At 47.4% G+C, this 237,588-nt stretch overlaps 1 protein-coding gene across 2 annotated transcripts; it reads right to left on the reverse strand.

Moving 5' to 3' along the window:
* Positions 1–2,723: 2,723 nt before the first annotated feature.
* Positions 2,724–189,098, reverse strand: UBA2 (ubiquitin like modifier activating enzyme 2). 2 transcript variants are annotated; one of them, XM_029608377.1, is made up of 17 exons: positions 188,795–189,098; positions 136,874–136,957; positions 135,558–135,628; positions 133,594–133,658; positions 105,053–105,153; positions 98,083–98,204; positions 92,358–92,425; positions 92,066–92,187; positions 88,773–88,872; positions 87,995–88,158; positions 53,747–53,840; positions 53,523–53,635; positions 53,227–53,382; positions 37,335–37,431; positions 36,804–36,909; positions 30,195–30,331; positions 2,724–3,777 (listed from the first exon to the last, which is right to left on the reverse strand). In XM_029608377.1, exons 1-17 carry the CDS (start codon positions 188,930–188,932, stop codon positions 3,599–3,601), a joined length of 1,917 nt encoding a protein of 638 aa, XP_029464237.1. In that variant the 5' UTR covers positions 188,933–189,098; the 3' UTR covers positions 2,724–3,598. The 2 variants fall into 2 exon arrangements, with proteins under 2 accessions (XP_029464237.1, XP_029464238.1); XM_029608378.1 differs by lacking the exons at positions 133,594–133,658; positions 188,795–189,098 and having other exon boundaries at positions 136,874–136,920.
* Between the last annotated feature and the right edge of the window lie 48,490 nt (positions 189,099–237,588).

Genomic DNA, 237,588 nt, shown 5'->3' on the forward strand with positions numbered 1-237,588 from the left:
AGTCAAAAGCCAGAAGCAGGGCCCGGCTGGGGGGGCTGTTTGTGGCTTTTGTTTCCGGGTCTGACGAGACTGTGCTTTGAGAAATGGTCTCGTAGAACAGGATCTGGCTGGTGGTGGGTAAGATTTCTTCGGTCTGAAGAATGACTTTTTATAGTTCTTCCGGAAAGGTTGTTTGGAAGGATAGTCCGAAGGTATCAGAGAGGGCTGTCTTAGAGTCTCATGATGATCCTTTAATTCAGCCACTGTCTTGTGAATCTGCTCGCCAAAGAGATTGTCCCCTACGCAGGGTAGGTTGGACAATCTGTCCTGGACTTCAGGGCGAAGGTCTGAAGACTTGAGCCAGGCCCATCGTCTTGCTGAAATAGCAGCTGCAGATACTCTGGTTGCAGTGTCAAAGATGTCATAACATGATCTGATCTCATGTTTGCCTGCCTCAAAACCTTTGTTAACTAGGGTTTGAAGTTGTTCTTGAAGTGACTGAGGCATGGATTCTGACAAGTCTTGTATCTGCTTAAAAATGACCCTATTATATTGGGCCATATAAAGCTGATAAGCGACAATTCGGGAGATCAGCATTGATCCTTGAAAGACTCAGCGACCAATGGCATCTAAAAATTTTTGTTCCTTGCCAGGGGGAAAGGAAGTGTGAGGTTTTGACCTTTTTGCTCTCTTTTGCGCAGATTGGTGATCCAATTGAGGCTTCTGAAAGCCTGGAGCTGACTGCACGAAATAGGTAGTTGTCAGCTTTTCTGTGGACTGGTGCAATGGAGCCAGGATGTTCCCAGTTCTTCTTGAGGAGGTCCAGAAGAACTTGGTGGATAGGGATGGAGGTTATTTCCTTGGGAGCATCCTGGAATTGTAGCAACTCCATCATCTGATGTCTTATTGTCCTGTTCAGTCTGTAATTGGAAGGGAACCAATTCAGACATTTCCTTCACAAAATTTATGAAAGAGAGGTCTTCTGGAGAACGCTTTCTACTCTCAGAGGGTGAAGGTGATGATGGCAAATCATCAGTGTTTGGTGAGGAGTCATCAGTCCAGGTAGCATAAGGAACAGTACCTGTCCCTCTAGGAACTAGAGGGGAACGGGTTGGCTGGATACCTAAAGGCCCCGGTCTAGGCTTCGAAGGCATTGAAGGAATAACTGGAGGCACCGATGAAGGCATCTAAGGCCCCGGCACGGGCATCGAGGGCACCGATGGGGACGGCCGTATCGGCCTCGATGGCTGAGGCAAAACTCCCGATGGAGGGATGCGGAACGGTGTTTCTCCTCCTGATGATAGAGTAAGCGGGGAGGGCCCCGGAGCCATCGGTGACCTGAGGTCTATCAGTGGGAAAGCGGCCATAAGCGCTAGCGTCATGGAGAGCAGCTGTGCCAATGCTACTGGAATTGGGTCAATGGTCGGTTCTGCAATCGGTACCGGAGGAACCTGAAGTTGTTGCATCGCCTTGTCGATGGCCTCCTGAACCATCCGGTCCAGTTCTTCTCGGAGACCTGGAGCAAGCAGCCTCGGCTCCGGAACAGAAGAAGGAGGCAGAGGCATAGCCAGAGGGACCACTGTTAAAGGTGGAGTCGCGGCTCCCGATGCCCTGTCGGGCGAGGGTTGCCTCGGTGACCTGGTCCAGAAAAGGTCGGTGCCTTTTCTGGACGGGGCTTTTTCAAAGGCGGCTTGGACAATGGCGAGGTCGATGATTTCGCTCCCTCGATGGTCCGAGTCTTACGGTGCCGATGGCGATGTTGCTCCCTACGATCCCCTCGGTCCTGAGGGGAGGGTGTCGAAGGCCGAGAAGTCGTTGATTCTGGACGGTCATCGGCCGGTGGTCGATGCTGGCGCGAAGTTGACGGTGCTGGTTCAGACGAAGTCGATGCAATGGACGGAGTCGGGGTTTGAGCACGGAAGAGAAGTTCCATCTTCTCCATTCTGGCCTTGCGACCTTTTGGTGTCATTAGAGCACATTTGGTGCAGGTCAAGACATCATGCTCTCGTCCAAGACACATTACACAGACTTTATGGGGGTCTGTAATGGACATGGTGCGAGTACAGTCCGGGCACAGACGAAACCCCTTCGCCATGGCCATAGAAAAAAATCGAGCCGCGATACGATCGACGGCCATTAGGCCGCGAGGGCCAAACGCGATGGTAATTGACGGAAAACGGGTAAAAACTTACCGGAGTACCGCGGTCTGAAAAAAGTTAAAGGAGGGACCCCAGTGGGGCAAATTAACTTTTAGCAATTCCGTGAGGAAAATTCCTGACAGGAATCTCTGCAGAGCTCCTTAACCGCGAGGCTACTGCTGCGCGGAAAAAAGAAGACTCTCCCACTCGATGTCTAGATAGGAGTAGACGTGAACACCTTGGGTCCTGAGGAAGGCTGCAACTACGACGAGGCTACTGGCTGCAGGGTTAGTGCCATGCTGGGCATGCCCAGTATGGGCCAGTCAAAATTCTGAAAACTTTGACAGAAGTTTTCCGTGATTGGGCTCCATCCTGTGATGTCACCCATATGTGAGGACTACCATCCTGCTTGTCCTGTGAGAATATTATAAATGGGAGGTTTCTTACTTTCTTGTAAATACAATTTTGACTACTTAACATGTTAAACACGTCCTTGGCTCAAGAACAGTAAAAAGTGGCATTATCGATCTTGGGTTTTAAGCTGTAATAACACTACTGTATCTCTCAGCAAACAGGAAACCAATAACTGGACTGTGCAGGAAAGAGTGGTATTTGAACCAAAATTTTATTTAAAAAAGTTCCCCTTCAACTCTAAACAGTTGAAGTTTATTTCCAAACTAGTAAATGGTCAAATTGCCCCGTCAAAAAATACTGAAACAAAAAAAGTACAATTTTAAACACTGTATTACAGTGCAATATCTATTAAGTCTACATAAATGTGGACTGTGCAAGCAGGGTATAACAAGGATTTCAGGTGTCATTTATTTGGTCCAGAGGTACAGTATCATATTTGGGTTGTACAAAACATCAAATATAAATAACCTGAAACTGTAACAATACACAAAACTTGCTTCTGACACCGACACAGCAAGCAGTACAAGCTGAAAAACTGAGAAATCTGCTATTGTTTTACAGTAATGTACACAGTGCCAGCGGATGTTCAAAGACAGATTGAGGGTGTGAAAAATGGTAGATCTAGGCTGAAAACATTTCTTCTCAAAAAGAAGAACCTAAAGCTTATAAACATGGACATATGATGACCCTATAGTACACCACAGCTTGTTCTGAATACTAAGCTTCAAAAGCTTTTTATAAAAATAAAAGATAACATGTGTTCTTGTATTTCATCTTTCTGTAAGTGAATACATGTGTTCAAGTATTCCACAATAACTTTTTTGTTTACTAGCTTTGTGTACAGTAGAATGTGGGAAAACTAAAGCCTACTGGAAAATGTATGTTGTACAAAAAGGTATGGATGAAAGTTCTATTAAAAAAAACAGCAAACAAACCCAAAACAGTGGTGTGGTTTTTCCTTTGGACAAGGGCCATAATAGTCTAGTTCTGGACATTTAACACACCCTTGACAACGTTCACATAGTGTAGCACAGAAAATGATTGTTCTGCAATCAGGTAGTTTTTGCTCAGTCCAGTGCTATAATGTCGTCATCCTGCTCGGTTCGCAATCTCTTCCGGCTCACGTGCTCTTCATCCTCTAGCTTTCGCTTCAGTTTTACGTTCTCTCTGTTGACATCCAAATTGCTAGTAGGAGAAGGACCTTCTTCATCGGAGTCCACTATTAATACATCATCCTGATCTTGAGCTATCAAGAAGAAAAAAAAAGGGATACACTGTCACATTGCCGTGCCCATGTCCATTATTTTGTAAGATACAATATACCTTTATCAGATTATCTGTAATGCTCAACAGGTTTCGATAAGTAAAATGTAATTTTAGCAGTATTTGCAAAAGTGCTTTTTCATAACCTATGATACTTTCAACAGCCACTTGACTACCTTCATTATGTTTCATGAATGAGGGAAGTTAATAAGACTGAGGTTGTATGTTCATGCATAGTCTGAAAACATTAAGAGTCTGAAAGTAAGAATAATTATACTCTGTTGAATCCATCTGCAATGTTTACTATTTAGTGGACTAGAACTTCCTTCTAGCTATATTCCAAAGAGGAGGCTTAGAGGAGGAACAATGGTAGAAAGAAAACAACATGAAAGAAAACGTAACATATAGGCAATAAGATATACAAAGAGTAGAAAGGGGGGATTATATAAACCAGATATGCTTCAGTCTCTCTAAACCCATTTCTTCCATAAAAGCACCTGTTCAACTTCCATTATGTTTACTACACTACAAAACCATAACACCTGACACTGTACACCAATACAATACTGCTCAGGTAATAAGGACAGAAAGACAATGGAATCCATGACTTTTCACTGCAAGTGAAAAAGATTTCCAAGACAGAGCACATCTATGGTAAATTAGTCTTACTTGCGAAAGCAGAGTTGCTTACCTGTAAAAGGTACTCTCCCAGGACAGCAGGATGTTAGTCCTCACATATGGGTGACATCAACAGATGGAGCCCTGTCACAGAATACTTTGGTCAAAGTTTCTAGAACTTTGAGTGGCACACTAAGCATGTCCAGCATGCCACTAACCCTGTGGCCACTAGGGGTCCCCCTTCAGTCTGGTTTGTAGCAAAAAAGGACAAGCAAAAAATAAAATAAGAAAACATTATCGAACCCGCGGGATGGCGGGTGGGTTTCGTGAGGACTAATATCCCGCTGTCCTGGGAAAACACCTGCTACAGATAAGCAACTCTGCTTTCTTCCAGGACGGTAATCCTCACATATGGGTGAATAGCAAGCTACATACAAGCTGAGTCATACGAATCAGGCCAACCAGTACACAACATGAGCAACAGGCAGAACAATTGGGGTGCTGTTGGCAAGGATGAGGCAGCCTGAAATTCACAGCGGGTTGAGGTAGGATGAGTTGGGTTTCTCCACTGGGAATAAATTCCTTAGGACAGACTGGCCAAAGACAGAGTCTCGCCGTCCAGCCTTGTCTAGACAATAGTGAGCTGCGAAGGTGTGGAGAGAGCACCATGTTGTAGCCCTGCAGATGTTGGCAATCGGTGCTGAATGGTTGTGTGCTACTGACATTGCCATTGCCCTGACTGAATGCGCTTTCACTCGTCCCTGAAGTGGAAGGCCTGCTTGTTGGTAGCAGAATTCAATACAATCTGCCAACCAGTTGGAGATAGTTTGCTTGCCCACTGCAACTCCAAGTTTGTTTTTATCAAAAGAAATAAAGAGTTGGGTGGACTTCCTGTGGGTAGTAGTGCGGTCTAAATAAAATGCTAGCGCGCGCTTACAGTCCAAGGTGTGTAGAGCTCGCTCACCTGGATGAGCGTGAGGCCTTGGAAAGAAAGTGGGCAAGACTATGGACTGATTTAAGTGAAAATCTGTTACCACCTTAGGAAGGAATTTAGGGTGAGTTCGGAGAACCACTCAGTCATGGAGGAACCTTGTGTAAGGTGAGTAGGTCACAAGGACCTGTAACTGACTTACCCTGTGAGCAGATGTGATTGCTAGTAGGAAAATTACTTTCCATGTAAGATATCAGAGTTTGCAGGACTGCAGTGGCTCAAACGGAGAACGCATGAGCCGTGCAAGTACCACGTTGAGGTCCCATGCCACAACCGGTGCTCGAGGAGGTGGCTTAAACTGTATTAAGCCTCTCATACATCTACTCACCAGGGGTTGAGCCGTTATGGCGCATCCCCTATGCCTTGATGGTAAGCAGAGATGGCATTGAGGTGTACGCGTATGGAGGAAGTCTGTAGTCCAGATTCTGAGATATGCCAGAGATAATCATAAGAACATAAGAAAGTGCCATGCTGGGTCAGACCAAGGGTCCATCAAGCCCAGCAGCCTGTTTCCAACAGAGGCCAAACCAGGCCTCAAGAACCTGGCAATTACCCAAACACCAAGAAGATCCCATGCTACTGATGCAATTAATAGCAGTGGCTATTCCCTAAGTAAACTTGATTAATAGCAGTTAATGGACTTCTCCTCCAAGAACTTATCCAAACCTTTTTTGAACCCAGCTACACTAATTGCACTAACCACATCCTCTGGTAACAAATTCCAGAGCTTAATTGTGCGCTGAGTGAAAAAGTATTTTCTCCAATTAGTCTTCCGATTAGTCTTAAATGTGCTACTTGCTAACTTCATGGAATGCTCCCTAGTCCTTCTATTATCCAAAAGTGTAAATAACCGATTCACATCTACTCGTTCAAGACCTCTCATGATCTTAAACACCTTGATCATATCCCCCCTCAGCCGTCTCTTCTCCAAGCTGAAAAGTCCTAACCTCTTTAGCCTTTCCTCATAGGGGAGCTGTTCCATCCCTTTTATCATTTTGGTTGCCCTTCTCTGTACCTTCTCCATTGCAACTATATCTTTTTTGAGATGCGGTTACCAGAATTCAAGGTGCTGTCTCACCATGGAGCGATTCAGAGGCATTATGACATTTTCCGTTTTATTCACCATTCCCCTTCTAATAATTCCCAACATTCTGTTTGCTTTTTTGAATGCCGCAGCACACTGAACAGACTATTTCAATGTGTTATCCACTATGACGCCTAGATCCCTTTCTTGGGTTGTAGCACCTAATATGGAACCTAACATTGTGTAACTATAGCATGGGTTATTTTTCCCTATATGCATCACCTTGCACTTATCCACGTTAAATTTCATCTGCCATTTGGATGCAAAATTTTCCAGTCTCACAAGGTCTTCCTGCAATTTATCACAATCTGCTTGATATTTAACTTCTCTGAATAATTTTGTATCATCTGTAAATTTGATTACCTCACTTGTCGTATTTCTTTCCAGATCATGTATAAATATATTGAAAAGTACGGGTCCCAATACAGATCCCTGAGGCAGAGCAGATAAGATCCCGTGCCCCCCCTGTTTGTTCAGGTACCACATTGCTACTTGATTGTCTGTTTGAATCAAGACTGCTTGAATCAAGACTTTTTTTTTTTGTTTGAATTTTTTTTTTGTTTTTGAAAAAAAAAATAAAAAAATTTTTTGTTTGAATTGTCTGTTTGAATCAAGAATGGTCCTCAACCATGAAGGTCGGTATAGAAAAGTGCTAAATAAATAAATAAGACTATCTTGTTGGATAGGCAGTCCCTGAATGTATAAATGGCATACCGCATCACCCGAAGTTCCAGGAAGTTGATCTGAGAAATTGCTTCAGTTTTTGTCCAAGTCCCTTGGGTTTGGAGGCTTTGACATGGGCTCCCCAACCTAGGTTGGAGGTGTCCGTGGTTAAGTTCACCTGAGTAGCTGGTTGCTGGAAGGATAGACCTGTTTTGTAAGTTGGCCTTGTGCATCCACCAAGGGACAAACGAAGCTGACTGGTTATGTGGACAAGGGACGTTAGCAGCTGAGTGGCTTGATGCCACTGAGACTTTAAAGTCCATTGCGTGAGTCTCATAGCTAAGCTTGCCATTGGGGTGACATGGACTGTTGATGCCATGTGGCCAAGCAACTTGAGAAGTTGGCAAGCCAAGGCTGTTTTTCAAGTGTGGATAGAGCTGGTGAGGATGGACAGCGTGGTTGCACTGTTGTCGGATAAGAACCCTTTGGCTACTGTGGTGTCTAGGTCTGTTCGTATAAAGGAGAGATGGTGAGATGGTGTCAAGTGGGATTTCGGGTAGTTGGATCAGAAATCCCAGTGAGTGCAGGAGCCGTTTAGTGAGATCAAGGAAGTCTAGGGCCCCTTGTCTGGACTGGCTTTTTATGAGCCAGTCATCCAGATATGGAAAGAAGTGTACGCCCTTGCGGCGTAAATGTGCAGCCACTACTGCCAGGCACTTCGTGAACACTTGGGGTGCAGAGGCAAGGCCGAATGGCAGTACTCTGTATTGCTAATGCCTGCGACCCACCACGAATCGCAGGTACTTGCAATGAGGAAGGAAGATTGCAATATGGGCATATGCGTCCTGAAGGTCCAAAGAGCAGAGCCAATCCCTTTGATGTAGTAGAGGTAGTATGGTGCCCAGGGACACCATCCTGAACCGTTCCTTGCAAAGAAACGTGTTTGAGGCACGGAGGTCCAGAATAAGCTGGAGGCCACCAGTCTTTTTTGGAATTAGGAAATACCTTGAGTAGAATCCTTTCCCCTGCTGGGACAAGGTAACCGGTTGTACGGCCCTGGCATACAGAAGGGTTAAGAGTTCTGACTCGAGAAGTGTTGTATGATTGACCCGGCTCCACTCTAGACTGCGTGGGGAGTCCGAGGGTATAGCTGAAAAATTTTGATGGAAGCCATGGGTTATGATGGACAATACCCACTGGTCCATGGTAATTGGGTGCCAATTGGTTGCAAAGTGGCAAAGGCGGCTTCCCACTGGGATCAAGGGGAGATGGCTGCTGCTCTCTGGCAAGGAGTCAAAATCCAGTCGCAGGACCAGCTTGTGGAGCTGGCTGCGCTCTAGGTGTCCTCGCTTGCCATGCACATCCTCTCTGAGGGGCTCGAACTGGTCGAGCATGGGACGCAGGAGGATAATACCTACGCGGTCTATAAAATTTGCTGGTGTCCCTGCGCAGAGTCCTGTGGGCTACAGAGGGTGCCTCTGAGGTGACAGTTGAATGTTGACGAAGGGTCTCATGACGGTCTTTTAATTGGGCCACTGTCTGTACAGGGGAGATCTGCGAGTTTGTCCTGCAACTCCGGGTGTAAGTCTGAGGCTTTGAGCCGGGCCCATCGCTTAGCACTAATGCCCGCTGCTGAAACTCTGGATGCAGTCTCAAAAGAGTCATAAGCAGCTCTGACCTCGTATTTACCTGCTTCTGCTTCCAATCCTTTTGGTAGGATGGAGGTCAAGGTCTCTTGCTATTGTTGTGGTAAGGTCTCTGCAAATTCCTGAACTTTTTTCCAGAGATTTCTTTTATATTGGGTCATGTATAACTGATATGCTGCTATTCGTGCTATCAACATGGACTCTTGAAAGACTTTACGTCCTAATGCATCTAATGCCTTCTGTTTCTTACCAGGAGGAGCAGAGGAGTGTGAACAGGATCTTTTAGCCTTCTTTTAGGCTGATTCCACCACTACAGAATGGTGGGGCAGCTGGCTCTTTTGAAAGCCTGGGGCTTGTTGAAGCAGGTACGTAGCATCTGTCTTTCTGTTGACTGGAGGTACAGTACCTGGATGGTCCCACAAGCGATGCAAGAGGTCAAGCAGTATTTCATGTACTGGTATCGCCAGTACCTGTTTTGGAGCATCTACAAATTGTAAGACCTCCAGCATCTAGTGGTGAGTGTCTTCCTCACAATGGAAATGGGATAGTTTCAGATATCTCCTTGACAAAGCTGGCAAAGGAGAGGTCTTCAGGAGGAGATCGATGGCTTTCTTCCAGGGGTGAAAGCTCTGAGAGCAATTCCTCGGATGAGGAATGGTCAGAGGATGTATCCTCCCATGGATCATAGGGAGTTTCTTCCTCACCTGCTGGTAATTGTGAGGAAAGAAGGATACTAGAGCCTAGAGGGCAAGAAGGCATGGATGGATATCGAGGTGGCATCGATGGATGTGGCACCGGTATCGAAGGAGTCTGTGCCGGCCTCAGGGGCACTGAAGTGGATGAGGTACGCTTAGGCATTGACAGCCCCGATGGCCCTGGAACGGGCTCCGGCATCTGTGGATCCCATGCTGGAAGTCCCTTCTTCTTCCGAGGAACCCGGTATGGGAATTGGGACCTGCAGAGGCCTTGATGGTCGACTCGGTGCCACTGTGTCCAATGGCACGGGTTGAGTTGGCAGGGCACCGATGAGGGTGTCCAGGTGCTCGAGGAGAGGTGCGAACATCGAGGGCACCGATTCTGGTATGGGGGCCGGTGCCAGTGACGACAAAGCTCTGAAAGGCATTGAGCACTTCTTGGACCAATTTGCCCAATTCCTCTCTGAAGGCTGGCATTGGTAGCACTGTGCCTGGAGTAGGAGGCAGGCTAGGCATTACTGAACACTCCACAGCGATCTGTGGAGGCTCAGTACCCGGCATCAATATCAGTGGGGAACACTGGGTCCTCACACATGGGTGACACCAGGGGTCCCCCTTCAGTCTCGTTTGTAGCAAAAAGTACGAGCGAAAAAATAAAATAAGAAAACATAAGCGAACCCAATTCCGCGAACCCAACCCGCGGGGTGGCGGGCGGGTTTCGTAAGGACTACATCCTGCTGTCCTGGGAGAACACCTGTTACAGGTAAGTAACTCTGCTTTCTCCCAGGACAAGCAGGATGGTAGTCCTCACATGTGGGTGAATAGCAAGCTACAGGCTGACTCATGAAAATCCACTCAACATGTGCAACAGGCACAACAACTGGGGTGCAGTTGGTAACTATGAGTCAGTCTGAAATACACAATGGGTCGTGGTAGTACGAGTTGGGTTTCCATATGGAAGAGATTGTGTTGTACAGACAGGCCAAAGGTAGTATGGTATCTTTTGGTCTCGTCTAGGTAATAGTGGGCTGCGAAGGAGTGAAGATAACTTCGTGTCACAGACTCACTGGTGCAGTTAGTCAGTATTTAACGACAGTGTGTTACTGATGTTGTTATGGTTCTGTGCATTGTCTGAAGCAAGCGAAGGAAGGAGTTTAGCCACCGTAATCCTAGGTTAGCTTTAAGAAAGAAACTAAGAGTCGGGTGGATTTCACGTGGACTGTAGAGCGTGCATAGAAAATGCAAGCTGTATTTTACAATTCAAGTGTGTAAGGGTCGATCACTCTAGCGAGTGTAAGTCCTTGAAAGTGGATAGCTGGATTCTGGTGGAAATCAGCTATCACCTGAAGAAGGAATGTAGGTGAGCGCACAGAACTATCAGGTTATGTGGATAAGCTTCTGATGAAGCAACTCACCCGGGATTGAACCTGTATGGATTATCCCGTCTCTGGTGTGAAGTACAATTAATGGTAGTGAAGTAACTTCAAACAGAGGAAGACTGGAAACTAGAGTTGAAAGATCAGTCACAGAGAGTGTACCGGTTGTCCTGTGGACAAGAAAGAGATAAACATCTTCCTTGCACAGACGTGGGAAAAAATCTCTCTACGTAGAGTGCTATATATATTTTTTTGGAAAAGACTCCTGTGAATCTACTAGGAATGGAAAAGACAGCTCCAGAATGCTGACGATAGATGTGGTACTTTCTGAAGAGGCCCACGAATATCATGGAGCCTTTTGTGTATCATAGGTCCATGAGAGTCTTGCTATGAGTGGTGTCTGAGGGTACATCTTTAGCAGACCTATGTTCCAAGGAAGAGTTAAGGTCTCCATGGATGGTGCTCTGCAGTCCCTGTGTTGAGAGCAGAATCATTCATTTTGCGGTTCAGAGGGGACACAAGAAGAGATGGCCGATCAATCTTATCGATAGATGCTTCTGCTCTCAACAAAGGGATACAAGACCATCCTAGGGCTGGAATTGTTCGTTGTGTCGGGTCACTAGTGGATTGAATGTGTGTGCCAGAAATTGGCATGCAGTAGGAAGGAGTGCCGTATGAAAAAAGGCTCACACCTTTACGGTTTCTTGGTAGAGGTGTTAAGAGCCTGAGTTGATGTGTGGCTAAGCGTTACAATGGAAACAGATGGACTACGGGGTGAAGTCCAACTGTTTAGGTAGGTACTTATGTAATGACCAGAGAATATACAGACTCATCTGAATCTCCAGCCTAAAAAGCAGTACCCATCTCATTGCCCCTAGAGGACTTCTGATACCCTATAATAGTAACGTGATCTTTTGTGATATGAAGATGTAGATGGGGCAAACAGGTGAAATTTTCCTTTTAAGAGAAATGTGAAATGGGTACTGCTCTCTAGAGAGGAATTAGAACGCTGTCGCCGAAGCAGCCTTAGGAGCTGGCGGCAACTTAGGTTGTCTTACTTGACGTGTTTGTCCTCTCCGTTGGGCCGGGCTGTTGTAGCATGGGACGCTGGAGGATAGTATCTTCGTGGCCTGTAATATTTTCTTCTGACGTCCCTACGTATCCCCCCAGGGGCTTCAGAGGCAGTTGATAACTGACGCAGGGTCTCATGGTAATCTTTTAGCTGAGTTACTGCATCCTGGATCTTGTCTCCAAACAGGTTATCACCTGTACAGGGCAGATCAGCAAGTCTATCCTGAACGTCTGGGCATAGGTCTGAAGCTTTTAGCCAGGCCCAACTCCTAGCACTAATGCCGGCTGCTGAGACTCTGGATGCAGTTTCAAATGAGTCGTAAGCAGCTCTAACCTCATGCTTACATGCTTCCATTGCCTTTTGAATAATGGAGGACAGGGATTCTTGTTGTTATTGTGGTAAGGAATCTGCAAATGTTTGAGCTTGTTTCCAGAGATTCCTATTGTACTGGGTCATGTATAGTTGATAGTCAGCTATCTGCCCTATCAACATGGACCCCTGAAAGACTTTGTGTCCTAGGGGGCATTCCATGAAGTTAGCAAGTAGCACATTTAAGACTAATCGGAGAAAATTCTTTTTCACTCAACGCACAATAAAGCTCTGGAATTTGTTGCCAGAGGATGTGGTTAGTGCAGTTAGTGTAGCTGGGTTAAAAAAAGGTTTGGATAAGTTCTTGGAGGAGAAGTCCATTAATGGCTATTAATCAATTTTACTTAGGGAATAGCCAGTGCTATTAATTGGATCAGTAGCATGGGATCTTCTTAGTGTTTGGGTAATTGCCAGGTTCTTGTGACCTGGTTTTGGCCTCTGTTGGAAACAGGATGCTGGGCTTGATGGACCCTTGGTCTGACCCAGCATGGCGATTTATTATGTTCTTATGTATCCAGTGCCTTCTGGTCCTTATTAGGAGCAGCAGAAGAATGTGGATGTGATCTTTTGGCTTTCTTCTGCGCTGACTCCACCACTACAGATTGGTGAGGGCCCTGACCTTTTTGGAAACCTGGGGCCTGCTGGACCAAGCAAGTAGCAGTCTTCTTATTGACTGAAGGTACTGTATCTGGGTGCTCCCTGAGGCGGTGCAGGAGGTCAAGAAGCACTTCGTGCACTGGTATCGCCATTACTTCTTTTGGAGGATCTACAAATTGTAGTACCTCCAACATCTGGTGGCAAGCGTCTACCTCCGTAGCCAAAGAAAATTGAATGGATTCAGACATCTCCCTGACAAAACTGGCAAAGGAGAGGTCTTCTGGAGGAGACTGTCGCCTTTCTTCCGGGGGTGAAGGCTCCGAGAGCACGTCCTCGGAAGTGTGTGAGGATTCATCGGTGGGATCATCTTCCCAGGGATCATAGGGACTTTCCCCTTGTTCTTGTGGATCTCCTGAGGGAGGAAGCACATCAAACTCGAAAGGGTGAGAAGGCCTTGATCGGTGATGGGATGGCTTCAATGGAGGTTGCGGTTGCATCGGTGGACCCAGAATCAGGAACGATGGTTTGGAAACAGACGAGGTACATTTAGGCATCGATATTCCCCGATGATCCAAGTAACAGCTCCGGCCTCGGTGGCTTCCATGGAGTGGTTTGTCCGGGTATCGTTTCATCATCTTCCGAGGAACCCGGTATGGGAATCGGGACCTGCGGAGGCATGGATGGATGAGTCGATGCCAACAGGCCCGATGGCATAGAAGGAGTCGACACGGTACTGATGAGCGCATCTAGGCGCTTGAAAAGTGGTGCAAACATCGAGTGCTCTGATAGCGGTGTCGGTATGGGGGCCGGCACCGATGGCGAATGGAAACCCTGGAGGGCTTTAAGCACTGCCTCCTGGACCATTACGTCCAATTCTCCCTTTGAGGCTGGCATTGAAAGCACTATGCCTGTGGTAGGAGGTAGGCTAGTCGTTACTGATGTTTCCACAGTGATCTGTGGAGATTCAGTACCCGGCACCGATATTGGTGGGGAATGCCTCGGTGACCTGGGTCCAGAGGAGAATAGGGGCTCCTCTCTCTGGGTCTTCTTTGCAGGTGGCTCGATAGCCATCGATGCCGGGCGTGGAATCGTACCGGTGCTTCCCCCGGTGCGCGGCTCAGTCCTTCCCCGCTGCCGAGGATGAAGAAGCTGATGCCTGCGAGGGGGTCGGTGACGGCTAGTCACCCGCTTCGATAAGGTGTTTGCTCGGCGTCTTCGATGTCGAAGGACCCTCTTTGGAATGTTGTGCCCGTGTTGGAGACTATGAAGCAGCACCTTTGGGACTAAAGAGCTGCTGCATTTTCTCCAAACGACCCCTTAGGGGTCATTTGTGCACATTTTGGGCACTGATGGACGTCGTGTGAGGATCCTAAACTCAACACATAAATGTCGTGCGGGTCCATTATGGACATTGTCCTTGGACACTCTGTGCATTTTCTAAAACCCGTCACCATGGAAAATGTTTGGCGCGTGCAGTCGATGACCGTCGGTAACCGAAAGATTGTCGCCAGGAATCGACTGCAGAACATGGGGAATACACTTAACTGGCGGAGGAAACGTATTCAACGGGGGACCCCGGTGAGGGTGATTTTAATGAAGATAATCTTCAAAAGTTCCATGAGGAAAAGTTGTGAGGTAAAATCTCATAGAGCTCCTAATCGCGAGGCAACTGCTACGCGGAAAAAAAAGAGACTGAAGGGGGATCCCTGGTGGCTGCAGGGTTGATGCCGTGACAGGGCTCCATCTGATGTCATCCACATGTGAGGACTACCATCCTGCTTGTCCTGGGAGAATGGGGGCTCCTCTTCACAGGTGGTTCGGTGGGAATCTATGCCGCTGTGGTATCGGTGCAGGTACCGGGTGGGGATGCACGTCTGTGCTGGTGACGACATTTCCCTTTGTGCTCGGTCTGGTTCTTCTCCGACACAGAGGACGATGATGCCGATAACTTTGAGGGTGTCTGTGACGGATGGTCACCTGCTCCGTGATGTTCCTGGCGAGGCATCTCAGAGGTCGATGGACCCTCTCTGGTCGGAGCCACTTGAGCTGGAGTCGATGGAGCACAGAGTTTCAATGCAAACGCTCCATCTTGTCCAGTCGCGCGCGCCGGCCTTTGGGGGTCATTTGTGCGCAACTGGGGCATCGACGGGCGTCCTGCGAGGGACCTAAGCACAAAACGCAATCATTATGCGGGTCCGTTATGACATAGTCCTCAGACATGCGAGGCATTTCCTAAACCCGGTTGCCATGCCGAAAAATGGCGGGCATGCGGTTGGTTACCGTTGGGCACCAAGGTGGTAAGCCACCGCGAACCGACCGTAAAGTACAGGAAAACATTTACCGAACGTCGGAGGGAATGGTGGACCCCGTTGAGGGATTTTTTAAGAAGTTAAACATCAAATATTTCCGTGAGGAAAGTTGTGAGAAATTTCTCACAGGGCTCCTAAACAGCGAGGCAACTGCTGCACGGAAAGAAAATACTAAAGGGGGACCCCTAGTGGCCACAGGGTTAGTAGCATGCTGGGTATGCTCGGTGTGCCAGTCAAAGTTCTAGAAACTTTGACAAAAGTACTCTGTGACAGGGTTCCATCTGATGATGTCACCCATATGTGAGGACTACCAACCTGCTTGTCTTGGGAGAATTTCCTTTCCTTGATTCCTGTCAGACCAGTCCATACAAATTGATTATTCTCCCTTACCTGCAGTTGGAGGCAGACAGCAACTGATTTGCTGCTGTCATCCTATATTGGGTCCTATGCTTACCTCAGCCTACCAGTATATTTCTGCAACAAGTTCATAACTTCCTCCCACATTCCCAACAATTAGGGGACGTCACATGAAGAGAACAACAATCCACCTATAATTTGGGAGACCAGCCAAGTCTGCCAGGACTTCTGAACTCTAAACTATATACACCAATACCTTCAGCAAGACTGAGGATTAGCCATGTCTGTATTCCTCACCCCATGGAGATACCAGGTAGGCTGGATTCCAGGCTGTAAAGTGGCTGCAGCTACTGATGCTTTGGCTAGCTGCTGTTCTCTCTCCTTTATTTTTATTTTTTTACTTTATTCTACAGTTGCACTTACAAGGCATCTAGTAGCGAGAGGAGGGAGAGAGAGAAAGAGAGAAAAAAAGAGAAGCACAAGAAGGAAGGGGAGAAATAATGGCAAATCAAACCCATAGTTCAGTAAATACTTACCTCTTACTTGGAAGTCCGCTGATGTGAGCCTACTCTACTGGGGAAAGACCAGACCCTGATCTATCGCCCCCAGAAGTCTTAGAATTTTCTTTCATCAGGCTGAAACATGACTCCAGAACATATGTTATTCTACTATATCATCTTCTAGAGGCAGAGAATATTGGCAGGTTGAGGTAAGCACAGGACCCTATATAGAGTGACATCAGTTGCTCTCTGCCTCCATCTGCTTTAGGAGAGTATAATCCATTTGTCAGTCCTTTCCCCTTTCTCCCCTCTTCATAGTATTTCCTCTCTCACACACCCAGTCTCTTACCTTTTTCTTCCATTTCCTCCCAAGATTTTTTCACTACCCCTCCCAGTGTCCCCCCTTCTCTCTTCTCCCCTCCTCCTAGGAGGACACCATTCGCTCTGCTTCCCACTCAGCAGCAGCTCCAATGACAGCTTTGGCCTTCCTTCCCAACGGCAACTCATATTCCCTCCAGCGCAGTTCCTGTGCTCATGTTTGCCTTACTCCTCCAGAACAACTCCAGTGTTGACTCCGGCTTTGTTGGGGATCTGGTCTCTCTTCTCCACTTGCAATTTCCTTCTTACTCCTGCAGTGTGGGCATGCAATCATGGCTGCTGCAGGCATTGTCATGCTGCTTCTGACTTTTTTTCTGCTGAAGGTATGGTTCAGGCCCAATTCTTGTGCATACCCCACTGTGTTTTCTATCAGGCCCATTCAATAAAGTCCGCGGGAGAGCCGGCGCTCTCCTGGGCACGTGTTTCTTTATTTAAATTCGGGCTTGCACTATTAAGGAGGTGGCGGCTGTCAGCGGGTCTTACCGGCATCTGTTGTCAAACCCGTTGAGAGCCACGGGTTCGGAAAATGGACACCGGCAAAGTTGAGCACCTGTTTTCCAACCAGCGGGCTGATTTTCTTTTTTTTTTTTAAATTTTTGGGCCTCCAACTTAATATCGCTATGATATTAAGTCGGAGGGTGTACAGAAAAGCAGTTTTTTCTGCTTTTCTGTACACTTGCCCAGTGCCATCTGAAATTAACTCCTGCCTTTGGCAGGCGTTTTCTGAGAGTAAATTTTGCGACTTGGCCGCACATTTTACTTTCTGTATTGTCGGTGACTAACTAATAGGCTCATCAAAATGCATTTGCATGTGATGAGCGCTATTAATGTCGGGGGGGGGGGGGGGTGGTTGCGCGTTTTTCACATAAGGGGTTAATTATAGCTCATCAAAAACGTGCAGCCAAACGGGCTAAACAGTGCGCTCGGCTGAGCGCACCGTTCTGTATCGGCCTGTATGGGGGTAGTACTAAAAAGCATCGCAGGCTTGCAGCTATGCTTTTGAAATCTCGAATAAAAATCAGTTTAAAATTGATTTTCACCTTCTCAAAAACCTGGAAATTTATCAGCGGAAAATAGATTTAAGCTGAAAACGAGGGATCCTACAAATGAGCTAGATGGAAGCAGAGTTTAAAATGAAAGAAAAAAACCTTGGATAGCTGCAAAGGAAAGCCCATGGCACTGTAGCCACAGCAGAGGCTGGTTCTAATTAAGCTGAAAAGCAAATGAGCAGGAAGAAACCCAAATAAGTTAAACAACCCCCCCCCCCCCCCAAAAAGCAAGTTTGCTTATCGTAAACGGTGTTTTCCGTAGATAGCAGATGAATTAACCATGCTGTCTGGGAACGTCCTCCATGCCATTAGGTGGCGGAGCTCTCTAAGATCACTCAAAGTCTTTAGGTGAGGTGCTCCCTCCTGCCTGTCCCTGTGCCTGCTTGAGGCTCCTCAGTCCGTGTCAAAGCAAGACGATATGCAATGCTGGAACTATCCGGGGAGGCGGGAGGGTCAGCATGGCTAATTCATCTGCTATCTACGGAAAACACAGTTTATGGTAAGCAAACTTGCTTTTTTCCATAGATAAGCAGCTGAATTAGCCATGCTGTCTGGGAGTCCCCAGCTGAAGTATTGAGCGTAACAGCCGTGTGATCATTTGTAGGTCAGTTATCGCTCAATACAAAATAAGATGTGGACAGTTCTGAAGTAACTGAACTAGTTAAGTGTTCTTTTGGAGAATTATCCGCCCCATTTTTGCACAATCACCAGACTGTTTGTCCAAGCAGTAATGGAATGCGAAGGTATGAAGTGAAGACCATGTGGCTGCTTTGCAGATATCTAAGAGAGACACATCATTGTAATGAGCAACGGAAGCAGCCATTGCACGAATTTGGTGTGCTTTGGGTATGGAAGATAAGGATTCCGAACGCTTTTGGTAGCAGAAACGTATACAGTTGGTAAGCCAGGATGATAATGTTCTTTTTGAAAATGGAAGACCTGGCGCATTTGGGTTAAATGAGAGGAAGAATTGCGAAGGTCTGGTAGTACAGTGAGTGTTTTTATAATATGCAAGAGCACGTTTACAGTCCAAGGAATGAAGACGCTGCTCGTTGTCATTTGCGTGCGGTTTAGGATGAAAAATTGGTAGGGTTATGGTTTAGTTTAAGTGAAAGGTGGAAACTACCTTAGGAAGAAAGTTAGGGTGTGTACGTAGTGTAACTTTGTCATGGTAGAATTCCAGGTAAGGTGAATAGTGAACCAGTGCATGAAGTTCGCTAATTCTTCATGTAGGGCGACCAAGAATAACACTTTCCAGGAAAGGTATCTAGGATGGCAAGTGTCAAAGGGTGGTAGCATAAGTTGTTCCAAAACTGGGTTAATATCCCATGGTATTGGTGGTTTCTTGATTGGAGGTCGTAGTTGCAGAACGTCCTTCATAAATCTGGAAACCAGAGCATGACATGCTATAGATTCTCCATTGAGAGGAGTGTGATACGCTGATATCGAGCTGAGATGAACACGTAAAGAAGTGGTGGCTAAACCTTGTGCATAAAGGAGGTAAGCCAGAAGCCTTTCAGGCGGACATGTGAGTGGGTCTATATCCATAGAAGAACATCAGGTTGCTAGTTGCTAGTTTAGTCGAGTTGATGGTTTCCTTGATGCCACCAAAATATCTTCCAGTTGTGGAGATATGTTTAGGTTTTGGAACGTGAGCCTTTCAATCTCCATGCAGTGAGATTCAAGGATGCATAAAGTGGATGGAGAAGTGAACCCTCTTGTTGGGTGAGAAGGGTGGGGTCGTTCCCCAGAGGAATTGGTTTGCAGATTGATAGTTGGAGTAGGTAAGCGTACCATGGTTGATGTGCCCATGCTGGCACGATAAGGATTAGGTTCGCTTTGTCTTCGATGGACCTCTGTATTGTGCGAGATATCAGGGGAATTGGAGGAAATGCGTAAAGTAGATCTTGAGACCAATCCAGTAGGAATGCGTCCTGTAGCAACCGGTGAGCACTGGGATAGACTGAGCGATAAAGGGGAACCTTTCTGTTGCGAACCTTTGCAAAAAGATCTATGTGAGAAAGGCCCCAAATTGAAAAAAATCTGGTTGGCCACGCGATGGTTTAGTTCCCATTCGTGTGGGTGAAAAATTCTGCTCAACTTGTCCGCTTTGGAATTGTTGATTCCTGGAAGGTATGTTGCTTGTAGGGAAATTCCTTTGCTGTGGGACCTGTCCAGAATTTCTACCGTTTCTTTGCAGAGGTTCCATGAACCGGACCCTCCTTGTTTGTTTATGTAAAACATTGCCACTTGGTTGTCGGTATGGATCACAATGACGTGTTGCTGTAGCTTGTGTCCGAAAGCTCGAAGAGCATATTTGATGGTTCGTAGTTCCAAGAGATTGATGTGATAAGTGCGTTCTTGGAACGAACACAACCCTTGAGTTTGCAGGTCGGCAAGATGGGCTCCCCATCCTGTGGGGGAGGCATCTGTGGTAAGAATCAATTAATGCCGAGGAGGCCTCAGTGGTGAGCCTTCCGTCAATGCTAGTGGGCACATCCACCATTGAAGGTCTGTTTTCATACTGTTCGTTAATCTTATTTGGGTGGACAAAGGACTTTGGAACTGAGACCATTGTTTTTTTAGTCCCTTTTGAAGGTGACAGATATGGAATCTCGTGTTTGGGACCACATATGTACATGCTGCCATATGACCCAGAACAGTCAAGATTTGGCGGGCTGAGGTAGTCACAAGATTTATTAGGCGTTGGGCTAGAGAAGTAAGAGCTATTGCTCGGGGTTGTGGCAAGAAAGTTTTGTCTTGAATGGTGTTTATGGATGCTCCAATGAAGTCCAAGGTCTGAGTAGGTTGAAGATGAGATTTTTCATTATTTATCAGGAAACCCAAACGGTCCAGGCAATTGATGGTTTGAATTAAATTGTCTTGGAGGAGACTGGGATTTGGGGCTACTAGTAGCCAATCATCCAGATAAGGGAATATTTGAATCCCCCGACAACAGAGGTGTACCACCACTACCGCTAGGCATTTCGTGAATACTCTGGGAGCAGATGAGAGACCGAAGGGAAGGACTTTGTATTGAAAATGTCTCTTTCCCATCTAAAAACAGAGGTAATTCCAAGATTTTGGGTGCATTGGAATGTGAGCATATGCATCTTTTAAATCTATGGAGCACATCCAATCCATGGGTTGCAGGAAGGGAAGAATTGATTTGAGAGAAGTCATTTTGAATTTCTCTTTTCAAATGTGTTTGTTGAGAAAGCGTAGGTCCAGAATTGGATGCAGACCTCCGGACTTCTTGGGAATGAGAAAGTATTGTGAATGAAATCCCATTAGATGTTGGGAGGGAGGTACTTCCTGTATACAGTGTTGTTGAAGTAAATGACTGACCTCTCGACGGAGAGTCTCCCAATAAATACTCTGAGGTCTGGTGGTAATCAAATGTGGAAGACGAAGAGGGGATGTGAAACGGAGTGAATATCCATCTCGTATTATATTCAGGACCCATGAATCTGTTGTGATGCTGCTCCATTGTGCAAAGAAGTGGGATAGTCGACCTCCTACTGTTTGGGTGGGCAGTGGTGGCGGAATCATTTCTAAAAACTCTATTGGTTTTTAGGGGGTTGAGTTTCTGTAGTCTGGCGTGGTTGACGAGGAGCGCGTGGGTGCTGGCAGGAAGTTGGTTGCTGGTAAGACTGTTGGCGGTTTGATTGATACTGTTGGGGCCTATAGGTAGTATAAGGCCGATATTGATGTCTTTGGTAAGATTTTTTGTATGAATCAAATAGGAAAATTGGTTCTTACCTGCTAATTTTCATTCCTGTAGTACCACGGATCAGTCCAGACAGTGGGTTGAGCCTCCTGTCCAGCAGATGGAGCCAGAGAAAAACTGAAAGGGCATACCATATAAGGACAGCACTCACCCTGCACCCCTCAGTATAAGCATTATCAAAGCACAAAAAACAAACGCAAATCAAACCAGAATAAGATCAAGCAAGTAACAAAACCAACAAAGCTAATATAATGAGAACATTGAACAGTGCAAGAAAAAATCAGCTCTTGTCTATGTGTTAGATACATCTGGTGCCAAATCATCATGTTACAAAGTTCTGCAAGGAAGAAGGCATTCCCCAGAGCTGAAAAGGAAAAAACTACAAGCGGACTGACATAAGAAATACGGGAGGGAGTCTGGACTATCCGTGGTACTACAGGAACGAAAACTAGCAGGTAAGAACCAATTTTCCTTTCCCTGTACATACCCAGATCAGTCCAGACAGTGGGATGTACCAAAGCTTCCCTAAGTAGGGTGGGACCAAGACAGTCCTGCTCGGAGCACGTGTCTGCCAAAAGAACCAAAAACTGGCGCCTGAACGTCAAGACAAGATGCCGAGCAAAAGTATGCATAGATTTCCAGGTAGCCACCCTAGCTAACAACCAAACGAGGGCTTTTTGCCAGTGGAGGGCCCCGAGTGGGATCCTCCTGCACCTCCAAGCTTGCTAAAAAAGACTTATTTAAAAGGAGCACAAATTCTGGTGGAAAAGGAGTATGCGCTCTGCTGGACCTCTGGGGGGGGGGGGGGGGGGGGGGGCGGGGGCGCGCCTCGGGGAGGGTCAGAATCAGCATCAGGAGATCCCATGGGGCTTAAGTCAGGCGGTAAACAACAAAAATCCTGCTCCCCTCCCCCTTGAGGATTCGAGTCTGCTGCGAGGTCCGGGCACAAAATGGCTGCCGCTCCCGCGGTATTTTGTGTGGAGGACGGCCCGGACGCACACTTGCTGACCTGACCTCGGGTCAACGACTTCAAAGGAGCCACGGAGGGTCCCTCCCCTCTGGGCAAGCAGAGCCCATTGCAGGAGAGCCGCGAGGCAGCCTCTCTGCAGGCAAGACAAAACGCTGACCTCGGCATCGGGAAGTCAGCTGTGTGTGAAACAGCTGAGCCTGATTGCTGCGAAACAGACTGAATGTCCTCGAGTCGCTGCTTTCCCTGCAGATGGCCCAGAGCCGTGAAGAACTGCCTTATTCCAACTTTTACACTGAAAATAAAATTTTCTGCTGTCTGTCTCCTTTTTTTTTTTGAGAAACAGCTAAACAGACTGAAGGGTTTGTGCCACAGCAGAGGAATTAAAACATCTCTGCAAAGGATCCGAGGAATAATCACATCTCAGGGTCACCAGTGTAAAAGAAGGGGAGTGACTGGACCACCAGTATCACCCCTAGACAGGGAATTAGGCTACCGGGGAAGAGACCTAGGCTGAATTACTCAAGGGGAAACCCGCCCCCCAGGTCTGGAGCCTGGAGATAGAACTGTCTCCAGAGAAAAGAAAATTCAGTGTTCCTGTATAGCAGTAAATGATGACATAGACTTAATTGGCATCTCAGAGACATGGTGGAAAGAGGATAACCAATGGGACAGTGCTATACCGGGGTACAAATTATATCGTAATGACAGAGAGGAGCAGTCGGGAGGAGGTGTGGCGCTTTATGTCCGGGATGGCATAGAGTCCAACAGGATAAACATCCTGCATGAGACTAAATACAAAATTGAATCTTTATGGGTAGAAATCCCTTGTGTGTCAGAGAAGGCTACAGTGATAGGGGTATACTACCGTCCACCTGGTCAAGATGGTGAGATGGACAGTGAAATGCTAAGAGAAATTAGGGAAGCTAACCAAATTGGTAGTGCAGTAATAATGGGAGACTTCAATTACCCCAATATAGACTGGGTAAATGTATCATTGGGTCACACTAGAGAGAGAACGTTCCTGGATGGAATAAATGATAGCTTTATGGAGCAATTGATTCAGGAACCGACGAGAGAGGGCGCAATTTTAGATCTAATTCTCAGTGGAGCACAGGACTTGGTGAGAGAGGTAACGGTGGTGGGGCCACTTGGCAATAGTGATCATAATATGATCAAATTTGATTTAATGACTGGAAAAGGAACAGTGTGCAAATCCAAGGCTCTCGTGCTAAACTTTCAAAAGGGAAACTTTGATAAAATGAGAAAAATTGTTAGAAAAAAAACTGAAAGGAGCAGCTACAAAAGTAAAAAATGTCCAAGAGGCGTGGTCATTGTTAAAAAATACCATTCTAGAAGCACAGTCCAGATGTATTCCACACATTAAGAAAGGTGGAAAGAAGGCAAAACGATTACCGGCATGGTTAAAAGGGGAGGTGAAAGAAGCTATTTTAGCCAAAAGATCTTCATTCAAAAATTGGAAGAAGGATCCAACAGAAGAAAATAGGATAAAGCATAAACATTGGCAAGTTTATGCTTTATCCTATTTTCATATTTTTATGCTTTATCATTTATGCTATTATCATATCATTTATGCTATTTTCATATCATTTATGCTATTTTCATATTTTTATGCTTTATTTTCATTTTTATGCTTTATCCTATTTTTACGTTCTCTCTATTTAATCCCCAGCTTCTTTTCTATGCTCCAAGTTGTATCACTCCCTTGTTTTATTGTAACTGCATACCTTAACCTTCTCTTGTTTAATGTTTTTATTATTATTATTACTACAACGATTACTATTATTATTAAGATAAATGTTTCTTACCTTTTAGTTACCTATCTACTTGTTAATTGTAAACCGACATGATGCGATATCTATTGCGAATGCCGGTATAGAAAAACTTAAAATAAATAAATAAAATAAATAAGTTAAATGTAAGACATTGATAAGACAGGCTAAGAGAGAATTTGAAAAGAAGTTGGCTGTAGAGGCAAAAACTCACAGTAAAAACTTTTTAAAATATATCCGAAGCAGAAAGCCTGTGAGGGAGTCAGTTGGACCGTTAGATGATCCAGGGGTTAAAGGGGCACTTAGAGAAGATAAGGCCATCACGGAAAGATTAAATGATTTCTTTGCTTCGGTGTTTACTGAAGAGGATGTTGGGGAGGTACCCGTAATGGAGAAGGTTTTCATGGGTAATGATTCAGATGGACTGAATCAAATCACGGTGAACCTAGAAGATGTGGTAGGCCTGATTGACAAACTGAAGAGTAGTAAATCACCTGGACCGGATGGTATACACCCCAGAGTTCTGAAGAAACTAAAAAATGAAATTTCAGACCTATTAGTAAAAATTTGTAACTTATCATTAAAATCATCCATTGTACCTGAAGACTGGAGGATAGCAAATGTAACCCCAATATTTAAAAAGGGCTCCAGGGGCGATCCGGGAAACTACAGACCGGTTAGCCTGACTTCAGTGCCAGGAAAAATAGTGGAAAGTGTTCTAAACATCAAAATCACAGAACATATAGAAAGACATGGTTTAATGGAACAAAGTCAGCATGGCTTTACCCAGGGCAAGTCTTGCCTCACAAATCTGCTTCACTTTTTTGAAGGAGTTAATAAACATGTGGATAAAGGTGAACCGGTAGATATAGTATACTTGGATTTTCAGAAGGCGTTTGACAAAGTTCCTCATGAGAGGCTTCTAGGAAAAGTAAAAGTCATGGGATAGGTGGCGATGTCCTTTCGTGGATTGCAAACTGGCTAAAAGACAGGAAACAGAGAGTAGGATTAAATGGGCAATTTTCTCAGTGGAAGGGAGTGGACAGTGGAGTGCCTCAGGGATCTGTATTGGGACCCTTACTGTTCAATATATTTATAAATGATCTGGAAAGAAATACGACGAGTGAGATAATCAAATTTGCAGATGACACAAAATTGTTCAGAGTAGTTAAATCACAAGCAGATTGTGATAAATTGCAGGAAGACCTTGTGAGACTGGAAAATTGGGCATCCAAATGGCAGATGAAATTTAATGTGGATAAGTGCAAGGTGATGCATATAGGGAAAAATAACCCATGCTATAATTACACAATGTTGGGTTCCATATTAGGTGCTACAACCCAAGAAAGAGATCTAGGTGTCATAGTGGATAACACATTGAAATCGTCGGTGCAGTGTGCTGCGGCAGTCAAAAAAACAGAATGTTGTGAATTATTAGAAAAGGAATGATGAATAAAACGGAAAATGTCATAATGCCTCTGTATCGCTCCATGGTGAGACTGCACCTTGAATACTGTGTACAATTCTGGTCGCCGCATCTCAAAAAAGATATAATTGCGATGGAGAAGGTACAGAGAAGGGCCACCAGAATGATAAGGGGAATGGAACAACTCCCCTATGAGGAAAGACTAAAGAGGTTAGGACTTTTCAGCTTGGAGAAGAGACGACTGAGGGGGGATATGATAGAGGTGTTTAAAATCATGAGAGGTCTAGAACGGGTAGATGTGAATCGGTTATTTACTCTTTCGGATAGTAGAAAGACTAGGGGGCACTCCATGAAGTTAGCATGGGGCACATTTAAAACTAATCGGAGAAAGTTCTTTTTTACTCAACGCACAATTAAACTCTGGAATTTGTTGCCAGAGAATGTGGTTCGTGCAGTTAGTATAGCTGTGTTTAAAAAAGGATTGGATAAGTTCTTGGAGGAGAAGTCCATTACCTGCTATTAAGTTCACTTAGAGAATAGCCACTGCCATTAGCAATGGTTACATGGAATAGACTTAGTTTTTGGGTACTTGCCAGGTTCTTATAGCCTGGATTGGCCACTGTTGGAAACAGGATGCTGGGCTTGATGGACCCTTGGTCTGACCCAGTATGGCATTTTCTTATGTTCTTACTTGCTTGACTCAGTGAAGAGAAAACAGAAGACTTCGCAAGAAGAAATAAAGAAATATCACTAAGAAGAGGGAACCACAGGTTCATCCGTCTGCATCTGTTGTAACCAGAGAAATACTGAGGGGTGCAGGGTGAGTGCTGTCCTTAAATGGTATGCCCTTTCAGTTTTTCTCTGACTCCATCTGCTGGACAGGAGGCTCAACCCACTGTCTGGACTGATCTGGGTACGAACAGGGAATGACATTTAGAAGACGATGTATCATGCTGAGTTAACGAAAGTACTGCCACTTTTTGCTCTTTTAATTTCGCCACAGTTTCTGTGAGTTTATCACCGAATAAGTTATCCGGGCAACAAGGAAGGTTGGTCAGCTTATCGTGAACATCTTCTCTTATGGCACTTGCACATAACCATGCCAGTCGCCTGGCTACTATGGCATTAGCTGTTTTTGCAGAGGTTTCAAACCCCTCATAAATGGAACGTACAAGATGCCTTAGCCCTTCTTCCATATCATGAAATTCAGATAGAGGTGTGTTATCTGCAGAACTTTGTTGCAGTAAAGATTTTAAGGCCTGAAGGCATTCAAAAAGATACTGAGCTACATAAAATTGGTGGTTCTGTGTCTTGGCATTAAGGATTCCTGATTGGAAAGCTTTCCATGCAAAGTCATCTAGATTTTTATTGTCTTTGCCAGGTGGATTATTTGAGTGTAATCATGACTTGCGTGCCTTTTGCATGGCTGATTCAACCACGACGGACGCGTGCGGTAACTGCACCTTGGTGTAAAATGGAGAATCTCACATTCTGTACTTCAAATCAGTCTTCCTTGAGGTTGAGCCATGGAATATGGAGAATCCCAAGTTTTTTCTAAAAGAGATTCCAGCACTGGATGAGAAGGAAGCGCTGTAGGTTCAGCCAGAGTATCAAGTATCTTTTTGTTTCTACTCCCAATCGTTGACCCACTTTCTCCAAAAATTGGGAGTACGTGAGATCCTCCGGTGGTGATATTAGTTCTGGAGGCAACTCCTGTGGGTTAGACGGGTAGCCTGTTGACGACCCTGGAGACAAAGATGGAGTAGAGAATCTATTGGCAGAGAGATGGTCTGCTAGGTTGTGTCTTTGGTGCTGGCTCCGGTGCAGGTGATGAAGGCATCTCCTGTGGTTGAATTTGTTGCAAGATAGTAGTAATCTGTGTCAGTGTATCAGTAGCTGAAACTGATGTGGATGGTCTGATATCGGGTCTTTGGCCCGATGGTAATGAGGCTGCCTTGAGGATGCCCTTATTCGACCCTTAAGGGAGTCCGACATCTTCCCGTGGATAGGGAAGGTTGGGATGTAATGGTCCCTGTAACAGGGATCGTCTACGGTGTTGAGATGATGTAGAAAGTCAGAAAAAATCTCAGATGAAGAGGCATTTGATAATCGTGGTGGAGATAAGGAATCCTCCGAGTCCACCCCCAAGAGTGGGGATGGACTCCTAAGGACTTTTATGACCCGTTGGATGTGTTTTGTACTGTTTTTAGGATTCAACGGTAACTCAAAAGGCTGCTGAGGTGTTGGTGCTCCGGGGAAGCTTCGACGTCATGAACTCTCGATGCATCCGACGCAGGCTGCATCGATGGTATTTTATTTCTCTTTTTCTGTTTGTGACCTGGAGGGTCTGCAGAGGTGGCCCTTCGATGGGCATGGGCCTTAGGGATCGACTTCGATCCCGGAGCTGACCTGGCTGAAGCGTCAGAGGGGGCATATGAGCTCACTGCCTCCTCTCTGAGCTGGGCAATCCGCGCTGCTCTCTGGCGCTGCGCCTTTGGGGACATCCGTCCACAATCTCTACAATTCGCCTGGTCGTGTTTTGGACCAAGGCAAATGTAGCAGAATTGATGTCTGTCGGTTACAGACATTATTTTGCCATATTCACAAAATTTAAAACCTGGAAGAGGCATGATGAATTAAATATCCTGTGCTGAAACTCTGAGAAGTTTCCTAAAGAAATAAAATGAAGTTTTTTCCTCACAAGAGTGTAGAGCTCCGTGTGCCGTCAGTCGCGCGGAAAAAAATGGACTGAGGAGCCTCGAGCAGGCACAGGGCAAGCAGGAGGGAGCACCTCACCTAAAGACTTTGGGTGATCTTAGAGAGCTCCGCCACCTAGTGACATGAAGGACGAACCCAGATAGCATGGCTAATTCAGATCTATGGAAAAACCCACAACCCCTCTTCCTATTATATTTTCTCCAGGGTACTGTAATAACATAGTTTGCATATTCTGAAGTTCTAAGATGTGCAAAGCCAGTTCATCAACTTCTGGGTCACAGGACACCATGGACTCTATGATGTGTTTTGTTTCATTCATGAATCAGGCAGCTGGACTGCAGAAATTACCACAGTCCCGTGTGCTGTGGCAAAAGTGGCTAACATTTGAGTCTCCCGCTAGGGCTCCTGGAGCTCAAGAGTAGAAGTGAATTGTTTGGACTTGGACAGGAAAGGGGGGGGCAGGAATGGTGCTACATGGTCAACCTTTGCTGTTGAAGAGGAGCAAGGAGGCATCAAGTTTCAAAGGTGAAACCTCTTCCAGCCCTCTGCCACCTGTATCACCAGAAGGGAGGACAAAACTGTACAAAGAAGAGTGCTGCTGTTTATTATGAAACCAAAATAGGAGCTCAGTTCTGCTGAATGTCACTACAAAATGAAGACAATCAAAGTAGCAACATACCCTAAGCTTGACACAAACGCCTGGGTTATTTGTTCACTTAAAATTCCTTAGAAGACGCAGAACACAGAGGAACTAGGAATAATGCTGCAGAGTAATGCATTTAGGATGCAAAAACCAAAGAGAAAATACAGTATTGGAGGTGAAATCCTTCGAAGTACAAGTGAAAAGCGGGATCCTGGGGTGTTTGTATCGGATGATCTTAAGATGGCCAATCAGGTGGATAAAGCAACAGTAAAAGCCAGAAAGATGTTTGATTGCACAGGAAGAGGAATGGTCAGCAGAACCCGGTAAGACCTGATTTGGAATACTGTGTACAATTCTGGAGACCGCACCTTCAAAAGGCTATAAATAGGATGGAGTTGGCCCAGAGGGTGGCTGGTAAAATGGTCAGTGGTCTTCATTCTAAAGCATATGGGGATAGACAAAGGTCTAAGCATGTACACCCTAAAGGAAAGGCGAGATAGGGGAGATATGATAGAGACACTCAAATATCTCAAAGGTTTCCATGCACAGGAGGTGAACCTCTTTCAATGGCAAGGAGGCTCTAACGAGGGGTCATGCAATGAGGTTGAAAGGGAGTAATCTTAGGAAATATTTCTTTACAGAGAGGGTAGTGGATTAAGGGAGGAGTAATAGCCTAGTGGTTAGAGCAATGGGCTATGAACCAGGAGACCAGGGTTCAAATCCTGCTGTCGCTCCTTGTGACCTTGGGCAAGTCACTTTACCCTCCATTGCCTCAGGTACAAAACTTAGATTGTAAGCCCTCTGGGGATAGGGAAATACCTACAGTACCTGAATGTAAACCGGTGTGATATCTCAATTGAGATTGAATGTCGGTATATAAAAATAATAAATAAATAAATAAATAATAAATAAATGTGTGGAACAGCCTCCCAGTGAAAGTGGAGGAGACAAAAGCAGTATCTGAATTAAAAAATGCATGGGATAAATACAGGGGATCTCTAAGGGAGTGATAGGAATTATAATGCTATATGAACTGGATGGATGGACCATATGGTATTTTTCTGCTGTCATGTTTCTATGTTTCTAAATTGGAACTCCCATATCTTTGTCAGTCTCTTGACTTGTAAAAACCACTCACATGACTGACATAACTGTCATGATTTTTTTCCATTCTCATATCTTCTCCACCCCCTCCTGGGTACCTGGTTTCTCTATCTTTGCAGACCCTTGGGGGGATTTCTAACTTGAATAAAGTTGCTTTCCATGCTATCCTCCACCCTACTCAGGAATCCTCATAATTAACATTTGATAAAAACTAGTGCTCAAAAACAACAAAAAAAATAGTTTTTTTTCAGAAGACAGCTGTAAGGCAAAATGAAAAGTTTTAAGTCAAAGCATCTTGATTTGCCAACGATTTACCTGTTGACGTCGATGGCTGTGCTCCATCATCGCTACCATTGGTGATGTTTTTAGCAGTTTGTTCCAATGGCTTTGGAGTTACTTTCTCAGGACCATCTCCAACAACTTCAAATTCTACATCTTTCTCTAGATCTTCACTATTAAAACAACCACACACATGTAAATATCTCTCTTCACAACAACATCAGCTTGCATACAGTGACACCACACTAAAATCAGTTCACAGATTCAGAAATATGGCAAGACAGGCACATATAATGGAGGGACCCTGGAATGATGTGTACAGAGAGGACAATTGATGCTGTAGGACTAGCCCCCATTGAATCAAGTGTTGCTGAGGCATTTGTTCTTGGAGACTCTTCCTCCAGACCATCATCAGCTGGGTGATCATCCAGAGGTGAGAGACGAGAGTGAGGGACACTACCAAAAATGCAATAAATTGTGACTATGCTAAATTACAGCACAGCAACCATTATTCAGCCTTATACGCTGGCAGATAAAAGGGCCAAACTTAGGGATAAGCATACAAACTGGTTACATGCCATGAACTATGTTCTCTCTCTCATATTTCCATTTTGCAAACTTTTAGTTGACATGCGTCCCCTTGAGAATGTGGATTCAGTGCAAATTGCTGTTGGCAGCTTCTCCCTTCTGGCCAAAAGCTTTTGTATGTGGAATTAACATTTGGGTTTCTTACAGCACAGTGTGGGTTGATTTTGAGACTGCACACCACGTTAAGGGGCCTGATGTACTAAGCATTTTCCCCATTGAGAAAGCATGGGGGAAAAAACCCTTTAGCACATCTGGCTCGAAGTATTCTTCCTGTGCTCTCTGTTCCTGTACCCTTCATAAAGATAAAAACTCAATGTTCACCAAGTAAGCTCCCACACTCTACAGAAACAAGTCCAATGTCTTCAGTCATTCTCCTTGTTGCTCATAGATTCTTTTTGTAAATTAGATCACCTGATGTGAAGTCCTACCACAATATCCAAGACTAAAGAATTTATAGTCCATCATGAAACAACCTGGCACTACATAACTTTGCCCCACTCGAGCTCAAAATCCCTCTCAAACTACACACCTCTACCAGGCCAGTGAGACAAGCCTACAAAAACAACCTTCAGATTCCACCGATAAGATCATCATTAAGTAAAAGAGCCTTCTCTACAGCTGGCCCCAAACTCTGGAACACTCTCCCGTCAGACCTCAGATTAGTGCAATGCCCCACTATATTTAAAAAAAGACTTAAGACTTGGTTATTCAATCAAGCGTTCTCATAAGCAACAGCCTGCCGAACTATTCATGCCAAGGACCCTTCCTTGGTAACCCCCCAGAGAACTATATAGATCATATCCAGAACTCTCAGACCTTCTTTGAATCCTTAACAGACTTAAATCCATTCCCAGATTGATACCTTGCTTCTTTGTTTTAGCCTACATTAGGCTCTGTAGCATTTACGTTATGTTATTACCCCATATATCTGTATCCAAGTTACTTTTACCTGTTCATTGTAAGACATTAACTTGTCATTGTTCTGTTCAGAATGTAAACCGAATTGATCAGTAGCTCTGTTATTGGAAAATCGGTATATAAAAGTGCAAAATAAATAAATATGTGCACCCAGTCTCAAATACCTCCTTGACATCCTGCCTGGCAAAAAGGAATTACAGATTTTCATCTGGAGTGAGTCAATAGCACTTGACATCATTGCATGCTAACCACCAGGAAAATAGTAGCCTAGGTGCTCTTCAAAATCTGTTAAACACTTATGCACCCACTCCTAAAGAGAACATTACCTCCAATACATACTTGCTCATAATTTATATTATTTATTTAATGAAAAGTACAAACTGCTTTCATTAACTACATCACTCAATTTAATTTAAGGGTATTCAGACAATTGCTTTTACAGTTTCTCAGCCACTAACAAGAAACCAAAATGAAATACTTTGCTACAACCTGGATGCTTTTTCAGGTTCTTTGCTATGAAGTTTCAGAATATCTTATTTGATTTATATTTTACTTTTTGGCACTTCAAAGCAGATTATATTCAGGTACAACAGATATTTAGCATTTGCTGTCTTATCCATGTGACCTGTTTTGCTCCACTTATTTGCTGCAATGTGACAACTGCAATTTTCTTTTCATATCACCCAAAGTTGTTAGAATTAAAAAATGCCCGCCATTTTCAAGTTGTGAGATGTGCATCCGATTTTATTCATCAAGAAGTCCCTGATGCAGGCAATCTTTTGTGCTGAAACGTTGCAATGTTGGACGTTTACAGAAGCCAGTGGGTGTTTGTTAGTTTGCAGAGTGTTTTGGATTTAACCGCTTTCATTAATTACATCACTGCCTGAATCTGCCTCTAACCTGCTGGGATTGTCTCCATCTGCCTCACTCCTAGCTCCAGTGCAGGAGTGTATTTCACAACAGCCTGGCGTTTGAACTCTGCTGCCTTTCCACAGGCAGCCCCCTCCCCCCCTGAAGCCACGTGGGCTTGTCCTGCCACACCTCCAATGTCATCGGAAGGCGTCGGCATAAGGGGCCAGCAGTGATGCCAGAGGCACTGCGTGCACTGAAGGAGCGCAACAAAGGGGCTCGCCCCTTTGTGCACCTTTGCCTATCGATGATCTTGCCCTCCTCCCAGTCTTTCCACTACAACCTTCCTTGGTTTTTACCCTTCCCTAATATTCCTCTATTCTGCCTGGCTCACTGTTACTGGCAATTCTTGATGTATCCTTCAATATGCAAATTCCAGTCATTACAGGAAATGGCCGTTATGGTCCACTGCCCCCTTGTACCTGTCCCCCCCCCCCCCCCATCCTCATACCCTTGTTTCCCCAACCTACCCTATATCTCTGTGACTAAAACCTCAGTTTCTTCTATTTAATGTTCAATTGATTAGGGGAAAAACGTCTATAATATATGACTTAATTTCTACTCATTCTCCTGACTTCATATTAGCAACAGAAACCTGGTTATATGAGCATGATACTGTCATATTAAATAAACTCCGTCCTAAAGGTTTACCTATTTCTCACAACCTCTCCAAACTAGAAGAGGTGGAGGTTTACTTGTAATTGTTAAATCTGCTTTGCTACCCAGCAAGAAAGAACTACCATCACATGATAACTTTGAACTTATGTTCTTAGCATTTGTTTTGTTTACTGTCCCCCCTAGTTCTATAAATCATGATTTATCCTCTTTCCTTGATATCCTAGTTACTTTACCTACTCAACACTCCAATACCATTATAGCTGGAGATTTCAATGTACACTTCATCAGTAAACCTGCTTCGCCTTCAGTTCAGCATATAAATGAAGCCCTACTAGGTTTAGGTGCAATGGATCCTACTCACAAACTTGGGAACACTCTAGATCAAATCTTTCTTATCCCTTCCTTTGTCATTCTATCAAGTTATATTGTGACAGTTCCCTGGTCCGATCACTTCATGATTAACAGTTCAGGACATATTAACTCTCACCTCCTTAGTAATATATGCAAGCCAAACCACAACAAAAAAACAGTACTAAAACGTAAAAAAACTAACCCAGACATTTTTGCCAACTTTTACCTCAGCTTTACTCAAATCCTATCACAGATATTGATATCGCAGTTCACCATTGAAACTCATCTATTGAAAACTGCTTAAACAAGCTATCCCTCTAAAAATACACCCTATAACTAACAGACCAAAAGCTGCTTGGTATAACAACTCATTGCATCAGGTGAAACGAAAATTGAGAAACTTGGAATGTCATTGGAGGAAAAATCCCATACCCGAACGTAAACAGTCCTACTATTCTTACCTGCGAAAATACAATAAAGAAATTGACCACGTCAAGAAGAACTTCTATCCCTTACAAATCCAAGCCTCGAATGGTAATCCTCACACCTTATTTAGCATAGTAAAATCAATTACTACCACACATCAAGATACATTTACTTACTCTTACTCAGATTTTTGTACTAATATCGCCCACCACTTTAAAGAAAAAATAGAGAAGATCTCATCTGAATGCACGACCCTGCCAATCCACCTTCCTAATCTTCCCCCTGCCGTCTGTTCTTTTTCTGAATTCTCATATCTTATCTAAATCCAAACTCTCAAATAGTCCATTTAATCCATGCCCAGGAAACATGCTAAAAGACAAAGGAACAAATTCCCCCCCTTCTATCAGATATAGTTAATTTATCACTTTCCTCAGGCACCTTCCCAGCCACTTTGAAACAAACCTCCATACTACCCATACCAAAAAAGAAAAATGTTGACCCATTGGACCATCATCAACTACCGCCTCACTACCATCACTAGCAAAAATAATTGAGTCTGTTGTATTGCATCAGCTGTCCGAGTACATTACCAATAATAACCTCCTACATCCACACCAGCATGGCTTTAGAAAGGGCCATATGACTGAATCTTTGTTCTTATCTGTTGACTCTGTCATTAGAGGTTTTGATTCCAACACTGACTATATAACAGTCTTCCTAGATATCTCCGCAGCGTTTGACACACTAAATCATGATATTCTATTCTCCAGCTTATAGCACATAGGTATCTCTGGTTGTGCCCTACAATGGTTCAAATCATTTCTTGCCAATCGCCCACAAAAAATCACTCAAAAAAAACTTAAATTCTGACTGGTATTTCTCACACACTGGTGTCCCTCAAGGATCTTCACTTTCTGCTATTCTCTTCAATGTTTATTTACTCCCCCTCTGCTACCTTCTGGCTAGCCAATTTATAATTTAAAATACACGCAGACGACATCCAGTTTACCATTCCCTAAACTTGATTCCTGGACAAAAACCTTACCACTGATACAACTATATTTAAAGACTATAAACACCTGGCTTTCACATAATCATTTAAAATTGAACATAGCAAAAACAGAACTCCTTTTTCTATCCACTATTCCTGATCCAACTCGCTGCCCACCAGCAAACTTTATCTTTGATTTACTATTTCAATTACAAACTGTGCTCGAAATCTAGGAGTACTACTAGACTCCAGATTATCTATGACTAATATTTCTGCGTTAGTTAAAAAATCTTATTTCAAATTACATTTACTCAAAAAACTAAAGCCACTTCTTTTTCCGTCCGATTTCCGCTCAGTTGTGCAAGCGCTTATCTTATCAGGTTTAGATTATTGCAATGCCCTATACTTAGAGGTCTTCCAGCATCTACTATTCATCCGCTTCAACTCATTCAAAACTCTGCCACTCGTTTAATTTCTAACACCCCACGCAGACAGCACATTACTCCTGTTCTACAATCCCTCATTGGCTTCCTCTACATTACTGTATTCATTACAAGGTGCTATCCATTATTCTTAACTTAATCTACAATCCTTCAACCATTTGGCTATGTCCCATTTTAAGATTGTACCGGCCATCCCATCAATTAAGATCCATGGATAAATGTATGTTAGAAGTCCCAACAATAAAAACGGCCAGACTGGACCTAACTTGCAGGTGTGCCTTTTCAATCGCTGGTCCAATATTATGGAACTCTCTCCCAGACATATTCGCCTTATCCCAAATTATAAAGATTTTAAAAAGGCCCTTAAGATGCATCACTGCTTTATGGCTTATGGCAAACCTGAAGGTTAATTACAACTCTTCCTTCCCTTAACTTTAACCTTTTATCTTTAATTTATTTCAACCTGGATCTGTTTTTGTCCATTTTATGCTGTTTAAAATTATTCTCTTAATTTTATGTATGTACTCTTTGTAAACCACTTAGATCCACTACAAATTGTATAGGCAGCATACAAGAATTTTTAAATAAACAGTTTAATGTTTTTCCAAATGAACTAGACGAATCCACATGCCATGCTTGCTTAATTTTGACATTGTGAAGATCATAAGTGCACTGTTGATGCTCTTCTAGTGATTATTATTGATGCAAGAAAATAAAATGTAGTCATTTGAAAATATACACATACCACCTCGGTTATTTTAGTGGAAGTGGTTGGGCTGGGAGATGATCATACCTCATGGCTAAGATGCCTGTTTATTGGCAAATAAGCAATTTTTTATATCAGCTCTCACGATATGCTTGGGTGATCATTTTGTATTTGCTGCTCCTCTTTGTCTAAATTATTCTATTTCTGGAATATTGCTTTAGCTTCTCTGGGCTTTAATACAATAAAAAAAATATACAATAAAATTGAGATTGCTTTTAAATACAAAACTTTGTCCTGATCTCTTACATTAACCATGTTTTACTGTAGCAGTCAAGTGACTACAAGACAATTATTTGCCTTATCTGTGTTTTTCCACTATATTGTAAACTCCATGGATTAGGAATTCTCTCTCACATGCATCTGTACAGTGCTTCGAATGCCTAATAGTGCTATTAAAATGTTAAGGCCCAGTGCCCAGCTGGCTGTTAACGTTACCAATAACTAACCACCTTCCAGGTATCCATTTCTGCAGCAATGACCTCAAAACATTCTACAGAAAAAAAAGTGGGAAGCACTTTCCCTGTTTAGTTACATTTTTGCATTTATCTAAAGGCATACGATCAGTATCCCAAATATTGCGCATCTGTGGAGGTTAAAATCCCACAAGTAAATGTGTAAACCCCTCCAATTCCTACCTATGGAGTATATTTATCAACAGTGTGTAATCCTGCAGGAAATCGTCAGCTTGAAGCCTGCTGCCATTTCGAATTCCAAAATCAGATATTTTCTTGTTGTTATTTGCTGGAAGAAAAATTTTTTTTTTTACAGGAAATATTAACACGGAAATTTAGAATTACTGATTTCATAAATGCATCCCGGAATTTTAATTGTGCAAACAAAAGGGCACAAGATAACTTTTGAGGCTGCAATACTACTGTTCACAAAAGTTTAGAATCTAAATTTGCGCAAAAAGGAGGTAAAGTTATTTGCTGAAGGTTGCAGTGGGACTGGATGACATTACAGCTCTGTCCCTTAACTGCTCCACTACACTACCAGTCCTCCTTACATAAACAGAATATCATTGTTATATATCATCACTTTTATATCACACGTGGCTGTTATCTAACAGTTTAGCTGACGGTCTGTCCATCAAGATGCTCATTCAATACGTACACCTTATTATTTTCTAGAACTGTATTAAAAAAAGAAATCTACTGAATACATACCTTCAGTTTCTCCTTCCTCTGAAGATATAAGTATAGTCCCTTTCCCATCTTCTATCTGGACATCAGGTGCTACCATGGCAAACTTTTCTTTTAAAATCTGTAAGGATGAAAAAGAAAGTGGACCATTAATGCAAAGTGCTAATTAATGAGCATTCCAACAGCATCTGCCGTTAAAGAAGATAATTTGTCTAACCACCTTATGCAGTCTCTGGAGCATCAACCCCTCCCCAGATGGATTGCCTGGGAAGAACAGGTGACCCTGGCTGACTCCAGGGCTGGAAGAGCACCTTATCCAAGGCATTTCCTCAACACCATTGGCTGAACATAGCAGTAATCACCTTCCCTCCTCCCAGGCCCAGCCAGCTGTCAGATGGCAGATCCAAACCCATCATCTCCACATTGCAGTGCAGAATGCTGCAGCCTGGGCCACGATGCTAAAGCCCAGATTAAAATTTAACTTGAACAGAAAGTAAGTCCAGACAAGTGGGTTTTGCATCCCTACCAGCAGATTGAGGCAGAGAACCAAACTTTGAGGCACTGCTACATAACAGAGTGCCACCTGCGGTCCCTCAGTATTGACCTGTACCCAAGCCAAAGATCAGAACTTAAAACCCTCTCCACGGCAAACAGGTAAAGAAGGGCTGGAGCTCCCTGCACTGGAGCCTCTGCCACCTCCAGAAACCCATGTGCAAACTGAAAAAATCTCTTTGGAATATATTACATCGACTATCAGAATGTGCAGTCTTTTGGCAGCGAGGGGGAGGGTCTCTGGACTGATCTGTGGTATTACAGGAACGAAAATTAGCAGGTAAGAACCAAATTTTCCTTTCCTGTTCATACCCAGATCAGTCAGACAAATGGGATGTACCCAAGCACCTCTAAACTGGGTGGAAACCCGAAAGACTCGCACGCAACACACTCACCAAAGGATGCATCCTCCTGCGCCTGCATGTCCAAACGGTAATGTCTGGTGAAAGTATTAAGCGAAGACCACAATGCCGCTCTACAAATCTCCTGGGGAGATAGCAACTGACACTCTGCCCAAGAGGTTGCCTGCGTTCTTGTAGAATGCGCTTTCAGCTCCACTGAAATCGAGACCCTTACAAATATAAGCAGAGCAAATGGACCACTTCAGCCAATGAGCAATTGTGGCCTTCGAGGCCTTATCACCTTTCTTCGCGCCACCAAACACCACAAGGTGGTGATCTGAGAGCCAAAACTAGTGACCTCCAGATACCGCAGCAGAATCCGTCGCACATCCAAGAGATGCAGCTTTCTCTCGAGAAAAGCCGGAAGATCCACTGCCTGATTGACATGAAGAGAGGACATCACCTTTGGCAAGAAAGAAGGGACCATCTACAATGTGACCCCCATGTGACAGAAAAGGATCCCTGCATGACCCTACAATTCTGAAATCCATCTGGCAGAACATATAGCCACCAGAAACATTGTCTTTAACGATAGGTCCTTCAATGTCGCCCTTCTGAAAGGCTCAAAGGGTGCACCACAGAGCACTCGCAGAACCAGATTGAGGCTCCAATCCGGACACAACTTCCAAATCAGAGGCTGCAAATGCTTTACCCCTTTCAGGAATCGAACCATATCAGGATGAAAGGCCAAACACCTTTCCTGCACCTTGCCTTTAAGGGAACCCAAAGTGGATACATGCATGGGGAGGGAATTATAGGCCAAACCCTTAGACAATCCCTCCTGCAAAAAGGCTAAAATTTGAGGAACAACAGATAGGAGAGCCAATTTCTGCTGTAGGCACCACGACCCAAAGACCTTCCATACTCTGCCATACGCCATAGAGGTAGAGGGTCTCAGAGCTGGAGGAGGGTAGAAATAACCTGTTCCAAATAATCCTTCAGATGCAACTGTCGCCTCTGAAAAGCCAAGCCATGAGAGAAAAGTGATCCTCCTGATCCGAAAATATGGGCCCCTGCCGCAGCAAGCAGGACAGATGGGCCAACCTGAGGGGTCCCTATACCGCGAGATACATGAGATCCATGAACCACTAGCGCCGCAGTCACTCTGGCACCACCAGAACCACAGAGCCCAGAGACAACTATAAGCTGCAGAACTCACCCAGAGCATCCAGCCCTACTGCGCCTACCTCTCTTCTGTGATTGAAAAACCTTGCCATCTTTGCATTGACCCATGTCGCCATAAGATCCAACTGGGGGACACCCCATCTGGCACAGATGCAATCCCAAGCTTCCAGGGACAACTCCCATTCCCCCAGATCCAACTGCTGCTTGCTAAGGAAATCTGCCTACATATTGTCCGCACCCGTGACATAAGATGCCGCTATTCCCTTGAGATGGAGCTCCGCCCAAACAAACTGCTGGGCTTCCAGAACCACCGCTTAACTCTTCATCCCTTCTTGCCTGTTGATGTATGCCACTGTCGTTGCATTATCTGGGAATACCCGAACCATCCTGCCTCTGATCTGGGGAAGGAAGGCCTCCAGTGCCCATCGAACCACCCTTGTTTCCAAGCGATTGATGGACCAGGCCCTCTCCTCCGCTGACCAAAGCCCTTGGGCAGATCACCCCAAGCACACCGCTCCCTAACCTTTTAGACTAGCGTCCGTGGTCACCACTACCCAGTCCGGGTCTCCAGATCCATTCCCTTTTCCAGGTTGTGATGTGACAGCCACGACAGACTGGATCTGGATTCTTGTAGAAGAGGCAAAGGCAGATGATACTCCTTCGACAACGGATTCCACCTGAACAAGAGCGTGTTCTGCAATGATCTCATGTGCACGAAGGCCCACGGAACCAAATCCAACATGAAAGCCATGGACCCCAGAACCTGTAAATAATCTCAGACCGTTGGCACGGAGAGCAGAAGCAGACATGTCACCTGCGCCTGTAACTTCGCCACCCTGTCAGAAGTCAAAAACATCCTGCCATTCTGGATAAGCGCCCCCAGATATTCCAAAGACTGGGAAGGCACCAGATGACTTTTCATCACATTTATCACCCAACCCAGTGACCGCAAAGTGCTTATGACTCGTTGGAGAGACCTCAAAACACTTGTCCTCTGTCTTTGCACGAATGAGCCAATTGTCCAGATACGGATGAACCAACACTTCTCTTCGAAGGGCTGTTGCCACTATCACCATCATCACCTTTGTGAAGGTTTGTAGCAGCATGGCCAGTCTGAAGGGAAGTGAGCGAAACTGGACGTAGTGCCCCAACACCATGAACCAAAGGAACTTCTGATGGTCCTGATGAATGGGAATATGGAGGTATGCCTCCGTTAAGTCCAACAAGGCCAAGAACTCTCCCCTCTGCGGACCACTGCAATCACCGTTCTTAATGTCTCCATTTGAAAACGCAGAACCCTCGGGGCCCTGTTCACCTTTTGCAAGTCAAGAATTGGCTGAAACGTTTCTTCCTTCTTTGGAACCACAAAATAAATGAAGTACCTTCCCCATCCCTGCTCCTCCCTCAGGACGGGAACTATCACATTTAAGCTTAGTAACCTCTGTAGAGTCCCCCACACCGCCTCTCGCTTGCTTCGAGAGATGACAAGGGACTCCAGAAAGGCTTCACTGACAGGGTGAGAAAATTCTAGCATGCAGCCTTCTCGCACCACCTCTAGAACCCAGTGGTCCGAGGTAATCTTGGCCCACTCCTTATAAAAGCTGGACAACCTGCCCCCCCCCCCCCCGCTTCTACAGAAGAATGGGCAATGATGGCTTCATTGCGATGACTTTCCACCACCGACCCCCTTGGCCGGCACCATCCCTGGAGGATCTGTGGGTGCCTCGAAAGGACTGCTGCCATCCCACCGACTGTTTTGCTCCCACACCAAAGTTGGGCTTGCCTGACTGGAACCTACATGATTACTGAAATCGGGTCTGAGGCAGAAACACTTTCTCACTGGTTTTCCTATCCTCGGCACCCTGTTCCCTATACAATTTGTAGTGAATCTAAGCGGTTTACAAAGAGTACATACATAAAATTAAGAGAATAATTTTAAACAGCATAAAATGGATAAAAACAGATCAGGGTTGAAATAAATTAAAGATAAAAGGTTAAAGCTGATCCAAATACTCCCCAAAAAGGAATGTCATCTTAAAGGGAAAATTACACAGCTGTGCCTTGGACTATGTCTGTCGACTAATTTCGCAACCACAAAAGTCTGCGAGCTGCTACTGTCGAGACCATGCTCCTGGCCAAAGTGTGCACTGTCATAAAGAGCATCTGTGACATAAGCCATTCCAACCTCCAAGCACACCGACAGCAGAGAACCAACATCTCCTGATGAGGCTTGCTCTTGTGCCTTCTGTACCCAGCACAAACAAGCCTTCTGCATCACGCTGCCACAAATTGTGGCTCGGAGACTCAAAGAGGAAACTTTGGACATTATTTATTTATTTATTTATTTATTTATAGATTTTTCTATACCGGGGTATGTAAATAACATCACCTCGGTTTACATTCAAACAGTAATTCAGCATTGCGCTTTACAATATAACAAGGAAACTAAACGAAAAACAATACAGTATATAACTTTATATTAATAGAATATCAGCAATATATGAGAGATTGTGGCAGTTAGGAAGAGTAGTTGAGGATTCAGATCATTGATAGTAGGCTTTTTTAAATAGCCAGGTTTTAAGGTTTTGTTTAAATTTTTTGTAACAGAGTTCCTGGCGTAATTCAGAGGGCATGGTGTTCCATATTGTTGATCCAGCAATGATGAAAGATCGATCTTTTGTGCTAGAGAGTTTAGTCAGATTGGGTGCTGGGATATTTAGTTTGGCTAAATTCTGGAATCTCGTTGGGCGGGAAGACGTTTTGAATTGTAGTTCATCTGTAAACCAGAGCATTTCTCTGTTTTGAATGGCTTTGTGTATCAGCGACATAGATTTATAAATTATCCTGTAAGCCACAGGTAGCCAGTGCAAAGACTGAAGAGCTGGAGTGATGTGATCATGGTGGCTTGTGTCGGTGATAATGCGGGCAGCTGCATTTTGCAGCATTTGCAAAGGTTGAATGGTGGCTTTGGGTAGACCCAGTAACAGAGCATTGCAGTAATCAATCTTTGATAAAATAGTTGCTTGTAAAACTGTGCGGAAATCATATTGGTATAATAGAGATTTAATCCGTTTAAGCGTAAATAGCTTAAAGAAACCATTTTTTACCGTATCCGCGATGAATTTTTTAAATGTGAGATTGCTGTCAATGATGATACCAAGGCTGCGTACTTGTTGTGAAATAGTGGAGTTGTTTTGAGCAATATCAGAGTTGATCAGAATTGTAGTTTTTGGAGGTGAAATTATGATAAGTTCAGTTTTATTGGTATTTATAGCCAATTGGTTGTCTGTGAGGATAGTTTTAATTTCTAATAAAGCTACCTTCCAGGTATTCAGTGCATTTGTGATTGTGCTGGTTATAGGTATGAGTATTTGAACATCATCTGCGTAGATGAAGTGTTGAAGACCCAATTTAGAGAGTAGCTGGCATAGCGGTGTAAGGTAAACATTGAACAATGTGGAGGAGAGAGAAGATCCTTGGGGGACTCCTTGAGAGAGGTTTCTTGGCTTGGATTCACTTCGTCCACATCTAACGCTATATGTTCTATTGCTCAGGAATGACTGAAACCATAGTAAAGCCGATCCCGAGATACCTATTTCAGAAAGACGGGTAATAAGAGTGTTGTGGTTTACCGTGTCGAAAGCCGCTGATATATCAAGAAGGGCGATGAGGTATGATTTGCCAGCATCTAAAGCTTTTAGTAGCACCTCAGAAAGAGATATCAAAAGTGTTTCCGTGCTGTGGTACTTTCTGAACCCATATTGAGATGGAAAGAGTATTTGATGATCATCTAAATAATCAGATAGTTATTTGTTGATGACTCTTTCCATAATCTTTGAGAGGAAGGGAAGGTTTGATACTGGACGAAAGTTTGCTGGATCAGATGAATCTAGGTTAGATTTTTTTTTATCATTGGAGTAATGATAGCATGTTTAAGTATAGAAGGAAATATGCCTGTGGTGATGGATTTGTTAAGAATCTTTGCAATAGGTTTTGCTATTGTAGAACGTATTGTGAGAAGAGTCTTAGTAGGTAATATGTCGGTGGGGTGGAAAGCTGGTTTCATTTTCTTTAGAATTGACTCAACTTCAATACCAGTAGTAATCTCAAGATTAGATAGCTTTGTTTCAAATTTATCTTGAGTGGCTGATGTAGCTTGGTTGGTGTGTAAAGGAGCAGGAAATGAATTAAATCGCGTTAAAATAGAATGTATTTTGTTATAAAAGAATGTAGCTAGTTCCTCACATTTTGAATCATCATTGTTGTTTAGATTGTTGTGAGTTGGAGCAGTAACAAGGCTTTTGACATATTGGAAAAGTGCTTGAGGGTTGAATTGATATTGATGAATTCTGGAAGCATACTACTTCAATTGCGTTCCTGAACATCCTTCAGGGCGGCAGCCCCCACCACTAGTTGTTGTCTTGGTCACTGCTGAAACAGCCGCATCCAACTTCGACATCTGCAGGAGCTCCAAGGTCTCCTCCATCAGGGGGTAAACCTTAGCTATGGCCCTGCCGACCTTTAGACCCACTTCCGGAAAGTCCCACTCCCGGTTCACCAACTGGTGAACCTTCTCAGGTAAGGGAAAAGCACCAGAGGAAAAGCACCAGAGGACCAGATTCACATCATTATCCGACTCCTCCTGAGTCACCTTAGCCCACAATTCCTGCAAACCTAAGGAATAAGGGGATGCAATTCGTCCTTCTTAAATAAGCGGACCACCCTAGGGTTGTCCCCTTCTGGCACAGAAAACTGGTCCGGTACTGGATCATTCTTATTCGCATCAGAGCTCTCATCCAGATTGGCCCCCTGCAAATCCAAAGGATCCTCCGGCATATCATCAGAAACCTCCCCATCCCTGGGATCAGTCTCTGAATCTACTCAACCCAAAACCAGGAGTCGCAGCAGATCCCCGCTCCCTCTGGAAGGAACCACCTTAGGACTCCTGGAAACACATCGGGGAGGTCTACCCTTCAGATGCTTGACTCCCATCCCCTTCCTTGCCAGGAAGGCCTTATGGAGGAGCAGAATGAACTCTGGCAAGAAATCTTCGGGATCCTCAGCCCCCTGTTCAAGAAGGCTGCCATCCGAATCCCTTCCCTCATCCTGACCCTCCTGCACCACAGACAACAGAGTGGGAGGGGAATCCATGGAGTGTCTGGGGGCTGTGGACCCCTGTCCACAATCCTCCATGGGCAGGGCTGTCCCCTGAGGGCCCCCAAAGGACAGTAGTTGTGGCCTCCGACAAATGGAGGGCCCTCTTCTCCAAGGCCCCCTTCCCAACCCATCGAGGTCCCTTCATCTCCTGCCGTGCAGCCAGAGCACAGGGATCTACTGCTGAGCTGTGCAGACCAGACCCCACAGGCCGCAACACGCGGCATTAGCACCTTAGACACTCAGTGCGCTTCAATGCAGGCCGCACACGCAGCTGAAAATGTGGTGCTGCACGCACACGGAATGTGCACAACAGGCCCAGCAGGCTGCACATGCGGCTGCAGCGCCGTGCGTCATTACAAAAAAAAAAATCAGCTTGGGCGGCTCATGGGAAAAAGCATGAAGGTCGCTGGCGCGGCGACAATGGAGCCCCGTGGCGGCTCAAACGGTGCACAAGGCAAATTTAAGCTGCACCTACGGCTCCCTACCAGCTCAGCCGTGATCTCCCTCAAATTTCCGGGGAGAAGGGACAAGGGAAAAACCCCTCAACCTTCCCCCTCCTGAATGCACCGACAGCTCCCACTGTCCCAGGTGCTCTCGCCACCTTAGACTGTTTTTTTTTTTTTTGCAGTGGCTGAAGGCTTTTTTTTTTCTGAACAGCTTAAAAGGCAAACAGGGTACTTCCCTGACAGGCCAGCCAAGACTCGGGAGGAGACATCAGAAGCCCTGAGGGAGCTAGTCCCCTGGCTATCAGGACCTCCGGCCAGGCGAGGATTAACACCAGCCAGGGGTTTCCAACCTCCAGGTTGCCCTGCTCCATCTGAGGGATGGTCCACAAAAAGCATAACACCTCAGGGAGCCTCTGAAAATTCTTCCAAAATTTCTCTCTCTCAAATCTATTTTAGTCTTTTATTTTTTTTTTATGACAGACTGCAGGTTTGCACCTCTACCATCTACTGGAGACAGAGAAATACTGAGGAACTGCAGTTGGCACTCTCGGTTATGTAGCAGTGCCTCAAAGTTTTGTTCTCTGCCTCCATCTGCTGGTTGGGATGCAAAACCCACTTGTCTGGACTAATCTGGGTATGAACAGGAAAATCAGGCTTAGAACCACTATAGAAAAAAAAAATTAATCTTATTCAGCCTCCCCCCCCTATTACTTCACATTATTTTCCCTCTCTCTGCCTTTGACTTTCTCCATTCCCCTTTTGTAAATTCTTACTCCCTTCAACCAGAGTTCAGGATTAGAACAGCAAGAGCTGCTCCAAATATCTTTCCGGTAGTGGTGCTGCAACAAAGCGATTTCCACTTCTGCACCCTGAATCTCTCATACATATTCATTTTATATATATACAAGCCGTTAAGCCCGTCACAACGGGCTACATTACATTTTTGTTTTCGGTCCATTTTCAAAAACAGCACCCTCCTACACTTTTTCTCCCTCATTCCCCCTTCCCCTCAGTCACTCACCCCCTTCCCACCCCTCAGTCTTACTCATTCTCTGTCTCCCACTGCCTCCTTCCCCTCACTCTCACCTCCCTCCCCTTCCCTCAGTCACTCCCACCTCTCTCCCCTTCCCTCAGTCATTCCCCACCCTGTCTCAATCCCATCCCCTCTCCCTCAGCCCTCCTCCACTCCCTTTTTCTCTGCTCCACAACTTCTTACCCTTCCACTTACTGACATCCCTGTCTCTCACCTCTCCCTCATTCTCCCTCTCTTCTCACTCTTCCCCACACCCTCCCTCCCCCTCAGTCCCTCCCTCCCACTCAGTCCCTCCCCCTCACTCAGTCCCTCCCTCCCCCTCACTCAGTCCCTCCCTCCATCTCTCTCTCTCCTCCCTCCCTACTGGCCGCCGCTGCTCCTCGTCGTCGTTCGCTGCCGTCGCTGCTGCCGCCGCCACCCGAAGCCGCCATCGCTGCCACCGCCCGACGCCGCCATCGCTGCCACCGCCACCGCCGCCCGACGCCGCCATGTTTTTTTTTTTTTTTTACGCTGGCTAAGACCGACGTCCTTGCCCGCACATGCGCAGTAGAGCTGTGCTCTACTGCGCATTTGCGGGCCGTCGGTCATGGCCCATTTATAAGGCAGATCTTGAGAATCAGATCAGTTTGGGGACTATGGGGACTTCAGAACCACTGCCTTACTTGACCTACAGGCTTTACCCTTTCTTCCCTCCTATCAAGGATCCTCTGCGCTTATACTATGCACTTTTGAATTCAGATATCCTGTTTGGCCCCTCTAACTCCATTGGTAGGCAATTCAATCCACTGCTTATTATATGGAAAAATAAAACACAAAACTATGTTACCAAGTCTACCTCCTCCAGTCTCGTATCAGAACCTGGTACATGGAGGGGAGACAAACAAGAAAGCAGCAGCTCGTTTTCTATATGACAGAGTGATCATTAAATTTAGACAGAAAAAATGTTGAAAAAGGTTTGAAAAAAGCATTGGAAGCTTCCTGTAATGTCTCTCACAAGGTGTGATCCATTACTAAAGATCAAATGTGTAGAAAGCAAATGTTGCTTACCTGATGTAACAGGTGTTCTCACAGGACAGCAGGATGTTAGTCCTCACAAATGGGTCTCCCTTCAGTCTGATTTTCAAAGCTACAGGCAGTGCCTAAAAAAGTAAAAACTAAAACGAACCCAACACTGCGGGGTGGCGGGCGGGTTTCGTGAGGACTAACATCCTGCTGTCCTGTGAGAACACCTGTTACATCAGGTAAGCAACATTTGCTTTCTCACAGGACAAGCAGGATGGTTGTCCTCACAAATGGGTGAGTACCGAGCTGAGGATGTCCTGGCTTGCACCAAATGCACCCAACGACGTGCAACAGGCACAACAACTGGGGTGAAATTTGGGAAAGGGCATCCGCACCCTACTGGGAAGGTGGAAGGGTGTTGGTACATCATGTTGGAAAAAGACAGATTGGCCGAAGATGGAGTCCTGTCTTCCAGCTTTGTCCAAACAATAGTGGGCTGCAAAGGTATGGAGAGAACTCCAGGTTGCAGCCCTGCAGATGTCAGGAAGCGGCACCGATCGAAGGTGTGCTACTGAAGTCGCCATGGCCCTCACAGAGTGTGCTTTTACACGGTCTTGAAAAGGAATGCCAGCTTGCTGATAGCAAAAAGAAATGCAGTCCGCCAACCAGGAGGAAAGAGCCTGCTTACCCACAGGTTGTCCTAACTTGTTAGGATGGAAAGAGACGAATAATTGAGTGCTCTTCCTGTGAGAAACTGTACGGTCTAGGTAAAAAGCTAGAGCCCGTTTACAGTCTAGGGTATGCAGGGTCTGCTCTCCAGAGTTGGAGTGGGGCCTGGGAAAAAAGATAGGTAGTACGATAGATTGATTGATATGAAACTCCGAAACTACCTTAGGTAAAAATTTAGGGTGAGTGCGGAGTACCGCCCGGTCCTGCAGGAGCTTAGTGTAAGGCGGATAGGTAACTAGGGCCTGTAATTCACTAATCCTGCGAGCTGAAGTAACAGCCAAAAGGAATAACACTTTCCAAGTGAGATATTTAAAGTCACAGGAGTGGAGAGGTTCGAAAGGAGGTTTCATTAGACGACCAAGAACCAGGTTAAGGTCCCAGGATGGGGCAGGAGGGCGTAAAGGTGGCTTCAAATGGAGCAAGCCTTTAAGAAAGCGTGTTACCAGGGGTTGTACTGAAATAGGATTACCCCCAATACCCTTATGGAAGGCGGCTACCGCACTGACATGCATTCTGATAGAAGAGGTTTTAAGACCGGATTCAGAGAGATGCCATAAATAGTCCAAGAATTTGGAGATTGGACAGGAAAGGGGATCAAGGGACTGAGAAGTGCACCATGATGTGTACCTTTTCCATTTGTATGAATAAGACTTTCTTGTGGAAGGCTTTCGTGAAGCTATCAGGACCCGAGAAACGGAATCTGAAAGGTTAAATGGTTGAAGGACTAACCTTTCAACATCCATGCCGTCAGGGACAAGGCTTGGAGGTTGGGATGGAGGAGGCATCCGTCGTTTTGAGTGAGCAGATGCGGGTCCCTTCCCAGAGGAATGTGCCTGTGGATGGAGAGATCCTGGAGTATTGGAAACCATACTTGGCGTGGCCAGTAAGGTGCTATCAGGATCATGGTTCCTCCGTCCTGGCGTAGCTTCACGAGAGTCTTTGACACAAGAGGAAGTGGAGGGAATGCATAGAGCAGACCGGTTTGTCCACTTGAGGGAGAATGCATCCCTCGGCCGAGAGTGCTGGCTCTGAATGAGAGAGCAGTAATCGTCCACTTTGTGGTTCTGAGGGGACGCAAAGAGGTCTATGTGGGGAAAACCCCACTTTCGAAACAGAGAGGTCGCTACGAGAGGGTGGAGTGACCACTCGTGTGGTTGGAAGACACGGCTCAGCTGGTCTGCCAATACATTGTCTACTCCCGGCAGGTAAGTGGCCCTGAGGTACATAGAGTGGGAGAGGGCTTCCGCCCAGATCTGCGCAGCTTCCTGACACAGAAGGAAGGAGCCTGTGCCTCCCTGCTTGTTTATGTACCACATGGCCACTTGGTTGTCCGTCTGGATTAAGATTATCTGATGAAATAGATGATCTTTGAAAGTTCGGAGCGCATAGCGGATTGCTCGAAGTTCCAGGAAATTGATCTGGTGTTCGGCTTCCTCTTTGGACCATAACCCTTGGGTTTGGAAGTCGTCCACATGGGCTCCCCAACCGATGTGAGAAGCGTCGGTGGTTAGGATTACTTGCGGATCCGGTGGAAGAAAAGGTAAGCCCTGAAGGAGGTTGACCTGAGTCGTCCACCAGGTTAAGGATAGGCGCAGCGCTTGTGTGACTGTGACTATGGAGGACAGAGGCTGAAAAGCTTGAATCCATTGGTGTCGTAGAGTCCATTGTGTTACTCTCATGGCTAGTCGGGTCATGGGAGTGACTTGAACCGAGGATGCCATGTGTCCTAGGAGAATGAGGAACTGGCGAGCCGTGGCAGTGTTCTGAGACTGGAGCTGGCGAGCCAGGGATATTAGGGTGTGGACCCTCTGAAGAGGAAGGTAAGCCTTTGCCTGTAAGGTGTCCAAGTCTGCCCCAATGAAGGATAAGGTTTGAGACGGGACTAAGCAAGATTTCTCGTAATTGACAAGAAACCCTAAGGAAAGGAGTGTTTGAATTGTCAATTTTAGGGAGGATTGAGCTATCTGTTGGGTGGAGGCCCTGATTAGCCAATCGTCCAGGTAGGGGTAGACGTGGACACCTTCCTTCCTTAGGAATGCTGCTACCACTACGAGACATTTGGTAAAGACTCGTGGGGCAGAAGCCAGACCGAAAGGTAGGACACGGTATTGATAATGGTCGTGGCCTACTAGAAACCGCAGATATTTGCGATGGGATTGTGTGATCGCAATGTGGGTATAAGCGTCCTTGAGGTCGAGATAGCACAGCCAATCCCCCTTTTGCAACAGAGGGAGCAAGGCGCCCAGGGTTACCATCTTGAACTTCTCTTTTTGCAGATACTTGTTGAGGGCCCGAAGGTCCAGAATTGGACGTAACCCCCCTGATTTCTTTGGTATTAGGAAGTATCTGGAATAGAATCCTTTCCCTTGTTGACAAGGAGGGACGGGTTCTATAGCATTTGACTGTAGAAGAAGGGATACTTCTTGATGTAATTGAGTCAAATGGCTGGTTAGACTCCATGCCTGAAGGGGCGGGGAGTCTGGCGGAAGTGTTATGAAGTTGAGGTGGTAACCCTGTGCGATAATTGCTAGCACCCACTGATCTGAGGTAATCTGTTTCCAACGGGGTAAGAAGTGGTACAGCCGACCTCCCACAGGGATGTGTGGAAGAGGGAGTTGGCATGTGCTCAATACAGGGAAGTCAAAGGCCCGCCGCAAGCCCAGGAGGTGGGGCTACAGTAGGCCTTTGCTTTCTCGGCTGACGAGGCTGAGGCCTGTTAGAGGACCGTGCAGGACGAGCCCTAGTTGACGGAGGGTAATAGCGGCGTGGTCGAAAGAACGACTTCTTAGAGTCCTTCTTTTGCGGTTGCTTGGAGGTCACCTCAGGTGGGACAGATGAGAGTTGTTTCAACGTCTCATGGTGGTCTTTTAACTCCGCCACAATCTGTTGAATTTGCTCTCCAAACAAATTGTCGCCTAAGCAGGGCAAATCAGCAAGACGATCTTGGACCTCTGGGCGAAGGTTGGATGACTTTAACCAAGCCCAACGTCTGGCTGAGATGGCTGTGGCTGAAACCTTCGTGGAAGCATCGAAAATGTCGTAGGCAGTCCTAATCTCGTGCTTCCCTGCCTCAAATCCCTTGTGAAGAAGGGCTTGAAGCTGCGGTTGGTATTGGTCCGGCAACGTGTCAGCATAGTCTTGCATCTGCTTAAGGATGGCTCTGTTGTATTGAGTCATGTAAAGTTGATATGAAGCTATGCGTGAAATCAACATAGCTCCATGATACACTTTCCGTCCCACACTATCCAGGAATTTGTTGTCCCTGGTAGGTGGGATAGAAGAGTGCGGCTTAAGACGCTTGGCCTTCTTCTGCGCGGACTCAACCACAACAGAGCGATGATCCAGTTGAGGTTTTTGGAAACCTGGTGCTGACTGGACAAGGTATGTGGAGTCAGCTTTCTTGTTAACTGGTGACACCGATGAAGGAGATTCCCAGTTTTTCTTGAGCAGATCCAAAAACACCTGGTGTATAGGGATGGAAGCGATGATTTTTGGAGCATCCAGAAATTGAAGTAGTTCCATCATCTGGTGTCTGTCATCAGCTTCAGATTGTAGTTGAAAAGGTACAACTTCTGACATCTCTTTCACAAAATTAATGAAAGACAGATCCTCAGGAGGAGATCTTTTTCTACTCTCTGTAGGAGATGGTGGCGAAGGCAAATCTGTGTCAGAAGAGGTATCATCATCATCACCCCAGGTATCGTAGGGATCATGTGGGGCTTGTAGTCCTGATGGACCTGGCTGAGGCTCTGAAGGCATCGATGGAAACCGAGGTGGAATCGGTGCGGTAGGTGGAACCAGAAATGGCATCGATGGCTTCGGTGCTGCCGATGGAATCGGTGCCTGGCGCGGAATCGATGGAGCCGAAGGATAAATCGGTGGAGATATACCAGAAGGTACCGATGGAACTACCCCGGAAGGGGGAATTCGAAACTGTGTTTCTCCTGCCGATGAGAAACCAGTCGGAGACGGTGGTGTTGTCGATGGCACTGGAATCACCGATGGAAGGGCCGTCATGAGTGCCTCCATGCGGCTCAGTAGCGGTGCTAGCGCTTATATCAACGGCTCGGTGGTCAGTTCTCTCCTCGGTGGCGAAGCCGGTGCCGGCGTCGGTGGCGGCACTGGAATCGGTGCCGGAGACGGTACCGATGGAGGTTGTAATTTCTTCATCGCTTTCTCGATGGCCTCCTGGACCAGCCGGTCCAGTTCTGCCCGGAGACCAGGGGTAACCATACCCGGCTCGACGGGAGAGGGAGGCTGAGGCAGGGCCGGAGGGACCACCGTAACCGGTGGGATCACGGCCCCCACACCCCGAGAGGGTGAGGGTTTCCTCGATGCCGGCGAACGAGACGTGGAGGGCGTCCGGTCTGTTCGCGGCTTCTTCGTCGGTGGCTCAGCTTGAGCAGAGGTCGATGGCTGTGGATCCTCGACAGGCCGAGACTTGTGCCGTCGATGGCGGTGCTTTTCCTTCCGATCCCCTCGCCCATCCGGGGAAGGGACGGGAGTCGACGGCCGAGAAGCGATCGATGGCGGACGGTCACCGGAGGGTTGACGATGATGGTACAACTTCGACGGTGCCGGTTCCGATGACGTCGATGCTATCGATGGCGTTGGGGTGGGTGCATGGAAGAGGAGCCCCATCTTCTCCATCCTGGCTTTGCGACCCTTGGGTGTCATTAAGGCACATTTGGTGCAAGTCAGGACATCATGCTCACTACCCAAACACATTACACAAACCCTGTGGGGGTCTGTGATGGACATAGTCCGGGTACAATCCGGACAACGACGGAACCCCGTTGCCATGGCTGGAAGCCAAAATTTAGGCTGGGGATCGGTAAGTGCCAACAGGCCTCGAGGGCCAAATTCGACGGCAGTCGATGGAAGAAGGCAAAAAACTTACCGGGTTCCGTAAGATGACTAAAAAATTTGTCGAAGGGAGACCCCTGAGGGGCAAATTTTCTTAGGAAATTAATTTCCAAATTCCTGTCAGGAACGTGGTTAGAGAGCTCCTTTCACCGCGTGGCAACTGCTGCGCGGAAAAAAGAAGACTGAAGGGAGACCCCTGCTGGCTGCAGGGTCAGTGCCTTGCTGGGCATGCCCAGTAGGGGCCAGTCAAAGTTCTATTAAACTTTGACAGAAGTTTTCCGTGGTGGGCTCCATCCTCGATGTCACCCATTTGTGAGGACAACCATCCTGCTTGTCCTGTGAGAAAACAAATAACTCTGGAATTTATCCTCTAATCTTATGAACAGAATATTCAAGAATAGATAACATGCCCACCAAATTATTTGGACTACTCTGTGAAAAGAAACAGTATATGAGACATTAAAGTTTTTTTTTTAATAAATCAATGTTCTGGGTGTTTAACAGAGTCGTCCAATTTAAAGATTAATCTCATATAACATATAACATGCAATAAACAGCAATACCAAAAGATAGGACATGCTGTTTTAAGATTCCTCAAAGCTCACCTTGTCCTGCAATGTCAGCACGGTTACCTTGTGGACATTCAGTTTCACCGTCACCTCTGGCTTACTTGCGCACACATAACAACTGGGATTCGGAGGATCCAGTGCACAAGGAACCAGCAGCTTCTTCTTTGGGTTTGGTTGTTTGTTTAGAAAAATCTTAAAAAAAAAAATAAAATTCAAAAGTTTAAAATGACAGAAATAAAAAATTTAAATGATCGTGCTCCTTATATATCACACCCTCTCCTACCCCTGCCCCCGCTGAAACACAAATTCCACAACCACCAAAAGGCACCTACCGTTCTACACTGCTCTATGTTTCCAGATAAAATCTTCAAACCTTCCAGTACTATCAGTCCAGCTATCACTGCATTTGTTGTAGCTATGGCAGGGATAATATTTCCTGCCATTGCTGAAAAACAAGCAAGAAGGAAAAGCTCCTCAATAAGCAAAAAGATATAAAAGAATGTAAGGTCAACATGCATTTATTTAGAAAAGTGTGAAAAATAAACATTATTCTTACACTTGATATCAAATCTGCTCTTCATGTTCATGCTGAATATATGCATCCTAAGGTTGGCAGCAGCAGTGACAAAGTCCATCGCTGGTGGGTCGTCCTGCCAACACAGTTTTAAAAGCCATTTAAAATTTACACATCTGTGCACCATTTCTGCAGCACTATGACAATCAATGGGGATAGCAGAGCTGCTTATCTGTAAGGTGTTCTCCGAGGACAGCAGGGTGTTAGTCCTCACACATGGGTATCATCATCAGATGGAGCCCAATACGGAAAAGGCGTATGTCAAAGTTTCCAGAACCTTGACTAGACACACTGAGCATGCCCAGCATGCCCTATACCATGCGTCCATGCGGGGTCCCTCTCCAGTTTTGTAATATAGAATTATGATAAAAATAAAAAATAGGAGAAACCCAACTCTACAAGGTGGTGGGCAGGTTTCATGAGGACTTACATCCTGCTGCCCTTGGAGAACACCTGTTACAGGCAAGCAACTCTGCTTCTCCTAGGACAAGCAGGATGGTAGTCCTCACATATGGGTGAATCCCTAGCTACAGCTGCTTCCAGACACAAAAAGGGGACCAACAGACACTTAACCAGGTGTCAACTGGCATAACACCACCGATGCTGTTGGTAACAGAAGGGTAGACGGCCTGAACCCAAACAATGGGACCTAGGTTGGGAGAGTTGGGTTCTACACCTCAAACAGGTTCCGGAGGACAGACTGGCCGAACCTACTGTCACGTCTGCCATCCCTATCTAGACAGTAATGGAATGTGAATGTGTGGAGAGAACTCCACGTCACAGTCTTGCAGATCTCCTCCATGGGAACTGCTTGCAAGTGGACATGACTCCCAGGATGCAGCCCCGCCTGGGCGTAACAGAAGGAGATGCAATCTGCTAGCCAATTGGATGATGTCTATTTGGCAATGCCCAACCTATTCTTATCAAAAAAAACCAAAAAGTTGGGTGGACTGTCTATGGGCTTCTATCCACTCCAGATAGAAGGCTAAGGCTCTCTTGCAATCCAAATTGTACGGTGCTCATTTGCCTTGGTGTGAATGGGGCCTGGGAAAGAAAATTGGCAGGACAATTGACTGGTTAAGATAGAACTCTGTCACAACATTAGGCAGGAACTTAGGGTGCATGCACAAGACCACCCTGTCATGATAAAAACTAGGTATAAGGTGGATAAGTCGCTAAGGTCCGGAGCTCGCAGACCCTGTGTGCTGAAGTGAATGCCTCCAAAAATATGACCTTCCAGGTCAGGTACTTCAGGTCACAGGTGCACAGCGGCTCAAAAGGAGCTTTTATCAGCTGTGCTAACATCATGTTGAGGTCCCAAGACACAGCTGGAGGCTTTAGGGGAGGCTTCAATTGAAGGCCCCGCATAAAACATGCAACTATAGTCTGTACAGAGATGTGTATACTATCTACACCATGGTGGTATATGCCAATCACACTCTGATGGAGTTGGTTTTTAAGCCAGCCTCCGACAGGTGTAGAAGAAATCAAGCAGTTTTTGTGTGGGGCAGGAGAATGGATCTAGGGCCTTATACTCACACCACTCGGAAACCCTCCTCCACTTCAGTCCATAGCACTTTCTAATGGTCCTCAGAAAAATTAAGCGGCTGCAGGATTAGCCTCTCAAAATCCCGGCTGAGAGCGACAGGGCCTGGAGGTTGGAATGCTGAAGCCTACCCTGATCTTGCGTGATGAGATCTGGGGAAGTCCCCAGACTGATCGGTTTCCGGATGGACAGCTCCCACAAAAGTGGAAACCAGAACGGTCTTGGCCAATGATGGGCTATGAGGATCATAGTCCCTCTGTCCTCGCAAAGCTTCAAGAGAGTCTTCACCATTAAGGGAATCGGAGTATATACATACAAAAGACCCTTGCCCCAATGATGGGCAAGGGCATCTGAGGCTGATTTGCCATCTGACCTGTGCAAGGAGCAGAACTAAAGCACCTTCCTGTTGCAGAGAAGCAAACAGATCTATGTCCGGGCTCCCCCAGAGGCGGAATATCCAATTTTCTACACCCAGGGACCACTCGTAAGGTTTGAAGGCTCGACTCAGCCTGTCCACTACCACGTTCTCTATCCCAGCCTGGTACATGGCCCTAAGCACCATCCTGTGGAACAGGGCCCACAACCAGATCTGGACCACTTCCTGACACAGGAGTTACGAACCCATGCTTCCCTGCTTGTTGACATACCACATGGATACTTGGTTGTCAGTCAGGATCAGGGTAACTTTGCTGGACAGCCAATCTCTGAAAGCCCATAGCACATACCTGATTGCTCTGAGCTCCAGGAAGTTGATTTGACAAGAACGTTCCTGAGTGGAGCACAGACCCTAGGTGCCAAGCCCATCCACGTGAGCTCCCCACCCCAGGGTAGATGCATCCATGGGAGCCTCTGAAATGAGATCCCCTGTTGCAGACTGGAAAGTACCTGCCACCAGGACGAGTCCCTGAGAGACAGGGTGACTTGGATGCTGTCCTGGAGGCTCTGAGTGGCTTGACACCACTGTAACCTCAGGGTCCACTGGGCTCTGCACATGTGTAAGCGTGCCAAGGGAGGGACATGGACTGTTGTGGCCATGTGGTCCAACGACCTCAATTTGTGCCAGGCCGACACCTGCTGGCTCTGCTGCAATGGTTGCCAAGGTGATAGCCCTCTGGCGAGGCAGAAAGACCTTGGCCTGAGCCGTGTCTAGCAGGGCTCCAATGAAGTCCAACTGAGATGGACTGAGATGCGACTTTGGGTAGTTGAGACTCCAACACCCAAATTGTCAAGCACATGGACCTGGTGATACCTGCCTGAGACGCGCTCTTGACCAGTTAATCATCCAGACACAGGAAAACATGCACTCCCAGACTGCGGAGGTGCGCTGGCACCAAGGTCAGGCATTTTGTGAAGATCCGTGGTGTGAACGTGCATCTGAATGGCAACACCTATACTGGAAGTGCTGTTTTCCCACCACAAGTCTGAGATACTTCCTGTGACCTGGGATGATCTCAATATGGGTACGTGTACTTTAGGACGAGGGAGCATAGCCGATCCCCTTTTTGCAAAAGGAAGATCAAGGTGCCCAGGGAGACAATCTTGAACTTTTCCACTTTTAGAAATTTGTTCAAGGCCCTCAAGTCTAGAATGGGACGGAGTCCTCCTATTCTCTTTGGAATCAGGAAGTACCTAGAGTAGAATCCTCACCCTCTTTTCCTTGGTGGTACAGGCTCGAACGCTCTGGCCGTTAAGAGGGAGGAGAGCTCCGTTAATAGTACCTCCTGATGCACTACCAGCCCCCAATACTGGCACAGAGGGCAATTTTGCGGGATACGCAATAGGTTCAATTGGTACCCCTGACGGACGATGGACAGAATCCACTGCTCTGAGGTTACACTAGACCACTGGTTCGCAAAGAACTGCAGCCTGCCTCTGAGTGGAGAGTCTTTCGCCCTGGGTACGGGTGACTGGCTTAAGCTCCCTGTGGCCCAGTCTAAATCCCGTCCCCGGGTTTGGCTGAGGAGCCAGCTGGGGCTTGGGAACTTTCTGCTACCTAGGATGGGTGCAGGAGTTCTGATAGTGTTCACGGGAGCAGGGAGGTGGAGGATAGCATTTCCTTTGGTGAATGAAAGACTTCCTTGCTCCGGCCTTGATGGCCTCCTGGAGGAGGAAGATGAGTCCTGAGTACTGACAGAGAACTATTTGAGAGTTTCATGGAAGTCCCGGAGTTGGGCCACAGTGCCCCTCACCCTATCTCCAAAGAGATAATCTTCAATACACGGCATGTCAGCACATCATTCCTGTACCACCGGTTGGAGATCAGAGGTCCGCAGCCATGCCATTCTGTGGGCTCTGATACCCGCTGCAGAGACTCTCAATGCCTTCTCGAAAACATTGTAGGTCCCGCACTCGACCTTATGCACCAGCGACATAAGAGTGTCTTACTGCTGTTCAGGCAACTGCTCAGCTACCTCCTGCACCTGCTTCCAGATGTCTCGAGAGTACTGGCTTATGTAGAGCTGGTAGGTAGCAATGCGGGCAATAAGATGGTGCCTTGGAACACCTTCCTCCCAAGAGTGTTCACTGCTCTGTGTTCCTTCCCTAACGGCACCAAGAAATGGGTCTGAGAGCACTTGGCCCTCTTGAGGATGGATTCAAACACCATCAACTGGTGAGGCAGCTGATGCTTATCTAATCCAGCGGCCTTGTGGACAAGCTAAACCCCATCTGCCTTCTTATTTACGGGAGGCACTGTGAGGTGGTGTTCCCAAATCCTCAGCAGCAACTCCTTAAGGATCTCGTGTACTGGGACCACCACACTCTCCTTAGGAGGCTCCATAAACTGAAGGATCTGAAGCATTTTGTGCCTGCTGGCATCTTTCTGTCAAAAGCTGGAATGGGATGGTCTTCGCCATCACCCTCACAAACCCTGCGAAGGTTAAGTCCTCAAGTGGAGACTTCCTTTGCTCATCTGGAGGAGAAGGCTCTGATGGGAGACCATCCGAATCCTTGGAAGAGGACTCCATTTGATCATCTCCCCAGGGGTCATAGGGACCCTCATCCTCACTGTATGCCACAGGGGATGGGGCCTTCGGTGCAGGCACCGATGGAACTGGACGGGGGACTACAGGCCTCAGCGCCTCTGCCGGGCTCGGCGGAGTTTCCTCCTCAGAGGAACCGGCAACAACCACCATATTGGTAGGGGGAGGCTTCTGTGCCATACTGGGCACCCATGCCACCCCAAGAACTGATACAAGATGGGACGGTAACACCGATGAGCACAAGAAAATTATTCCTTACCTGCTAATTTTCGTTCCTGTAGTACCATGGATCAGTCCAGACGGTGGGTTATGTCCCCCGTCCAGCAGATGGAGTCAGACCAGAGCTCGAAGGTGTCACCATATAGCCCAGTACACCCTCTGCTGGAGCTCAGTATCACGAATAGCAAAGCCCAAGAACGAGCAAAAACATTTTGGATCAAAAATCCTTAATATGAAGGAACAGAAAAACATATATAACTAGAACCAGCCAACGAGGCTACAAACAGCCAACTTGTGAGGAGCTGTGAACAACAATAAGTAAGCATTGCGGAAACAGAGAAAATACAGAAAGACAGGATGACAGCTACACGCAAGAACCCGAGCAGAAGCCAAAATCCCAGAGTGGTGGGCGTCTGGACTGATCCATGGTACTACAGGAACGAAAATTAGCAGGTAAGGAATAATTTTCTTTTCCCTGTACGTACCAGGATCAGTCCAGACGGTGGGATGTACCAAAGCTTCCCTAATTCGGGTGGGTTCCTGAGAGACCTGCTCGGAGTACCTGATCACCAAAGTGTCCCGAGGTGTCCGGTGCCAAGTGTAGCCGATAATGTCTGGAGAAGGTGTGCAACGACTTCCACGTTGCCGCACGACAAATTTCCTGCAAAGAGACGGAACGCGACTCCGCCCAGGATGCCGCCTGCGAGCGCGTAGAGGGTGCTGATAGACCCCGCGGCGGGCTCCGACCCGCTGCAATATAAGCAGCTGAAATGGCGTCTTTTATCCAGCGCGCAATGGTCGTCTTCGAGGCCAGTGATCCTTTCTTCGGACCAGACCAGAGCACAAACAAGTGATCGGAGACCCGGAAGTCATTCGTAACCTCCAGGTAATGGAGCAGGGAACGCTTGACGTCCAGAAGAAGGAGAGACCGCGATTCCTCTGGAGCAAACGCCGGGAGTTCCACCGTCTGATTCAAATGAAAGGACGACACCACCTTCGGTATGAAGGAAGGTACCGTGCGTAGGGAAACTCCCGAGTCCGAGAATCGAAGGTACGGTTCCCTGCAGGATAAAGCTTGCAGTTCCGAGATGCGGCGAGCGGAAGAGATGGCTACGAGAAAAACCGTCTTGAGAGTCAGGTCCTTAATGGTAGCCCCGCTAAGTGGTTCAAAAGGTGAGCCCGACAACATCCGTAGGACCAGGTTAAGGCTCCAGGAAGGAAAAGGGATCCTGACTGGTGGTCGTAGGTGTTTGACCCCCTTGAGAAAGCGTGCGATATCCGGCTGAAGGGGGAGAGCGCTGTCCTTCTGCACCAGGGCGTTCAGGGCTGCCACCTGGACCCGGAGAGAATTATAGGCGAGGCCCTTATCCAGGCCATCCTGTAGAAACTGGAGAATCATTGGAACCGTCGCCTCCGTGGGTCGAGTCCTTTGATTGGAACACCAAACTTCGAAGACCTTCCAGACTCGGACATAGGCAACTGAGGTGGAGGGCTTACGGGACCGCAGCATGGTTGAGATCACTGCCTCCGGGTAGCCCCTGCGACGGAGGCGGTGCCATTCAAAAGCCAGGCCGCAAGACAGAAGAGTTCTGCCTGCTCGAAAAATACCGGACCCTGGTGCAGCAGATGCGGGAGATGACCCAGCCGCAGTGGCCCGTCCACCGTCATCTGCAGAAGATCTGCGAACCATGGCCGAAGGGGCCACTCCGGGGCCACAAGAATCACGGGACCTCGATGGTGCTCTATTCTGCGAAGGACCTTTCCCACCAGGGGCCAAGGCGGAAAAACATAGAGCAGCTGATCTGACGGCCATGGCAGGACTAGGGCATCCACCCCCTCCGCGCCGCGTTCCCTCCTTCGACTGAAAAAGTGCGGCGCCTTGGCGTTGAGGAGGGTCGCCATCAGATCGAGGCACGGGGGCCCCCAACGGCGGACGAGAAGATGCATCGCCCCGTCGGAGAGCGCCCATTCCCCGGGATCCAGCTGTTGACGACTCAGGTAGTCTGCCTGAATGTTGTCCACCCCGGCGATGTGGGAGGCCGCGATTCAAATGAGATGACTTTCTGCCCACTCCATCAGGAGCGTTGACTCGAGGGAGACATGTTTGCTCCTTGTTCCCCCTTGTCGATTGATGTAGGCCACCGTGGTTGCGTTGTCGGAGAGAATCCTTACCTCTCTGTGCTGAACCAGGGGAAGAAAACGCTGAAGGGCTAGGTGCACAGCCCTTGTTTCTAGGCGATTGATCGGCCACTTCGCCTCCACTGGAGTCCATGTTCCCTGCGTGGCGCTTCGTTCGCAGACGGCACCCCATCCCACGAGACTGGCATTGGTGGTCGTCACCACCCAATTGGGCACCTCGAGCGAAACTCCGTGAGCCAGGTGCACCGGAACCAGCCACCAATCTAGACTTTCCCTGGCAGTCGGTGGGAGGGGAAAAATCACCTGATACTCCTGCGAGACTGGTTTCGAACGGGACAGAAGAGACGCCTGCAATGGTCGCAGGTGCGCAAACGCCCAGGGTACCATGTCGATGGTGGAGGCCATCACTCCCAGGAGCTGAAGATAATTCCAGGCGGTGGGCTCCGCCAGAGCCGCAAACCGAAGCACATGCTCCCTCAAGGATTGGGCCTTGTCTGGGCGTAAGAACACCATGCCCCGCTGTGTGTCGAAACTCGCTCCCAAGAAGTCCAAGTGTTGCGAAGGCACTAGGGAACTCTTGAGGAGGTTCACCACCCAGCCCAGGGATCGGAGAACTTGGACGACTCTGTCCACTGAATCCTGCCCGTGTGAGAAGGACTTCGCGCGAATCAGCCAGTCGTCCAGATAGGGATGTACTAGGACTCCTTCCTTGCGAAGGGCCGCTGCCACAACGACCATGATCTTGGTGAAGGTCCGAGGAGCGGTCGCCAAGCCAAAGGGTAAAGCCCTGAATTGAAAATGCTGGCTGAGGACCTTGAAACGGAGGTACCGCTGGTGAGCCGGAAGAATGGGGATGTGCAGGTACGCTTCCGTCAGGTCCAGGGAAGCAAGGAACTCCCCTTTGTGCACCGCGGCAATCACCGATCGAAGGGTTTCCATGCGGAAGCGACTGACCCTCAGGGACCGGTTTATCTCCTTCAAATCCAGGATAGGCCGGAAAGAACCGTCTTTCTTTGGTACGACAAAGTAAATGGAATAATGTCCCAAGCCCACCTCGCCGTAGGGGACGGGAACTATGGCCCCGATGTTCTGTAACCGGTGTCTAGCGTTTGTTGAACGGCCATCCTCTTGAGCTCAGAACCACAGGGGGAGAAGAGGAACCTGTCCCTCGGCGGGCGGACAAATTCCAAAGCGTAGCCGTCTCTTATGGTGTCCAGTACCCACTGATCTGTGGAGATATTTACCCACTCCTCGTGGAATTGCGTGAGTCGTCCCCCGATGCGGGGCGTGGAGGAGTGGGCTACTCTGGCATCATTGTGTGGATTTTGTGGGCGGATTTCCCTGCCCCGAACTGTCTTGCGTGGGCCTATGCCCACGAAAGGAACACGACCAGGGCTGGGCCCTGGACGGTGTTGGCCGAGAAGCAGGCTGTCGGAAAGACCTGTAACGCCGCTGCGCCCTGGCTCTGGTTCTGCCAGAGGGAAAAGATCTGAAGGAACGCTGCCTATCTTCCGGAAGCCGATGAACCGAATTTTCCGCCAGAGACTTGATGATCTGATCCAGGTCCTCCCCAAACAGGAACTTGCCTCGGAACGGGAGGGAGCCGAGGCTCAACTTGGAGGAAGCATCCGCCGCCCAGTTACGGAGCCACAGGAGCCGCCGAGCTGCAACCACCGAGACCATGGACCTCGCCATCACTCTAAAGAGGTCGTACAGAGCGTCCGCCCCGTACGCTATGGCCGACTCCAGGCGGTCCGCCTGGGCAGCCTCTTCGGGGGGCAGATCCTGAGACGTGAGGAGCTGTTGCACCCAGAGCAGACTGGCCCGCTGAGCCAGCGAGCTGCACATTACAGCACGCATCCCTAGAGCGGAGACTTCAAAGACACGCTTGAGGAAACCCTCCAGTTTGCGATCCTGTGTATCCCGCAAGGCCATGCTGCCCGTGACCGGGATGGTCGTCCTCTTAGTCACCGCTGAAACTGCTGAATCCACTTTGGGAACTCTGATGAGATCCAAAAAATCCTCCGGAAGCGGATACAGCTTCTCCATGGCCCGGGTGACCTTCAAGGACGCCTCGGGAGTGTCCCACTCCCTGGTAAGGAGCTGAAGGAAAGACTCATGTATGGGGAAAGCCTTCGCCCTAGGTCGGAGCGCTGCAAGAACAGGATCCCCTTTACGCGAGGACGTAGCGACGGCCGGCACCACGGGGGCCGGAGGGTCCGGCGGCGGATCAAGGTCCAGCTCCTGAATGATATGGTGAATGAGCTCATCTAGTTCTTCCCTCTGAAAAATTCGCAAGGCACGTGGATCGCCCCCCTCCGACTGACCGTCCACATGCGATTCCGGGAAGTCCGGGGGGGTCATCCCCTGACGACGAAGCCGCCCTCGTGGTGCGCCGGGGTGGCAAGGCCGGGGCCACCGAAGCAGACCCAGGGAGGTCCTGCAGAACAGGAGCAGAAATCCTAGGGATCTTGGGGGACGGGGGCTCCGAGAGAAACCCCCCCGTCCCTGAAGATATGCATTTATTTATTTATTTATTTATTTAGGGTTTTTATATACCGACTTTCTTGATATATATATATCAAATCAAGTCGGTTTCCAAATAACACAACTATCGCCGGGGGGGCGTTACATTAAACAATAAACATAATATTGAACAGAGTAACCTTAAACAATAAGTAAGGTCGTTACATTAAACCATAAACATAGTATTGAACAGAGAACGTGTAGGGTTACTTTGAACAATCAATAAGGTCCTGATGGTCCTGAGGGTATTAGGTTGGTGGTGGACTTTAAATTGCGCTATTTTGTTCTTTGACCTGTGTTGAAGTGTTCCTGTGATTCTGGAAAGGCTTGCCGGAAGAGCCATGTTTTAAGGTTTTTCTTGAAGGTTAGATGGCAAGTTTCGAGTCGAAGATCTGGCAGAAGTGAGTTCCAAAGGGTGGGCCCGGCTGTGGAGAGTGCTCGTTTAGCTAGCGAGGTTTTAATCGGGGGAGTGTTAGAGAACCTTTGTAGTTATATCTGATAGGTCTTTTTGATGTGTGAAGGCGGAGTTGCGAGGTAAGATTTAGGTGGGCGCTTCCCATAATATCCTTGTGGATCATTGATAGTGTCTTGAAGGTGATTCTAGCTTTTATGGGAAGCCAGTGGAGGTAGTGCAGAATTGGAGTGATGTGGTCACTTCTGTTGGAGTTGGTGAGTAGCCTCGCCGCGGCGTTTTGTACCATCTGTAAAGGTTTTATGGATGATAGCGGAAGACCTAACAGAAGGGAATTGCAGTAGTCTAACTTGGACAGTATTAAAGACTGGACTACTAAGCGGAAGTCATTGAAGTGAAGGAGTGGTTTAAGATTTTTTAATACTTGTAGTTTGAAGTAACATTCCTTAGTTGTGTTGTGGATGAAAGATTTAAGGTTGAATTGATTGTCGATGCGCACCCCTAAGTCTCTGACTGAAGGTGAGTGGTTGATAGGTGGATTTATGGATTGTGTTGAGTTTTGGACGTTGAAGAGTGTGTGGTTTTCATCGGGCGAGATGATGAGGATTTCTGTTTTATTAGTGTTGAGTATAAGGTTGAGGCTGGATAACAAGGATTTGATGGATAATAGGCAATTGTTCCAATGCGCCCAGATTTTTTGGAGTGATTCTGTGATGGGAAGAAGTATCTGAATGTCATCGGCGAAGATATAGTGTTTTAGCTTGAGGCTGGAGAGTAGGTGGCAGAGCGGAAGCAGGTAGATGTTAAAAAGGGTAGGAGAGAGTGAAGAACCTTGAGGTACTCCTCTGGTTGATTTGATAGGAGGTGATTCTACATTATTTATCTTGACTTTGTAGTATCTGTTTTCTAGGAATGATTGAAACCAACTGTGGGCTTCTCCTTGGATTCCTATGTCCGAAAGCCGCTCGAGGAGGATTTCATGATTTACGGTGTCAAATGCGGTGGATAAGTCAAGAAGAGCGAGGAGGTACGATTGTTTTTTTTCAAGGTTGAGGAGGATAGTGTCAGATAGTGAAGTTAATAGGGCTTCTGTGTTTTGTGATTTCCTGAATCCAAACTGTAAGGGGGAGAGGATGTTATTCTCCTCCAGGTAATCAGACAGTTGTTTGTTAACAAATCTCTCCATTACTCGTGAGATTAAAGGCAGGTTGGCTATCGGGCGGAAGTTAGCAGGGTCTGTTGTTGGCAAGTTAGGTTTTTTTAGTAATGGTTTAAGAATGGCTATTTTCAGTTGTTCTGGGACCTTTCCTTGGGTTAAAGAACAATTAATGATGTTTGCTAATGCTTTGGAGATGGTGTTGGGAGTCGATAGTAATAGATTGGAAGGAATGGTGTCCAGAGGGTGAGAAGATGGTTTAAGTTTATTGAGGATGATTTCAATTTCCAGGGATGATGGGGTCTCATTCGATGCATCATCTCACAATGCATCATTGATGCATTGTGCATCAATAAAATGATCTCACAATGCATCATTGATGCATTGTGCATCAATAAAATGAACTCTGGAGAGAAAAACGACGAACTGCTTGGAGCCCCAGAGGAGGGACCCTCCTGGGGGCCCCGATCGGGCAGAATCCCCTCCGGGGGCAAAATAGGCTGAGAAGTCTCTCGGGAGATCCCTTCTCCTGCTGAGGGCCTGAACACCTCAGGTTGCACTCCTAAAATGGCCGCCGTTCCCGCCACTGGCGGCGACGTGGCCGGCCCGCGCCGCCCTGGCTGAGGAGAGGGGAGGCTCGAAGACGCGTCTGCTGACTGCGAGGTGTCCTCCCCATCCGGGAGACACCATTCACACCCCCCCTCTCTTGAAAACTGCCTGAGGAGCGGAGGAGTGCCGCGGGGGGGGGGGCCCGGGACGGCCTGCACAACCCGCCGGAGATCCCGAGACGTCGGGGAGGGGTGGCCGTCTCCCACCGGAGCAAGCAGCGCGAGGGAGAGCTATTGGACCGCGGGGCCCTCAAAGCCGTGTGGAGAGACTGGCGCCACCGGCATCCACGGAGCACTCCGACGGCGCGTGAGAAAACCTGTGAGAGAAACAAATCTTACACTTACCCCCAAACCGAAGGAGAGAGGTACGGTAGAGAGAAAGAGGCAGTACAATAATAAACACGCCTCCTCAAAAAATTGAGCTTTTTTTTTTTTTTTAAGTTAACTTTAATGATCCAAAATGTTTAAAAGAAAGCTGACAGGAACAAGTAAAAAGGAAAAGGAGAAATGTTAAAAGCCTGTCACACTGGGGGAGCAACTGGGTCCCCCAACTCTCATCTGCTGGAGTCAGAAAGATACTGAGCTCCAGCAGAGGGTGTACTGGGCTATATGGTGACACCTTCGAGCTCTGGCATGACTCCATCTGCTGGACGGGGGACATAACCCACCGTCTGGACTGATCCTGGTACGTACAGGGAAACTGAGCTTATCCAGAAGCGGTACGAGGACAGGCGGCACCAGCTCTGGTGCTGTCTGTGCCATAGGACTAAAGCCCTGCAGCACCTGCTCCACTGCCAGCTGGACTCGACACTCCAACTCCTCCTTGAATGTTGCCGAAGCCAATGCCACCTGAGAGGAAAGAGGGGTGGCCAGATCTTCCTCAGACCTATGAGGGGGATCAGCGATTGGCACCAGGACCAGTGGAGACTGTTGAGGACCCTGGGAATTGATGAAGGATGGGCTGTTCTTGCTATGGGACCACTTTGGGGACATTATGGCATCCCTGTACCTGGCACCATGCATTGATGGGGCTTCCTCAGCCTGGAGATCGACAACAGTATGCCTCCGGCATTCCTTATCCACCGGTGACCTCAACAGAATCTCTGGTCCTGCTGATGTCGATGGCATGGTGTCCATCGGTGTGGCTCCAAGGTCCTTCAAGGCCGATGGCTTGGACTCCTTTATTTATTTATTTACTTCTGTTTACTATACCGATATTCAGGGCAAAAAGTCTTATCACACCGGTTTACATCAAACCAAACCTGGGAAAGTTACATATAACAAGGGATTAATCAAGATAAAATCAGGATAACCTAGTAAGGATAACTTAGAACATAACTCAGAACTTAGAGAGGGACAGGGCTGCCAGGGTAGAGGAGCTGGGAGAGGTGTGGGGGGGGGGGGGGGGGGGGGAGCGTAAAACAACTAAGTGACAAACAACTCCTTGACACGAAGCGCTGATCCATCTTGTCGCGTCGAAACAGACATCCCTTCGGTGTCATCTGGGCGCAGAAACAGCAACCCCAGACGTCATGCAATGCCCCCAAGCAGAGGATACAAACTTCAGTGATGGACATAGTCCTCTTGCACTGGGGCATCGGAGAAAACAGGATGTGGCCACGACAGGCCAAATAAAAAGGGGCTGAAAGATGAACGAAGGCAGCGGGTACCGAGGCACTACTACCACAGGGGAATCGACCGCGAAAGAAAACTTACCGAAACGCAGAAAACCCTGACTGGGTTTTCTGCGCCAAGAGGGACCCAGCAACGTAACGAAGAGGAAAAATCATGACAAACCATGAACAAAAAGTTTTCCACTAGGCAAAAGCCAAGATTTTAGAGCTCAAACCGTGAGACTCACAGCTCCGCGGAAAAAAAAAGACTGGAGAGGAACCCCATGTGGACGTGTGGTATAGGGCATGCTCAGTGTGCCTAGTCAAAGTTCTAGAAACTTTGACATAAGTTTTTTGTATCGGGCTCCATCCGATGTCACCCATGTATGAGGACTTCCATACTGCTTGTTCTCTGAGAATACGTGTTCTGCTCAGTAACTTTGACCGTGTTTTTCTGGTGGGCAAAAAATGATTCTGTTTGCTACATATTCATGGATTACCAATGATCAAGAAGAAACAAAGAGCTTATCTACACTGCTTAATCATAAAAAGGTGGCAAGAAGTCAAACAAACAAAAAAATAAATAAAAGTTTATTTGTTATGATGCATAAACCAATGCACGTAAGCACCACTGTCAGATGGGCTTCCTTTTACTGTCAGAAATATGATCACGTCGAAACTTCACTCGGGACCAACTTCATTAATTGGGGAAGATTGGGGAAGATAAGGGAGGATATTAAGAAGAGTTTCCCCTGACTTGAGGAACAAGACTGCCTGCTCTCACCTTTATTATTTACTCTGGAAAAAATGAAATCTCTGGCAATTTAGGAAAATAAAGATATAGAAGGAGCGATGTTTAGAAAACAGGTTGTTAAAATGGTACTATTTGCTGACATTCTAGTGACAATTATAAGTCCTCCTACATCCTTCCCCAGCCTTCTTAGAATGACTGGATCTCTATGGTAAAATGTCAGAATTAAAAATTATTCTAAATCAGAAACACTAATATTTAATTATCTGAACAGCAAGTGAGTTATGTTAAATTCAATGTTATGTTAAATTATGTTAAATTCAATGACGCATGCACGAAGGAGTGAGACTAAGGAGCTTGCCCCTTTGTGTGCGCCCAAAGTGAAGCCCGCTGATCCTTTTCTATCTTGCTACTCTCCTCTAATTACACAAGGAAATAAAAAAATAAATAATGGAGCAGAAACACCTCATCATAGGAAAAATAAGACAAGGGTTACATGGAAACCTCAAGAGAGCCACCAAAAACAAAACAGCAAACGACCAGTAATCTAATCCACCCGATGAGAAACAATAACTCCTCAGCAGCTCACTCCTACCTAATGCTCACACTGCTTCTGCTGAACGCACTATTTCTAAAAAAAATCCCTCATAAATGATTTACTTGAAGATATAAACCCCACCATTTTCTACATCGCCAAAACCTGGCTGAACAATAAAGACAATGTACTCAAATCAAATTGTACAGTCTAAATATGACGTCTTTCACTTCCCTCATCCGAAACATAAAGGTGGGGGATTACTAATTATTAGCAAAAAAAAAAAAAAAAAGAGCTCAAACTTATTCTATACAAAATAGAAATTAACCCTCCCTATGATGCGGCAATACTTAAATCTCCACAAATAAACAGTGGAATGGTCTATCCCCCCCGCCCCCGGAAAACTTCAAAAAGACTGCTCATCACTAAAGTGTTTCCTTCACCTGAATCCACCCTCATTGTAGGTGACTTTAATTTACATGTTGATAGAACAACCAAATCATCTGCCTGTGAAACCTTCTTAGAAACAATGGAAGCAATGGGAAGGTCACAATTCGTAACCAAACCCACACATAAAACAAGTCACATTTTAGATCTCATATTTGTCAATCGCATCAAATGCATGATAAAAACCTCTCACACTATATATACTGCCTTGGTCTGATCGCCAACTACTAAAAGCAGACATAACCTTCCTCAACCAAACTAAACAAAACACAAACAAAAACCAGATATTCACCTTCAGGAAAAAGAGAGCCAGATCTACTTGCAGAATCATTAAAAAATAAGCTTATTGATTTCAACAACGCCAACGCCTCTGCATCATTTGAAGCACGGGATATCATGGTTAAAGATATAGCTGATGATCTAAGCCCAATACAAACAAAAACAAACCAATTTGATCACTATACCAGTGATAAAACCTATTCTAAAAAATACTACTAGTAGGTTCTGACAGTTGGGAAAATTATAGACCAATATCCAACTGCCCTCTCTCTCAAAAATTCTTCAGAAAGCAGTACTATCACAACTAGAAGACTATCTAGATGACCAGCATATTCTACATACAAACTAATTCGGGCTCAGAAAAAAAAACAAACGCTCAACCAAGACTACTTGTATCCTTAATGGATCCCATATTACAGGGATTTAAGAAAGCAGAGTTGCTTACCTGTAACAGGTGTTCTCCCAGGACAGCAGGATGTTAGTCCTCACATATGGGTGACATCATCAGATGGAGCCCTGACACGGAATACTTTTGTCAAAGTTTCTAGAACTTTGACTGGCATACTGAGAATGCCCAGCATGCCACTAACCCTGTGGCCACCAGGGGTCCCCCTTCAGTCTCGTTTGTAGCAAAAGTACGAGCGAAAAATAAAAGAAAACGGTATCGAACCCAACTCCGCGGGGTGGCGGGCGGGTTTCGTGAAGAATAGCATCCTGCTGTCCTGGGACAACACCTGTTTACAGGTAAGCAACTCTGCTTTCTCCCAGGACAAGCAGGATGGTAGTCCTCACATATGGGTGAATAGCAAACTACAGTCTGACTCATAATGAAGCAGGCCAAGCAGCACACAACATGTGTAACAGACACAACAACTGGTGTGCTGCTGGCAACAATGAGGCAGTCTGAAATTCACAGCGGGTCGAGGTAGGACGAGTTGGGTTCCTACACTGGGAATAAGTTCCTTAGGACAGACTGGCCAAAGACAGAGTCTTGTCGTCCAGCCTTGTCCAGGCAGTAATGGGCTGCGAAGGTGTGGAGAACACTCCATATTGCAGCCTTGCAGATGTCGGTAATCTGACTGAATGGTAGTGCGCTACTGACGTTGCCATGGCCCTGACTGAGTGTGCCTTCACTTGTCCCTAGAGTGGAAGGCCTGCTTTGCTGGTAGCAGAATTCAATGCAGTCTGCTAACCAGTTGGAGAGGGTCTGCTTGCCCACCGCAACTTCAAGCTTGCTTTTGTCAAAAGAAAGAAAGAGTTGGGTGGACTTCCTATGGACTGCGGTGCGGTCTAAATAAAATGCAAGCACATGCTTACAGTCCAGGATGTGCAGAGCTCACGCACCTGGGTGAGTGTGAGGCCTTGGAAAGAAGGTGGGCAAGACGATGGACTGATTTAAGTGGAAATCAGTTACCACCTTAGGAAGGAATTTAGGGTGAGTGCGGAGAACCACCCTGTCATGTAGGAACCTTGTATAAGGTGAATAGGTCACAAGGACCAGTAACTCACTTACCCTGCGAGCAGATGTAATGGCTACTAGGAAAATAATTTTCCATATAAGGTATTTGAGGTCGCAGGAGTGCGGGGCTCAAAGGGAGGACACATGAGCCATGCAAGTACTACATTGAGGTCCCATGCCACGACTGGTGGTCGTAGAGGAGGCTTAAGATGTAGTAGACCTCTCATGAAGCGACTCACCAGGGGCTGAGCCGTTATCGGGGCATCCCCTACTCCTTGATGGTAAGCAGAGATGGCACTAAGGGGTACTTGGATAGATGACATCTGGAGACCAGATTCCGAGAGGTGCCAGAGATAATCTAAGAGTTTTGGTGTGAGGCAAGTGAAGGAATTTAATCCTGTGTGCACCACATGGTAAACCTCTTCCACTTAGAGCGGTAAGACTTCCGTGTGGAAGGCTTTCGTGAAGCTACGAGGACTTGAGAGACGCTACTATAAAGATCGAGGGGCTGTGGTATCAACCTTTCAACATCTAGGCCATCAGAGACAGAGTCTGGCAGTTCGGGTGGCGTAGTTTGCCGTGATTCTGTGTTATGAGGTTGGGCATTATGCCCAGGCGAATGGGCCACGCCAAGTATGGGAAACCAGACTTGGCCTGGCCAATATGGGGCTATGAGTATCATTGAGCCTCGGTCCTGTTGTAGCTTTACGAGAGTCTTGCTTATTAGCGGAATCGGAGGGTATGCATATAGCAGGCCCATGTTCCAGGGGCAAGCAAAGGCATCCATGGTTGGTGCTCTTCGGGCCCTGTGTAGGGAGCAGAAGCATTCCACTTTGCGGTTCTGTTTGGATGCAAAGAGGTTGATGGTCGGCTGACCCCACTGGTGGAAGATTCTGCTCACAACAGAGGGATCCAGAGACCACTAGTGTGGTTGGAAACATCAACTGAGGCGGTCCTCCAGGGCATTCTGTGCGCCTGCCAGCTAAGTGGCTCGCAGTAGAATTGAGTGCGATAGGGCCCAGGCCCAGATCTGCGCTGCCTCCTGGCAGAACAGATAAGAGTCCATGCCCCCCTGTTTGTTCAGGTACCACATTGCTACTTGGTTGTCTGTTTGAATCAAGACTACTTTGTTGGAGGGGCACTCCTTGAATGTATAAAGGGCATAGCGCATTGCTCGAAGCTCCAGAAAGTCGATCTGAAAGGTCTTTAAGATCACGAGAGGTCTTGAACGAGTAGATGTGACTCGGTTATTTACACTTTCGAATAATAGAAGGACTAGGGGGCATTCCATGAAGTTAGCAAGTAGCACATTTAAGACTAATCGGAGAAAATTCTTTTTCACTCAACGCACAATAAAGCTCTGGAATTTGTTGTCAGAGGATGTGGTTAGTGCAGTTAGTGTAGCTGGGTTCAAAAAAGGTTTGGATAAGTTCTTGGAGGAGAAGTCCATTAATGGCTATTAATCAATTTTACTTAGGGAATAGCCACTGCTATTAATTGCATCAGTAGCATGAATTCTACTTAGTGTTTGGGTAATTGCCAGGTTCTCGTGGCCTGGTTTTGGCCTCTGTTGGAAACAGGATGCTGGGCTTGATGGACCCTTGGGCTGACCCAGCATGGCAATTTCTTATGTTCTTATGTCACTTCGGTGTTTGTCCAAGTCCCTTGGGTCTGAAGACCTTTCAGATGAGCCTCCCAACCTAGGTTAGAGGTGTCCGTGGTTAAGATCACCTGAGGTGCCGGTTGCTGGAAGGGTAGACCTGTTTGTAAGTTAGCCTTTACCGTCCACCAAGTAAGGGACAAACGAAGCTGACTGGTTATGTAGACAAGGGATGTAAGCGGCTGAGTGGCTTGATGCAACAGACTTTAAAGTCCATTGTGTCAGTCTCATGGCTAAGCGTGCCATTGTGGTGACATGGACTGTTGATACTATGTGGCCAAGCAACTTGAGAAGTTGGCAAGCCGAGGCTGTTTTTCAAGTGCGGATAGAGCTGGCGAGGTTGGACAGCATGGTTGCGCAGTTGTTGGGTAAGAACCCTTTGGCCACTGTGGTGTCTAGGTTAGGTCCTATAAAGGAGAGATGGTGAGACTGTGTCAAGTGGGATTTCGGGTAGATCAGAAATCCCAGTGAGTGCAGGAGCCGTATAATGAGACCGAGGGAGTCGAGGGCTCCTTGTCAGGACTGGCTTTTTATGAGCCAGTTGTCCAGATATGGGAAGATGTGTACGCCCTTGCGGGGCAAATGTGCAGCCACTACTGCCAGGCAATTTGTGAACACTTGAGGCGCCGAGGCCAGGCCGAATGGCAGTACTCTGATTTGATAATGCCCTTGGCCTACCACGAATCGCAGGTACTTGCAATGAGGGAAGATTGCAATGTGGGCATATGCGTCTTGAAGGTCCAGAGAGCAGAGCCAATCCCCTTGTTATAGCAGAGGAAGCATGGTGCCCAGGGACACCATTCTGAACCGTTCCTTGTGAAGAAATGTGTTTAAGGCACAGAGATCCAGAATAGACCAGAGGCCGCCGGTCTTTTTTGGAATTAGGAAGTACCTGGAGTTCTCGAGTCAAGAGCTGTCGGCAAGAGCCGTAGAACAGGTTCTGTCGAAACAGCAGGGGGGAGGGTTCTACTCCAGGTACTTCCTAATTCCAAAAAAGACCGGCGGCCTCCGGTCTATTCTGGATCTCCATGCCTCTGTGTGATCGTCCCAGCTCCAGGGTGGAATGGGTGGGAAATCCGGGGGTATAACTGAAAAAGGAAAATTAGGTCTTACCTTTGCTAATTTTCGTTCCTGTAGTACCGAGGATCAGTCCAGACTGCTGGGTTATGTCCCCCGTCCAGCAGATGGAGTCAGAGAGAAAACTGAAAAGGCACCCTCTATATACTCTGGTGCGCCCCCTGCGATCCTTCATTATAATCAATAACAAAGCAGAATGAAACAAGAAACAATGGCTGAAAACTGGTGACTAGAACAAGATAAATATGAACATTTGGAAAACGAGGAAACCAGGCGTTAGGCCATGAAATACAAACAGGTAAAACGAGCACCATCTGAAACAGAAAAGCTGAAAAACAGAGCCGCCGCGGGACTCTTCACTGATATGGGCGGGCGTCTGGACTGATCCTCGGTACTACAGGAACGAAAATTAGCAAAGGTAAGACCTAATTTTCCTTTCCCTGTACGTACCAGGATCAGTCCAGACTGCTGGGAAGTACCCAAGCTGCCCTAAATGGGGTGGGACCCAGACAGTCCCGCGCGAAGCACACCGCTACCGAAAGAGTCCACCGGAGTGTGCACATCCAATCGGTAATGTCTAGCAAAAGTGTGCAAGGATTTCCAAGTAGCCGCCCGGCAAATCTCCTGAGGAGAGACAAAACCACTCTCCGCCCAAGACGACGCCTGAGATCGCAGAGAATGGGCTTTGAGACCAGCCGGAACGGTACGACCCTGACAAATGTAAGCAGAAGCAATGGTCTCCTTCAACCAGCGAGCTAACGTAGTCTTGGACGCTTTAGCTCCCTTTTTCGGACCGCTCCACAAGACAAAAAGATGGTCAGACAGTCGAAAAGGGTTGGTAATCTCCAAATACCTCAACAGCGTCCGTCGCACATCCAACTTCCTAAGTTCCGGTTATCGAGACGCATCCCTATCGTCCAGAACAAAAGCAGGGAGATCGATGTTTGATTGATGTGAAAAGCGGAAACTACCTTCGGCAAGAAGGAAGGAACAGTACGGAGCGAAATCCCCGAATCATGAATACGGAGAAAAGGCTCTCTGCAAGACAACGCCTGGAGCTCGGATATTCGCCTAGCCGAACAAATAGCGACGAGAAACACTGTTTTGAGAGTGAGATCCTTGAGGGTAGCCCTTCGTAAAGGCTCGAACGGAGAAGAACAAAGAGCACGGAGAACCAAGTTTAGGCTCCAAGAGGGACAGATAGCCCGTACCGGTGGGCGTAAGTGCTTAACCCCTCTTAAAAACCGCGCTACGTCAGGGTGCATAGCGATGGAAACCCCTTCAAGCTTACCGCGGTAACAGCCTAAAGCCGCCACCTGCACACGGAGGGAATTATAGGATAAACCCTTCTTTAGGCCCTCCTGCAAGAATGCCAGAATATGAGACACCGTAGCCTGTCGCGGTGGCACTTTCAAGTCCCTGCACCAAGTGTCGAATACTTTCCATACTCTGACATAGGCAACCGAAGTAGAAGGTTTACGCGCCTGCAGAAGAGTAGTAATGACCGAATCCGAATAACCCCGCTTTCTCAATTGACGCCTCTCAAAAGCCAAGCCGCTAGACAAAAGCGATCAGCCTGGTCGAAAAATACTGGACCCTGCCGTAACAGATGAGGCAGGTGACCGAGACGCAAGGGGCCGTCCACTGCTAGGTTGACCAGATCGGCGAACCATGGTCTCCTTGGCCACTCCGGAGCCACTAGAATAACTGGACCCGCGTGTGATTCGATGCGGCGCAAGATTTTTCCCACTAACGGCCACGGAGGGAACACGTAGAGGAGAACGCGAACGGGCCAGGGTAGAACCAGGGCATCTACACCTTCCGACCCGTATTCCCGTCTGCGACTGAAGAAGCGAGCCGCCTTGGCATTTGAGTGTGTCGCCATGAGATCCAGTCGGGGAGTTCCCCACCGTTGGATGATGAGTTTGAGTGCTTCGTGAGACAACTCCCACTCTCCCGGATCTAGCTGTTGCCGGCTGAGGAAGTCTGCTTGAATGTTGTCGACTCCGGCGATGTGTGACGCTGCAAGACGAGACAGATGTTTTTCCGCCCAAGCCATTAATCGACTGGCTTCGGACGCCACTAGCTGACTTCTTGTCCCGCCTTGCCGGTTTATGTATGCTACCGTGGTCGCATTGTCGGACAGGACCCTGACAGCTCGCTCCCGGATCAGAGGGAGAAAGTGTTGCAACGCCAGGCGGACCGCTCTGGTTTCCAAACGATTTATTGACCACTTGGCTTGCGAAGTCGTCCAACGCCCCTGAGTGGACTGAGATTGACAGACCGCTCCCCAACCGGTCAGACTGGCATCTGTCGTGACAATGATCCATTGAGGGGGCTCCAAATCGACCCCCTGGAGGAGATGGAGTGGATTCAACCACCATTGCAGGCTGGTCCGTGTCGGTTCGCAGAGTGGCAAAGGCATTTGAAATTCCTCCGATTTGGGGTCCCAACGGGATAGAAGCGCCCTCTGTAGAGGACGCATATGCGCAAAAGCCCAAGGAACCAAATCCAGAGTGGATGCCATATAGCCAAGAACTTGTAAATAATCCCACGCCACCGGCAGGGGGTGAAGCAATAAACGGCGAACATGAGTTTGCAAGCGCTCCATCCGTGCCTGAGGGAGGAAAACCTTGCCCAGACTGGTATTGAACAAGGCTCCCAGAAACTCCAATCGCTGGGTGGGTATCAGCCAACTCTTGGAGTGATTGACGACCCAACCCAGAGAGTGAAGCCGGAGAAGCACCTTCTGTACCGCTTCCTCGCAGAGAGGTAGGGACTTTGCTCGGATAAGCCAGTCGTCCAAATACGGATGTACGAGAACCCCTTCTCTCCGGAGACTTGCAGCGACCACTACCATGACCTTGGTGAAAACTCTCGGAGCTGTCGCAAGGCCGAACGGAAGAGCACAGAACTGGAAATGTGAGCCCATTATCATAAAGCGGAGGAACCTTTGATGGAACTCCTGGATTCCTATATGCAGGTAAGCCTCTGTGAGGTCCAAAGAAGCCAAATACTCGCCTTTGTGGACCGCTGCGATAACAGAGCGCAGAGTTTCCATCCGGAAGCGCGGTATGTGTAACGCTCTGTTGACCTGCTTCAGATCCAGAATGGGACGGGATGTGCCTTCCTTCTTTGGGACGATGAAGTAAATGGAATAGCGACCCGTTCTTTGTTCGGAAGGTGGAACCGGCACTATAGTTCCAAGGTCTTGTAACCGAGTTATCGTCTGCGCAATCGCCTGCTGTTTTGCTTGGGAACCGCTGGGAGAAATGAGGAACAGGTCGCGGAGGGGCCTTGCAAACTCCAATGCGTACCCGTAATGAATGATGTCGAGAACCCACTGATCGGTAGTAATTCTGGCCCATTCCTCTCGAAAGTTAAAAAGACGTCCTCCTACTTTCGGAACTGAGGGATGAGCCAGCGTCCCTTCATTGAGCTGTTTTGGCGGCGGCAAAGGAATGCGACGCTGTTGTACGCGCTGGCCGCCTGGCACGAAAGGAAGGAGTCCATGCTTGAGAACGCGTGGTAGGTTGTCTAGATGAGTAAGAGGAAGAGGAGGAGCCTCTACCGGAACGAAATCGACGCTGCCCGCGAAAACGACCGCGAAAATTGCCCGAAGACCGAAAAAACCGAGGTTTGTCCTCCGGTAACTTAAATACCTTGGTCTCCCCCAGAGAACGAATTAACTGCTCTAACTCGTCCCCAAATAAGAGTTTACCGCGAAAAGGAAAGGAACCCAGTTGTGCTTTGGAGGACGAGTCGGCAGCCCAGTGACGCAGCCAAAGTAGCCTTCTCGCCGATACTGCGGAAGACATGGAACGTGCCGAGGTGCGAAGCAGATCATAAAAAGCATCCGCAGCAAAAGCTACTGCGGATTCCATGCGGTTGGCCTGCTCCGCCTCCTGCGGCGGCAGATCTTGCGATGTTAACATCTGTTATACCCAGCGAAGGGTAGCGCGCTGCACCATGCAACTGCAAAGCGCTGCCCGTACTCCTAAGGCTGAAACCTCAAATATCCGCTTCAATAAGGTCTCCAACTTCCGATCCTGAAGATCCTTTAGGGCCGTACCTCCCGTCACTGGGATGGTAGTGTGTTTCGCCACGGCTGTGACAGCGGAATCTACTTTAGGCACCTTAAGCAACTCCAATGAATCCGCAGGTAGCGGGTAAAGTTTATCCATCGCTCGACTAACTCTAAGAGTGGCCTCTGGATTATCCCATTCCCGGTAGATAATCTGAGCAAGCTTATTATGAAAAGGAAAAGCATGCGATGGAGTGCGGAGTTCGGTCAATTCTAAGTCACCCGGTAGGTCATTTGACTCAATCTGGGGTACCGGAATTCTCAGTTCCTGTAGCACATGACTGATTAAAGGATCTAACTCCTCCTTGTGAAATAATCTGAGAATTTGAGGGTCGTCCCCTTCGACCGGATCCCCGCCCCCAATATCCATTCCTGAATCCGGGGTGGGAGTGTCCGGTAAGACCGGATCAATAGTAACATGCGCTGGAGGCTTAGGAGGAGGGGCTGGATTAGGAGGAAGGGCTGGATTAGGAGGAAGGGCTGGAATAGGGGTTCCCAAGCCCAAGCCAGTGGGAGCTGAAAGTTTTCCCCGTTTATCAGAAATAGGAGCAGCCTGTTCCCATTCAGCTTCTGCTTCCAAATAAGCTTTATGGAGCAAAAGCACAAACTGTGACGAAAAAGGGTGAGGCCTCTTCGAGGAACCTCCCCTGGCTCCTCTAGTCGGCTGAGGGCTAAGCTGCGGAGGAAATTGGGGTAGGAGGTCCTCTCCCTCCTCAGACGACACTGAATCGCGATCGATATCGCCCAAAATGGCCGCCGACTGCCCCAAAATGGCCGCTGCCTCCGAGGACGGAGGAGAGGAGAGTCGTGGTCTGCCCGAATTTAAACTTGGCTCCTGCCGCGGAGAAGGGGAGATACCGGTCGCGGCTGTCTTCCGCGAGGGTCCCTCCCCCCCGGGAAGGCACCGGGAACAGAGGCCCTCGCGGGAGAGCCGGCGACCCGGCTCTCCACACGCTGCACAAATGGTTCCTCGAGGCATGCTGAATCGCCGAGAAACGGCGCGAAAAGGGGCCTGGGTGACAAGCACCCCTTCCGGAAAGCACAGTGAGTAAGCAGGCGAAAAAGAAAAAATCACCTCGTTTTTTTTTTTTTTTTTTTTTTTTTTTTAAACAGTAGCGCTGCTACCAGCAGCCGAATAAAACTTGAAAACCCTTTTTTTTTTTTTTTTTTCACTTGGGAGCAGGCAGAGGGTGCACCACACCCATAAAATCTAATTCTCCGAGGAATTAATACTTCTCAGGAGTCGGAGAGGGAGAGTGACCGGCCCACCGATGAATACTCCCCTCCTCTCACTGGGCTGGGCAGACAGAAAAACTCCGGGAAAAGGCTCTAGGGTAGCACCCTGCCTTGCCTGCTATGGCTCCAGAATAGGCAAAATTAGTTCTTAAATTTACAATGAGCTAGTCACCAAATCTTTAAGCCATATAATTATAATCAAACCTGACAGGGAACTTCCCCAACTACAGGAGATCAGGACCGCAGGGGGCACACCAGAGTATATAGAGGGTGCCTTTTCAGTTTTCTCTCTGACTCCATCTGCTGGACGGGGGACATAACCCAGCAGTCTGGACTGATCTTGGTACGTACAGGGAAATTTAGATGGTAACTGTGGGTTATGATGGACAGTACCCACTGGTCCATGGTAATTGGGTGCCAATTGGTTGAAAAGTGGCAAAGGCAGCCTTCCACTGGTGAAATGGTTTGTGGGACCAAGGGGGAATGCTGCTGCTCTCTGGAAAGGAGTCAAAATCCAGACACAGGACCAGCTTGTGGAGCTGGCTGCGCTCTAGGTGTCCTCGCTTGGCGTGCATGTCCTCTCTGAGGGCCCCAAGCTGGTCTAGCAAGGGATGCGGGAGGATAATACCTGGGTGGTCGATAGAATTGTTTTCTGATGTCCCTTCATGTACCCCTGCAGGCTGCGGAGGGAACATCTGGGGAGACAATTGACAACTGACGCAGGGTCTCATGATGGTCTTTTAACTGGGTCACTGCATCCTGGACCTTGTCCCCGAACGGGTTATCTCCTGTACAGGGTAGATCTACAAGCTTCAGACTTACACACCTCCGGGTGTAAGTCTGAAGCCTTGAGCAAGGCCCAACGCCTAGCACTAATGCCCGCTGCCGAGACTCTGGATGCTGTTTTAAAATAGTAAGCAGCTCTGACCTCGTGCTTGCCTGCTTCCAATCCTTTTTGCAGGATAAAGGACAAGTTCTCTTGTTGTTGTTGTGGGAATGTCTCTGCAAATTCCTGGACTTGTTTCCAGAGATTTCTAGTATATTGAGTCATATATAGTTGATATGCTGCTATTCGTGCTATCAACATGGACCCTTGAAAGACCCTATGTCCCAATGCATCTAATGCCTTCTGTTCCTTACCAGGAGGAGCAGAGAAGTCTGGACGTGATCTTTTAGCTTTTTTCTGCTCTGATTCCACCACTACAGAATGGTGGGGCAGCTGACTTTTTTGAAATCCTGGGGCTTGTTGGACCAGGTACGTAGCATCTGTCTTTGTGTACCTGGTTGGTCCCAAAGGCGGTGCAAGAGGTCAAGAAGAACTTCGTGCACTGGTATTGCCATTATCTCCTTTGGAGCATCTACAAACTGTAAGACCTTCAACATCTTGTGGCGAGTGACTTCCTCCATAACCAGCGGAAATGGGATAGTGTCAGACAATTTCTTGACAAGGCTGGCAAAGGAACGTCGCCTTTCTTCCGGGAGTGAAAGCTCTGAGAGCAATTCCTAGGAAGCTTGTGAGGAATTATCTGAGGATGCATCCTCCCATGGATTATAGGAAGTTTCTCCTCCCGGTGGGCTTCCTGAGGGAGGAAGTATACCAAAGCCGAGAGGGCGGGAAGGCATTGATGGATGCAGCACCGGCATTGAAGGAATTGGTGCTGGCATCGAAGGCACTGAAGCAGATGAGGTGCGTTTGGGTACCGATAGCCCCGATGGCCCTGGCATGGGTTCTGGCACTGGTGGTTCCCATGGAGAGATCTGGCCAGGAATCGCCTCTTCCTCCTTCGAGGAACCCGGTATGGGAATCAGGACCTGTGGAGGCCTCGATGGACGACTCGGTGCCAGTGTGTCGGATGGCAGAGGATGAGTCGGGAACGCACTGATGAGCATATCCAGGCACTCAAGGAGCGGTGCGAACGGCGCCAGTTTCAGTGCCGGTATGGGGGCCAGCGCCGGTGGCGATTGGAAGACTCGTAGGGCATTTAGCACTGCCTCTTTGACCATGCGGTCCAATTCCTCCCAAAAAGCCGGCATGGATGGCACGGCACCTGGGGTAGGAGGCAGGCTAGGCATCACCGGAGCCTCCACGGAGGCCTGTGGAGGCTCGGTGCCCGGCACCGATATCGGTGGAGAACGCCTTGGGGTCCCAGGTCCAGAGGAGGATGGGGATCCTCTCCGCGGGCCCTCTTCGCAGGCGGCTGGGTGGAAGTCGATGCCGCTGCAGTCTCGGTGCCGGCACAGGACGGAGATGCATGTTGGTGCCGGTGATGATGTTTCCCTTGGTGCTTGGTCCGGTATAAAGTCAATTATCCTGGACTAAAACTTTAAAAAAAAGATTTGGTTTAAACACGATATATCATGGATGGGCAGAATGACGAGTCAAACTGTAACATTTAGCCAAGACTGTGTTATCTTAACATTTTTATTTCAATCTGAAGGGTAGCTATCCAAAATCTCCAAAGAGAGGCATTTTACATTTGGAATGTAGTGCAAAAAAGGTCGGTGTAGACCAAAAATGTAAAAAGGCCTGGAAACACCTGACCTGTATAAATATTATCAAGCATGCTAATTCAGGGCAGTTTATGACTGATACAAATTCTCTAGTCGGAAAATGTGTTTAAAGCAGAACAATTGTTTTTTTCCAGATAAGAACTTGGTATGTAGAGAAATAAAATATTATAAAAAGGGCTAAATTCTTTTGTGGATTTCAGATATGGGATTCCATACATTGTCACTACAGTAAATAAACCACTTTTTCCTCCAGGGGACATCCTTAATTTAAAAAAAGAAAAAAAAAAGAAAAGATAAAGAACTTAAAATTGAGGGCATTTTATAACCACTGTGTAAAACTGTGAAGAATTAATCAGAGAATATGGTAATGGGGGGGGGGGGGGGGGGGGGGGATAGAGTTGCTTACTTACAAATTACTCATTTGACTAGTAAAAGCTATAAGGACAAAACCAAAGAAAGCATAACGCAAAGAGAGATGTCTGGAAAGATTTTATTGAAGCAAAAAAGTCAAAAGATACTTGTAGTCCCCAGTATTGTCAACAAATAAGAGAGAGACTGCACTATATGCTTATCCAAGGTGCTCAAGGAACACATATGGGCTAGTGCTAAGAAACTGGCTCCAACTAGAACACATCCAAAAACTGGGTCCAATGTGTCTTGAAGGAATTGTGGGAAGAAAGGCAATTGCATTCATATATGGTGGGAATGTCTTGAAATATAAAACTTTCGGGAAATAATCCAAAACAACATGAAATAAAATGCTTGGGGACCTGTTGGTAGCATCAGAGCTCTCTCTCTCTCAGGAATAGCAGTTACACGAGTTTATAGATTAGGAAGTTGTTGAAATCTGTCTTACTCGCAAGTCAGATTGACAATTGCTGCCAATGGAAAAACCTGATGGTTGCCAAGTGTGGATTGTTTCTTGGGCTGTGGGACATAGCCTTGACAGAAAAGTTCACATGGAATAAAACCGGGACAAGACAGGTACTGGGATATACGGAAACCGTTTTTAGACTACACAGACTATCAGAGGAAAAGTTAGGAAGGCCAATTAATTTAATATCTTTTAAGAAATTAGAAGACGGATTACCTAAACATTGTTAAACAAGCAGCTGGGTTCTCAACTTTTCTGTGAACTGATTTTTGCCTCACTCAGACTATTCTAACACTTGGATGATGACTGCCTTGAACTTTTATTTCAAAATCACAAGAGAAAAATTCTTAAAATAAAATGTGATCTTTTTATGTGGAACATACAAGAAAATTATTACTTACCTGCTAATTTTCGTTCCTGTAGTACCATGGATCAGTCCAGACAGTGGGTTATGTCCCCAATCCAGCAGATGGAGTCAGCACAAGCTTTGAGGGGGCGTATCCATATATACTACTACCCCCTCTGCAGGAGTTCAGTATCGAGTATATCAAAGCCAGAGTAGAAACCCCCGAAGGATCAAGTTTGTGGAAACAGATAATGAAAACAATTGTAACCGCAACAAGTAACTGCAAACATCCTACCAACTTGTAGGGAGCTGTGAAAAACAGCGAAAAGAAACAACTGTGAAGACACAGAACACTGCGAGCAAGAAGTAGCGCAGAGCTGAGCAGGATCAAGAACCCAAACGCGGTGGGCGTCTGGACTGATCCATGGTACTACAGGAACGAAAATTAGCAGGTAAGTAATAATTTTCTTTTCCCTGTACGTACCTGGATCAGTCCAGACAGTGGGATGTACCCAAGCTTCCCTAAATTGGGTGGGGTCCTGCGAGGCCTGCTCGGAGAACCTGCTCGCCAAAGTGTCCAGAGACTGAAGAGGCGAGGTGCAGACGATAGTGCCTCGAGAACGTGTGTAACGATTTCCAGGTGGCTGCCCTACAAATTTCCTGCGAGGATACCGAGCGAACCTCCGCCCAGGAAGCCGCCTGAGAACGTGTAGAATGCGCTATGATTCCGGGTGGGGGAGTCCGACCCGACCCAATGTAGGAAGCAGCAATGCCGGCCTTCAGCCATCTGGCAATGGTAGTCTTCGAAGCCTGAGACCCCTTCTTAGGACCGGCCCAGAGTACGAAGAGAAGGTCAGAGGTCCGGAACTCATTTGTAGCCTCCAGATAGAGGCGCAGAGTGCGCTTGACATTCAAGAGACGGAGAGACTTCGGCTCTGAGGAAGAGAAGGACGGCAACTCCACCGTCTGGTTCACATGGAATGCAGAAACCACCTTCGGAAGGAAGGAGGGAACGGTGCGAAGCGAAACTCCAGAGTCGGAGAAACGGAGATAGGGCTCTCTACACGACAGAGCCTGCAGCTCCGAGATGCGTCGAGCGGAACAGATGGCCACAAGAAATACAGTCTTGAGAGTGAGATCCTTTATCGTTGTGCTGCGCAGCGGCTCGAACGGTGGTCCCGACAGGGAGCGAAGCACAGGTTAAGACTCCAGGAGGGACAAGGGTCCCGTAACGGAGGACGCATATGCTTGACACCCTTGAGAAAACGAGCAATGTCAGGATGCTGTAGAAGAGAGCCCCCATCGCTCAACAGCGAGCCAAGGGCGGCCACCTAAACCCGTAGTGAATTATAGGCGAGCCCTTTTTCCACTCCCGCCTGTAGAAACTGAAGGATCTGAGGTACAGAAGCCTTAGCGGGTCTCGTGGCCTGGCTGGTACACCACAGCTCGAACATAGGCTGCCGACGTTGATGTCTTTCGTGCCCGCAATAGCATGGATACTACCGCCTCCGGGTAGCCCCGACGCCGGAGGCGGCGCCTCACAAAAGCCAGGCCGCAAGACAGAAGAGTTCTGCCTGCTCGAAAAATACCAGGCCCTGATGTAGGAGCTGGGGGAGGTGCCCCAGCCTGATTGGCCCGATCACCAGCTGTAGCAGGTCCGCAAACCAGGGTCGCCTGGGCCATTCCGAGGCGATGAAAACCACGGTCCCCTGATGGCTTTCTATTCTGCGGAGCATCCTGCCCACCAGGGGCCATGGTGGAAAAGCGTAGAGCAGAAGATGTGGCGGCCACGGGAGGACCAGGGCATCCACTCCCTCCGCGCCGCGCTCTCTCCGGCGACTGAAGAAGCGTGGAGCCTTGGCGTTGAGAGCGGACGCCATCAGATCCAAGTGGGGGGCCCCCCACCGATGGACGAGAAGTTGCATCGCTTTGTCGGAGAGAGACCACTCTCCGGGGTCCAGCAGTTGATGACTGAGGAAGTCCGCCTGGACGTTGTCCACACCGGCGATGTGCGAGGCCGCTAGCCGGACGAGATGACGCTCCGCCCATTGCATCAGCAGCGCCGCCTCGAGCGCGACCTGCGGGCTGCGCGTGCCTCCTTGTCGGTTGATGTAGGCCACGGTGGTAGCGTTGTCCGATAGGATTCTGACTTCCCGGTTCCGAAGAAGCGGGAGGAAATGTCGCAGAGCTAGCCGGACTGCTCTGGTTTCCAGACGGTTGATTGACCACTTCGCCTCCACCGTGGACCACGTCCCCTGCGTGGTGCTTCGATCGCAGACTGCACCCCAGCCTGCTAGACTGGCATCGGTGGTCACCACCACCCAATTTGGCAGATCGAGGGACACGCCACGGGCCAGGTTCGGCGGATCCAACCACCAGCCCAGACTGTCCCTGGCATTCTGCGGGAGTGGGAGAATCATCTGGTAGTCCTGCGATACTGGTTTCCAACGGGAGAGGAGTGCCCACTGTAAGGTCCTGATGTGCGCGAAAGCCCAAGGTACAAGGTCGATGGTGGACCCCATCACTCCCAGGAGTTGCAGGTAGTCCCAGGAGGTGGGCTCTGGTAACGCAGAGAACCGTCGTGTGTGATCCCGCAAGGATTGAGCTTTGTCCTGGCGCAGAAAAACTTTGCCCAGTAGGGTTTCGAAGGTCGCCCCCAAAAAAACCCAAGCGTTGCGAGGGCATGAGGGAGCTCTTGGAGAAGTTCACTACCCATCCCAGGGAATGTAGAAACCGTACTACTCGAGTCACCGCTGAGCGTCCATGATCGAATGACTTCGCCCAGAGGAGCCAATCGTCCAGATAAGGATGAACCAGGATGCCCTCCTTCCGGAGAGCTGCCGCCACGACTACCATGATCTTGGTGAAGGTGCGCGGCGCCGTCGCCAATCCGAACGGGAGAGCCGTGAACTGAAAATGCTGGTCCAGAATTTTGAAACGAAGGAAACGGTGGTGGTCCGGGCGGATGGGAATGTGCAGGTAGGCCTCCGTTAAGTCCAGGGAGGAGAGGAACTCCCCCCGATGCACCGCCGCAATCACTGACCGGAGCGTTTCCATGCGGAACCGGACGACTCGAAGGGATTTGTTGACTTCCTTGAGGTCTAGGATAGGCCGGAAGGAACCGTCCTTCTTTGGTACGACGAAATAGATGGAATAGTGGCCCGAGCCCACCTCTCCGAAGGGCACGGGCGCAATAGCGCCTATCTCCCGGAGTCTGTCCAGAGTCAGCAGCACCGCTCCTCTCTTGAGGTCCGAGCCACAGGGGGAAAAGATGAACCTTCCCTGCGGGGGGCGGACAAATTCCAATGCGTAGCCGTGTTTTATGGTATCCAGGACCCACTGGTCCGAGGTGATCCGTGCCCACTCCGCGTAGAAATACGTTAGTCGGTCCCCAATCCTGGGGACAGGGGAGTGGGCGAGACTGGCATCATTGTGAAGACTTGGTATAGGGGTTCCCGGTTCCGGGAGTAGTGCGTGCGGGCCGACGCCCGCGAAAGGAGCGCGACCAGGGCTGAGACCTGGGGGCGGATGACCGGGAGCCCGCCTGTCTGTATCCCCTGTAGCGCCGTTGCGCTCTGGCTCTGGTCCGAGAAGAAGAAAATGCTCTGGATGGTCGAAACCTATCCTCCGGCAGCCGATGAACAGCGTTCTCCCCCAGGGACTTGATGATCTGGTCCAAATCCTCCCCGAAGAGGAACTTGCCCCTGAAGGGAAGAGAGCCCAGACTCGACTTAGAGGACGTATCAGCTGCCCAATTGCGTAGCCACAGTAGTCGTCGTGCTGCCACTACCGAAACCATGGATCTCGCGAGGACCCGAAAAAGGTCGTACGAGGCGTCCGCCCCATACGCCACTGCGGCTTCTAGCCGATCTGCCTGGGCAGCCTCATCGGACGGCAGGTTCTGAGACGTGAGGAGTGAGACCTCGAAAACCCGCTTAAGGAAAACTTCCAACTTACGATCCTGTGTGTCCCGCAACGCTGCACCTCCCGTCACTGGGATAGTCGTCCTCTTCGTGACCGCCGACACTGCGGAGTCCACCTTTGGGACCTTGATGAGGTCCAGAAATCTTCGGGGAGCGGGTACAGCTTTTCCATAGCCCGGCTGCTCTTCAGGGAGGCCTCCGGGGTGTCCCATTCCCTGGTGAGAAGTTGTAAAAACGAGTCATGAATGGGAAAAGCCCGAGCCCTCGGCCGGAGTGCCGCCAGGACAGGATCACCCTTCCTTGAAGAAGTGATGACAGCGGGAGCTACTGGGGCAGGCGGGTCTGGTGGCGGGTCCAAATCTAATTCTTGGATGATCTGCGGGATGAGGTCGTCCAGCTCTTCCCTCTGGAAGAGGCGTAGGGTACGCGGATCATCCCCCTCCTGCGTGCCGTCCCCTTGTCCCCCGTCCGGGAGGTCAAGTCCATGTCCCGCTGGGTCTGGCACCGCCCCCACTGCCGCGGGCGTGGATCGGACCCGGGTAGAAAGGCGGGAGGCCCCCACTCCCGGAGGGTCGGGGGGGGCCGGCGTCGAGGGCGACATCCGAGGGATCTTAGGAGGGGGGGTCCCACAGGTGCTTCCAGCCCCTGCAGATAAGCGGTATGCATGAGCAGGATAAACTCCGGAGAGAACCCCGGCCTGCTCGGGTGCGCTTCGGGGGCGGCGTGGTTCCTGCTCCCTGGCTCTGGGTGCTTGGTTCCTGCACCAAAATTGGGGGAACACCCCCGCTGGTAGAGTCCTCCAGGGATCCGTTCTCCCTCGTGGCCTCCAGGGATCCGTTCCCCCTCGTGGCCTGCGCCTCAGGGCGCTCAGAATGTAAAATGGCCGCCGTTCCCGCCAAAAATGGCGGAGTGGCCGGCCCGCGCCGCCCGGGCAAAAAAGAGAAATCAGTCAGGGACTGTGAGGTACCTTCCCCCCCCCGGGAAGGCATCGTGCACAGATGCCCTCCCGGGAAATCCGGGACCCCGGGTCTCCGCAGGCCGCACAGCGGGACGGCCGCGGCATCGGGATCGCTGTAGGAGAAAAGAAAAAGCCACGGGGGGGGCCACGCGCACAAAAGCGCCGCTGTGGGGGGGCCCGGTCGGCCCGCACTGCCCGCTGTCCGAAAATAGAGGAGGGTGCCGCGGGGGGGCCTTCCCGGCCACACGACCCGCCCCAGACATCTTTCCCTAAATGGCTCAGCAGCCCATGAGGAGCTGTAAAATGGCCGCGGATAAGGGAGTAAAGAGCGAAGAGGCCGGCTCCACCGGCTTTCACAGGCACCGGGGGCTGAGCTGTGAAGGAAAAAACTACAAAGGAAAAACAAACTTACCCCTGGCTGCAACGAGAAATAAACAGCAAGGCCGCAGAGAAGAGACAAGGAAGATAAGCCACTCCCCAGAAGTTGAAAGAACTCTGCCTTTTTTTTTTTTTTTTTTTTAACTTAATACAAACTTGATACAAACTTGATCCACAGAAAAAGACAACAACAAGCCACAATCAAGCAAGAAAGTGAAGAAAAAGGAAAAGGAGGGGAAGCCTGATTCCCCTACTCGCATCTGCTGGAGTCAGAAGATACTGAACTCCTGCAGAGGGGGTAGTAGTATATATGGATACGCCCCCTCAAAGCTTGTGCTGACTCCATCTGCTGGATTGGGGACATAACCCACTGTCTGGACTGATCCAGGTACGTACAGGGAAACAGAAATTTAAGTAAAACCATACTGCTTCCTTATACTTCTACCTGACAAAGTCATGCTGCTACCACCTACTGGTTTGGCATGAGTTCAACGTGCAAAAGTGACTCTTACCTTGTCCCATACAAGTTCCGCTCCATCCCCCTTTTCTGATATTTGAACTCTCAGTGTCTGGACACTCTTTGAAAAGAGATGTGCATAGCTCTTGACATCAAGAACCTTCTGGTCTTTCAAACCCGCTAGGGAGGGCTCATTCTGCTTTTCAGCTGAGCTATTTTCTGTATAAGGAAAACAAAATGTTCAGATTAAGATGGGGTTCAAATCATTTCCATCACCGTCTACAAACTATTACACATCTCCCCTCCCTAATTAAATCTGTTTATATTACAGTTAGAAAACAAACAAAAGCAAAGCACTGCATCAGGTTTTATATATAAATGTTGCATTTTAAACCATCGATCCTCTGGTGCCTGGACATGTTCTGATCATCAGTACAAAATGAATACTGAAGACAAGATTAAATGCAGCTTTAAAATTTTACAAATTATCTCACGCCAAAACAACAAAGAAAGTTACCTGGCATAACTACTGAGAATTTGTTCAATAGAAAGCATGAATTCAAGAAAAAAAACCTAGAAACTTTTACAACAGGAAATACAATACATTCACAGTTGTCCGATTATCGGTAAAATATTCCAAGTTAGAAATTCAAAACAAAAAGCTTCTTCATAAAAAAAAAACAAAAAACCACCCAAAAACTGCATGGCAAATCCAGTATGTTAAAAAAAAAAAAAACAAACAAAAAAACCCCAAAAACAGTGATAAAGACAGGAATCAAGACTTCCTTGCAAATCCAACATACGAGAGAAAAAGACAAAACAAATAAAGTTACCTTTGTTCTGCATTTCAGACCAGTCCAGTGGCACTGGAGGTTTCCTTTTTTTCCACAGCTTATCCATTGTTAAGAGGTACTGGATGTCATCTTTAAAAAGCTAGACACATCAAATATGAATTGTAAATGTGGTGTTTATGCTTATCATGGTCTAGACTGGATTCTCAGGAAGAGAGCTGTCACTCCCAGGCTCTCACCTTGCATGACACCCTATCTTCCTTCACCAGAAAGGTCTTCATTGCAAATCAGTGCAGTTATAAAGAGCATCAACAACTGTTTCTACAATTAAATACATACATCCTTTTTCTCCTCCCTGACAAATTATTTATAGGAAAATTGCTTCTTACCTCCTAATTTTCATTCCTATAGTACCATAGATCAGTCCAGACAAGTGGATTTTACATCCCTACCAGCAGATGGAAGCAGAGAACTAAAAACATTTCAGACACTGCCAGTTAACAGAGTGCCACCTGCAGTCCTTCCTCAGTGATGACCTGTTTCCAGCCAATATAGAGTCAACAATAATCTCAAACAACCACCTTCCCTCCTAGGGCAAACATATAGATAGGTTGGAGCCTGCTGAACTGGAGCCCTCACATCCAAGGCCATAGACAACTAACTTTGTATAGGTCCTAGAATCCAACTATAACAACTATAATTTCTGCTGAAAAAAATAACCACAATAATACAGTCTTTAGGAATCAAGGGGCTGGGATTCTGGATTGATCTGTGGTACTACAGGAACAAAAATTAGCAGGTAAGAACCAAGTTTCCTTTCTGGTTCGTATCCCAGATCAGTCCAGACAAGTGGGATATACCTAAGTTGCCCTATACTGGGTGGGACTTCATTCCTAGCTCCTTCAGGATGTGAGGAACAAACGGCTTCAACTCTTCTTTACAGAAAAGACGGACAACCCGCTAGTCATCCCCCTCCGCAGCAGGAATCTTCTCAGACTCTGACAAATCTCCCGATTTATCTCTGTTCTTCCCCGGCTCATGGTCAGTTGACTCATCCCTCTGGTTAGTAACAAGGTCCGGGTCTGCCAGATCCTCGTCTGGATCATTTGATTCCAAGACCCCATACGGGTGGACTGAGTCCCCATTGGCGGAGAAGGGTCCCCAAATGCCTGACTGGGGACCTTTTCGCTTTCTTAGGATTGAGGTGACCTTTATGGAGCAGAGGCCATTTATTCCCTTCACACTTTCTGGCTAAAAAGGCTTTGTGATTAAGTAAAACAAACTCCGTGGCGAATTCCTCTCATTCACTGTCCTGAACCTGAGGCAACTTCAGAACCTCCTCCCCCTAATCTTCAGTCCCAGCCTGCATCGCAGGAGACAGAGGGGGGAGGGGATTCCTGGGCCTCTCGAACAGGCCTCTGCTTCGTGCTCTGCACAGCCTTCCTAATCCTATCTGCAAAATCTCTTCCAGAGACCTCCCTTAGAGGGCCCTGGAATCGGGTAGAGTTCCTGTCCACAGGCTGCTCCACAGAGGGTCGTCCCCCCCTCTCGTGGCATAATCTATACAACACGCAGCCAAGTTAAGCTGCGAATGAGCGCTGCCACAGGCCCTGCAGATTTTTGCATGCTCTGTTGTTAGCGCCATTATGGAGGGGGGGGGAGGGGAACACATGGTGCGGTCTGTCTCCTGCCGTGGCAAACTGCAAAGCACAACAGGTCAAGTTCCCACCGGAAACCTCACCAATATGTAGCCCCGCGCAGCAAAGCTTCCTCCCCTGGCACAGCGGCCTGCTTCTCTACACCAGGCCGTGTCCCTGATCAAAAACACTTGCTTTTTTTTTTTTCCCTCTTAAAGCAGCAGACACAGTCCAACTAACATCCAAAGAAAATGAAATACTTCCCTGTTGGAGGATGTAGACTGGATCCTCAGGGAAGGAACCTTCAGAGAAAGGAGGGAACCAGGAACTCTGGCTTTCTGAACCCTGGATGATGCGGGTTAAAGCAGCAAAGGGATCACCAACCCCTCATCTGCCCAGCTCGACTTGAGGGATTGCCTATGAAGGAACCTAGCACCTCAGGGAGCTCTTCTATTCTTCACACCTACTCTAATCTCTCTCTTTTTCTTTTTTTATTAAACTAGACATGCAGATTTGCACCTCTACCATCTGCTGGAGACAGAGAAATACTGAAGGTCTGCAGAAGGCACTCTCGGTTAAGTAGCAGTGCCTGAAAGGTTTTTAGTTCTCTGCTGGTAGGGACGCAAAACCCACTATCTGGACTGATCTGGGATACGAACAGGAAACCTGACATCACCTGGATCCCACTTATGCTGGCAAGGGTGAGTTCACATTCAATATGAGTATAAGAATTAATGCTGCGCAAAGAAGTGAGACAGAGAACTTCTTACAGAAAAAACACAGCACCACATACAGCCTGAAACTGGATACAAAGGTTAATAATCACTGCAAACACTGGCTGGCTTGGTTTAGGCTAGTGGTATTCACTTCCAGTCTTCAAGGGCTGCAAAACGTTTGGGTTTTCAGGATACCCCAAAAGAATATGCATGAGATAGATTTGCATGTACACCACCTCAACTGTATGTAACTCTCATATGAATATTCGTTAGGGATATCCTGATGATCTGTTTGTGGCCCTCGAGGACTGGAAATGAATAACACTGGTTTAAGCTTTTAGAATGTCCATTTTGTTAAAGCATATTTCAGAAAGTTCTTGCAGCAAATTGATGGCATTCAATAGGGAACCTATTTCTTTAGATCTGTAAAGTCAGGATCATTAAGACCTATGTAAAATACAGAAAAGTATACGTGTGCACTTTTCTTTGCAAGCAAATACATGGTATCAGTATCAACAACTGAACTCCTTAATTTTTCTTTAAAACAATTTAATGTTGTTGCCTTCAGATGGCTGAAAGTTCAGCAGGAAACCAAAATATTAACACTGATTTTCAGTAACAGAAAGCACTTCAAATTTTCTTTGCACCTGTGAATTCTCATGGTGGGAATCAGATTTTACAATCTGGCGCCTTAAATCCACAAATCTTTTTGTGTATATGTTTGTTGTGCAGAAGTATATGAATGGGCTAAAATCAATTTAAGCAGTCTTCTATTAACTTAATGATCTAGGCACAAATTCATCTTTGCTACTTGAACATGGAGAAGCAAACTCAAAAGAGCTTCTTCATTATAACAATGACTGCCACCTGCCACTAATTTCTAGAAAACAAATTTTGTTTAAATGTAAACCAATGTGATATGTAAAATCGAACACCGGTATATAAACATAAATAAATAAATAAAACATCATGTATCACACACCTTATTGAAGAGTTTAACTGGATCGTATCCTGTTGATTTTGCCCATTCTTTTGTTGAAATTCGTTTAATGTCCCCATCTTCATTAGAAGCTCTTGCTCTGGCAGCAGCTTCTCCTGGTTCCCCTATGAGCGGAATAAAAATATGAATGTACGTTCCAGCTTTTTATAAACAATTTGCCCCAAGCAAAATTAGTAAAACTGTGATCCCACCATTCAAGCAGAGGATTTATCTTTGGGACGAGTCTGTGAAAACGAGCAAAGAAACAGGAGCTTTGTGATAATGTAACACTCACAGGCAGCTTCAGGATCAGCCGTGTCAGGAGAAACTTCTTGGTCAGCATCCTCCTCACCAAAAAACTGACTGCATGATGAAAGAAAACACATGCAGCATTAGGCAATTGTGTTTAAACCTGAAGCGCTTCCTGACCAAGTTAATAGTTAGGCTCAGTATCTGTCCGGAAGAACATCAACACAAATAGCAACATGCAATATGCACCAATCTGTAGCACAGTACAGGTGCCAGTTCTCTGGGTACTTGAGCATCCCCCAATATCGAGTAACTATCTCCACTATATGCAGGAAGGGGTAATTTGTGTTGAGTTTGGCACCCCCAATTATTTTGAAAAGTTGGCTCCGATAAAACATGGTATTTACCTGTTATGAAGTTGGCCTGAGTGGCAAAAATGGGATCTTTCTGCCTGTCGAGATTTATTATTGCTATTATAACTGAAAATATGATGTAATCAATTACAATTCAACAAACGAACATCATATATGGAAACTTGGTTTTTAAATAATGCGAATGGAAATCTCATAAAATATTTCCTTTGAAATCACTAGCTTATGAAAGCTTTAAACAGTCGGTAGTGTTTAGACTGTTATATTCAATTTTTTAATCATTGACTTCCATTCGCTTTTTGATTATATCGATTGTATGGGACACTTAACTTCAGCTTTTTTTTGCCTTCCTTTTTTCGAACTGGCTAAATATTGACTGGAGCCGCTGCTCTCCCCTGGAACTTTATCCAAGAGCCGCTGCTCTGACTTCGTTCAATTTGAAACAGGCTTAGTGTTGTAAGAGCCACTGCCACCGCTCTGCCCAACACGGCTCGTGTTTCGTTTTAATACTTCCTCAGGGGCCTGTGACAATAAGTCATGTATTTTGGTCCTTGCAACGTGGCGTGGTTCTGCAACGTGGCGTGGTTCTGTGTCCTCTTCATAGGTACAGCGTTACCTATGAAGAGGACACACAACCACGCCACGTTGCAAGGACCAAAATACATGACTTATTGTCACAGGCCCCTGAGGAAGTATTAAAACGAAACACGAGCCGTGTTGGGCAGAGCGGTGGCGGCGTCTCTTGGGCAGAGCGGTGGCTCTTACAACACTAAGCCTGTTTCAAACTGAACGAAGTCAGAGCAGTGGCTCTTGGATAAAGTTCCAGAGGAGAGCAGCGGCTCCAGTCAATATTTAGCCAGTTCGAAAAAAGGAAGGCAAAAAAAAAAGCTGAAGTTAAGTGTCCCATACAATCGATATAATCAAAAAGCGAATGGAAGTCAATGATTAAAAAATTGAATATAAAAGTCTAAACACTACCGACTGTTTAAAGCTTTCATAAGCTAGCGATTTCAAAGGAAATATTTTATGAGATTTCCATTCGCATTATTTAAAAATCAAGTTTCCATATATGATGTTAGTTTGTTGAATTGAGATTTATTATTGAGCACAGAGATCTTTTTGTTTGTCCAGTAAGGCCACCTTTCCTTTGCAATTCTTGAACTAACAGGCAGGTGGTAGCCTCAATCCTGTTGTCCTCTGCAGTTTCTGACAGCTGGGACTAAACAGGTTAACCTGCTATAATAAAAAACAAGACTTGGAATGTATACTCCCCCAGACTCCAAAAGGTGGTGTAATTTTGTAACATTGCTATTGGACAGAAAGCAATTGCCTTGGGCTATCAGTGGTTGTGCCTAGTGGGCACTAAGCCAGAATTCACTAGAAGTTCTCAGTCTTAGCTGGAAGTGCAGAAGAATCGCTAACTCCATTGTATAAGCAGTATACAAAACATTTTAAATAATAAGAATCAGATTTTTGCCAAGGCTTGTCCCAGCTCTATACATATTGTTAAGGACAACTTAACCTGAACCTCTTCAGGCATAGTAAAACTACAGTGATTTGACAAGAACGTTCCTGAGCAGACCATAGACCTTGGGTGGCGAGCCCATCTACATGAGCTCTGAACCCCAGGGTAGATGCATCTGTGGTTAGCACAATTTGAGTAGGGAGATTCCGAAAGGAAATCCCCCGTTCCAGATTGGAACACACCCACCACCAGGACAAGGAGTCCCTGAGAAACAGGGTGACTCGGATGCAATCGTGGAGGTTCTGCGTGGCTTGGTATGTGACTTCAGAGTCCACTTGGATCTGCACATGCGTAAGCGTGCCCAGGGAGTGACTTGGATAGTCGTGGCCATGTGGCCCAATAGCCTCAACCTGTGCCAGGCTGATACCTGCTGGCTTTGTTGAATTTCTGCCACAATCGCCCACCAAGACAACAGCCCTCTGGCGAGGCAGAAAGGCCTTGGCTTGAATTGTGTCTAGCATGGCTCCAATTAAGTCCAATTGAGGTGATGGACAGAGATGGGACTTTGGGTAATTGAGGATGAACAACAATGACTCCAGCACTCTAATGGTCAGACTCATGGACCTGGTGGCCCCTGCCTGAGACGTACTCTTCCCAGCCAATCATCCAGATACAGGAAGACATGCACTCCCAGTCTGCAGAGGTGCACCGCCACCATGGCTAGGCATTTAATGAAGACCCATGGGGCGGATGTGACCCCGAATAGCAAGATCAGGTACTGGAAGTGCTGTTTTCCCCACCACAAATTGGAGATACTTCCCGTGACCGGGGAAGATCTTGATATGGGTGTATGCATCCTTGGGTCAAGGGAGGTTAGCTAATTCCCTTTTTGCAAAAGGGGGATTAAGTGCCCAGGGAAACCATCTTGAACTTTTCTTTTTGTAGAAACTTGTTCAAGGCCTACTGGTCTAGGATGGGAATCAGGAAGTACCTGGAGTAGAATCCCCGCCCTGTTGGTACAGGCTCAACCGCTCTGGCCGTTAAGAGGGAGGAGAGCTCCATTAGTAGAACCTACTGATGTGCTACTGGCGTCCAATACGGGCATGGAGGGCAATTTGACAGGACACTTAACTGATTTAATTGGTACCGTTGACGGATGTTAGGGACAGAACCCACTGATCAGAGGTTACACTAGGCCACTGGTTTGTAAAGAATTGCGGCCTGCCCCAAACCGGAGGGTCCATCGTCCCGGATATAGGGGACTGGCCCATTCAAAACCCCATCTCCAGAGTTGACTGGGGCTTGGGAGCTCTCTGCTGCCTGGGACAGCCACAGGAGTTCTAATGGTGTTGACGATATCAAGGAGGCAGAGGATAGTACTCCTTTGGAGAAAGATAGACTTCCTCAGCCCTGAGCTTGATGGTCTCCTGGAGGAGGAGGAGGTCATATCCAGAGTACTAGTGGAAAGTTGGTTCAGTGTTTCATGATGGTCCTGGAGTTGGGTCACAGCATCCCTCACCCTATCCCCAGAAGAGATTCTTTCCAGTACACGACACGTCAGCAAGTTGTTCCTGTACCATTCTGTGGCTACCTATTCTCGCTGCAGAGACTCTCAACACTGTCCTGAAGACATCGTAGGTTGCACAAACCTCGTGTTTCCCACACTCCAGACCCTTGTGCATCAGCAACATGAAGGTGTCTTGCTGCTGTTGAGGCACCTGCTCAGCCACCTCCTGCACCTGCTTCCAGATGTCCCGCGAGTATTGGCTTATGTAGAGCTGGTAGGCAGCGATGCGGGCAATAAGCATGGTGCTTTGATCCACTTTCTTCCCAAGAGCATCCATTGCTCTGTGGTCCTTTCCCGGGGGTGCCAAGGAATGGGTCTGAGAGTGCTTGGCCCTCTCCTTAAGGGCAGATTCGAGCACCACAGACTGGTGAGGCAGCTGACACTTATTGAATCCGGCAGCCTTCTGGACAAGTTAAACCCTGTCAGTCTTCTTAACAACAGGAGGCACTTGAGGGGTGTTCCCAAATACTCAGCAGCAACCTCCTTAAATATTGCGTGCACTGGGACCACCACAATCTCCTTAGGAGGCTCCACAAACTGGAGGATCTCAAGCATTTTGACTGGACCTCTCCTTAGTCAAAAACTGGAATAGAAGGGCCTCCGCCATCACCCTCACAAAACATGCAAAGGTTAAATCCTCAAGCAGAGACTTCCTTCGCTCATCTGGAGAAGGGTCTGATGGGAGACCGTCCAAGTCTTCGGCGTAGGACTCCATTTGATCATCCCCCAGGAGTCTTAGGGACCCTCATCCTCACTGTATGTCACAGGGGATGGGGCCCTGAGTGCTTGGCCTACATCCACAAGGGCAGGTACTGATGGATCTGGACAGGGGAATACAGGTCTCGGCGTCTCCGCCGGCTTTGGTGGAGCTTCCACCTCTGAGGAACTGGCGATGACCATCATTATTGGTAGGGAGAGGCCTTGGTGCCCCCACTGGGCACCGGTGCCAGCTGGGTCATAATGCACCGATAAACGGTGCATTATGACCCAGTAGGAGGACAAGTGGCACCGTCATCTATGTCATAGGACTAAAGCCCTGCAGTGCCCGCTCCACCGTCAGCTGTATTTGATGCTCCAGCTCCTCGAACACTGCCGATGCCAGCACCAACTGGGAGGGAGGAGGGGTGGCCAGATCTTCCTAGGACCTGCGAGGGGGATCGACTACTGGCACTAATACTGGTGGAGACCACTGTGGACCCCGGGCATCGGAAGATGGGCGCTCCTCACCATGGGGTCCGTTTGGGCGCATCGCAGCAAAAACCGGTGCATCCCCGTGCCCAGTATGGTGAATTGATGGGGACTGGTGCCGATGCTTCTTAGGCTTCTCTCAATGCTCGGCCCCGGTCCTTTCCCTGTGCCAAGGCCAAGGACAACGAACCTGGTATCCTAGTATCGGAGATCAACAGCGGTCAGTCTCTAGCACCCCTATCCATCGGTGATCTCAATGGAACAGACGGTCCCGCCGATGTCAATGGTGTAGTGTCCTTCGGTGTGGCTCAGAGGTCCTTCGATGCAGATGGCTCAGACTTCTTTGACCGAAGAGCTGATCCACCTTGTTGAGTCAAAGCAGACGCCCCTTCGGGGGTCACTGGCGCACAGGCAGCAACAGTGGACATCATGCGATGGCCCCAGGCAGAGGATGCAGACATCATGAGTATCGGTGATCGATATGGTCCTTGGGCACGGGGGGCATTGACGGAAACCGGACGTGACCATGAGGGGGCGAAATCAAAGGGGAAGAAGACAGAATGATGGTGGTGGGCATCGATAGCTGGCAGGCACTGAGGCACTACTTCGGGGGGGGGGGGGGGGGAGAAGAGACTGCAAAAAGAAACTTACCTGAAACACCGAAAACCCTGACTGTGAACCCTATGGGGAGGCACAGAGAGGGACTTGGCAATAGAAAAAGTTCACAAACCCCCCCCCCCCAACATATTTTCCACAAGGCAAAAGCCAATTTTTCAGAGCTCAAACAAACCACGATGCTCACAACTCCATGGGAAAAAAAAAAAGAGACTGAAGAGGGACCTCGGGTGGACACGGGTATAGGGCATGCTCAGTGTGCCTAGTCAAAGTTTCTAGAAACTTTGACATAAGTTTTCCACATCGGGCTCCATCTCATGATGTCACCCATGTGTGAGGACTACCATCCTGTTTGTCCTCGGAGAAACAGAAGATACATGTTTGCTCATTAGACAAAAATATTCATTCTTAATGACCATGATAATAAACTACCACAAGATAGTTATTCATTTAATAAGAAGAGATAAATGTATTTACATTAGACAATAAGTTGTCACACTTTGGTGCTGTCACAACCCCAAGAAAAGACCCATAAAAGCTAAGTGCATGCATTTACTAATCTTACTTGAACAGATATTTCGCCCACACAATGCAGTGGATAGGTTCTGATGGAGTGTTGCGGATTGTACAGCCTGGGAACGTCTTCTGGGCCGGTTTGGGATGACACTCATAACATTCCGTTACTCCCTGTAGATTTGGGACATAAAAGAAATGTGTAGAATTCAAACTGCAATTGTTCCATCTCGGATTTTCAACCTAAATTATGGATTAAGTACATAAAGGAAAATTAGTTTCTTACCTGATAATTTTCGTTCCTGTAGTACCAAGGATCAGTCCAGGACACCTGGGTTGTGACTCCGCACCAGTAGATGGAGACAGACTAAAACTTGTGGGCGGAGCCATATATGCCCCTGTGCCAGTCACAGCCCCTCAGTCATACTTAATGTCAAAGTAGAAAATACCAAAAGGCAACCATAGCTAACCCTACAAACTTGTTATGCAAACGGCAAGAATTCCAACGCCCCCACAGGGACCAGACTCCCCAACCGGGAGAGCGAAGAAACAAGAGGTCAGCCTACGGAAAACAACGATGAGCGGACTCCCCGTTACTTTAGCGTAGCACTGCGGGCGGGATCCTGGACTGATCCTTGGTACTACAGGAACGAAAATTATCAGGTAAGAAACTAATTTTCCTTTCCCTGTACGTACCAGGATCAGTCCAGGACACCTGGGATGTACCAGAGCAAACTCACCGAGGGTGGGAAGCAGAGAGTCCCGCTCGGAGTACCCAATCCGCAAATCCCCCGGAATCGGTAGCTCGGCCATCCAACTGGTAAGGCCTGAGAAGGCATGCAACGACCGCCAGGCAGCCCGAGAAGGTATGCCACGACTTCTAGGGAGCCGCCCTGCCAATCCCTTCAGGCGACACCGGACAAGCTTCCGCCCAAGACTCAGCTTGAGATCGAGTGGAGTGAGACGCAGCTGGAGATCGAGTGGAGTGAGCCCGAAGACCTACGAGAAGTGGTTTTCCCCCGCACCAAGCACGCCGGACCAATGGCCTCCTTGAGCCAACGGGCGATCGTCGTGCAGGACACTGCGGCCCCGTTCTCGGGACCAGAGAACCAAACAAACAGATGATGTGTGACCGGAAACGGATTAGAGACCTCCAGAAAACGAAGGAGGGAACTCCGCACGGCAAGCTTCCGGAAACCCCTCGCCGTAGAAGCAGAGGACTCCCCGACCGCGAAAGCGGGCAGCTCTACCAACTGAATTACATGGAAAAAACGACACCACGTTCGGCCGAAAAGAAGAAACCGTCCGCAAGGAAAATTCCGGAATCGGAAATATGCAAAAAAAGGGAGCCCTACGGGACAAGGCCCGTAACTCCAAAAACCCGCCATGCCGAGGCAATCGCCACCAAGAACACCGTCCTGAACGCGAGATCTTTAGTCGCTGCGCGTTTCAAGGGCTCAAAACAGCGCCGCGCCTAAAGCGGAGAGCCCCAATTGAGGTTCCAAACCGGACAGGATAGACGCACTGGAGGACGAAGGTGCTTAGCTCCCCGAAGGAAACGGGATATATCCGGGTGAAGAGCCAGGGGTGATCCACGGACCGCACCTCACAAACAACCAAGCGCCACTACTTGGACCGCACCTCACAAACAACCAAGCGCCACTACTTGGAGCCATAGAACTGCACGCCAGACCCTTGGCCAGACCTGCCTGTAGGAACGCCAGAATGTCGAAGACGGAAGCCGCCGTGGGGAACACCCCACGCGGGACGCACCATTCCTCAAAAAACACCCAGACACGGACAGAAGCCAGGGACCGTCGACTGCCGCCTGGATCGTAGCAACGTGGTTACCACGGCATCTGAGTAACCTTTTCCCTGCAGCTGCCTCATTGCAAAAAACCATGCCGCGAGGCGGAAGTGAACCGCATCCGCCAAACAGACAGGGCCCTGATGGAGCAGACCCGCCCTTCCCTGGAGCCGACAGGGTATCATTACCGCGATCTGGACGAGGTCTGCGCACCATGGTCGATGCGGCCGGATCACGTTGGCCGGGTGCAACTCCATGCGCCGCAGAATCTCGCCGAACATCGGCCACGGGAAAAAGACGGACAGCAGAACAGCCGTCGGCCAGGGGAGTACCAACGCAGCGACGCCTTCTGCCTCCCGTTCTTAACGGCGACTGAAAACGCGGAGCCTTCGCGTTGTGCCCCGTGGACATCAGATCCATGTAAACACTTCGTCCGCCAGCTCCCACTCTCCGGGACCCAGGCGATGACTGCTGAGAAAAAAACCGCCTGAGCGGTGTCGACTCGTGCAAATCGAGAGGCTGTAACGTTGGAGAGAAGTAGCTCTGACCAGGTCAGCAAGCGCTGAGCCTCCTCCGCCACCTGTGGGCTCCTTGTCCCGCCCCGGCAGTTGATGTAGGCCACGGTGGTCACGTTGCCTGACAACACTCGGACCGCCTTACCCCGCACTAACGGTAGGAAGGCTTGCAGAGCCAGACGGACCGCTCCGGTCTCTAGTCTGTGAATAGACCACTGGGCTGGCGACCCCGAGTAGAGGCCTTGGACTGAGCTTCCTAGACAGACCGCTCCCCAACCGGAGAGACTGGCATCCGCGGTTACCACCGTCCAAGTTGGTCACCAGAAGAGACACATCCGAAGAACAGGCGACTGGAATCCGGCTACCAGCGCATGCTGGGGCTTGCGTGTCCTGCTAGTGGAAGCAGGAAGTGGAACTCCTCCGACACCGGCATCCAGCGGGATAGGAAGGACGACTGTACGGGTCGCAGATGCGCGAACTCCCGGGGAACCAGCGCTAGTGTTGAAGCCATAGAACCCAGGACCTTAAGGTAGTCGCAGACCCGCAGCCAGCGGAGAGACAATAAGCGCCTTAGTTGAGCTCGCCGTTAGCATCTCCGTTCGTGTGACAGGAACCGTGCCCTGCTTCGTGGCGAAAACGGCTCCCAGATATTCCAAGGTCAGCGTGGGTGTCCGATGACTCTTGTTGAAGGTGACCACCCCTCCTAGGGACTGCCAACAGTTGTAGGACCCTGGCCACAGTCAACCGACACTGATCCTCGGACGTCGCCCAAATCAACCAATCGTCCAGGTAAGGATGCCGCCCCCACGACCATCACCTTCGTGAATGTACGGGGCCCGTCGCAAGACCAACCGGGAGCGCACGAAACTGGGAATGCCGTCCTAGAACGCCGAACCTGAGGAAGCGCTGGAACGACGGCGGAATGCCTATGTGAAGATACTCATCCGAGACCTCTAGGGAGGCCAGAAAACCGCCGGGCCGGACCACGGCAATGACCGACCGAACCGCCTCCAGTGAGGAACGCGAAGGCATCGGTTTACCCCTTTGAGATCCAGAAGAGATCTGGACGTGCCGGCTGTCTTTGGGACGATGACGGAAACGGAGAAACGGTCCCCGCCGAGGTTGACCGGGACGGATGAGGTAGCCGCGTCTGTGCACATGGAGGACCCACTGGTCTGACGGTACGCCGGCCCATCTCTGAAAACTGACAGCAACCGCGCCCTGGCTGTGGGGACGGCGCGCTGGGGCTGCGGCGAGAGAGGGGCCGACCCCCTTTCATGGCGAAGCTTTGGTCCCGGCGATGCCGGGGCTCCCTCGCTTCCCCCGAAAAGACTGCTGCCGCAGGAGGAAGACCAATAAGACTGACCGGACGACCTATGAGGGCGCGACTTCCTGGAACAACAACAGCGGGACTTGGCCGAAAACGAAGACCGCGTCCTGGATCTGCCCTCGGGCAGCCTGAAAACCCTGTTGTCCCCCAGGGAAATCAGTCGTCCTCCAACAAGTGAGAGAGCGTACCCATAGTCTTCGCGACCTTCAGGCTCAAAGCCGGAGAATCCCACACTTGATAGAGCAGAGCTGTCACAGAGAGGCGAAGAGGAATGGAGCCCAGCCGAGAGCCCTCAGGCGGCGGGGCGATTCCCAACTCCTCCAGGCTGGCGGGAATCAGGGGCCAGCTCCTTCAATCTCGAGCCATCCCCTTCCGAAGCCTGTTACTGCCTCGCCGCCCCCTGCAGTGGCACGCCATGTCCCACAGCCCCCCTCGGAGGCGGGAAGGGCGCCCTGGAAATCTCCGGACCTGACGATTCAGACGTAGACCTCTCCCTCAGCCCCCCTCGGAGGAGGGGGGGGGGGGGGCCCCTTGGAAATGTCCGGATCCGAAGACTCAGAGGCAGGGTCCGTGCCCACTCTAGGCGGTACGGCCCGGAATGGACGTTTGGCTAGGAATCGCCCCACTGCGGTCCGCGGCCGAGGGCGTGTCTAGAGCAGCGGGATCGGCCTCGCAGGCCCCCCCGCCTAGCCATCCGGGCGCCTGTGGGCTGTGCGGGCCTTGCAGGCCCCATGCCTGGCCAAAAGAAAAACCCCGGGCACAGATCCTTCAGGTTTCGTCGTTTCTCCCCCAGCCGTCCCCCCACTGCCCCCGACGGCGAACCGACGGCGGAGCCGGACGTTGGGGGGGGGGAGAATGAGGAGAATCCCCGGAGCCTGCTGCGCTCGGTGTCGCGCTTGGCGCCGGCACCAAAATGGCCGACTTTCCCGCGAATGGCGCGCGAGCGGGCGGCGCAGAAATTATTTATTTATTTATTTTATTTTATTTTTTTTACTTTCTTGTCCCGCAGCAGACGGCAAACGGCTTGGGAAAGACCGCCGGACGGTCCCCTCACAACAGCGAGAGGCTGCCGCTGAACCAGCACCCCCCCCCGAAGCCAGGCCGCCGATCCCGTGCCCCCCCCCCCCGTGTCGCAGCCCGAGGACAGCTGAGGGTGAGGGAGGCGCGCGGCGCTGGAGCCGCAAGTCGATCAGGCCGACCTATGCGGCGGGAGAAGGGGGGGGGGGGGGGGGGGGGAGAGAGAGAAACAAAAACGCCGAATCAACCGCGCGAGAGGAAAAAGAAACCCCGGCGCTTGCGCCAAAACGAAAAACCGCTCCGGCTATCTTCCCCTTTTTTTTTTTTTTTTTTAAATTAAATTAAATTACCGGGAACTGTCCCTCGCAGCGGTCCAGCGTTTCGGCCGGGGTGAGTGAGCCGGGCTCGACCCCTAGCCCAGCCAGTGCTCCACCAGCGGGGATGGTCCCTACAGGACCTGAGAAGCCCCGGGGAGCCAACGACCCGACAGGACGAGCCACGAGACATGCCGACGCAACCGCGGGGAAACAGCGAGCAACGCGATTCACAAATAACGAACCGACCTCCCCCCTGCCAGCGGCGCCCCCCCCGGAGCGGCGACGCGAAGGAACGAAGAGCCGGAAAACAAGCAACAACTGATTTCCTTCATTTTTTTTTTTTTTTTTTTACAAAAAAACCCTGTCACTGACCACAGTCCTGGAGCCCTAATCCAGCAGGGGTGAGTGAACCGGGCTCCCCGGTGTCACCCCTGACGCTGCTACTGGTAAAGCCGGGTCCTCGACCCTAGCAGCGGCCTCAACCAGGGGGGGTAGTCCCCTCAGGACCTCACAACCCCCCTGGGAGGCAGGGCGGACGGGACGTCAGTGACAATTTAAAATGCAAAAAGTCAAAATTCAACAATTCCCAAATAAAAAACAACTATAGCCCAAACTGGCCTAAAACCAAGACAAAGAACCGACCCCGACGGAATACCAGAATCAGGTCAGGCAGGGCTGTGACTGGACCTGCACCATCTACTGGAGACAGAGTAAGACTGAGGGGGTGTGACTGGCACAGGGGCATATATGGCTCCGCCCACAAGTTTTAGTCTGTCTCCATCTACTGGTGCGGAGTCACAACCCAGGTGTCCTGGACTGATCCTGGTACGTACAGGGAACTATAATGTTTCCGACAGATCAGAAAATTCCATTCTTCTAGTTTGCTAGTTTAGCAAACCGACAGAAAATTTATCCATTAGTGTTACTAAATTTCTAAATTTCTAAGTTTCAAATGCTTATGGTATGGAAACGTACACACTTGCACACTACAGATATCAGAATCACACAGATACTCAAACATCTAATGTTACCTAGCAAAGGCTCTCTGGCAGTGGCATGTATTTATTTAAAAGAACATGTTACCTGCACACTTCACTGTTCGAGACAGGTTACAGCATACATTCATAATTCAACATCAGGACAGGTAGACAAAATAAAACCAGAAACATTACAAGCAAGCATCAACTAAAGTCACTCACTCTACTAAAAAGGATGTGTATTTGTTGTACATCGCCTAGTGGCCTTGGCTTTAGGCAATTAACAAATCCCAATAAAGATAAAGATGTGCCATTCTCATCAGAAGCTTAATAGAAACGCATGCTTGCTGACTTAATTCAAATACTTGCATAAAAAGAAAAGCTTTTAATTGCTTCCTAAAGGTCTGTGGGCATTCGATAGCCCTTAAGCTCTCTGGCAAAGAGTTCTACAACAGATAAGGCTCTGTCCCTAGTCTCTGCTAAGTGTGCTAATCATTTTAAGAGCACATCCAAACGCCGGTTGAGAGCGTAATACTCAAGAAGGATGACAGATTTTTTTTAAAACCATACTAAAACATAAAAGAACCTCATTAGAGATTTATGAATAACAATAGCAATTTTTAATGTCTCCACTGGGGGAGATGTGATCCTTGTATCTGGTGCCAATCAATACTGTGCCTCAACCCATATATAAACTAAACTATTCTGAATAACAAAACTTACTGCTAAATTCCCCCTACCAGAATCAAAGCCCTACTGGAAAGCCTAAAGTGTGGTAGCAGGCAGATCGAGATAAAAGTGAACTGCAGTAGTCAAGGCTTGCAATATTGTATGAAACACTTTGGGAAAAGGCAGATACACTACAGAAGAGACTCGCCCAGCCTAGGAGGAAGAGAGGACAACTGCTCATTGCAGGTGTGACCTCTGCTGGATCACAAAAACATTAAAAGGATGGAGTCCAAGGGGGCATATCTTTAGCAAGCAAGGGGTCCAAAAATGTCCAGAGGAGAGCAGAGACATACCAACTGTACTAAAAACAAACAGAAGATGCCACCCAACCTTTTTAATAACCGTTACTTGTCCAAGGTAGCCTGCAGTACCACTCTCTATAAGAGGGATATCGGCAGCTAGACACATCCGGTTTACGTGGTTACGAGCAACTACAAGAAAAAAAAAGTAATGAGAGAAAAGGTTAGAATGGGTATAGCAAAAAGTATTGAAAATATCAGACTTCCAGTAGAGTCTTTTCTCTACCAGTTTTGCTGTATCTATTTACTTATTGCTTTCTGTAGACCATCAATGGTGTGCTGCCTCCATCCCCTCCAAAAATATTGTCCTTATCTGTCTCATTGTATCCAAGATACACAATTTTGTAGACAAAATTGCTAATCCTTCACTAAATATTGCAATTAACATTTTGCATTCTAAAACATGCCCAAAATACATCAATTTTTCAAAGGAACAGATACTTAACCAAACTGGCTGGGTGTATCCCAAGGACTGGGATGAGACCCACTGTTCTACAGACACAGTTTTTAATTATGAAACACAAGTGCTACAAAATGCCATCTGCTAGCAATTTCACTGACTTTTAAACTCAACAACTTGCAGGTTGGTCCTGCTTCCATTTTCATCAAGTATAAAACTCTTCCATTCACAAAAGAGTCCCGGTCATGACAATTTTCTGCCTAAAGCTAACACATACAGATTTAAAATAGGGTTAGCAGTCTAGCCAACTGGTTAGAGCACTGTATTTGGAATCTGACAAATGGGCTCCTTCTTGCTGCATCACATGCAAGTTACTTATTCTCTCAAAACAAGACTGGAGGATCTTGTAGGCAGGCCTTGGACTTAAATGAATTATGGCATTTTGTATCAGGTCTACTACCAGTAGAATAGAAGAAATCACATCTACTAGTTATAAGACAAATCAGTTTAATATTAATTATACTCTAATTGATTTATAAGGTACTGCAATATTGTAAGAGCCTCTCTGTGTTCTATTATTAGGCCCTTATTTTCTATTCTTGTAGAGTTCTGAATTTACTGTTTTAATTTATATTCATTTTAGCTTTGTGCTTTATTTGATTTCATTTTATGTATATTATTTATATTTCATTTATCATCTTGTTATCCATCTTGGGCATTTCCTTTGGAAAAGCAGTTTAGATGTGCAATGAGAAATTACTACTTACCTGATAATTTCCTTTTCTTTAGGACAGTCTGATGAATCCAGAACTAGTGGATAATGCACCTCTTCCAGCAGATGGCGACGGAGCAAACTGACATCACCTCTGACATATACCTCTGCAGTGACATTAGCCTGCCAGTATTCTCTTCAAAAGTCAACTGTGGACAAATTAACAAAAAAAAACTTGATTAAAAGCAGATAACCATGTCAATAGTCAACAAGAAACACTGAGCTCGGGCAAAAACCATATTAACACCAGTCTAGGGACTGAACTAACACTTATCAGTAATCCCTGTAACACATAGTCACACAAAGGACCATAGTGCAAGCATTCGACAGCCAAGGGATGGAAGCTAGATTCATCTGATTGTCCTAAAGAAAAGGAAATTATCAGGTAAATAGTAATTTCTCATTTCTTAGCATCCAATCAGATGAATCCAGAACAAGTGGGTTGTACCCAAACTACTCCCGAATAGGGCGGGAGGCTGCCTGTGGTCCTGTCAAAACCACACGTGAAAAGGCTGTGTTCTCCCAGGCTTGCACATCCAGATGATAATACCTGGAAAAGGTGTGTAAGGAAAACCATATCACAGCTCGGCAAATTTCGATAAGAGACAGCAATCTAACTTCCGCCCATGACACTGCCTGAGCCCTAGTGAGATGAGCCCTAACCTGGCTAGGTAATGGCTTGCCAGCATCAACATATGCTGCCGTGACTACCTCCTTAATTCAGTGAGCTATTGTAGTCAGCAAGGCCAGCTCTCCTTGTTTAGTACCGCCATGAAAGACAAACAGGCGATCCATTTTCCATAAAGGCTCAGTAACTTCCAGATAACGGACGATATGTCTCTTGACCTTGAAGGGTCGCAACAGACTATACTCCTCTACATCTCTCTCCCTGTCCAGAGATGATAGGGATATGGACTAATTTAAGTGAAACTCAGTGACCACCTTCGGTAAAAAAGGAAGCAGCAGCATGCAGCTGTATTGCCCCTGGTCACCCGGAGGAATGGCTCCCGGCAAGACACAGCCTGCAGCTTGGAAACTCTCCACGCAGAACAAATTACCATTTTCAAGGTCTGTAACTGCAAGGACAAGTTATGCATTGGTCTAAACATAGGACCTGCTAAGAAATCTAAGTCTAAGTTAAGACTCCATAAGAGTACTGGAACTGCAAGGGAGGATGAAGATGTTTTAGGAAACTGGCCACATCAGGATGAGCCCACAAGGAACCACCATTTACCTGGCCCCTGAAACAGGCGAGAGCAGCTACTTGTATCTTTAAGGAATTAAGGGCCAAACCATCCTGCAAAAATTCCATAATGAGTGGGATCTTGGCCGAATGAGGAACAGTACCTCAATGCTCACACCAGACCTCAAATACTCGCCAAACCCACATACAGGCCAAGGAAAAGAACTTTGTAGCTCTAAGCGATATGTACCAGTACATGATTTCCGGTATATAAAAGCCTTTAAATAAATAAATAAATAAATAAATAAGCAAAGTGGAAATCACTGCCACAGAGTATCCATGTTTCAGCAAGTGAGCCCTCTCGAGGGCCATACCATAAGACAAAACAGAGTCGGATCTTCGTGACGAAGCGGATCCTGCCTTAACAGGTTCCTGTGTGCTGGAAGTCGAAGGAGTGAGTCCTCCCGGAGCCGCCGCAAATCTACATACCACGGCCTCCTGGGTCAATCTGGATCAACCAAGAGCACCATCCCTCTGTGGCACTCTATCCTTCAGATCAATCTGCCCAACATGGGCCACGGAGGAAAGGCATACAGCAACTTTGGATCTCTCCTGCGACTGAGGAATCGCGGAACTTTCATATTTCGAGAAGTCACCAGCAGGTCTACAAATGGGGTACCCCAGTGATCCAGAATCAGCTGAAAAGCCTCATCAGACAATACCCATTCATCTGGAGATGCATTTCTGCCCATTCCAAAAGCTAATCTATTTTTAGCAACACTTGCTGAATCTTGGTTCCTCCCTGTCAATTGATGTAAGCCACGGTCGTTGCATTGTCAGACATTATCCAGACCAACCAAGCCTGCAGCCTTCGCCAAACTGCAAACATGCCAATTGGACTGCCCAGGTTTCCAGCTGATTGATATTCCAGACAGATTTCTCTGCATTCCAGCTCCCTTGCACCGTCAGCTTCTGACAGTAAGCACCTGAACCAAGGAACATAAGAACATAAGAACATAAGAAAATGCCATACTGGGTCAGACCAAGGGTCCATCAAGCCCAGCATCCTGTTTCCAACAGTGGCCAATCCAGGCCATAAGAACCTGGCAAGTACCCAAAAACTAAGGAGGCTCGCATCTGTGGTCAGTACTATCCAGTCCGGTGGTGCTAGGAAGATGATCTGCCTGCAGCCACCACTGCAGTTGGGAGTAGACTTCCATCGGCAAAAGGAGCCGAATTGAATAGTCCTGAGTCTTCGGGTTTCACTGAGACAGTAGGGAGTGCTGAAGAGGATGAATTTGCGCCCTCGCTCATGGGACCACTTCCAGGGTCACGGCCATTAAGCCAAGTACCTGCAGCTAAGACCATACGGTCGGGCACAGAGTGTTCACAGCAGACATAGCTGTGTCAGCAACTTCTGAATTCGAACTTCTGGCAGGAAAACCGTGCCCCACATTGCGTCGAGCCAAACCCCAAGGTATTCCAACGACTGAGCAGGCTGAAGACTGTTCTTAAGAACATAAGAACATGCCATACTGGGTCAGACAAGGATCCATCAAGCCCAACATCCTGTTTCCAACAGTGGCCAATCCAGGCCATAAGAACCTGGCAAGTACCCAAAACTAAGTCTATTCCATGTTTCTGTTGCTAGTAATAGCAGTGGCTATTTTCTAAGTCAACTTAATTAATAACAGATAATGGACTTCTCCTCCAAGAACTTATCCAAACCTTTTTTAAATACAGCTATACTAACTGCACTAACCACATCCTCTGGCAACAAATTTGAGTTTAATTGTGCGTTGAATGAAAAAGAACTTTCTCCGATTAGTTTTAAATGTGCCACATGCTAACTTCATGGAGTGCCCCCTAGTCTATTATCTGAAAGAGTAAATAATCTATTCACATCTACCCATTCTAGACCTCTCATGATTTCAAACACCTCTATCATATCCCCCCTCTTCTCAAAGCTGAAAAGTCCTAACCTCTTTAGTCTTTCCTCATAGGGGAGCTGTTCCATTCCCCTTATCATTTTGGTCACCCTTCTCTGTATCTTCTCCATCGCAATTATATCTTTTTTGAGATGCGGCAACCAGAACTGTACACAGTATTCAAGGTGCGGTCTCACCATGGAGCGATACAGAGGCATTATAACATTTTCCGTTTTATTCACCATTCCCTTTCTAATAATTCCCAACATTCTGTTTGCTTTTTTGACTGCCGCAGCACACTGAACCGATGATTTCAATGTGTTATCCACTATGACGCCTAGATCTCTTTCTTGGGTGGTAGCACCTAATATGGAACCTAACATTTTGTAACTATAGCATGGGTTATTTTTCCCTATATGCATCATCTTGCACTTATCCACCCAGCCAAGCTCCTGCAACAGGGAGATTACTTTGCTAGTCACACTGCAGCACTCTTCCAATGAATTTGCTTGAATCAGCCAGTCGTCTAAATATTGGTGTACGAGGATCCCATCCTGTCAATTCTGCCACCACAACCATTACCTTAGCAAAGGTCCTGGGGCGACGGCCAGCCCAAATGGCAGGGCCTGAACTGATAATGGCATCCCTGAACTGTGAACTGCAGAAAAGGTTGACGCTCTAGTTGGATGGGAATATGAAGATACGCCTCAGACAGATCAAAGAGGTCAGAAATTCCCCCGACTGTATGGCCATTATTACTGAGTGCAATGTTTCCATCCAAAAATGCGTCACCTGCTGATGATGGTTGACACCTTTGAGACCAAACAAAGAGAAGCAGAAGACAGTCTCGTATTGAAGAATGCAACAAAAGTAGGATGAGACCAATCGTATGATATATGTCTTTATTTAGCACAATATTGAATAAAATACTCTTGCTCAACTCTGGCCGAGTTTCTCCTTAATAAGGACTGCATCAGGGGCTCTTAAAATCTCCTTCATATGTCTCAACCATGAATTACAGTGATCTTCGCTTACATTGTTAAGGTTGAGGATGCTGTGCTTTAGCTTATTTTGTCCTTTTCTCAGACACATAAAAATTGAGATACCTAACAAAGTGCTCCCTTTTTACTGACATACAGAGCGACGATGTTTCAGTTTCACAGAAAATATGTCTTTCAGTTCAACAAATTATTCCTTATGCTGTAACTTTATCCTAGAACAGGGATGGGCAATTCCAGTCCTCGAGGGCCGCAAACCGGTCGGGTTTTCAGGATATCCCTAATGAATATGCACGAGAGAGATTTGTATGCACTCTGCCTCAGTCATATGTAAATCTTTTTCATGCATATTCATTAGGGATATCCTGAAAACCCAACCGGTTTGCAGCCCTTGAGGACCGGAATTGCCCACCCCTGTCCTAGAATCACCTCCGGAGACCCCCTGATGCAGCCTCTTATTAAGGTGAAACTCGGCCAGAGTTGGGAAAGAGTATTTTATTCCATATTGTGCTAAATAAAGACATATTATACAATTGATCTCATCCTACTTTTTTGACACCTTTGATATCCAGGATGGGACAAAAGGAGTCTTCCTCCTTGGGCACAATGAAATAAATGGAATAACTGACGCGGATTTTCTTGAGATGGGGGTACTGGAACCACAGCCGTCAGACTGAGGAGCCTTGCCAATGTAGGTTATACTGCCTGCTTCTTCTATGGTGAGTGGCAGGGAGATACCATGAACACGTCCTGAGGAACACTGTGAAACTCCAGCGCATATCCTTCTCGTATCACCTCCAGGATCCATTGATCCGATGTGATCTTGACCCACCTCTGATAAGAGAGAGAGAGGCGTCTCAGTTTCCTGTTCCCAGGGGTGGGTCAGCAAACCTTCATTGTGAGGGTCAGGAGGTTCCACTACCCAAACCCACGCCCATTCTTGGCCGTCTGGTATGAGAGGACTGAGACCTACCAAAAGGTTTGAGTCCTCTGAAGGGTCGTTCCTCTATAGGGATGAAAACGCCTGAATCATCTAGTATGACCTCTCATGTTAAAAGAGCTGGCATCTGCTTCTTATCCTCTGGTAAACGAGGAACTGGAGGTTCGCCCCACTTACTGGCCAGTTTCTCTAACTTGCTCCCAATTAAGAGCAAACCTTTAAAGGACAATTTGGTGAGATTATCCTTGGAGGTCACATCAGCCAACCAATTTCTCAGCTGTAACTGACGCCTGGCCGCTACTATGGAAGCCACTCCTTTGGCTGAAGAGCGGACAAATCACAGCCCGCATCTGCCAAAAAAGCAGCAGTTGGCTCCATAACTGCCCTGGAGATCACTCAAGGAGATCTCCTGGGAGAGAAGCAAACAAGAACGAGCCACCAGGGAACAACAAAAAGCGATCAGCAAGGTCGCTGCCACTGCATCAAATGCTTGCTTACGGATAGTCTCAATCCTTCTATCATACGCACCCTTCAAGGCTGCTCCTCCTTCCACGGGAATAGTGGTCTGCCTGGAGACTGCACACACAAGCAGCTACCTTTGGAAAACGTAAAATTACTCTTGCCACTGGATCCAGAGGGTACAGGCCTTCCAAAACCTGAAATTACCCGAAATTAGCCTCTGGGGCACCCTACCCAAGATCAATTCTTGAATGACCTCCATCTCTTTGCCTCAGCCACGTCTGCCGCAGGAACTCCAAGCATTTTCAAGGTCTGGGAAATCAGAACTGGCAGTTCATCTCTTATGAAAGAACCATAGCATATTTCTATATGGTTCTAATCCTGGAGGAATTTCACCATCCTCAAAAGAGTCAGGATCGGCATCATCATCCATGCCATCCGGACCTCCATCGGGAAGTACCGCTGCCGCACTAGGAGTACACCAGCGCTCAACAGTAGGTCCGGCAAGGAGCCTATCTGCGAATCTTTCGTCTCCCTCCGACGCTTATTTTTTTTAATTTTTTTTGTTTAAACATTTACCTGAGCTCAACTTACCTGGCTGAGCACAGAGATGGTCTCTGGCTGCAGGGGGTGAGGGCAGATGCCGTCACCACTGCGCATAGCTTCCTGTACCCGCTGCTTTTCAGCCACTTAAGCAGCTAAGTCTACACCGGCTGAAAAATCAGCTACTGGACCAAGGCACTCATATGAGGGACTACAGAAATCACCTCAGGAATTTTCAACTGGGAGAGGGACCTTTTGGTATTACCACAGGAGAGCATGGCGAATGTAATATCTGTTATGATTTGTGGGTATGTGGATCCTTGGCCCGAGATGCGAGTTGTTGCCACCTGTGGGGAGGAGCCCCACAGGTCCACATCATCGGGAGGAGAGGTCATGCACAGCGGGGAGCTCTGGGCGAAGCTATGGAGAGATCCCGAGGAGCCAGGAGAATACACCAGTAGGGAGGCAGGCTGGAGACAATACCCAGGCAGAGACCCCGAAGGGAAGGCGCCAGACAGGCCGCAGAGCAGGAGGCGCGAGACTGGCCGTGCAGGAGGTACTCCGGAGAGGCAACCCCAATGGGCAGAGCTGCGCAGGGTAGAGGGTGTTGATGTAATGACGTAGGCCAACCCGCAGAGCAGGGAAGCCAGAGTCAGGTCTCCACTGATGTTGTATGCACAGCCCTGAGGAGCAGGAAGCTCTGACAGTTTCTGTGTAACACGGACGCACTGTCCCGAGGAGGGCTGGCAGTCTCAGTATAGCATGTAGCCGTGACCCCGAGGAGGAATTGACAGTCACAGTGTAGCACGAGAACACTGCCCCGAGGAATGGAGAAGTAATGACAGTCTTGTACAGCACGTAAGCACAACCCTGATGAGCGGGGAAGCCCTGAGGTAGAACTCCTGAGTTGAAGAGGTGTTCCAGGGGCAGCCCTGAGGAGCGGGGAACCTTGCAGGGTAGGATCCAGGAGGCGCAGGCCAGCCTGAGGAGCGGGGAAGGCCAGGAGAACAAGTCCCCGTAGAGTGCGCACACTGGCCCCCAAGGAGCGGGTACCAGACAGGGTCCATGTCCAAGGAGTCCGATAGCGTAGCCACAGGAACACAAAGGCAGGAGTTGTAGAAATGTATGGAACTTGTTGCCAAGTCGGCTAGCTGGGGGCAAAGGTGGAGCTTAAGTACCCAGATGCAATGACATCATCAATCAGAGATGCCCCCGAGGTTCCTGAAGAGGCTTCAAAGGAGGGCCCGGTGCCATGCGCGCCTGGGAAAGCCCAAAGTTGACGTAGGTGATGGCGGCGTCCAGGCCGCCATGAGAAGTCCCAGGGAAAGCGGTGGTGGAGACTGGTGCAGGAAGTAAGAAAACGTGGTCATAGCCATCTGTGACAAACGGGCATAACAATATCCTTAATTCTCCTTTTTCAAAATGAAGCAATCCCCAGAAGGGAGATGCAAGTCCATCACCTGCTGGAGACAGAGAATACTGTCAGGCTGTTGTCGCTGCAGGGATATATATACTGTCATCAGTTTGCTCATCTCCATCTGCTGGTAGAGGTGCATAACCCACTTGTTCTGGAGTCATCTGACTGGAAGCTAATAAAATAAAAATCTGTTATAAAAGTCAAGCAATCTAAAACTCTGCAACATCCTGCTACATGTGATTTATTTTTAAATGCTATTTTTTTAATGACTGTTTATTACATCAGAGGAGAACATTACAACAAGATGTACACATAGAACAGCATAGGTATAGAAATAACAAGATTGTATTAATAAATTGAATTCACTATCACCACCTATGTAGCTTTCAGACATTGTAAAACTAAAGTAATATGCACCTCTGTGACTTTATTTAAAAATCCCCCCCTCGCAATCATACATAACATCCACTGTACTACTGCTTATACGATCTCCAGCTGTACTACATTTAATCCAAAGTCAAACAAGTTGACTACTATTCATAGAGCCTGCTGCAGCATGACATTCTCCAGCAACAATATAATCCCAACCAATGTACTGGTATGTACTATAAAGCACCCTATTACCGACAAAACTTTTGTTAGACCCTCTAGTCTCGAGTGGACATTAATCAATCCGACTCGATTATGATAAGGGGTCTCATTACTTTAAATGAAAATCACATATATATTTTATATTTTGTTTTTGTTTTCAAATTTTCAAATCTTCCTTAAAAACAGTCTCGGCACCAACATTTATGGGACAAATCTCCCAGCCAGTAGAACAGATGGCTAATGTTTTGCAGTTAAGAATATTTATCAACGATGAACAGGTCCCGAGAGTCCCGACAAAAGTTTTGTCGGTAATAGGGTGCTTTATAGTACATACCAGTACATTGGTTGGGATTATATAGTTGTTTACAAAGTTGTGTACTGGAATACACGATTGGTGTAAGTGGGTGTCTGTGTGATTGATTCCCCAGCAACAGACATGAGATCATCAACACCTTTGAGACCATTTTAATTTGCAATACTCAAGAGTACATTGGGTTTCAATTGGCAAATTTGTAATACAAGGCTTCAGAAGGGAAATACATTTTTTTTTTTTTTTATCTTCAGTCCCTTTTGGCATACCAGTTTCTCTAGCTGAGAAATCAACACTAAACTTTGCCACAGATCTATAATGGGCCCTTTTCCTCTATGCATTTGAGTATACTTTTCCTAACTACCATTAAGGTCAAGTTAATTAGCACTTATTGTTCTAATATATATTATCTTCCATCATACTTAAACCCAACAATGCTCTAGCCATCACAAGGCACACTCACTTTAAAAATTCTCCATATTTCCCCAAAAACTTCCTGCCAAAAAACACTATCTTGCTACAACAGTAGAAATTATGAATAAACATATAACCTTTATCAGTCTTACATTTGGTAAAAATAATCCAATTCCATAAATCTTATTATATAAATCCTCCTTTGGTTCATATAAGCAGAGTGGAGGATCATTAATTTCATCTCTCCAATATGCATATCCACTGCAACTAGATGTGCCTATATATAACGGGAGGTAATATCCTCTACCATCATTTCAACTGGCAGTTAGCCACCTAGACCAGCAATTCTTAACCTTTCATGAATATTGGAGAAATTACTTACCTGATAAATTTGTTTTCCTTAGGGTAAACAGATGGACTCAGGACTCAGGTTATGCTCCCTTGCCAGCAGATGAAGACAGAGTTAGATTTCAAAGCTGACGTCACCCTACATATACCCCCCTGCAGTAACCTCAGCCCTCCAGTATTCTCTTCAAAAGCCACTGTGGACCTAATAGTGAAAAAGCTTGATTAAAAATATGATTAACAGATAAACGTAACTATACTCAACCAATCATAAATACTGAACCCCAGTAAGAATATAGGTGCCCTGATCTAGGGACTAGATGAATCTTACCGTAATCTCTTGGATTCGATATCCACTCTACGTGTGAATCCTTGCCACTGTTCTTGGGCAGCCGAGGGCGGGATGCTGAGTCCATCTGTCTGTACTAAGGAAAATGAAATTATCAGGTAAGTAATTTTTCAGTTTCCAAGCGTGTAGCCAGATGGACTCAGGACCAATGGGATGTACAAAATCTACGCCCAATCGGGGCGGGAGGCTGCCCGCAGCCCAGTTAACATCGCCCTTGAAAAGGCTGCGTCCTCGCGGGCCTGAATGCCCAGGCAATAGAACCTGGAGGTGTGTAAGAAGGACCATGTCGCTGCTCGGGAGGTATCGACGGGAGACAGCAATCTAACTTCTGCCCATTAGACTGCCTGAGCCCTAGTGGAATGAGCTTTAACCTGAGAAGGTAATGGCTTTCCTGCCTCCATATAGGCTCGCATGACCACCTCCATAATCCAGTGGGCTATGGTAGCCCATGAAGCTGGTTCGCCCTGCTTCCTTCCACTGTGAAGGACAAACAGGTGGTCCTGTCTTTCAGACCGGTTCTGAAACTTCCAGATACCGCACCAAAAGTCTACTGACATTCAAATGACGGAAGAGGTGGTATTCCTCCGTGTCCTTGTGCTTATCTAAGGATGGCAATGAAAAGGACTGATTCAAATGAACAGACTTCCTTGGGCAAGAAGGATGGAACAGCACGAAGCTGTAACATTCCTGGAGTCATCCGGTACGACAATGCCTGCAGTTCAGAGATGTAACGTGCCGAGCATATAGCCATCAGGAACACAGTTTTCAAGGTTATTAAGCGCAAGAAAAGACTGTGCAGCGGCCAAAAGGAGGGCCCTGCCAAAAATTCCAATATACTAGATTAAGATTCCACAAGGGAAGCAGCCACCGTAAGGGTGGTTGAAGGTGCTTTACTCCTTTCAGAAAATGGGCCACGTCCGAATGAGCCAACGGGGGGTACTGTTCACCTTGCCCCTGAAACAGGAGAGAGCCGCTTCCTGCACCTTCAAGGCGTTAAGGGCTAAACCTTTATTCAAGCCATCCTGCAAAAATTACAGAATGAAGTGGGATTTTGACTGCCCGAGGGGGGACACTGCGTTCCTCACACCAGGCCTCAAATACTCTCCAGACCTGCACATACTCTAGGGACATAGAGAACTTCCGAGCACGGAGTAAGGTGGCAATTACCGCCGCAGAATATCCTCAGTTCATCAGACAAGCCCTCTCAAGGAGTCAGATCCTCAGTTCATCAGACAAGCCCTCTCAAGGAGTCAGATCCTTGTGAAGGATCGGTCCCTGCTGTAGCAAGTCCCTGTGCGGTGGGAGGCACAGGGGGTCTCCACCAGGAATCTCTGCATGTCCGCATACCATGGACACCTGGGCCAATCTGGAGCTACTAGTAGGACTAATGCATTGTGGTGCTAGATTCTGCAAATGACCCTGCCCAGCACAGGCCATGGAGGGAAGGCATATAGCAACTCTTCTTCTGGCCAGGTCTGAACGAGAGCGTCGAGCCCCAGGGACCATGGATCTCTTCTGTGAGAAAAGAATCGGAGAACTTTGCTTTGTGAGATGTGGCCAGAAGGTCGATGGCTGGGAGGCCCCAGCGATTTATCAGCAGTCGAAAGGGTTTGGCAGACAACATCCACTCTCCTGGATACAGACTCTCCCTGCTTAGAAAGTCTGCACTGACGTTGTCTTTTCCTGTGATGTGGGAGGCAGAGATCTGTAGATGTATTTCCGCACATTCCATAAGGTGATCTATCTCCTGTGACACTTGCTGGCTCTTGGTTCCATCCTGGCGGTTGATGTAGACTGCCATCATTGCGTTGTCCAACATCTCGCTGACCGCTCGACCCTGGAGCCTGTGGCTGAACTGTAGACACGCCAATCTGACTGCAGGGCTTCCAGGCAGTTTATGTTCCAGAGTGCCTCTTCTTCAGTCCAACGTCCCTGGGCTGACAGTGAGCTCCCCAGCCCCAGACACTCATGTCTGTCATGAGGACCAGCCAGTTTAGTGAGGACAGGGGCACACCCCTGCTCAGATGAGCTTCCTGCAGCCACTGCAGCTGAGAGCATTTGCCCATTGGCAAGTGGAGGCGAATCGAATAGTCTTGACATTGCAGGTTCCCAAGTGACAGCAGTGACCATTGAAGTGGTCACATGTGTGCCCCTGCCCACGGCACCACTTCCAGGGTTGCCACCATTGAACAGAGAACATAAGAAATTGCCATGCTGGATCAGACCAAGGGTCCATCAAGCCCAGCATCCTGTTTCCAACAGTAGCCAAACCAGGCCACAAAAGAACCTGGCAATTACCCAAACACTAAGAAGATCCCATGCTACTGATGCAATTAATAGCAGTGGTGATTCCCTAAGTAAACTTGATTAATAGCAGTTAATGGACTTCTCCTCCAAGAACTTATCCAAACCTTTTTTGAACCCAGCTACACTAACTGCACTAACCACATCCTCTGGCAACAAATTCCAGAGATTAATTGTGCGTTGAGTGAAAAGGAATTCTCTCTGATTAGTCTTAAATGTGCTACTTGCTAACTTCATGGAATGCCCCCTAGTCCTTCTATTATTTGAAAATGTAAATAACCAATTCACATCTACTTGTTCAAGACCTCTCATGATCTTAAAGACCTCTATCATATCCCCCCTCAGCCCTCTCTTCTTCAAGCTGAACAGTCCTAACCTCTTCAGCCTTTCCTCATAGGGAAGCTGTTCCATCGCCTTTATCATTTTGGTTGCCTTCTTTGTACCTTCTCTATCGCAACTATATCTTTTTTGAGATGCGGCGACCAGAACTGTACACAGTATTCAAGGTGTGGTCTCACCATGGAGCGATACAGAGGCATTATGACATTTTCCATTTTATTAATCATTCCCTTCCTAATAATTCCTAACATTGTTTGCTTTTTTGACTGCTGCAGCACACTGAGCCGACGATTTTGAAGTATTATCCACTATGATGCCTAGATCTGTTTCCTGGGTGGTAGCTCCTAATATGGAACCTAACATCGTGTAACTACATCAAGGGTTATTTTCCCCTTGCACTTGTCCACATTAAATTTCATCTGCCATTTGGATGCCCAATCTTCCAGTCTTGCAAGGTCATCCTGTAATGTATCACAATCCGCTTGTGATTTAACTACTCTGAATAATTTTGTATGATCCGCAAATTTGATAACCTCACTCATCGTATATATATATTGAAAAGCACCAGTCCAAGTACAGATCCCTGAGGCACTCCACTGTTTACCCTTTTCCACTGAGAAAACTGACCATTTAATCCTACTCTCTGTTTCCTGTCTTTTAACCAGTTTGTAATCCACGAAAGGACATCGCCTCCTATCCCATGACTTTTTAGTTTTCTTAGAAGCCTCTCATGAAGGACTTTGTCAAACGCCTTCTGAAAATCCAAATACACTACATCTACTGGTTCACCTTTATCCACATGTTTATTAACCCCTTCAAAAAAATGAAGCAGATTTGTTAAGCAAGACTTCCCTTGGATAAATCTATGTTGGCTGTGTTCCATTAAACCATATTTTTCTATATACTCTACGATTTTGAATTTGAGAATAGTTTCCACTATTTTTCCTTATACTGAAGTCAGGCTCACTGGTCTATAGTTACCCGGATTGCCCCTGGAGCCCTTTTTAAATATTGGGGTTACATTGGCCATCCTCCAGTCTTCAGGTACAATGGATGATTTTATTGATAGGTTACAAATTTTAACTAATAGATCAGAAATTTCATTTTTGAGTTCCTTCGGTACCCTAGAACCCTAGTTCCACACCGTCGGGCGTATTGTGCTCATCAACTGACGCACTTGGGACATCAACTTTTTTATCCGCTGGTCAGAAGGAAGACCTTGCCCTGCTTGGACTCCCAGATATTCTAAGGACTGGGAAGGCTTGAGACTGCTCTAATCCAGGTTTACTATCCAATCGAGTTCCTGAAGCAAGGTGATCACCCTTTTTTTTTTTTTTTTAATTTTTTATTTCTCAAATTTTTTCACAATGAAAATACGGTAACATAATGGGACAACAAGGCTACACACCTTTCTTCATTTTGAAACATACAATATGCAACAAAGGAAATTATACCTTAATATAGGAAATTTGGGGGCAAGTAGAAACAAAAGGAGCAAATAGATTGCAATAAAAGAATACTAGGAAAATGATAGGAAGGTACCCCTTTTTTTTTTTTTGCCAATTACACTTCTGGAGTAATATTAGGATGTCCTACCAAGAAATCTCGCAGTTGTTTAGGGTCAAAGAAGATATAATTATTACTTTGGTACCGAACGCAGCCTTTACAGGGAAATTTTAATACAAAACGGGCCCCCATACTTGTGACCCTTTCTTTTAAGGCAAGGAATTCCTTCCTGCGTAGCTGTGTTGATCTAGTAAGATCATGGTACACCCAAATCTTTGCTCCATAAAATAGAGCTTGTCTGTTTCGCAAAAACAATTTCAAAACATGATTACGCTCAGATAGGAACGCAAAAGATATTAGCATTGATTTCCTTTCCTTTATTTCAGTTTCTATCGAGAGTTCCAATACTTGGGATATATCCAACGATGATAACTCTTCTCTCTCTGCCTGAGTTGTCACTCCTGGGAGATAGTAAGCTTTTGTACAAACTGGAAGAGCCGCCTCTGGAAGCTTTAGTATTTCTTTCAGATATGTTTTAAATAACTCAACAGGTGATATCACTCTGATCACTGGAAAGTTTAGTACACGCAAATTTAGTAATTTTGAGTTATTTTCAAGTTTCTCTATTTTCCTCTCCATAGCCATTTCAGATATTATAAAGTTTTTCTGCAAAGTTTCCATTTTTTGCAGGCGTTCCTCGTGGCTCTGCAGTTTCCCTTCAAAACTTTTAACAGTTTCTTTATTCTCTTTAATCTGATTTTTGAGTTCAAAATTCGACTGTGCAATAGACTTTAATGCAGAATCAATGGCTTTTAAGGCGTACCATACCTTTCCAAGGGTTACGTCCTCAGGCAGTCCCAGATTAACACTAACCTCTGTGGTTTCCTGTCGAGGTCCCTCCTGCACTCCAGAAGTTGCTGTTTGTTGTTTTCCTGGATTCCCCTCAGGGATAGTGTCTAATTCTCCAGTTATCACCTCAAGTGTACCGCCGGGTTCTATACCTCTCGGGGCAGTAGTATCCACATCTACACCCCGGGTAATCACCTGTGCTCCGCCCGAGGCCTCGGAGTAAACACCGCCTCGGGTCAGGTCCGGGAAGGAAAGAACACTCTGCGCAGGAGGTGTTGGCCGTAACGGCTCGCCAGGGCTCAGTGTAACATCCAGGGTCAGGGGGGAGTACGCATGCTCCTCCAGCGTTCCCCCAGCGACCGGCCCATGTGGCATCGTGGATACCCCCGTCAGGAAGCCCTCGATCCTCGGCTGAGAAGGACTTGGCGTCGGGGAACTAGTCTGTGCTCCCCGAACCTTTCCCTTTCTTTTGGTGTGAGGCATGTTCAATAGGTATTCTTACGAAGGAAAACGCCGTGGAGGAGCTCGCTTCCTGCACGTCCTATCTGGCGGCCATCTTGCCCTCCCGGTGATCACCCTTTTGATCACCCGGAGTCTCTCTTCCACAGATATGGCCCGGATCAACCAGTTGTCCAAGTACGGGTGCACCAGGATTCCCTCTTTTCTAAATGTTGCCGCTACGACCACCATAATCTTGGAAAATGTTCTGGGGGGTGGCTAGGCCAAAGGGCAGTGCCCGGAACTGATAATGGCGACCCAGTACCGCAAACCATAGGAAACTCTGTTCTTGGCGGATTGGAATATGTAAGTAGGCCTCAGAGAGCTCCCGGGAGGTTAAGAACTCTCCTGATTGTACAGCCCTTATCACGGAGCTTAATGTTTCCATGAGGAAATGATTCACTTGTAGATGCTGGTTGACAATCTTGAGGTCCAGAATGGGGCGAAAGGAACCTTTCTTCTTGGGTACAATGAAATAGATGGAATAACGCCCCGTATTTTCCTGGGGCGCAGGTACTGGGATTATAGTCCTGAACCTGAGGAACCTTAAAAGAGTATTCTCCACTATCTGCTTCTTGTGCTGGGAGTGACAAGGAGCCATGATGAATACGTCCCAAGGAATGCTGTGAAATTACAGCGCATATCCTTTTCATATGTCTTCCAGTACCCATTTGTCCAAAGTAATCTCGACCAACCACTAGAAGAAGAGGAACAGCTGACCTTTCATCTCCTCGTTCTAAGGGTGGGTCGGCAAAATTTCATTGGGGGGGGGGGGGGGGGGTCAGGATGAACCTGAGCTTGCCCCTATCTTGGGAGATCTCAGTCCTTTCGTAGTCAAAGAGCCAAGATCTCTGAAATGTCGAGTTTCTGTAGGGGCAAAAATGTTGGGAGCCCCTGGAGCAGCCCCCCATAGGCAAGAGGCGCTGTAACTGCTTCCTCTTATCTTCCAGTAGCCGGGACTGGAGACTTGTCCCATTTACTGGCCAGCTTTTCCAATTTGCTTCCGAGAAGGAGTGATCCCTTAAAGGGCATCTTTGTAAGATTGGCCTTGGAGGTTGCATCTGCTGACCAATTCTGCAGCCATAGCTGTCTTCTGGCCACCACCACTGAGGCCACTCCTCTGGCCAAAGTACAGACTAGATCCAAGCCCGCATCCGCTAAAAAGGCTGCGGTGGGTTCCATAACTGCTCTGGAATTCACCCTCGAGCCATCCAACTCCTGAGAGAGGAGTAGGCACGAACAAGCTACCAGGGTACAACAAGACGAAATCTGCAAGGTCATTGCTATTGCGAAGGCTTCTTTAAGGATGGACTCCATCCATCTATCGTGTGCATCCTTTAAAGCCGCACCCCCTTCCACTGGGATAGTTGTTCGCTTAGAGATGGCACAGACCAGCGCATCCACTTTAGGGAAACGCAAATGCTCTCTGCTGGATCCAGTGGGTATATAGCTTCTAACGCTCATCCCCCTTTAAAACTTGCTTCCAGGGCATCCCATTCCAGGTCAATCAATTCCTGGATGGCTTCCAGTTCTGGAAAGTAGCAAGAAGCTTTCCATAGGGAGTTCAAAATGGGATTCTTCTTTGGTTCTGTCCCAGGGACTCCCAGAGTCTTCAGGGTCTGGGAAATCAAGGCTGGCAATTTGTCTCTATGAAAAAACCATAATATGATTTGAAATGGTTCCAACCCAGGGGAAATTACCCCTTCTTCCAAGAGGTCTGGATCATCCTCTTCGTCTGAGCCATCTGGTTCCCTACCAGGGATGCCCTTGGTAAGGCGAAGTATACTTCGAGATCTGCCGATAGGACTGGGAGAGGAAGGGCTTACCGGCTGAGGTTCTGCCCAGACAGGGGCAAGCGAGGTAGTAAACTGCGCCTGTACAAAGGCTTGTAGACCCTGGAAAAATCCCACCCAACAGAAAGCAGCCGGGTCCATGCCTAGTCCAGGAGGTACTGGGGTAGGAGCCACTGAATTTCCCTCTTCCATGGATGACCCCAGTCAAGGGTGTACTGAGATCTGGGGTACTTCCAGTTAAGGCTGTGGCTAACCCATCCTCTGAATTGGAGGAGCCGAGCTTGGCAGTCCGGAGACGAAAACTTTCTTTGGGCTTCTCCACAGTGCTAACCTAAGTTGGAATCCAGGTCAGACTGTGAAGCCCTAATGTAGAAACATAGAAATGACGGCAGAAGACGACCAAACGGCCCATCCAGTCTGCCCAGCAAGCCACGCAGTTCATCCATTTATTTATTTATTTATTTCTCACCCTTTTTCTCCCTCCACCCTTTTTTTTTTCCCACCCTTTTTCTCCCTCCCACCCATCACTATTGGCTTCCAGCACCCTCCGGCCCCAACTCCCTTCCACCCCTCCACCATGCAGAGAGCTTCCAGCACCCTCCGGCCCCAACTCCCTTCCACCCATCCACCATGCAGAGAGCAGCGCTGTATCCGCATCCCAGTGAACATCCAGCTCAAACAGGGGTAGCAACCGCTGCAACAAGCAGCCCACACCCCTGCCCCATACTCCTACCCACCCCTGCTTTGTTTGTTTGTTTCTTGTTTTAGTTTTATTTGGAGATGGCAGCCCTCTGTGAAGGCGGAACACCAACCACTGGCCACTGGCATCCCGCTCCGTGAATGCCTCTGTGGCTACTGCCGCTCCGTGCAGTGTTTTGCTGCCTGAAGGTGGAACACCAATACTGGCCACTGGCATCCCGCTCCGTGAATGCCTCTGTGGCTACTGCCACTCCTTGCAGTGTTTTGCTGCCTCCTCTTTATTTACGTCCACTAGACTTGATGGATCCACAGTGTTTATCCCACGCCCCTTTGAAGTCCTTCACAGTTTTAGACTTCACCACTTCCTCTGGAAGGGCATTCCAGGCATCCACCACCCTTTCCGTGAAGAAATACTTCCTGACATTGGTTCTTAGTCTTCCTCCCCGGAGCTTCAGCTCGTGACCTTTGGTTCTGCTGATTTTTTTCCTACGGAAAAGGTTTGTCGTTGTCTTTGGATCATTAAAGTTTTTTAAGTATCTGAAAGTCTGAATCATATCACCCCTGCTCCTCCTTTCCTCCAGGGTGTACATATTCAGATTCTTCAATCTCTCCTCGTACGTCATCCGATGAAGGTCCTCCACCTTCCTGGTCGCCCTTCTCTGTACCGCTTCCATCTTGTCTTTGTCTCTTTGTAGATACGGTCTCCAGAACTGAACACAGTACTCCAGGTGAGGCCTCACCAAGGACCTGTACAAGGGAATAATCACTTCCCTTTTCTTACTCGATATTCCTCTCTCTATGCAGCCCAGCATTCTTCTGGCTTTTGCTATCGCCTTGTCGCACTGTTTCGCAGACTTCATATCATTAGACACTATCACCCCAAGGTCCCTCTCCTGCTCCGTGCACATCAGCCTTTCCCCCCCCCCCCCCCCATCGAATACAGTTTATTCAGATTTCCACTCCCCATATGCATGACTTTACATTTCTTGGCATTGAATCTCAGCTGCCATATCTTCGACCACTCTTACAGTTTCCTTAGATCCCGTCTCATTCTCTCCACTCCTTCTGGCGTGTCCACTCTGTTGCAGATCTTAGTGTCATCCGCAAAAAGACAAACCTTACCTTCTATCCCGTCCGCAATGTCGCTCACAAAGATATTGAACAGGACCGGTCCCAACACCGATCCTTGCGGTACACCACTTAAAACTGCTCTCTCTTCAGAGAAGGTTCCATTTACCATCACACATTGTCTTCTGTCCGTCAACCAATTTGCAATCCAGGTCACCACCTCGGCACTCACTCCTAAGCTTCTCGTTTTATTCACCAGTCTCCTGTGCGGAACTTATCAAAAGCTTTGCTGAAATCCAAGTATATGACATCGAGCGCTCTTCCTTGATCCAATTCCTTGGTTACCCAGTCAAAAAAGTCAATCAGGGGGGAAGTGACGTCACCCGATGCAGCCAGACGTGTGAGCTGGAAGCTCCTGCCTTACCCCCTCGTTAAAGCATTTTAGACGGCTTTCCTTGGTTCTCAAACACCGAGTGCTAGCGTGCTTAAGTAGGGGATGACGACAAAGAAGAAAGCAATAGATTTAAAAGTCTTCTCCTACGACGCATCCGGATCGCGTTTCGCGGCCCTGCGGACTCTAGCAGATTCGAACGCACCCAAAATGGCCGCCGCTCTAGCTGACTCCCATGCGGAGACGATGGGGACGCCCGGGGCGGATCGCAGTCCTACCATTGCGGATTTTCAGCTCTGGTTCCAAGAGATCCAGAAAGATATTCAGTCCCTGCGGTCTGACATGAAGGGAGCACTTGCCGATTTTAAAACGGAGCTTCTGGAGCTTGGAAAGCGTGTAGAGGATACGGAGGGCCTGATGGAAGATCAAACTGCGGATATTTCCTCTCTTAAATCTGATGTGGCTGAGTTGCGGCAACATAATGAAGATCTAGCCCTCAAATTGGAAGATTTGGAAAACCGCTCACGGCGGTCTAATATTCGATTTCGTGGCGTCCCTGAAATTGAGGGGTTTGAAGATGCAGGCCTTGTGGTGCGTAAAATTTGTAAAGCCATTTTAAATGCTAGGGACGAAGAGGAATCCCTCTCGGATGCTGATGTGGTTCTGGACCGGGCACACCGTTCTTTGGGGGCACCTAGGAAAAATGTTCCTCGTGACATTATTGCTTGCATTCATAGCTATGCCCTCAAGGACAAAATTATGCAGCAAGCTCGCAAGATGGGCAAGATTTCCTGGGAGGGGCATGAGATTGCTCTTTACAGTGATCTTTCACCGGCCACGCTTAAGAAGCGCCGAGACCTGCAAATGGTGACCTCTTTTTTACGCCGGGAGAATATTCGCTACCGCTGGTTATACCCTTGTGGTTTAGCATTTACTATCAGTGGGACCACGTCTCGTATAACATCTGAGGCTGAGGCCTGTCCGTTACTAGAGCCCCTGGGCTTTGTGAGTTCCCCGGCGCCTGCAGCGATGCGCCCACCCAGGGATCCTGTCAGCAAACCGAAATGGCAGCGGATGGACAAGCGGGGTTCCAGGCTGAAGCGTCGGTCGGGGGATCTTGGTGTCGCCCTGGAGGAACCCACCTGAACGGAGACTTTTGCTGTTCCATCAGCTTCCTAAGTTTGTTGGACTGCTCTTATTTGAGTGTTATTTGAGCGGTTTGCGTGATCGAACCTGGACTGCCTTTGATTTTTTCCTTTTTTCTTTATTATATTAACGAGGGTAGGGGGCTGTAGGTTGCACTCCCTCCATGGAACACCATGTTTATGGTGGTGCCTATATATTGTGGGGTTGGGGAAGAGAAGTTTGCTCTTTTTTTTTGTTTCTTTATCATTGTTGTGCAAGAATCCTGAGGACTATTGAAGGACATGGGTGGTATGGTGGGTTGTGTTTTATGCAGATTCTTCCTGTTCAGATTTTTGGGCATGGTTATTTGTTTGGTTACTCGAGAGGGAAGGGGAGGGTTTTATTTACTTATGGCAGGGGTTAAATTTGTATCCCTAAATGTTAAAGGGTTGAATTCCCCTTATAAGCGATCAGTCTTACTCAAAGAGCTGCTTTCACTTAAGGCGTCTATTGCATTTATCCAGGAGACTCACCTGCGTAAGTGTGATGAGCGGTTGGTTCGTGCTCCACAATATGACCCTATTATATTTGCTGCTAACACCCCTGCTCATAAGTATAATGGGGTGGGAATTTTTATTGATAAGGGCTTGGGGGCTCAGGTGGAGTCCACTTATCGAGATGCCCAAGGGCGCTTCCTTATTGTCCATGTCCGCATTAGTGGGGAACTTTTGATTTTGGTCAATGTGTATTGCCCTAATGTTTTGCAAAGGGAGCTATTTCGGGAGCTGGATTCTTTATTGCTTAGTTCTCCTTGTGGGAAGTTAGTGGTAGGGGGCGATTTTAATTTAGTGCTTAATCCGCTGATTGATTGCTCCAAATTGGGTGCTCACCGTTCTGCGGTGGATAGAAAGGCTCTGTGTCGTTTTATGGACCACTGGAATTTGACTGATATATGGCGTGAGCAGCATCAGGCCGATAGAGATTATACCTATTATTCCTCCCCACATGATTTATATACTAGAATTGACCTTTTTTTGATTGATAGTTCTCTTCGGAGTACTGCCTCCTCTTCGGGGGTGGGTTGCATTTCCTGGTCCGACCATGCTCCAATTTGGTGGGTCGGCTCAGGGTTTCGGGACTCCTCTGGTTATCGACCCTGGAAGTTGAATGATTTCTTGATAAAGTCTCGAGAGACTGAGCTGCAAGTTCGAACGGCCATTTCCGATTATTTTCAACTTAATCCTGCTACTGATACTTCCCCGGTGGTTAGATGGGATTGTTTTAAAGCTGTATTACGGGGCAAACTTATATCCCTTGCTTCATTTCACAAACGGGACAGGGAACAGAAGCGGCAAGCCTTGGTGGTTCAATTGCACACTTTTGAGCGGGAACATCAACAGGCTCCCTCCGCTACCTTACTTTTGCGAATTAAGGAGACACGTTGCCGGATGCAGTCCCTTGATTTGGCAGAGGTGGCTCACAAGTTAGATTTAGCCAAGCAGACTCATTATGAGCATGGCAATAAAGCTAGTCGCTTACTAGCCCATACCTTAAAGTCTAGAGTTTTTCAGTCACAGATTACGCAGATTCACAGCTCTGAGGGTGAACTGCTTACTGAAGTGGAACAAATCCGGACCCGATTTAATCAATTTTACACTGAGCTTTATGCTAAGGACCCTAATATTGAGGAGGAGGGCATTGACGCTTTTTTGGCTGATGTGTCCCTCCCGAGATTGGATTCAGGGGTGGCAGAATGTCTGGGTGATCCCGTCACAGCGGCGGAGGTCCTGGATGCTATATCTGATTTGAAGCCCGGGAAGGCTCCAGGCCTCGATGGCTATACCCCGTTGTTCTATAAAAAGTTTAGGGATCTCCTTGTGAGCCCTTTAGTGGACTTCTTTAATTATCTCCGCCTGGGTGGCCAATTGTTACCCTCCTCCAATAGGGCAGGTATCTCGGTTATTCCCAAACCTGGCAAAGATCCCACCCATTGTAGTTCATTTCGGCCGATTTCCCTTATTAATGTGGACTTAAAACTGCTGGCTAAAGTGTTAGCTAAGCGTCTAAATTTCATTATTTCCATGTTGATTCATGATGACCAGGGTGGGTTTATGCCTGGTCGCACTGCGGGTGATAATGTTCGGAAGATTGTCAATCTTATGTATATTGCCCGGAGGCTTAAACGCCCCTCAGTTTTGTTTGGAGTTGATGCTGAAAAAGCATTTGACCGAGTTCATTGGCCCTTTCTTTTTAAGGTTTTGTCTAAAATGGGAGTGGATGCGTATTTTCTTCGTTGGATTCGGGCTCTGTATGCCTCGCCCGCCGCCTGCTTAAAGATTAATGGCGGTTATTCAACGGATTTTGAGGTGCGGAGGGGCACACGTCAGGGATGCCCTCTGTCGCCCCTTTTATTTGCCCTCAGTATTGAACCCTTGGCGGAACGAATCCGGCAGAATAGACTGATTCGAGGTATCTTTATTGGGGGAGACCAGCATAAGATTACTTTATATGCTGACGATATATTATTCACCCTCACGAATCCTGATCAGTCCCTTCCTGCTGTGATCCAGGAATTAGAGGCATATGGGAGAGTATCCGGTTTTAAAATTAACACTACTAAATCAGAACTGTTGCCTGTCTATCTTAGCTTAGAGGCTGAGCAACACCTTAAGGGCCTATTTCCATTCCAGTGGGCCTCTAAAGCCATCAAATACTTGGGGGTTTTGTTGGGCCCTGCTTTTGAGACGCTCTTCTCCTTAAACTATCCTCCCATGTTTAAACAATTGGTCAATGACCTCGGTCGTTGGGACAGGCTTACTGTGTCTTGGCTGGGGCGTATAGCCGCCGTAAAAATGTCCCTATTGCCAAAGATTGGTTATCTTTTTCAGACATTGCCATGCCCCGTGCCCTCGAGTTATCTTCGTATTTTACAAAGGAAAGTCTTTCATTTTATTTGGAAAAGAAAGCCTCCACGGGTGTCTCGGACTGTCCTTTATCAACCTAAGGTTCAGGGGGGGCTAGGGGTCCCGAATTTTCTTAAATATTATGTTGCAGCCCATCTTAAGGCAATTGTTGAATTTCATAATACGACCACTGGTAAACAATGGGTTGCAATTGAAGAGGGCATGATGAATGACTCTTTGCTCCGTGAATCTTTTTGGTCTTTTGATATTCGACTGCCTTTCATAAATGTAATCTCTCCCTGCACTGCATTAACAATGGCGATTTGGAGGGCCTGGCGTTCTCGGATAGTGGGCCCCAGGGGTTATGTTTTTTCTACAGCTATTCGTCGTTGTGCGGCCTTCCCTGCGGGGAGGGATGGGAAGGTGTTTTCACATTGGGTGACGAAAGGCCTTACTACCCTGGGACAGGTTTGGAAGGGGGATACTATTATGTCTTTTGATGATCTTAAAACGCGGTTCCTCCTTCCCTCTACGGATTATTTTGCCTATGGCCAATTGCGACATTTTTTGTATTCCAAGGAGGTGTTCCCGGATATGCTTAAGGGGAAATCTTTATTTGAGGGTATGTGTGACAAAGCGCACCAGGTGCGGGGAGTTATTTCTAAACTTTATGGTGTCCTAAACACAGTGAGTGACTACTCCGCAAAATTTCTCCTGGCCTGGGAGAAAGACCTGGGCATTGCAGTCCCGGCAGAGGATTGGGACCAGTGCTTTTTGCGGACCAGCCGGAGTACTCTCTCGGCCTCCCTAGTGGAAAATAGTTATAAAGTTTTAGTACGATGGTATTATACGCCGGTTCGACTGGCTAAAATGTTCTCTGGCAGAAGTCCTCAATGCTGGAGAAACTGTGGACAGCTTGGCGATTATTTTCATATGTGGTGGTCTTGCCCTGTCCTCCGGCCTCTGTGGCATCAGCTAGAGAGCTGGCTCAGTGAGGTGCTGCTTACCCCAGTAACATTATCTCCCCAAATTGCGCTTTTGAATTTTCCTGTGGATACGTTGCCTAAATCTCAATGCTCCTTTGTGAAGGCAGCTCTCATGGCCCTACGGGGGGTCCTAGCTCGTGATTGGCGAAGTGCCCACGTGCCCCCGTTTGATAGTGTTTTGAGGCGCCTTCACTGGGTATACTACATGGAGAAATTAACTGCAATTAAGTATGATCGCTTAGCGCGTTTTGCTGCACCTTGGAAATGGTATCAGCAGTGGCAACTGTCCCATTGTCAGGTTCCTCTTTGAGCATACCGTTCCACCGGCGTTCGATGGTTGGGACTGCCCCCTTTGGGTTTTCTTATGCTACTATAGCCCTGAGTGCGGCTTTGTATTTGGCTGTGGGGATACTGGGGATTTTTATTGCTGCCCATGATTTTGTTTCATATGTTTTTCATTTCTGCACAACGTTTTTCTTTTGCTATTTACTTCTCTTCCTTGGGGGGGGGAGGGGGGGTTGGGTGTGGTTTTGTTAATGTTCAAAAAAGACGGGGTTGCTCTGATGTGATGGATGTATTGCCTATATTATGATTGTTCTTTTTCTTTGTATAATTTTTATGTCATGTATTGGCTATGCCTCTTTTTTTATTGATGACTACCCTGTGAATAAACAGTTTATTACAAAAAAGTCAATCAGATTTGTCTGACAGGATCTTCCCCTGGTGAATCCATGTTGCCTCTGGTCCATCAATTCTCCGGACTGTAGATAGTTCACTATTCTCTCTTTCAGCAGTGACTCCATTACTTTTCCCACCACCGAAATGAGGCTAACCGGTCTGTAGTTGCCAGCCTCCTCCCTGTTCCCACTCTTGTGAAGCGGGACCACCACCGCTCTTCTCCAATCACTCGGCACCACTCCCGTTTCTAGGGATCTATTGAACAGGTCACACAGCGGACCCGCCAGAACATCTCTGAGCTCCCTCAATATCCTTGGATGAATCCCATCAGGCAACACAGAGAGAAAGGCATTTCTTGGCTGCCGGCGCCATTGGCGGTGGTAACTGTGTTCTATCAGCTCGTGCTTAAAACTTTTTATGCATATAGATTTTGAGTGCCTAGGCAGGGCACGGTGAGGTGCACGCACAGCCCGTGCACCCAGCTGTTCCTGGTTATGTGCACGGCGCGTATGCAGAGCCGACACGCTGCGAGTACCAACGTTCTATGGAGGGCAATATGGCACGCACAAAGACGCACGCAAGATGGCACCACTGCGGCCTACCACACGTGTGCCAAACAAACCTAAAGCAGGGCCTAACCCACTGGGGGCCACTCAACCCGCTCAGAAGTCCACTTCCTCTTACCCCAACAAGATCAGGAACGACACTGTTATGGGAAAGCTGAGCAAGGAGATTGAAGGGAGTCTTACCAAAAACCCCCTCCAAATGTCTCTAAATCAGGAGGTAAATCTTCCTTTCTTTATTTATTTTTACTTACCTGGACTCAGCATTTACCGGCTGAGTACAGAGACGGTCTCTGGCTGTGAGGGGAGAGGGCTCTGGCCATCGCCGCTGCCTTTCAGCTACTTAAGCAGCAAAGCCCACGCCGGGAACCGGCTACCAGACCAAGGCACACCTCTGAGGGATCTCGGAAATCACCTCAGGAATTCTTAACTGGGAGAGGGACCTTTAGGTATCACCGTAGGAGAGCAGGGCTCAATGTTCCTTCAATTTAAAAAGTAGAATGTCTCCTTCCAAAAATTACAGCAATCCCTTAGGGATAGGTATGTCCACCATCTGCTGGAGAAGGAGAATACTGGAAGGCTGAGGTCACTGCAGGGGTGTATGTAGGGTGGCGTCAGCTTTGAAATCTGACTCCATCTCCATCTGCTGGCAGGAGAGCGAAACCCATTGGTCCTCAGTTCATCTCGTCACACGCTAGGAAATGTACTCTTTTCAAAAGCTTGACACGTCTTGCGTAACCTCAGAGTGACAAAAAATTAAAATTCACAGCAAATACTATACATTTCAGTGTGATATTTGGGCCTGTTTTTCAAGCAACATTTAACTGTCAAACAATGAGCATACATGCACCCACACCAGACACTGGTGCTGCTGGGTCCAGCAAAAGTGACATCAGTGCCATGGAGCTGGCTGTGTGGAGACAGCTGAAGGGCACATTTATGGTCTCTTCTTGACAAACCGGGGCCAGCCCGAAGCTTGGAGAAGGAATGGATGGAGTGCCAGACAGTCCATGGTTACGTTGCTCACTTCAGGGAGGTTGAGGAGAAGGGAATATTACAAGCAGATACTGACCTACTCACCACACTTCTCTCAACATCAAAAAATATGCCAAAAATATTCTATGGCATTTAATAAAAAACAAAAAACAAATTGTACAGAAAATATAAAATTTAGTATTTTAGAAAGTCATATTCCATCCTTAGTGGATAGAAAATGTGTTCTGCCTTGATTGTTTAAGGTGTTTTTCCTCTGTCTTTCCTCTGCCTTTATCTTGTCTGTCTTCTGTTTCCTGGTTCTTTCCATTTTTTTCTATGCTCATCTCCTTTCATTCATGCATCTCTCCGTCATCTTTCTCAGATCTCTCTTCCCCAACTATCTCTCTCCCTTCATTACAATGCTTTACCTACTGCTTCTCTTTCCCAATTTTCGTCCTTCATCTATTTCCCTCCTTTCTACTTCCTTGCCCTTTGCTAGCTGTGTCCGCCTTCTCCTCCTGGCCCTCCATCTCACTTCATCTTATTTATTTAACATTTTTATATGCCGGTATTCGAGGTGACATATCGGTTTACATATAAAACTTATAACAAGAGAGAAGGTACACTGAACATGGAAAATGGGGGACAGCGCAAGTGCTGCACTTCCTGTCCCCACAGCAGCCTCTCTTTCTTCTACCCCGATAAAAGGTTCATTTCTAATCAGGAAGCCCATGCAATAGGTAGAGGAGGTGGCAGCAGCAGCTGGACAGGAAGTGTAGCTCTTTTCACTGTCCCCTGTGGTTCCTGCTGACTCTGCTTCAGTTCTGCAAATGGCTGCTTCTCCTGCTCCTCTTACGCTAGTAGTGAAAGTTTTGTCTGGTCGCCAGCTGCCATGAGACTGTGACATGCTGCGGATGATGTGGGAGGCCAGTGGTTGTGCAGATTAGTGCGGAAAATGGATCACTGAGAACAACAAAGCTGGCTCTTCCCATGACAGGCAGTTGTTTCCCACACTTCGGGCTTCCCTCTCTTGTGCAGCAGTGGTGGAATGGCTGTATACCCCGTGAAAAACATCCAAGTACTCCCAGACGTATACTTACGCCTGGCTGAGAGCCACTGGTCTAGACTGTAAGAGTCCCTCTATACAAATGGTAACACTGATCTAGTTTTACCTTAAGGGATTTTAATAATTGTGTAATTTAGGATTAGGATAAAAACCACAGCACCATTTCAAACAGAATCTTACCTCTGTTATCTAAGGCATTCATAACCAATGAAAACTGTCTGAAGAATTCCACATTATAGTCAGGACTGCAGAGATAAAGTAATAAATGGAGGTGAGATACCAGTGTTTTGCACCGCGTTAACAATATTATGGTACTCTGCTCTTTTACCAGAGTTATGATTGTGCAAGCAAATTCTAATAGCAAGGAAGTGGTGGTGATGAGAGGTATAAATAATTTTGCAGAAAGGTTTCACTGGATGGAAATCTGGTAAACAAGATCTATGCGTGTGGGGGGTGGTTTACACATTTTGAGGAAAAAAAAAAGTGATAAAAGGATATTTTTAAAGTAAGGTCTCCCAAACAAAAGCATAAAAATAAACCAAACCATGCCTCATGTATGTTGATAATTTTTTGACACTTTGACAAATGTTTACAACTGAAAGAACAATAAAATCAAATGGAGAGACTTTGTGGGGCCTAATCCCTAACTTCCATGATGCAATGAATATGATATTTGCAAATACAAGGCAAAGGAAGAGAACAAATTGTTCTGATGCAGTAATAGAAAATTGGAACAAATCTTTAAAAATGATCACAATTGCCTGCTGGAGGAAATAGCTTGTAAAGGTGAGCAATATTGCGATATTTCAAAACAATGTTTCTTAACCACTGGTCCTTGGACCAGTAATGGTCCTCAGCAGCATTTCTGCTGGTCCACAGAGTGGCAGTCATCGCAGGAAAAACCCTTGCTGCAGCGGCCCTCTGTGGCTGTACTAGCACCGGCTGCCAGGTGTGGAACATTTTTTATTGCCCTAAACCTCCAAGCAAAAGAGAGTGTCCTAACAACGGCTTCACTCCAGGCCCTACAGCACTGCACACTGTTGCTGCTAACTAGCTGCAGGGACAGACTGCCAGCACTCTCTGGCTCTTCATTACCGCTGGCACTGAACAGCTAATCAGGCCGGCAGACTAAACATGAACATCGGGTCCAGCTGAGCCCGGGATGCCCCACCGCCAGCTCTGTAAATAAACAAAAAAAAAAAAAAAAAGGCCACGAGGGCTGCTGCAAGCACCATGCCCCTTAAAGGGGAAGCATCTACTTCTACTACCCCCAATTTATATATATTTAGCCCCTGGCTACACTATCTTCCAGAATAAGGAGAAAATTCTTCCCCTCCTCTGCTCTGGGCGCAAGAAGCATAAGTCTTGTGTCATAAATCTGGTTAAGACTAGAGTGGCTGGGCTGAGACTGAGAGAAATTCCTGAAGGGGAATGTTTGTATTCCGCCCCATTCCTCACAGGGTTCCCACAGCCACAGGAGGGGGAACCCTTCCTTCCCCATTCTTCAGGTGTCTCTCTCAACTCTACCAGCTAGCCAGTCCACGTCAGTTTTAGGAGTTCAGCCAACCAATCCCAGGCATCAAAATGGTCAGAAACACTACCTTAAAAAATTGCCCTTGTATTTGTTAATAAAAGGACTGAATGGTATGGCAGGAAACAGCGCCTCTTTCACATTCAACTCCATCAGGCAAGAGCCCGGTCAGCAAACGTGATAAGCTGCTGAAATCAACATCAAATAGAAAAACAAATGTAACCCATAGCCCATCCTACACCTGAAAGCAGGTACTGCTGAAATAAAGATACAAAACCTTTATCATCAAGAATTCCTGCCAAGTCCCCTGACAAATATCCCAATTTCTACATTCTAATAAAATGTTTGTCAGTCTTTGAGTTCTTTGTTGGCTATGTGACTAGAAAAAATTTACATATGGAAAGATGTCAGGATATGGAACCCTTGTTAATTTAGACTGTAAACTAACTTTTCACACTAGTAATTTAAAAAAAAAACATTCAGTCTCAAAACAGAATTTACAAGACTGCTAGAAGTAAATGTTTAAATATTGATTTAAACCTGACAATGTTTTCTATATACGTATTTAAGACTTACAGTTAGTGTTTTTAAAGTTTGAAATATCAAAACATACTTCATTATGCTGTCATGGTAGGCTATAATGTTAGCTTTTGGACAGAACTGTAACACACTTTCCTTGGCAACCTGGAGAAAAACAAATGCACAATTAAGCAATATTCCAATGCTTTAGTCAAAACCTAAATGATATGTGCACAACTGGAGAAACATTAAAATTTAGATTATTCCTGTAAACAGCAGCAGCATTCAAAAATTATTTTGTAATGGATGATGAAAAGTAAACAAGATGGGGCCAGCTTGATGGCTCAATGGCAATGCTGTTCATTGCAAGGTCGAGGGATCCGGGCTCATGTGCTCTGAGTCCCAATGGGAGGTGTCATAGTCACTGCACAATGGTGACACCTAGGGGCCCAGACTTGGGACCCCTAAACGTCCCAGGGTACTGGAAGGAGCCCAGCCGAGGACTGCCACCGCAATGACTGGACCAAAGTAAGTTGGAAGAGCAAATAAAATAGGGGAAACTCCCCAGATAGTTGTACATAAAGGTTCATGACATAAGGTCTTGGCCTTTGTTCTGACTGAGCCCAAAAGAGCAGAAGAAAACTGCTGCACCCCTACCCCCTCCAAAAAAACCCAAAACAAAGTAAACAAGCTGGGCCAGCCTGGAGGCTCAATACCATGTCAGAGAAGACCTTTGATTTCCAGGCCGGCTGGGGCTAGGGATGATGTGCAGGTGGCATTCATAGCTCTTGGGTGGGATGGATTGCCTTGCCTCAATGGCAACATTTAGAGGCCAGATTCAGGGTCCACGTTAGCTAAGGTCTGGAGGACACGTAGCTGCTAATGAAAATTCACGGCACCATAGAACAAGACAGGCTGACTCCGCTTGAGCTGGATACCCTGTAGAGCTGGAGGAAACTGCTAGTCCAAAAAAGAAGCGATTACTAAAGTATTTATGTTCATACAAAGTTACTGTACATCTAAGTTTTAATATTAAACATGCACCGTGCACCCTGACAACTACAAACCAGGCTGGAAAAAAAGAGCAAGAAAAACAGCTGTGTTTGCATTTTATCCACAACCAGCAAAAAGCAAAATGCTTCACTTAAGAGTTTCCATGCTGTCTCCATATCTTCGCAATATTAGACCAGTGCTTATTTTATAACGCCCATTACACTAACAGTGCTAGCTTAACTCCATATAGGTTCAGTCCTTGTTTTCATTTTAATATCCCAATGCATTCTGCAGAAAATAAGGACTGGACTACATTAAGATGGGAGTTATAAAATAAGTACTGAACTAACATCTCGTGATAATGGCAGATTGGCAACTCTACACTCTAGTGATGCCAGCTTTATGAAATACTCTTACCTGTGCTTTTGACCTCCCAACATGTTTCTTTTGAAATAAAAACTGCCTGTTGAGGTTGCTGACATCAATAGTATCCAGATCGATCTAGAATTACATTAAAAAAATAAACAAGCCTGTCAATGTTCAAGGAATATACTTAGAAAACAAAACCTCTCACTTGGTCCAAAACTAAGAAGCAACACGTGAAAAGCTTTTATGAAAGGCAAACAGGGTAGTTTTATTTGCAACACTACTCATCAGACAAAAACCGTAGAGCCTCCATTTTACTATGGAATGACATGCATTTCAAGTTCTGCCAGGGAACATTGATCTCTAGCTAAAGCTATCATCCTCAAGATCTAGTTTTCAGGGTAATTAATCTAAACAAATTAGCCTTGTTCTTAGACCATATGTACGCAAATTCATTGTAGGAAGATTCATTCTGGAATTCTGAAAAACCCTCCCCCGGCTCAAACGAAATCTCCCATAGCCAAAGCAAGCACATACTAGGACCTGTCCAGTACTGTTAATGATAGTGTGGAGAATTTTATCTAGGCCCTTGTATTCTTTCCACAATTTTAAAATAGACAAAGATGGATCTGTTGCAGTACAAATGCTACAAAATTTATTAGGAATCTAATTTTACATAGGAAAAATATTACATTGGAGAAGACCATACTTCAAGCAAGCTCTCAGTGAGTATTCCCAAAATCCAGTACATACAACCAGATTTATAGGCTGTTTCTTTTTTTTTTTGTAATTTAAATTTTTATTGAGACATCAACAAATGAACACATTGCAAAAATACTTGTAACAATGATATGGTATAATAATAATACAGATATAACGGTGATAGGCTGTCTGCAAGGTGAACACTGGTGTAAGCTCAAAGCGAAGAGGCCAACCCGTAGGATAATAAACCATTGTAAACTCTCAAGTTGTGTCCGTGAATTGTGTGCCCCCCCTAACTCCCCCTCCCCCCACCCTAACCTCCCATAACCCAGCTGACGTTATACAGTATGAATGGAGAGAATTGATAGCATATACCGGTATATTAGAGACCGAAGGGAAATAGAGCAGAATACATACAATAAGGCATATCACACTTATCGAGATGGTTGGTTGATGTCTCAACTTGTACTCCCAAAGCTAAGGAAATCAACCTAGGGTTGCCTGCCAGGCAGAATACAGCTGCCAGGCTGTTTGTTTCTACAAAGTCATGATTCAGTAAAACATGTCAGACTGCCCAATCACAGTTTCACTTCTGCATTTTACTTCAACATATGTCTTACATCATTATTAGTCAACAGGTCAGTATGGCCTAAGTTCTAATGGAGAAATTACTTACCTGATAATTTCGTTTTCCTTAGTGTAGACAGATGGACTCAGGACCAATGGTTATAGTGTACTCCTGCGAGCAGTTGGAGATGGATCAGATTTCAATCTGACGTCAGCCCCTAGTACATATACCCCTGCAGGAAGTGCAGCTCTTCAGTATTCTCCTCGAAAAGCATTGTGGATATGTGTGTGACTGACTGATTAACTTAATAATTTAGTTAACTTGAATAACTTCATAACCTGGTTAAACGTTAAAACGTGATTAACTTGAACTGGTTGATTGACTATAACTCAACCGGAAAGCGTCGACATCCGGCAGGGTGGATGCTCTAGGTAAATGAAAACATGGCTTACTCGTGAATCATTTGAAGGACCATGAGTGACAGCAGCCAAGGGTGGGATGCTGAGTCCATCTGTCTACACTAAGGAAAACAAAATTATAAGGTAAGTAATTTCTCCATTTCCTAGCGTGTAGCAGATGGACTCAGGACCAATGGGATGTATAAAAGCTACTCCCGAACCGGGTGGGAGGCTGCCCGTGACCCACTTAGTATTGCTCTTGCAAATGCCGTGTCCTCCCGAGCCTGAACGTCCAAGATGGTAGAATCTGGAGAAGGTATGGATGGAGGACCATGTAGCCGCCCTGCAGATCTGGGCAGGTGACAGCATTCTAGTTTCTGCCTAGGATACTGCCTGGGCTCTGGTAGAATGGGCCTTGACCTGTAGATGTGGTGGCTTGCCAGCTTCTACGTAGGCCGCCTTGATGACTTCCTTGATCCTGCGGGTGATGGTTGCCCGCGAGGCCGCTTCCCCTTGTCTCTTTCCACTGTGAAGGATGAAAAGGTGGTCCGTTTTTCGTACAGGTTCGGACATTTCCAGGTATCTGGATAGGAGTCTGCCGATGTTGAGGTGGCGCAAACTACAGGCTTCTTCCGAATTCTTCAAGCCATCTGTCGTTGGTAGCAAGATGGTCTGGTTAAGGTGGAAGTGTGAGACCACTTTGGGGAGGAAGGAGGGAACCGTGCGTAGTTGGATGGACCCCGGGGTGAGCCTGAGGAACGGCTCACAGCAGGACAGTGCTTGTAGTTCCGATATGCGGCGGGCTGAACACACCGCCAGCAAAAACACCGTCTTTAAGGTTAACAGGCAGATGCACAAGCCTCGGAGGGGTCTGAAGGCGGTTCCTGCTAGGAAGTCGAAAACAAGATTGAGATTCCACAGAGGTACCAGCCACATTAGTGGTGGGCGAATGTGCTTGACTCCTTTCAGGAAGCGTGACACGTCCGGGTGAGAAGCTATGCTGTCGCCCTCGCTCTTGGAGCCATAGCATGACAATGCCGCCACCTGTACCTTGATGGAGTTGAGGGACAGACCCTTCTGTAGTCCGTTTTGTAAGAATTCCAGGATCAAGGGAACTTTAAATGAGCGTGGCTTGATGTTGTGGTCTTTGCACCAGGCTTCAAATACTCTCCAGATCCTTATGTACGTTAGCGATGTGGAGAACTTGCGTGCTCCTCGGAGAGTGTCGATTACCGCCCCCCGAGTATCTGCTCTTTCTCAGGCAAGCTCTCTTAATGGCCAGACTGTAAGAGAGAATTGAGCTGGGTCCTCGTGGAGGATCGGACCTTGTTGTAGCAGGTCCCTGTGTGGGGGCAGGGGTAGAGGGTTCCTTGCCAGCAGTCTTCTCATGTCTGTGTACCAGGGTCTTCTTGGCCAATCTGGAGCCACCAGAAGAACTAGTCGCTTGTGTAGTTGTATCTTGTGAATGATTGCCACGGTTGCCTTCCTGCCACGGCAGGAAGGCATATAGTAAAGTCCCCGGGGGCCAGGGATGTACCAGGGCATCGATCCCTTGGGACTGCGGTTCCCGCCTGCGGCTGAAGTATCTGGATACTTAGGCATTGGATCTGTTTGCCAGAAGGTCCATGTCCGGTGTCCCCCACCGATTCACTATCATCTTGAAGGCTGCGGATGACAGCCTCCATTCTCCTGGGTCTAGACTTTCCCTGCTGAGGAAGTCTGCCGTGATGTTGTCTTTCCCGGCGATGTGGACAGCGGATATCTCCTGGAGGTTTGCTTCCGCCCACGCCATCACGGGGTCTATTTCTAGTGTTACCTGTTGGCTCCTGGTTCCCCCCTGCCGGTTGATGTAGGCCACTGTCGTGGCATTGTCCGACATTACTCGGACCGCTTTTTTCAAAGTCTGTGAGCGAACCGCAGGCAGGCTAGTCTGACTGCCCGCGCTTCTAGGCGGTTGATGTTCCATCCCGCCTCTTCTGCGTTCCACTGCCCTTGGGCGGTTAACTCCTCGCAGTGTGCCCCCCATCCTCGTAGACTGGCATCTGTGGGGAGTAGGTTCCAGGTTGGGGAGGATAGTCTTGATCCCTGGCTCATGTGGCTGGCCTGCAGCCACCACCGTAGCTGGGTCCGAACTCTGCCCGGGAGTGATAGACGTACGGTGTAGTTCTGGGACGTGAGCTCCACTGTGATAGAAGTGAGCGCTGTAGGGGCCTCATGTGGGCTCTTTCCCATGGCACTACTTCCAGTGTGGATGCCATCAGCCCGAGGAGTTGCAGGTAATCCCATGCTGTGGGACGAGGATCGTCCAAGTAAGGTTTGCAGCCGGTTCCACAATTTTGATCTCCTTGTGGGGGTCAGGCTGACCTTGTCCTCTTTGGTGTCGAACTGTACTCCTAGGTATTCCAGCGACTGTGAGGGCTGTAGGGAGCTTTTGTGTGTGTTGACCACCCATCCTAGGCTCTCCAGTAGAGTTATGACTCTGCTGGTTGCTTGGTGGCTTTCCTCCGGTGACTTTGCCCTGATCAGCCAATCGTCTAGGTAAGGGTGAACGAGGATTCCTTCCTTCCTCAGTGTTGCCGCCATCACCACTATTATCTTGGTGAACGTCGGGGGTGCTGTGGCTAGCCCGAAGGGTAGTGCCCGGAACTGGTACTGACGGTTCAGGACTTTGAAGCGTAGGTAGCGCTGGTGTTCCTGATGAATTGGGATGTGCAGGTAGGCCTCCGAAAGATCCAGGGATGTTAGAAACTCTCCTGGTTGTATCGCCCTTATAACGGATCGTAAGGTTTCCATGCGGAAGTAGGGAATCCTGAGGTGGCGGTTGACAGACTGGAGGTCCAGGATGGGTCTGAATGTTCCCTCTTTCTTGGGGATGATAAAATAAAAGGAATAATGTCCAGTATTTATTTCCTGTGGAGGCACTGGGGTTATGGCCTCGAGGGCCAGTAGTCTGGACAGTGTAGCTTCCACTGCCGCCCTCTTGAAGGGGTCGTGCCAGGGGGACTCCACGAACTTGTCGGGAGGGGTTCGTAGAGAATCCAGGTAGTACCCCTCCCGAATGATGGCTAGGACCCACTTATCCAATGTTATCTCGACCCATCTGCGGTAGAATAGGGCTAGTCTGCCCGCTATGGCTTCTTCCCTTGGATGGGTCGGCTGAATCTCATTGTGGGGTGCGGCTGGGGCCTGCACCCGAGCTGGTACCCCTCTTGTTGTGCTTGGTCCAAAAGGACTGGTTCCTGCCCGTAGGGCGGGGGGTTTGATAGTTGCTCCTGTAAGGATTGAAGCGCTGTGAACCTCTGCCCCTGGAGGACCTGGGGAAGGGTCGCTGGTTTCTCTTCGCCTTATCCTCCCAGCAGGCGCGGCAATGGGGATTCGCCCCATTTGTCGGCCAGTTTCTCTAGTTCGCTGCCGAACAGGAGAGATCCTTTGAAGGGCATCCTTGTGAGGCGCGTTTTGGAAGATGCGTCGGCCGACCAGCTTCGGAGCCAGAGTTGCCTTCTGGCCGCCACCGCAGATGACACTCCTCTGGCCGCTGTGCGCACTAGGTCGGAAGCAGCGTCCACGAGGAATGATACTGCTGGTTCCATGTATTCTCCCGGGGTGCCTTTAATAGTCAGTCAGTGAATAAAACAAGTTAGACTGTTTGCATTTTTAAATAGTCAGTCAATAAGGTAGCAGTAGGTAAGCAGTAAATACACAAGTTAGACTGTTTGTATTTTTAGTCAGTCAATAAGGTAGCAGTAGGTTGGCAGTGAATAAATAAACAAGTTAGACTGTTTGTATTTAGTCAGTCAATAAGGTAGCAGTAGGTAGTGTGTTTATTTTTTAAAAGTCTGCCTGACTATTAAAGTGTCCTCCAGACTTTTAAAGAGCTAAGTGTTTTATTTAATAAATAACTGAGTGCATTGTATTGAAAAACAAAAAAAAAACACAAAAAAAAACCCCCCCACAAAAAAGTAGCCAGAAGCTAGAAATAAGCTAGGAGCAGTATATACCAAAGTAAAAAAGTTGAATAGTTCAGCTCAGTTACTCACCTTGGAAAGGTGTTGAGGTAGTGTGATTAGGTTTGAATAGAGAACAACATTTGTTAATCAAGGGAGCTGTGAGTCACTCAGGCTGACTAACTAAAGTTAGACTGTTTGTAATTCCCAACCCACCCACCCCAAGCTCATCCCTTAATTTATAGGCAGGTGCCACTTGCACAAAAAAAAAAACCCCATCAACAAAAACTTTATTGAGAATTCGATCAGACCCCAGTAGGCCACTACCAGACATATAGTGAATTCACTAATACATTTAAAGGAACTTAGACACATTCCTACTCCCATAGCAACCTAAAACTTAACTAGGAACTGATCAAAATTGAGATGAAGGCAGCAGTCCAGCAGCAAGAGGGGGGCTTCCCAGTCTTTTGCATCGAGTGTCACATGTATGATTTTTTACCCACCGGTGAGAAGTTGTACATGTGCATGTGATGCAAAGAGCTCCTGGCTCTCAGAGAACGAGTCCGATCTCTGGAGGCTAGAGTGGCAGACCTGGAGGAGCTGAGGGAGACAGAGAGGTATATAGATGAGACCTTCAGGGACATAGTAGTCCAGTCCCAACTTCAGACTGGCAGCCCTGGTGCTGCCTTGGAGGAAGAAGGTCTCATAATGGGAGAGCACCAACCAGATGTAGCAGGAAAGGATCCTGTAGCAAGGACCTGCTCTCTAGGTGATGCATTGTCCTTTCGCACTGAGGATATCTCCCCAAGGCCTACTGCCCAGGAGGGAAGGGTTAGGTCGGCCGTCATAGTTGGTGATTCGATTATTAGGAATGTAGATAGCTGGGTGGCGGGTGGGCGTGAGGATCGCCTGGTAACATGCCTACCTGGTGCGAAGGTGGCGGACCTCACGCGTCACCTAGATAGGATTTTAGACAGTGCTGGGGAGGAGCCGGCTGTCGTGGTACACGTGGGCACCAACGACATAGGAAAATGTGGGAGGGAGGTTCTGGAAGCCAAATTTAGGCTCTTAGGTAGAAAGATTAAATCCAGAACCTCCAGGGTAGCATTCTCTGAAATGCTCCCTGTTCCACGCGCAGGTCACCAGAGGCAGGCAGAGCTCCGGAGTCTCAATGCGTGGATGAGACGATGGTGCAAGGAAGAGGGATTCAGTTTTGTTAGGAACTGGGGAACCTTTTGGGGAAGGGGGGAGTCTCTTCCGAAGGGATGGGCTCCACCTTAACCAGGGTGGAACCAGACTGCTGGCGCAAACCTTTAAAAAGGAGATAGAGCAGCTTTTAAACTAGAACAAAGGGGAAAGCCGACAGTCGGTCAGCAGTGCATGGTTCGGAGAGATGTATCTTTAAAGGATACTAATGATGCATTAGAATTAGGGCATCCCGACAGTGAGGTTCCAATAATTAGAAAAGTAGTCCAAGTGCCTGTAACTAAAAACTCACCTGAGCTAAAAAATTGTAACTTATCCCTATCAATTAAAAAGCAGAATAAAAATACAATCAAAAAACAAACTTTGAAATGTTTGTATGCTAATGCCAGAAGTCTAAGAAGTAAGATGGGAGAACTAGAATGTATAGCAGTAAATGATGACATAGACTTAATTGGCATCTCAGAGACATGGTGGAAAGAGGATAACCAATGGGACAGTGCTATACCGGGGTACAAATTATATCGCAATGACAGAGAGGAGCAGTCGGGAGGAGGTGTGGCGCTTTATGTCCGGGATGGCATAGAGTCCAACAGGATAAACATCCTGCATGAGACTAAATTTCTCATGCAGGATAAACATCCTGCATGAGACTAAATCCTTACAGTTCTACTCTCTTATTCTTATCTCTCCTCCAAGTTTAAGACCCTTGTTGTAATGTAACTTTTTGATCTCCTTGCACTTGTTTATGTTTCTGTTCTTTGTTCTCACCCCTTGTTACATGTAAACCGGCATGATGTGGTTTCTAACCATGAATGCCGGTATAGAAAAAACGCAAATAAATAAATAAATAAATACAAAATTGAATCTTTATGGGTAGAAATCCCTTGTGTATCAGGGAAGACTACAGTGATAGGGGTATACTACCGTCCACCTGGTCAAGATGGTGAGATGGACAGTGAAATGCTAAGAGAAATTAGGGAAGCTAACCAAATTGGTAGTGCAGTAATAATGGGAGACTTCAATTACCACTATACAGAAACAGTTAATGAAAAGATGTGCAACGAACCACACTTGTCTCACAAAACACGTTGCAAACAAATTTGAAAATTTTATGTGCTTAGGAATTTACCTCACAGTGTGGACCATCATACCACCCTTGGTTGGTTTAGGCAGTAAGCCACGCTTTCAACCATAACGGGTCATATTTAATCATCGGTCCGAAATAGTCTATTAAATTCCTTTTAGATTTCTTCAATTTTCTACTTTATTAAATTTACTTTTTTTATCGTTTTTTGTCCATTTATAATAAAATGTTTTTAACGGAGTAAGAAGCGGAATTGCCTTACTTGTGCGGAGCGCCTCCGCGCTTCCGAAATAGTGCCTTCACTCACTTGTGCAGAGCGCCGCCGCGCTTTCAAGACTTCAATTTTCAATGCTGCCGCGCTTAAAAGGCAGCAAATTCCGATCGAGGGTGCTCGTGTGACTTAGAGCTCCTGTAGTCCGTAGTCCGACGTACGTTTCGCAGTTGTGCTGCTTCAGGGACTCTGTCCTAATCGGAAAGGTTAGGCTTAAGAAGTACACAAGGTTAGTTCCCGCCAAACTCTTTCAATATTTAAATGCCTTCGTATTTGCTTCTGTCTAATTCATTGTAATGCCGCATTCAGTCGCCTAATGCTCTTACCGGCATTCTGCGGTAAGAGCCGGTAAGAGCATTAGGCGACTGAATGCGGCATTACAATGAATTAGACAGAAGCAAATACGAAGGCATTTAAATATTGAAAGAGTTTGGCGGGAACTAACCTTGTGTACTTCTTAAGCCTAACCTTTCCGATTAGGACAGAGTCCCTGAAGCAGCACAACTGCGAAACGTACGTCGGACTACGGACTACAGGAGCTCTAAGTCACACGAGCACCCTCGATCGGAATTTGCTGCCTTTTAAGCGCGGCAGCATTGAAAATTGAAGTCTTGAAAGCGCGGCGGCGCTCTGCACAAGTGAGTGAAGGCACTATTTCGGAAGCGCGGAGGCGCTCCGCACAAGTAAGGCAATTCCGCTTCTTACTCCGTTAAAAACATTTTATTATAAATGGACAAAAAACGATAAAAAAAGTAAATTTAATAAAGTAGAAAATTGAAGAAATCTAAAAGGAATTTAATAGACTATTTCGGACCGATGATTAAATATGACCCGTTATGGTTGAAAGCGTGGCTTACTGCCTAAACCAACCAAGGGTGGTATGATGGTCCACACTGTGAGGTAAATTCCTAAGCACATAAAATTTTCAAATTTGTTTGCAACGTGTTTTGTGAGACTTCAATTACCCCAATATAGACTGGGTAAATGTATCATCGGGTCACGCTAGAGAGATAACGTTCCTGGATGGAATAAATGATAGCTTTATGGAGCAATTGGTTCAGGAACCGACGAGAGAGGGAGCAATTTTAGATCTAATTCTCAGTGGAGCACAGGACTTGGTGAGAGAGGTAACGGTGGTGGGGCCACTTGGCAATAGTGATCATAATATGATCAAATTTGATTTAATGACTGGAAAAGGAACAGTGTGCAAATCCAAGGCTCTCGTGCTAAACTTTCAAAAGGGAAACTTTGATAAAATGAGAAAAATTGTTAGAAAAAAACTGAAAGGAGCAGCTACAAAAGTAAAAAATGTCCAAGAGGCGTGGTCATTGTTAAAAAATACCATTCTAGAAGCACAGTCCAGATGTATTCCACACATTAAGAAAGGTGGAAAGAAGGCAAAACGATTACCGGCATGGTTAAAAGGGGAGGTGAAAGAAGCTATTTTAGCCAAAAGATCTTCATTCAAAAATTGGAAGAAGGATCCAACAGAAGAAAATAGGATAAAGCATAAACATTGGCAAGTTAAATGTAAGACATTGATAAGACAGGCTAAGAGAGAATTTGAAAAGAAGTTGGCTGTAGAGGCAAAAACTCACAGTAAAAACTTTTTTAAATATATCCGAAGCAGAAAGCCTGTGAGGGAGTCAGTTGGACCGTTAGATGATCGAGGGGTTAAAGGGGCACTTAGAGAAGATAAGGCCATCGCGGAAAGATTAAATGATTTCTTTGCTTCGGTGTTTACTGAAGAGGATGTTGGGGAGGTACCCGTAATGGAGAAGGTTTTCATGGGTAATGATTCAGATGGACTGAATCAAATCACGGTGAACCTAGAAGATGTGGTAGGCCTGATTGACAAACTGAAGAGTAGTAAATCACCTGGACCGGATGGTATACACCCCAGAGTTCTGAAGGAACTAAAAAATGAAATTTCAGACCTATTAGTAAAAATTTGTAACTTATCATTAAAATCATCCATTGTACCTGAAGACTGGAGGATAGCAAATGTAACCCCAATATTTAAAAAGGGCTCCAGGGGCGATCCGGGAAACTACAGACCGGTTAGCCTGACTTCAGTGCCAGGAAAAATAGTGGAAAGTGTTATAAACATCAAAATCACAGAACATATAGAAAGACATGGTTTAATGGAACAAAGTCAGCATGGCTTTACCCAGGGCAAGTCTTGCCTCACAAATCTGCTTCACTTTTTTGAAGGAGTTAATAAACATGTGGATAAAGGTGAACCGGTAGATATAGTATACTTGGATTTTCAGAAGGCGTTTGACAAAGTTCCTCATGAGAGGCTTCTAGGAAAAGTAAAAAGTCATGGGATAGGTGGCAATGTCCTTTCGTGGATTGCAAACTGGCTAAAAGACAGGAAACAGAGAGTAGGATTAAATGGGCAATTTTCTCAGTGGAAGGGAGTGGACAGTGGAGTACCTCAGGGTTCTGTGTTGGGACCCTTACTGTTCAATATATTTATAAATGATCTGGAAAGAAATACGACGAGTGAGATAATCAAATTTGCAGATGACACAAAATTGTGCAGAGTAGTTAAATCACAAGCAGATTGTGATAAATTGCAGGAAGACCTTGTGAGACTGGAAAATTGGGCATCCAAATGGCAGATGAAATTTAATGTGGATAAGTGCAAGGTGATGCATATAGGGAAAAATAACCCATGCTATAATTACACGATGTTGGGTTCCATATTAGGTGCTACAACCCAAGAAAGAGATCTAGGTGTCATAGTGGATAACACATTGAAATCGTCGGTTCAGTGTGCTGCGGCAGTCAAAAAAGCAAACAGAATGTTGGGAATTATTAGAAAAGGAATGATGAATAAAACGGAAAATGTCATAATGCCTCTGTATCACTCCATGGTGAGACCGCACCTTGAATACTGTGTACAATTCTGGTCGCCGCATCTCAAAAAAGATATAATTGCGATGGAGAAGGTACAGAGAAGGGCTACCAAAATGATAAGGGGAATGGAACAACTCCCCTATGAGGAAAGACTAAAGAGGTTAGGACTTTTCAGCTTGGAGAAGAGACGACTGAGGGGGGATATGATAGAGGTGTTTAAAATCATGAGAGGTCTAGAACGGGTAGATGTGAATCGGTTATTTACTCTTTCGGATAGTAGAAGGACTAGGGGACACTCCATGAAGTTAGCATGGGGCACATTTAAAACTAATCGGAGAAAGTTCTTTTTTTACTCAACGCACAATTAAACTCTGGAATTTGTTGCCAGAGAATGTGGTTCGTGCAGTTAGTATAGCTGTGTTTAAAAAAGGATTGGATAAGTTCTTGGAGGAGAAGTCCATTACCTGCTATTAAGTTCACTTAGAGAATAGCCACTGCCATTAGCAATGGTTACATGGAATAGACTTAGTTTTTGGGTACTTGCCAGGTTCTTATGGCCTGGATTGGCCACTGTTGGAAACAGGATGCTGGGCTTGATGGACCCTTGGTCTGACCCAGTATGGCATTTTCTTATGTTCTTATGGGGTGTTGTTCCTGGTTTGTGATAAATAGGCATGTGTCACCACGGTGCAGCAGGCCGCAATTTGTAAAGACATAGCGGCTACGTCAAATGACTGTTTGAGGATGGACTCCAGACGCCGGTCATGTGTATCCTTGAGCGCAGCTCCTCCCTCCACTGGGATAGTGGTGCATTTAGAGACCACGCAGACCATGGCATCCACTCTTGGGCATGCGAGAAGATCTGTGGTTGCCGGGTCCAGGGGGTACAGGGCTGCCAAGGCTCGTCCCCCTTTGAATGTGGACTCTGGAGCACTCCATTCCAGGTCAATCAGCTGTTATGCTGCTTGTAACAGAGGGAAATGTCAAGAAGTCTGTCGGAGACCCTCCAGCAGGGGGTTCGGTTTAGGTTCCCCCAAAGTCCCTGGGCCCGGGATAGCGAGCTCAGTCAGGCATTGGTTGACCAGGTCCGGGAGCTCGTCCTTTGTGAAGAAGCATCTCATGGTTCGGTGAGGCTCTGTTCCCCGGGGGAGCTCCCCCTCTTCTAGGGGTTCGGCTTCCTCTTCAGAGATGTCCGAGTCCTCATAGGTGGGGCTTCTGGGTAGTGGAAGCCTGTGCCTAGGTCTTGAAGGGCCTGGGGCATGAGGGTCCTCCGGTGGAGCATGTGGCTGGACAGCCAGAGGTTCTGTTTGCATTTGAACAAAGGTGTGAATCCCCTTGAAGAACTCCACCCATGAGATCGAAGCTGGGGGGCGCTGGATCCTTGGGGTTCCCCGTCTGTGGGGAGGTCCCCCTGGCTAGGTCCGGGGTACCCCCTGAGGAGATAGAACTCGGCCCTGGGTGGGACTGGCCCTGAACTGGATCTCCCAGGGCCTCCTCGCACTGGGTGCACAGGGCGTCGGCCTCCTCGCTTTGTACGGTTCTGATATGGCATGCTGGGCAGAGGCCTTGAGCTTTTATCTCTGTTTCTGGAGGTGCCATGGCTGTCGGCACGTAAACTCTTATGCGCACCGGTGCGCTTAAGGTAAGTGTGTAGTCGTGCACGTAGCTGTGTGCCCAGCCGTAGATATGCGCCCGGCTCTGCGAGCGTAACTTATGTGCGCAAGACCTGATGTGCATGTAAGGCTATGCGCACACGTGCTTTGTGCGCTCGGGCCAAATGGCGAACGGTGCGGCGAATAGGGCCAAAATGGCGACGGCGAGCATGTGGGCAATATGGCGACCCCCTCGGAGAGTCTCCACATGGGAAGACCCTTGGAAATAACTGGGGCCTGGCCCTGCTAGGACGGATCTACCCGGTGGCACTGGTCCCGACCGGATTCAAGCAGAAGATTTCTACCTTACCTTGTCTTCGGCGCTTCCCGGTTGTGTCCCGGGCGGTCTCCAGCTCCGGGGGATAGAGAGCAAATACCTTCACCGCCACGCTCGAGGATGTACCCGCTGCCTCTCAGCCGTGCCCGAGGGTCGGGGGCTAGGTCCTCGCCGCGATTCGGTCGCCGGACCGAGGCTTACCTCCAAGGGACTATAGAAATCACCTCGGGAATCTCAACTGGGGGAGGGACCCTAGGGTATCACCGCAGGAGAGCGGAGCTCGTCTTCAGGTAGGTTTGTTCTTTAAAATTTGGATTTTCTTCTTTGAATTTGTTCGAACGCTGTGAGAGCGTGCAGATAGTCCCTAACTGCTATGGAGACTGAAAATACTGAAGAGCTGCACTTCCTGCAGGGGTATATGTACTAGGGGCTGACGTCAGATTGAAATCTGATCTGTCTCCAACTGCTAGCAGGAGTACTCTATACCCATTGGTCCTGAGTCCATCTGCTACACGCTAGGAAGTTATAAATTACCTGCATTCATCTACAAGCACAGCACATTTTGTTACTGATAAGAAAGGATCACACATCAGTATAGCAAATGTTGCTTACCTGATGTAACAGGTGTTCTCACAGGACAGCAGGATGTTAGTCCTCACAAATGGGTGACATCGAGGATGGAGCCCAACCACGGAAAACTTCTGTCAAAGTTTCAGGAACTTTGACTGGCCCCTACTGGGCATGCCCAGCACGGCACTAACCCTGCAGCCAGCAGGGGTCTCCCTTCAGTCTTGTTTCAAAGCTACAGGCAGTGCCGAAAAATAAAATAAAAACGAACCCAACTCCGCGGGGGTGAGGGGCGGGTTTCGTGAGGACTAACATCCTGCTGTCCTGTGAGAACACCTGTTACATCAGGTAAGCAACATTTGCTTTCTCACAGGACAAGCAGGATGGTTGTCCTCACAAATGGGTGAGTACCGAGCTGAGGATGTCCGAACCTGCACCAAATGTACCCAACGGCGTGCAATAGGCACAACAACTGGGGTGGAATTTGGGAGAGGGCATCCGCACCCTACCGGGAAGGTGGAAGGGTGTTGGTACATCATGTTGGAAAAAGGTTACGCAAGACAGATTGGCCGAAGATGGAATCCTGTCTTCCAGCTTTGTCCAAACAATAGTGGGCTGCAAATGTATGGAGGGAACTCCAGGTTGCAGCCTTGCAGATGTCAGGAAGCGGCACCGATCGAAGGTGTGCTACTGAAGTCGCCATGGCCCTCACAGAGTGTGCTTTAACACGGTCTTGAAAAGGAATGCCAGCTTGCTGATAGCAGAAGGAGATGCAGTCCGCCAACCAGGAGGAAAGAGCCTGCTTACCCACAGGTTGTCCTAACTTGTTAGGATGGAAAGAGACGAATAATTGAGTGCTCTTCCTGTGGGCAACTGTACGGTCTAGATAAAAAGCTAGAGCCCGTTTACAGTCTAGGGTATGCAGAGTCTGTTCCCCGGAGTTGGAGTGGGGCCTGGGAAAGAAGATAGGTAGTATGATGGATTGATTAATATGAAACTCCGAAACTACCTTAGGTAAAAATTTAGGGTGAGTGCGGAGCACCGCCCGGTCCTGCAGGAGTTTGGTGTAAGGCGGATAGGTAACTAGGGCCTGTAATTCACTAACCCTGCGAGCTAAAGTGATAGCCAAAAGGAATAACACTTTCCATGTGAGATATTTTAAGTCACAGGAGTAAAGGGGTTCGAAAGGTGGTTTCATAAGGCGACCAAGAACCAGATTAAGGTCCCAAGATGGGGCCGGAGGACGTAAAGGTGGCTTCAAATGGAGCAATCCTTTAAGAAAGCGTGTTACAAGGGGTTGTACTGAAATAGGGACACCCCCGATATGTTTATGGAAGGCGGCTACCGTACTGACATGCATTCTAATGGAAGAGGTCTTTAGACCTGATTCTGATAGATGCCAGAGATAGTCCAAGAATTTAGAGATTGGACAGGAAAGGGGAACAAGGGACTGAGAAGTGCACCATGATGTATACCTTTTCCATTTGTAAGAATAAGATTTTCTTGTGGAAGGCTTTCGTGAAGCGATCAGGACACGAGAAACTGAATCCGAAAGGTTAAATGGCTGAAGGACTAACCTTTCAACATCCATGCCGTCAGGGACAAGGCTTGGAGGTTGGGATGGAGGAGGCATCCGTCGTTTTGAGTGATCAGATGCGGGTCCTTTCCCAGAGGAATGTGCCTGCGGATGGAGAGATCCTGGAGTATGGGAAACCACACTTGGCGTGGCCAGTGCGGTGCTATCAGGATCATAGTTCCCCTGTCCTGACGCAGATTCACGAGAGTCTTCGACAGAAGAGGAAGTGGAGGGAATGCATAGAGCAGACCGGTTGTCCACGTGAGGGAGAATGCATCCCTCGGCCGAGAGTGCTGGCTCCGAATGAGAGAGCAGTAATTGTCTACTTTGTGGTTCTGAGGGGACGCAAAGAGGTCTATGTGGGGATAACCCCATTTGTGAAACAGAGAGGTCGCTACCAAGGGATCGAGCGACCACTCGTGTGGTTGGAAGACACGGCTCAGCTGGTCTGCCAATACATTGTCTGCTCCCGGCAAGTAGGTGGCCCTGAGGTACATGGAGCGGGAGAGGGCTTCTGCCCAAATCTGCGCAGCTTCCTGACACAGAAGGAAGGAGCCTGTGCCTCCCTGCTTGTTTATGTACCACATGGCCACCTGATTGTCCGTTTGAATTAAGATTGTGCGGTTCGATAGGCAATCTTGAAAAGTCCTGAGAGCATAGTGGATTGCTCGCAGTTCCAGGAAATTTATCTGGTGTTTGGCTTCCTCTGGTGACCAGAACCCTTGAGTTTGTAAGTTGTTTACTTGGGCTCCCCAACCGATGTTGGAAGCATCGGTGGTGAGGATTACCTGAGGGTCTGGTGGAAGAAAGGGCAAGCCCTGTAGGAGGTTGAATTGATTTGTCCACCAGGCAAGAGACAAACGGAGTGCATCGGTGATGCGAACAATGGAGGACAGAGGCTGAACAGCTTGGGTCCATTGCAATCTCAGAGTCCAGTGCATGACTCTCATGGCCAGACGGGCCATGGGAGTTACATAAACTGAGGAGGCCATGTGTCCCACCAGAATGAGGAATTGGCTAGCTGTTGCTGTGCGTTGAGACTGCAACTGGCAAGCTAGGGACACCAGGATTTGAACTCGTTGATGAGGAAGGAAGGCTTTGGCCTGTAGGGTGTCCAAGTCTGCCCCAATGAAGGATAAGGTTTGAGATGGTCTAAAAAGGATTTCTCGTAATTGACAAGAAACCCTAGAGAAAGTAGAGTTTGAATTGTCAGGGTCAGGGAGGACCGAGCGATTTGCTGGGTTGGGGCCCTGATTAACCAATCATCGAGGTAGGGGTAGACGTGGATACCTTCCTTCCTGAGGAATGCTGCAACCACCACGAGGCATTTGGTAAAGACCCGTGGTGCGGATGCCAGGCCGAAAGGTAGCACTCTGTATTGGTAGTGATTTCGGCCTACTAAAAAACGGAGGTATTTGCGATGAGACTGAGTTATCGCAATGTGAGTATAGGCATCTTTTAGGTCTAGAGAGCATAGCCAGTCCCCTCTTTGCAGGAGAGGGAGAAGCGAGCCCAGGGTTACCATCTTGAACTTCTCTTTGTGAAGGTACTTGTTGAGGACCCGTAGGTCCAGGATTGGTCGAAGTCCTCCTGACTTTTTTGGGATCAGAAAGTACCTGGAGTAGAACCCTAGTCCTTGTTGTGAGGGAGGAACGGGTTCTATAGCGTTTGACTGGAGGAGAAGGGAAACCTCCTGCTTTAGAATAATAGAGTGATCGGTGACTCTCCACGCCTGCAGGGGTGGGGAGTCCAAAGGGAGAGTCAGGAAGTTGAGGTGGTAACCCTGTGCAATTATCGCTATCACCCATTGATCTGTGGTGATATGCTGCCATTTTTCTAGAAAGTGGCTTAACCGACCTCCTACTGGTATAGTTTGAAGAGGGATTTGGCATCTGCTCTCTAATTGAAAGTCAAAAACCCGATGCAGGGCCAGGTTGTGGAGCTGTTGCGGGTTTTTGTTTTCGAGACTGACGAGGCTGAGTTTTATGGTAAGGCCTCGCAGGCCTAGACTTGGCTAGTGGGGGATAATACTTCCGTGGACGGAAGAATGACTTTTTTGAGTCCTTCTTAAATGGTTGTTTAGAAGGCAAGTCAGAAGGAATAGATGAGAGCTGTTTAAGTGTCTCATGATGATCCTTCAGTTCAGCAACAATTTGCTGAATTTGCTCACCAATTAAATTATCCCCTAGACAGGGCAAATCAGAGAGCCTGTCCTGAACTTCCGAGCGAAGGTCAGACGACTTAAGCCAAGCCCAGCATCTGGCAGAGATGGCCGAAGCAGAAAGCCTAGTGGAAGCATCAAAGATGTCATAAGCTGTTCTTATTTCATGCTTCCCAGCTTCAAACCCTTTGTTTAATAGGGACTGAAGCTGTGGCTGGAACTGCTCTGGTAAGGCATCTGAGTACTCCTGTATCTGTTTCAGGATGACCCTATTGTATTGGGTCATATACAATTGATAAGAAGCTATTCTGGAAATTAGCATAGCTCCTTGGTATACTTTCCTACCTATACTATCTAGGAATTTATTTTCCTTAGTAGGAGGTATGGAAGAATGTGGCTTTAATCTTTTAGCTTTCTTTTGAGCTGATTCTACCACAACAGAGTGATGATCTAATTGTGGTTTCTGAAAGCCAAGTGCTGACTGTACAAGATAAGTAGAGTCAGCTTTTTTGTTCACTGGAGCAACAGATCCAGGAGATTCCCAATTCTTTTTGAGAAGGTCCAGAAAAACCTGATGAATTGGAATAGAGGTGATGACTTTAGGGGCATCCAAGAATTGGAGCAACTCCATCATCTGGTGCCTGTCATCTTGTTCTTATTGAAGCTGAAAAGGGACCAACTCCGACATGTCCTTCACAAAATTTATGAAAGAGAGGTCCTCAGGGGGAGAACGCTTTCTACTCTCCGCAGGAGAGGGTGGTGAAGGCAAATCATCGGTGTCAGTAGAGGTATCATCACCCCAGGTGTCATAAGGATCAGGCTGCTGACCTGTAGGACCATGAGGGGGCTGAATACCTGAAGGCCCCGGTTGAGGCTCCGAGACATTCGAAGGTATTACTGGGGGCATCGAGAATGTCCTCGATGGAATCGGTGCCGGCATCGGTGCCGGTGCCGGCATTGAAGGAATCGGTGCAGTCATCGAAAATCTCGGTGGAGCTGATGTGCGTATCGCCCCCGAGGAATGTACCAGTGGCGAGGGACGACAAGGCACCGATGGAACTACCCCCGAAGGGGGAATTCGGTACGGTGTTTCTCCACCTGATGAGAAGGCTGTCGGTGACCCGGGTGTTGCTGGTGGAAGGGCATTCATAAGCGCTTCCATCCGAGCAAGCAGCGGTGCCAGTGCTGCTGGAATCGGGTCGGTGACCGGTTCCACTCTCGGTGCCGGGGTCGGTGCCGAAGGAGTCTGGAACCGTAGCATCGCCTTGTCGATGGTCTCCTGGACCAGCCGGTCCAGTTCTACCCGGAGACCTGGGGTAACAAGACCCGGCTCCATGGGAGAGGGAGGCTGAGGCTGAGCCGGAGGGACCACCGTCACCGGTGGAATCACGGCTCCCAAACCCCGGAGGGGTGAGGGTTGCCTCAGTGTCTGCGAGACAGGAGTGGACGGTGCCACTTCTGGTCGAGACTTCTTCGACGGAGGCTCGGACAGCACGGAGGTCGATGACTTCGATTCCTCGACGGTCCGAGACTTATGACGTCGATGGCGATGTTTATCCTTCCGATCCCCTCGATCTTCGGGGGAAGGGACAGGCGTCGATGGCCGTGAAGACGTCGATGGCGGACGGTCACCGGGAGGCTGTCGATGACGATGGGACTTCGACGGTGCCGGTTCCGATGACGTCGATGCAATTGATGGCGTCGGAGTGTGAGCATGGAAAAGGAGTCCCATCTTCTCCATTCTAGCTTTGCGACCTTTTGTTGTCATTAAGGCACATTTGGTGCAAGTCAGGACATCATGCTCACTCCCTAAACACAAAACACAGACTCTATGTGGGTCTGTGATGGACATAGTACGTGTACAGTCCGGGCACCGACGGAACCCCGACGCCATGGCCATAGGCCAAAAATTTAGCCGCGGGACGGTCGACTGCCAACAGGCCTCGAGGGCCAAATTCGACGGTAGTCGACAAAAACAACGGCAAAAAACTTACCGAAGTACCGCGGAGTAAAAATTGAAGAAGGGAGACCCCTGAGGGGCAATTTTTTCTTCAAGAATAAAGTTGAAGAGATTCCTGTCAGGAATGTGGTAAGAGCTCCTTAACCGCGTGGCAACTGCTACGCGGAAAAAAGAAGACTGAAGGGAGACCCCTGCTGGCTGCAGGGTTAGTGCCGTGCTGGGCATGCCCAGTAGGGGCCAGTCAAAGTTCCTGAAACTTTGACAGAAGTTTTCCGTGGTTGGGCTCCATCCTGCTTGTCCTGTGAGAAATCTATTTTCTACCAATTATAATTTATCCTTTATCTTGTCCATGGAGCCCAAAAAGCAAGTTTGCTTACCGTCATCCTGCTATCTACAGAAACACCGTTTACGGTAAGCAAACTTGCTTTTTCCCGTCGATAGCAGGGCTGAATTAGCCATGCTGTCATGGGAGTCCTAAGCTCCACATCACACTGAATGAAAGTTGTTAGTCTCTTATCTCCATGAAGTGGGATGAAAATGAGTGACAGTCAACTCTGTTACTCTGTGGACAATGTTTGTAGAATAATTCTTCCCAATTTGGCATCCTCTGTGGTCTGCTAATCCAGACAGTAATGGGAAGTGAAAGTATGAAGAGATGCCCACGTGGCAGCCTTGCAGATGTCCAGGGAAGCCACGTGTCAAAGATGAGCCAGTGAAGTTGCTACTGCACGTGTTTGATATGCTGTGGGTTGATAAGACAGCTTGCACTGTCGTTTTGCATAACAGAATTGTATACACTGGGTTATGCAGCTAGAAATTGTACATCTACTGGAAGACCCGGAGCATTGGGGTTGAAGGAGACAAAGAGCTGTGACGGTCTGGTCTGCGAGTGTGTTCGTTGCTTATAGTAAGCCAATGCCCTTTTGCAGTCTAAGGTATGCAGTAATTTTTCCCGTTCATTATGATGTGGTTTTGGACAAAACGTTGGGAGTTCAATGGACTGGTTGATGTGGAATTGGGAGATTACTTTCGGTAGAAAGGTTGGATGAGTCCGTAGAAGAACCTTATGGTGGTAAAATTGGAGATACGGGCTATAATGTACTAATGCCTGTAATTCACTCACTCGAACTGAAGTAACTGCTGTTAAGAACACTACTTTCCAAGTAAGGAATTTGATATGTGCAGAGTCCACTGGCTCGAACGGTGGTAGCATTAGTTGTTCCAGAACCAGGTTGAGATTCCAGGGTACTGGAGGCTTGGAGACTGGAGGTCGAAGATGGACTAGACCCTGAATAAATCTAGACACAGATGGGTGTAGGAAAATTGGTTGGCCTTCATAAAGTCTGTGGAAAGCAGCAATGGCATTGACTGAGGCAGTGGCGAACCCTGCGGTGTACAAAGTGTGTAAATAGTCTAATAACTTGTCTGATGCACAGGTGAGTGGGTCTATGCCTTTGGATCTGCACCATGTCGCATACCGCTTCCATTTAAATTGATAACTGCGTCTCATGGACGGTTTCCGGGATTCCAACATTATGTCTTGGACTGTGATGGAAAAACCTTGCTCCGATAAAAGGACCCGTTCAACCTCCAAGCTGTTAGATGTAGTGATGAGTGGAGTGGGTGGAGGAGCATTCCCTGCTCCTGAGACAGAAGGTCTTCCCATTGTGGGAGACATATCGGAGCATCTGCTAATAACTGCAGAAGGTGTGGGTACCATTGTTGTCGAGGCCATGTGGGTGCCACGAGAATTAATTGAGCCCCGTCCTGCATGCACTTCTGTAGAGTACGTGTGATGAGCGGAATCGGTGGAAACGCATACATTAGTGGTTCTGTCCATGGTATGAGAAAAGCATCTTGTGCGTCCCTGCATGGACTGGGCCACACTGAGCAAAAGCAATCCACCTTCCGGTTGGATTCGGTGGCAAAGAGGTCTATTGAGGGTATTCCCCACCTGTGGAAGAGGGTCTCCACCATTTCGTGATGGAAAGACCATTCGTGTGGGTGGAACACCCGACTCAACCGGTCCGCTTGAGTGTTGGGGATGCCGGGTAGATAAGTTGCTTGCAACTGAATGGAGTGACTGTTGGCCCACCTGAAGATCATGAGGGCTTCTTTGCACAGGATCCATGAGCCCGATCCCCCCTGTTTGTTGATGTAGAACATGGCCACTTGATTGTCCGTGTATACCATGACCCGGTGGCCCTGGAGGTTAGAGACGAAGGTTCTGAGGACGTATCGTATCGCCCGTAATTCCAGGAAGTTGATTTGATAGAACTGCTCTTGTATGGTCCATTGACCTTGAGTTTGTAGTTGGTTGAGATGCACTCCCCATCCCTTGCGGGAGGCATCCGTAGTAAATACTGCATTGTGGGGTAGCAGGATGAGCGGTGTGCCCTTGGTGAGAGTTTAGCGTTGTAGCCACCAATCCAGTTCTTGGATCATGGCGGCTGTTAAGCGTATTTTGTATGTCAACGGCTGTGAATGTTGTTTCCATTGTCTCTTGAGATCCCACTGAATCTGCCTCTAATGGAGACGTGTATTGGACACTGCATGGATCGATGCCACCATATGCCCCAGGACGGTTAACACTTGACGGGCAGATGGGGATGTGGTGAGCTTGAGACGTCGAAATAGTTGACGCATGGTGGACTTCCTGTCTTGTGGCAGAAAAACTCTGTGTTTGATGGTGTCTAGGCAGGCTCCTATGAATTGAAGTCGTTGAGACGGTTGTAAGTGGGATTTCTGGTAATTGACCATTAGACCCAATTGATTGAGGCAAGTTATTGTGTCGTGGAGGTGTTGGCGGAGCGTGGTTGGGGTTGAAGCCACAATCAGCCAATCGTCGAGGTAAGGAAATGATTATTCCTTGTCGTCTGAGGAACGCCACCACCACTGCCATGCACTTGGTGAACACCCGAGGTGCCGTCAAGAGACCGAAGGGGAGTACCCTGTATTGGAAGTGTTGGCAGTTCACTTGGAAAGACAGGTATCGCCAGGCGGAAGGATGCATTGGAATATGAGTGTATGCATCCTTGAGGTCTATAGAGCACATCCAAGCATTGGGTTGGATGAAAGGTAAGATGGCCTTTAGTGATATCATCTCGAACGTTTCTGTGAATTTGTTGAGGTCCCGAAGATCCAGGATGGGGTGGAGATCCCCTGACTTCTTGGGTATGAGGAAGTAAGGGGAGTAGAACCCCGTATTCTGTTGGGAGGGAGGGAGGAAGGCGTTGAATCGCCTTTTGTTGTAATAAGGCAGATACTTCCTTTTCCAACAGGGTGGGGTTGGACCTGGTCCCTCTGGATGTCAAGTGAGGGAGCAGAGGTAGGAAGGGGAAGGGAATCCAGTAACCGAGGCGAACAATGTCCAGTACCCACTGATCCGTTGTGATGTTTTCCCATTGCTGGATGTGCGCCTGTATGCTTCCCGCTAATACCTTTGGTGATGGTGACGTGGTTTTATTAAAAAGACTGAGCTGGCTTATTGGAGGTGGCCGGTTGCTGAGCTTGGGGGCTCTGTGGTCGAGGACATCCCCTTCTATTTTGAGAAGATTGGTTTTGTTGCCTAGTCTGGGGTTGATATGGCGTAGGCCTGTACGCCACAAATGGCGATATGCTCTTCTTTGGAAAGGCTGTCTCCTTGGAGGGACATAGTATCTGCATGTTGAAGAGTATGGTTGTGGCGTGGTTAGCGACTGAACCGCGACAGACTGTTCTTTAAGATGGGCTATGGTCTCCTGAAACCTGATACCAAACAAATTGTCTCCCTTACAGGGTAAGTTAGCCAATTTTTCGTGTCGTCTCGGATGGAACTTGCTCGAAGCCAGGCCACACGGCGTGCTGCAATCGACGCCGCCGAGGTACGCAAAGAGGTTTCAAACCCTTCATAGACTGTCCTTAACAGATGACGGGTGGCCTCCTCCATGTCTCTGATGAGGTCCGAGTCAGTGGAAGTGGGTTCCGAAGGTTGGGAGATGTCCTTTACCCGTTGGATCAACTCATATATGTACTGTACAATGTAAAATTGATGCTGGTTGATCCTGGCTGCCAGCATTGAAGACTGGAAGGCTCGCTTCGCAAACTCATCTAGGGAGCGGAGGTCCCTCCCTGAGGGTGCTGCTGAATGGAGTTTGGATTTTTTGGTTTTAGCCATAGCGGACTCCACGACAATGGAAGCATGGGGTAATTGAGGTGGAGTATAGTAAGGGGATGGTTGCATCTTGTATTTGAGGTCCGTTTTCCTGGACACCGCAGGTAGAGTGAAGGGCGTCTCCCAGGATTTGTCCAGAACTGCATTAAGGACCTCATGTGCTGGGAGGGAGGTTGGCTCCGCTGGCAGGTCGAATATCTTTAATAGGCCAAGGGTGTCGGTTCTCGGATCCGGCATTTTCTGGATCTGGATGTTAAGTGCCTTGCCCATCTTATCCAAAAATTTAGGATATGTTAAGTCTTCCAGTGGGGAGTAAGGTTCCACAGGACCCTCTCCCAGGTCGGAAGGATATCCTGTGGAGGAATCCGTAGACGTGGCTGGAGCCACCGGAGAGACTGGCTGTATGATGGGGTCTGGTGAGGGCGGCACCGTGGTGGCGTCTGAGAATGGGCCCGTGGAGATGGTGATCTGGACCGTGTGGGCGACTTGTGAGTAGAGGGGTGTGGAGACTGCCCACCACTGCTCGGTGAAGATGCTGGTATGTTGAAGGAAGTTTGCATAACTTCAAAGAAGCCTGAGAAAGCCATGGACAGATTCATGAAAGCCTCTTGTTTGAGGAGGCATCGGAGGGCGAGGTGATGCCGAGGGACGTATCGGTGGTACTGCCGCTCTGAGGATATCAGAGTTTGGTGGTGGTGTACGGTGACGAGGCACACGGGTTACCTTTGACAACTTTGGTTTCTTCGAGAGTGGTTCCTGAAGCACATCCCCTGTTGACCTGTGATGCAACACAGAGGAGAGGTCCGAGAACACCTGCAGGGATGGTGAGGAGGATCCAGAGTACAAAGATGTTATTCGTGGATGTTCTTTGCTCTCGGATTGTGAAGACAAGTCGGAGGGACCTTGGTTTTCCAAGCTGACTCTCCGCGTCGTTCTGGAGGTTACATCATCGCCTTGTGTTGTGTGGCTGAAGTATGTGTCGACCTGTATGTAACTCAGCACAGGCGCCGGTGTCTGCGTCGATGGCGCCGGGCCCAGATGTATGGGAGATGGCGTGTTGTCTTGCACACTCCTGCGTCGATGACCGGTTCCCCTGCGTCGATGACCGGTTCCCCTGCGTCATCGGCGCATGTTTCCGGTTGGTATCTGGCTCACCGGTGGGCGCAGTCGTCATGAGTTTCCCATCCGAAGCTTTTGAGCCTCGCTTTTGAGTTGGCACTGCACAAAGAGACGCCTGACTGGGTGCACCGTGCGTTGGCGCTGATGGTGCGCAGATCAACACAGGCGCACCATGCGTCCTGACCGAAGTCTTGGTCCCTGGCGCCAGTTTCCACACTTTACGGCTTACTGACGCCATTGAAGCATCTCGACTATGGCGGTCGGCGTGTTTCTGGTCTCGGCCTCAAGGCATGGTGTGCTTGGGCTTATTTCTGTGCTCTTCACCCCGCGTAGAAGCCACCGGTTCCAGTGACGACGCATCTGCAGGGGCATTGGGGCGGCCGGTCCCGAGGACAATCGGGCCTCCGAGGGTGGAGCGTAGGAGCCCTGTCTTATCCCTGTCAGCGCTATCATTTTGTCGTGCCGTTGCCGACGCACTCTGGGGGACATTTTTGCCACACTGCGGACAGGTCTGCATCGGGTGATCTGGGCCCAGACACCGATAGCATCCGTGATGGATATGACTGTCGCAGGGGCACTGTTTGAATCCAGAAGGTCGTCCCCTGTCCTTCTTACCGTGTTCTTTCATTCTCTTTCTATTTTTTAACCTTTTTGAAGGGTTTTTTCTCTCAGGGAGGTAATGCTGAGGAGGTCTGAAGCTCCACACGCGGAAAAACAGACTGAGGAGAGTCGATTCCAGTGCGGGAACTCACGCGCAGCCTCAGAGCAAAGCTCTGACATCACTTTGAAGCTCCACCTCCCGGGCCTGATTGACAGTTCCCATGACAACATGGCTAAATCAGCCCTGCTATCGACGGGAAAAGTCTAATAGTACAATCTTGAGTTAGTTTGTTTACAAATCTTTTATTCTCATTATAATCTAATCTAAAATAACATCTATCTTTCTTCATATCAAGCATAGTAAAAAATCATATTGGTCAGAGAGATACAATAAAACTCTTGATCTCATCAATAGCAAAGTGAACTAGTTATATAAAAGTAACCATTCCTAGTTTAGGAACATTATGAATGCCTTCCTAGTCTCTTAACGATAGCAATGTGGATTTTTATTTCTACCTAATAAGACTAGCAAAAATAAGTTACGGATTTTGTGTTGTATTATTTTATGATTTGGTTGTCATAATTATGAACTGATTTTAATAATTTTTGACTGATATGTATGAGATAGACTTATACACATTGCAGACCCCGTGTATGCAATCTCCCATGTGCTTTCATTATAGCTATCTAGAAAACCAGATTTTTCTGGATAGTTATAAAGTACCTCCAGGACTGAGATTGGAAACACTGAAATAGAGCATCCATGAGAGGTGTTCAAGCAAGGTTGAATTCTGGGGTTTGTGATCCTCCAAAGTTTAGTTCTATCCTATCTTTCCAAAAGCAGCTCAAGGAAGGTAACAAAAACATAAAAGATGATAATTCAGAAAACAAACAATGTGCCAAATTCCAAATATTTAAAAGAACAAAAAAATTAAAATGTCATGTCATAACAGGACAACCAAAGTCATAAAAATAAAAACAGCATATATACGTTACAAATATCCTGAAAACCAGATCAGTTAAGTGTGCATCTAGGATAGGGTTGGGAACCATATCCCATGAAATTCAGAGATGTGTTTGAAGTAATACTGGGCAAGCAACACTATAATTTCTAGGTATGGCAGCTGATGCCTAAACTTAAACAAAAAAAAAAGGTCAAACAAATATTATGCAAAAGGTAGATTTTGTTAATCTTAAAATCTTCAGATACAATTAAGAATAACTTTTTCAAAAATAAATTACATGCATAGCTTTCCTGTTAACTTACTCACTATATATATAGTATTTTTTTAATCTTCCTGCTTTAACTATAATGTAACTGTGTTCCCAATGGGCTCAGCTGAGAAGCAAGGCATTAATTCTTCCCTCTCCATATGATACAGATTCTCAATCTCAGCCAAAGGACCAAGAAGGGATGATTTTCAGCTCAAGGCTCAGCCCTCACTTAGTACCATTTATTATTTATTTATAGTCTGCTTTTCACTTCAAAACGGATTACATTCAGGCACTTAAGGTACCAGAAAGAGGCTAAGAAACTATATACATTACTCCTTCGAGCAAACGCATCTAAACTAAAACACAGTAGGCTTCCACAGCATAGCAATGTTGTTCTTAAAATCAGAATTTGATGGTTTTAGTCAGAGCTTAATTTGTAGATAAAAAGGAAGTGGAACAGTGCAGGGGAAACAGAGTGGGAGAGAGCATGGCCAGGGCCGATTGTGACCTGTGTGAGGGGGAAGTGGAGAATTTGAATGTGAATTATCTCATACACACAAACATGTATGCGAACACTCACATAAGCCATTGGACGGACAAGCATTCACCTCGTGTCACTTTGACCTCTCTCATATCATTTCAACGGAGCCAGGAAATTGCACAAAAATCAAAGCTATGTGGCTGCTCTCATCTTGGGATGATCAGCTCCAACACTCTCTGCTCTGCTTTCTCTGGGCCTGGGGAGGGGGGCCCAGAAATGGCACCAACTCTGCTCCGTTTCTGCAGGGAACTGGAACATTTACACCACCAGCTCCACTCTGTCTACTTAGTTCCTGGAAAAATGGTGGCAAAATTCCATTTTGGGTTGTTCCACCAGAATTTGCCTTGGGTAAGACACAAAAAGAGGTTGAATTAGCGCAAATTTTAAATTTATGAGTGTTATTATTTATCAAGGCCAGAGTTAAAGCCTAGATAATTTACACTGGTGCTCCTAAGTTTCAAACTTGAGCTAATTCAAATCCTTTTGGTGTCCGAGTTTTCTTCTGCAGCATCTGTTTCATTATCACCCTTAGAACATAAGACTTGCCATACTGGGTCAGATCAAAAGTTCCATCAAGCCCAGTATCCTGTTTTCCAGCAATAACCAATCCCGGTCACAAGTTCCTGGCAAGATACCAAACTGCTTATCCCAAGTCCACCCTAATAATTGTTATGGACTTTTCCTCCAGGAGCTTTTCCAAACCTTTAAACACAACTACACTAATAATTTTCACCACATCCTATGGCAACAAGTTCCAGAGCTTAATTATGCAATGAGTAAAAATATATTTTCTCTTATTAGTTTTAAATGTTGAAGTTAGTAACTTCATCATGTGTCCCCTAGTCTTTGTACTCTTTGAAAGAGTAAACCGGTTAACATTTACTTGTTCTACTCCACTCATTTTATAGACTTCTATCATATCTCCCCCTCAGCCATCTCTTCTCAAAGTTGAAGAGTCCTAACCTCTTTAGGATTTCCTCACAGGAGAATCATTTCATCCCCTTTATCATTTGGTTGCCCTTCTCTGTACCTTTTCTAATTCTGCTATATCTTTTTTGAGAAGTGGTGCCCAGAACTGCATGCAGTATTCAAGATGAGGTTGCACCATGAGCAATACAGAGGCATTATGATATTGTTTTATTCTCCATTCCTAATAATCCCTAGCAATCTATTTGCTTTCTTGGTCGCTGCTGCACAGTGAGCAGAAGATTTCAACGTATTATTAACAATGATGCCAAGATCCTTTTCCTGAATAGTGACTCAATGTGGAACCTTCCATTGTGTAGCTATAGTTTGGGTTTCTCTTCAAAGTGTATCACTTTGCACTTGTCCACGTTCATTTGCCATTTCCATGCCCAGTCTCCCAGTTTTGCAAGGTCCTCTTGCAATTTCTCATAACCCTCTTGTGATTTAAGAACTTTGAATAATTTGGTGTCATTGGCAAATCTGATCAACTCACTCATTCCTATTTCCAGGTCACTTATAAATAATTAAAAAGCAGTGGGCGAAGAACAAATGCCTGGGGCACTCCACTATTCACCTTTCTCCATTGGGAAAATTTACCATTTAGCCCTACTCTCTGTTTCTATCTTTTAACCAGTTGCACTCCACAATAGGCCACTGCCTCCATCCCATGAGGGACTTTGTCAAATGCTTTCTGAAAATCCAGATACACTATATAACTGGCTCAACTTTATCCACATGCTTATTTATGCTCACAAAAAATGATAGGGTTGGGAACCATATCCCATGAAATTAATCAAATTCTGATCCTACACCCTCACAAAAACGATACATTTTTTGTGAGGGCACAGATTTCTCCTAGATAAATCTATGTTGGCTTGTCCTATTAAACTATGCCTATCTATTATATTCAGCAAAGTTGTTCTTTATGATAGTTTCTACTATTAACCCTAGCAGCCGCCACTTACCCAATGTGGCCGTCGTCCCTACCTTCTGGCCCCTTCAGTGCCTTACACAAAATTAAGCATTCATTTTGCAACACATGTAAAACACGGAAACTGTTGTTGGTATAATAAGGCCGCAGCTTTTATTTAACATCATGAATAAACTTCCTTGGGCACCCGAGCCGGTATAATGGATCCACCGCTGCCCGCCGTAGGGACCAAGCAAGGCAGCCTTCTCAAGGCAGCCTTGCCCGCCAGCAAGGGGGCCCCGACCAACGGCGCGTCCTGCGCCCCCACCTTTTTGCGCCACCCAAGGCGCTGATCGGCTACCAAGCCATCCTGTGATGTCACCAGCACCACTTGCAATAAGCCCAACCGGCCCGGGTAACCGCCAAGACACGAGGTAGGGAGGACCCTTGCCTCGTGTCCCCCCAAACAAAGAATAAGCTGCGGCCTGTGTCGTTACTCTTGTCATACTCCGCCCATGATGGCAACCTGTAGTGCCTTATTAAATGTGCCTCTGAACACGGATCCTTGCCCCCGGGTCCTTGCCCCCAGATGTATTATTCTTGCGTCCAGGGCAGTCCTCTGGGGCACCATTCTCCAGTCCCTCGGGCACTGTACCGGGTAATACTGTAGCCAATGCATGCTGTGCTTGCCATCGCTGCACCGGCCTACTCGTGCGTGAGGTCGATTTTTTGAGTCGCCCGTGGGCTACTCGTGCGTGAGGTCGTTTTGGGTCGCCCGTGGGATATATTAGGGAGTGACCAGTGATCCAAGCGACCCACTTAGCCCCCTGCAGCTCTGCAATATAAAGTTAAGACACTGTGGTTATATGTGGTTACTTATTCAAAAGAAAAGGTTCTCAGTTTCGACACACGTTTAGTGAGTCAATATTGTATCGGCCTGAACATGATCAAACTAGCAACCTTCCCAATCATGGTACACCGCTCTTAGCAGCAGCACCATCAACTCAACATAACCAGTATTGATCCTCTCGGCTCGTTACCGCCCCATTATCTAACGACCCAAATGCTTTTTTCCCCTGGGTCAGAGGCGCCACTACTGTAGGGTACCGCTCCAAGACGTATGCTCTCTGTGAGTCCGGTAGTAACCTATTCCCTTGTCCCTGGTTCAGTACGCCATCTGTCTTGGCTGAATGCCCCAAAACCCCAGCCTCCTGAGGCATCAGTATGCCTATCCAGACTTTTTTTTTTTTTTTTATGGCCATCGATCTCCCTTGAACAATACCTTGCTGTCTGCACATATTTCATTTGAACTCTTGCCAACTATATGGGCCTCCTGAGGCACCGGTATGCGGAACCGGCTCTTTGCCAGAAAGCGGTGGCCCTTGTATAGTGCGTGCTAAAGGGCCCCATACCCCGTGATGGGATCGTTGTATCCCAATTGTGCTGGTCTTCCCGTGAAGGCTCTTCCCCTGTGATGCTTCTTGCTGTATTAACCCGCTGAGGTTTTTTTTTTTGTTTATTTAGGGGCCTGGCTTTACTCCTGCTAGAATACGGGTTGATGAATGCTGCTTGATGCCCTGGGAAGGAAATAATCGCCTGGCCCCTGGTCACGCAGTATGCCAGCGGAACCCCGAACTTAGTGATGGACCAGACGTCTCGCCACTGGCAGCGGCAGTAGTTCCACCGTCTAGGCTCTAGGAAATAAGGAGATTTCCAAATAGTGGGGGATGTTGTCCGATGCTACCGCGAGCCAAATGTCTCTAGGTTGCCGTAGGAAGGACTGTTGTGCCTCCAAGTATCCTCTCGATCTCGCATATGATGCATTGCCTAGAATGTAAGAACAAATTCTTCCAGGCGTTTTTTTTTTTTTTTTTTTTGGCATATCCTCTGTGGATCCTGAAGGCACGGTGAATTTCTCCACTGATTCCCTTGGTGGGACTCAACTGCTGTGGCTGTTGGATTCTCGCCATGTTATCGTTGTCTCCCACTTGATGGGTGATGGAGCTTTCTAACCTTATTCCTTTTGTCGGTGGGTGTGAAGCTGTGCGTGCTGAACACGCAAGCCCGCATTTGCGATGCAACAACGCCGGCATGTGTATGTCCTGTGACGCTCCCTCTCCCGCCTTACCGAGTGTCTGCTGTGGGGTAAGGTCTGCTTGGATATAACTGTCCATTGTCTCCCGAGGGTGCTCCCCGCTCAATCATCCTGGGTGCCATCCGCTGGGATCTTCCCGGTCACTGAAATGACTGACTCCGTAATTCCTCACAGTTTGGCCATGCACGTGGCCAAATCCTCCATCCTGCCAACGGAGTTTTCGGGACTCCTCGTCTCACTGCCTGTCATAGCTGATCCGTCGCCAGCTCTCTCTCTGTTGCCTGATGTGCACCATCCATGCAAGCTGGAAAGAGTTTTCTGTTGGATTCCCTTGCGCATCTGCCTAAGCGTACCCTCACAAAGTTTCGGGTTGTGTTTGTGCTTGTTTCTCGGCCTCGCTCCACCTTTTTTTTTTTTTTTTGTGGCGACTCCCCGCGGGCCTGATGGACGGCTTGTGACCGCGGCGTCCTCCTGCTGCTTTTTCCCTTCGATTGACACTACGATTGAGTTGGTAAGGATTTTTGCGTACGGTTGCCCAAGCTACTGTGCCTCCCTATGCTTATATGGAGTACCGCTCCTTTTTCGCTCTTCTTGATTTCGGCTTGCAGAACGGGATCCGGTACGCGCTCCTCGAGAGCCGATCTCAGACATGAACACAGTGAGTGCTATTGCAGATAGTAATTGGCATTTGATGCACGAGGGTCCTTGTTCCTAATCCCTAAGACTCCTTCCAGTCTAGGCTTAGGTTTAGGCATCTGCATCAATGCAGTTGATATTCAGCTTCTTATACTCCTATTAGACACAATTGACCTAAACATTTACCTTATAGCCCTTAATCAATTACTATACCATATGGAAATATGTCCTAATAGGAAAACGGAAATTATTCTTCTTGATAGGAAAGCAAAAGATAATATTTATTATTTATTTTATTTAGAAACTTTTATATACCGGTATTTGTGGGGACATCATACCGGTTCACATAATAACTGCAAGGTTGGAAAGTACATTTCAACAGGGATAGTAACTGGGCGCGGGGATAACCAATAGGCAGAATGAAGGATAGAAAACAAGAAGGTCATAACGAGAGAATAGCAATTAACAATTTACAATTTACAATTTATATTGAATATCTCCTTAATATAAGGAGAGGGCGGTCACCTGGAGGGGGGGGGGGCTGCGGAGGGGGAGGGAAAGCTATTCTGTGTAGGCATGGTTGAACAGAAGTGTTTTTAGTTTCTTTTTGAATTTGATTGCACAGGGTTCAAGGCGCATGTGGACAGGTAGGGAGTTCCAGAGGGCTGGACCGGCAATTGAGATGGCACGGTCGCGGGTGGAGGAGAGATGAGCTGTTTTCAAGGATTGAACATGTAGGGTGCCTTTGTTGGTGGATCTGGTGGCTCGGGTGGAAAAGGAGGCGGTGAATGGGAGGTCGAGCCAGTTTGAGTTGTGGGTGTGGATGGATTTGTGTATTATGGTCAAAGTTTTGTAGTGTATGCGGGACAGGATGGGGAGCCAATGTAAGTCCTTAAGGATGGGGGTAATATGGTCGTGTTTGCGTGTGTTCGTGATGAGTCTTGCAGTAGCATTTTGCAATAGTTGGAGGGGTTTTATCGAAGATAGGGGGAGCCCTAAGAGGAGGGCATTACAGTAATCAAGTTTGGAGGTGAGGGTGGCTTGAATCACTGTACGGAGGTCATGGGTGTAGAGCAGGGGTCTGAGTTTCTTTAGAACATTGAGTTTGAAGAAACCGGCTTTGAGGATGGAATTGATGTGAGGTTTCATACTGAGATTGGGATCGAGGAGGACTCCGAGGTCCCTAACGGAGGGTTGAGCAGTAAGGAGGTTAAGTTTAGGGTCGTTAGGCGGGAGGTCAGGGGGATGCGAGGAGATGTAGAGGAGTTCTGTTTTATTTGTGTTGAGTGCAAGCTGAAGGTTGGTGAGGAGGGCGTTGATAGCTGCTAGGCAATTTTCCCAGTGTTCCAGGGCATCAGATATAGAGTTGTGAATGGGAATGATGATCTGTACATCATCAGCATAGAGGTAGAATTTGAGTTTAAGGTCTGAGAGGAGGTGGCAGAGAGGTGTGAGGTAAACATTGAAGAGGGTCGAAGAAAGTGATGAGCCTTGCGGGACTCCTTGTTGTAGGGGGTATGAGGCAGATAGGTTGTTTCCAATTTTAACAGAGAACTTTCTGTTAGAGAGGTAGGATTTGAACCAGGTGAGGGCTATTCCTGAGATGCCGATGCTTTCTAGCCGTGTCAGGATGTGGTGGTGGCTGATGGTGTCGAAGGCCGCTGAAATATCGAGAAGGGCGAGGAGGTAGCTGTGGCCTTGTCCCAGACCTCTGAGGAGATGGTCAGTAAGGGAAAGGAGTAAGGATTCAGTATTAAAGTGTTTCCTGAATCCGAATTGGGAAACATGGAGGATATCACGGTTTTCAAGGTAGTCCATGAGTTGAGAATTAACCACTTTTTCCATTAGTTTGGAGATAAAAGGGAGGTTGGAAATGGGGCGGAAGTTGGCGGGGTCTTTTGGGTCTAGGGAGGGTTTCTTGAGGAGGGGTTTAACAACAGCGTGTTTGAGGGGGTCTGGGACTGTCCCATGGGTGAAGGAGCAGTTGATAATGTCTGCTATAGTGCTGGCTATGCATTCGGGGATGGCTATTAGAGCTTTGGTGGGGATGGTGTCGTTGGGGTGAGAGGCTGGCTTAAGTTTACGAAGGAGGCTTATGATTTCTTTAGAGCAGGTAAGGTCAATTGTGGCCATTGAAGGTTGGGTAGGAGGGGGAAACGAGGGTGGGTTAGTGGGGGGACAGGGATTGGTGGGGGGAAATCTGGAGAGCAAGTTGGAGATTTTACTTTGGAAGTAATTTGCCAGTTCTTCACATTTAGCCGCAGCCTCAGAGTCTGGAATGGTAGGAGAGATAGGGGCGGCGAGGCTAGCGACATAGGAGAAAAGAACTTTAGGGTTGAATTTATATTCATGGATTTTTTTGCCATAGAAGTCACGCTTGTGTTTGAGGGTGGACAGTCTGTATATATGTAAGGCTGTTTTGTAGCTGGAGGAGTGTTGCGGGGTTGGGTCCTTGCGCCATTTTCTCTCTTTTTGTCTGAGATTACATTTTAGGGTTTTTAGCTCTTGGGTGTACCAGGGCTTGGAGGGTTTCGCTGCGGTGTTTATAGTACGTTCGGAGAGTGGGCAAAGCTTGTTGGCAATGTCTTCAGTGAGGCTATGCCAGGAAGCTAAGGCTGTGTCTGGGTCTAAGCAGGTTAGTCTAGGTAGGGAAGAGGCTAATGCGTCAGATAATTCGTCGCTGGGGCAGGTTTTTCTGGATTTGATGGTGGTGTGAGTGGGATGGTTACTTGGGAGGGATTTCTTCATGGCGAGTCGGCTTTCAATGAGATAGTGGTCGGACCAGGGCACTGGGGTGCAGATGGGTGAGTCGGTGGTCTGGAAACTGGAGTTAATAAACATTAGGTCCAGTGTGTGACCAGCTTTGTGGGTTGGAGATGTTATAATTTGACGGAAGCCTATGGCAAGAAGTGATTGAGTGAAGGTTTCGCATGATGCAGTGGGGGGGAGTGAGTCAACATGAAGATTAAAATCTCCAAGGATGATGGAAGGGGTATCTGTTTTCATCCATTCTACAACAAATTCAATTAGGGGGGAGGGGTTGGACTCAAGGATGGTGGGGGGGGGGGGCATAAACAAGGCAGATTTGCAGGGTAGCTGTCTTAAAGAGACCTATTTCAAGTTTGGGTGGGGCGGGTATGCTGATGGGTTTCAGGTTAAGGTGTTTCTTAGCTGCTAGGAGAAGTCCTCCTCCTCTTTTTTTAGGTCGGTGGATGGGGAATATGTCATAGAGGGAGGATGGGAGTTGATTTATGAGGATGGTATCTGATTCTTTGAGCCATGTTTCTGTGACTGCACAAATGTCTGGAGTGCAGTCCGTAAGTAGGTCATCGAGGATTAGTGTCTTTTTGGATATGGATTGCGCATTCATGAGTAAAATGGAGAGGGTGGTGAGACCAAGGAATTGGGTTAGGGGTGAGGTAAGGATGGGGATGAGGGATCTGCGGCGGGGGGAGGGGTGGTGGGGAAGGAGGGGGGGGGGGGAGGTAGTCTGGAGAGAAGGTGATGGATGCGAGGGATTGGGTAAGCAGCCATGTTGTTACCTTAAAGGTCAGGTAGGAAGGGGGAGCAGGTAGATGGGAGGGGTGCACAGTGGACTAGCAGAAGATAAGCAGTGAAGAAGATATGCGGAGCAGCTGAGTCCGCAAGTTTCAATAATCTGAATATAAGCAAATTACAGTTTGCAACAATAGGGTACAAATAGTAAACAGGGGTGCAGCACAGAGGAATAGGGCACTTTGCGCTGCTCACCGTGTGGTGAGTGTCCGTGTTGATTGATAGTGAAAGGAGGGGATAGCGTGGAGGATGGTCCCGTTGCACGTGGTTCAGTTAGTGCCTGAGACGTATGTCCTTTGCAGAAGCGTTTTTCTCCATATCTCTCGGTCGGCGTCTCTCACACTCTCTCTCAGGCTGTGTGACTCCCTCCCGCTCTATCTCGTTCACCTTCTGGGAGTGGGTCACAGTGGGAGGTGAGAGGATAGAGGCCGCAGATTTGAAGCTGAGGGTTGAGCTGTTTCAGGGCGCTGAGTATGGGGGATGTAGGTGGCGGTGGAGAGAGGGGGTGTTTGGGCGCGGCACTAAGGTGCAGCACGAAGGGGCACACTAAGGGGCTGGCCCCTTAGTTCACACTCCTTCGTGCGCGCGACGCCCGGCGCGCGGCGCCGCAGGTAGGAGCCCGGATTTAAAGGGGCTCACCTTCCGTCCTCCGTTGATGGCGTCGGAGCAGCGCCGGGCTGCCGATTGGTCCCCGGAACGGCTTGGGGGCGGTCGCAGGGGAACCCACGTGAGCCTCGGGCAGGCAGGGCGTCGGGCAGGCCGCGAAACAGGCCGGAGGGTTCGGGGTCGCGTCTCGGTGGCTGGCTCCTTCCCCGATGGGAATGCGCCGGCAAGCGCGAGCCAGGGATGCGAGGCGAGGTGGTCGCAGGCGAAATGCTAGTACTAACTATTACTAGTACTAACAATACCCTTGTATTATGAGACAATACCCAATTAGTACTTTCTGCCTCAGTCTCAGATATGGGGATTACTATTGATTACGATACCCACTAAATTTTTAAAAGCATATCTCTCTAAAGTTAGGAGAAGGATATTATACACAGTTGGTATTGCAAAAATTGAAACCACTATTAGATATTAATGATTTTTGATTGGTGTTACACGCCTTGATCTTTTTATCGTTGAATTATTGTAATTCTCTCCTCTTGGGCCTCCCACAATCTACTTTGTGTCCCCTTCGCGTGCTTCAGAACTCTGCGGCAAGAGTATAGACAAATAGTAAGAAAGGTGACCCCATTACTCCTGATTTAATTATCCTGGATTGGCAATACACAAAGAAAACAGTATAAAGAGTGTTGTAGGTTACACAAAGCAATATAGAGATCTTTTGAAATCAGTGTCTAAAGGATTACTTCCAATTCCATCTGAGAACTCGTATCATCTTATACTAATCCGAGATAAATAAATAAAGACATTATCGGAGGTCTTGAGTTACTATTGCAGATTGCAGAATAGGAACCGGCACTCGCTCTACTAGGGCCTATGTTCCTAATCTTCTCCTAGCCTCTCTTCTATTCCAGAAGGCATCCCATACACCATTACTCTGAGTTCTATTTCAGACTGCCTATAGGAAGCAGTACTTGACTGCGGCTTCTGTTCCTGAATACTGAGGACTCTCTGTTGCGTATGAAGGCATTATAGATATCTATAATTGATGAATGTATCATCTACCACTGGTTATGTCCAGCATACCCTGTCTCCTCGCTACTTAGTCTCTCCTGGTAGCTCAGCCACGCAGCTCAGCCACTCAGAGATCGCAATTCCAGTATCTGGAGGATTGCAGGCCAGCCGAGCACCTCAGCTCACTACTGCCATCTCTGGCGATTCTACTTCTAGTCGAATAAAGGACTGTCTTTGTCTATCGTAATACTCGAGCCCCGCAGGTGGTCCCTCCCAGGATCTCCTCTTGAGGGCACTGTCATCTGCCTTCGACTCAAGCATTCAGCATAACTTGCTAACTCCTCCCCAAGCATTTAGCATAAATTGCTAGCTCTTCCCCTGGGGAAGCAACCTAGCACAAGATGATAGGGAGAGAAACGTGAAACCCTTACTCTGTCCTCTCCGCACGTCCCCGTCTCCAGACTCCCCAGTCATCTCCTATCTGCTGTCTGTCTGGATGTATTACTTCATCTGGGCTAACTCTGCACCTGGGAAATCCATTCATTCGTATAATTAATAACTTATATTGCCATGCTGGGTCAAACCAAGGATCCAAGAAAAACCCCGCATACGGTTTCCAACAGAGGCCAAACCATGTCAAAAGAACCACCCAGCCCCTAAGAAGATCGCAATGCTAGCAAGGTGTTCAATAGAAGTGGCAATTCCCAAAGCAAACATTGATTAATAGCCGGTAATGGACTTCTCCCAGAACCCATCCAAACCCCTTGGAAACCAGCTACACTAACCGCCCTAACCACCGCCTCTGGCAACGGATTCCCGGGCACAATTGTAAGTTGAGTGCAAAATAATCTTTTCTGATTGGTTTTAAATGTGCTACTTGTTCACATTGAAGAATGCCTTCTATACCTCTCGTGATTTTAAACACCCCCATCCTGTTGCCCCTTCAATTAGAATAGCCTTAACCTCTTATAATCTTTCAACCTAGTGGAACTGTTCTCTTCCCTTTATCATCTTAGTTGCCCTTTTCTGTACTTTCTCCCTTGTAAGTATATCTTTTTTTTTTTTTTTTTTTTTGAGATATGGCGACCAGAATTTTACCGTATTTTAGGCGTGGTCCCAGTATGGAGCAATACAGAGGCCACACACCATTCTTCGCCCAGTTCACCCTTCCTTTCCCCAAGTTTACCTTGGATCGCCACAGCGCACACTGAGCCGACAACCGCCATGCCATGACACGCAGACTTCCCTCCTAGGTAGCAGCTCCCAACAAGGAACCCCACCTCGTGTAGCTGCAGTCAAGGCCATCTTTCCTCACAAGCATGACCCTGCACGAATGCACTCCAAACCTAATCCGCCAAATGGAAGTCCCAAAAGGTCCTCCTGCAATTCGTCACAACTTTTGGTGTTTACCATGGGTGAATCAAGAAATACTCAAAGCCAGGTCACTATTGCGAGCTTTATATCCTCCCCCCCCCACCGGAAGAACTTCCCAAGGCATACTTCAGCGGCATCAAATATCCAAATATCCAATAACTGCTAAACTCTACGATCCCCCCTGTATTTTCTTTCTTGCATTACCTGATTGACCGGGAGTAGAAAACTCCCTAATCAGCCGGGAGTAGAAAACTCCACTGCCCGAATACTGATCTATATTCCTACGGGGAAAACCGATTCCCCCCGGAAACGGCGCCTTCCTAGCCGCATGGCTCATCCACGCCCACCCACATGCATACTCACACTGCAGAGGCGCGTTAACCCCAACCCCCGTCACGGTGCCTGAGACAGGCCATGTCCCCCTTTTTTTTTTTTTTTTTTTTATTAGCCCTCCATCCTCCACTTGAAACCCCGCTGACAACGTGGATCCAGTCGTATGGCCGCGGGCCTGTAGGCCCCCCCCCTATGGAAAGGGGCAGAGCCAGCCGCAGCCAGCATGCTCTCCCTTCCTACCTCTCCCCTCGATCGCATCGGGGGGGGGGGGGGGGGGCAGGAAAACGAAAGTCTCGCCGCCGGAGACACGACTCTCCCACCAAAAACCCCAACGCAAGGCATGGAGGCGGGTCGTGCCGAGGCGAGTCGAGTCGCCGCTGAACCTCGCATGCGGCACGGCAGAAGGTAGGCACATGTCGAGCCGCAGGGACACGGCTCTCCCACCAAAAAACCCCAATGCAAGGCATAGGGGCGAGCAGGGCCGCCGACCAAGGCATAAGGGCGGGCCGGGCCGCCGCACGGCAGAGGCAGGCACACATCAGTCGAGCACGGACATTCGGAACGGCCCCCCACCCACGCGGCCGCAAGTGCACGGGTCCGCCTCCCGCAAACTCAAGCACACTTCTCTTCCCTTTTTTTTTTTTTGTGTACTGTCCCACATGCGGTCTCAACGCCCCCCAAGCCAAATGCGACGACTCCCCCTGCAACCGCAAATTCATGGTCCCTGGGCCAACCCCCAATTACCGCACTTCTTTTCGCCGGCGTGGAATCAAAAAGAGGGCTCCTTGGCCTCCGTCACGGCCCTTTAAAGGGGCGATGACGTCATTGGCCAGTGCCGCCGACGCTCCCTCACTGAGGCAACCCAGGGCAGGTCCTAGCGCCCGCCAACACGCTCCCGTGCCTGGAGGCTAGCGTTAGCCTGCTCCCAAATAGTGCGTCGTCAATCCCGCCGGCCTCGCCGCGCCCCTCTCGTTCCCTTCCCCCTTTCTTGTCGGGCCTCCGTTCTTTGTTTGGATGGGCAGCGCATCGGTTAAGAGTGGGCTCTGGCCAGTAGGCGCAGGCCCACCTATTTTGCCTGGCACAGACATCAGGCTCACTGGTATGTTCCTGGATCACTCCTTAATCCCTTTTAAAAAACTGGTATTACAAGTTAGTCCACAACAATACAAAAAGTGCAGAAATTGATTTCCACGATGTGAACAATAACAAAAAAGGAAATCACAACAAATCGCCCAACTTATTGCATTATTTGTACTTCCGTTACTTATATTTTTTTTTTAATTGTATAATTTAACAGTATTTTCTACTTTTTATATATATTTTTTGTATTTTCAATTTTAATTTGAAATAGTACCTTATCAGCAAGCCTGTCGGCGTATCTCAGTATATACTTAAAGCTCGCCTGGACTAATCAATCATTTGCGGTATTGTTTGGTGTAAAAAAAACCTCACCAGAAGGGTATAAGTTAAAGATCTCATGTGCTCATGGCCAAAATATTTCAAACTCTCTCAATATCCCGACAACGAAGTGGCTCGTGTCCCGACAGTTCGTTTTTCAAAAGGTGGCTCGACAATGGCCGGAGTTTCGCATGTTACTGCTTCTTCAGGAGCCTTTGATATCTTCTTTCAACAATCCGGTAGTCGGCTGTGTGTACCCTTCACAAACATTACATGTTCCATACCTTCAACAAACATCAATAATATATAAAAAAAAACCCATATAACTCACTTTGTTGTCGGGATATTGAGCCAGTTTGAAATATTTTGGCCATGAGCACATGAGATCTTTAAGTTACACCCTTCTGGTGAGGTATTTTTTACCCCAAACAATACCGCAAATGATCTATTTATTTATTTTATTTATGTATTTGTTTTTATATACAGACATTCGATGGGGATATCACTTCGGTTCACATAAAACTGAAGTAAATAAGACATGAGCTGCTTATTTTTACAGTATAACTTAGAACAGTTAACAAGGAGCTAAAACTATACACATATGCTATGTAAATTTGATGGCTTGCATGTAGGAACATAGTTTGGCAACAGTAACAATGATCAGTTTTTATGGGGTGCAAAGGTGCGGGGGGGGGGGGGGGGGTGGAGGAGCTAGGCTTGTGGGTAGACTGACCCCCTTTGCCCCTTGAAGGCATAAGATTGGGTTGGGGTAAGAAGGAGGGAGAGTGGGGGGGGGGGGGTGAGGGGGGAGGAGGAGGAGGGTGAACCATAGGGGGTTATGTAGGTTGCGTTTCATAGGGCGGGGGGGGGGGTGCTTTGGTAGAAGGGCTAAGGGGAGTACATTTATTTGCAGTCATTGGATTACTTTTGTTGGTTAGGGCCGGATTGTGGGTGGGGTGAGCTAAGTCTCTGGTGGGAAGGCTTTCTTGAAGAGCCATGTTTTGAGGTGCTTTTTGAAGGTCCGGGCGGTCTTTAAGTATATAGTGAGACACGCTGACATGCTTGCTGATGTGGTACTATTTTAAAATTCAAAATTAAAATTGAAAATACAAAAAATTTATATAAAAAATAGAAAATCAATTCTATACAACTAAACAATTTAAGTAAGAGAAGTACAAATAATGCAATAAGTTGGGCGTTTGTGGAGAAGGTTTGTTGTGACAAGTTAATCCACACCAGTGGGTTTTGCCTCTCTACTAGCAAATGGAGATGGAGCAAAGCTAACGTCACACACACACACACACACATATATATATATATATATATATCTATCACTGTCATCAGCCGGCCAGTATTCTCTGCAAAAGCCAACTGTGGACAACTAAACATACATGAACATAACTCTTAACAGACAACCATTCAAGCACTCAATTAACAGGAAAACACTGAGCTCAGACAAAGAGTGCAATATCTCTAACCTAGGGACTGGATCTGATACTAATAATCCCCGGACACACATAAGAACATGCCATACTGGGTCAGACCAAGGGTCCATCAAGCCCAGCATCCTGTTTCCAACAGTGGCCAATCCAGGCCATAAGAATCTGGCAAGTACCCCAAAATTAAGTCTATTCCATGTTACTGTTGCTACTAATAGCAGTGGCTATTTTCTATGTCAACTTAATTAATAGCGGATAATGGACTTCTCCTCCAAAACTTAACCAATCCTTTTTTAAACACAGCTATACTAACTGCACTTAACCACATCCTCTGGCAACAAATTCTAGAGTTTAATTGTGCGTTGAGTAAAAAAGAACTTTCTCCTATTAGTTTTAAATGTGCCACATGCTAACTTCATGGAGTGCCCCCTAGTCTTTCTATTATCCAAAAGAGTAAATAACCGATTCACATCTACTCAGCCACTCAGGAGGACAATATCAACACAATATCATCACCATCCTGCAGCCAAGGGTGGGAAGGTAGATTAACCTGTCTTCATTAAAGAAAAGGAAATTATCAGCTAAGTAGTAATTTCTCCCCTCTTAGCATTCAGACAGGTTAATCCACACCGATGGGATGTGCCAAAGCTACTGCCCATGGTCCGATCAAAACAATATGTGCGAAGGCTGCATCCTCTCAGGCCTGAACACCCAGGCAATAATGCCTGTAAAAGGTGTGTAAGGAGGACCACATTGCAGCTCGGAAAATCTCGATGGGAGACAACAATCTAATCTCTGCCCATGACACTGCCTGAGCTCTAGTCAAATGAGCCCTCACCTGACTAGGCAACGGCTGCTCAGCATCCACATACATGACTGTGATTACCTCCTTAATCCAGCAGGCTATCGTAGCCTGCAACAGCAGCTCACCCTGTTTACTCCCACCGTGGAGTATAAACAGCCGGCCAGTCTTCCTGAGAGGTTTAGAAACCACCAAATACCTCATCATAAGCTTAAATCCAAGGTCCATAAAAGGTGATATTCATCTGCATCTCTCTCCCTGTCCAGAGTCGGCAGGGAAATTGATTGATTCAAGGGAAAATCCGAGACCACCTTTGGCAAAAAAGACGGGACAGCAAACAGCTGTATCATCCCCGGAGTCAGTTGCAGAAACAGCACCCAGCAAGTCAAGACCTGCAGTTCACAAACTCTACATGCAGAACAAATTGCCACAAGAAACACAGTCTTCAAAGTAACCTCAAAGAGAGGCTACGCAGTGCTCGAAAGGTGAGACCCGCTCAAAAATCCAAAACCAGATTAAGACTCCACAAGAGCACCGGTAACCGCAAAAGATGATGAAGACGTTTCACCCCTTTTAAGAACCGGGACACATCCGGATGGGCTGACAAGTGTTCACTGTTCACCTGACCTAAAAAAACAAAAAAACAAAAAACCATCAAGAGCTTCTACCTGTACCTTCTAGGAATTAAGGGCCAACCCCTTAATCAATCCATCCTGCAAAAAAAATCCTAAATGAGCGGGATCTTAACTAAATGAGAAAGAACCCCTCTGTTCTTACTATTACTAGCAACGGTAACATGGAATAAACTTAGTTTTTGGGTACTTGCTAGGTTCTTATGGCCTGGATTGGCCACTGTTGGAAACAGGATGCTGGGCTTGATTGACCCTTGGTCTGACCCAGTATGGCATGTTCTTATGTTCCTCACACCAAGCCTCAAACACTCGCCAAACCTGAATATAGGCTAGGGAAGTGGAGAGCTTTCATGCTCGAAGCAAAGTGGCAATCATAGCAGTGAAGTATCCACGCTTTAGCAACCGAGCCCTCTCAAGGGCCATACCGTATTGAGTTGGATCTTCGTGAAGAACAGGTCCCTTCCACAGCAGACCCCTGTGGACCAGTAACAAAAAAAAGAGAGTCCACTAGGAACCTTCACAAAGCTGCTGGGCCAATCTGGCGCCACCAGAAGCACCATCCCCATGTGATTCAATTCTTCGAATCATTCTGCCCAACATGGGCCACGGGGGGAAAGGCATATATAAGCTTGCCTTCTGGCCACTCCTGCATGAAGGCATTGATGCCCAAGGACTTTAGATCTCTCCTGCGACTGAAGAAGTGAGGAACCTTCACATTGGTGTGATGTCACCAGCAAGTCTAGAAATGGGAGGCCCCAGCAGTCCACTAGGAGCTGGAACGCTTCATTTGACAATTTCCATTCTCCTGGATCCAGACTCTGTCTGCTGAGAAAGTCTGCTCTTACACTGTCTTTTCCTGCAATGTGAGAGGCTGAGATCTCCTGAAGATGTACTTCTGTCCATTCCATGAGTTGGGCTATTTACTGTGACACTTGCTGGCTCTTGGTTCCTCCCTGGTGACTGATGTAAGCCACTGTCGTCACACAGTCTGACATTATTTGGACTGCTCGATCCTGCAAGTGGTCGACAAATCGTAAGCATGCCAAATGGCACAGGCTTCCAGCTGATCGATGCTCCAGACTCTTCTGTACTCCAGCGCCCCTGTGTTGTCAACTCCTGACAGTGAGCCCCCCCAATGCTGGAGGCTCACATCCATCATGAGTACTAGCCAGTCTAGTGTTCATAAGGAAATGCCCTTCCTTAGATGATCTGCTTGCAACCACCACTGCAACTGGATGATGATCTCCATCGGTAAGTGAAGCCGTATTGAGTAGTTCTGAGACGGTGGACTCCAATGAGCAAGCAGTGTGCGCTGAAGAGGATTCATATGCACCCTTGCCCATGGAACCACCTCTAGGGTGGTTGCCATCAACCAGAGAACCTGTAACTAAGACCACACTGTCAGGGTTATTGTTTCTGTCAACAGGCGCACCTGCGTCATCTGTTTCTGACTGCGGATCTCTGGCAAGAACACCCTGCCTTGCTTCGTGTTGAAATGAACACAGAGATACTCCAGTGATTGCGATAGCTGGAGATTGCTCTTGGCCAAGTTCCCCACCCAACCTAGCTCCTGTAGCAAAGAGATCACCTTGTGTGAGACCTGAAGGCTCTTTTATACTCTTGACCTGAATTAGTCAATCGTCTAAATACGAGTAGACCAGAATGTCATCCTCTCTCAACACTGCCACTACCATCACCATGACCTTGGAGATCGTTCTGGGTGCAGTGGTCAAACTGAAGAGTAGCGCTCGAAACTGATAATGTTGCTCCAAAATAGCGAAACACAGAACATTGATGCTCGAGCTGGATGGGAATATGTAGGTACACCCGACAAATCCCCCCAACCGTACTGCCATTATCACTGAGCGTAAAGTTTCCTTGCAGAAACAAGTGATCCACAAATGATGGTTGACGCCCTTGAAATCCAGAAAGGGCAAAAGGAACCTTCCTTCCTGGGTACAGCGAAATAAATGGAATATTGGCCAATATTTTCTTGTGAAATGGGCACTGGGACTATAGCCCGCAGGCTGAGGAGTCTTGACATCATACACGCCTCTGCCTGCCTCTTCTGCGGAGAGTTGCAGGGAGGCAACATGAAAACATCCTGAGGAATGCTGAGAAACTCCAGAACATAGCTATGTCTCATCACCTGATCTTGACCCACCTCCAATAAAGAGAGAGGCGACCCCCTATCTCCTATTCTCAGGGGTGGGTCAGCATACCTTCATTGAGAGGTTCAGGGGACATCGCCACTCGAGCCTGTGCCCCACCTGAGCTGCCAGGGATGAAAGGACTGAGACCTACCCAAAGGTCAAGCCACTTGAGAAGCCGCTCCTCTGTAGGGTCGAAAGCGTTTGAAACCCCTAGCAAGACCTCTCATGCCAAAAGAGTGCAGAGCCTTCTTCTTATCCTTTGGTAACAGAGGGACCTGGGACTCACCCCACTTACTGGCCATTTTTCCCAACTCACTCCCAAACAAGTAATCCTTCAAAGGGCAATTTTGTAAGAATAGACTATGACTTTGTATCAGCAGACCAATTTCTCAGCCATAGCCGATGCCAGGCTGGTATCACCGAAAACACCCCTCTGGCAGAAATGCAGATGAGGTCACAGCCTGCAGCTGCCAGTTCTATCACTGCCCTGGAATTCAAACCAGATTAATTGACTTCCTGACAGAGAAGCAAACAAGCGCCCCACCAGGGAGCAACAAGAGGCTATCTGTAAATTCATTGCCATTACCTCAAAGGCCTGCTTAAGGAAAGCCTCAATTCTATCTTGCGCATCTTTCAATACCGCTCCCCCTTCTACAGGGATAGTCGTCACACACCGACGCATCCATTTTCAGAAAGTGCAACTGCTCTCTCGCAGCCGGATCCAGGGGGTACAATGCTTCCAAGGCTCGTCCCCCTTTAAAATTAGCTTCCAGGGTGCCTCATTCAAGATCAAACAATTCTTGAACAGCAACCATAAGGGGGAAGAAACATGATGCTTTACGCAAAGAAATTATAATGGGATTTTTCTTTGGCTGAGACATGGAATCAGTACCCAACACTCCCCTGTATCTTCAATGTCTGGGAGATCAGAGCCGGCAACTCATCTCTATGAAAGAAGTGCAACATTGTTCTATACGGCTTCAACCCCGGAGGAATTTCTCCATCTTCCAGGGAATAAGGATCGGCTTCATCATCCGTGTCATCTGGTCCCTATCAGCGTGACCCGCAACAGGTCTAGACATACTTCAGCGCTTATCTGCGGCACCAGGCGTAAAGGAATCCACACCTGTGATCCTGAACTGTTAGGTTTGGCCGGGGCCGCCAACTGAGCTTGAAGAAAGGACCGCAGCCCTTGAAAAAATTCCACCCAAGAAAAGGCAAAAGAATCTATACTAAAACCAGCAGGATCAGTCCTGCGCCCACTGAGCTACCTTCCCCCTCTGACGAACCAGTTAGAGGAGCCCCAAAACTAGGCAAAACCTCTTGCAGTTCCCCCTCCTGTTCCATTCCTGCATCATGCTGGGAAGGACCAGGCTTAGCAAAATCAGTCGGCGACAACTCTCCCTGAGCCTCCAAGCAGCTCTGGCACAAGCTAGAGGGGACACCAGGTTGTGATGCCAAAATATGGCAAGCAGCACAAATGGTAAGGCGCTTTGACTTCTTTGCTACCGGCGTCATGGTTAAATACCTGCTATCAGTACACTCCCAAAAGCATACAGTTCCATGGCTGCATGGTCACCTGGACAGGGCGCCCAAAAACGAGCTCTGTCCAATAAGCATACACTACGGATGCCCAAAATATAGGTACACAATACGTGGCTCAGGTAGGTGCACACCCAATTGCCCACCTAAACGCCTCCCCAAGCACGAACACTCAGGCACTGATTCGCAGCAACCCTGTGCGTAGAAAAGCACGTGAATGCCACCGCGGCCTACCACGCAGCGACTAAGCAATGTCTGAGAGTGGTGCCTAGCCAAAAAGGCTGCTCAACCCGCCAAGCTGCCATAACTCTCCAAGCTCCCCCAGAGACAGGAATGGACATCGGATCGGCGCACCGAGCTCAGAGACCAAAAAAGGGATGGAATCCGTAAAATTAATTCCCCTTCTCTTTTTTAAAAAATTTATTTTTTTAAAAATATATATATTCTTTACCTGAGCTCAGTCTATCCCGGCCAAGTACAGAATCAGTCTCCCGCTGCAGGGGGTTGGGCACAGGCCTTCACTGCCGCGCTTTGTTTCCCGCACCTGCTAGCCTCTCAACTGTTTGTCGCTCTACAGATAAGTCTATGCCAGAAAACCAGCTACCAGACCGAGGAATTCTTCTGAGAGAGGGATCTGCAGATATCACCTCAGAAAAACTTGACTGAGGGAGGGACCATAAGGTATCACCACAGGAGAGCAGGGCAAATTAATTTCCTTCTTCTTTTCTCTTTCTACAAATTTTGTTTTAAGCAATCCCCGGTAGGGAAATGTACATCCATCATCTGATGGAGACGGAGCGGGCAGTCAGTGCAGGGGTATATATACTGTTATGTCAGCTTTGCTTTGTCTCCATCTGCTGGTAGAGATATATAACCCACTGGTGTGGATAAGAAAGGTATTTTTAAACAATGTCCATGCCTGATGTAAACTCAACCTTTGCATCTGCTCCTTTCAGTTTTTTCCTAACCATTTTCCTCATTTTATCAGTCACCTTTTTGAAAGTTAAATGCTGTCAGAGTAGATTTTTTTTTAGTGTCCCCATTTAAGTCAAATTTGATCATGTTGTGATTATTATTGCCAAGTGGCTCTATTCTAGTGTGTGGGATAGTGTCCGCATCTGCTAGGAGACTGAAAGATATTGAAGAGATGAGGTTACTACAGGGGTATATCTAGAGTGATGTCAGCTTTGAAATCTGACTCCGTCTCCCATCTGCTAGCAGAAGAGCACAATACCCATTGGTCCTGAGTCCATCTGGCTACATGCTAGGAAATAGTTTCTCCTCTTGTTTGTACTTGTACCAACTGCTCCATGAAGCAGTCATTTATTTCATCTAGAAACGTCCTCTCGAGCATGTCCTGATGTGACAGTCACCCAGTCAATACTAAGGTAATTGAAATCACCCATTATTACTGTGCTGCTGATTTTCAGGCCGATACAGTAAGGACGCGTAAGAAAGAGTGTGGCAGTTCCAGGCGCACCCTTGTTTGCCGCGCGCACAGTTTGGATCACATACTGCTCGATACAGTATTCAAATGAGACGCAAATGCAAGCCACGTCCAAAGCGCGTCCATGAAGCGGTAGGCGTGCGCAATCCATTTTACTGTATAGAGCGGTATACAGCGCGCCTATACAGTATCCTGGGTGCGCGGGTAACTGTCATTTCAAATGTCATTTGAAACGTCATTTCACCAGGAAAGTGGATGATTCTCCTACAGACCCCGCTACCTTGAATGCCCGGCGCCAGCAAGCCCCAGCAGCCGGCAATCGGCGGCAGGGAGCGCAACAAAGCACCTGTGCGCGGAGCTCCGATTTTCCGCCTCCTTCAGACGGGCAAGAGAGATGAAATTTCAAGGGCAAACTTTCCACCAGCCCCCGCTCACCTGCCCTGGCTGCGGCCACGCAAGCCCCCAGCAGCAGCAGAAGGGCATCCATGGGTGCTGGTCTCCCGTGCGGGCGCGCTGACAGCTCTCCCCTCCTCCCGAGGCGCGCACCGCGGCTTCCCTGCCTCCCGGGGGCAGCCGGCGGCGAGAGCGGCTTCAGCAGCTTGGGGCGGATCAGGCGCTCCCCATGCGAAGCGGCTTCCAGCAGCCCCCGCCGGCGAAGGTGCATGAACGCACGCCGTGACCTGAGCACCCGGCTGGACGTCAGAGATCACAGCGTGCATTCATGCACCTTCGCCGGTGGGGGCTGCTGGAAGCCACCTCGCATGGGGAGCGCCCGATCCGCCCCGGGCTGCTGAAGCCGCTCTCGCCGCTGGCTTTCCCCAGGAGGCAGGGGAGCTGCGGTGCGCGCCTCGGGAGGAGAGGAGAGAGGACTGGGGCTGCTCCGGAGCTGTCAGCGCGCCCGCACGGGAGACCGGCACCGATGGACGCCCTTCTGCTGCTGCTGGGGGCTTGCATGGCCACAACCATGGCAGGTGAGCGGGGGCTAGTGGAAAGTTGGCCCGTGAAATTTCGTCTCTCTCTTGCCCGTCTGAAGGAGGCGGAAAATCGGAGCTGCGCACAGGTGCTTTGTTGCGCTCCCTGCCGCCGGCTGCTGGGGCTTGCCTGATGCTTGTCAAGCTGGCAATCCCCGATGCCCGAGCGTAATACAGAAATGATTTTCGCCCTGCGCCTTGCTTTATTGCTTGTAATAATTTTTCCCCCTTGTGCGAGAAGCATTTTTTTCTGTGGATTGGGTTGGTTTGGGACTGGGCGGCTAAGTTCACCACACTAACGCCAGGGTTGGCGGTAAATTTGCAGTTTAAAGACGCGGCAAAATAGCTGGTTAAAAAGGCGATAATCTGGGCGCACGTTACTGTATCGGAGGAAATAGCTAATCCGATCATTAACATATCATATACATGCCGTGGGCGGAAAGGGATATGCTTCGATTTCAAGAAGCGGTAAGGACGCGTAAAACCGGATACTGAATCGCGGGTTAGACATACGCATCCAAATTGTGCGTACAAAGCGGGTTAGAAACAGGGTAACCGCGGCAACGCTTTACTGTATCGGCCTGTTTGTTAGCTTCCCTACTTTCTTTTAGTATTTCATTGTTTGTTCATTCTGGCCAGGTGGACAGTAATACACCCCCAGTGCTATTTTATTCACTTTCCACCTGGAATTTCTATCCATAAAGATTCAACATTGCATTTTGATTCAATATATAGTGCCACTCCTCCAACAATTTGATCCATCCAATCATTTCAATATAATTTGTACCCTGGTATCACAGTGTCCATTGGTTATCCTCCTTCCACCAGGTCTCTGTGATGCTAATTTTATCTCCCTCTTCATCCAGTGCTATACACTCTCTCTCATCTTATGTTGTAGTCTTTTAGCATTTGTATACAGACATTTCAAAAAACCTACTTATCAATTGACAGGGATAATTTGAAATCGTTCTGCTTCGTTTGCTCTTTACTTAAAGGTACCTGGTCCATTTTAGCATTTATTGCAACCTCTCTACTGAGATGCCCTAATTTCCCTGTTCGCCTAGTACCCTTCAAAAGATACATCATTCCAAACCATGCATTTCAGTTTCCTGTAGAAGAGGAGGGAGAAAGAGGCTGGATTAGGGAGTAGCGTGGATTTTCTCTGCTCAATCTGCTCCAGGCTCACCTTCTTCCCTGCAGGCTGCCTGAAGGGGAGGAACTGGAGCAGAACACCCAGCTGCTCTGCATTTTAAATCTGAAAAGAAGTGGCAGAACTATGTTCCAGGTCATTCCCCCACACATTTAAGCCCTGGTTTTAATTATTCTGAAAGAGAAGGAGATAGAAGGGAGCATGGAGAAAGTGCATGCACTTGTTTTACAGGCACTAGGTTCCACAACTTCATTTATGACTCCTTATAAAACTAGCAGTGAAGAAGTTAGTGCAGACTCTTCACAAAAAAACAAACCAAGATGATTGTGGCGCGAGATTTCTGTTTCTTTTGCAGTTTAACATTTTTCACAGATACGGCATGATTCTACTTGCCCACCCAGTCCTGTGGGTGCAAAGTGGTTCTCTCACTTGTTGCAGACAACAGGCTAATCTCAGCTAACGGGAAACACAGACAGACAGCTGCAGTGCTGCCAGATGTACAATAATTACATTTGTAGTATAATTTTATCTCGTACAACATATAATCAACAATGACAAAAAACAGGCAAAATGTACAATAAAGGCAGCAATCATAGTTGCCACCTTCCAGATCTGCGAGGGTGGGAAGATGACAACTATTCCAAAACAAGGAAAATAATACACTGAGCCCATTCTCCCTGCCTCAAACGTTGGTCTTTTGAGTAATCTAAAATAGATACAGCAGAAAAGCAGTTTAGGAAAAACGGGGAGAATGTTTTTTGACAGCTGCTTGGGAGAAGTAGAGCTGTGCTTCTCAGGAACTTAAACACAAAAATTAGTGCTGCTTTCCCATGTCAGCAAGAACCAGGGAAGTGGTTGGTGCATAGAGGAGCCTTGATCAACTATTCAAAATATAATAAACCATTGCTAGCTGCTGCCCTCAGTCTAGAAACCTGTTGTGCCCACAGCTGGGAAAAAAAAACACTTAAAGAATGTAAACATACTGTAAACAGAAGAAATCTGACCCTTCTCCTCAAAGGGCTAGAGGAATTCTGGGTACCAGGTTACCTGAGTGCCTAAAAATCACAGCCTGGGCTCTAAAGGAAGAGAAGCCCATGGGATCTCGGCTGCAGCCGCTGCTGGAAGGGCTAAATTCATGAGCATAAGTTGCATAGGCTATCCCAATGTTTCCAACCCTCTCCTAAAGGCACACCTACCGTATCCAGTTGGATTTTCAGATTTGCATATCCTGGGTCTCCAATTGTATGCAAATCTATCTCTCATGCATATTCATTGTGGCAATCCTGAAAACCCAACTGGTTCGGGGTGTCTCCAGGAAAGAGCTGAAAAACACTAGGCTAGCCACCTGTCTCCATGTCATGGCTAATTCAATCCTGATTGTAGTTCTGATCATCCCTGCATGAAATAAGGTAAAACCCAGAACTATATCAGCCTACTCCTTACACTATAGAGCCAGGAAACTAGAGGAAGAGAAAGAAACTGGAAAGGAAAAAGCATGCCTGAAGGCAGGGGAGTGCCCGAAAGGGGAAAAAAAGGGGGAGAGCAAAGAAAAACAAACAGCAAAAATAAAAAAATATAAAAACCCCAGGTAAAAATAAAGAGCAAAATAGCCAAAAACAAAACAGAAATTATAAAAATAAAAGATTTTTTTCCCCTAGCTCCTAAAAATTCTTGGCTTGTATCTAAGCTAAGTAGTTTCCTAGTTCTCCCCCTTTGGGCATCATCCCCAGCCTGCCCCGTGCGGCCTCCTCCCGAGCTCAGGCTGCGCAATGTCCCTGTCCCTCAACCGGCAGACAAAGCGAGAGCTATTTGCGATAATCCCTTAATTTATCTGAAATCAGATGTGGCGAGGAGCGCATTTTTAGTGTTCACATCTGGCAGCAGTGGGACGACTATAATAATCCCGGGATAAGGTAGGGGGCAGGGACAGCAAGGGGGCGAAATTGGTCCGAGACGAGGAAAGCAACGGAGGAGGAAAACAAAGCCGCCTCCTTCTTTCCTTCTCCCCGGCACCTTGCATACTGCGGCCTAGGCTATCTCCGGGCCGGCGCCCCCCCTCCCCGGCGGCGCGACCCCCGTCCCCGTACCAAGTCCAAGTTGGTGAACCCCGTCAGCACCAGGTTCTTGAGCAGCTCGCAGCCGATGCCGCCGGCCCCCACTACCAGGAGCCGGCAGCTGGAAACAGCTTCGGCCAGCTCTCTGCGGAGGGACCCGGACAAGGCCATGGCGCGGGCCGGCGCTTTCTCCTCGTCTCTCCAGCGGGAGGGGGGAGGAGGGTGGCGGAGGAAGCGCGGGCTCCGCGCGCAGCGCCGGACCCACGAGCAAGAGGTGGTGGTGGTGGCGGCCCCTCCGCGAGCCTCCCTGCAGCGCCACCTGCCGTCCGGGAGGGCAAGGGCGGGCCAGGAGCCGAGCTTTTTAAATCATGCTGTTTGGGAGCCACTTTTGAAACTGCTGCAGCAACATTGACAGAGCCGAGCGAGTGATGTGAATCCAGTTGCAGAGTCTTCCTCAGCTTTAATGATGTAGTGACATCAATGGAGCTTTTTTTTAAAAATGATTTTCCAGCCAACTTTTCAGAACCGGGGGGGGGATCACTGATTTAGGAAGACTTCTTGGCCCCAGCTAGCAAGTTTCTTAATATGAAAAACTTGTGGGGCTCCTGCTTGGCCACCAGTGTATGATTTATGTCTTTACCGTGTGAAATCTTCCGGCTTGGAGGATTCAGTAAAGGGTTACAAGGTGTCTTGCAGTATCCTATCTTTACAAAGAGAAATTTCTAGCTAAGAAGGTTCAGATGACGTTCAAGGGGTGTATGTGAGATTCAGGTCAGTGCCAGAGTGGTTCGTCCCCTTAAGCGGGGATATAACACTGCCTCTCACATGGCACAAGGGAGATGAGATGGAGCTTTTGTGGGAGCCTTAGAAAAGTTCTGCGCAGAAACTTTATTAGAGCTTAGAGTTGGCGCTCTCAGAGGAGTTTGGAAGAAGTTTTGGGCCCTGAAGCAAGCAAACAGGAACTGTGCTGGGGGCCAGAAGGACAGCAAGAGGCTATGTTCCTGCCTTGTTTTGCAATTGACTTTGAATTTAGTTTTATGCTTAATTTTTTTTTCAAGTAAACGTTTCTATTTAGAGTACCAATTTTTGAGTGGACACGGATTTATTCTGTCCAGTAGGCCTTGCAAGAGAGCCTGCCCCCATTCCATGGGACCCAGAAACAGGCCCCCCACCCCTGTCCTGGTTGAGTGAATTCCAGTGCTTTCTGGGGCAGGGAAGGTGACCACCATCGAGGAGGGGTCACACTTAAAAACACAAGATATACGACACAATTTTGTTCTGTGACCAATGTAATATTAAGAAGTTTTAATATCAATTTTGAACTCCTGAAGAAAGCATTTTATGCCAAAACATGGGCCACATTCTGTCGCATTACGAGTCTTTATGAGTCACATTATGAGTTATTTGATGCTTCGAGCTTATTCAGTTTAACCCAAGCTAAGAATAATTTTCTGACTGGGGAACACAATTTTCATTGAGTTAGATCTGATACTTGTTTTTGACTAGCTTTTGACATCTGGATCTAAAAATGACCCCAGTTTTTCTCTATCATGTGAACTTTTTAAGGGACAGGATAACCTCTCTTTGTCCCAAAAATCATACAAAATGTACATACAAAGGAAATAAAAGAAAAAATTACCTGAATATACTGTTTATTTAGCGTTATTTTATTCATACAAAGGCTATATATTCTTACTGTAAGTCAAATTGTGTACAAGTAGTAAAGTTCTGCTACCAAACATACATATAAAGGTAAAAATTTACGCTTATAGCTTTTCCGGCAGTGTTCAAACTGGACCATCTCACCTGATGCACCAACAATAGTCAGCCATCATATGTACATCCCATCTAACCTGATACCATGCCTCCATGACCTTCAAATCTTGGTGGAATCGTTCACCTTGCTCATCACTGACTTAACACCAAGGGTTTTTGGGAAGTCAGCAAGATGGCTATGCAAAAAATGCACCTTGATGCTCATGTTGCAATGAAGCATTTTGAAGCTCTCCACGAGTTTCTGGACAATTTTGGTGTAATTCTGTGCTCGTGTATTTCCAAGAAAGTCCTTGACAAGGTTTTTAAATGACAACCAAGCATTCTTTTGGAGTTCTGACATTGTCGTAGGTAAGAATTACAACAAGTTATTGCAGTTTGCGGTAGTACATATGCGAAGCGCTAAGATAGCACACTTTGCGATAAACGGCCTATTACCATAAAACACTCCCCTTTTCCTATCGCATGCGATATTTAGTGCATTTTGATAAATCCAGGCCTAAAATAGGCTGTGGAGAAAAAAATTGACATGATAGAAGAAAACTAACTGCAGTTTTGAAATCAGCATGCCTATTTAAGTCTAAAACAGCTGAAAAATCGAACTCAACAGGAATTATGCTAAAAATTGTTCCCCAGTGTTATTTAAAGAGTGAATAATCAACATCTTTTTGTAGATTAGTGTAATTTAGTAGCGAGAGTTGCGGTAGATGACTGATACTGTTTGAAGTGCATCGCACGCAAGAGACAGTGGATTACACTTGCACCTTCATAAGCTCTGATACCTGCTCTCTTGATATTAATAATTGTTTAGAGTGATGTTTATATATTTTCTAATTTGATGTTATTGCCCCTACACCTCATTATTTTGTGCTCACAAACACTAAACAGCTAAGGATGTGCCCAAAGGGACACGGGAAAAAATTGGAGAGTCCAAGAACAAGCACTGGATTCCAGGTATTTCAAGAGGATTCCTTAAGGGAAGGAGACCCATTCCAAGTTAGCCAGGGCAACTTTGCATTCCATCCAGGGATAAAGAAGGGCCCATGAGTGATAGATCACATTCCTGCTTTTGAGTTGCCCTTAGTATTTTTCAAAAGAGAATTGCATCAAATGAAATACTGTTCATGTTAAGAAACTATCTCAATAAAGTTTATGTTGAAACTCCAGCACAGTGTCCATGCTTGAGATAAGGTGTACATAATGCCCAGGGTCTTGGAGGTTTAACCATAGGGAGAATCTACCACTCAGGGCAAGGATGAGAGCAAAAGGCAGTGACAGAGACTAAGCCTCAGTATTGAGTATGTGCTCTTATACCTTTTGGAGAGCCCAAGTAGGGGTTACACATGCATACTTTTTCATTTTTTATAGCAAGTTAATCCCTTTGAGAAGAACAAAGTGTTTATTTATTTATTTGTTTATTTAAAAGTATTTATATACTGTTTTTTAAAAATAAAGTTTTTTATCAAAACGGTTTACATAAGTAATGAAAATAAAATAAATGAAAATAGAAATAAGTAAATTAAAATATATAAACTGGTATATACCTAGTAGGTAACAGTATTAACAAAATCTACTAATAATGGAGCTGGGCCATAGGTCACTTTATAATCATAGGATGGAGGGGGAGGAGATTAGAAGTGGAAAAGAAAATAAAAGCCTGCCGGACGGGGGGTGCTAGGGAGGGAATAAGGTAGTGGAGTGATGTTGACTAGTGGAGGTTGAATGGTTTAGAGGGATGTTGAATGCTAGTTGAAATAAGTATGTTTTCAAGGATTTTTTGAATTGTTGTGAGTTAGATAGTAAACGAAGAGGGTTAGGTATAGAATTCCAGAGGGAGGGTCCTGCTACAGAGAAGGCCCTCCTTCTGGTGATATCTAATCTAGCCTGTCGCAGTGAAGGAATATCTAATAGATTTTGTGTTAATGATCTTAAACGTTGAGCAGGTTTGTAAATGCGGAGTAGAGAACAAAGCCATGTGGAGGATGAATTATGTATTAAACCACGGATGATAGTGAGAACTTTATATTTTATCGGTAACCAATGGAGAGATTGAAGAATGGGAGTAATGTGATTTCGAATGGAAGTACCTGATAAAATGCGGGCTGCACTGTTTTGAATGTTTGCAATGGTCTATAAGGAACAAGCAAAGCTTTACCCACAGGGAGGGTAATGTTATAACTTCTTAGGTAGGGTAAAATTTCAAACAGCTTATATAGGAAAGTTGGCAAAAATGTGCCTAAATTACACCAATTTTCAAAGTGGATTTACGAGCATAAGTCCACTTTGCAAATTCTCCCACCTAATTTACCCTGCACAAGTTACACCTTTTTGGGGTGCATGCATTTTTGCTGAAAACATATGCGCATACTGCTGTATTTTATAAAGTGTGTGCATAAGTCCAAACCCCTCTCCAACTCTACGTCCAGGAACGCACGGACATAACACGCACTTAAATTTACCCACATGTCGGGTGGGCAATTTCTGTGCCTCAAATAGTGTTTTACGCACAGACAACCCATGGAAAATTATCATCTCTATAGGTGGATTTCTTGTTCCCTCTGTGCACCACTTTGCACTTGTTCACATTAAACTTCATCTGCTATTTAGATACCCAGTCTCACCAGATCCTCATGCAGTTCCTCAGTTTGCTCGCATTTTAACTCTTGAATAACTTTGTGCCGGCTGCAAATTTAGGGGGTAATTTTTCAAAGCGATCGCACGCGAAAACGGACTTTTCGCGTGCGATCACTAAAAAGGGGCGGCGTCAAGACCGGAACAGGAGGAGTTGGGGCGGCACCGGGGCAGACGCCGCGAAGACAGTATGGATGGCGAAAAGGTAAGGAGCCTTTTCGCTTCCAATTTTGCGCCCAATAGCACCACCTTTTACGATGGCGCTATTGGGTGTAAAAGCCGGCAGCGATCGCACCAAATAGTTTAAATTAACACAAATATAAACACTGATAAAACACATATAAATAAATGAACACATAGTTTAAATTAACAAAAATATAAACACTAATAAAACACATATAAATAAATAAACATATATATATAAAGAGTAAATCATTTGAAACGCATATCATGGTGACATATAAAAAGACAATACAATTAAAATAAAAAGGTACAAAGGTAAATATCAAAATAAATATAAGATGTGATGCAGAGATATCAAACAAGAATAAAATTATTAAGTTGCAAATTTAAGGTTAAAAATCTAGCGGTTCTAGCCAAAAATGATATATATGCATAAAGGGGTAGATTTTCAAAGGGTTACGCGCGTAACCCCGAAAACCTTCCCCTGCGTGCGCCAAGCATATTTTGCATAGGCTCAGCGGTACGTGCAAGCCCCGGGACGCGCGTATATCCCAGGGCTTTGAAAAAGGGGCGGGAAGGGGGTGGAGTCGTGGGAGTGGCACCGATCCAGGGGCGGTCCGGGGTCGGGACCGAGGCCTCCGGCACAGCGGCTGTGCCAGGGGATGGCGTTCCGGCAGCTGGCCGGCGTGCGCAAAATACGCCTGACAGAAGCAGGCGTAAAAAATAAAACAAGGTGGGGGATTTAGGTAGGGCTGGGGGGTGGGTTAGATAGGGGAAGGGAGGGGAAGGTGGGGGGGAGCGGAAGAAAAGTTCCCTCCAAGGCCGCTCCGCATTCGCACACATGTTATAAAATCCGGGGTCAGCGCACGCAAGGGGGTGCGCTCCCCCCACCTTCCCCTCCCTCTCCCGCCCCACAGCTCTAACTAAACCCCCCCAACCTTTATTTCATAAGTTGCGCCTGGCTCTGGGCAGGCGTAGGTTGCGCGTGCTGGCTGAGTGCCGGCGCGCGATCCCCTGGCATGGCCGCTGTGCCAGAGGCCTCGGTCCCGCCCTGCCACAAAGCCCCGGGACATACTCGTGTCCCGGGCTTTGTGCGCGTCACCAGGCCTATGCAAAATAGGCTTGGCACGCGTAACCCTTTTAAAATCCTCCCCTAAGGGTTTAAATATACCCTAGAGAAGAACGGAGGATGTGATCAAAGCATTCAAACACCTGAAGTCTTCATACAAGGCACTAGCGACAAGCATTCAACCATGGAAAGTTCTTTAACAAGAGGTCATGATAGGAGGCTCAGGGGGTAGACTCGAGTGGCATCAGAAAATATTTCTTTATGCAAAGGGTGGTGGAGATGTGCAACATTCTCCCAGTGGAGGCGGCAGAGGCAAAAACAGTATGGGAATTCAAGACGTTTGAGGTAAGTATAGAAGATCCTTAATCAATGGAATCTGAAGGTAAAACCAGGGATTATATTGGATTCTGTGGTATTTGCAACAGGAAAAGAGGATGGACATGTTGTAGGCGTGGATCACTGGGACAAGGTTGAGTTGGCGCAAGCTGATGGGAGGAGCCCTGCAGGTCCCCACTGTTGGCTGGCAGAGCTGGCTGTGGCAGAGGCCCAACTGGAGCTTTACCTATAATCAGCCCTCATTCCCCTTAGGTTGAGCCCTAGGATGCCGAGGCTGGCAGGTCTTAGGTGGGGGCTTCTTCTGACTAGCTGAATGTCTGTGGAGATGGTCGGGTCACAGGCCAGGATCCAAGGCAGGCTGGGTTCAAGCACAGTTGGAAGCAGGCGGTGGTGGAGGTGGGCAGCGTTCAGGAATGATCATGAGTCAGGTAGTGGTCGGTGGCAGGCAGAGTTCAAGTGGAGTCGAGGGTCAAGCAGGCCGAAGTCAGAACAGAAATCCTTCCGAGGGAAGATGAGATGGATAGGAAGGAAGGGAGGCGAGGAAGAGCAGAGGCAGGCAGACGAAGAGACCGACTGAAGAACTGAAGACAGCATAAGACAAGGAACTGACGAAAAACTAAAGACTGACCACAGGATGAAGACAAAGACTAGGAACTGAAGAATGAAGACCAGGAACACGCTGAAGCAACTTGCTCTACTTGCAGTAGTGGACTTATTGCCAAGGCATCTTGCTGCAGGGGAGCTGCCCATAAAAAGGGCAATCTCAATTGACATCATCAGCAGGGGCCACGGAACTCTCCCACCACAGCCCCTTTAAGTGTTCTGAAGTGACTGGCGTGCCTAGGACCAGTGCTGTGTGCGAGGGTTGGCGTCGGAGGGCAAGTTGAGCACAGTGGCCTGTCGGGTGTTCTTTCGGAGCCTTCCCTGATGTCGGCGCTAGTTCCACTGGACTCAGTGCTGGAGACAAGTGCGGTGGCCTGCAGGCCTGTCCTGCAGACCGCCAAACGCAACAGGACAGACTGGGTGGGCCTTGAGGTCTTTGTCTGGTGGTATATTGTATGCTTCTCTGCCCTATTTTGTGAGTTTGTTTTCTCATTGGTTTTCAAAAGATTGCTGTTCATGTGTGTACAAAACCATTCTTGATTAAAATTAGTTGCAAGAAAAAAAAAAATAATCTAGAACATTTATAACTATCTAAAAATGCAGACTTATCTGGCACCTAAATGTGGTGAGGATAAAGTTTTGGTTCTCAAGCTTCAACAACAAATAAAACACCCCAGCAAGAAAATTTACCTCACAAATGAGGTAGCTACAGATCAGTGTCTGGCCGAATTGAGTTGCAAAGTGTAGGGGTAATGAAATGTGGATGCCGACTTCATGGCAAGACCTGGCTTTTATTCCAAGCAATCTAAACAATCCATCACTCATAGTAATACATCAATACTAGGACTGCCTCAGGGAGGAATACACTTAGGCAAAACGCACAAAAAAAAAAGAACAAGACTTGCACAGTCTGTAACAGACGAATGAGCCATCAAATTCATCTTAATGCATGACAGTCAAAACTCTTTATGTAATCCTTTATGAATCTGTCTGGAGGGAAATAAAAATCGTACTAGTTTCTTATTGCATTATGATAAAGAAATGTTTTATTTTACTCTTCAAGGCTGAACTGTAACACTTATCAGATGCTCAAAGTTATAGCTCAGTATGTTCTCTCTTTTCCTTGCTCATCTTATTGGGTTGGTTTTTTTTCAAGCAGGATCTCGATCTGAAACGGCATTTGATCATTTTCAGTTTTGTTTCTGCCTTAAGTCTAGCTCCAGGTGCTGTTTGTGGTGGTTGTAGACTAGCTATGCGGGGTCCTAGAAGGAAAACGGAAGAAAGACGAAAGGGCCTAAATTACTAAATTACTCCCCGCCCCCCCCCACACACACACCTTCCCAAAGCAAGCACCTGAGATTTCTTATCAAGAAAAAGCCACGTCTCCCTCGTGGCAATCTCATCAGTGAGGATTGTGACAATGCTGACAACATCCAATCTATCTGAAGTGAGAACAGTAACCAATGCTTCCCCTCTTCCACCTTTTCATTACGTACTCCAGTTGGAACATAAGACAGTTTGGATATTCCAGTTGCCTCCTCATTTGAAATTGGAGAATCCCCCTCGGATATTTCTTAAAAAGCTTGCAGGAAATAGCCTGCTTCCTGCAAAGTGAAGAAGATGCAGATACTCAGCTCTTACCGCATTCTTCAATGCTTCCCATTTGGAATGTAGAACTAAACTGTCTTCATGTGGCCCATCCTGCTAGACTGGTCTTCCAAGTCTCTAATCTTCTGATCATGGTTGGTAACTGCAGTTTTAGTGAAAAGGCAAAGCTGAAACATGAAATCAATCAAGGTATTCTTAATCCTAGTGTCTACTTGCCAAACATCCCCCACAAGAGATGTCTTCTCTAGTGGTCACAGGGGCCACTAGCTCATGATTCATCTGTACAGGGGCCACTAGCTCATGATTCATCTGTACAAATGGAGAAGGAGCCTTCTCTGACAACGGGCCCCCCCCCCCCCCCCAACTGAAGTGAAAAAAAAAATCTAAACTGACCTTGGCTGAAACTCCTACAAACATCTGGAGTGTCCTGCTTGGGGACATTTCCCTCAATCCGGGTAACATTAGTGACTGCTGCTCCTTCAGACGTCCACGCATCCTGCAAACCAGCATTCCAACCAAAGCTACCTCCGTCCCCTGCAAACACTGCTTTGGCAGCACAGCAGATGCAGGAGGAAGCAGAGGGGTGCCAAGTCACTGGTGGTAGCGGGGAGAGGGGGAGTTTGGAGCCCTGGAACTCAGTGATGCTCCCAGATCTACCAATCACTCCATCCGCTCACCAAAGTACTCAGTTGTTGCTGGTCTGGGACATGCAAATGCCTGTCCGCTAGGCCTTGTAAGGTTGATACTTGGGTAAGTCAGGGACTTCCGTTTCTCCTTACACTTACCAGTCTCGAAAAGCAGGAAAAAAAAAGCCAAAAAGATGCTCACAGAGCTTTGCTCAGTGTCTGATCGCGGTGGTCATCTTACCTCCTACTGTGATCTGAAATTCTGACCACTTCTCTTGTAGCTTCCTTTCATTGTTCATGAATTAGTTAAACATAGGTCCCAGTGCAGATCCCTGGGACACTCCTCGGTTTACCTGTCTCCACTGGTGTACAGTTAGTACTTCACAATCAGCCTGGATAATTAAACTTGCCTTTCAATTAAACTAACAGATGCAAAAAAATGGAGAGATTACTTACCTGATAATCTCGTTTTCCTTAGTGTAGGCAGATGGACTCATTACAAATGGATATAGTGTGCTCGTGCTAGCAGTTGGAGACGGATCTGACGTCAGCACGTGGTACAAATACCCCTGCAGGAAGTGCAGCAGCTCAGTAATCTTCCTTGCAAAAGCTTCATGGATATATGTGTGACTGACCGATTGATTAACCAAACATGATTAACCTGACCGATTGATAGTAGCTGGAGACCGCCAGTGTTCTCAACCAGAAGACGTCGACACCCGGCAGGGTGGATGCCCTATGTAAGAAAACATGGCTTACCTTGAACCGGTGAAACCCCATGTATATCGACAGCCGGGCGGGATGCTGAGTCCATCTGCCTACACTAAGGAAAACGAGATTATCAGGTAAATAATCTCAACATTTCCTAGCGTGTAGCAGATGGACTCATTACAAATGGGATGTACAAAAGCTACTCCCGGACTGGGTGGGAGGCTGCCCGAGGTCCGTTTAGGATTGCCCTTGCAAATGCTGTATCTTCCCTGGCCTGGACGTCCAGACGGTAGAATCTGGAGAAGGTATGGAGGGAGGACCATGTTGCTGCTTTACATATCTCTGCAGGCGACAGCATCCTAGTTTCTGCCCAGGAGGCCGCTTGGTAGAGTGAGCCTTGACCCGTAGAGGTGGTGGTTTTCCCGCTTCTACGTAGGCCGCCTTGATAACTTCCTTGATCCAGCGAGCAATAGTCGCCCGTGAGGCCGCTTCTCCTTGCTTCTTCCCACTGTGAAGGATGAACAGGTGGTCCGTCTTTCGTACTGCTTCCGACATTTCCAGGTATCTGGACAGCAGCCTGCCGATGTCGAGATGGCGCAGTATTCGACCTTCTTCCGACTTCTTCAAACCTTCCATGGTTGGCAAGGATATGGTTTGGTTGAGGTGGAAGTGCGAGACTACCTTAGGTAAGAAGGAAGGAACCGTGCGAAGATGGATAGCCCCTGGGGTGATCCTGAGAAACGGATCGCGGCAGGACAGCACTTGCAGCTCTGAGATGCGGCGTGCTGAGCATACGGCCAGCAAGAATACCATCTTCAAGGTTAACACACGGAGGGACAGGCCTCGGAGAGGTCTGAAGGCGGGTCTCGCTAGGAATTCCAAGACTAGATTGAGGTTCCACAGGGGCACTGGCCGCTTCAGTGGCGGGCGAATGTGTTTGACTCCTTTCAGGAAACGTGAAACGTCTGGGTGTGTGGCAATGCTGTTGCCGTCACTCCTGGGGCCATAGCAGGATAGCGCTGCCACCTGAACCTTGATTGAACTGAGGGACAGACCCTTCTGAAGTCCATCCTGCAGGAAATCCAGAATGATGGGGATTCTAGCGGCATGCGGATTGGCGCTGCGAGTTTCGCACCAGGCCTCAAATACTCTCCAGATCCTTATATAAGTTAGTGATGTGGAGAACTTGCGTGCTCGGAGGAGTGTATCTATTTCCGGCCTTCGGGTTAGCCACCGCGCCGCGGACCTTTACCCAGGTAATAGTAGTGGTGGCGGCGTCACTCAGGAAGGAAGGCATTCTCGTCCATCCATACCTAGACAATTGGCTGATCAGGGCAAATTCACCGGCGGAGACACCCGGCAGGGTGGATGCCCTATGTAAGAAAACATGGCTTACCTTGAACCGGTGAAACCCCATGTATATCGACAGCCGGGCGGGATGCTGAGTCCATCTGCCTACACTAAGGAAAACGAGATTATCAGGTAAATAATCTCAACATTTCCTAGCGTGTAGCAGATGGACTCATTACAAATGGGATGTACAAAAGCTACTCCCGGACTGGGTGGGAGGCTGCCCGAGGTCCGTTTAGGACTGCCCTTGCAAATGCTGTATCTTCCCTGGCCTGGACGTCCAGACGGTAGAATCTGGAGAAGGTATGGAGGGAGGACCATGTTGCCGCTTTACATATCTCTGCAGGCGACAGCATCCTAGTTTCTGCCCAGGAGGCCGCTTGGTAGAGTGAGCCTTGACCTGTAGAGGTGGTGGTTTTCCCGCTTCTAAGTAGGCCGCCTTGATAACTTCCTTGATCCAGCAAGCAATAGTCACCCGTGAGGCCGCTTCTCCTTGCTTCTTCCCACTGTGAAGGATGAACAGGTGGTCCGTCTTTCGTACTGCTTCCGACATTTCCAGGTATCTGGACAGCAGCCTGCCGATGTCGAGATGGCGCAGTATTCGACCTTCTTCAGACTTCTTCAAACCTTCCATGGTTGGCAAGGATATGGTTTGGTTGAGGTGGAAGTGCGAGACCAATCCTGGTCCAAAATAACAAAATCTATAGCAAACACTCTCTGCCCACTGACAACCAAAATAATGTCTTCTAATGCATCTAAACAACAACCCTGGTTTAATGAGGAACTACGAAAGCTCAAACAACTACTTCGGCAAAAAGAAAGAAAATGGCGCAAAGCACCTTCACCGACCTCTCTCTCTGATTACAAACGATCACTCCATCTATACAAAAGTACCACGTTGAAAACCAAAAGAGACTATCATGCCCGGAAGATTCATCATCTCATCTTTGACTCAAAAGCCCTATTCGCCTTTGTTTCAAGCCTCACCAAACCCATCACTCCAGATATCTCACCCGAACAAGCCCAGACTAAAGCAGACGAACTTGCCCTTCATTTCAACAAAAAAATATCGGATCTCCTTAATCAGAGGATTCCAAACTCTACTTCTCCAGATAACACATATTTCACCCAAAACCAAGACATCCAGCTTAATGCTTTCGAACCCATAACAATCACAGAGATACAAACGGCGTTAAGGAGAATGAAACCGTCATCACACCCATTTGATCAAATCCCTTCTAAAATGCTTCTTCTCATCCCTGACACAATAGCAAAAACCCTTTTAGATATCATAAACTGCTCTCTAGCACATGGTATCTACCCAGATGACCTAAAAACTGCCTCAATCAAGCCATTACTAAAAAAACCAAATCTAAATGCATGTGATCCCAATAACTTCCGCCCTATTTCTAACCTCCCTCTAATAGCCAAAATTATGGAAAAATTGGTAAACACCCAACTATCCAACTACTTAGAAGACCACAGTATTCTGTCCCCAAACCAATATGGTTTTCGCAAAGCAGCAAGCACAGAAACGCTTCTACTCTCACTCACGGACTTCCTTCTCTCTGGTATTGATAAAGACCAAGCATATTTACTAATCCTCCTCGACTTCTCGGCGGCCTTCGACACCGTCAACCACGCCCTCCTTCTAAAACAACTGGCAAACATTGGTTTAACAGGTACCACATTAAACTGGTTCAAAACATTTCTAGAAAACAGAGGATACAAAGTCAAAATTCACAATAAAGAATCCCAATACCACCCTTCTAATAGAGGGGTGCCGCAAGGTTCATCACTTTCACCCACGCTCTTCAATGTCTACCTGCTACCACTATGTCAATTACTTACAAAATTAAGCCTGAAACACTTCCTTTTCGCAGACGACGTACAGATCGTGATCCCCATAAAAGAATCAATCTAAAAAACAATGGAATACTGGGACACTTGCTTATTAGAAATTAAACTTCTCCTCAACAGTCTAAATCTTGTGCTCAATGCTTCGAAAACAGAATTCCTGCTCATATCACCGGACAACAATAACATACTTCCAAAACCACCCACACTCCTTCAAACAACCCATGTAAGAGATCTAGGAGCCATCCTAGACAATCGTCTCAACCTCAAACCATTCATTAACCAAACCACCAAGGATTGCTTCTACAAATTGCATATTCTGAAAAGAATTAAACCACTTTTCCACGCTCAGGACTTTAGAACAATCTTGCAAGCAATAATCTTTTCCAAACTAGATTATTGCAACTCGTTACTAGTAGGCCTCCCAGCTTCTTATACCAAACCTCTACAAATGGTTCAGAACTCTGCAGCCAGAGTCCTTACAAATTCCAGGAAAATTGACCATATTTCCCCTATCCTCAGAAACCTCCATTGGCTACCAATCCACTATAGAATCATGTACAAGACCATCAATATCATTTACAAAACTATCAACCAACACACGCAAATCGACCTACAAATACCACTTAAAAAATACACTTCCGTCAGACACATCAGGGAATACTACAAAGAGTCACTCCAAATTCCAAAGGCCAAAACCTTCCAACATAAATCCTTGAGTCTCAGAGCCTTCTCTTCAGCGGGTCCAGCCCTCTGGAACTCTATCCCACCAGATTTGAGACAGGAGCCATGCTTGCTAACATTTAGGAAAAGACTTAAAAACTTGGCTTTTCAAAAAAGCATTTCCAAGTCCTGAATAAAACCTTCACGCAACAGCACAATTGGATCTATATACTGTGTCTTATTTATTCATATTCTATGGCATCTTTAGCCATCCGGTTACTTATGTTCCGTTTCATAGTGATGTACCGTGATTTACTCCGTTTCATAGTGATGTACCGTGATTTACTCATCTTGATTTACTCATCTTGATTTACTCATCTTGCTACTCTATTACATTAATTGTCTGAAATGTAAATATTGCTCTGTTCTTTCTCTCCCCTCTTCCAGTTCCAAGTTAATTTTTCCCCATTTTATTGTAACTTTCTCACATCCTTTTTCTGATTCCCTGTATTTAAAAGTTCAAGGTTCTTATTGAGAATATTGTTTATTACGCTACATTATGCTTTCACACTTTGTTAATTGAAAACCGGGTTAATGTGATGCCTGTCATGAAACTCGGTATAACAAAAACATTAAATAAATAAATAAAATAAATATAGTTGCGATGGAGAAGGTACAGAGAAGGGCAACCAAAATGATAAAGGGGATGGAACAGCTCCCCTATGAGGAAAGGCTGAAGAGGTTAGGGTTGTTCAGCTTGGAGAAGAGACGGCTGAGGGGGGATATGATAGAGGTCTTTAAGATCATGAGAGGTCTTGAACAAGTAGATGTGACTCGGTTATTTACACTTTCGATTAATAGAAGGACTAGGGGGCATGAAGTTAGCAAGTAGCACATTTAAGACTAATCGGAGAAAATTCTTTTTCACTCAAAGCACAATAAAGCTCTGGAAATTGTTGCAAGAGGATGTGGTTAGTGCAGTTAGTGTAGCTGGGTTCAAAAAAGGTTTGGATAAGTTCTTGGAGGAGAAGTCCATTAATGGCTATTAATCAGTTATACTTAGGGAATAGCCACTGCTATTAATTGCATCAGTAGCATGGGCTCTTCTTAGTGTTTGGGTAATAGCCAGGTTCTTGTGGCCTGGTTTTGGCCTCTGTTGGAAACAGGATGCTGGGCTTGATGGACCCTTGGTCTGACCCAGCATGGCAATTTCTTATGTTCTTATGTCTTCTCCAGACACCTTTTGGGGCCTCTTTTTTTCCCCCCATTTTACTTCTCTCGCTGTCAGAATCGGAGCCCCCAGCGGACCTAAGCCACACTTGGATTTGGAGTTTCAAAACAGGTTTGTAGCTGAGTAGGTACTTAACAGCAACATGAAAAGGAGCCTTCATACTGACTGCAGAATTTAAATGACGCACAGGTTCAGTTACCACACTCGCTTTTCAGTAACCAGACTTCCCATGTTCATCATCTAGTCTGGGGTCAGGTCACAAGCTTACTTCTAAATACAAAATATATGAGTCTTTTCTGAGTTCACTTAGCCTGGCATTCTAGCACTTGAATTGCCAGGAATGTCTTCACGGCTTTCCAGCATCCCCCCTGCGAACCAATCTTGCCCTCCCAGGTAGGGTTGCAGGTTTTGGCTTCAGACATGTTTAAACTTCGTCTAGGTTGCTCAGATTTATTTAGATTATTTATATGCCGCAAATCATAAATTAAGCGGTTTCCAACATTACATCCTCAAAATCAGAAATGAAAACCTAAAACAGAAAACTACCGATTAAAACATCAAATTAAAACATGAATGAACCAACAAATAAAACGGTAAAAACAGACTAAAATAATCACAACCATGGACTCTTGCACATTACTTATTTATCCTCTCCCAAACCTGCCCTATAATTTAACATAAGGCTGCGAGCCAAAATAAATACATCATCAAAACCCGATCCTCTTTAAAACCTTTGCTTAACACCCTTAGACAGATTACTCAAAAGCTTGTTTGGAAAAAAAAAAGCCTTTCACCAATTTCATAAATTTCAAAAAGAAAGTCTTTTCCTTTAGTGGGGCTGGAAATGAATTCCAAAGTTCAGAGCCATGTACGTAAAGCACGGGTTTCATCGAGGCTGACTACGTTGTGTGATGGCAAATCCAATAAATTTAACAAGGCAGATCTAAGAGGCCAGGGTGGCCAACAATATTTCAATAATTCATTAAAAGTAGCAGGCACTAGTTCATTAAGGGGCGGATTTTAAAAGGGCTATGCGCGTGACCCTTTTAAACCCCTCCTGCATGCGCTGAGCCTATTTTGCATAGGCCCGGCGACGCGCGCAAGCCCCGGGGCTTGAAAAAAGGGGCAGGGAGTGGGTGGGGTGGGGTGGGCAAGGGGCAGGACTGAGGCCTCCGGCACAGCGGCTGTGCCGGGGGATCGCGCGCCGGCACGTGCAACCTACACCTGCCAGGTGTAAATAAAAACATAAAGGTAGGTAGGGGGAGGGTTAGATAGTGGAAGGGAGGGGAAGGTGGGGGGGCAGAAGGAAAGTTCCCTCCGAGGCTGCTTCGATTTTGGAGCAGCCTCGGAGGGAACGGGGAAAGCCATCGGGGCTCCCCTAGGGCTTGGCGCACACAAGGTGCACAAGTGTGCACCCCCTTGCGTGCGCCAACCCCGGATTTTATAACATGCACGTGGCTGCCTCGCACAACCTGACTAATCTGAGGCTTTAAAGATAGAGAGGAATCAACAATAACTCCAAGATTTTGGGCCTGAGTGACAATGGGATTAGATGCACCTTCCACAGTGAGAAAGTGAGGGATGTTTGAAGAGGCGTATTGAGCTAAGTAAATGATGTCTGTCTTGCCCATATTTAAACAAAGCCTATCCTCAGTAAGCCAGTCTCTCAGCATAGTTAAACATATGAAAAAATTCTATCAAGTGCTTCTAAGTGAGAACCTCTAATTGTTACGAGACACGGGCTTTCGTGTTCCCTTGGGCCTCGGCTTGACCCCAGAAGAATCCAGGACCGAACCGAGGGTTGGCGGCGTGTTCCGGCATGGCCAGAGACACGGTCTTACCCTCTGCCAGGCCTGCAAGCTCCCGAGGCCAACAAGATGATGTTGGAAAGTGAACGGTCCTCCGACCGTTCCAAGCCCTTTCGGACCTGCTGCTTAGGATTGGCATGGAGCAGCAGGCCAGACTGAGGATGAGGGCAGACGGAGGCCTTGACACGAAGACATGATACTATGACTAGGGCGAAGACATCACAAATGAGGGCTGATGGAAAGACATGACACCAAGGCTGATGTGAAGACATGACACCAAGGCTGATGCGACAGCATCACAGACGAGACGAAGAACATGAAGAAGTCCTGACGAGATGAGAAGCTGGGAAGGTAGACATTGGCACTGTCTCTCAAGGCGCCCTACTCAACCCACCTTCACGGGCAGACCCAATGGGCTGGTCGCGGACGACCCTGTTCCACTGCGAGCCTTACACAGCCCGAGGAGGCTGGTCACGGACCACGTGGAGAGCGGGACAAGCGCAAGAAGGAATCCAGTCGAGGCGGAACTTCGACAATGGAGCCGATGTCATCTGGAGCACCACAAAGGCTGGCAGGACAGGACGGCTCAGGAGCACAGGACAGAAGTCCACTGCCGGCATCTCCACAGACAGAGACGTGTCACCCGGAGATCCACAGCCGGCAGAACAGAAGGCTCAAGAGCTCAAGAACAAACACCAAGGAGGGCTGGAACACCAGGAAGCGAGACATCAGGAAACCTGGACGAGGACCTCAGGCGACGAAGACATGACGAGACGAGGAGCTCCACGAAGAACACCAAGGACCTGACGGAGCACTGGCAGGCAGAAGCCTCCAGGACTGAAGTAACTCCGATGCAAGGCGAAGAGGAAATGCAGGAACAGCCTTCCTGAGGATAGGCTTCTGGCCATTAGTCAGGAAACAATCTCAAGGTGGGGCCCAGGGCATATCCGGCCGTGGGCCCTTTAAATCTTGAAGGGAGGCGCGGCTGCGCGCCTAGGAGGAAGCAGGAAGCTGTGCAGGACCGTGGACAGCGGTCCTGCACCGACGTCGACGTCGCGGAGGAGCAGAACTGGGCCTAAAGGCAGGCCCCGATGATGGCTCCAGCCGCCAATCCAGACCGGGGCTTGCGGCCTCCAGCCGCAAAGATGATGAGGACGTCGGTGGCAGCTCCGTGCCATGTTGGAAGGCGGAAAAGTCTGCGGCTCCAGCCGTGGTGAAGAAGGCAAGAGGGGCGGCCTCCGGGCCGCATGAGGAAACAAAGTCCGTGGCTCCGGCCGCAATGAAGGCCTGACTTCGGCGGCATCAGGCCACATAGGGCAGCAGCAAAGTCAGCAACGGTAAGGAGCCTGCTCATGGGGAAACCCGCGGGCAGCGTTCATAACACTAATTGGCAGTGGCATAGCCAGAACTAACGTTTGGGGGGCCCAAGGTTAACATGGGTGGGCAGCAGACATATAGGTTTGAGCCCTACTAATTGCACTCTTATCAATAAATAATACCTTAGAGTGCACCTGACAACGATTTCTTTGTAGTCTGCAACAGAAACATCAGATCCAATCACATAATAAAACAAATATCCATGTATTCTTTTATGAATCCTCTTTCCAAAAATGCAAAGCATATCATAACTACAATAAAACAGAAATAATCATAAGAATCATAAGAATTTTAGATTTGCAATGGGTGCAGAGCATATCTAGGATTGTTCATATTATAACCCAACATGCAAAAAAATATATATTCAGGTTTTGGTGTCACCTCAGTAACAGCAAAACAAACTTCCTCTACTGCCAAGCACGTTCCCCTAGATTTATCAAATGCTATAAATATAGTAGAAATAGCACCCATGATAAAAAAGGGGTGTGATTAGGCTACATGCTTGATAAAGAGAGATTTTACATAGACATCAACATGTCTATTTATACCACTGTAAGAGGGGGCACTTTTAACTCAGAGTGGGGTTTGGGGGGGTAGATTTTTTTTTTTTTTTTGGGGGGGGGGGGTATATACACAGTAGGAGGTATGAACAGGAAAGTACAGATCCCTGAAGATTTTCTGTCATTTCAGTTGATGAAAAGTACAAGAGGAGTGGATTTGTACAATTCATTCTCTACCTAGCTGATTAGAAAATCTAGGTTAGAAAATCTTCAGGGATCTGTACTTTCCTGTTCATATCTCCTACTGTGTATGTAAAACCATCCCCTTAAAACTATCCCACCCTACCCAAACCCCATTCTGAATTAACAATGCCCCCTTCTTACAGTGGTATACACAGAGAGTTACATGTTGATGCCTATGTAAATTCTCTCTCTCTCCAGCCTGAATGGTGTAGTTATTTGTGGTGTTAATACCCGTGTTGCGCTATTTACTGCGTGCCCTGTTTATGAAGTAACATAAACCCCAACAAAAATATAAAAAAAATGTTTAAAGCATTGCCATACCATACTATAACAGCAGTAATTCTTAGGACTCAAACAGCAGCAACCTTGTCCATTTGGGTTTTCAGAAGGCGCTTGACAAAGTCCCTCATGGCATATTTCAATTGCTGAAAGTCAAAATATTTTTATTTTAGCTTTATTTGATCTTATTTTTCTAATTGGTGGTCAGTCTCTTTTTTTTCCCTTTGTCTGTCTTTTCCTAATTCCTTTTTCAAAGTCTCTTTTATTCTGTTTCTTCTCTCTTCTCCTATCTTCTTTACTTCCTCTCTTATGGGCTTATGCAGTATGGTGCGCGGCCCCCGTTTGGCCGCACGTTTTCGATGTGCTATTTTTACCCCTTATACAGTAAGGGGTAATAGCGCATGGAAAACGCGTGGCCAACCCCCCTGAAACTAATAGCACCTGCCTATTAGTTATTTCCGTGCGATACAGAAAGTAAAATGTGCAGCGAAGCCGCAAATTTTACTTTCAGAAATTAATGCCTGCCCAAAGGCAGGAGTTAATTTTGGCCGGCACTGGGAAAGTGTACAGAAAAGCAGAAAAAAAACCTGCTTTTCTGTACACCCTCAATTTTGCTGGCGTCCGTTTTCCGAACCCGTGGCTGTCAGCGGGTTCGACAACCAACACCGGTAAAATTAAGCGTCGGCTGTCAAATCCGCTGACAGCCGCCGCTTCTGTCAATAAGGAAGCGCTAGGGACGCGCTAGTGTCCCTAGCGCCTCCTTATTACCGCAGGCCTTCATTTGAATACTAAATTGCGCGCCCAGGAGAGTGGCCTGGGCACGCGTTGGGAGAGCAGGCGCTCGCCTCTGAAAGCCGGCTCTCCCGCGGATTTTACTCTATCGGCCCATTATATAGGCTTCCACTCTCACATGCAGGCTCTCACTCCTACATGCTTGCTCTCTCTCACCCACATGCTCTCTTTCACACCCATATGCTCACTCTCTTTCACACACACACAGGCTTTCCACTCCACATGCTCTCTCTCTGACATACATGCTCACTCCCATACTCTCTTTCACAGATACAAGTGTCTCCCTCCCATGCTCTCACATATACACACACAAGTTTCTCACTCCCATATTCTCTCTCATACATACACACACACAAACTTGTCACTCTCATGTTCTTTCACACATACACACAGGCTTCTCACACACACACACAGGTTTCTCACTCCCATGCTCTCTCTCACATATACACACACAGGCTTCTCACTCCCATGCTTTCTTTCATACATACACCCACACACATTTCTCACTCCCACACACTCTATCTGGGCTCTCCCTCTCTTCTAGGCTTCTTTGCTGAGACGAACCTCCTCTTCTTGCGCCGCAAGAGATGGGCTCCATGACAGCCCTGCGTCAGGCCTCTTCTTCTCGGGCCGCATGGGTTGAGCTACGTGATAACCCTGCAATGGGCCTCCTTGTGTTATTATTTTTTAATTTGTGGGTGGATCCTTGGGCCGGTGACAGATGACCACGCCCTGTCTCCCAACTCTGAGTCCGACCAGTGGCCCGATAGGGGCCACTGGTCAGGCTCAGAGTTGGGAGACAGACACACACTAGATCTTTTATTGAACTGTATAGAGAACCACCAGAGGTGGCAGTAGTGAGCAGGAAGAGCCCGGCTGGGCTGTAGTCCCTCAGGCACTGGAACAGAGATCCCAGGATGGCTGAGCTGTAGAGAAACTGAATATAGTGAGTAGGTAGAGTATGCAGAGTTCAGGAACAGAACCTGAATGGTAACACTCACACAATAGTCTCTTGAGGCAGCCCAGAGGCTGGAATGGAGTAGGCCCTTGAGGAGCGAGTACCTGGTTCCAGGGAAAGCTCTGAGAGAGAGATAGTAACTCACTGGTGTTGTAGGCAGCGGTGACTTCCTGGCAGAAGTTGTATTCGGTAGCAGGTCTGGGAACGTGGTCCCTTAAGGAGCGAGTACCGGTTCCAGACTGCGACCTGAAAAGTAAGAGAGAGCGCGAGGCCCCCCAAGGAGCAGGTACCCCTGGTAAAGTCCGAGGAGGCAGAGTAGCAAGGTATGCAGAGAGTGAATCCCATCCGCAGTGATACCTGGAGGAATCCCCATGCTAACTGGATTAGCTAGCAAAAAAGAAGACCTTAAGTATCCGGTGAGGATGACGTCATCTCAGGGGGACGCCCCTGAGGTTCACTCCACAGCTGGTACTTGAGTTGGGGCCGTGCCGCGCGCGCGCCCTTAGGCTTCAGGAGAACATGGCGGAAGGCAGTGTCTAGCCGGTCCGGGAACGCCGGAGGAGGTCGGCAAGATGACGCCGCGGCAGCCAAACTTCCATCAACCAAAGAGGGAGTCGCCAAAGAGGTAAGGTGGGCGGGGTGGAGATGTCGGGCAGCAACGGTCGCAACACCTTGGCACTGGGCATTGCTGATTGGGTGGCTACACCACTGCTAATTGGGACTAAAAAATTGGATGTCTGCATAAATATGATATAAAACATAGAGACTGACCAAGACCTTACAAATAGGGGAAATGTAAATGTTGAACAAAAAGTCTGTCAAGGTGGACCCTTGAGGGACACCTGTATCAAGTGAAAATACATCTGATTGTTGCCCTGGTAATTGAGTTCTGTTATGTAGGAAGGATGTAAACCATTGCAAAACAATATTGCTAATCCCAACATCAAAGTGGCTTTGGCAAACTTTCTAATGCCAATGTCAGAGTGCCTTGAGCAGAGTACAAGCCCCTCACCCTTCAATCTGCTGGCACAAGGCCTGTCTTCCTCCCTTACCCCCTCTTTCTGACATTGATCTTTATATTCCTTCCATGTCTCTCCATCAACATCTCTTCACACTATCAACTCATACCTGGGTCTCACCCTCCAGTTATCCCTGTCCCAACACTTGCCACTCTCAGTCCTCTATCTTCCTCTCACTAGGTTGCTCCCCCAGCAATCTACTGCTGTATGGCTCCTTTCTTGTCAAGTTGGGTACTCTTGCAGTAATGAGGTACTTAGTATATATATCAATGCTGATTTATTCACATGAGAATATCCCGGCTTACAAATACTGCAGGCATAACAGAACACATAAAGTAGTTCCGACTGCAAATGCTTAGTGTGTGGAGCTAGGCACAATCCAGTTTATTAATCCAGTCCAGGGGTCAGGTTATCAGTAAATCTTCCTCTTAACTAAAAGGATACTACTTCTAAATACAATTTTCAAAATACAGTAATTTAGGCTACTTTATCAACATATCTTTAGTATCAGAACGCATGGTCTTCACCAGGATCCACACAGCTTCATGAGCTCTTAGCTTTTCAAATGCTGGAAATACTTTCCTAGAAAATCCTGACATACCAGAACCCATTCTGAGTCCCCCAGGGTGAATACGAATCCTCAGGAGTAGAGCTACACACCAGGCAATCAACTTCCTATCCACTGCTTGGTTTTGCATTCTATCTGAACTATCCTGTGGCTCAGCACATAAGTCATCCGCCTTGAACAGAATAAACCCAAGTTCAAGGCTGGCTCAGGTGTTTTTGCCCTAACACTTCTCCCCTCCCCCTCCAAAACAGCTCTGTCTTTTCCCATCACCCCAACAATGCCTATCCCCTAACATCACCTCTTTCTCTCACCCCTTTCATTCATGCTCTAATTCTTTCATTCTCTCAATCCAATTGCTGAGTCACTGTTGATCTCCCCTAATCCCTGTTCAATCTCAGAGTCCCTATTCTCTCCACCCATTCCCAACTTCCCAGTGTCCCCACTCTCTCACAAATCTCCAAGACTCCACTTGCTCTGCCCGCCCAATCTGGAAGTCACTGTCTCCCCTCCCAAAAGAAAATGTTACGCCTGTTGGTCGCAGATGGCTGCGACCTCTCTTGCTCACCTCTTTTCTCTCTGCACCATCAAGTCTGGGAAGAATGGCGGACTCTGCTAATTCCTGCCGACCTCTCCAGTGTTCCCGGGACAGCGTGGGTGCTGCCGACCGCCATCTTGGATCAGGAATTACTTAGGCGCGCGCATAGGCCTCCTTTGTACACGTCATGGTGGGAAACTCGGGGGCGTCCCCTCCCGATGACGTCAATCCGCTAGTGTATTTAACCTGACTGGCCCTTGCCTTCTACGAATTAGCAAGGAGTTCCGTCTTGCTGAATCCGCCTCTTTCGAGGACTTCCTGTTCCTGACTTGGTCTTGGCATCTAACGCTCTGAGTACCCGCTCCTCGGGGGCTCCCCTGCGTTCCTGGCTATCCGCTCCTCGGGGGGGCCTACCTGCCTGACTGCTACCAGATCTGCTTCTCAGGTCTCTCTCTCTCTCCTGGAACCATCTCTTGTGAGTACCTCTACTGACTTCTACTATACGAACTGTATTGAGGATTTCCTGTGGGGTACCCTGAGCCTCAGGCCACTACCACCTTTCCTTCAGTAGAGACTATTCAGTTTTTCCTACACTGCAGAGTATTGACACACCAAGTATGGGAGCCACTTCTGGGTTCCGGCCCCTCTACCAGTTCTTCAACATCTACTGCACAGACATCCTTGGCGTACCCCGCTCCGCAGGCCACTACCGGATCTGTATTCCTGAGGTGCCTACACTAGTCAGAGGGGATCCCCGGGGTACCCCACTCCGCGGGACACTACCGGATCTTCTCACCTGTGGCCTCGCTCTGGGTACTCCCATTGCTCAGGACTGTACTGTTACATCTCCAGCTCTGTGGACATTACTTTTTCCTTCCTTCATAATAAAGTCTCTACTTCTAGCTGTGTCCCATGCCACTGAGACTACGCCTGCTGACGGTGAGGCTCACAGGGCTCCTCCCTGTGGGCAGAGACACCTCTCATCTCAGCCCAGGGTTCACATTCTTACAAAAACATAACAGAAAATGAATGTGGAAAAGTGATGCACATAGAGAAAAATAATTCCAACTACAGGTATATAATACTGGATTCTCTATTAGCAGAGATCTCCATTTTGAGTTTTTATTTTATTTATTTATTTATGATTTTTTTTTTTTTTTACGATTTTTATATACCGATGTTCATTTCAAAAAGAGATATCACATCGGTTTACAATAAGGTACAATAGGTAATTCATTATCCCCTAAAAGGGCTTATAATCTAAAATTTTTGTACCTGAGGCTAAGAGATTACAAAAATAAAATCATTAAAATCAAAGTTCTTAACAATTAAGCAAAAGGTATAACAAGGAGCATATTAAACAAATAACACAAAGGGTGCACAAAGGGGAGTGCCCCTTTGTCGCACCCCTTTGGCGTGCGGCGCCTGCTCGCTTGGTGCCTTTCAAACTGCCCGGATCTGTTTGCGATGATGTCAGGCAAGGGGGCGGGTCTCAGAATCATGGTTTTCCCCACAGAAATCTCTTCTCAGTTTCAAAGGCAGTTTTTTCAATTTTTTTTTGTCTTTTTACCTTGGATGTTAGCTGTTACAAGGTGATCAGCACTGGTGGGTAGCTCTCCCCATCACAAGCGCCTGCTGGCTTGGCGCCTTTCAAACTGCCCAGATTTTTTCCCTAAAAATTTAACAGCGTTTATTACAAGAATAAAATGGGCTGGATTTTAAAAAGGTTACATGCATGTAACCTGCCTTATGTGCGTCGGGCCTATTTTAAGAAGCCCTGGGACGCGTGTAAGCCCTGGGGCTTGCAAAAAAGGGGCGGGGCGGGGGCAGGGCCATAGGCTCCAGGCACAGGGCTGAAGTAAGTTGTGAATCAGAACCAAAAAAAAGGAAAAGGTAGGGGGAAATAGGGGAAGGCCATTTTTGTTCTCACAAACACGGATAAATTCCCAGGAAAAATAAAATACAAATTGAAAATGAAGGTCCTGGTGTATTAAGAGCCACTAACCTGGAAAAAAAAAAAAAAAAACTCTTGAAGTCCTTGTAAACAATCCATTGAAATCATCTACTTATTGTGCAGGGGTGGTCAAAATAATAAATGGAATATTAACAGGAATAATCTGAAAAGGAGTGGAGAATACTATGGAAGATAACATTGCCTTTGTATCAGTCCATGATGTGACTGCACCTTAAGTACTGTGTGCAGTTCCGGTCACCCCATCTCAAGACAGAGAAAGAGGAAAAGGTGCACAGGAAGGTAACAAAAATGATAAAGGAGATGTATCGGCTTTTCCTATGAATAAAAGCGATATAAAATAACCATCTCTTTTCCAAGCTGAAAAGCTCTAAGAGGGGGACATGATAGAAATGTGTAAAATCATTGGGGTGGAATGGATAAATAAAGGGTGGTTATTTACTCTTTCAAACAATACTAAAACAAGGGGATGCTTCAAGAAACTAACCACCAGCATATTTAAAACAAATCATAGAAAGCAGTTTTTCTCTCAACATACAATCAAGCTGTGAAATCTGCTGCTGGAGGATGAGGTCAAGGCAACTAGCAAAGTGAAGTTTAGACAGGTTCCTTGAAGAAAAGTCCATAAGACATTGTTAGCTTGGCAGACTAAAGAAACCTATTGCTATCCCTAGGATTGAGTTACAAGAAATAGATCTATGTTTTGGGAGTCTGCGAGGTACTTGTGATCTGGACTGGCCACTCTTGGGGACAGGGTGCTGGGCTTGATGTAACCTTGGTGTGACCCATTAGGGAATCTCTTATGTTTTTCGTAACAGAGTTAAAAAAAACCCCAAAAAAACCCCCCAACAAAACAATTTACCTGCAGCTGTCCCATGGCGACCAGAAAGAAGAATCAGCAGGAGGTCTTACTGCGCCCCACCCAGGGCTGGATTTAAGATTTCTACTCCCACAGGCAGGATTGGAAAGTGGGGGGGAGAGACCCTGAAGATCAGATAGTGGGTGAAGTCCCTCTACCCCCACTCCCCTCCAGAGCTCCCGAGTGCCATAGCAGTGCACTGCTAGTACAGGCTCATTCTTACAAGTTACCATTTAGTTCATTTATATTTATTTATTTACCATTTTTATATACCGAAATTCATGTAGCAAAAGTTACATATCAATTCGGTTTACATTATAACATTAAACAGGCAAGACAGAGTGCAATTACATCGAACAGGTGGATAAAACTTGGATCAAGTAACTGGGTATTAAAGAACAAAAAAGATACAATAAATAATGAAGTACTAGAACGGACCTGGCTAAATATGCAGTAGACATGTTACAAGGTGCACATATTTGGAAAGGTTGAGAGTAAAATTATTGGTATGGATAGAAGGCTTGTTCGAATAGCCAAGTTTTGAGTCTCTTTTTAAAGGCGATAGGGCAAGGTTCTTTCCGGAGGTCTGGTGGTAGAGAGTTCCATTGCGCGGGGCCTGCTGTGGATAGAGTACGTTTATTTAATGAGGATTTGATGGTTGGGGCGAGGAGAGTATCTTTATAGGCTGTTCTCACCGGTCTGGAGGGTATATGTGGCTGAAGAGGGATATTGAGTTCCAGAGGAATGAGCTTGTGTATAGATTTATGTATGATTGTTAGTACTTTGTAGGAGATTCTGAACTTGATTGGGAGCCAGTGTAGGTTTCTCAAGATGGGGGTAATATGATTTCTTTTGTTAGATTTAGTTATACCATTATTCAATAAAATATCATTCTTGGCCTAGCTGCACTTCCCTTTCGCCTAGATATTTGGCACATTCAAAATATGGCACCCTAGGCAACTGCTTATGCTACCTCTGCCTAAATCCCACTCCTACTCCCATGGAAGAAATGGGAAAGCAGGCAGAGAGAGAAAAAGGGACAGAGATCTCAAAAGAGCCAACTTATCTGAAAATGTTTAGTTGGAAAATACTCGTACCTGCAAGATAGAAGAAAAAGTTTAATATTTTATTTATTTATTTATTTTAGAAACCCCCCGAAAAAGAAGTAGCAGCTAATAGTGAAAGATAATTAAAAGAAATATACTTACCTGTTGAATATTTCACTTGAAGTTGTTAAAGGTATTCCCAGAAATTACTTAAAGAAATGTACCTATTAACAAAAGAAGCTTCAACTCATGTTCTTTTAAAAATAAATTCTATCGAATTTGAGTCTAAGTAATTTGTTACGCGCCGGCCGCAGCAGACCTGTGGCTTGGCCCCCTCACCTCTTTCAAAGAACTCCAGCATCTGGTCCCTCGTCTCTGGCGGCTGTGGGCCGCCGGCTCCGTCCTCGGGCCGCCCCTGGTGCTTCCAAGCTCTGCTGCAGCCCCTGAAGCTCTGCGTCAGGCTGATTGCACTTTCCGTTATTTTGGGATCACCTTGTCAGCAGACCCTGCCCAGGCTTATCAGTTGAATGTTCATCCCCTCCTTAAAACCACACAGGACTTATTACACCGGTGGCAGCCGTTGCCTCTATCTCTCTGTGGCCAGGTCCATCTCTACAAAATGATTAATCTTCCTAAATGGCTATACCTTTTTCAGAATTTACCTCTTTATCTTTGCCGCCGAGATGCAATGAAGATTGATTGTTTTCTGCGGTGCTTTCTTTGGAAGGGAAAGAAAGCCAGGCTGCCTCTATCTTGGTTACAGGGGTGTTTGGGAGGGGTGTTGGGAGTCCCGAACCTTAGCCTGTATAATCTCGCCTGCAATATGCGGGTGATGCGGGATTGAATTTTGGGCACTTCCTCGCACACCCCATCAGTGGATGATTGTGCGTTAGTGGCGCCGTTAGAGGATACTTATGTCCTTCAGGTGGAAGCTTCCAGATTATCTTCTTTTTTAACTACTTCTGTTTCTATTCGCCCTGACAAGCTTGGGTCCAATTAACTAAGCGCTTGCAGACACCGTGAGTGTGTGCTTACTTACTACTGGTTACCGGCAATGCGGATTTTGCTCTAGGTTCCCAATCTGCCATATTTCGGCGCTGGATAGATGCAGGTATTATGCATCTTGGGCATCTGCTTACTGGGGAAGGACGACCGATCCCCTATTCTGAATTTCGGGTGTATTATAATTTGGGACAATCATCAATATTTCCATATTTACAAATTACCCATTATCTGAAAACCATACCTCCTGTCTTCCGGCACTGGAACACGTTTCAAAAATTGGAGCAGATTCTTCAACTGGTTAAAAACTCCCCCCCGAGAGGTCACGTGATGCGCTAGCCCGATAAGCCGCGCTTCTCAGGGCTCCAGGTGCTGGCCTGCAAAAAGCTAACAATCTAAGGAGTCAAACCACTCGAAATTGGCAGCAAAGGGTCTTAAGAGGCAGCGGAACAGCTCAGGACGCCGGCGAGTCGACTTGTGAGCGGCAGAGAATGTCGGCGAAACCGCCCCGCAAAGAAAAGGAAAAACCCAAAAGTGGAGGGGCTGAGCAGAAAATGGCGGACGGCGGGAAACTGCAGGAAACGGCGAGCCTGGATGAGGCGGCGATTTCTCGCATGACTGCCGCAGTGGTGGAAGCGTTAGAGCCCAATTTCACTGGCATCGCGGATAATTTTGCCACGCTTAAAGAATCGCTCATAGATATCGGGCACAGGATTGATGGCACGGAGGGGCGCATAGCGGCGGTGGAGGAGGATCACCAAGCCCTCGTGGAGAGAATCACAGCCTTGGAGAGTGCAGTAACTACAGCTGACGCCAAACTGGAGGACTTAGAGAATAGAGCCAGAAGAAATAATCTGAAATTCATGGGCCTGCCAGAAGAGATACAGGAGGGTGAGTTACAAACTATTCTTGAATCCTGGCTACCTGGGGCCTTAAGTGTGGATTCCCTAGAGGGCCGGCTCTTAATAGAAAGGGCACACAGGCTGGGTCCGCGGAGGGATTCAGATACCCGCCCCCGCCTTGTGATCGCCCGCTTCATGAACTGGGCGCAGCGTGCTACTATTCTTGCTGCATATCGGAAAAGGAGAGACTTACAGTATAAGGAACATAAAATAGTGATTTTCCAAGACTATTCAGCTGCGGTGGCAGCTAAGAGAAGGCTGTTTTCGGCTACATGTAATGATCTCTACAATAAGAACATTAGATTTGCGCTCCAGTACCCGGCCATCTTGAAAATCTGGCGGGACGGAAAGATGAGCACCTTTGATTCCCCGGAAAAAGCTACAGCCTGGCTGGGGCTGTCTGGCAATAATAAATAGGCCAAGTCCAGCGCTTGGAACGTATGCATGGCTGCGGGGAGATAGTTGGTTTCCAGCAAAGCAGCTAATGCAGGAAAGAGAGCTGTGAGGATACACGCTGTTTCATCTGTGAGTGGGAGACTATGGAGCGGTTGTTTTTTGTTTTTCGTTCAGTTCCCTGGAAGGGAGGACTATTCTGCGGAGGACTATTCTGCGAAAAGGTTCTCGCCATCCTCTGGCCTATACTTCTTAGGCCTTGCCTATGGCGGGAGCGGGTCACCTGCGTTTCCTGAACGCCAAGTGGCAGTTGCCCTTGACCAGGAGAAGGGACTGGACTGCGTATGGCATGGCCGAGGAGACTCATCCTTTCATGGATACCAGTTCATACTGTTTCGATTGGCTATTGTATTGATGCATATGATTCTATGGTGGTTCTTGAGTTGCAAACTGTCACTAATTATTATGTGTGTTGTAGTTTCACTAAGTTTCACTAGGTAGAATGTGGGCCAGCACCTGGTCGCATCATACGATGGACCTCTAGCCCATAGATGTGGGCCGGTTGGATTGTACTGTTAATAGTTGTGGGGGGGTTGCGGGGGGAGGGGGACAGGGGGAGCGAGGGTATAGGGAGGGGGGGTTCTTCAAGGGGGGCCATACATCACATTAGAGTCCATGACTGGATAGGTACGGTAACTACGGGACTTGGGGTGGGGGTGGTCCAGGCTGGGGGACCGCTGCCCGTCAACTATACGCCACGGATCTCTTGGTACATGACTGCACTAACTACAGGATAGGTTACACAAGGTATATCTCCTGGAATGTAGGTGGCATAAGTACGCCGGTTAAGCGGAAAAAAATACTTACCGCTTTACAAAGACAAAAAGTAGGGATTGCTGCCCTGCAGGAAACACACCTGTCCTCGGCTGAAAGCCTTAAATTAAAACAGCAATGGGTAGGACAGTGTTTTTTCACCCCAGCACTGGGACGTAAAGCGGGCGTTGCACTGTTAATCCATAAAAGCCTTAAGTTTGAGTTACTGAAACAGGAATCTGATGCGCAGGGACGATTTCTTATTCTGGTGGGCAAGTTAAATGGCAGGGAGGTAACACTTTGCAATATATACGCGCCAAATGCGTACTCCCATTCTTTCTTTCAGGAGATGGTGGGACGATTAATTGGTATGTCTCGGGGTGCCCTAATCCTCTTAGGCGATTTTAACTGTGTGGGCGACCCCAGTGTGGACCGCTCACGGCCAGCCCTAAACACACCTAACATGTTGGGGAAAGGTGTTTCTTATCTATGTGCCGAATTACAGTTGTTAGATATCTGGAGGACGCTCAACCCGACAGAGAGGGACTATACTCATGTGTCGAAGGCACATTCGACATTATCAAGGATAGCCTATTTGTTGGTATCCTCGTCCCTATTATCTCAGATAGGACAGGTAAGGATCGGTCCCATAGAAATCTCCGATCATGCCATTATATGGGTGGACGTTGCGGATGGCCTTGAGGAGACGCCCTATCGGATTTGGAGGTTCCCTGGGCATTTACAAGGGGATTCTAAATTCCGGGACTTTCTACTTGATAAATGGGACGATTTTGCGCATAACAATAGGGAACATAAGAACGACCCATGGTTGTATTGGGCAACCAGCAAGGCCGTAATGAGAGGCGAGATTACATCTTATACCATAGCACAATCCAGAGCGATGGCTAAAAACATAGTTCGCTTGGAAACCCAGTTGAAACAGGCCAGGCAACAGCTGGCGCAATGGCACTCTCCTCAGGCCCAAACGCATTATAATGAAATCTTACGTGTATTGAATGGGCTACTCCATGAGAGAGCACAGAGGGGCTTACAGAGAGGTGCTCATCGACTATTTCGATTTGGAAATAAGTCGGGGAAGGTCTTAGCGAATATGGTTCGTTTGGCCAGAGGGAGTACAGTGATTGACAAGCTGAGGAAAGGAGATGGATCGCCCTTGACGACTGGGAGAGAGATCTGTGCCGAGTTTCGGAGCTTTTATGAGCGGCTCTACTCCGAGGACAGATGGGGGGGCAGGGTTCAGGAGGAGGAGTTTTTCCGTGATTTACATATCCCAAAAATTGACCCACAAAAACTAGCATTACTTAATAAGCCTATTCAATTAGATGAATTACGGAGCGCTATCTTGGCTAGCAAAGCCAACAAGGCCCCGGGTCCCGATGGCTTTAGTGCTGAGTATTATAAATGTTTAATCTCTTGGGCTACAGAAGACCTGCTTCTATTTTATAGAGAGGCTCAGAGACGCGGGCATTTCCCCGATGAGACTACGGGAGCCGTTATCACGGTTCTTGAGAAGCCAGGAAAGGACTTAACCTCCCCAGCGGCTTACCGGCCGATATCTCTTTTAAACTTTGAAGCAAAGGTATTTGCAAAAATAATGGCGGACAGGATGAGTGGGGTCTTTCCAGATCTTATTACAGAAAATCAGGTGGGCTTTGTTAAAGGTCGGGCAATCAGTACTAATATAACCAAATTGATAATAGCGATGGAGGAGTGCCGCCAGCGGGGAACTCCGGTGCTTCTGGTGGGCTTTGACTCAGAAAAAGCCTTTGATAGGGTTTCCTGGGATTATCTGTTTTTGGTCCTGGGCAGATACGGCTTTGATGGAGAGATAGTACATAATATTAAGATGCTCTATCATGCTCCTAAGTCAGCTATCCGAGTGAACGGTCAGGTCTCTGATACTTTCAGATTATACCAGGGTGTAAGACAAGGCTGCCCTTTGTCGCCATTATTGTACATAATTTCCATTGATCCGCTCTTACAAAAAATAGAAGCGGATCCGGAAATTAAGGGGTTTCGTTGGGGGAGGCAGGAATTTAAAGCATCTGCTTTTGCAGATGACGTTTTGGTATTCCTAACTTCCCCGCAAAGTTCTCTTGACAGGGTATTAGCACATCAGTGGATGTTCGGGTCCTTTGCAGGGTTGAAAATAAATGTGGACAAATCTGAGGCTATGGATTTAGGGCGGTCGGTCAGGAAAAATTGGTCTGGGGATTTTCAACTGAAATGGGCAGGTGACACTATGAGGTATCTGGGTATTTTGCTGACACGGGACGTTGCGAAACTTCGGGAGACGAATATTCGTCCCCTATTACAAAATATGTCTAGGAGATTACAAATGTGGAGATCTCTGCCATTGTCTTTGAAAGGCAGAATCGCTCTGTTAAAGATGTTGGAACTGCCCAGATGGTTGTATGTATTACAACAATTACCAGTGTGGATAACTAAGGCCGAAATTGTAGGCATCAATAGAGTTATCCGTACATTCCTATGGGGCGGCCGCAAGCCTAGATTAGCCCTAACGACGTTGCAGCTCCCTAGTAGGCAAGGGGGATTGGCGTGCCCCAACTGGAGAGCTTATAATTTAGCGTGTGTCCTCCGTCATATCCAGGATTGGCTAGAAGGCACGGGAAAGTTTACACCGCGCACCTTTCTTTTAGAATGGCTTAGGCCCTATACGCCGGAATCCCTGATGCAGGTTAGGGGAAATTACTTCCCGGCGACATATCGGGGACACATGATCTTAATGGCAGGCAGGAAAGCTTGGTGGTTTCTGTGTAAGCAGGTACTCCGCTTACAGAGCTCTATTACTCCTTTCATGCCGTTCTGTGGCAATCCCATGTTTCCCAGTGGAATGATGGGGGTGGTTTTCAAAACTTGGGAGGCAAAGGGGATACGAAATGTTTATCATATGTACGAGCCAGGATCTCGGCATTTGTGGTCTTTTCAGGATTTCCAACACGTATATGGGGTAAGACCACAAGAGTTCCTTGCATACTTGCAAGCCAGACACTATGCTCATAGTTTAGTGGGCTCATACACCATAGGATCAGTGTGGGACCCGTTACGTGCCTTTTTTATGCCCCAGGGTCAGTCAGGCCACTCGTGCTCAACGTTGTCTAAGGCATTACGGGAAATACCTGTTATGGAAGCAAAGCTGGTAATCCAAAATAAATGGGTACGCATAGCCGATATTTATTTGGCTATGTCAAATATTGAGGATATATTGGTAAACTGTAATAAAATATCAGAAAATGTTGTGCTTCAGGAATTGGGATTTAAAATCCTCCATTGTATGTATATCTCCCAGGCTCAGAGATATGAAGCCCACCTCAGCGAATCCGCAGTCTGTATTAAATGTAATAACGACATGGGAACATATCTGCATGGGCTATGGGAATGTCCTCAGTTGGAGGTTTTCTGGTCGGAGGTATTGACGAGCTTGGAACAGATCCTCCACATCTCAATTCCCAAAGACTTGAGGCTGTGCCTTTTCAGGATGCCCCGAGGAGCCCTGCTAGAGCTGCCGGAGGGTGATGCGCGCTTCTTGGAAAAGGCATTGCTCATAGCGGTACAGACGATCATGGCGCAGTGGATATCTGCAGAACGGCCCTCAGGTGGGCAATGGCATGCACGTCTGGTGTCGCTATTACAACATGAGTTTTGGACGGCACAAACATTACCGATGGCAAGGCAGGCCATTTGTGCTGGGATTTGGAACAAGTTTTGGTGGTCCCTCACCAGCTCTACCAGGGATTTGATCCTCACAGTTGCTGGATACAAATATAAACATTCGGGAGAGGCTGCGTGCTCAGTTTAGGGGACACTGAGGGGTCAGTACTGGAGTTTTTCAGCCGACTTTGACATGTGTATGGACTGTGATGTATGTGGGGGGGGGGGGGGGGGGGAGAAGGGGGGGGTTTCCACTATGTTCTAATGGTTTCCACTCTGTTCTAATGTGTTCCACTATGTTATTATGTATTCGCATGTTCTGTGTTTTCTTGTAAAAATTACAATAAAGAAAGAATTTAAAAAAAACAAAAAACTCCCCCCCCCCTTCTATATCTTTTTATTACAAACGGTTATGTCAGCTTGGACAGGTAGATATCTATACCATGCTTGCTGATCGGTGGACAGGGGAGGGGGAATTTGTTGTCACTACTTATATATTGCAGGTTTGCTTCAACCGGGTGGCCAGGATTTCGCATAATTCTTATTACAGAGAGCTCCAATACAGATTCTTGGGGAGGGCCTTTGTCTCCCCACAGATGGCATATCACCAGCATATTACTACTACCGCCGCCTGCAGTCGTTGCCTACAGACCATTGGAACTCTGTAGCACGCTTTTTGGGCTTGCCCATCTATTAAACTCTTCTGGACGAAAATTGCGAAATATCTGGCCACTGTATTAACGCTTTCTATTCCAGTAGCCCCTCTGTGGATTCTGTTCGGTTGTATACCGCCTCTTCGGATCCGTGACCCGGGCACTCGTCTACTGCTACAGAAAGCCAGCTTGGTTGGGAAGCGAGTGATTCTTCTCAATTGGAGAGCGGTGGAGCCGCCGTGGTTTTGGATCTAGAGGAATCTCTTCTACTCGCTTATGCACATGGAATATCTCTCGTCCTGTGGCTCGGCACATCAGAAGAATCGTTTCTTGACCGTTTGGGAGCCCTATATCCAGACTCTTCCACATCAAGCTCGTAGCCATCTGCTAAATGACTGAATGCCTACATTTCAAAACTGAGAACTTAAGTGGTATCAACAGTGTCGCTTTTCTTGACCATGGTGAACATGTTTCCATTGATGGTTTTGGATCTTGCCCTGGGAACCAGGGATTGGGAAAGGGGATATGAGTTTTGTATTCTTTGTATTGTTAGTTTGGAAATCTGAACTTGGGCGTGTTGAAGTGTCCCGCACCCCCTAGTATGTTTGTTAATTTTTTTGGAAAATTTAATAACATTTATACATAAATGCAGAGGTGGTGAAAAATCCAAAGCTGATAAAGTGAAGGCTGAACTACAGCAAAGATTTGCGCTGTGAAAGATAGTTCAGCATCAATAATCACCCGGTAAGTTATGTGCTTGTTGATTAAGAGGCAAAGCAATACCTTCCAAGGACAATACTGGGAGAGTGGAAGGAAATCATAGATGGCTTCTTGATCCATAACACTTCAGTTTTACTTGCCTTCTGATTTAATTTACTGGAACTAAGCCGAGATGGAATTGCATTCAAATGAATGATGACTCTCTCTCTATAAAATCCTGGCGTTGCACCGTTATTTCAGAAAACATTTGATCATCGTCAGCATACATAAGGGACTTAAAGTAAATCACATCAGAGTCTAATTTGTCTTTGGTTGCAAAGTGAAAGTAAAGCCAAGGATCATGTCCGGTCTGCGGACATGATCCTTGGCTTTACCCTTGGACAGACTGATGGGCCTCGCAGGTCCTCCTGTCATATTCTATATTTGTGTTCTTTTGTGCTTGCTTGTTTTTTCAAAAGCTTTATAAACAGATGCTTCACTTGGATGCTTTGAGTTGACTCTTCCAGATCATTGACAACCATAGTATGAAAATATTTCTGTTCATTTCAAAATAAATTTATCCTTAAGAGGTTTTAGCCAATGCTCAGTGGCGCTACATGTTCTTTCTCCATAGACTGCTCCCTTGCATACATCGATGAAGGAGTTCATGCTTCTGAATGAGATTCTTTCTGCCGGATGGTCTTTTACTTGTTGTAGTATTTGTGCAATACAAAAGATTTCAGCATCATACACTGAAGATATTTTATGTCAGTTGTAACTTGTGAAGACTGTTTAAAAAAAAAAAAAAGAAGAGTGTTAAGAAGTCCATTTTCTTCACATTTCTAAAGCATCCTTTGAAAAATGGAAGTGTTCTGGTTGATCAAAGGGAGATCACCTGGTCTTATAGGAGTACAGCCACGTCTAGCTCTCTGCCTGAACATTTACACACATCAATTTTGCTATCACTCTTTTTTATTAACTCAACCATTTTCTCAGCATAAGTTTGCACTGGAGCATTTACTGAAAGATGAACCTATGAGATTTTCATCTTATGACTTCCAACTCACCTGGGTTCTGGGAAAGCAGCACTTCAACCTTGTCTCTCTCTCAAAAAAAAAAATTACTGGTTAGGTTGAAATATTCTCTACAATCTAGTAGTATATAGCACTAGATATCCTTACCAAAAGTGGCCCACTAGGCATTCGCATTCCATGCCCATTCAATATCCTCATATCACACCCACCTCCATAGCATGGCGCCCTGCTTTAAAACTGGCTATTAAAAAAAAAGTCTCAATAAGAAAGTTCCAAGGATTTTCTGCATAATTTTTTATTTATTTATTTATATTTTATTGTAGATGTTGAAAATACTGTTTTATGTACATTATGCAATAGTCACTGATTCACATAATAAACAACTAACAACAAACATCAACAACTATCAGGATACTACTAGATGAAAAGGAGCACATAAGTTGCAAAACACTACCGTCTGATGATAAAGTTCCATGACCAGGATAATCAAATGGCCCACCGGATCCCTAATTTCGTTATGCACTTGTAAAGGTAAATTCTTATGAAACAGGATCGCTATGCCAGCCGAGCGGGAAGTAGCAGAGGCGTAATGGACCGTGCCCACCCAAAACTTACACAATTTAGCATGCTCCAGGTCTGAAAGATGGGTTTCCTGAAGGAATCCCATGTCCATTTCCAAGCGCCGCAATCGGGTTAGGATTTTAGAGCGTTTAATAGGTGAATGAATGCCACACACATTCCAAGAAACTATACGCATCTGTGGCTTAGGTTGTGACAAATATCAAAGATAAAGAAAGCAGATTTTCCACCTGAAAGCGGGCGGGAGCCCTCCCAGCCAGGGCACCCTCCCGAGATACATGAGACCAGGTCAACAAACTATTCAAAGACATATCATATATTCCAAAACGCCAGTATTCCCATGTCCTTTGACTCCCAATCCCACCCCCTCCCTTCCCTCCCACCCACCCTCCTTCCCCTAGTGTTTTTCCCCAATCCCCTCCTCCCCCACTGTATTCTGAAACGTGAGACCACTCTCCCGTTCCCCACAGAGAAAAGGAGATGGAGGAGCCCCCCCTACCAACCCCCGCAGCATCAGGTTGAAATATCGTGTAACTTAGGTATACACAAACAAACCCAGCATGAACAGATGTTAACAAACACACACACTATAAGTGCAGGTAGGTATGACCCCACAATGCATAGAAAAAAGCCAAAGAAAACAGGTAACATTTCAATAAATTTGAAGTTGGGGCGCTTCCCAAAGGGGAAACCAACCCCAGCTGCCGAATATTTAGTAAGTCCCAGTCCTTGTAGACAGTAAAATGGGTGAGCTTTAGAATTCTAAGCAGGTTAGAAAGGATACGGCATCCAATACAGAAGAAAAACCCGATAACAAAGAACCCGCTGCCCTCAAAGAAAATTCCCAGCATTACTGAGACATATAATAGCCCCCCCCAACATGGCATCCATATCTACAAGTGAGCATTTGGGTTCCAGCGGAATAGCATAAAAAAAAAAAAAGGACCCAGAAAGCCCACGCAGTATAACACCGAGGTCTCCCGCACCCTCCTCCCCTAAGTGATCTAATAAGCGTACCCAGGAGCAAAAGAAAACCATTCCAACAATACCCAAAAACATGGCAGGTGCTCGCCTGGCCAATGAAGGGCGAGGCACCCACCATTTAGGGAGCGCCCTAAATAGGAGAGGGAGGAAAGAAAGAGAAAAAGAAAAAAAAAACCTCGCACTAGGAAATAAAAATAAAAAAAGGAAGATGCAGAGAGATAAAAAGAGGAATTAAACACCCATACTCAATCCTGGAACTATGAGCCCCATACCGAAACAGTGGAGAAAGAGAAAAAAAAAAACACCGCGATGTAGAGAGAGAGAAGAAGAAGGGAAAAAAAACGATAGTAACACAACAAGGAGAACTAAAAATTAAAAAATTGTAAAGACATATAAAAATGAGAAAAACGAGGTATCAGACAGGAGCGAGAAAACAACCAACCGGGGTCATGTTGGCTTCACAGGCTGGGGAAAGACCACCGTAGGTCAACCCCAGTCCTGACCATGGAGATTGAAGAACATTAATATAAAAACAAGGGAAGGGAGAAAACAAAAAAAACAAAGTAAAGAAAATTAAAAAAAGGTCCAGCTGACGCCGAAGCATGAATTAGCAGAACTCACACAACAATCTTCTGCACAAAGCGGCAAGGCTTGGAAGGGCCGCGATCCGCACAGCGTCAGGAGCCAACTACCACCTTTCCCTTCATGTGGGGGCTGCCGATTCCTGGCCCCGCTGCTCCCGCACAAAGGTTTGAGCTAATTCTGGACTTTCCAGCTGCTTTATTCCTGAGGAGGTGACCACTCGGAGACGTGCAGGGTATATCAAAGTGGCTCGCAGGCCCATATTAATGAGATGGGAGCAGTGAGGTGCCATAGCGCGCCTTTGTGCCGCGACACCCGCCGAGAAATCCTGAAAGAGAAGGATGTTTTTGCCATCATACATAAGGGATCGACCCCTTTTATCGCCTGCAGTATGTCCATTTTATGGGCATAATTATGAAGCTTGGCGATCACCGGCCGAGGTCTCGTAGCGGTAAGTTTCCTGGGGCCCAGCCTATGGGAGCTTTCCACCCGGAGGTGCCCATGGTCATGCGGGAGCTCCAACTGCTGCTGAAGCCACATTTCTAAAAAGGACGAGAGCTCCTGATCTTTAATCGTCTCCGGCAATCCGATAAGGCGGATGTTGGAGCGAAGAAAGCGATTCTCCAGATTTTCAGCACGCTGTACTTGCTGTGCCAACAAGGCCTGAAGCGCCTTTATGTGACGCTGTGCCGTAGCCAGGCCATCCTGCAAATCTGAGACCCTCTCCTCTACCTCCTCAAAGCGGGCTTCGTATCCGTTGAGGGTTTGGGTCAATTCAGAGAGTTTTTCGGCGATCATTTTTAACTCCGGTCCAATAACTGCAGATACTGCCGTCTTGATTGTCTCCAGGTCCGAGAGAGTTTTGGAAGACACAAATGGCGCAATCTCCAGAGAAGATGGCGGATCTGGGCCCCAGGTTTTATCTTTCTCCTTCTCCCTCTTTGTGAATCACTCGGGTGGTCTTCGCAAGGGCCAAGGTGTTGCCGCCATGCAGAGCACACGAAAAAAGATATTTTTATAGGGTCCAAAACCAAATTAAAGCATGGGATGGGGCTGGATGGAGGGGCAAAGCACGGAGCAGGGGAAACCTACATCCATCTCCCACGCTACCTTACGTGGTCTCCACCACCTCTGCATTTAAAAAAAAAAAAATCATAAAACAGATATGGCTACAGTTTTGCATGCTGAAGCAGTACTTAGATACAGTAATGCCCTTTACGTAAGTTTACCTAAGATATAGCTACATGTGCTAGTCAAGCCAGAACACTGCAACACACATTCTTTTAAATCTGTGCCTTCATGACAACATTAATCCCAACTCTGAAGTGTCTTCTTTGACTTTCAGAAGTTTTCGCTCTAAATTGGTGTTGTCTTTGATATATAAAGCTGTGAATAACATGAGCCCACAATATCTTCGGGCTTGGTTGAGTGAAGGAACAGCCTAGTGGGGTTAGAGCAGCAGGCTGAGAGACAGGGAATTCAGGGTTCAAATCCTGCTGATGGCCCTTGTATTGTCCCCTCTGGCGACAGGCAATACCTACAGTACCTGAATGTTACTCACCTTGAGCTACCAATGAAAATGTGCGAGCTGAATCTAAAGAATGTGCCATTCTGTTTGCTTTGTTCTTCAACAGAGGTTTTCTTGTTGACTACTTCTGTAGGCCAGGTGAAATATACTGATTCTCACAAACAACGCAATCTTCCGTGCAGGCCCATTTCTATGGAACTCTGTTCCCTAACGGGCGGATTTTAAATGCCCTGTTCGCGTAAATCCGCCCGGATTTACGTGAGCAGAGCCCTCACGCGCCGGCATGCCTATTTTGCATAGGCCGCCGGCGCGCGCAGAGCCCCGGGACGCGCATAAGTCCCAGGGTTTTTTTTTTTTTTTTTTTTTGAAATATATTTATTAAGGTTTTTAGGCAACAAATCATAACAAGCAACATGTGAACAGACTCTACAGTTTGCCAATACCCCCGCCCTTTACCTCCCCCCCCCTCCCCCCCTCCCATCCTCCTTCTTTCCTCCCCCCTTACTGGTCCAAGTGGATTGTCAAACAGTCTTTTAACATGCAAAAGAAAACGGCATCTCGTGAATGCGGTTGGATGCTGTCCAGCGGTTATTCTGGCTTCTCGAGGTCAGTCGTTCGATGGGGTGCCATCCGTCTCATCCTCGTGCTGGACCAATTGCCATGGGTCGGCGACCCCTGTGGTAGGAGCTAAGTAACTAGTAAAAGCTGCCCAAATACGAGAAGTGAGTACAGCCCTTTTTGGCATGCTGTGGGATAGGATGGCGTGTTCCATAGCACAAAGCCTTAGCATTCGTCTGAACCAGTGGTCATAACTAGGCCCAGTGGCGCTTAGCCAATTTGTGAGTATAGTTTGTTTCCCCACTACTCCCGCTTTCAAGATAAATAAGAGTTCAGGAGTGGATAGTGGGGTGGAAAACGAGTCTGAGATCCCAAACAACCAAAGATTTGGATCTGGCGGTAATGTTTTCTTCATAATAAGAGAACATGCCTGTGTGACTCGGTTCCAGAATTGGGAGCTCCAGTTACAATCCCAGAAGCAATGACAATACCCGCCCACTGCTTGTAAGCACTTTAGACAGGTCGGGGATTGTGTGATCCTCATTTGGTGAGCTCGCGCTGGGGTAATATAGAACTGCCAAAGAAACTTGTATTGCACCTCTCTTAATAATACATTTTCCGTTATCATACTTATATTTGTGAAACAGGCTACAAATTCAGCATACGTTAAAGAGAACAGGGGCCAGGCCTGCCACCGATGATACAGGGTGCCCAAGGGCGGCTGCTGCACCAGGTCCCGCACTGCTGCATAATAACCAGAAATGGTGGATTTCCCCCCCTTCCTCTTCATTAGGGTCTCGCGGACCCGCCTGGTATTAGAAGTCTCCACTATCAAAGGCCTGAAAGTGTTTAGAAAATGTGCCAATTGCAAGTAAGCGTAAGCATCTGCCGTTGCTAAATTATAGCGGCTCTGGAGATCAGAGAAAGACAAGATACCTTCCCCCCCACCATCTAGGACATCTGAGATATGATTAATGCCAAGCTCCCTCCACCTTTGAAACGCACTGCCTCCCCGGCCCGGTGGGAACAGGTCATGACCTATTATGGAGAGTAACGGTGTGGGGGTGCTCGGGAGGGCACACAGTTTACAGAGTAGCCTCCAAGCCTCTCTGTTCGAGGTCACCAGCTCCAGAGATCTCAGTGTTGCCGGTACTTTAGACAGGGGCAATTGTATTAGGGGGTTTAAGGACTGCACTTCCATCCACTCCAACAGGCACGAGTGTGGGGTTAGCGAGGATGTGGCATAGATCCAATCATTAATGTGTCGAAGGCAACAGGCCAAGTTGTATAATTCTAAGTTTGGACAGTCCAGGCCCCCCACCGCCCTAGGACTCATCAAAACCTGTAAGGGTAGACGGGCTCGCCGGCCTTGCCACAGAAAGGCGCGCAAGGCTCTCTGAAGCAGTCTATGGTCAGTCTTAGTAATCCATAGAGGTGCTGTCTGCAGCAGGTATAACCATTTGGGTATGAGCACCATTTTGTATAGCTGTATCCGCCCTTCCAAAGACAAAGGGAGTGTTTGCCATCTCCGCAGAGTCTCCAGAGTGGATTGGATTAATGGCTGTATGTTAATCCTGTATAGCCGATCTCCCCGCTTAGGGATACGTATCCCCAAATAAGTAAGGGCCTCCTCCACCCAGCGTAGTGGGAAGTCGCCCCCCCAATTTGCGCGGACCCCCCCAGTGACATCTAAGGCCTCCGATTTTTCACAGTTTATTTTCAATCCCGCAAAATGGCCGAACTGATTCTGAATGTGCAGTACCGCAGGTAAGGAAGCTCTGGGTCTAGTAATAAAGACCAGTAGATCGTCCGCGAAGGCCGCTATTTTGAAAATGTGCCGTGGCCCCCCCACCCCAACCACATGGGGGCTGGCTATAAGCTTCCGTAAGAGAGGGTCTAAGGAGAGGATGTATAACAGAGGGGATAAAGGGCAGCCTTGTCGAACACCCCTCTGAACGTGCACCACACCAGAGAGGCACCCATTAGCCAAGATGCGAGAAAGAGGGTTACGGTAGAGCAAGTGAAGAAAGGTCAAAAAATCCCCCTGTATTCCAAAACGTTGGAGGACAGAGAACAGGTATCGCCATTCTACGCGATCGAAAGCTTTCTCTGAGTCCAAGCCTATGGCAAGGGCCGGGATGTTATGTTGCTGGCAGAGAGCTATGGCCGTTAACAATTTGATGATATTTGCATTGGGTTTGCGACCTTTTACAAAACCCGCCTGCGGGGGTGAGATCAAACGGGGTAAGAAAATATTCAGTCTGTCGGCTAGTATCTTAGCTAATATTTTGTAATCGCAATTGAGTAGTGAAATAGGCCGGTACGAGGCCGGGCTTGAGGGGTCCTTCCCTGGCTTGGGTAGTACAATGATATGGGCTTCGTTAAAGGCTGCGGGGAAATTATTATTAGTAAGCCCTGCTGCATAGTAGTTAGTAAGCGGGGAGGAGATAAAAGACGAGAGCAGTTTGTAAAACTCATATGAGAGGCCGTCTGGCCCAGGTGATTTGCCTGTTTTGGCTATTCGTATGGCTTGTTCTATTTCGTATACCTGTATAGGCCTATTCAAAAACTCCCTTTGCGAGGCGGTGAGCTCTGGTAGGGGAAGATCACGAAAAAAAGCTGCTTCCGCTGCCTCCTCCCCGGAAATGTCCGAGGAGTAAAGGGTACTGTAAAACACCCGGAAGACTTCGCTAATTTCATCCTCTTTAGTCTTATTCACTCCCCCAGAGTCTTTTAATCGAGTTACAAAGGACTTCGGGCGATGTACTCTAGTAAGGTTTGCCAGCAGGCGCCCTGGTCGGTTCCCAAATTTAAAAAACGACTGCTGTCCCCTCCATACGTATGCCTGAGCTCTCTTGTCTAATAGGGTATTAAGCCGCCCGAGCACACTGTAATAAGATTCCCGGGTGCCGTCCGTGGGGTGGCGCACCATGGCCTGTTTCTTGTCGCGCAACAGAGTCTCAAGCTGTAGAATAGACTGATAGATTTGTTTAGTGCGGGTATGAACATAAGAGATCAACTCTCCCCGAAGGACAGCCTTAGCTGCTTCCCAAAACAGATGTGGCGTGTCTAAGTGCTGTTGATTATGGAAAGCATAGTCCTGCCATTTTTCCTTGAGGAACCGCTGGAATTTAATATCATCTTTAAGGAAGGCCGGGAAACGCCACACCCGAGTATGGGGAACCGAGGAATGGGCCTGCATCTGTACAGATATTGGGGTATGATCAGAAATAGAAGGTGCTTCTATAGTTGCTGCTTTTACTGCAAAAAAAACTTGCTGAGAGACTAGGATATAATCTATTCGGGAATGCGTGTTGTGAGACCTAGACAGGTGGGTATAATCTCTCTCGGTAGGGTGGAGTATTCTCCATACATCAAGGAGGCCTAGGTGGTGACAAAGATAGGCCACACCTCGTTTAGCCTTGCCCACAGGAGTGAGTTGCGGCGTGCTTTTGTCCAGAGAAGGGTCGTGAACTGTGTTAAAATCCCCCGCTACGTACAACGTGCCTTGCGCATGGAGGTGGAGCAGGTTACACAAGTTAGTAAAAAAAGAATGTGAGTAGGCATTGGGGGCATAGATCGAGCATATTGTGACAGGCTTGCCATCCCAAGTGCCCAACAGGATAATATATCGGCCATCGTCATCGGAGAAAGTTTGGGTCACCTGCAAGTTGGCGGCAGCACTAATTAAAATTGCAACTCCTCCCTTTCGGTGTTTAGCCGCCGCGTAGTCACACCTGCCCACCCAGTCCCTTCTAAGTTTCTGGCTCTCCACTGCCGTAAGATGGGTCTCCTGGAGACAAGCGACATCAGCACGAAGCCTTTTAAGTCGGTTCAATACCTTACTGCGTTTGATTGGGGTGCCCAGCCCATTAACATTCCAGGAGACCAAGTTCAACATTGGCTAAATAGTGAGAAGTTAATGTACGTACTATGGTTCCAAGGGAACCCTGCACACTTATGTAATCGAGGAGAAAAGGCCCCCAGCCTGGCCTCCCCCCCCTTACCTTCCCCGACCCTCTTTGCCCACTCAGGGCCATGCATCTTTACTCGCTGAGAGCTACTCCAACTCTTGAGGTCACATGTTAACCACAAAGTAAGGAAAGAAAATGTCATGACAATCCACCCAGAATTCCCCACCTCTTCCCCCCCTTCCCCTCCTCCCAACCCCCACCCCTGTCCCCTGCCCCCCCTTCCCCAATTTCACTCCCCATTCCCAAAGACCCCAACTTTTCAGTCAATGCCTCCTTTATGTGAGGCTGGTATGAGCACGCAATGGATGTGTCCAAAGTCTCCGCTCCACCTTATTAAAGTTCGATGAGTAAGTGAACAAACAACTCAAAAATCGGGCTATCATGGTCCTGTTGCCCGCCGCAAGCACAAAACTACTCCCCCACTCCGAGGTCATCAATAAGATAGCAAAGGGTACAGAAATAAAGGAGAAAAACCCCACAAGGCCGATCCTCAGGTCCACCTGTGTCTGGAACTGCTAAGTTCTACTCCGCTGGGACAGGGTCACACGAGGGCTGCCCTCCTGGCCGTCCGGGGTCCAAACATGGTGGGGCGATAGGTCCTCCCAGTTGTACCTCTGTGCTTAGTTTGGATCCATTGTTATGGCTCCCAGGCCAGTGCATCCTGTCTGTTAGCGTACGGCCGGGGTCTTGCAGGATCGCCATGTTGACTCTGTAGCAGCCTCAGGAGCCCTGGGTCTTGTGGCCCAAAAGCCGCGCCTGCCCGATGCGCGATACGAAAGTCAGCCCCCCAAAACTGCATAGCTCCCGGCCGCCCCTCGCACGCCTGCGAGGGCCAGGATGTTACTGGGCTTCGGAATGCTGGCAGTGGAAGCCGGTATCAACTCAAAAAAAAAAAAAAAAAAAAAAAAGAACAAATGGAACAACGCTGCAACGAGCAGTATAACGTCCACAGGTTGTCAGGATTCACGAAATTGGTCAGGGGGCCCCCCCCTGCACTCCGTTCCGTAAAGCCATGCCCCGCAGGGTTCCAGACCGGAAGGTCAGCCCTTCAGCGCTTCCAGGAATCTTTGTGCCGCCGCCGGCGTGTCAAACATCTGCGCTTTGCCCTCGTGCCAAATTTTTAATTTCGCCGGAAAGAGCAAAGCGAACTTTAGGCCTTGGGCATGGAGAGAGGAACAGGCCGGCGAAAAGGCCCTGCGGGCCTCCGAGACCGCGGCCGAGTAGTCTTGGAAAATCCGGATTGGTGATCCATCGTAAAGCAGGTTAGATTTGGCTCTAGACGCCCTCCAAATTTCAGCTTTGTGAGCCGAATTGAGGATTTTCGCTATAATCAGGCGGGGACGCTTGTTGTCCTTCTTCGTCCCCAGTCTATGCGCCCGTTCCACTACGAGTTTGCCCTGAAGATGGGGGAGCGCAAGGGAGGATGGTATCCAGTCCTCCAACACGCCACAAAGCGTGTGTTCTTCCGCAGTCTCCGGAAACCTGAGGAACCTTAGGTTGTCCCGACGGGTTCTATTCTCCAGGTCCTCTATTTTCAGTTGAAGCGCTTGTAGTTTATCTCTATCCGCCATTTTGTTGCTTTCATTCCGCGCCTCGTCTTCCAAAGATGAAATTCTTTGTTCTACCTGGTCAATCCGAGGGCTAAGGTCCCGGAGAGTTTCTTGCACCTCCTCTAACTGTGTAGTAACGCGCTGCAACTTTTCGTCAAGAGCTTCCCTTACCGCTTCTTTGATCTCCGTGATAGTCAGAGTTTGCTGCGGCGGGTCCCCATCCCCCCCGGCCGCCATCTTGGGATCGGGGTTCTTCGGTTTTTCCTTCTCTCTTTTACCTCCTCTGGCGGCCATGGGCGGTGTCAGTTTGTGCATATATGGAATTATGGACATAAGCACTGTCCTCTAAAGTATTTTGGCCCCCGTAGCTTCGGGTGTGAGTTGTCAATAAAGCGCGGTTTGTGGAGCGGGCTTCGGAGCTAGGAAGGAACGCAGCTTCCCAGCTCACCACATCACGTGATCTCCCCAGGGTTTTTTAAGGGGGCGTGTCGGAGGCCGGGGCCGAATGACGCGGTGTTTCGGGGGCGGGACGCGGCATTTTGGGGGCAGGACCGGGGGCGTGGTCGAGGCCTCCGGACCAGCCCCCGGGTTGGATGACGGCGCGCCAGCAGTCTGCTGGCGCGCGTAGATTTACGTCTGCTTCTAGCAGGCGTAAATCGAGGGACAAAGGTAAGGGGGGGTGGTTTAGATAGGGCTGGGGGGGGGGGGGGGGTTAGGTAGGGGAAGGGAGGGGAAGGTGAGGGGAGGGCGAAAGAAAGTTCCCTCCGAGGCCGCTCCGATTTCGGAGCGGCCTTGGAGGGAACGGAGGCAGGCTGCGTGGCTCGGCGCGCGCAGGCTGCCCAAAATCGGCAGCCTTGCGTGCGCCAATCCAGGATTTTATAAGATACGCGTGGCTATGCGCGTATCTTATAAAATCCAGCGTACTTTTGTTTGCGCCTGCTGCGTGAACAAAAGAGCGATCGCGCTCTTTTTTAAAACCTACCCCTAAGGTGCTTAGGGCTGTGGAAAATTACATTTTAACCTTTAGGAAGCTTTTTAAAATGTATCCATATAATTGAGACACTATTGAAAGTCATTAGCAAGTGATAATCTTCTGGATGATTTTAGAGTTCAGGTTGAGGAATTCTTTCAAACATGGGAGCAGAAGAAAATGAGAATCTCTCATTTATATACAGCGCTGTCCACGCTTCATGCTGGAGTCGAGCTTGGCCCTTATTTGAGAAATGGAAGGCTGACATCCCAATCAGAATAGAGGGAAATCAGCTGGTCGCCTCCTTTGCTAGAATTCCAGGGCTGGTAGGAAATGCTAATCTGAGGGAGGCACAATTGGAGAAATTACTTACCTGATAATTTTGTTTTCCTTAGTGTAGACAGATGGACTCAGGACCAATGGGTATTATGCTCTTCTGCTAGCAGATGGGAGATGGAGTCAGATTTCAAAGCTGACGTCACTCTAGATATACCCCTGCAGTAACCTCAGCTCTTCAACATTTTGTTCGAAAAGCCATTGTGGATATATCTTTGCTTAAATACCTTGATTAAACCTTGAACTGGTTCAACTAATTTCCAAACTGAAGACAGTCAGTGCACTCAACCAATTAATGCCAACACCGGACAAACTGTGGGTGTCTTGAACTAGGGGTAGGCCGCGGCTTACCTGTATTTGCTTAGTCTCGAGGTTTGCTATCCGAGGTTCTCCTTTTCTGGGGCAGCCATGGGCGGGATGCTGAGTCCATCTGTTTACACTAAGGAAAAAGAAATTATCAGGTAAGTAATTTCTCCATTTCTTAGCGTGTAGCCAGATGGACTCAGGACCAGTGGGATGTACAAAAGCTACTCCCGGACAGGGCAGGAGGCTGTCTGAGGCCCTTTTAGTACTGCCCTTGCGAAGGCTGCGTCTTCTCGGGCTTGAACATCCAGGTGGTAGAACCTGGAGGTGTATGGAGGACCACGTTGCTGCCCGACAGATCACGGCAGGTGACAGTAATTTGGTTTCTGCCCAAGAAACTGCCTGTGCCCTCGTAGAATGAGCCTTAACCTGTAGTGGTGAGGGCTTTCCTGCCTCTATGTAGGCTGCCTTGATTACTTCCTCGATCCAGCGGGTTATGGTCGCCCGTGAGGCTGCTTCTCCTTGTTTCTTCCCGCTGTGAAGAACGAACAAGCGGTTCGTTTTGCACACCAGTTCCGATGTTTCCAGGTACCGCACTAGGAGTCTGCCGACATTTAGATGGCGAAGAAGGCGTGAGTCTTCAGAGTCCTTATGTTCATCCGGAAATGGTAGCGAGATGGTTTGTGAAACTCGGAAACCACTTTCGGTAGGAAGGAGGGGACAGTGCGCAGTTGTATGGTTCCAGGCATGAACCTAACGAACGGTTCCTGACAGGATAGTGCCTGTAGTTCAGAGATGTGACGAGCTGAGCATATTGCCTCCAGGAATATCATCTTCATTGTTAAGAGGTGTAGTGACAGACCGCATGTTGGTCTGAAGGAAGCCCCAGCTAAGAAGTCTAATACTAGATTGAGATTCCATAGAGGCACCGGCCAACTTTAGGGGTGGTCGGAGTTGTTTAACCGTTTTCAGGACAAATCCGGTTGGGTTAATAGCCGGATACCGTCCACTTCGACTCTGAAGCAGGACAGTGCGGCTACTTGGACCTTGAGGGAATTGAGTGACAACCCCTTCTTCATACCATCCCGTAGGAACTCCAGAATCATGGGAATCTTGGCTGTCCGTGGGAGTATCCCGCAGTCCTCACACCAGGCTTCGAATACTCTCCAGATCCATATGTATGACAGGGATGTGGAGAACTTGCACGCTCAGAGCAGTGTGTCAATCACGGCCTTTGAGTAACTGCGCTTCTTCAGGCGAGTCCTCTCAAGGGCCAGACCATAGAGAATCGAGACGGATCTTCGTGGAGAATGGGGCCCTGCCGGAGAAGGTCCCTGTGTGGAGGTAGGCACAGAGGGTTCCCCGCAAGGAGTCTTAGCATGTCTGTGTACCATGGTAGTCTTGGCCAATCCGGGGCCACTAGTAGAACTAGTCCCCTGTGATGTTCTATTTTGCAGATGACCTTGCCCAGTAGTGGCCATGGGGGGAAGGTGTACAATAAGTCTTCCTCTGACCAAGTCTGGATGAGAGCGTCGATTCTTTCGGAGTGTGGCTCTCGTCTGTGGCTGAAGAACCTGGGGACTTGTGCACTGAGACGGGTGGCCAGTAGATCCATGGCTGGGAGGCCCCAGCGATTTACTATCAGTTGGAAGGCTGTGGTCCACAGTGTCCATTCTC

The sequence above is a fragment of the Rhinatrema bivittatum genome, chromosome 7, assembly GCF_901001135.1.
Source record: "Rhinatrema bivittatum chromosome 7, aRhiBiv1.1, whole genome shotgun sequence".
In the NCBI taxonomy this organism is placed as follows: Eukaryota; Metazoa; Chordata; class Amphibia; order Gymnophiona; family Rhinatrematidae; genus Rhinatrema; species Rhinatrema bivittatum.

What these genes read in the sequence shown, in the direction of transcription:
- UBA2 (XM_029608377.1), bottom strand. Translation starts at nt 188,932, where the DNA reads ATGGCCTTGTCCGGGTCCCTCCGCAGAGAGCTGGCCGAAGCTGTTTCC. An exon ending in CAGTTAAACTCTTCAATAAG is followed by an intron (nt 88,873 to 92,065) that starts GTGTGTGATACA and finishes TGATGTGTCTAG; the next exon opens with CTTTTTAAAGATGACATCCA. An exon ending in CGGAACTTGTATGGGACAAG is followed by an intron (nt 53,841 to 87,994) that starts GTAAGAGTCACT and finishes CTGTGTTGGCAG; the next exon opens with GACGACCCACCAGCGATGGA.